This window comes from Dromiciops gliroides, chromosome 3, assembly GCF_019393635.1.
Source record: "Dromiciops gliroides isolate mDroGli1 chromosome 3, mDroGli1.pri, whole genome shotgun sequence".
Classification (NCBI taxonomy): domain Eukaryota; kingdom Metazoa; phylum Chordata; class Mammalia; order Microbiotheria; family Microbiotheriidae; genus Dromiciops; species Dromiciops gliroides.
In genome coordinates this window covers 178286154-178574511 of record NC_057863.1, presented here as the reverse complement: position 1 = coordinate 178574511, position 288358 = coordinate 178286154, and the positions used below count along the sequence as shown (strand labels likewise).

At 39.0% G+C, this 288358-nt stretch overlaps 5 protein-coding genes and 1 pseudogene across 6 annotated transcripts; 3 read left to right on the top strand and 3 right to left on the bottom strand.

Moving 5' to 3' along the window:
• Window positions 1–21871: 21871 nt before the first annotated feature.
• LOC122749238 (60S ribosomal protein L19-like) lies at window positions 21872–22568 on the bottom strand. Its single transcript, XM_043995504.1, has one exon. It carries the CDS (start codon window positions 22540–22542, stop codon window positions 21952–21954), a length of 591 nt encoding a protein of 196 aa, XP_043851439.1. The 5' UTR covers window positions 22543–22568; the 3' UTR covers window positions 21872–21951.
• A 37435-nt stretch (window positions 22569–60003) lies between these two features.
• GRK1 (G protein-coupled receptor kinase 1) lies at window positions 60004–76896 on the bottom strand. Its single transcript, XM_043998246.1, has 7 exons — window positions 76195–76896; window positions 72762–72889; window positions 70646–70803; window positions 68875–68958; window positions 63932–64056; window positions 61360–61561; window positions 60004–60302 (listed from the first exon to the last, which is right to left on the bottom strand). The coding sequence occupies exons 1-7, from the start codon at window positions 76894–76896 to the stop codon at window positions 60004–60006; spliced, it is 1698 nt and encodes a 565-aa protein (XP_043854181.1).
• A 7520-nt stretch (window positions 76897–84416) lies between these two features.
• LOC122747294 (caspase recruitment domain-containing protein 8-like) lies at window positions 84417–85387 on the top strand (the record flags this gene model as incomplete). Its single annotated transcript, XM_043993403.1, is given in 4 exon segments — window positions 84417–84502; window positions 84688–84809; window positions 84812–85007; window positions 85009–85387. Coding segments are annotated over 4 exon segments (783 nt in total), but the record flags the coding sequence as incomplete, so codon positions are not given.
• Window positions 85388–93762: 8375 nt separating this feature from the next.
• On the top strand, window positions 93763–117061 carry ATP4B (ATPase H+/K+ transporting subunit beta). The gene is made up of 7 exons (XM_043998220.1): window positions 93763–93874; window positions 99650–99778; window positions 105758–105871; window positions 107136–107335; window positions 110359–110418; window positions 112690–112791; window positions 116733–117061. Exons 1-7 carry the CDS (start codon window positions 93763–93765, stop codon window positions 116892–116894), a joined length of 879 nt encoding a protein of 292 aa, XP_043854155.1. The 3' UTR covers window positions 116895–117061.
• A 3525-nt stretch (window positions 117062–120586) lies between these two features.
• On the bottom strand, window positions 120587–264012 carry TFDP1 (transcription factor Dp-1). Of its 2 annotated transcripts, none has more exons than XM_043997069.1 (12): window positions 263885–264012; window positions 261353–261427; window positions 199706–199772; window positions 153453–153559; window positions 145859–145980; window positions 144462–144627; window positions 143984–144130; window positions 142218–142286; window positions 137031–137182; window positions 135832–135998; window positions 127406–127487; window positions 120587–121957 (listed from the first exon to the last, which is right to left on the bottom strand). In XM_043997069.1, exons 2-12 carry the CDS (start codon window positions 261362–261364, stop codon window positions 121810–121812), a joined length of 1239 nt encoding a protein of 412 aa, XP_043853004.1. In that variant the 5' UTR covers window positions 261365–261427; window positions 263885–264012; the 3' UTR covers window positions 120587–121809. The 2 variants fall into 2 exon arrangements, with proteins under 2 accessions (XP_043853004.1, XP_043853005.1); XM_043997070.1 differs by having other exon boundaries at window positions 143984–144127.
• Window positions 189238–189576, top strand: LOC122750350 (annotated as a pseudogene).
• Window positions 264013–288358: the final 24346 nt, after the last annotated feature.

Below are 288358 nucleotides of genomic sequence, written 5' to 3'. Positions count from 1 at the left end.
TACTAGAATATAAGCATCTGCAGGGCAAAGACTACTTCATTTTTATCTATGAGTCCCCAGTCCAGAGCACAGCAACTGGCACAGGTGCTTAATGTTTGCTTGTTTGCTTATGGGATAGTACTTAGTAAAACGTAAACTCCTTGGGGAAGGAATAATCTAAATTTTGTCTTTGTATCTCCAATGTCTTGTATATACTTTGTTGTTGTTGTTGTTGTTCAGTTGTTTCAGTCAAGTCTCACTCTTCATGACCCTGTCTGGGGTTTCTTGGCAAAGATACTAGAGTGGTTTGCCATTTCTTTCTCCAGTTCATTTTGCAGATGAGGAAATTGAGGCAAACAGGGTTAAGTGACTTGCCCAAGGTCACATAGCTAGTGTGGTTTTCTTGGCAAAGACAGTAGAATGGTTTGCCATTCCCTTCTCCAGCTCATTTTATAGATGAGGAAACTGAGGCATACAGGGTTAAGTGACTTTTACAGGGTCCCACAGAGAGCAAGTACCTGAGGTCAGATTTGAACTCAGGAAGATGTTTTCCTGACTCCAGGCCTGGTACTCTATCCACTGTGTCACCCAGGCACCCCTTCTTGTATATACTAGGCACTTGATAAATGCTTGTTAAATTAAATTAAATAGTATTATTAGTATTAGTATGCTACTGAAAAGCAACATGGCTTAGAGTCAAGAAAACTTGGGTTCACACCCTGCCTTTGATTTGGCTATGTTACCTTGGACAAGTCATTAAACATTTAATGCCCCAGTCAACTCTCCAAGACTATAAATTACAAAGCACATATCATCTGAAATGTAAAAAGAAGATTCCTTATGAAGTGTTTCATACACAAAATCACAGGTCTAGACAGAAAAGGATGCTACTAACTGATAGTACTATTTGGTAGATAGTTTAGGTTTTTGTTGACTGGCCTGGGAACTTAATCATCATTTATAATAGCTCTTCTGTGAGACAAGGCATTCCAGTTTCAATAAATTTTTGTCATATGATCCAGTAATAAGTTGGGAGCCTGTTCCCTCTCACCAAAAAACATTAGTTAAAGAATTAGTAGGAGATAAAGTGGGTGAAAACATGCAGCTAGGTGACATGGTGGATAGAATCAAGAAGACTCATTTTCTTGAGTTCAAATCTGGCCTCAGACACTTACTAGCTAGCTATGTGACCCTAGACAAGTCACTTAACTGTTAGCCTCAGTTCCTCATCTATAAAATGAGCTGAAGAAGGAAATGGCAAACCACTCTAGTATCTTTGCTAAAAAAAGCCAAAATGGGGTCACAGAGAGTCAGACATGACTGAAAAACAACTGAACAACAGCAACAAATATAATCAGTGCTTTTTTGGTCACTTACTTGCCATGGCAATAAGAATTTTTTTTCTAGAATCCAAAATTTGATGCCATTTTAGATGCCTTAAAAATGCACTTTCAGGGGGCAGCAAAGTGGTGCCATGGATAGAGCACTGGCCCTGGAGTCAGGAGTACCTGAGTTCAAATCTGTCCTTCAGACACTTACTGGCTAGCTGGTGACCCTGGGCCAGTCACTTAACCTTGATTGCCTCAAAAAAAAACCCACTTTCATATAGTATATAGATATAGATATTAAGTCGGAGTTTGAATATAGTATTTCTCTTTTCCAAACCAACTAAACCCCATAGAATCTCAGGGTAGAAATCATCCTTAAAACTGGTACATTATAAAGAGTGCTGGATTTGGACTCAACAGTTCTGGATTTAAAACCTGGGTCTACCACTTACTAACTGTAAGTCTTTGGGGAAGTGACTTCTCCTTCTAGATCTCGGCTTCTTCATTTGGAAAATAGGAGGGTTGAACAAGATGATCTTGAAGACCTCTAGTCTAACGTTCCATCCCATTGCAGAATCCAGCTCTGCACTTCCTTAGCATTTGGTCAGAAAGGGCCACAGGGCTCATTTAGCATAGCCTGCTACCCACAGATTAGCTTATGACAGAGATGAAAAGCAGCTCTGGCACAGGGCTGACTGAGTGAGAGAGAAGGCAGGTGGATGATTCCAGTTCATTCTACATAGGTGCTTTACAAAAGTGGATGCAATTTGATTCCTGTACTTCTTGAGGATCAAATTCACTCTGTCAGCAACATCATCATTGACATCCTAGGAAGTCAATTGCTGTCCAGACGTGCCAGTCAGCTTTTCTATTTGGGAATATCGGCCTCCCTCAAAAGACCAGTTCTTAGATCTACATGAAGAGAGTTAGCCAATACCTGGTATTGCCAGTCTAGTTATGATCAATAATGCATCCTGATAACCCTAAAGGGAGTATGCCAGAGAGATGAAGAGGGGAGAGGACCATTCACTTCCCAAACAAACCACCTTCCTAGGACCCTTAAAATAGAGTTGCACTTGGGATTAAATAATGTTATTCCCCTGTGCCCATACTACCTAGGGTTCCATCACCATAAGCGCTGATGTTTACCAGTAAATCAGGTCTCAAAACAGTTCTGCACATTGAAAAACACTGAACTCTGATCACATGGATAAAACTCCGTGAAAGTCAAAGGCATAAAAAGAAGTATTTTGGGGCAGCTAGGTGGCGCAGTTGATAGAGCACCGGCCCTGGAGTCAGGAGTACCTGAGTTCAAATCCGGCCTCAGACACTTAACACTTACTAGCTGTGTGACCCTGGGCAAGTCACTTAACCCCAATTGCCTCACTAAAAAAAAAAGAAAAAAGAAAAAAAAAGAAATATTTCTAGAGGACTGATGAATATAGACTATATTGAATCAGCATTTGAATACAAAGGATTCCAAATAATCCAGCTTTATAGAGAAGACATTAGCCACATGGAATATTAGAATGAGCAGGATCTTATAGATCAACTAACTTGATGCCCTCATTTTACAGATGAGAAAACTAATGCTCAGAAAGAGAAGGAAATTCTTTGGTGGTACAAAGTCTGGTATTAATAGGAGTATGCTGGTAAATGTTCAACAACATTTAAGGAGGGCTCCCTCCAAAAGTATGCACGTGGTTTTTTTTTAATTCTCCCTCTCATGTGTTTTTTGCAAAAACACTGCTTCATGATGCAGATTTTAAAAAGCAGAATTTGAATTAGAACATACATACTGTAACTTTTTTTTTTAAGTAACAGGAGACTGACCAAGGAGAATACAATCTTTTTTTTGTTTTGTTTGGTTTGGTTTTTGTTTGGGTTTTTTTTTTGTGTTGTTGTTGTTTTTTTTTTTGGTAATGCAATTGGGGTTAAGTGACTTGCCCAGGGTCACACAGCTAGTAAGTGTGTAAAGTGTCTGAGGCCAGATTTGAACTCAGGTCCTCCTGAATCCAGGGCCGGTGCTCTATCCACTGCGTCACCTAACTGCCCCAAGAATACAATCTTTATGAGTGATTGTGGCCTGTTTTGTCTCTTATAAAATCCCATATAGATTATATAGTCTACAAAGGTATTCTATGATTGCTGTCTACTTACTTTGTGGCCATGATGAGCCTTTTTTGCTGGCCATTGATGCACAGCTGAGTCTGTGTGGAAAAAGACAATAACTAGTCAAATCAGTGTTTTGTTTTTGTTTTATTTTTTCCCAGCTGCAATACAGTGAGGAGTCAGGAGGACCTGAGTTCAAATCCAGCTTCAGACACTTGACACTTACTAGTTGTGTGTTCCCGGGCAAGTCACTTAACCCCAATTGCCACACACACACACACACACACACACATCTATTACATTTAGCTAATAATGGTTAACAAAAGCTATCCCAGACTAAGATTAGTCTATTCTTTTGATTTCCTGTGTTTAATGCTGATTTTTAGTCCATAGTTCCAGATAATTGCCTGACTTGTGGTCAGAAAATTCTTTACAAGTCCCACATTAATCTCTGATGAGAATCCCATGCCCCTAAAATCTATTGTGGAGGCTTTTCCCAAACAACAACAGTGACAATAACAATAACAACAACAACTACCATGACAACCACCACTACAGCCACCACCACCGCCACTACCACTACCACTAAGCCATAGGACCTATGTGGAAGCTGTGTGAAAAAGAATCTTTATTGATTGACATGCAAATGAAGTTGAACAAGAACAAAACTAATCGATGACAAGGTTATTGACCTCCATCTTCTTAGTCCATATTTCTGCAATTAATTTGTATATCTGCCATAATAAAAACTTCTGACTTTGAAAGACCTCACTTTCCATACAAAGTGAGATTTTCAGAACCAAGACCAGAATCTCTGCTTTTTTTTTTTCTCTGAAAAAGGAAAACAAGATATCTGAATGGTTCTTAGTGGAGACTCAGAATGTGAATTAGTGGTAAGGGTTGAGGGGGGAGAGTAGTTACATGACTTGTCTAAGGTCATGCTATAAACAACATTGGTTAAAAGGAATGGGCCTCCTGGTGATATATGGCAAATAAGTCCTTCCTCTACTCCCAAAGTTATAAAGCCCATAAGGCCCAATTCCAGAGAAAAGTTATATTTGGGAAAAGGATAGAATCAGATACTGGCTTAGGAAACTCGCAATATGTCATTTCCTTCTGATGGAGGGAAGAGGACCATAAACCTCTCATAACAGCTGATCAATTGAGAAGGCAGTAGGATTGAGATTCAAGCATGTTCCAAGCACTTATTAGGTAGTAGGCAGCATGCTAAATACTTAGAATATAAATACTAAATTATATAGAGAGAATGTAAATATAGAATAAGCAAACAAAAAGAAACTCTCTGCCTTTAAGGAACTTATTTTATTGGGGAATAATAACTTAAAAGAGAGCTGAAACAGAATAGCAAAGCTGAAGAATGCTTCTCTCAACCAGCTATTTTCTTTTCGGTTGTTAAGAGCTTGGTGCTTTCTATACGCCCCTGTTCTAAGCAGGTAAATCTGCTAGCCTTTAATCTGAATCATTAAAAAATGGAATTGAGAGAGAAAGATGATCTCAACACTTAAAAGGGAAGGAAAGAGGCATTTATAAAGTACCTACTATGTGCCAGGCACTATTCTAAGTACTTTGCAAATGTCTATACAAATCTTTACTTCATATTGAATGAAATAATATATGTAAAGTGCTTTGCAAACTTTAGGCCCCATATAAACATTAGTGATGGGGTGGCTAGGGGGCGCAGTGGATAAAGCACCGGCCCTGGAGTCAGGAGTACCTGAGTTCAAATTCGGACTCAGACACTTAACACTTACTAGCTGTGTGACCCTGGGCAAGTCACTTAACCCCAATTGCCTCACTAAAAAACAAACAAACAAGCAAACAAACAAACAAACAAAAAACCATTAGTGACAATTATTATTACTGCTACTACTATTTACTGGGTAAATTTCCTTTTTTTTAGAAAAATTCTTTATAGAGCCTTGATGTCATCATCTGTAAAATGAGGGAGTTGGGCTGGGCAATCTTTAAGGTCTCTTTCAGTTCTAATAGTCTTTGACTTGCAAATACCCATCTTTTGAACGACCTAAACAGGTAAATTACTGCTGCCATCCTTACCCTATAGCTCCTTAATTGAAGTTCTTATGGAAACCCATGCTACCAAAAACTCCCCTGTTGGATTTCATCCCTCTCTGTCCCACTCAAAGAGATGCTGAAAGAGTCATCTTGAGAGCCATGCTAGCTGAAATAGTCCCCATTTCTCTGGTCAGGTTTGGGTAAGTGAAAGAGGAATGTGTGTGCCTAGTGTTTTGAGGCAGAACACAAAATATATTTCCCCAGAGACAGGTTTGCTTCTATGATATGTCAATTTGGGGGGTTTATGCCTGCCTCCTACAGAAAAAAACATATCAGAGAAATTATTTTCATAATGTCTCCTACAGGAAAATCCAGATCAAAGACAGACAGGAAAAACATAATACCAGTTTATTTGAACCAAGAACAAGCAGGCATGAATCATGCAGAGACCCTTTCCAAAGAAGGAGCTCAAAGACTCTCTCTTTCTGAGGGTATATAAGGTTTCTTTGTTCACTGGTTGCAGGGTGTTATTAGTTTCATTAGCATGATACAAATCAACCCAAAAGCAAGAATGTAACAAGAATGGATGCAATGCAAAGCAGTTTAACAATTTCAGTTATAACAATTATGTAGGAATTACAGAAACACTATGATAAGATTACATGATTCCAAAAAAAGGAGTTTGACAAGGATGAGTATGTCCAAATGTCCCCACGAGATAGGGACTTACTTCCCAGGGGAAAGAAGTCGGCATATAGGGATTTACCTGCTAGCTACCTGGGTTCAGTTTGAAGTTTAGTGAAAGGGCATTTTGCTCCTATTAATCCAGGGTTTCATAAAACTCTCTTTGGATAATAAGGCAGCTCCATCAAATCCAGGTGGTCCATACATTCTTATTAACAGATACCATCAACTAATGAAATTAGGAGTCAGATTACAGCAGGGTTAGGGCTCAGTCCAGGTCTAATAAGGAAGACAAGTTAAAATATGAACAAGGTTGGAAGTTGGTAGTTGGAGAATAAGTCAGAGATGGTCAGACTGGAGAAAGAAAGTTGACAAACTAAGGAAGGTGTGATAGTAACTTGGGTTAGGTTCAAAGTTTAGGCTAAATCCAAAAGTACAGAGCTACCAAATCCAAAAGTTAAACTGAAAATCAGGGTCAGTGTTAACCAGTCCGGTTCAAAAACCAGGGAATCAAAAGCAGAGTAAGATGGTGGGGGGAAACAGGGATAAGGGTTCATGGCCAATGAAAATAATAATTTGCTTTGTTCAAGGCTCAGCTCTAAGTCACAAGTAATGGGCATATTAGTGATTCTTCTTCGCTGAAGCCCAGGCACCTGCAGTATCAGACAAATACGTATAACAAATTGCAAACAACTGGTTTTCAAACAAATTTTTGGAAAACAATTTGTTTATTAATTGGGAGACACCTGTATTACATGTTATTTTGCTGCTTGGAGTTCATACCATTGTGTCAATAAACATTCAATTCTCTCTGAAACTGCTGATTTTAATTAGTTTTTATTTCTAAATGGAAAGGAACGATGCTTTTTTTCTTAACTAGATGGAAATTTTTAGTCATTAGATGGAAAAATTGTATTATAATCTCAAATCTGCCATTGGCACCTTTTCACAAGTCTTTTAATATCTGCATTTCTTTGGACAACCAAATAGTTAATACCTTAAGGGAAGGTACTGTCTTGTATCTCTTTATATTCCTCCATAATGCCTTGCACATCATGGGTGCTTAATAATATTTTTGCTTGACAAAGTGCTATGTAAATATCATTGTTATTGTTATCATTATAGTTGTTAAAATAAATCTCTGATTTTCCCTGTATCACTTGGATAAAGAGTAGGAGAAAAACAAAAGGATTCAAAAATATGAAGACTAGTAGTCTCAAGAGTAAAATTTATTTTCCTTTTGTTCTCTAGATTTGGGTAAATGAGATAGCTCTAATTCTCCTTATTTGTAGATATTGATTGTTGTTCCTCCTATGAAAGTTGAGAAGAAAATGCAGTAAATTGATGTTTTTGCAAAGATACCACCAATCATAGAATCTTCTTAATAGCTACCATGAAGTTTTTAAAACTAATGCTAAATTAACTTATTTCTGTCTCTCTGTTTCTCTCCCCCTCTTCTCCTTCTTTGACCCTAAACCCTCACTCCCTCTTCTTTCCTCATCCATAGCTGCTGTGGCCATTACTGCAGATGCCAGTAAATGCTCTCCACCTATCTGCCCAGCTCTGCCAGGATGGATGAGTGCTGGTTCCAAAAATCTGAAAACCCAAAATTTCTGAAACAGGAGGATTTTCTATATGGAAATCTAGCTTTAGAGTTCATTTCTATAAACATTAAGGACCTGCTATGTGCAGAAAGATAGAGATAGATAGATAGATAAATAGACAGATAGATAGATAGATAGATAGATAGATAGATAGATAGATAGATAGATAGATAGATAGATAAAGAAACAAAAAAGGCCAAATAATTTCTGCTCTCAAGTAAGTTATATTTGATTGTGTACAAAACTCGTAAATTAAGAGATGAGTATTCTCTTTATACACACACAATCTTCAATTGGCCAGAGGGAAAAAGGGAAGAGGAGGAGCTTTACAAAAAGTTTCTAAAATTCAAAATAATTTTCACTAAAGGATTCTTCTTAGTGCTAAGCTACCTTTAACACAAAATTCATCTCAGAAAAATTCAATTTATTCACAGCCTTCTTAGAAACACACCTGTGGCCTAATTTGGGAAATCTCTATAGCCTGGGGAACACCTACTCTTCACAGGAAATAAAAACTATGAATCCACTCCCATGAGGGTCTTTGGTCTAAGAGAGAGATGGCCAAATGACTATCCTTTTATTAAAATTCTGGCATTAACAAAATGATTAAATTACCCAGAAATTATGTCTCTTGAAAAAATGCCACAAGAACCAGGAAAAAACTAACCCTGTCTCTGTCTCTTTTTCTCTGTCTGTCTGTCTCTCTCTCTCTCTCTGTTTCTCTCTGTCTCTCTGTCTGTCTCTCTGTCTCTATCTCTCTTTCTCTGTCCTTGAACCAATGCCCTGAAATTACAATAACCAAGTTTGGCCCCAAAGAAGAGATAAGAGAATGCAACTTTTCCCCTTCTTTGCAAGGGGGTGGGGAGCAGGGAACTCTTTTTTCCCCCTGGGGGCAATGAGGGTTAAGTGACTTGGCCAGGGTCACACAACTAGTAAGTGCCACATTTGAACTCAGGTCTTCCTGAATCCAGGGCCAGTGCTTTACCTACTGCACCACCTAGATGTCCCAGGGAACTCTTAACAACATAATTCATTATTAATTTATTAATTATAAATCCAAATGTATACATTAATGGTATATAAACATATTTTATATTTGATTAATTATTGTTACTCAATAACTAATTATTTCTTTTTTTAATTGTGTGTTGTTTTTAGTATTGTTTTAGAGTGAGATGAGGTCCTTCCTATATAGGGTGGGGGGAGATGCATCAATGATTAAAATCATGAATGTAAAGCAACCAATTTTGTTCAAAAGCCTCAAATAAAGTATGAAGCAGATAATGCCACTCATTCATCAAGTATTTGTTGATAATCTATATGGAGAAGGGAATAAGAATTTATTAAGTGCCTACTATGAGTTAGGCACCCTGCTAAGTGCTATAAATATTATCTCATTTGATCCTTACAAAAACACTGGGACACAGGTACTATTATTATCCCCATTTTACAGTTGAGGAAACTAAGTCAGACAGGGGTTAAGTGACTTGCCCAACTAGACACAGCTAGCAAGTGTCCAAAGTCACATTTGAACTCCAGTCTTCCTGACTCTATGCACTGTGCCACCTGGCTACCTCAGGGAAAGCCAGTTGCCATACACAGCTCCAAGCATTAGCTGACAGTTTATATAGATTTGGGAATTTTTCATATTTTCAGATGGCTCTTGGCCTGCCATTATTACAGTAACCAACAGCTTTAGTGTCCAGAGATTACACAACACTAAGCTCTTCCTTGTAGCCACCACATGGGCAAATACAAACTCCCTGAAGGCAAGGGTTGTCTTGCTCTTTGTATTTGTATCCTAGCACCTAACACAGCACCTGGCACATAGTAGGCACTTAATAAACCCTTATTGATCTATTCACATCATATATAAGATTTGCCATGTAAATATAATAATTCTCAAGGTTTTGTTGTTCAGTTGCTTTGTTCATGTCTGGCTCTGACTCCATTTGGGGTTTTCTTTCTTTTTGTCATTTTTTGGGGGGTGGCAATGAGGGTTAAGTTACTTGCCCAGGGTCACACAGCTAGAAAGTGTCAAGTATCTATGGCCAGATTTGAACTCAGGTCCTCCTGAATCCAGGGCTGGTGCTTTATCCACTGTGCCACCTAGCTGCCTTCCAATTTGGGGGTTTCTTGGCAAAAATACTGGAGTCACATCATTTTCTTCTCTGGCTCATTTTACAGATGAGGAAACTGAGGTAAACAGGGATTAAAGTGACTTGCCTAGAGTTACCCAGATAATAAGTACCTGAGGTGGGATTTGAAATCAGGTCTTCCTGACTCCAGGCCCCATTGCACCTACTAGGTGTGTCCTAGGGATAACCTTGTATAAAGGTGCAGTAAGTGGTTACCTAATGATGTAGTTTGAACAACAACAAGAAAGGTCACCTTCCCAAAACTATCTCTTCTTTGAATCTGCCACAATGCCTAAAATGTTCCCAGAAGTAATTCTTTTGATCATTAATAAGTGATATCAATAAATGTCCATTGAATTGCAAATATAGAGCATTTTATGGTTACTGAATATATATATTTCTTGTCCATTATCACCACAGTAACATTCTAACACTGGGTCAGCCAGAACAAGGAAACATCAGACACTTAACTGGAATAGACTTTTCATTCTGGGAAGACAGTGGAGTAGGTCGGAAATGTCCCAGGCTTTCCAGACTTCCTCCACAAACAGACAGAAAATTGCCATGAAATGAATATAGAGCAGCAAAAATAAAGGGGTAGAGCAGTTGTCTTCCTAAGATAACTTGAGAGGACCTCAGGAGAAAAAAAAAAAAACAGGATCCCCCCCCCCCCCAGGGACTGAGGTTTGGCCCCAATGAAGTGTAAACACCTATAGACCAACTCCACTGAATCAACACACAGCTAGGTGGCACAGTGCCCCTCCAGCACTGTCCCTGAAGCTGGGAGGAGCTGAGTTCAAATCTCACCTCAGACACTTACCAGCTGGGTGACCCTGTATAAATCACTTAACCCCAATTTGCCTTAAATGTCCAGCCAGGGCCATCTCCAATTATCCTGATGTATGTCTCACCACTGGACCCAGGTGGTTGTGGAGGAGAGAGTGAGGTTGGTAACCATGCACAGCTCTCCCTCACTTAAATCCAATTCAGTGCAAGTCATGACATCACCCAGATGTCACAGTCCTCTTCAGGAATGAAGGAAAAACAACAAGGCCCTAGGGCAGCTCTGTCATGAAGCACAATGGGCCTCCAGAAATTTTACCTCCTGAGCTTTTACCTCACAAACTTTCATCTAAGGAACAGAAGATAGAGTGGGGGAAGATTGAAGGACCCCCTGCTTTTTCAAAAAGTCAGGCCTAGTGGTGCTGACCAGAATGATTCCCAGCTGTGGCTGTGGGCCAGGGAACAAGAACATTTTCTGGATAGCATAAGTAGGGAACTTGGTTGTGGCTTAGGGCCTAGCTTCTTAAACTGTGGGTTGCAACCCCATATGAGGTTGCATAACTGGATATGGGAATTGCAAAAAATTTAGTACTAAATGCTTGATTTGTATACATATTTTATGTACCTATATACCCAGAGTCATGTAAAAATTTCTCTGGTGGAAAAAGACCTATTTGTACAAAAATATTTCTAGCAGCTCTTTTTGTGGTGGCTAAGAATTGGAAATCAAAGAAATGCCCATCATTTGGGGAATGGCTAAATAAACTGTGGTATATGATGGTGATGGAATATTATTGTGTTATAAGAAATGACAAGCAGGATGACTTCAGAAAGGCCTGAAAAGACTTGAATGAACTGATGTATAGTGAAGTGAGCAGAACCAAGAAAATATTGTGCACAGAGATAGCAATATTGTTTGATGAAGAACTGTGAATGACTTGATTATTCTCAACAATACAATGATCCAAGATAATCCCAAAGGACTAAGGATGAAACATACTATCCACCTGCAAAGAAAGAAATTATATTGATGGAACAGACTGAAGCATGCTGTTTTTCACTTTCTTTCATTTTTTTTCTTTTAATCAAGTTCTCATGTACAAAATGACAGATATGATAATGTTTTACATAATCATACATGTATAACCCATATCTGATTGTTTGTCACCTCTGAGAGGGGGAAGGAGAGGGAGGGAAAGAGAGATAAAAAACTGGAACTCAAAACTATAAATAAAAATGTTTATTATTTTAAAAAATTCTCTGGTGAAAAGGACTCATGAGTGGAAAGAACTTAAGCCCTGGCTTAGGACTAAAGAGGAGTCCCTGAGGTTGAGCCCCAGGACAGAATTCAGAATAACAGTAAAGAGGCCTTATGTACACATGTGAGGGTGCAGGAGTCTTCTGGACATGTAGAAGTGAGAAAACTGGGGGACAGGTTTGGAGAAGGACTTTTAGAGGAATGTGTGGATAGGAATTTAAGGGGGCAAACGGGGGGACTTTTGGAATGGGGGAGAAGATAAGGTAACAGGGATAAAATAAAAATAGAGACTGAGAAAGAAAATAGTGAGTAAAAATAAGATGGAGGGGGCAGCTAGGTGGCACAGTGGATAAAGCACTGGCCCTGGATTCCAGAGGACCTGAGTTCAAATGTGGCCTCAAATACTTGACACTTACTTATTAGCAGTGTGACCCTGAGCAAGTCACTTAATCCTCATTGCCCTGCAAAAATAATAATAATAGTAATAAGATGAAGGGAAAATCACACATAGTAATTGGAACCTTGAATGTGAATGGGATGTTTATTTTGTGGTGGCAAAGAACTCAAAATTGTAGGGATCTCCATCAATTGGAGAATGACTGAACAACTTTTGGTGTATGGTTGTGATGGAATACTGCTGTGCTATAAGAAATGGTGAGCTCAATGATCTTAGAAAAACATGAAAAGACTTGCACAAAATGGTGAAGAGGCAAGTGAGCACAACCGAGAGAGAGCTTTGTATACAGTAACAGCAACATTGTTTTAAGAACAATTTTGAGTGACTGTCATTTTGACAAATTAAAAATAAAGGGCATATGGGGGTAGCTAGGTGGCACAGTGGATAAAGCACCAGCCCTGGATTCAGGAGTACCTGAGTTCAAATGCGGCCTCAGACACTTGACACTTACTAGCTGTGTGACCCTGGGCAAGTCACTTAACCCCCATTGCCCTTCAAAAATAAATAAATAAATAAAGGGCATATGAAGAAAGATACTATCTTCATCCAGAGAAAGAACTGATAAATAGAAATATATATAGATTAATTTTAGCCATATATGCTACCTATTTGTACCTAATGGTAGTCATCTCTAGGATGGAGAAGGGGGGGAGGAAAGAAAAAAAGGAAAAAGAAAAAAGAAATTTACATAATAACTTTATTATATATTTGAAAGGAACAGCAAGTTGTAGATAATAGATTTTTCAGTTTGATGTGTAATTATCTTTTTATTATACTGTCCTGTGAAAATACCTGTTTTATTCCATAAATTAAAATTAAAATATTTTTTTAAAAAAAGAATAGAGTTAAAAGTACTTGGAGGGACAATCATGTATAACTCCTTGTCAATATCAACATTAGGTATAAGATGGTCAGGTTAACATATGTGTTAATTTCTGGGTTACTTAAGCTATAACCTCTTTCAATGAGAGGGAAAGAACAAAGCATGGCACAGTTCCTTGGACCCTGGAGTCAACATGCTGCCCATTTAGTCTTTTTTTTTTCTGGTGAGGCAATTTGGGTTAAGTGACTTGCCCAGGGTCACACAGCTAGTAAGTGTTAAGTGTCTGAGGCCGGATTTGAACTCAGGTCCTCCTGACTCCAGGGCCAGTGCTCTACCCACTGTGCCACCTAGCTGCCCTGCCCATTTAGTCTTAACCATGAGGATCGGTGCAAGCTTCTGTAGTGTTCTCTAATGTTAGTGTAAATAAGTATAGAAATATATCTATAAATATATACATGCATATATGTGTGTTTGTACATATATGTGTGCATATGTGTGTGCACATATTTCCATTGCCCTTTGGGTCACCTACAACTTTGATGCTACTGAGATTTTAAGGTACTGAGATTTATAACTCTATGATGTATATCCAACCCCCTCATTTTGTAGATTAGAAAAGAACCAAATGGGTTATAGGTTAAAGAACTTGGTCAAGGTCACGGAGGTAGTGGCTGCCATAATGACTAGGTTTGGATGGTGGAGGTATTCTTATGGAGATTAATAATCCCATGAAGTACTGAAGGAGAGGCAGGCCTTTCTAAGAAAGGGGAGACTACCAGTGGAAATCCATTCATGTAAATAATTCTATAAACAAGAATGGTCAACTTCGCAAGCCACATGCCTAATTTACTCTTTTTGTCCATTGCTAAGTATCCTGTCGCATGTCATCTTCTGTAGGGGAGGGAGAGAATTCCCTTAAACACAAATCCTCTACAAAGACTGATTCTCAGACTCGGAACACTTGGTGTGGTTCTGATGGTAAAATATGACCCCAGCTTGTAACCAAATAACCAGTGAAATGAAGTCTGGGAAATAAATAATGTAGATCCTGCAATTAAGGAAATGGAGAGAATGGGAGGGGAAGTTAGAGGGGGAGTGAAGAGTTCCTGAGCTACATGAATTAAAAAAAAAAATCCACATAGTATTGGCACTCTGAGAGCATTGTTAAAAGACATTTGTAATCATGATCTCCCAGACTTCTCTGATGAACATTATCAGCAAGGTAAGCTCATGGCCTCCCTATCTCAAATTTGAAAGGCAAAGCATCTTGGCTCCTGACTAATGTAAAGTGTAAAAAATTCATTTCCTGGATCCTAATCCCTAGAGACAATAGGAACTTTATGTTCTGCATTTGACTTTGGCAATTGGTTGGTAAAGAACAATGGTTTGACCAAATGGATGATTCTAAAATGTATGGAAATCATAGCCCACTCAAGTGCACTGGAGGCAGTGAAAGGTTTTGTTCAACAGCCTCTTTTCATTACCTCATTGAAAGAGGAGAATTGTGACCTTTTGCAGTTTAGGAAACTGGATCTGGCTTTGTTGTTGTTTTGAACTGGCGTCTGAGGCTCAGATGAAACACTGAAGTACAAAAGAAAAGAGAGATAGAATAGCCTTTTACTCTTCCCAGAAGCAGTGGTAGAAACAAAGAAATAAACAAAGACAACGCAGCTGTTTGCCCAGGTCTGAACTTTGGTGGTGGTTTTTTGTTTGTTTATTTGTTTTTGCCAGGCAGGATTACATACTTGCTTTCATTAAGCCTCAAATTTAACTCCTTTGCTTTTGCTTATAAAAACTGATACCTGAACCCATACTTTCCACTCGCTTATCTTGAAAATGAACAGCATGGACTTTTACAAGTTCTCCACCCCACCCCACCCCACCCACTCTTAAATTGAGAGATTGACGTTTGGTTTATTTTAAAACCAAATTAATCTTTGTTCTGTTCATTTGGGATGTGCTTTAAAAAAGGAAAAAAAAAGCAGGCCAACTGGCCATTTCCTTTTCCTTATTGAAATTTCATGCTTTCAACTTTCCTGGGGGGAAATTGTTCTCCCTCCTGTTAGAGGAAATTATGTCTGTAATCCCTTTCTTTTCGGTGTTCAATTCTGGCCCATTTATGCATTTAAACACTCCCAGAAGTGGATGGATTTTTACCCCTAGGGTACAACACTGTGCAAGATAAAAAGCTATTGAGTAACCAGGCATCATATAATGAACAACCTTTCAGAGATGCTATAGATGGAGTCATTTATATAGATGGAGTTAGCAACAATTTTAGTAATCCAAAAGAACATTTGTGGGGAAAGCCTTTTGTTGGCATGGGAGGGGGGAGAAGATTGAAACAGAAACTGGCTGAAGATAACATTTTAAATAACTATCTTGACAAAAATGACCAGATAAAAAGTTTTAATGATCTTTAAAATGATTTTTTTTTTGCCCTCTACCTTCCAAATAATTCTTTATTCAGAGTTCCTCTGACATAAAGTAATTTATGCTGAAGGGACAAGCAGAAGGGAGGTAGAGAAAGCTGAAGATGCACCTTCTGACCATTCTTAATATACAATTCAATCAATGTTTATGAGTATTAAGCCTATAATGTAAAAGACACTTTAGGAAAGGAATACAAAGACAAAAATGAAATACCCCTTGACATGCAGGGGCTGATATTCTACTGGGAATACAACATGTATAGAAGCATATACAAAGTCATAAGTTGTGATTTCAAAAGGGAAAAAATATTACTAACTGGATGTATCAGGTATAATATCAGGCATCCACCAAGTCTGAGAGGCAGCATGAGGTTGAGACCTCCTTTTCCCTATACCAGAAATCTTCATGAGGGAAGCTGAGATCAATCACATAGGTCAATGTGTCAGAGTAAACTGTTGTTTATTGCCATACCCAGGGGCAGCAAGGTGGTGCAGTGGATAGAGCTCTGAACATGAAATCAGGAAGACCTGAGTTCCAAATCTGACCTCAGATACTTATTAGCTGTGTGACCCTGGGCAAGTCACTTAATCCTGTTGGCCTCAATTTCCTCGTCTGTAAAATGAGCTAGAGAAGGAAATGGCAAACCATGCAGTATCTTTGCCAAGAAAACCCCAAATGGGGTCATGAAGAGTTAGATACAACTGAACCAATTGAACAATAACAACAATAGTCACATACCTCCATCCACTTGATGAGATTATAGAATAGAGACATTGGTCCATATAATGGAAAGTATCTTTCATGGAGGAGTATATGCATATTAGCTTTTGCTGAAAAATATATGCCCTGCCACTTTACTGGAATAGCCTGGAGGAATTTTAATTGGTCCCCATTGACTAGGAACTGTATCAAGTACTCCATTGTAGAAATAACCAGAGCAATGCAAATTAAAGTTACTCCAAGGTTTCTTCATTCATTCATAACAATGGCTAAGGTGAAGATATTTTGGAAATTGGGAATTTTCCCAGTATTCCTCAGACCCTATATTGTAGGCAACTGTTTGCCTCATCTATAAATAATACTGGCTCACAGATTGAATAGCATTAGTATCATAGATTTGCCATCTTAACTAATAACATTAGTATCATTGAAGGGACTTTAGAGGGTATCTAACCCAATTGTCTCATTTTACAGATGAGGAAACTGAGGCCCAGGAAGGTTAAGAAACTGTTCCAGGGGGCAGCTAGGTGGCACAGTAGATAGAGCACCGGCCCTGGATTCAGGAGTACCTGAGTTCAAATCCAGCCTCAGACACTTAACACTTACTAGCTGTGTGACCCTGGGCAAGTCACTTAAACCCAATTGCCTCACTAAAAATTTAAAATAATTTAAAATAATTAAAAAAAAAGACACTGTTCCAGGGCCATACATGTAACAAGTGTTAGAGGTAGGATTTGAACCTGGATCTTCTGGCTGGAGGGTCATCATTCTTTCCACTTTTCATGTTGCTTTCATCATTTCCTATAGAACTATAACAGAAATGGAGGTGCTATAAGCATACACAGTTCACCACAACCCTCAGTGACATTCTATTTCATACCACCCTTGTAGGCACTGCAAAAAGTTATGACTGTGGTTACAGCAACACACATCCACTCATGACTCCTCCAGGAGCCAGGGAGCCATAGAGAGTGAAGGATTGAGGAGAACAGCTTTGGATACATGGAACAGTTTTACCCTGATCTAGGAGAACTCTGGTCCCATTTCTGTAACTCATCAACCCTTCTAAGAAGGTTAAAACAACTGCCATCAACACCACCACCACCACCACCATCACCACATCATCATTTCCATCATCATTGCTAGCATTTATATAGAACTTTAAGGTTTTCAGTGTGCTTTACATACTTTATTCTCACAACAACCCTGTTCTCACAGATGAGGAAATGGAATCAGAATTTAAATGACTTACCTGGGTCACACAGCTAGTGTCTGAGTCCATATTTGAATGGAAGTCAGTCCAGCACTCTATCCATAGCACCATCTAGCTGCCTCCATCACTGCGGAATCTCAGCTAATTGAGAGGCTAAATTAGGGCTCAGGTTTCTAATAGAATTCTCAAAGTCTCAGGATTCTCCCAGGCACATAAATTAATTCCATAATAATACCAAATTGGGTGTTTATTTCAAAGTTCTAAAAGTTTGAAAGTAACTCAAATAATATTCCTCAAAACAAGTTACTTTACAAGAGCAAATCAAACAATAAATGAGGAAAGAAATAAATAGATAAATATCTAAAAAGCTTAAGAATCATGAAGGATTATGAGATGACTATGAAACATATTGAAAATATAACAGTGCATCCTACATTACATTTTGTCATCAAAAATTCAACAGCATCCCTGAAAAATTACTTTAAAATAGTCACACTTAGGATCCTTTATATAGTGGGTTTTTTTTTTTTTTTTTACTATTTAATGCTGTATTTAAAACTCCTGTAGTTCTCTATAAAAGTGTTGTGCTAGAAATACATTTTGCTTTTGATGGCTCTAGTCCTTTGCTCTCGAAGAGGACCAAAATGGGTACAGTGTATCCAATGTGTCTGCTTTTGATATGCCCCCCTGCCCTGTTTACCTAGCTCTGCTGTTTTTCTGCAGCTTCTGGACACCCCTTTCACATTGCATGCTCTTTTATTTATTGTTTTGACCACATGGGGGTCTCAATGTTTTTATCTTTTTTTGTTTTTAATTTTTTATTCCCCCCAATTACTTATTTTTTCCTTGTCTTCTCTTCTTTCTTTCTTTTTAAAAAAAATCTGTTTATTTGTTTATTTATTTGGAATTTTCACCCACCTTACATATGTAAAAACAAATTGTAGGGGGCAGCTAGGTGGCGCAGTGGATAAAGCACCGGCCCTTGACTCAGGAGTACCTGAGTTCAAATCCGGCCTCAGACACTTGACACTTACTAGCTGTGTGACCCTGGGCAAGTCACTTAACCCCCATTGCCCCACAAAACAAACAAACAAAAAATAAAAATATTAAAAAAACAAATTGTAACATTGATTTTTAAAACTGTGTGTTCCTGGGACAGCTAGGTGGCACAGTGGATAGAGCACCAGACCTGGAGTCAGGAGGACCTAAGTTCAAATCCGGCCTCAGACACTTGACACTTACTAGCTGTGTGACCCTGGGCAAGTCACTTAACCCAAATTGCCTCACTAAAAAAAAAACAAAAACAAAAACAACAACCTGTATGTTCCAAGATCTCGTCCTCCCTCCCTATTCCCTCCTTAAGAGCTCAAGCAATTTAATATAAGTTGTACATGTGCAGTCATTCAAAACATAGCAGACAAAAAAAAAAACTTTAGAAAAAGGAACTAACAACAACAACAAAATATACTTCTGTCTGTATTCAGGTACCATCAGTTCTTTCTTTGTAGATAGATTATATTTTTTATAAGTCCTTCAGAGTTGTCTTGGAACATTTCATTCCTGAAAATAACTAAGTCATTGGTAGCAGATCATCTTACAATATTGCTATTATTTTGTATACAGTACATTTCACTTTGCATCAGCTCATGTAAGTCTTTCTAGGTTTTTCTGATAGTATCCTGCTCATCTTTTTTTTTTATAGTAAATTACATTTATATTGTACTTTAGAGGGACATTTCCTTACAAAATACCCATGAGGTTGATTATTGCAACAACAATAATAGCTAACATTTATATAGTACCTTATATCTGACAAAGAATTTTCTTCACAATAGTCCAGCAAAGTAAGTATCGTCATCACCACCACCATCATCATCACCCTCATCTCACATTGTTCTTGCCTCTGCTTCAGATTTTTTCCCAGTTACTATTGCTAACTTTGTTTCCCTCCATCTTATTTTCTCCCCATGATATTTACTCTATTTTCTATCTTCTTTTACCCTATCCCTCCTCAAAAGCTTTTTTGCTTCTAACTGCCCCTCCCCCAATCTGCCCTCCCTTCCTTTAACCCTTCCCCCTTTATCCCCTTCCTCTCCCACTTCACCGCAGGGCAAGATATATTACTATACCCATTTGAGTGTGTATGTTATTCCCTCTTTGAGTCAATTCTGATGAGAGTGAGGCTCATTCACTCCCCTGCTCCTCCCCCTTCTTCTCCTTCACTCCATAAGCTTTTTCTTGCTTCTTTTATGTGAAATACTTTGCCCTATTCCACCTCTCCCTTTCCCTTTCACTCCTCTCACCCCTTAATTTTATTTTAAAGATGTCATCATGGGGCAGCTAGGTGATACAGTGGTCAAAGTACCTGCCCTGGATCCAGGAGGACCCAAGCCCAAATCTGGCCTCAGACACAAGACACTTCCCAACTGCTTGACACTAGGCATGCCCCCCAACCCCAACTGCCCCACAAAAAGGATAAATAAACAATAAATGCTATTATAGATATCATCCCTTCATACTCAATTCCTACCTGTGCCCTCTGTCCAAGTTTATTCCTGTCAGCTGCCCTAATACTGAGAAAGGTCTTATGAGTTAGAAGTATCATCCTCCCATGTAGGAATGCAAACAGTTTAACCTTCCTCTTGATTTCTTTTTCCTGTTTACCTTTTTATGCTTCTCTAGGATCTTGTATTTGAAAGTCAAATTTTCTATTCAGTTCAGGTCTTTTTATCACAAATGCCTGAAAGTCATCTTTTTCATTAAAATCCCATTTTCCCCCTGAAAGATTATACTCAGTTTTTCTGGGTAGGTGATTCTTGGTTGTAATCCCAGTTCCTTTGCCCTCTGGAATATCATATTCCATGGACACCCTCCAATCCTTTAATGTATAAGCAGCTAGATATTGTGCTACCCTGACTGGGGCTCCACAGTACTTGAATTGTCTCTTTCTGGCTGCTTTCAATATTTTCTCCTTTACCTGGGAGCTCTAGGATTTAGCTATGATATTCCTGGGAGTTTTCATTTTGGGAGGTGATTGGTGGATTCTTTCGATTTCTATTTTACCTTCTGTTTCTATAATATCAGGGCAATTTTCCCTGATAATTTCTTGGAAGATGATGTCTAAGCTCTTTTTTTGATCATGGCTTTCAGGTAGTCCAATAATTTTCAAATTATCTCCCCTGGACCTATTTTCTAGGTCAGCTGTTTTTCCAATAGATATTTCACATTGCCCTCTACTTTTTCATTCATTTGGATTTGCTTTACTGTCTTGATTTCTCATAAAGTCATTAGCTTCTATTTGTTCAATCCTAATTCTTAAGCAATTCTTTTCTTCAGAGAGCTTTTCCATTTGGCTTTTCAAGATGTTGACTTTTTTTCATGACTTTCCTGCATCACCCTCATTTCTCTTTCCATTTTTTCCTCTACCTCTCTTACTTTATCTTCAAAGTCCTTTTTGAGTGCTTCCATGACCTGAGACCAATTCATATTTTTCTTGGAAGCTTTGGATGTAGGAACTTCAACTTTGTTATCTTCTTGTGAGGGTGTATTTTGATCTTCCTTGTCACCAAAGAAATTTTCAATGGTCTGCATCTTTTTCTGTCTGATCATTTTGCTAGCCTATATCTTGACTTTTAACTCCTTCTTAAAGCAGGGCCCTACCTCCAGGCCACACTATTGCAAGCTTCAGGGGGTCCCAGGTAGATTGATTTAAGGAGAAGCAGATTTTTCATTTCCTTGGCCTGTGCTCTGGTCTGTAAATAGCCCCGGGCTTGCTTGCTCTTTAACCTGGAAACAGAATTCTGTCTCACTATGGTTTCTTGCTTTGGACTTGCCTGCACCCCTCCCCCACCTGGACCTGACACTCAAGACTGCTTCCTGGTTCCCAGCATGGGCAAGACAACCAAGTTCTACCTTAGCACCATCAGCAACCCCTGTAATCTCCCCCTGGCCAGCCACTCCACCCTCTCACCAGACCATGATGTAGCCACAGCTGCAGCCAATTCAGAAGCTCCAGAGGTTTCTTTCTCTGGTGTGTCCTGCCTGGAGCTGGATCTGTGTTGGTGCAGCCCAAGTCTGGGCTTCACTCCTACCCTGGTACGACAGGCCTTTCCTGCCAATCTTCTAAGCTGTCTTTGGCTGGAAAGTTATCTCACCCCATCCTTTTGTGGGTTCTGCTACTTCAGGAATTGTCTTATGGCATTATTTGGAGGTTTTATGGAGTGACCGTTTGGGGAGCTCCAAGAGGTTACTATCTTTCCTCCGCCATCTTGGCTCTGCCCCCCCCCCCCATTACTTATAAAAACATTTTTTTTTTTGACAGTCTGTCAAGTTTTATTTTATGAGCCAAATAGAAGGGTACTATGTACAGAGGAGATAGGGGAGAATCATTTCTTGGTCTCCTCCTCCTTAGACAAAGTCTTGATGATCTCCTCCTTCTTAGCCTGTAGACACTCTTCCCGACGCTTTCGTGCTTCCTTAGTCTTGGACTGGCGAGCTTCAGCCTGGTCAGCCAGGAGCTTCTTCCAGGCCTTGTCTGCCTTCAGTTTATGAATGTGCTCCATGAGGATCCGCTTATTCTTGAACACATTACCCTTCACCTTCAAGTACAGGCTGTGGTACATATGGCGGTCAATCTTTTTGGATTCACGGTATCTTCGGAGTAGCCGCCGTAGAATCTTCATTCGCCTCATCCAAGTCACCTTCTCAGGCATACGAGCATTGGCAGTACCCTTTCTCTTACCAATGCCCATGTGCCTGCCCTTCCGTCGAGCCAGAGTATTTTTCCGGCATCTGGCACGGGAGTGCACAGTAACAGGCTTCCGGATGATCAGCCCATCTTTAATCAGCTTCCGTATCTGCTGACGGGAATTGGCGTTGGCAATTTCATTGGTCTCATTGGGGTCAAGCCATACCTTCTTTTTTCCACATCGAAGGACACTAGAGGCAAGCCTCTTCTGAAGCCTGAGCATACTCATAGCTGCAGCCGCAGCGCGGAAAAGGAAGGGAGAGAGCTAAAAACAATTTTTAACATTCATTTCTTTAAATTTTTGAGTTCCAAATTTTCTCCCTCCCAAATTGAGAAGGTAATTTGATATATGTTATACATGTCTCAATGCTTTTTAGCTCACTTCATCCAAGGTTACCAATGACTTCTGTATTACTAAATCTAGGAGCCTTTTCTTGGTCCTTGTCCTTCTTGTACTTTTTTGTCCTTAGCCACCCCTTCTTCCTAGATAATCTCTCCTTCTTGAGTTTTCATGTCACTGTTTATCATGGTTCTCTTCCTACCTGACTGACCATTCTCTGCCTATTTTGCAGGTTCATAATTTCATAGTTAAATAGATTTAAAACTGGAAGAAACCTTAGAGGCCACTGAGCTAACCCCTCATTTTATAGATGAGTGAACTGAGGCACAAAGAGCCTAAATGACTTGTCCAGGATCACCTGGATAGTAGGTGTTTGAGGTAAAATTTGAACTGAAATATCCCTAGTTCATCGTTAATGTCCCTTCCCCCGTATATGTGTATAACCCCAGGCTCTATCTTCCTCCTACACTATCTCAGTGATCTCATCAATAATACTTAACACTTATATAATGTTATTATGTGCCAAGCATTGTACTAATTGCTTTACAAATATTATCTCATTTTATCTTCGTAATAACCTTGGGAGACAGGTACTATTATTATCCCTATTTTTTAGTTGAGGAAACTAAGGCAGGCAGAGGTTTAAGTGACTTTTGCAAAGTCACATAGCTAGGAGTGTTTCAAGATAGATTTTAATTCATGTCTTTCTGAATCCATTCCCAGCACTCTATCTACTTCACCACCTAACTACCTCAATCAGCTCCTTTAGAAGTAACTATTATCTCTTTGAAATGGCTCCCAAATACATAAAATTAGCCCTCTTCCTCTTCAGTCTACTCATATTGACTCATGAGAACCAAATGTGTAAATTTACATCTTGGAAATCAGTAAACTCTAAAATCAGGGCTTGATTTATTGCTTTGTTGATTGCCTAGACTAAAGAAATTGCTGGATAAAATGTTAATAATTGCAGATTAAATTTAAAAGTGTGTCTATATGGGTTTTTTTTGTTGTTGTTTGTTCACTTGTTTGTGGGTCTTTTGGAGAGCTGGTTGTTAAATATTTACAAGCATATATATGCCTTTCCATATGAATCTCAAAATCAACTTGTCCAAAACTTGTGCAGTCCTTTTTTTTTTTTTTTTTTTGTGCAGTCCTTCTAAACCCACCTGTTGTCTTTTGTTAAGGATATTTTTTTTGGTGGGGCAATGAGAGTTAAGTGACTTGCCCAGGGCCACACAGTTAGTAATTATCAAGTGTCTGAGGCTAGATTTGAACTTGGGTCCTCCTGAATCCAGGGCCAGTGCTTTATCCACTGTGCCATCTAGCTGCCCCTGTCAAGGCTAGATTCAGAATGTGGATGTCACCTTCAAGTTTTTATTCCCCTTCATTCCACGTATCCAATCAGTTGCAACGTCTTTTCTATTTCATCTCTTCAAAATTTCTCAGAGGAGTCTCCTTATTTTGATTTACCCAACAAGCATCCTGGTTCAGGTTCTTATGTTCTTATCATTTCTCACTGGTACTAGCTTCTTAATTGGTCTTCCTAAATCCAGTTTTGCCCCCTCTACAATCTATCCTCCACACCCCCGGCAAATGTAAAGACCCACCATGACCAAGGTTGTCTTTCCCTCTTTCCTTCTCCCAGTCTTACACGGCTTGGTTGAAATGGGAGTCAACAACTTTATTCCTTCCAATGAGATGGAGGATCACAAGGCCTTCCCCTACTTCCTAAGTTCCTCCAGGCCTTACCATCTGCCCTGTCTTTATTCCTACAGTCTCCATGCACTGTCACCTGACCTATTTATGTAATCTAAGGACCCCTTGCTAATCACTCTACCCAATACCACTAAGACTTCCAGGCTTTTCTATCTGTCCTGCAGCTGGACTGGATTTTATGTGTGTTCTCCCTAATTAGAATATGAACTACTTGAGGGCAGGGACTGACTTGCTTTCTTTTAATTTGTGTCCCTAGCAAATATAGTGTTTGGTACATCATAAATAATTAATTAATTTCTTTGTTCATTCCTAAAGTGCAAGTCTGCTCATGTCACTTCTCTGCTCAAGAAATTTAGTGATTCTCTATAGCTTTCAAGATAAAATATGTATTCTTCTGTTTGTCATTTAAAGACTTTCACTCTCTTGCTCTAGACAATCTTTTCTAGCTGATAGTATATTATTCCCACCACCACCACCTTGTGGACTCTATGGTCCAGCAAAACTAACTTACTTGTAGTTCCCCATACACATTCTATCTACCACCTCCATGTCTGCGATGCCTCTTTTCCGTCTGTCTTTTAGATCAACTAAACTACCTTCTAGGGCAGCTAGGAGGTACAGTGGATAAAGAGCTGAGCTGGAAGTCAGGAAGAACTGAGTTTAAGTCCAGCCACAGACCCTGGTCAAGTCAGTTAACCCTATTGAACTCATTTTCCTCAACTGTAAAATGAGCTGGAGAAGGAAATGGCAAACCACTCCAGTATCTTTGCCAAGAAAACCCCAAATGGGGTCATGAAGCATCAGACATGACTGAAAAAATGACAAGTCAGGGGTATTTCTTAAATTGGGGAAAATGCAATCTACCAGCCTCCTCCTCTTCCTTTCTTTTCCCCCCAAGACTCTATCAATCAACCTACAAGTAATTGTTAAGCACCTACTATGTGCTAGACACTGCACTAGGTTTTGTGGCTACAAAGACAATAGTGAGGTAGATCAAAATCTAGGAAGATAGAATGGACCACAGATAAATACAAGGCTTATACAAAATAAACAGTGATATTTTTTCAAGGGGGAAGAGGGCAGGGCATTATTAGCAACTGTAGGGATCAGGAATGGCATCCTGAAGGCACTGAAACAATCTGAGTCACCCAGCTAGTAAGTGTCTGAGGCCATATTTGAACTCAGGTCTTTGTGACTCCAGACCTAGTGTTCTACTCCCAGCACCACTGAGATGCCCATCTCTGACTTTACCACACCTCAGAAGAATTAGTGATTAGTGTAAGCTTAGGAAGACTTCTGCCTGGGCCTTTTAACTCAGTGGTGTCAAAACTCAAATAGAGATCAATCCCTGCTGACAAAATAACATTATCTATATTGTATTCTTATTCATTTGATTAAACACTTCCAATTACATTTTTTTTTTTGGTGAGGCAATTGGTGTTAAGTGACTTGCCCAGGGTCACACAGCTAGTAAGTGTTAAGTGTCTGAGCTTGGATTTGAACTCAGGTACTCCTGAATCCAGGGCCAGTGCTCTATCCACTGTGCCATCTAGCTGCCCCACCCAATTACATTTTAACCTGGTTCTAACCACATGGGAAGGAGTTTTGCAGGAGAGTTTGATACCTCTGCTTAACTCATGCCTGCACATTGGTACATGAATCCTATCTCATGATCCTTCATGATGACTGCCATATGCTAGTTTTGATCCTGATCAGAACAGAGGGCTGATTCTACTCTCCTCATGCCCTGGTCCAGGAAAGGACCTTGTAGGCCATCAGGGGAAATTCACAGTTCCCCACATAGCTGGTGACAGCCCAAGTAGACACTGACAAAAGGGGGGAAACAGCCCCATACAGATATTTTAAAGATAAGAGACAAGCCAAAATAATTTTTTTCCTGTTAACACATCCTGCCAGTGACACTCTAAACAACCTAAGAGAAGATGGCTCCCCCTCTTACCTAAATAGGAAAACCTTATTCAGCCCCCACTGGTACATTACTGGCTCTCATCTGGCTAAACTCTGAAAGGTGACTCTAGCTTTGAACTTCTCAGCCAATATCTGATACTAATTTGTGCTGTTTCCCCATACTAATGTTTCATGGCTCTACAAGAAATTATAAGGCCCATCAGTGAATTTTGTTTATCTTTGGTAATTATGGGAATAAAGACAAGGCCAATTTGAACATAGTATATATAGCAGAGTCCCACATAATGTCTCTATAATTGTTCATCAAATGCATTCATTTTCCTTGCACAGAGGACTGTCACCAACTCAAAATGTCTGACTTCTCTAATATAATGTACTATTTATCCAAATTTTTTACAGAACCTATCTTCAAAGTCCTACGCTTTTGGATAATGGTGTGAAAAAATACAGGGATAAAGAAACTCATTTATCATAGATATCATGTCATTAGAGGCCCAAGCTTTTTGGGGAAGTATATGATTTATCTATCCGTAAATATTGAGTAACTTCAATGTGCCTAGCACTCTGCAGGACCTGGAAATAGGGGTACAGTGGGGCAGTGAGGTAGTGCAGTGGATAGAGTGCTGACCCAGGGGTCAGGAAGATCTGAGTTCAAATCTAGCTTCAGGTACTTGGTAGTAGAATGACCCTGGGAAAGTCACTGAGCCCTGTTGACCTTAGTTTCCTTAACTGTAAAATGAATTGGAGAAGGAAATGGAAAACCACTCTAATATCTTTGCAAGAAAACCCCACATGGAGTCATGAAGAGTCATATTTGAGCCCTCTTGCTTTTTCCCTCTCTGAATATGATTCTAGAATGCTGCTATACTCCAACCACTGTATCCATCAGATATTTCATCTCCTACCATGGGGCCCCATTGATGAGAATTCACATATTTAAAGATATTGGGAATCCAGACCATCATATTGCTCTCCATCCAGCTCCTTGTCATTCTATCTATGTCTTCTCCTTTGCCCTGTTCCCCTCCCCTCTATTACTTTCCACTTCTTGTTTTATGAAGAATAATCAAATCAACACTATCAGTCCTATAAAAGATGTGTCAATCAACTGCCCCTATGTAGTCACTCACCATCCCTTTGACTTCCCATACCCAAAATTCTGGCTACCACTCTTATAATATTGTCCTCCCCTCATAGAATGTGAACTCCTTGAGAGCAAGGAACTATATTTTTGCCTTTAATTCCAGAGAGTAATAAGATGCCTAACAGAGGCTGATTTTTGTCTTTGTACTTTCAGCACTTAGCACAGTATGTGACACATAATAAATGATTTTTATTTATTCATCCCTTAACTTTCACCACTCTTCAGGCTTGACTAAGAAATAAATTAAGACAGGGGCCAGCTAGGTGGCCGCAGTGGATAAAGCACAGGCCCTGGATTCAGGAGGACCCCTGAGTTCAAATTTGGCCTCAGACACTTGACACTTACTAGCTGTGTGACCCTGGGCAAGTCACTTAACCCTCATTGCACAGCAAAAAAAGAAAAAAAGAAAAGAAAGAAAGAAAGACATTAATATTGAAGTCTTTTTTAATTGTGGGTTGTCATTACTCTGCCTGCTGCCCACCCCTCTCTATTAGGCGCAGCAGCCATCTCATATCCGGACCCTTTTCCCACCCATCAAACATGCACTGAGTTTGGAGGCTCTCCCCAGGGTTAGAGTGACTGAATTAGAGAATGAGTCAATCCCAACAGGCCCCCAGACCCACCAAACCATGATTCATCCCATCTAGACCCCTACTAAGATATCAGGACATTCATCTTGCCATTTGTCCTCTTTTTCACCCTTGAGGAAGAGCAACACTCAGCGCAGTAACTAAGATTAGGAATGTGCTTCCCCAACCCAGGAAAAATAATCCCTTCAGTTCCTAGTGGGGCTACCTAGATTAGAGGTAAATTTGTTAACCCTTACCTGAGTCATTTCTATGTAACTGACTCTGACACCCAGATTATATTTTATCACATCCAGACATATTATGTGAAAGAATTGATCCAGACAGGGCATTTTGCCATTTCCCCTGTCACCTCTTATGTCCTTCCCCCCACTCAACACCCTCACTACTAAGCTTTTCCCCTTTCAATCAGAAACATGATTAATTATATGGTTGCTACTAGAATGGCATGAGAATCTTTTGCCAGTGGCTTTATTCACAATCCTTTTGACTGCCCCTGGACTAAAGCTCCATTTTCTAGCCACCATCTGTATCCCTCCAGTAGACTGAAAGCTTTGGGAGGTCATCATTTAGCACAGTGCCTGGCACAGAACATGCACTCAATGAATACCTGCTGATTGACTGTCATGTTAGCATTAAAAGAATAAAATTTGCACAATTTAGATCATTTCTGTGCCAGAGAGTGGCACATGAATGTATAATTCAACTACTCCTGCTACACACCCACACACACTTTCACAGAAATTAAAGATTTCAAAGGTTATAGTCTCTGAAAGACTACGAATTACAGGGAAAGATATAGAACTTCCTGGGAAAAGAAAAGGGGGAACCAAACCTGAGAAGAAAGAAATAATGACTGTTAAGGCTAAAATTCTACCTAATCTGTCTGAAATATCTAACGAGTGGTCGCAATAAATTATAAGCTTTAGCAAGAGAGACTTTTAGCATTTATTAAGGAGAATAAGAATTTGGTAAGAAAGAAAGAAGGCCTACATTCATCTATCTATTAAAGGGAGAGTACATTTTAGCTCCCCTTCTCCACCGAGAAGTCCTTAGGAAAAGGCACAAAACAGAGCACCAGGCTCCCCCTTCTTTCTCCCACAAGCAGACGTCACTTCCTGATGCCAAAGAAAAGACACATGGTCTTGCCTTCAAAGACCCTTCACTTCATGGCGGAACTTTTCTATAGTAAGTCTCAGTAGGTGGCGTCATTCCAACCATTACATGCCCTTGTCCTTACTATGTTCTTCCATGTTAAGTGGAAGCAGTAATGTTTGTAAAAGCACATTTTTTTATCTGCTTACAGAGAGATTACATAAGATATGCCCATAATTGTATACTCCAAAGGAGCCATGAACATATAAACATAGATATTACTTCCATTTGGTGCAAATTATAGTCCATCCATGCCTTCCCATGTTGTACTATTCTTGTTGGCCTCTTCCATCCATAAATCTGCTAGAGAAGGGTCTACCAATGTGCTAGAGACTTTCCTTTCGGTCTTTTAGCAATTCATGGGTTGACCACTGCCAGCAAAAGTCAGGCTATCTTTCTGTATTGCCTTGCACTAGTTACAGGACAGACTCACCTCCTTTTCCAATCATACAGCCATTGGAAAAAAATATATATATATACATATATATATATATGATATATTTTATCCTCTTTCTTATAGGCAAACCATGATTACTGACATGCTGCAGTTTACTTATGCCCATTATAAGTCATTTCAATGCCCTTTGCACTACACATACTCTTGATTTTTCAAAGGCTGTGGTGTTCCAAGATTTGCAGCCACATAGTATTGCCAGAAGAACAGGGGTGTTTAAAAGATAGGTTTGTATGTCAAGGAGCAATCTGAGCCATTGAAAATGCAATATAATTCACTTCCTCCTATTCAGGTCTGGGTACAATTGACTGTCCATCTGTAATTGCTGTACTCAAGGACTGTCCATTCAATTATATGTCATAGTCTAGAATAGGCATTCTTCATCCATTTGATTTTTCCTTTTTGTGGATTGTTAATAGGATTTGTTTTGAGTGGTCATATATCTTAGTGAGGAAGCTCTGTAGTATTATGAGATTTGACATAAGAAACACAGTATTATTTACCAACACCACTTATAAAGAATCTCTTTTCCATCTGGACTCTGCATAGAAAATCCTCCAAGAAAGTGGAAAATATCTTTCAAGAATATATATCTAGGGCAGCTAGGTGCCACAGTGGATAAAGCATTGGCCCTGGGTTCAGGAGGGCCTGAGTTCAAATTTGGCCTCAGACACTTGACACTTACTAGCTGTGTGACCCTGGGTAAGTCACTTAATGCTCATTCCCCCCCCAAAGTATATGTCTACTTATTTTATAACTCACTTAATAGTGATAATAATCAGAGAACTGATGAACAAATTTATCTCCTGTTATATCTATAAGAATTCTTGTATTATTTTGACAAATGCATGAGGTGTCAGCATTGTATAGGACTGGGTTCAATCCTGTCTCTGACACTTGGGATGTATGATCCTAGGATGATGTATGAGAGCTGAAAGGACTTCTGAGACCTCCAAGTCTTATCCTCTCATTTAAAGATAAGGAAATTGAGACCTAGAGATATTAAAATACTTATAAAAAGTCACACAGAGATGCCATTCATTGACGGAGAGTCTTTCAAGCCACATTTTCCTCCATCGTTTTTTTTTCCCTTCAAATAATCAGCAACTAAAATATAAAAGAAGATATTGAAAACTTTGTACCTTTCAGTCAATTTTGCTTATTCTAAATATGTGATCTCCTAGAGAATATCATTTATGAAAGCCTGCCAATTTCTTTCTTATAGTTTCATAAGGGTACTCAACTCTGACCTTGATTGATCTGGCCTGCCTCACTTCTTCCCTGTTCCAATCCATCTTTCACATAGCCATCAAACTGCTCTTTCCTTAAACAAATATCTGACCCATGTCACTCCCCTACTCAATCAAATCCAGGGGTTCACTGCTGCCTCTAAATAAAATATAAACTCTTCTGATTTTTAAAGCTCATAGCAACCTGATCCAACTTATGTCCTAGCCTTATTAAATATAACCCTTCCATGCTCTACTATTGAATCAAAATGGCCTTCTCTCTCACTCATTAACACTCCATCTCCCACATTGTTGCCTTTGTACTGACAATGCTAATGCTGGGAATATATGGATTCCATCACAACAACCCCCATCTCAAAAAAATCCAATACTTCTTTCAAGGCACAACTATAAGGGTCTTCCTCCCTAACAATTTATGCATCACAACTGTTGGGCAACTTTATCTTTTACCACTTCTTTATTTGTGAACAAGAGAGGAAAAAGTAGAAGACTAGATGGAGAACATATACAATTAATAATCACAACTATGCATGGCATAAACTGACCAATGAAATGGAAGAGGACAGTAGACATGGAATTAGACAGCAGAATTCAACAATACTGTTTATAGAAACACAAATTGAAACATAAATAACATAAACATTTTAAATGAGGGCTAGAGCAGACTCTATTTTGTTTCAGGTGAACTCAAAAAAGCAGGGTAGCAGTCATGATCTTAGTCCAAGGCAATAACAAGAATACATGATTAAAAGAAATACATATGAAAATTGTATTAGTCAATAGAGATTTATTAAACTCCTACTAGGGGTACTATACTAAGCCAGGTACAACACTAAGTACTAAGGATACAGATACAAAGAGCGCCACTGCCTTCAAGGAGCTCACAATCTAATGGGGAGGGGGGGGGAGAATACATACCAAAAAAAGGGTGAAAAGGGGGTGGGAAAGTGACTTGAAGGAAAGAGTAGGTAATTGGCATGTAGGCATGGTGTAGAAGCCAAAGAAGTACTATGCTACATTGTGCTAACTTAATATCAACTACATATAGATACTGGATAGCATCTAAATATTAAAGGAAAGCAAATGAGTTATAGGAAGAAACAGACAAAAAAACTATAATAGGAGCCTCAATGTGCGTATTTAAGATCTAGACAAATATAACCAAAATATAAATAAGAAATAAATTAGGGACACAAATAGAACTCTCAGAAAAAATTAGAGATGTTAGAGCTCTGGTACTTGCTGGATGGGAACATAAAGACCTTCACATGCTGTGAATAGCAGCACCTTTACAAAATTTGACTATGTATTGAGGCATTAAAAATCTCACAAAAATGCAGATAATCAGAAATACCAAATCCATTATTTACTGGTTATAACACAATAACATTATATTCAAAAAAGAACTTTTCAAGAAGAATTAAAAATCATTTGGAGATTAAACAATCTGAAAGAATGAATGATGACTAAAAGAACCAAATCTATAGAAATTTAATCCGACAAATTACAACAATGAGACCACATACTAAAACTTATGAGATGTAGAAAGCAGGCCATAGGGAAAATTTAGATCTTTAAATTTACAAATTAATTTTCTCTTTATTTATTTGTATCTCTAATTTCTATTCTTCATCAACACAAGAGACAAATTGATCAAGAAATTGGTCTCTGCAACTAAAGAAAGAACTAGGAAACAAAAACAATAGATCCAAAACCTGAAGTAAACACCTACATATGAATTCTCGAAAATCAAGAGACAAAATTGCAACGAGAAAAGAATTGTTGAATGAAACTGGGGACATTTTTTCTGTGAACAAATCAATTAAAAGCTAATTTTATTTTTAAAATGAGACGTAAATGAAAGTGTTAATATCATAAACTTTTTAATTATAATTGAAGAGGAAATAATGGAAAGATTTCACAAAGTATTTTGCCAATAAGATGGCAAACCAGACAACTTAGATGAAATGAATACTTACCAAAAAATAAAAATACTAAGGTTAACAGTAGAATAGATTGTTTAAATAATCTAATATCAGAAGAAAGAAATAAATAATCCATAATTGAACTTCCAAAGAAAATTCTTCAGGACAGATATATTTACAAGTGAATTTTATCAAACATCTAAAGAACAATTAATTTAATATTACAGGGGCAGCTAAGTGGCACAGTGTATCCACTGGCCTGGATTCAGGAGGACCTGAGTTCAAATCGACCTCAGACACTTAACACTTACTAGTTGTGTGACTCTGGGCAAGTCCACTTAACCCCAGTTGCCTCACAAAAAAAAAAAAAATTAATATTACAAATACTGTTTGGAGGGGGGGGGACAATAGAAAAAGAAAGGACTCTTCCCCAACCTTTCTATGATGCAAATATGGTTTTGAAGACCAATCAGTATTACAGCCCCCCCTCTTCTTCTCAATATGGTCTTTCTTTGTCTCCCTTACCAGTGTGGTTCTTGTCTCAATGCCCATCTCCTCTCAAACTCAAAGCAAGACAGACAAGTGAGAGAACTGGATATGCAGGAACTCTGAGTGTGGGGTTTTCACTACAACAAGATATCAAGTGACCCAAATTTATCATGAAAGACTGATAATTTTCCTAAGAGTTTACTCTGGACTTCAATAGATTTTGCTCTCCCTCTGACACAAGAGTAAATGTCGAGGTTTTATACAGGGAGAAGAAAGAGAACATCTCCTTTACATAGTATTCAAAGTGGTTTCTTAGTAAGTCCCTCTAGTTTTCTAAGTCTATTTCTCTCTCACTTGCCAGAGCTAATGCATTCCTCCCTTGATAGGTCTAGTCAACATTCGTAGAGTGAAATGGTGTCTGGCACCTCTGATCACGAAGACCATAGACACCAATCCTTCTCCAAAGAAAGCAGCCATGCTACTTCATGGGAGATCCTTCTCAAAGCTGACCTCTCAGAGCCCTAGTGAGAGACATACCTTGAAAAAATGAGTCCATTATCCTAGGGGCACATGAACAAAGGCTATTGTTGGGCCTGGCAAATTTTCCTGAGTTAAGCTGGCGATGAGAGTGCTCTAGCATGATTCTCACACCCTCTGTCATTCTTCTGAGAATTCTTTGAACAAAAGTCATAACCTTTGCAAGCTTTTTTATCCCCCACGAAATGCACAGCCCACCCACAAACCTTAGGTCATGACCCCATGAAAACCATTCTCCATCGATGGAGCTCAGAGAGCTATATATAACACAATTCTCTTTTGTTTCTCAGGCTCTTCATCTTCCCTCTTCAGTTCTTCGCCCTCCCTTAAGAGATCAAGGCAAGAATTAATTCCTGGCTAAATAGCTCAGTGATACTAGAGAAGGTCAAGCAAATCTTACCTGTAGGAGGCATAGTAATGATTCCAGGGAAAGAGAGTCCCCTGACCTGCAATCTTCTGCCTGCTGTGAATGTCTGATGTTTCTATAAAGGGATGAAGTACCATTTCTCAATGACATCTAAGACTTAAAAGCAATATCCATTAGGGAGACTACCAGGTTGATTTAAAATAAAAATGGAACAATAATAGTTCACATTGTAAAAGCTTTCAGGTAGATCTGAAATCAGTAGACATTTTCATTTTTAATTCTATTTTCACCAGGTAGAATGCAAATTACTTTATTTCAAGGTATCTCCCTTCCTGCTATCAACAAGTTCCTAAATTTGAGACCAGCCAATTGTGTCTAGTTGGATGATTCCAAGCTTCCAGGTTCCCTAAAGACCTGTTTTTATCCTTTATAAAAGCAAAGATTTTATTATTATCAATGGGCCCATGAGCCAATTCATTGGAGGCATCCCTGAAGTAGGAGACATTTGAGAAATTACTCATAGTAACTGCATGTTGCATAAAGCCTGTGATACTAGGTGCAATGTTACTTTTTATATGATGAGAATTTTTACATTACTGCTAGTTAAACACAAGAGAGTATATGAAATAGTTCAATGCTGTAAGATTACTAAAAAGTTAAGTATAATTTTTTTAAGTGAGTAGTAATAATTGTTATTCAAGTAATAATTTGTTAAATGGTCTTTCTTTTTGCCTGGGATCCAACCCCCAAGCCCAAGTTTTGTTCACAGTCCATTAGAGAATTTATAAGGTCTGGAATGAGACAAGGGGAAAACAAAGGCCTTCTCCTAGAATTTGTGTTTAGAGCTGGGTATCTTAGGAATTATCTTGGCCTACCTATCTTCTCTGGTCTTTGATAAAAATATTTTAGTTGGAGCTCATCTCTCTGAGAGCTCCTCTTTAGCTAATGATCTTTGGGATTATTTGAGTCGTTTTGTGCATTGCTCCATTTTTTCAATTGTAGTTCAATTAGCTACACATTCACAGGATCTCAGAATCAGAAAGTCCCTCAGAAGTAATCTAGTTAAACATTCTCAGACTCACAAAATTTCCTAGGAACCTCAGCATCTGAAAAGGAATTCCCCTACAAACACGGCTGAAGAGATCTCCCAAGATAGCAAACCTATTGCTCCATGAAGCAGACAATCACACTTCCCTTAAATTGAACCTAAAACCAACCTCTACAATTTCCAGTCATATTACTCCTACTATTGTGCTCTGGGCCCAAACAAAACAAATCTAATCCCTTCTTCACCCAACAACCCTTTACCTACTTGAAGACAGCGACCCATGTTCCTTCCCGTTCCTTCAACCCAAAACTTCCCTTTCAAACATGAGAATTCCCAGACAGTGTTTTTACTATCTTTTCAATTTCAATACCTTTGTTGATTCATTATCTCATTGCCCTTGAAATAGGATACATTTTATTGATTTTCTTATTGAGGGATGCCCCAAAAAAGAGATTGTGATGACTGTTTAATGACAGACAGCAATAGGATGCAGACATTATTGTGTAAAATTCTATCATGTAAAAGAGCCTTTTAGCAGGGGAATCAGAAAGAATAACACACAGGTCAACAAAGTCTTTTAATAATGTAAACACGTTAGTAATAGGACCTGAGTTGAGATAGTGAGTCACTCCACTTGAATAGGGGGAACTCATGGCTCGGTAAGGATTAAGACCTCTGGAGATCCTAGATGATGGCAGTGAACTATAATATTTACATTTCATAGCATTTTTAAAGACTAATACAGCACTTTCCATGTTCTTCCACTCCAGCCTTCACCTCTCACCTGGCACCCCAGCTCCTAATCATGTTTCTAGCCCAATCTAGCTCCCCATTCATATCAGGCCACCACACCTACCCTCCTTCCATCTTTCCATCTCTAGTTTGGGAGAACAGCACTGCCATCCCTGGAAAAGATGTGTCAATCAATGGTCCTATGATTCCAATCACCAACCCTGTGACTCTCCTAAACAAAACACCCTTTCCTAGCCACTGCTCCTTCATTGTCCTTTTCAATTAAAATGTAAACCCCTTGAGGGCAGGGACTGTCTTGTTTTTTTGTATTTGCACCCCAGGTTAGCCCAGGGTCTGGAATGTACTAAATTTGTACTGCTATTTCATTCATGAAATAACCCCATGAGATAAGCAGATCAAGTGTCAAATCCCTATTATTTATTTGTTTGTTTTTGAAAAATGTCTTCTCTAATATAGTTTTGTTTTTTTGGTTTTTTGCGGGGCAGCGGGGGTTAAGTGACTTGCCCAGGGTCACACAGCTAGTAAGTGTCAAGTGTCTAAGGCCGGATTTGAACTCACGTACTCCTGAATCCAGGACCAGTTCTTTATCCACTGTGCCACCTAGCCGCCCCCCAATATAGTTTTAAAAGATCCAATATTTCACTTGTGGAATGATGAGGACATTAAGACAGAGTTTTGGTCTAAAATAATCAGACACTTTCCTTCCTACTCACAATTATTTATGTTAGAAAAACAAGGAAGTTGAATAATTCTTTGGAGTCCTCCAGTTTAAAACTTTCAAAAGGCATTCTTTTTCTTTTTCTTTTTTTTTCCTTTGGTGAGGCAATTGGGGGTTAAGTGACTTGCCTAGAGTCACACAGCTAGTAATTGTTAAGTGTTTGAGGTCAGATTTGAACTCAGGTCCTCCTGAATCCAGGGCCGGTGCTCTATCCACTGCGCCACCTAGCTGCCCCCAAAAGGCATTATTTTTCAACTGAAAAATCTTGAAGCATGTCTATCAATCAACAAATATTTATTAAGTATCTATTGTGTACCAGTTACTGGGGACACAAAAGAGAAACCAAACAGTCCCTGTTTTGCAGGAGATTGCATTTTAAAGGGAGATAACAAGTACATATTACAACATATACAAATAAAATATTGTTGTTGTTTTTTGTCCATTGCTGAAGAGGATTGTGACATCAGGAGGTGATGTCATGACTTGCAGTGAATTGGATTTAAGTGAGGGAGGGCTGGGCAAGGTCACCAACTTCACTCTCAACTCCAGAACCCTCTGGATTCGACAGCAAGACATACATCAGGATGACTGGAGATGGTTTCGATTGTTTAAGGCAATTGGGCTTAACTGACTGCTGAGGGTCACCCAGATAATAAGTGTCTGAGGTGAGATTTGAACTCAGGTCCTCCTAACTCCAGGGCCACGTGCTCTATCCCACTACGCCACCTAGCTGCTCCCACAAATAAAAGTATACAGTATTTGGGGAGGAAGGAGAAGTTCTAAGATGAAACTTTTATCGTTGTTTGCCCCCAAGTTACTGATGAGAATCTTTGAGTTAGAAATACAAATGGGGGCAGCTGGATGGCACAGTGGATATAAAACACCTGAGTTCAAATCTGACCTCAGACATTGACATTAACTAGCTGTGTGAACTGGGGCAAGTCACTTAACCCTCATTGCACACACACACACACACACACACAACACACACACAACACAACACGCACGCACGCACAACACAAACAACAGAAATACAAGTACATGCTTAAGATTTTTCACTTCCAAAATACAAAAATAAAATAAACTTCTCTCCCTCTATTAAAAATGATCAATGATTCATTTGTGGACATGTGGCTCCTGGGACGCATCATAATAATGTTGCACTCTAATTCAATAAAATGTCAAGAGCCTGAATACCATTCATTCCAAAGACTTCTCTTTAGGCTAACAATATATAGCTAGAGAAGAACTCCAACTCTCTGGTTCCTCAGTTACAGACAAGTGTGTGCTGAGATTATGCATCTAGACTGTGTTCTCATTCAGTACAATGCAGTCCTACCATGACCTATATGTTTGTTTTCAGCAACAATTGCTTAAAGATCCTTAAACTTGTCAGGTCTTAGGCTTAGTCAAGTGGCAATTTTTAGTTATTGCTTCATTAGAAGCTTCATGGCATAATGAATTTCGTGACCCTGGATTTAAGTCACACCTCAGACTTTTACTAGACAAGTCTTCTCACTCTTCTGGGCCTCAAGCTCCTTCTTAAGTTTATCTAAGTATAATGGGTTGTGATCTGTATTACAAGGGAGTTTCCTACCCTGACTCCACATATTTGTACATTACTTCACTATAAGAAATTAATAGAAATGCTTAGCTGGCACACACACACACACACACACACACACACACATTTTCTGAATTGGCACAAAGCCTATTCAATCAGTTGTTCATCCTTCATTTCTCGAAGAGAACCCAGACATCATGAGGTGATGTCTTGACTTGCACTTGAGCTAGATTTGTGTAAGGCAGAGCTGTGCAAGTTGTCAGCCTCACCCTCTCTTCCAGAGTCGGCCAAGTCCAGTTGGCAAAAACGATATTTTGTTTCATCACCTGAGGTGACATGCTACAATTCAACAGATTTTACTAAGTTGGTTCCTTGTCAAGGAAAACCATGTTGGTAAACAAAAGGCAAAAACAAAAATAAAAACAAGAACAACAACAACAAAGTTGCCTTCAAAGACCATACATTCTTACTATCATCAGTTTTAAAACCTCTTTTGTGCTATAGGCATGAAGAGCCTTTTAGAATAGGAATATAATCAAGTGTTTAAGTTTAGGATGCCATTTGTTACTCATCCCCCAAAGCTCTAGCTAGACTTTTATATTAATGCTTCTGTGAGAAAGATGTGTGTTGTTTAAAATTATATGGGGGTGCCTAGCTCTGTCCCAAGTTTTAGGGAACTTATCTGGGGTTTCTAATATATTGCTACTTATAAATTAGAGCCAACAGCATCAGTTTGGGGCATTAAGCATTTATTAAAGCCATATTAAATATTAGTAAAGAGGAGAGCGTGTGGCTTAGAAAGTTCAGAAAGGAGAGATATTGGGCTGCATGGCTGCTCCTTCTGAGTCCCAAGGCAAGAGAGAGAGTGTGAGCATAAGCTTCCTGTGGTCTGGAAGAGAAGCGGTCATCCACACTGCTCAAAGCTAATTGGCTCGCATCATTCCAATGTATTGGAATATTTACTGGACTTGATGGTGGTCTATGAGCAGAACACACTGAGGTCAGAGTTCAGAGGACAGAGCCTCTGAGGGGCCAAGCTTTCAGGTAGGTGTGATTTTAATCACTGTTGCCTCTGTTCACAGTCCAAGGTCCAACTTGACTGACCTCTGGGCTGGTCTTAAAAAAGTCAGTCAAAGCTCTGGAGTTAAGTCCCTCGAGTTGGGGAGGGGGGGGAGGTGCCTGGAGCCTATTCAGAGCCAAGAGACCCAAAGTCAGAGTCCAGGGTTACTGTGGCATGGAGGTGATGTTCTATGTAACATGTCATAAAATGACCCAAGAAGTGACATGGAGTCATCAACCATAGCAAGATATCCATAATATCTGCAAAACAAAAATTGTTTTATTTATTTGTTTGTGGGGGGCAATGAGGGTTAAGTGACTTGCCCAGGGTCACACCAGCTAGTAAGTGTCAAGTGTCTGAGGCAGGATTTTGAACTCAGGTCCTCCTGAATCTAGGGCCAGTGCTCTATCCACTGAGCCACCTAAGCTACCCCCAAAAAAATTCTTTTAGATGTCAGTTTGAACATTAGATTATTTTTCTTAGGCAAAAACACAAGCAATCTCCCTCTTCAAGTAACTTTTGGAGGGGCAGCTAAGTGGTACAGTGGATAGAAGTCAGAAGAACTTGAGTTCTAATTCAATCTCAGACACTTGACATTTATACTAGCTGTGTGACTGGTCAAGTCACTTACCCTGATTGCCTCAAACATCTAGGGCTATCTTCAGTCTTCTTGATGTATATCTTTTTGTTTTTTGTTTAGTGAGGCAATTGGGGGTAAGTGACTTGCCCAGGGTCACACAGCTAGTAAAGTGTTAAGTGTCTGAGGCCAGATTTGAAACTCAGGTACTCCTGACTCCAGGGCCGGTGCTCTATCCACTGCACCACCCTAGCTGCCCTTGATGTATATCTTGCCACTGGATTCAGATGGTTCTGGAGGCTCTGGAGGAGAGTGACTTTGCACAGCCCTACCTCGCTTAAATCTAATTCACTGTAAGTCATAACATCACCTCCCAATGTCCTGGTCCTCTTCAAGAATGAAGGCCAGGGGGCAGCTAAGTGGCACAGTAGAGAAAGCACCGGCCCTAAATTCAGGAGGACCTGAGTTCAAATCCAGTCTCAGACACTTGAAACTTACTAGCTGTGTGACCCTGGGTAAGTCACTCAACTCCCATTGCCCTGAAAAAAAAAAAAAAAGAATGAAGGCCAAACAATCATTTTCGGGAGATCATGCCAGATGATGTCTCACCTTAACAAGCTGACCCACACAAAAACAGTTAAACTTTTCCAAGATGGCTTGAAAATGGGAAATTTTTAAAAGATCAACTCTGAGATATAGCATTTCTGAGGCATCTGCATGCTGATAATACATAGGGGAACATACAGAATTCAGCAATGACCATGTAAGAAATCTCCAGTGAGTTCTGACCAATAAATATATCATCTTTGGCCTATTACAAGTTCATTTTTCAATTGAGGAATTTTTGTTTGTTTGTTTTTGGGGGTGGGGGTTGTTTTTTTTGGTGAGGCAATTGGGGTTAAGTGACTTGCCCAGGGTCACACAGCTAGTAAGTGTCAAGTATCTGAGGTCTGATTTGAACTCAAGTCCTCCTGAATCCAGGGCGGTGCTCTATCCACTGCGCCACCTAGCTGCCCCCAGTTGAGGAATTTTTAATAAAACAACATCAAGGAGAATCATGGCTTGGTTAAATAATTGTTAATTCCTTGAAGAGTCAATCTTGGGATAATTGGTTCCCCCAAACTGATGTAATTATCACTTTCAGAATGAATATTCTGAAAATGCCTAAAGTGTAAGAGTGTTATCTACAAACAACCATTTTAGGACATTATGTCATGGCCCAAAATGCTGAGCACCTCAAAGCTATTAATCAGAAAAAGTACCTTGCGGGAAGAGGGGAGATTCTAATAATAATATCAATCACTGTGCCTCTAATTTTTCAAATTTACTATTTGGAATTTTTCTATATGAATAATGTTCATATATTAGATACTTAAAATGTTTCACAGTAAGTCATTGTCTGTGGCTGCCTGACCTTTTAAAGGAGTGGAACAACTGAAAGAATTCCTGATCTTCTGAAAGGATCAAAGGAATGATGGAAATTCAGGCCCTTGTTCTATTGAGCTCTACTGGTATTTGAACACCTTTCCCATCATCAGGGAGGTAGGTAGCACAGTGGATAGAGCACTGGGCTTGGAATCAGGAAGACTCATCTTTATGAGATCAAATCTGGCCTCAGACACTTACTAGCTATGTGACCCTGGGCAAGTCGCTTAACCCTGTTTGCCTCAGTTTCCTTACCTGTAAAATGAGCTGGAGAAGGAAATGGCAAAGCAATCCAGTATCTTTGCCAAAAAAAAAAGTCCTGAAGGGGTCACAATGAGTTGGAAATGACTCAGCCACCACCACCACCACCACCACCACCACTACCACCACCATGGGACATCATAAAACCATGCCTGTGAACAAAATGGATGATGTCAAGTTGGGGATGGACCACAAGAACTTGGCCTATGCAACAAGCATCTCTTTGTCTGGGTCCCATGGCTTATGACACAGGCACATCTGTGAGATATGAAAGAGGATAGAAAATGTTATGAAGCACACAACTTTGGCTGACCAGATAAAAGAAATTCATATTTCTCCAATACCCTTGAGTTCCGAAGATAGATGTTTGTACGCCATACATTGCCAACCCTGTGAACTTCTTCCTTGATCATTGGCCCTTACTTTTGTGGGCTCTGGATCTCTTGCCTACTCAAACCTCCCACTCTTCTGGGCCCCTGAACTCACTCTGACTCCCAGGCAATCTTTTTATTCATTAATCATAGCCCTAGACCCTGACAGGAAATATTGAGAGGTGTACTTCTAACTAATCCTGAATCTTCTCAGTAACCCCCTCTCAAACAATGTCCTTAACATCTGTAAGGCATTTAATAAATGCTTATTTACTGACTGACAGTGCCTTCTCCCAGGCCAAAATAGCATTTAAAGGACAGAATTCTCTTCCTGTGACATATGGCTAAAGTTGAAATTGTAGCATAACCTACTTTCTGTGGGGTATCCTACAATTATCCGGAATTCTGGTTAGTGGGGCAGCTGTTTGCATCTGTTTCCTCACCTATAAAATGAACTGGAGAAGGAAACAGCAAACCACTCCAGTATCTTTGGACAAAACTGAAATGACTAAACAACAACAAAATCCTTTAGGTTTACAACCTCAGAGTCATTCTCTGACTTAATCTTCCTCAATCCGCATACGCAATTGAGAGCAAGCTTTGTTGGTTCTATCTCCATAGCATCTGTTGCATCTTTCCCCTTTCTCTTCAAGACCTCATCACCTCATCACCTCTTGCCTGGACCATTTGCAATGGCATCTTAATTGGCATCTTGCCTCAACTTTCTCCCCTCTCCAAATCCCACCCTCCACACAAGCTGCCAAAGACATTATCCTAAAGCCCAGATCTGTCTACATCAATTTCTTCTCATAAACCCTTAGTGGCCCCCTATGTTTCTAAAATAAAGTAAGAATTTCTGCATTTGCTATTTACATTGCCTCTTGCAACTGGACTCCAATTTTCCTTTTTAGCCATGTTATACATTGTCCCCTTAGCATACTCTATGGTCCAATCCAACTGATCTTCTTGCTGCTCTGCTGTCACACAATGGACCCCTCTCTGTGCCTTTGCACTAGCTGTGCCCCCATGCTTGGAGTGCATCTCTTCTCATTTCTGCCTCTTAGAATCCTTAGTGTTCTATGAGCCTCAGCTCAAATACCTCTTTCAATATGAAGTCTTCCTTTTTCATTTTTTAAACATCATTTATTGAGTCTCTACTGTGTGGGCATTGATTCACAAATATTATTTTGTTTTATCCTCAACAGAACCCTGGGAAGCAGATGCTATTATTATCTCCATTTTACAGATAACTGAGGCATCAGAGTATATGTGAACTTACTCAGGTCACACAGTTAAGTGTCTGAGGTTAGATTTGAACTCATGCCTTCTTTTTTTTGTGATGCAATTGGGGTTAAGTGACTTGCCCAAGATCACCCAGCCAGTAAGTGTCAAATGTCTGAGGCCAAATTTGAACTCAGGTCCTCCTGAATCCAGGGCCAGTGCTCTATCCATTGCGCCACTAGCTGCCCTGACCTCATGCCTTCTTAATGCCAAGACCAGGGATTTCCACTGTGCCACTTAGCCATCCATTTCCTTATTTCCCCTTCCCCAACCAAAATTACCTTGTCAATCTTATATATGTGTGTATGTATACACACATACTCATATAGTGTGTATACTCACACATATGTATACATGTATGTATATACACATGTGCATGTGTTTACAACCATGTATATACATGTTGTCCAACCCCCCCAATAAATATAAGTACCTTGAGACCAGAGACTGTTTAATTTTTTTTCTTTGAACTCTCAGGATCCAGCACAGTGCCTGACATATAACAGCCATAAAAATTCTTGTTATTAATTATTTAATAAAGATTTGTGGCATTGAACTAATCAGACAATTCTATAGAAACTGTGGAAGAGGGATCTTGAGAACAAATAGTGCTATTATTATCTAGCAAATATATCAAATATTTATCTATAATATATAACCCATTATATTATCTATAGCTATCATATCGATAATATAATATAGCTATTAGCTATAAAGTTACTATTAGTCCTATCAGGTCCTGTGATCCCCCAATTGCTTCTGATTCTGATACAAACACACCCAAGACAATCAGAGAGAGTCAAAAGGCATCACAGTTTGCTTTGTGCTCTATCGTCAAGACTCAAGCAGCCATCAGAACACACTCTTCTTCAGGAGCACACCAATACCACTGAACACAAAAGCAACCAGTCTCCTGGAACTATATTGCTCTGACATAAAGAAGACTCACTGAATTCTGTTGCTCACTTTCCTATCAAGACAATCAGCCAGTAACCTCAGAACTATGCAAGAAGCATCAGCCCAGAGGTTCCAGGTCTCCCTGGTCTTATCTATGGCCTATAGGCAACCTCAGAATGAGAGAGTTGGGGCTGTTAGAACTAATGGGAGCAGCTTCTGCTGCCCTCTGGCTCCACTGCATATCAGCCTCTTCTATTCCTGAGCATTAGAGAACTGTCTCCTTTCTCCCTCAGGGCACTAATTTACTTACAAGGAAAATAGTTTGACCTCTTAGCTTTTTAGTCTTTCTACATTCTAGTCATAAATTACTTTTCAGTCTCACCTCCCACAATTCTCTGATATGAGACTTTCTCTTAATCACCTTCTGTGGTTTCTGAGACTTTCTTACTTCTTCCAGTTCAGTTTTGGATTTCAGGGTAAAAAGACAAGTGCATCACACCCAGTTGTGTGCAACATCAGTTTCAAAATATTATTTTCCTTTCTCCTCAAATTTGCTGCTATATCAGATCCATTCTGAAAGCTCTGAGTGCCCTGAAGTACAAGCTTGGCTCATTTCTCTGCTGGTTTTAGCATTGTTGACATGCCTTGTGCCGGCCTCTTTCCACTACATTCAGAGCCTGATGCTGTTGGATTCTCAGGCATTATTTCTGGGCACACTCACCTAGGTAAGATCACATTTAGATCTTGAAGGAATCTCAGAGGCCAGCAAGGTGTGCTGTCCTGGGAATCAAAAAGACTCAGCATATGCTCTTTCCATGGTGGCAAGGAATTGGAAGTTGAGGGGGTGCCCATCAATTGGGGAATGGCTGGACAAGTTGTGGTATATGAATACAATGGAATACTATTGTGCTGTAAGAAATGATGAGCAGGAGGAGTTCAGAGAAACCTGGAGGGTCTTACATGAGCTGATGATGAGTGAGATGAGCAGAACCAGAAGAACATTGTACACAGTATCATCAACATTGAGTGTTGATCTACTGTGATGGACTATATTCTTCTCACCAATGGAATGGTACAGAAGAGTTCCAGGGAACTCATGATAGAAGAGGATCTCCAAATCCAAGAAAAAAAAAAAAAGAACTGTGGAGTATAGATGCTGAATGAACCATACTATTTCTTTTGTTTTTGGTGCTGTTGTGTTTTTTTTCTATTTGATGTTTTTCATCATTGCTCTGATTTTTTCTCTTATAACAGGACTAATGCAGAATAGGATTAATGTTATTATGTGTATATACATATGTATGTATAGATATCTATATCTATATGTATATAGATATATAGATATAACCTATATCAGATTACCTGCTGTCTAGGGGAGGGGGGAGGGGGGGAGGGAAGGGAGGGAGGGAGAAAAATCTGAAATTGTAAAGCTTGTATAAACAAAAGTTGAGAACTATCTTTACATGTAATGGAAAAAATAAAATACCTTATATGTAAAATTAAAAAAAAAAGACAGCATAGATTTCACCTCTCACACTCACAAGATATGTGGCTCTGGCCAAGTCATTTAACCTCTATGTACCTCAAACTCCTAAGGACTTACCTGTCAAAACATAGATGGATTTTGGTCTAGTTTGGTAGAGGGAGTACTCATACCAGGAGTTACAATGAAATCACAGGAGCCTTCCTATAGCTCTCTGGGTAAAATATTATGGTCCAGTGGAAAACTCATTAACTCGCAAGTCGGAGGATCTGAGTTTAAATTGTATTTCAGATCTGTATTATTTGTTTGACTTTAGGGAAATCTTTCAACCTCTCTGGGCCTTAGTTTCCTCATATGTAAAATGATGGAGGAAGGTGGGTGGGACTAGATGTCTTCTAAAGTGCTTCGTAGACTATAAGCCTACCATCCCCCCCAAAAAAGCACAACTCCTCTCAAAACCCAAGGAGATATGTGTTCCTCTCCCAAGCCACTGGTAGTCCTCTTTCCAAGCTTGTCAAACCTTGTCTACCACCCAGACATTCATCACCTTTATTCTTTCAGTTCACTTGACTTTTCTCATAATGCACTGCAGTCTCCCATGACACCATAGACTTTCAGAAGTTTCTTGGACCAGGATCACCATCTTAGGAATTCCAGCTCCCTCAGGACACCTGAAAAAAACCTTGAAAGGTTAGTCCCTAATTCACATTTATTGAGCTTTCCCAGGCCATTAATCCCATGTTCTTGCCTTTAAGCAGGGCTTTATTATATCCATTTCAATGATCCAGTCCATCCATCCATCCAAGCGACCTCCCTGCCTTTAGGTAAACATCCTCTGAAACAGAGACCTTACCTATCTGTAATAGGGGATACTTTGCTTCACAAGGTTAGGCAAGGAGAGAGACCCCTGAGAAAACAAAGAGAGAAGTTCATTTGACAGTAAAAGAAGAAATGGTTGTATACATGGAAATATTCCTTATTCCCTCTTTCTCTACTGTTGTTACTTGACTCAGGTCTCTTTCCCTCCTTGTGTAATGAGAAATTCTTTATTTTTTGTGTGTCATGGGCCTCCCAGCAGTCTAGTGAAGCACATGAACCCCTTCACAGAATATTTTTAAACAATTGAAGAAAATTTTACATTTTTGTTACGAGTTAGTGAGAAAAAAGATGTTATTTTTTCCCCATCCAAGTTTGCAGACATGCTGAAATCTAGCTGTAGCTCCTTGGGGGAGCCCTGGGTCCTCTAGACCCCATGGTAAGAACACCAGGCCTAATCATTTTGGAGCAGAGGAGGAACCTAAAAAGATTTTTTAAGAAGATACACAAAGGGGGGCAGCTAGGTGGCACAGTGGATAGAGCACCAGCCCTGGAGTCAGGAGTACCTGAGTTCAAATCCGGCCTCAGACACTTAACACTTACTAGCTGTGTGACCCTGGGCAAGTCACTTAACCCCAATTGCCTCACTAAAATAAAAAAAAATTTTAAAACAAGAAGATACACAAAGACTCTCATAACATGACAAATGCAGAAATATGTTTAATGTGATTATACATATATAACCTATATCAGATTACTTGCTGTCTTGGGGAGGGGGAAGGGAAAAAATTTGAAACTAGAAATCTTATAAAAACAAATGTTGAAAACTATCTCTAAGTGTAACTAGAAAATAATAAAATATTTATATGGAAAAATAATTTAAAATTTTTTAAAAAGAAGATACGCAAGGAGTGTATTCTTGATTGAATCCCACTTTTCTCTCTTTCTAGAATAATTTCAAAGATTTTAATTTTGATTATTAGTGTTAATAATAATAGCTAACATTCATACAGTGCTCAAGGATTGTAAAATGTTCTATAAGTATTATCTCATTTCATTCTCACAACAACCCTGGGAGCTAGGTGTTCTTATTATCCCTATTTTATAGATGAGGAAACTGAGGCAGACAGAAGTTAAGTGACTTGCCCAGGATTGGAGGCAGTATTTGAATTCAAGTTTATCTTAGTTTCAGGTCCAGAACTCTATCCATTGTACCACAAAGCTGCCTCTAACTGCCTGATTACTTTTAGCAAAGTGAGATTGAACATTTTTTGCTTCTTTCCTGTTGCATTTCCTAAAAGACATGAATGAAATAATTGGCCACTCTGGTAGGACAGGGTCTTTTTGAAGGATTCTCTTCTCACTGCAAACTTAGCTTATTACTCCCCAGTCAGCTGACACCAGATTGCCTTACAAATCCCACATTTACTTTCTTGCCCTTGAGTGTTCTTAGACTGCTCAATCATTAACATTCTCTGCCAGCATGACCTACAATATCCAATCTGAATTCCATTCAGGTATGAAAAAAATCATTCAACCTGTAAGCTTTCTAATAGCAGTTAGTAGACCATAAGAATTAACATCTTACTGAGGACATCCAAACCTCCCTCCCCTAAGATTCTTGTGAAAGTAAACCTAGAGAAAGTCAAAATCAGCAGCAAAGGAAGGTAGGTACGAAGGTTTTCATTCTATTCTGCTATTTTAACTCTCATACTCTTTCCCACAAACAGAGTAGGATCTTAAATCCAGAGCTAGAAAGAACTATGAATGAATGAATGAATGCATTTATTAAATGCTTACCATGTGTAAAATACTGTAATTAGCGCTGGGCATACACAGTCCCTGCCCTCAAGGATCTTTCACTCTAATTGGAAAAAGTATGTGTGTGTGTGTGGGTGTGTGTGTGTGTATGGTATATATGTATATAATGTATATATATGTAAGGAGTCAAAGAATATATTTATGTAACAATAATCATAATCATTAGTAACATCATTATTTGTTATCAGTAATACTAATAACAACTTTTACAAAGTACATGGTATCATTTGATCCTCACACAATCCTGTGAGGTAGATGGCTATTATCTTTCCCATTTTAGAGATGAGGAGACTAAGAAAGGTTAAATGACTTTCTCCGGTGCCAAATAGCTGATGTGTCTGATGTGAGATTTGAACTGAGTTGTGTGGTGCCATCTAAGTTGTCTAAATAAAGCTCATGGAAGACCTTGATACATATCTCTGGAATCTTGCCCACACCTTTCCAAGGGACACTAATCTTCCCTTGAGGGAAGAGAAGGGTCATTTAGGCTGGGTGCCCTGTCCTCCAGTTTATGAGGATATTGGACTAGAAATTTATTTATGTGTTCCCTAATTATTGACTGTCTAGGGGCATGGTTGTATTCAGAACACAAAGCTGGTTCCTTGTTGCTAATGCAGCATACATTTGCCAGTCTGGACTCCTTCTACCAAATGTTAGTTACCCAAAAGACAAAACAATGAATATTGAGTAAACTTGTTTATCTAAGCTAAATAGTAACTGGAGAGGTTATGCAGATTAGAATATGCCAGAAAAGAGAGTGAATGGCTCTCCTGATAATAAATACCAAGGAAAGGCTCTGATTTACATTTTTTACACAAGTAACAAGCATCAGAGGGGTGATGTGTGACTCCAGAGCTAAGACTCTTTCCAATAAACCATGTTATTAATGCAGTCTATGATTTCCTAGGAAAAGAGCTTGTGAGGGTAAATGATTTGGGCAACAACAATTCAGGCATATATATCATATCTTCACAACAACCCAGTGGTGGCAACAGTTATAAATATTATTGTCACCATTTTAGAGACTAAGAAGTGAGGCAAAGATAAGTAAGAAGCTTTTTTTTTTTTTTTTTGGTGAGACAATGAGGTTAAGTGACTTACCTAGGGTCACACAGCTAGTAAGTGTCAAGTGTCTGAGGTCAGATTTGAACTCGGGTCCTCCTGAATCCACCGCCAGTGGCTTTATCCACTGAGCCACCTAGCTGCCCCTAGGTAAGAATCTTTTTGTGGTGGCTAAGAATTGGAAATCAAAGGAATGCCCACTGTGAGAGAAATAATGGGTTCTGGAATGGCCAAAGACCCAGCTGGAGGGGATTGATTGGATTGATTGTAATGACTGACTTTGATGATTAACTCACTTAAAGTTACTTCATTTAAAACCACAACTCGCCTGGCCCGCAAAGGGTATGTTCTCATAGGTTGTGACGCTGACCTCATACAGAACCACCCTCAAGTCCAGTGAACCAATGGATTGGTTGATGCTAGCCAATTAGGTTAAAGCAGTGTGTATGGACTGCCTCTCCTCTGGACTTACTAGCTGTGACTCTCAGTTGGTCCTCTCAGACCGGCTTGTGGGTGGAGGACTTAGAAGAAGAAGGAGCAGGCTGGAACTCTAGACTAAATAGACCTTTTCTTAACTTTCTGACCCAGGTGTTCTTTTTTCACTAATATTTGGTATGCTTTAATAAATGCTTAATGCCCAAAACTGGGTGCTAAAGCTTCTAATTATAAGTAGCAAGTGTATTAGAAACCCAGCTAATTTCCCCCCAAACTTGGCACAGAAATAAGGTGACCACATATATAATTTTAAAACAGCCACACATTAATTGGGCAATGGCTAAAAGAGCTGTGGTATATGATAGTGATGGAATATTATTGTTCTATAAGAAATGACAAGCAGGATGATTTCAGAAAGGCCTGGAAAGACTTGTATGAACAGATGTATAGTGAAGTAAGAAGAACCAGGAGAACATTATGCACAGTGCAGCAAGATTGTTGGATAAAGACTTTGATGACTTCGTATTATCAGCCATACAATGATCCAAGACAATCCCAAAGGGACTAATGATGAAACATACTATCCACCTCCCAAGAAAGAACTGATATTGATGGAACATAGACTGAAGCATGCTATTTTTCACTTTCTTTCATTTTTTCTTTATCCAAGTTTTCTTATGCAAAATGTCTGATGTGGGTAATGTTTTACATTAATTGCAGCAAAAAAAAAAAATAAGCTAAGGAATTTGCCTAGAATTGTATGTCTGATGGCTGTCAAAACTGGAACTTGAATTAAAGTCCACTGACTCCCCAAATATCCACCCTTAACATTCATTGTACCATACTGCCTCTCATCAGATTTCTATTCATTCATTCATTCATATATTTATTTATTCAGCCAAGCCTTCATTAATTTCTTTCCATGTCTATGGCACTGTTCTAGGTACAGAAGATACAAAGACAAAAATAAAAGTCTCTATCTAAAAAGACCTTACATTCTACTGTATGCCAAAACATTAAGAACATTTAAAGGCTGCCTAAGGCAGCTAAGTGGTGAAGTGGATAAAGTACTGGGCTGGAAACCAGGAAGACTCATCTTCTTGACTTCAAATCTGGCCTCAAACATTCACAAGCTGTGTGACCCTGGGCAAGTCACTTAATTCTGTTGACCTTAGTTTCAATGTGTCAAATGAACTGGAGAAAGAAATGGCAAACCATTCCAGTATCTTTGCCAAGAAAACCCCAAATGGAGTCATGGAGAATTGGACAAGATTGAAAAATGACTAAGCAGCAACAGCAGTTTTTCACAGCCTACAGAAGTAAAAGATATCTATAAATTTTTTCATGAATCACAGATTTGGAGTTGGAAAGACTCTCAGAGGCTACCTACCTCAACTTTCTCATTTTACAGATGAGGAAACTGAGGCTTAGAGAATATAAATGACAACCCAAGGTCACACAGCTAGTAATCATCAGAGGTAGAGTTTGATTCCAGGTCCTCTGACTCTAGAGCCCGTTTTATATATGATAATGATGCTGTATTCCACATATATCTTGTATGTCCCTAGTACTTAGCACAGTGCCCCACACATTTTGTTGTTCAGTCATTTTTCAGTCATGTCTTGACTCATCATGATTCCATTTGAAATTTTCTTGGCAAAGATAAAGGAGTGGTTTACCATTTCCTTCTCCAGTTCATTTGACAGATGAGGAACTAAGGCAAACAGGGTTAAGTGACTTGCGCAGGGTCACACAGCTAGTGTCTGAGGCCAGATTTGAACTCATGAAAATGAGTCTTCCTAATTCCCAGAACAGTGCTCTATCCACATCATCACCTATCTGCCCCACACATAGGGAGCATTTAAATGCCTATTGATGGGTGGATTTCTTTAAATGTTGTTAGAGGTTAGACTGCCCTGGTCCCACACATTTGGAGCATTGTTTCTAGTTCTGGGTACCACATTTTAGGAAAGCAATAAATAAGCTAGAGGGTATTCAGGATGGCAAAAGACTTCAGAATCACACCATTTTGAGAATCAGTTCATAGAAAAGGGGATATTTATCCTGGAGAAGAGAAGAGAAGGACTTTGGCAGGGCATGATGCCTACCTTCAAATAATTAAAGGGCTATTATGTAGTAAGATCAGACTACTCTGAAGTCTATTGATGAAACCTCCTAACAGAAAGATGATGAACTCCGAATGCAGAAGATATTTTTTTAAGAACATGTCCAATGTGGAAATTTGTTTTGATTGATTAGAAATGTGTGTAATTTGGGGCAGCTAGGTGGCGCAGTGGATAGAGCACTGGCCCTGGAGTCAGGAGTACCTGAGTTCAAATCAGGCCTCAGACATTTAACACTTTACTAGCTGTGTGACCCTGGGCAAGTCACTTAACCCAATTGCCTCACTAAAAAAAAAGAAAAAAGAAAAAAAAGAAATGTGTGTAATTTAATGTAATCAAAAATCATCCATTTGCATTCATAATATTTCCTCTCTCTTCCTGTTTGGTCATAAACTGCTCTCCTTTCCAAAGATCTGAAAGGTAGACTTCTCCTAATTTACCTATGTTATCACCTCTTATGTCTAAATCATATACCCATTTTCCTTTTATTTTAGTATAAGGTGTCAGATGTTGGTCTATGCTTAATTTCTGCCATACTATCTTCCAGTTTTTCCCAGCAGTTTTTGTCAATTACTGAATTCCTATCCCAAAATCTGGGGTCTTTGGGTCTATCAAACAGTACATTACTAATGTCATTTACTACTGTGTCTCCTGTGCCTAGCCTATTGCATTGGTCCTCCACTCTATTTCTTAGCCAGTACCAGAGAGTTTTGATAACTGCTGCCTTTATAGTAGAGATCCAGATTTGGTACAGCTAACCCACCTTCCTGTGCATTTTTTTTCATTATTTTCCTTGATTATTCTTGACTTTTTGTTTTTTCCAGATGAATTTTCTTATTGTTTTTTTCTAGTTCTATAAAATAATTTTAGGTAGTCTGATTGGTATGGCACTGAATAAGTACATTAATTTAGGTAGAATTGTCATTTTTATTATATTAGGTCTGCCTATCCATGAGCAATTGATATCTTTCCAATTATTTAGATCTGATTTGATTTGTGTGAAAAGTGTTTTGTAATTGTGTTCATAGAGTTCCTGGGTTTGTCTTGGCAAGTAGACTCCCAAGTATTTAATATTATCTAACGTTACTTTAAATGGAATTTCTCTTTCTATCTCTTGCTGCTGGACTTTGTTGGTCATGTATAGAAATGCTGATGATTTATGTGGATTTATTTTATATCCTGCTACTTTGCTAAAGTTGTTAATTGTTTCAATTAATTTTTGAGTTGATTCTCTAGGATTCTCTAAATATAACATCATATCATCTGCAAAGAGTGATAGTTTTGTTTCCTCCTTGCCTATTCTAATTCCTTTAATTCCTTTTTCTTCTCTGATTGCTAAAGCTAACATTTCTAGTACAATATTAAATAATAGAGGTGATAATGGACATCCCTGTTTCACCCCTGATCTTATTGGGAAGACGTCTAACATCTCCATTACATATAATGCTTGCGGATGGTTTTAGGTAGATACTGCTTACTATTTTAAGGAAAGATCCATCTATTCCTAAGCTCTCTAGTGTTTTTATTAGGAATGGGTGCTGTATTTTGTCAAAAGCTTTCTCTGCATCTATTGAGATAATCATATGATTTTGGTTAGTTTTCTTTTTGATGTGGTTGATTATGCTAATAGTTTTCCTAATGTGAACCAGCCCTGCATTCCTGGTATAAATCCCATCTGGTCATAGTGTATTATCTTGGTGATCACTTGCTATAATCTCCTTGCTAATAACTTATTTAAGATTTTTGCATGAATATTCATTAGGGAAATTGGTATATAATTTTCTTTCTCTTTTTTGCTCTGCCTGGTTTTGGTATCACCACCATATTGTGTCATAAAACAAATTTGGTAGAAGCTCCCTTCTTCATCGTATTTTTCCAAATAATTTGTATAATATTGGAATTAATTGTTCTTTAAATGTTTCATAGAATTCACCTGTAAACCCATCTGGACCTGGGGATTTTTTTCTTAGGGAGTTCATTAATGGCTTGTTCAATTTCTTTTTCTAATATGGGCTTATTTAAGGATTTTATTTCCTCTTCAGTTAACCTGGGCAGTTTGTATCTTTGTAAATATTTGTCCATTTCATCTAGATTGTTAAATTTATTGGCATACAGTTGGGCAAAATAGTTCCTAATTATTGCTTTAATTTCCACTTCATTGGTGGATTCACCCCTTTCATTTTTGATACTGGTAATTTGGTTTTCTTTTCCTTTTTTTTAATCAAATTAACCAGTGGTTTATCTATTTTATTGGTTTTTTTTTTCATAAAACCAGCTCTTAGTTTTATTGATTAATTCTATAGTTTTTTGCTTTCAATTGTATTAACTTCTCCTTTAATTTTCAGGATTAAAATTTAAATTAGAATTTAGTATTTAATTGGGGATTTCTAATTTGTTCTTTTTCTAGCTTTTTAAGTTGCATGCCCAATTAATTGATATCCTCTTTCTCTTTTTTATTCATGTAAGTAGTTAGAGCTATAAAATTCCCTAAGCACTGCTTTGGCTGCATCCCATAGATTGGGGTATGGTTGTCTCATTATTGTCCTTCTCTTGTTTGACCCACTCATTCTTTAGAATTGAAATTATTTAGTATCCTATAGATTATCAGTCTACCCTTCCATGCTCTTTATTACATGTAATTTTTATGGCATCATGATCTGAGAAGGGATGTATTTACTATTCTGCCTTTCTACATTTGACTATGAAGTTTTTGTGCCCTAACATATGGTCAATTTTTGAAATGTGCCATGTAACTGCTAAGAAAAAGGTATATTCCTTTCTATCCCCATTCATTTTTCTCCAGACATCTATCATGTCTAACTTTTCTAGTATTCTATTCACCTCTTTCCACTTATTTCTTATTTATTTTGTGGCTAGATTTGTCTAATTCTGAGAGGGGAAGATTCCAGATCCCCCACTAGTATAGTATTAGTCTATTTCCTCTTGTAACTCATTTAACTTCTCCTCTAAGAATTTGGATGCTATACCACTTGCACATACATGTTTAATATTGATATTACTTCATTATCTATAGTACCTTTTAGCAACTCCGAATGCAGAAGATAATTTTTAAAGAATATTGTCCAATGTGGAAATTTGTTTTTGATTGATTAGAAATGTGTGTAATGAGTTTTGCTTTCCTTGTATTCTCATTGTGGGGTTGGGTGCCTTAGGTTGGAAAGGGAGAGAAGAAGACTTTGGCTGATTAAAAGGAGATAGAGAGAAAGAGACAGAGAGAGACAGGGAGACAGAGAGACAGAGATCTATGTGTATATAAATATTTGTGGTAATATGAACACCTATATATAATAGTATATATTATATAATTTTTTTAAAAGATCAGACTGCGGGGCAGCTACATGTGCAGTGGATAGAGCACTGGCCCTGATTCAGGAGGACCTGAGTTCAAATCCAGCCTCAGACCCTAGACACTTTCTAGCTGTATGACCCTGTGCAAGTCACTTTAACCCCAAATGCCTCACCAAAAAGAGAAAAAAAAAAGATCAGACTACTCTGTTTGGTTTTTAGAAGATAGAATTAGAAAAAAATCAATATAAGTTGTTGAAAGGCAGATTTAGGTTCCATATAAGAAAAAATATACTCAACAATTGGAGCCATCCAAACATGGTATGGCCCTCCATGGAAGGATCAATCAGGTTTTCCTAGATTCCTCAAAACTAGCTAACTTCAGGAAATGACTGGATGGCCACGTATCAGGATGTCAGAATGTAATTCTTGGTTAGGTACACATTGGATAACCTTGTCTTTGGAAAGTCTCTTCAATTCAAAAATTTGGAGATTTGGTGATGTGTAGGCTACATAGAGTTCATCTGAATAGGACTAACCAGGGAAGTCAACTTATCCCACTCCTAAAGAAAAAAAGAAGCAATGGGATATAGTGGGAAAAGAAGCAACCCTCAGCCCAGAAGATCTGGGTTCAAACCTAGAGTGTCTTACAAATACTGTGTACTAGAGATTAGACATTTGGACTTACCTCAGCTGCCTTCTCCATTGGTGAATTATTCCTAGAGACTACACATTGAGGGGGAAGGGACCTAGGACCAGCCAATCTTCATTATCCAGACTTCACCCAGCATGGTTACCTTCTATTGCCAACATCCTCCCTCCCCAATCTAACCCCCCAACCTCTACCCCTAACTTTTATATTCCATTTTAGAAAATGATGTTTTTGGAGGTAGCTTGGAGGATGCCATGGATAAAGCACCATCTCTGATTCAGGAAGAGCTGAGTTCAAATCTGCCTTCAGACACTTAACTTAGATCTGTGACCCTGGGCAAGTCACTTAACCCACACTGCCCCACCAAAAAAAAAAAATGTTTCCCTGGTTAGAATGTAAGCTCATTGAAGAACCAGGAGAACATTGTACACAGTAACAGCAACATTGTGGGATGATTAGCTTATGACAGACCAGCTCTCTCAGCAGTGCAATGAACCCAAGACAATTCCAAAGGACCCATGATGGAAAATGTTCTCTGCATCCAGAAAAAAAAAAAAAAGAATTGTAGATTCCAAATGCAGATTGAACCATATAGTTTCTACTTTTTGTTTTGTTTTGTTTTTCTTTTTTGAGGCTTTTCCCTCATGTTCTGATTCTTCTTTCACAACATGATTAATGCAGAAATATGTTCAATGTGATTGCACATATATAACCTATATCAGATTGCTTTCTGTATTGGGGAAGAGGAAGGGAAGGGAGGGAGGGAGAGAAATTTGGAACTAAAAATCTTATGAAACAAATGTTTGAAAACTATCTTTACGTGTAACTGGAAAAAAATAAAATACTTTTATCATTAAAAAAAAGAATTTAAGCTCATTGCAGGCAGGATCTATCCTTTTTGCTTTATCTTTAGATCCCTAGCACTTATCCTGGGCTATAGTAAGCTCTGAATTAATGTTTCTTACTTCTTAAACTCTAATTGTTAGCACTTATATTTGGTAAATCTATTTGTCCTCGTGTATTATCATTTTTATTATATTTTATTAATTTTTAATAAAAGATTCCAGATAACCAAAAAAAAATGCTTGCTGACTAACTAAACTGACTTTTCAGTACAGTCCAGGCCACCCTTTAAGACTACAAAATACAGAAAAATTATTGTTCTGATAAACCCTGAAATTTTTATAGCTGAGACAAACCCCCTCTCCCCCTTCTTTCTTCAACTTGTTAAACAAAAACCTATTAGACAAAGATAGAAAAACAAAAACAGGAGTAAAATTAAGGAAGGTGTTTTGGATATAGTTTATTATAGCGGTTCAAGATGCATTTCAATATAAAGCCATCCATCATGTATACAATTCTAGCTCTAGAGTGACATATATTCACCCCACACAAGGTCTCTGTAAAAATACATACACTAATTTTCAAAGGAAAATATTTGTTTCCTTCAAAAAAGCTGCTGTTCTAAATAATGGCTACTTAAGGGATTGGGTAATCTCTCTTTCAGTGGCTTTGACTAAAGCCCAACAATGTGCAAATTCCAATTATGTACAATCTGAACTGGAGGTAGCAGGATCCTCAGGAAATCAATCAGAGGGGTTGGCAGACTTGCAAACATGGCATACCATGGATCTGACCCCTTTGCCCTTGTTTTCTTGTGTGTAGATGGGGTGGGAGAGTGGTAACTTGTGTGTGTGTTGTGTGTGTGTGTGTGTGTATGTGTGTGTGTGTGACAGAAAGACAGAGGACAGAGGGAGGGAAGGAGGGAGCGAGAGAGACAGACAGAGAGAGGAGAGAGAGAGAGAGAGCAGGTATGTTAGGTGGGAATATGGCTGGTTGAGATGAGTGTGGTGCCAACAAGTGGCTGAATGAGATGTACATTTACAGCCACATGACATGTCTTTTTATTTCATTTTTTCAATTATCAGAGCATTTATTTTCTCTCCTTTATGCCACCCCTCCCCTTGGGAAAAAAAAAAGTAAAAAGAAAAACATGACCCTTGAAACAGATATGAAGAGTCAAGCAAAATAAATTGCCATATTGGCCAGGGTCCAAAAATATTTGTCTCATTGTTCAGTCTAAGTTCATCACCTCTGTCAGGAGGTGGATAGCACGTCTGCATCATTGGTTCGCTGGAATTATGGTTGGTAATCACATTGATCGTAGTTTTTAAGTCTTTCAAATTTGTTTGCCACTATCATGTTGTTATTGTCAAAACTATTCTTCTGGGACTGCTCGCTTCATTCTGCATTAGTTCATACAAATCTTCCAGGTTTTTCTGAAACAGTCCCTTTCAACATTTCTTATGGCACAATAGTATTCCATTACATTCATATACCATAATTTGTTCATCACTTCCCTAATTGATGGGCAAAGTCTTTGACATTACATGGAGAGATGCTATAAATTCCATTATATAGAAGGGTCCTTTTCCTCCTTATCTGATCTCTTTGGAGTATAGGCCTAGTAGCAGAATCACTGGATCAAGGGCACACTCAGTTTAGTAACTTTTAGGACATATTCTGAAATTGCTTTCCAGAAGCCATATAACATCTAAGACAATCTCTGAACAGTAACAGGCAAAAACAGATTTCAGCCCTTCCAGAAAAATAGTTACTTGCTCTTCTGATAATCATGAATGCAAGGCTCCCTCACAGGTCCATTGTCATCCAACAGTCAGTATTCAGAACATGCCACCTTCTCCCTGGCCCTACTGGGATTCCCAACAGGAAGGAAATGTAGCTAGTCTTCTTGACTTGACAGGCATTTCCACCATGGAGGGAATATAGCTGATAATATTCTTTCCCCTCCTCCCAATCCCAGTCAACTTTCTATCCCCCTCCATCATAAGACTTATGGGGAAGTCAAAATCACCCTCTTAAGTTAGAAGTAGACACATTTCAGGGGTTGATGATAGAGGAATTTAAGCCATAAAGTTAAAATGCTAACATATTTTCAAATCTACCAGAGACGAAAAGTGCAAATAGCCATGTCCAACACAAGTAAGGCATGGAGCATAGGGATTAGTGGAGAAATGGCCCCCAGCCAGTGCTCTCTGAAACTTCTGACTTGGGCTAAATTGTTAAGTCTTTATAATAAGAACTGCAGGTTTAGGGGATTTTGCTGAAATATTTTTCCTCTGGACAATCCCCATGAACAGCAACATCAGTCAGTCTACAAAAAGCACACCCAGTTTCTCACTGTGAAGGATGAGATCCATTGAACAAGAGGATAAAGACCACTCAGAGTTCCACCAGTAAATCTACAGATAGTGATGGCATGCCAGCAATAAAAAAAAAACATCAAGATACTCTTTCTAAACCTTTCTATGATTGTCAAAAATTGCCCCCCCACCATCAGGTTGCATTGCTATGCAAGATACAGTCTAAAAGGTTTATACCATTCCTCCTGGAAAACCAGAGCCATAACTTAGGTGGGACAAGAAAGGCTTTGCCTCAGGATGTCATAAATCTAGAATGGCATGTTTTCTCCTCCCTCTAACACAGGGATCTCCACATATCTTCTGGTTCTTTGCTAGCTCCACATCACAACTCCCACATCTGTAGCATGATCACTTCCACTTTTTCCCATACTCTCTGTGGCCACTCCAGCAGCAGCTCAGGGTCTCTGTTTTCTCCCCATGGAGGGATATTTTAGGCTCTTTCCCCCCACAAGACCTTGCTCCAAGAAGGCTCTCTCACCCCATGTACCAGAGTTGCTAGCAGTGGCTTTGCTGGTAGCCCTTTCTTGTCTATTCTGACTTGGTATGAGGTCAAAAGGAACTTTTTATAGATTAGAAAGTTATTCAGTTGAGCATGGCCACCTTTCAGCACACACTCCTTTCCTTTTTTTGTTCCAGGTAGAAAAGCTACTGAGTGATTAGCTATACTGCTAAGGAGGGACTCCATTAAACTAGGGACAGCCTATAGCAGGCAAAGCCTACTTGCTTAAAAGGGTAAAGAGATCTTAATCATCAATTAGATGAACTGATATCTGAGTACAGCTGAGATTTCCAGATTTTAAAATCATTATTGTTTGGTTTTACTAAGTAGACTGGTCTTTTCTCCCTTTCTTGGCCTGGTCTCCCAGTGTTATGCTTCCTATGAAAAAAAGATTCTCAGGCCTTCGATCAGCTTTTCTCTAGGAGATCAGACACATTCCTGACTTGGATGTTGAGGATGGCTCTTCCACAGCGATCCCCTTCATGTCATCGGGCATCTGGCCATCAGCACGCCACACATTCAAGTCCCCAAAAATACCCATTTCAATCATCTCTTCCTGCCAGGGTATGGGACAATTTCCAGTTGCAAATTCCTGAAAGAACTCAGTATCTGTTTTGTCAAAGACAATCCCTTTAACAGTGGAAAAGGCACCAACATCCTGGATGTTCTTTGCATAGACAGTTCTAGAGTCGGGGATGAAAGGAGGTATCAGCATACCTGTTGGAGGAAAAAAATTAGAAAGAATAGATGGGCCAAGAAAGAAATAGCTAGTAAAGTGAGGGAGGAATAAACTAAAAATTAGAGAGTTCCAAATAATCCCAATAATAATAATTATTGTTATTAGTGTTTTGACTAGAAACATTGCCTAGTGTCTAATAGAAAAAGTGAAGGGGGCAGCTAGGTGGCGCAGTGGATAGAGCACTAGCCCTGGAGTCAGGAGTACCTGAGTTCAAATCTGGCCTCAGACACTTAACGCTTACTAGCTGTGTGACCCTGGGCAAGTCACTTAACCCCAATTGCCTCACTAAAAAAAAAGTGAAGCTTGTCCACCTAGATCACAAACTCCCTGAGGACAGGGACTATATCTCATGCTTTTTTGTATGGCCCAGAGTTATAAGGGTATTGTAGGGCATATTATAGTCATTCAATGTTGTTGTTGTTGTATTGTTGTTGTTCAATCATTTCAAGAAAATTCCAAATGGGGTCAAAAAGAATTGGACAAGACTGAAAATGACTGAATAATATGTACATATATATGGTATAATATATGTGTATATACATATATATATAACAGTGTGTCCCCAAAATCTTAGTACATTTTAAGCTATTAAAATTTATATATGGGGGAAGCTAGGTGGCGCAGTGGATAAAGTGCCAGCCCTGGATTCAGGAAGACCTGAGTTCAAATCCAGGCTCAGAGACTTGACACTTACTAGCTGTGTGACCCTGGGCAAGTCACTTAACTGTCATTGCCCCGCCCCCCCCAATTGATATAAAATGCTCAGTATTTAATCATCTGTGCATGTGTTGTCTATTTATGACCTCTCCTCAAATCCCAGAGAATATAAGGTCCTTGAGGGCATATAATTTTTTTTGTATTTGTATCCCCAGTGCCTGGCTAATAACAGACACAAGCAACTGCTTGGTAAGTCCATGAACCATGATCAAATGAGATATCTGTAAAGCTCTTTGCACACCTTTGAGTACTACACACAAGTCAACTATTGTTACTATTTTTTTCAAGTATGGGTACATTAAGTCCTTGGTACCGTACCAGCTTCTAGCTGCCTCCAGCTAATGTCCTTGAAGAGAACATTGGCTCGGAGCTCATCACAGTTGCCATTTTTGAATCCAAGGCGCTTCTCTGGATCTTTTTCAAGGAGGGCTTCACAGAAGTCCTTGCTGGCCTTGCTGAATTTCTCCGTATACTTCACAGGCTCAGAAATAATTCTCTGTTTGAGTTCTTTATTTTCAACCTAATGGGAGAAAACACTGCAGCCAGTTAAACTCTGCAGACACACAAAAAGTCACTAGTGGCCAACCATAAGCTGTTGAATTTGGGGTACCTTAATCCAATCTATTTAGATCCCTAGTATTCTTGGACTATCTCCCCTATGTTCATCCTGCCAAAATCTGCTCTTAGGAAAGGATGGAGGGAAGGCAACATGGGGCAGCGGAAAGAATGCTTGCCGAATTTGGAGTCAGCTAACTCCAGCTTGAATTCCTGCTCTGCCACTTATCACCTGAGTGACCTTGGGTAAGTGACTTCCCCTCCTTGGGCCTCAGTTTCCTTATCTGTCAAATGAGGGGCTTAGAAATCAGAAGGTCAGGAGCAGCTAGGTGGTACAGTGGATAAAGCACCGGCCCTGGATTCAGGAAGACCTGAGTTCAAATCTGAATTCAGACATTACTAGCTGTGTGACCCTGGGCAAGTTACTTAACCCCTGTTGCCCCGCAAAAAAAAAAAAAAAAAAGAAAAAAGAAAAAGAAAAGAAAAGAAAGAAAGAAAGAGAAAGAAAGAAAGAAGAAAGAAAGAAAGAAAGAAAGAAAGAAAAGAAAGAAAGAAAGAAGAAAGAAAGAAAGAAAAAGTCAGGTCTCTGACATGTTGTTTTCCATTTCTAAATCTGTTAAAACCTGCTCTTAAGAAAGGACCTGAAATTCGTCCATATGGAGACGTTAAATAATTGACAAAACTAGCTATACCTCTAAATTGGAACCTGGAAGAAATTTACTTACTTCCTCAATATATAGACAGTTGCTATTTTACCTTTGTAAACTGTTTCTTTGACTCTACTACGGGAAAGAGTTGCTTTGACTTTTATTACTTCCGTGACCAGAGATTTGGGTCCTCATTGTAAAATTTGGGTAATTCCTTTCTGGTTGGCAATAGTTCCAGTTTAAGGGAATCCTCTTCTTCAGGTTATGGACTGTGTGCTATAAGACCAAGGAGGCTGAACCCCAAGATAAGGAGATAGGGCCCTAGAATCCCAACCCTCAAAGTAACAAGGATTCAGTTATTAATTCAAGTCATTTGATTCAGAGAATTAAATCAATTCTCTGATTCTTCACTTTATAAAGCTGAAGAAACCTCCTCTTATGATGAAAATTTGCCTCTACTCCCTAATCCTCTCCGCCTATTCAAATCCTACCTATCTTCCTAAATCTAGTCCCAAATGCTCACTAAATCTTGTCCAAGAGTAGAAGTTTGAGATCTCTTTGAAGAATGAGAGGAAGACAAAGGAAATGAATATAGTTTAAATCTTATTGCATGGTCTGAGATGGTAATTAGTAAAATTATGTAGCTGAAGGTGGTTTTAGGTTTAGGCAAATCAATGAAAATTTAGTGGGATTGAGGTGCTGAGAGAAGCATAAATGGAGTTCAGGGTTAAGTTTACTGAAACTTAGAGAAATACAAGGATGTATGAGTTACCTGAAGATATTTTATCTGGCATATGGAAGCTGTTTGTTGCTCCAAGAACTATTCTGAGACATGGATTTGAATCTTGCCTCAGACACTTATTAGCCTGTTTGGAGATATCAGTCAACTAAGAGTGAAAGCTAACATAAAGAAGCAAGTACTTCATATAGTTTCAGAGAAACCAGAGAAGACTTATATGAATTCATGCAGTATAAAGGGAGAAAAACCAGGAGAACAATTGATACAATAACAATTTTTGTTAAGTTGTTTTTCCATTACATCCAACTTTCTGTGACCTCATATGGGGCTCTCTTGACAGAAATACTGGAGTGGTTTGCCATTTCCTTCTCCAGCTCATTTTACAGACAAAGAACTGAGGCAAACAGGGCTAAATGACATGCCCAGGGTCACACAGCTAGTAAGTGTCTGGGGCTGGATTTGAACTCAGGTCTTCCTGACTCCAGGCCCAATGGTAATAATATCATAGAATACTTGACACAATAACAACACCATTGTAAAAACAAATAACTTGAAAGACTTAAGAACTCTGGTCAATACCATAGCCAACAGTGATTTCAGAGGACCAGTGATTAAATATGTTCCCCACCTCCTGACAGAAAATTGAGGTGTGGATTGAGACATATATTTCTTGGACATGGCCAATCCAGGAATTTGTTTTTCTTGTCTTTGCATATTTGTTACAAGGGGTTTATTTTGTTTTTCTTTTGTTGATGATAGGGCAAGGGGGAGGGAGAGAATAGAGTTTTAACTGAAAAAAAAATTAAATTAAAAAAAGAAATAAGTCCCTGAAAACTGAAGTTGCAATCCCAGAGTACTCGTCACCTGATCCTCCCTCATCCTCTGTTACCATCATTCTAAATAAGATTCAGCACCAAATGCACCTTGCCAAAAGAGCAGACCCTAATACCTTTTCTCCTCTGGCGCGAAAGGGTCCTCTGGCTGCAATCATCTCATATAATGTAACCCCCAAGGCAAAGTAGTCCACGGAGAAATCATATTCCTCACTCCGAAGTAATTCTGGTGCCATGAAACCTGCAAAGACATTAGCGCCAGCTGAATGCCAAGTCCAGGGTTTGCAGCTGTAGTAGCTATAAGCACTTATGCTGAGACTTGCAATGGGGAAATGATGCTTTACTAAAACCAAGCACAGTAGAGGAGATGATGGGAATTCTCATTTCCCCTGCCTCGGTATACACATAACCCTAATGGAGAAAAGACAGAAATATCACACCAGAATCCACTCGAAAAGAGGAAATGTCCTACTTTGTGTGTATCAGCTGGGATACACTGGGAATCTGTGACTGAGGAGGTTGTAGTAAATAGTCAGTCAATAAACATTCTTAAGGGTACTTGTGCCAGGCACTGCGCTAACCACTGGAGATTACAAAGAAAGGCAAAAGCAAGTTATTTTGTGCTATGTTTGGCTTAAGAAGTGACTTCCTCTTGTTTATTTTTCTTTTATTTCCATAAAAGGATAATCAATAACAGCAGCAATTCCAGGCCCTTGTCCAGGGCCTTGTGTTTTGGAAGAACCACAGAGCTGCTCCCTAAGGGGCCTAAATACAATGCTAGGCTACTCTAGAAGGAAAGGAAGCAGTTCAGATAACTGGTGCTTTAAGAAAGGGTAGGGGTGGGGGGCAGAGGATGGAAATAAGAGGAATTTAGTCAGAATGAAAAGGGAGGGGAGAGACTGGCCCCCTCTTAACAATTGATTTCCATATGGCACTTTATATGGTCCCTTCTTGAAATCTCCTTCCTTCGTGTTTTTTTCAAGGTTGTAAGCGATATTCATTTTAACCAAATTTCACCCATATAAAAAATGTTGAGAGCCCACAAAGATGATTTTCTTCAGCCCTACACCTCCATGACAAACAACCTTGGACTGAAAGCAACAAACTAATGAAGTTCCAAATTCATCTCATTAGCATGAGAAGTATATATGGCATGTTAATTTGGTATTTCACATGATGAATTGTTCCCAATCCATTCTAATGATAACAATAATAACAACAAATGTGCTTTTGCAAAGTCTTTTACCCATGTTATCTCATTTGATTTTCACAACAACCCTGTGAGGTAAATTCTCTTATTACAGATAAGGAAACTGAGCCTGGGAAGCGAAGTGACTTGCCAGGGACCACATATTTAGGTTCTCCATCTGTAAAACAAGGAAATTGGAGAAGATGATCTCTGAAGCTCCTTCCAACTCTGACACTGTAGCCTGCTGTGGAACAACAGTATTTATCCAAATGAAAACTTTAGTGCCTCTCTTCATGGCAATGACAGGGGGACCCTCTAGTGGTCATGCCTATTAATGCCATCGAATTCTCTTCACTGTGCCAGGACAGGGCTCAAATGCCATCTTGACATTTGGATTTTTTTCAGTTGTATTTAATTGTATTTAAATTAAAATTTTATTAAATTCTATAACATTTCAGTGTCAAGCAATTGTTTATATTTCCCCTCTGAAATAATATAGATTATCGTTTCATATTGGGGATCAGCAAACACTTATTTGGCACCTATTATGAACATTGGTGCTAGGCACTTGGGATATAAAGACCCAAACCAGACAGTCCCTACCATCTGGGACACTTTCTTCTGGTAACATTCTGAAGATGAGCATAGAAGATAAGGAGCCATTTTTGTTTTGTTTTGTTTTTTGTTTGTTTGTTTTGTTTTGTTTTGGTTTGGTTTGGTTTTTGTGGGGCAATGGAGGTTAAGTGACTTGCCCAGGGTCACACAGCTAGTAAGTGTCAAATGTCTGAGGCCGGATTTGAACTCAGGTACTCCTGAATCCAGGGCTGGTTCTTTATCCAGGAGCCATTTTTGAAGCCAAGGAGGAGCTGGGTTCAAGTCCCACCTCTAACACATATCAGCTGTGGGACCCTTAGTAAGTCATTTGACCTCTGAATATTTTAGGTGAGAAGTGTCGATCCCACCACCCACAAGTTGCATGACACTCCTTATGGCCCAAACCATATTAACATTTTAAAGTGCTGACAGAGTAACAACAATTTATAAACACGTGGTTTTCTAAGTCAGTATGCGGTGTGCAGGGATCCTTAGGGATACTTTGGTCATACTAGTTTTTATTCAAGTTTGACACCAATTCAGGCAATTCTCTGAGACTATTCATTGCAGAGAAGGTATGGACCTGCTTTAGCAGAAAGGCTCCTTAACTGAGAGTTCCCTATGACAAGGAAATCATAGGTGCAGTCTCTTTTCCTATTCCTACCCCTACCTTCAAATGCTTTCAATAGGAAAAAAATGGACTGGATTGATTTGCTTTTGGGGAATTGAAAGGTTCTCTTGGTAACCCCTAAGCTTCTCCCTAAAACAGGGTTCACTTTTTTGATACCAACATTCTAGGACTCAAATTTAAAAATGCTACAATCTAAAGAATTAAAACTCATGAACACTCAGAGGGCAATGGAGAGGCATATGGTAGCTGCAACATATTCCCAAATTGACTATGAAGAAGAGTGGTACAGTACAGAGTACACTGACTCAGAAGATCCAGGTTCAAATTCTACCTCTGACATTACATGTGACCTCAGTTGGCAAGTTCCTTCACCACCACCACCACCACCACCACCACCACCACCTCACCCCAGACTCAGTTTACTCTTCTGTAAAATGAGGAAGTTGGATTACATAGCCTCCAAGGTTCCTTCTCACTCTAAAGCAATGATCCTATAAATATTGGAATAAAAGTGGTCATCAGAGAGATGTATGATTTTTTTAAAAGTCAGAATGGTCATGTGGCCAGAGAGGTTTCATCAGGACATGTTCTCACATGTTTTTTGTTTGTTTTTTTGTTTTGAGGGGCAATGGGGGTTAAGTGACTTGCTATGGGTCACACAGCTAGTAAATATCAAGCATCTGAGGTCAGATTTGAACTCAGGTCCTCCTGAATCCAGGGCCAGTGCTTTATCCACTGTGCCACCTAGCTGCCTCCTCTCACGTGTTTTTATGAAAAAGCAAGGAAGACCCTTTCAGCATGTTGGGTGATCCCCTTTGGTGAACTTTTGAGAAGGCATGAACCAGAATCAATCGCATGTGAGAGGAAGAATTGGACGGGTTCCATTGTTGTAGGGAACTTCCAAATGGATGAGAGCATAGAATTGTTTGTGTTTTGAGTCTCATAAAATGCATGATTCAAGTCTTCATAGTAGGACCAAAGGATCATAAATCTAGAGTTGGGAGGGACCTCAAAGGTCATGCAATGGTCTATCTACTATGGCACCACCTAGTTGCATTTTCATATATCTTCATACAATCAAAATCATGCTATGACAAGGCTAACTCCAAAGGGCTTTACTGCATTTTGTAATTATTGAAGTGTTTTACACAACCATAAAACCGCAGCATAAGGTTAATGGTTTGGGGGAAGAAGACGAATCCATCTGGCAGCTAGGTGGCATAGTGGATAAAGCACCAGCCCTGGATTCAGGAGGACCTGAGTTCAAATACAGCCTCAGACACTTGACACTTACTAGCTGTGTGACCCTGGGCAAGTCACTTAACCCTCATTACCCCCCCCACACAAAAAAAGATGAACCCATTGCTTTAAATCACATCAACTTCCTTCCCACTTAGAGGAAGCCCTACTTAAAGCCATAGTCACAATATTCAAGCATCCTTCTTGATACTAAAGCTTTGGATGAGCAACTTGCCCAAACCACTATGTTTTCAAGAAAATACGGCCTGGAAATCAACTGCCAGATCCCAGGTGCTCATCTTCAAAATGTTACCAGAAGAAAGTCTTCCAGATGGTAGGAACTTCTTGGTTTGGGTCTTTGTATCCCAAGTGCCTAGCACCAGTGTTCATAACAGGTGCCAAATAAGTGTTAGCTGATTACCATATAAGGAACTTAGCTAACAAGGCATCAGCAAAGCAATTCTAGGTCATGATCATTTTGTGACAGCTGGATGGCATAGTGGATAGAGCACTGAACTAGAATCTAGAAGATCTGAGTACATATCCTGCCTCAGGTATTTACTAGCTGTGTGACCCAGGATAAGTCATTTAACCTCTCTCAGTTTCAGTTTCCTCATCTGTAAAATATGGATTATAATGGACTCTATCAGGGTTGTTATGAGGATCAAATGATATTACATGTATCAAATACTTTTTAAACCTTCAAGTACTATATAAATGTATATTATTAATAATAATTAGAGGATACAGTGGGATCAATGAAATGATAAGGGCTAGGAAGATTAGGATTGGAGCAATACAGATTGGCAGGGGGGCCACCAGCTATCTTTCTACAACCACAACCCCACCACTCTTCCAATGTTCCAAGGGAGAGCTCCATTTTTTCCCCTACCCCTCCTAAGTGTCTCACTGTCGCTGTGACCTTGAACAAGTCACCACCCCTCAGGACTTCAGTTCTTCATCTGTAATTGAAGGGGGAGGGTAGACTAGTTAGCTTCAAATGTCCCTTCCAAACCTAAGGGGCTGCAAGGCATGAAGACACACCTACCAGTGGAGATCTTGCAGCAGACTCTCTTACAAATGCTGGATCCACCAATTAGAGTAGGGACTGCTTTGCTCTTCCTTTTTGCATCCCCAGCACTTAGCACAGAGCTTGGCACATAGGAAGCACTTAATAAATGCATTTTCATTCATTTATTGCAGTCTGATTTGGGAAGGAGGAGGTCCAGTTATACTATGCTTTGCTTCTTTAGGAAAACTACGATTCCTATATTGACCAAACAAATTGACATCCTCCCTTCCTTAGGAATGGATTAATTCTTGGTTTCTCCTAAGACAGGACTTGGCTAAGCAGCTCCTCTGTCTTTTTCCACTGCCCTGTCCCCTACAGATTTACAGGCATTTACCTGGAGTGCCCGCATAACCCTTTGTCTTTGTCTGTCCTTCCTTCAATTCCACAGCAAGGCCAAGATCAGAAATCCGGACGTTGCCTGAAAAGCAAACATCAGGAGTGGTCAGATGAGGCTGAACATAATAAAGGAAGCTGGTGTACCCAGCACCTAGCTGGAGCCACAACACTGAGTTCTGTACACACCCCGCCCAGGAAGGCAATCAATAGGCTAAGGTCACAGACGATTCAGAAACAACCTCTTCTACTTCTCTCCGGTAGCCATGTCCATATGAAACTAAAGCTGAACTTCAGGCCCCTGCAATCAACTAAAATTTGCACTGACAATTTTTTTTTCCCAAAGCTAAATGTTTGCATCATTTCCGAATTTCCATATGGACTTAACTATCTGGCTTATTAGTAATTATCCTATTCAATAAATGTTTATTAAGTCTCTTGACCTTGAAACTGGTTGCTGATACCAAGACAATAAATGAAACAGGCTCCACCCCCACAGAACAAAATATGTCATAAAAGCAGAGGGAGATTTGTTTAAAGGGAGTCAAAAGTCCATGAGGGAACTCTGATGTGATTCTTTTTTTTTTTTTTGCAGGGCAATGAGGGTTAAGTGACTTGCCCAGGGTCACACAGCTAGTGTCTGAGGCCACATTTGAACTCAGGTCCTCCCGAATCCAGGGCTGGTGCTTTATCCACTGTGCCACCAGCTGCCCCCTGATGTGATTCTTAATCAATAAAAATCCACTTATTTACCACCAATAAGTGCTTTTTACATGTTAGGGATTATGCCAAATGCTGGGGAGTAAAACAAAAAAATAGGCAAAAAGTCCCTGTCTTCAAGGAGTTTACATTCAAATAGGACAGCAACATATACATAATTAGGCACATACAAGATAAATGTAGGGTAGATGGAAGGTAGCTGCCAAGAGGGAGGCACTGGCAGCTATGACTGCCCATCACAGGCAGAGAGTAAAAACATTTGTAAAGAATATGACCACTAAATAATAAATACTAACTAATGATTCTATATGGGTTAGCTAGGGGGTAGAGCAGACGGACCAGCCAATCTTGATTCATCCTCCTGAGTTCAAATTTAGCCTCAGATACTTTCTAGTTCTGTGACCCTGGGCAAGTCACTTAACCCAGTTTGCCTCAGTTTCCTCATCTGTAAAATGAGCTGGAGAAGGAAATGGCAAACCATTCCAGTAGCTCTGCCAAAAAAAACCCCAAATGGGATCACAAAGAGTTGGACACTACTGAAATGATCGAACAAGTGAGTATGAATTGTAGACTTCACACAGTTAAATCACTCAAGTTTGATACAAATGTTGGATGAGATACCCATTTGGAAAATTGTTAATGGTGACCATTTTGTTTCAAGATGAAAACCTGGATCACAAATCAAACTTAAGCTACACATCAATACCCTTTAATAGTGTACCAAAACATCAGCCCACTCTTCCTAAAGTTTCCATGGGTCAACTAGACAGGCAAATTCAAAAGGTTGATTAAGCAGATTAGAACAGAGGCCTCCCTTCCCTGGATCAATCATTTTGATGAGTGATCATCCCAAATCTGGGAAGAACACATTGAAGAACAAAAGGTCTTACCACAGGGCAGCTAGGTGGCACAGTGGATAAAGCACCAGCCCAGGATTCAGGAGGACCTGAGTTCATATATGGCCTCAGATACTTGACACTAGCTTTGTAACCCTGGGCAAATCACTTAACCCTCATTGCCCTGCCCAAAAGAAAGGTCATGGTTGCACTTACCATCATTATCCAACAGGACATTCTCTGGTTTGAGATCCCTATACACAATCCTCTTCTGGTGGAGGTGCTCCATCCCGCAGATGATCTGGGCAATGTAAAAGACGGCTCTTGCTTCTTCAAAACCAGGATTCTCCTCGTTGACGTTGTAGATGTGATACCTAACAGAGCATAATACCATGGAAGAAGTGGGTACTCCTGGGGGCCCATCTACAATCATACTAACAGCTGATATTTTGAGGTTCACAAAGTGCTTTGTGAGAGATGATCTCATTTGATCCTCATAACAACCAGTGAAGTGGGTGCTATTATTATCCCCATATTACAGATGAGGAAACTGAGGCCCGGACAGGCTAAGTGACTTGCCCAGGGTTACACGGCTGGTGATTATGCTGCATGTCCACAGTTTAAATAAAAAGCAGATTCATCACCAAGAGATGATCACCACATTTTGGGGAAAATACAATGTCTCACTATTGGATATCTCAAAAAACGTTTTGTTCCAATTTTACCCCAATTTTCAGTTGCCCAGGAAAATTAAGAACAGAGACAAATTGAATGAAACCTATAGATGATCCAAGACCCCATTTCAGTCAACAGCTTCAGCTTCTTCCCAACCCAGCCTTTAACCAGAATGACTAAGGAGCTTTGGCTGGTTTGAGCTTTTCAGAATCACAGAATGTAAGAACTATAGCAGGTTTTAGAAGCATCTTGTCCATCATTCCTCATTTTATACATAGGAAAAAACCCCTGGCCCAGAGAAATTCAGTGATTTGTTAAACTCACATAGGAATTAAATGGCACTAGGGCACTAGGTGATGCAGTAGACAAAGCATTTGGATTGGATTCAGAAAGATGTGAGTTCAAATCTCAACTCAAACACTTACTACCTGTGTGACCTTGGGCAAGTCACTTAACCTCCAACTGTCTCCAGTTTCCTCAACTGTAAAATGGGAATAGAATGAGATTGTGTTTGTAAATTGCTTAGCACAGTGCCTAGAACAGAGTAAGCTTAAAAATGCTTGTTCCTTTCCCCTCCCCAAAGCTAGAATAATAATTATTCAGCCTGCTTCATTTATCAGGGACTTCTCCTTCCATTGTCATTGATTAGCAACACTGTGTTACACATCAGCAAGTTTTTATTCTTATGCTACTCTCATCTCTCTCTCTCTCTCTCTCTCTCAGTCTCTCTTCCCCCCTCCCCACCTTCCCCCTCTCCCTCCCTCCTCCTCCCCCTTTTCCCTCAAAATTAGCTAAGTGGCACAGTAGAAAGAGTTCCAGTCCTGGAGTCAGGAAGACCTGAGTTCAAATCTGACTTCAGACACTTACTAGCTGTGCGACCCTGAGCAAGTCACTTAACCCTGTTTACCTCAGTTTCTTCATCTGTCAAATGAGCTGGAGAAGGCAATGGCAAACCACTCATGGGGTGTTTTTTTTGCCAAGAGTTGGACACAACTGAAATGACTAAACAATAACATATTGGTTATCTCCAGCCTAATAGTGATTCTAGTATATCTTTCAAGGCTCCAATCTGAAGAATAATTATGAAGTTAGCAAAGTTTTTCCTTAGTGCCTTTATTCCTCTATAACACCCATCCTCCTCCTTCTTTACTCCCACAAAATCCCAATGCCAACATATTCTCAAATCCTTTTCCTGGGGAAAAAATGCTAAAATATACATCAGGTGAAATATGCTCTCTTCCCCAGGGATATTGATGCTAGCTGAGAGTCTAAGGAAAGAATTTTCTTATAGCAAAATTCCAGAAAAACAATGTAAGAGATATATTTCAGATACTCTTTCTTGGCTAGAGGAAAGATGATGTAGTGGTTAAAGAACTGTAAATAACTAACCTACCTCTGATTCGTCCTGACTGTTTGACCTGTCTCTCACTAGTCAAGTTACAGAAAAGGTCCCAACCTTCCTTGGCAGTGGGCAATTCCCTCTATGACATTCCTATCTCTTCCTACCTATGTCAAATCACATTATGGAAACAGTTTTCTACCATATCCTCTGCCTGGTTTACATCTCACTAAGACTACTTTTCCCAGAAGGCTACTGGCAAGTCACTTGGGCCCATCCCAACCCTACCTCCCACTTTGGACCAAGGGTTCCATTTACCTTAAGTCTCCTCCATTCATGATTGTCATCACTAAACAGAGGTCAGTTTTGGTTTCAAATGCATAGGCCAAAGAGACTATAAACCTGCTATGGACTTTCGCTAGGATCCTCTTCTCTACCATAGCGCCCTGGAAAGGAAGACTTTGAATAAGTACACACATTCTAGGCGGGGAAAAAAAATAAAAAAGCATTCTCTACAAATTCCCAAACTCAATAACACAAAATAATATCTATAGATTCCATACCACCCCTCCCTCCAAGAGATTCACTTTATGAATATCAATAGTTATGTAATCTAAATAAGAGAAACCATAAGAATGAGCAAAAATACTTAGCCTTCAGTTAGCAACAAGCTTTCTCAAAGAACTTCACCAACACATACTAGCCCCAATTCACAGATGGAAAAACTGATGCCTCATAGAATCAAAAAGGTACAAGAGACATAAAAAGGTCTCTAGTCGCCTGCTTGCGGGCAGGTTAATGTCTAAAGTAGCCAGGTTAGATGGTGTCGCATCCTGTTTTTAAAAGATATACAGAGATGACAATTTTACAACCTCCCTTGATAGCCTGTTCCAGTGTTTAATTCCCTTACAGTCAAGCAGTTCTTCCTTATGTCTAACCGAACTCCCTCTTGCTGCAATGTCAGCCCATTTCCTCTTGTTCAGGCCTCTGCAGAGATGGAGAGCAACTGGTCAGTGTCCTCCCAAGTCGTTTAATATCGTTATTTTAAAACCTGTTTACTTTCTATTTAAATGTGCCTTTAAAATTTTTGTTCTGGTAACCTTGGATTTGCAACTAGAAAGAATATATAATCTCTCAGGGGGGAAAAAAAGCCAGGCACCAGAAAGGTTTGTAGATAGATCTAAGCCTACATTGAGGGGCAGGAGGTGGGGAATATAGATTTTATGTAATTTTTACCCATACTCAAATAGTTTATTGATCTGGAAGAAAAGGGGATTATGATCAGTATTGGGAGAGGGACTGACCCGTGGATTTCACTAGCATAAGGATCTCTTATGTGAAGAAACTCTTTACCAGTATAGGTCAGCACCTACTCTGTAACTCATAGTCTTAGAAGTTGCCTAGATTCAGCAGAGAGAGGCCAAGTGTCTTCCTCAGGATCACACAGATAATATATTGAAGAGGCAACACTTGAATTCAAGTCTTCCTGGTTTCAAAGTCAACTCTTTCTCCATTATGGCAAACTGCCTCTCTTGGAAAGGTAAAAGGAATGTTTATTACTTTTCTAAGACCCCATCATCAGAATTCTGCAGGCTTTTCCTTGGAACTCGTGTTCCCTTGGGTTGATTTAATATTTTTGTTTTTAACTTCCTCAACTCAGATCAGTTGACCAGAAGATGGATATACCAATCGTAATGAAAAGACAGCATCTAGTTGTGTGCTAATTCCTTCTCTTTCTGTCTTCCTTCCTTTTTCTTTCATTCTTTCTTCCCTCTTTCCTTTTTTCCTTCTTTCCTTCCTTCCTTCCTTTCTTTGTCTTTCATTATTTCTTTCTCTTTCTTCCTTTTTTCCTTCCTTCCTTTCTCCCTTCCTTTCTTCCTTCCCTTTATTTTTCTTTCTTTCTTTCCTTCCTTCCTTCCTCCCTTCCTTCCTTTCTTTCCTCCAGTCATAGACTGTCCCCACTTAACCAAATAGTATTGCTTGCGTTCTTTAAAACAGTGATGGGGGGCAGCTAGGTGGCGCAGTGGATAGAGCACCGGCCCTGGAGTCAGGAGGACCTGAGCTCAAATCTGGCCTCGGACACTTAACACTTACTAGCTGTGTGACCCTGGGCAAGTCACATAACCCCAATTGCCTCACTAAAAAAACAAACAAACAAACAAAAAACAGTGATAGACTGTCCCCATCACACTCTCTAGTTGTGTGCCATTCATTTGTTTCTTTCTTTAAACAAGTCACAGACTGACTCCACTTACAAATTTCCTTCATTCAAAATGTGCCTCAATGATAGTGCTAGCAGCCTTTGGAGAGAAACAGAGCACCTCACTTGGTCAGGTCTGCGTCAAGTCAATGGGAAGGTCAATAAGACATGTTTACAAGTCATTTTAAAGCAACTCACACAGATTCTGTCTGAAGTGGACCACTGAAATAAGTGAAGGTGGTATGGATGCCATTGTGGCATGGAACAACTACATTTTTCAAAAGCTAGGATGCAATGTGCATTTCCTATAGGGTGAAAGTTTACATTGGCCTCCACTACCAATGTTATGAGGGGAGTCTCACTGCATGTTTGACCAAACTAACGTATGTTTGGCACTGAGATCCCTGAGAGGCAGATGTGGTTTAGTGGATATAAGGCTGGCCTCCTAGCCAAGAAGGCCTGGGTTCAAGTCCTACCTCTGATATATATTGGTTTTGTGACTCTGGGCAAATCACCTAATCCTTCAAGGCTCTAGGCAACTTAGATTTCAGGTTGCAGAAAAAGTGCCAACCTGTATAGTTAGAGGGAGTTTCCTCAACCAGGATTTCCCTGTTCCGATGAAATCACAGATCCAGGTCCTATTCCTAGCCACTGCAGAAAGTAAGTTACTATCGTGCTGGACATACTTCCAGAAACCAGGCCGAGGCAGTTGGAAGAACAAGGCATTCTTACAGCTATGTTTCAGTAGTAGTGGTTTAAAAAAAAAAAAAAGGCCAAATATAAGATAACATCTATCTCAACAATATATCCTATGGGTTGGCTACAAACCAGAGTCCAAGAATGCCCAGTTTACTTTTAAAATAACTGATATTAATGACGACGACAGAGCTGGAGGAGGTTAACCATATAATCACTGGACTGGAAGGGATAATATGAAGCCATTTGATCCATTCTCCTTCCTCAATGATCTATCTAGCTTTCAGTGTCATAAAACATCAAAACTCAGCTCCTGTACCCCCAGACTTGTGGCCCATTTTAATGATACAACATATATTTTTTTGATGTGGGCCTGTGATTTCATCTGTGTAGGGAGCTCCCTCTTCTAGTGTAGATCAGCAACTGTTCTGCGCCTTATAATCTTCAATGTTGTTTTGGGGCATTAAATGGCTTGCCTACAGTCACACAGCCAGTATGTGTCAGGGGTGGGACTTGAATCCGGGTTGTCCTGACTCAAAGGCCAGCTCTCTATGCACTATATCACAGTGGTTTCTTGTTACAGATTGGCCACAACACTAGCCAACAAGGGAACCATGGACGAGAGTTTGGCTACTACTCCAAGTCAGGATTTTCTATCCCCCAAATGCAAGCCAGCCACCTTCACTCAGTCTTAGAGCTATAGAAAGAGAGTGACCAAATTTCTCCATTCTAATAAATATAGTGCCATGCCCCATTCCCCACCACCTCCCACCTCCCACCTCCCACCTCTGCCCCACCTTGGGAATCTCAAAGGCATTTACTTTGGACTTGCTGGGACCTATTGGCGCTGCTTACTTGGTACCCTTTTCTTTTCTTCAGCCTCTTCTTATTCAGTTTTTTACAGGCGTACATCTTGCCTGTGGCTTTCATCTGGCAACCCGACACCTCCCCAAAACCCCCTTTTCCCAGGACCCTGAAGTCCAAAAACCAGTCTTCCCCGATGGGCTGGGCTTCCAGCCACTTCCACTGCAGGAATCTCAAGAAATACAAGCTCTCCAAGTACTCCTGGAAGGGAGCCTGACTCAGGTAGCCCAGGGTTGCCTGAAGAAGAGGCTGGAAGAGTCCATTGGGGATGCCTGAGTGCTTCTCCTTGACCTTCTCCACCATCCTCTCCTCCAAGAAGCTGCAGAAGAGCTTGGCCTTGGGGTCCAGGTAGTCAGCAAGGATGGCCAGGGCCTTCTGAAGGCGGAAGTCATCGTCGGCAGTGTCATAGTCCTCGATGTCCCGCCACAACTCGACTGCGGGGACGTGCCGCTCATCATTCTTGAGGAACTGCTGAAAGAGGCGTTTGCCGATAGGCTGCTCTGAGCAAATGTTTTCAAAGTCTAAGTTAAGAGTGTCCCGTAGGGATTCGCATTTGGAGAGAGGGGGCAGTTTGAGCTTCGAAAGGTACTTCTTGTCCCGGGATAAATGGGAGCCACCACTTGCATCGAAACTGCCCCGGGCAGCTATGAAGGCAGAATTGGCCACAACAGTCTCCAATGATCCAAAATCCATCCCTTGAGCTGTTCAGTCGCTGGGTTCACGCTTGAGAAGTCATGAGTTAAAGCTGAATTTTAAGAGTTCACCAGGATCCTGAGAATTGGTTTTCTGGGATTGACCTGTTGCCCTTGGCCTGTGGCACCTTTATGACACAGGGACAAGGGAGACGTCCCATCCAGTGCAATGATCAAGGGAGAAGCAATGCAAAAAGCAAACAGATCCCCAGGGTGCTGGGTAATGTGCAAGATCAGCACCAGTACTACTAATCCCTGGGATCCTCAGATATAGGTGGAGGTTGAATTAGAAGTGATGAACAAGGGACAGAAAAAGATAATCCTCCTGAGTCATCACCTCTTGTAAACTTCTTATCTGATTAGACAGATAATTATTCTCCCTCTCTCTTTGAGATCATATTTCTTTTGTTGCTTAGAAAATTCTGAATACTTTGCAAAGCTACTTAAGAGACACCAAATACTTAAAAACTACCAGTTTGTCCCTCCAATTCGACATTCTGCTTGGACAAATGCAGTTGGACTTCCTACCTAGCTGTTCCAGTATTGAAAGAATGTTAACATGTTTTAAACTTCTTTAGCCAGAGCCTTGAGTTCTTTTGGAGGAGGGGTGTTAAATAAACACAGAAGATTAAATACCTCGATGCAAGAAAATCCAATTAATGAGGTATTAACATAACTAATCAGAACGCATGTCTAACTGGATTTTTCTTTCTGCACTTTACTTTTATGAGAAAGAAGCAAGTGAAAAGAAAAACCAGTGATAAGAAGGTTTGAGGGGGAAAAAACATTTTCTTAAACAGACAAAACTACTTTCTGGAAATGTCCTGAATTTAAAGACAAGGCATGATGCTCTGGTGCTTAGCACAGTGCCTTGCACAGAGTAGGCATTTTATTGATATGGATTGATTGATCGTTAGTGGCAACAGCAATACCTGAGTTGTTGCCTCCTGAGAATCAGGAGACCCATCACTGAATCCTGGCTCCATTGCTTTCTTGTTTGTTTTTTGTTTTGTTTTTTTGTTTAATGAGGTTTAAGTGACTTGCCCAGGGTCACACAGCTAGTCAAGTGTCTGAGGCCAGATTTGAACTCAGGTACTCCTGAATCCACAGCCTGTGCTTTATCCACTGCTCCACCTAGCTGCCCCCACTCCATTGCTTTCTAACTATGTGACCTTGGACAAGTCACTTAACTATTCTGAGCCTCAGTTTCCTTATTTATAAGATGAGGGAGTTGGATTAGAAGCCCAAGGTCCTTTGAAGCTCTAAATCTCCAATCTTATGATCTATAAAGTGTGGGGGGGGCAATAAATAATATTTTCATGGATTCTGAGGAAAGATTTTTGTAGATGATTTTTAAAAATTGGAAATAGTGTTAGAGAAGCTATGGAAGAATAGGCACACAAATACAGGTTTAGAGTAGCTGTGAATTAGTACAACCAGACAGCAAAACTATTGGGAATCTAGGGGCAGCTAGGTGGCGCAGTGGATAGAGCACCGGCCCTGGAGTCAGGAGTACCTGAGTTCAAATCCGGCCTCAGACACTTAACACTTACTAGCTGTGTGACCCTGGGCAAGTCACTTAACCCCAATTGCCTCACTAAAAAAAAAAAAAACTATTGGGAATCATCTGACAAAAGTCACTAAGCTGTCTATACTGTTAGCCCCAAATCACTACCTGGTATGTGGTGGCAACTAGGTGATGTTGTGGGTAGAGCACTGGCCCTACAGTTGGAAAGAACTGAGTTCAAATCTCACCTCAGACACTTACTAGCTGTGTGACCCTGGGCAAGTCACTTAACCTCACTTGCCTTAAACATCCAGGACCATCTAGTCACCTGATGTATTATATCTTGCCACTGCACCCAAATGGCTCTGGAGGAGAGAGTGAAGCTGGTGACTTTGCATAGCCCTCTCTCACTTAAATCCAAGTCATTGCAAGTCATGACATCACCTCCCAATGTCATGGTCCTCTTCAAGCACAGAGGACAAACAACAATCTGGTATGTACCCCAGGGAGGTCAAAGTGAAAAAGAAAGGCCTTATTGATACAAAATTATTCATAACAACACTAATGTTGAATGAACACACGTGATGATAACATAAACGACACTGTCACTAAAAGCAGTTAAGTGAATGCTCTGTCTTCTGGAGAACTGGGAAAGAAACGCACGTTTATTTCTTTTCTCTCCCCTTGTGTGTAAACGTCACCAGTGAGGCAGTTTGTCCAGATTCTGTTTGGCAGGCAGAGAGAAAGCTCTTTCCAGAAGGTATCAGTTTGGAGATGAGCTCAGGGCTTTACAGATTCTTTCAGAAGTCGAGTCTGTAGAACAAAGGAATGTGCTGAAGACTTAGAAAGAATAGAGAGGACCCAGGGTAGGGTTGAGACAAGGTATGACAATATACCCAAGAAGGTACCCAAGGTGCTTTGCAAACTGTAAGGTTATTGTTATTATTATATGACAGATGTCTGGGGAGACAGCATGGGCATAGATCATCTCCAGGATTTTTTGTGCCTCAAGCAACTTCCTAGGACATAGCTACTAAATACAAGATGAATTGCAATTTTTTTTGTGTGTGTGTGTAGCAGAAAGAGTTCCTAACTGGTGACTTCCTTATATTGATGAAATCACAGATGCTTTGTGCATTTGTTCATGATAAATGCATAGAAGAGATCCAAATAGCATAATGAGAGAAAAAATGGAAAAAGCAGAGATTACTTATAGCTGGGGAAATCAAGGAAGGCTTCATGAAAGAGATGATGACACCTGACCTAGGACTTTAAAGAAAAGGATTTGAATAGCAGGGAGACCATTTCATAATAGCTCCTTTCCAAATTGAATTTGGCAAGCTAGGTGTTGCAGTAGATCTAATGCCAGGCCTAGAGTCAGGAAGACTCATCTTCCTGAGTTCAAATGTGGCCACAGACACTCACTAGGTGTGTGACCCTGGGCAAGTGTCTTAACCCTGTTTGACTCAGTTTCTTCATCTGTAAAATGAGCTGGAAAAGGAATTGGCAAACTACTCCAGTATCTTTACAAAGAAAACCCCAGATAGGCTCACAGAGGACACAACTGGAAATGTCTGAACAACTTAAATTTATTTTTTTTCTTTTTCTTTCTTTCTTTTTTTGCAGGGCAATGAGGGTTAAGTGACTTGCCTAAGGTCACACAGCTAGTAAGTGTCAAGTGTCTGAGGCCAGATTTGAACTCAGGTCCTCCTGACTCCAGGGCTGGTGCTCTATCCACTGTACCACCTAGCTGCCCCCTATATTTTTTTCTAACCTTTTCAAAAGTGAAAGTGAAAATAAGCCCTGGTTATATAATCTCTCCCCTGAAACCAAGTCTCCTGCAAAGTCCTTGTGGCTTAGGTCATAGGACCAGAGTTTGGGACCCGAAAGGGACCTTAAGGATCAAGTTCAACCCCCTTTTTTACAAATGGGGAAACTGAAGCACAGGAGTGCCTCACAATGACTTGCCTAGGATCACATAGCTGGTAGGTATTTGTGGTATAATTTGAACTCAGGTATTCTTGATTCCAAGTCCAGTGCTCTGTCCATTAGGCCACCAGCTGACTTAGAATAGGAATACAAAGTAAGAGAAGATACAATTCATCATCAAATGATGTCAAAGCTATAATTATGCATGAGTTGGCAGGCATAGTAGCATGAATAATATAAATGCATTTAAGACACCTCCCCCAGCTCAGTTTAGTCACTCATTTTAATCAGTACTAAACCTTTAATCAGAACCCTTCACCATAATTAGAGATGAAAGTTCTTTTGATTTCTCACATTTCTCCATGAGAGGCTGATGCAGCAGTATGGTTTAGCAGAAAGGGTCACAGGACTTGGAGACAGGGGAGTCCTAGGTTCAAACGAAGCCTGTCACACTAGTTGTGACGAAGGACAAACCTTTCTGAGCCTCAATCTTCCCTTCTGCAAAACGGGGATAGTAATACCTGTAGCACCAACCTCACAAAGCCACTGTCTGGATCAAATGAGAGAATGGATATAAAGTATTTTGCAAACTTTTAAGTGTCACACAGACATCAGCTATTATTAGTTTTATGAGGAGCATAGGAGGTGAGGTATAAAAAGAGAAAGACTGCTAGAGTCAAGAAGTCTAGTTTCTAATCCTGGTTCTGCCATTTATGAACTGACTTCTGAGCCCCCATTTTCTCACCTGTAAAATGGGAATAGTAAAGTATGCCCTTGGGCAGCTAGGTGGCACAGTGGATAAAGCACAGGGCCTGGAGACAGGAGGACCTGAGTTCAAAACTGATCTCAGACACTTGATACTTACTAGCTGTGTGACCCTGGGCAAGTCACTTAACCCTCACTGCCCCACAAAACAAACAAAAAACAAATTAATTGTTCAATGGCTGGTAAGTATTGCATTTCATCCCAACATTGAAGCTGAATTAAGATGTGAGAGCTACCTCCAACAAAATGAAATGATCTGTGAATTGGCCTAGAAATACTGCTAGACTTGGAGTCAGGAAGATCTGAGTTCAAATTCTGCCTCAAATTTCTAAAAGTTGTGTGGCAGTAGAGAAGTCACCAAACCTCTCTATAACTCAGTTTCCTCACCTGTAAAATGAGGGGGTTTGATTTGTTGCACAGGGAGTTTGCAGGCACTGACTGTTGAAAAGGGCAGATAAAACAAAGAAATGAAAATTATCTATAATCATATGAAAAAATACTCTATATCATTACTGATCAGAGAAATGTAAATTAAAACTACTCTGAGGTATCACCTCACACCTATCAGAGTGGCAAATATAACAAAAAAGAAAAATATTGGATGTTGGAGGGGATGTGGGAAAGCTGGAACACTAATCTACTGTTGGTGGAGTTGTGAAAAGATCCAACCACTCTGGAGAGCAATTTGGAACTATGCCCAAAGGGCTATAGAACTGTGCATACCCTGCTAGGTTTATAAACCAAAGACAACCTCAAAAAGAGAAAAAGATCTCTTTGTACAAAAATATTTCTAGTAGTTCTTTTTGTGGTGGCTAAGAACTGGAAATCAAAGGAATGCCAATCAATTGGGAAATGACTAAACAAGCTGTGGTATATGATGGTGATGGAATATTATTGTGCTGTAAGAAATTACAAGCAGGATGATTTCAGAAAGGCCTGGAAAGATTTGTATGAACTGATGTACAGTGAAGTGAACAGAACCAAGAGACCAAGAGAACATTGTGGACAGAGAGAGCAATATTGTTTGATTGAAGAACTGTGAATGACTTAACTAGTCAATGCAATACAATGATCCAAGACAATCCCAAAGGACTATTGATGAAACATACTATCCACCTCCAAATAAAGAACTGATACTGATGGAACACAGACTGAAGCATGCTATTTTTCACTTTCATTTTTTTCTTTTATTCAAGTTTTCTTGTACAAAATGTCTAATATGGTAACATTTTACATAATTGTACATATATAACCCATATCTGATTGCTTACTGAGTCAGGGAGGAGAGAGGTAAGGGAGAGAACTAAGGATAAAAATTAAACCCAAAACTATAAATAAAAATGTTACTTAAATTTTTAAAAAATAATTAATTTTTTAAATTAAAAAAAAAGGTTATACCCCGGGGGGGAAGGAAAGAGAAGTCTCAAATGCTGCATAACCATGAAACCATATTATTATGGAGTTCAATGAACACAAAAAGACCCTCTATCTGGGTAGGCTAGCTCTTGCTCTGTGTAGCATAGAGAAACAGGGAGGAGGCAGCGCATTTCAAAGTCAGTATTCCTGTTCTGCCTCTCCTTTCATAGATGGTTCCTGAAGGAAACAAGGTCATTTTGATAACAATGAATAGCAATCAGCATGCACAGTATGTACATCTAGGATTCTAAAGGCTAAGTTAATAAGTAGACCCTGCAGGGCCAAGAAGAATGGGGTGACATTGATGCTGGAGGTCAACACCTCTTTCCTCAGAGTGTTTACTTAGTTTACTTGTGGGTCTCTCCAATGAAGAAAACAGCTCATTATAACCAAGGAGTCAAGATCAAGCAATAGGTCTGGCAAAACTGAGGTTGGAAGAGTGGTTGTCCTGCTGAATTCTACCTTGGTTAGACATCATTTGGAATATTGTAACCAGTCCTGGGCACCTGTTTAAGGCAACATGGCCTAGATAGCCACTAAATAAGATAGTAAGAGGGGGCATCTAGGTGGCACAATGGATAAAGCACCAGCCCTGGATTCAGGAGGACACTTACTAGCTGTGTGACCCTGGGCAAGTCACTTAATCCTCATTGCCCCACCAAAAAACAACACAAACAAAAAAATAAGATGGTATGGGGATTTGGAAGGATCTTTCTGCTAGGAGAAACAGAAGGATGCTGACATTGGTTTTTCAGGATAACCTCTTGGGGAGCAGGCTCCCATCGATGATGGAAACTAACCTAGCCATGGGGTCACAAGATGGGAAGGGCCCTTTTGCTTCACACATCAGTATACTGGCCTTTTGGGGCCTGATTCTGCCCATAGCATCTCTTCTCTGGCATCAGATGCTGGCAACATTCGTTTTCACAGGCACCCTTGCAATGTCTTTGCACATGAGAAAATAATGGCTGTATACCCCGGTCACTAAACAATTTATGTCATCAACATTAAAATGCTGAACTCCTTGACCCTGGGATTGGCACTGTCAGAGTTCAAGGCTTTCCCCTTCTCCTCTATGTATACAGTAATCTCAAACAAAGTGATCTCAAACAAAGAGCTTAAAAATAAATAATACCTGGGGGAAATGGATGACTATTTTGACACACTGGGAAATTAAAAGACCCCTCCTGTGCAATGGATCTGGATCCATTGGACCTGGGTTCAAATACTGCTTAGAGACTCAGTACTTTGACAAGTCACTTAACTTGCCTGGGCATCAATTTCTACATCTGCAAAAGTGAGGGAGTTAAATGAGATTCCCTCTGAGGTCCCTTCCTCATCTATTTTTTTTTTTTTTTAGTGAGGCAATTGGGGTTAAGTGACTTGCCCAGGGTCACACAGCTAGTAAGTGTTAAGTGTCTGAGGCCGGATTTGAACTCAGGTACTCCTGACTCCAGGGCCGGTGCTCTATCCACTGCGCCACCTAGCCGCCCCCCTTCCTCATCTATTCATCTATAATTCTATCAGATTAATTCCACTTAAGCTTTAAAGCATTCGTTTAAATGTACTGTTAACAAATATTAAATCTCCCAAAAGAAAATAAATGAAAGTAACCCCCAGATTTTTGTGGTCTCTCTTCCCAGATTAATCACTCAATAGATAAATCAAAGGAAGATGAGGAGATGATGAGAATAAATGACATTAAAAGTTCTTTGTGCCCCACAAACAAAGGCAGAAGTGACTTCCTCACTTTTGACCCTTTAAAAAATGAACAGTTAGATCTGGAGAGGTGCCACAATAAGTTCCTGAGACCAAATGGATCAGTAAAGACTGAAGTGATAGATAAGAACAGAAACATATACAGAGTTCATTTACCTATGGCAGGCTTCTACTATTGACCTGATACTGGACTTGGTTTTTCCATGAAAAGTGAAATAACTATTGACATTGAATTTGGTACCTGGAATCGGCACCTGGATTGGACTCAGAAGCAAAGCTGGAGGAGCAGCTAGGTGGCACAGTGGATAGAGCACCGGCCCTGGAGTCAGGAATACCTGAGTTCAAACCCGGCCTCAGACACTTAACACTTACTAGCTGTGTGACCCTGGGCAAGTCACTTATCCCCAATTGCCTCACCAAAAAACAAGCAAACAAACAAACAAAAAAGAAGCAAAGCTGGATGATTGCTGGTCCTCTATTTCATATCAGAGTAGATCCTGGGGTTGTGACTTCTGTACATCTCCCTCATTTTGTGGACCTCCAAGGAGGAAAATTTGATGTCTCCTTGTTTAAAATTGCCCTAAAGAGGGTATGGTCCTGGAGAATACAACAAGAGTGGAGTCATCCCATGCTATCCTGAAAAACCCTAGCTTCTCCTCCATGGGTGTTCTGCTGAGAATTATGCATTCTACCTTTAAATTCATTCCCATTTATTCTACTACTCCGATATACTGCCATCTCAGGGCTGAGGACATCACATTCCACTTGTATCTGATCCAGTGACTGTACAATAAGGAAGGCTATAGATGAAGAAGAAGCAAAGTTCCACTTTTCATGCTTGCATAAACCATTTCCAGTAACCCCACTCTACACTGGCTCTCGTTTCTTAGTATCTGGATCAAAACACTTGGAAATAATGCATGGAGAACAAGAACTCTATTACCGGAGTGCTGGGGAGTGTCAGGTTTTCTCTGAGATTTACTCCAGCAATGTGAAGGAGAAAAACAGTTTGGATTTGAGAAACCCAAATGTAACACTGGTCTGGGGGCAATTGCAAGATCAGGAGATCTCGAACGTGTTTGTGCCCCAGTCTCTCCAGCTCCCACAAGACTTCACTTTGTTGACCAACACAGGGATCAGATCATTTCTCGGGTAACATCAGGAGACATGATCCTCCACAAACTTTACAGCCAGTTCCTCAGTAATGAGGAGTATGAGCACATACAGGCTAAGAAAACTAACCCTGATAAAATGAGACAACTATTTAGTTTTAGCACAACTTGGGACAGGAACTACAGAGACTACTTGTATAAGGTCCTAAAAGAGATACATCCTCACCTAATGAATGAAATAGAGAATACTGAAAGGACATCAATGAGAAAGTCACTGGGAGATAATGACATTGCCATGTCTCCTTATAAGATAAATTAGTCTAGTCACTGAGGAGCATCTGATGAAAATTTTTACAAAGTTCAAAAAATGACTAGAACAATGTAGAGGACAAGACTAGTTGTGTTAAAATTTAATTTAAAATATCAATATTTTCACATTTGAAAAAAAAAGTTCTTTGTACTTTCAAGTCCTCAATTATTTCAAAAACAGTTTGACTTACCTACCTTTATATGACATTAGTGCATTTAACTCAAGAGAAATAACTCAGCCAACCAAACTTTTATTCTTAAGTTACTTTCTATCCAACTCCTCTCAGCAGCTGTTCCAAACTTTTTCTTCTCCAAAGTGCCTAATGCTTCCTCCATCCCCCTCTCTCAGCAGATGTCTTTGCCTCCTATTTTGCTGAAAAGAAAGAGGCCATCTGCCAGTACTCCCTCCTATTGTGTACCTCAGAACCCTTCTCTATCTTCACCCATACTTTCTTCTTTCCCTCTTGTTTCTGAGAGATAGGTCTTCTCCTTACTATGGCCAATCTCACTACCTTTGAGCTGAACCTCCCCTCCCCCACCACTCTCTCTGTCTCTGTCTCTCTCTCCCTGTGTCTCTCTTTCTCTCTTTCTGTCTGTCTCTCTCTTCCCTTTCCACCCCCTTCAGCAGTGTTCAGGTCTACCCTAACCTTAAAAACCAAACAAACAAACAAAAAAACCTCATGACCTTGCCACCCCACCCCTCAAGCTAACATCTTATTTCTCTTTTCCCTCTTCCAAACCCGTAGAAAAAAAAATCATTTCCACTTCAAGCTTCCCCTTTCTCATCACCTACTCATTTTCAGTCCTTTACAATCTGGCTTCTGACTCCACCACCCAACTGGCCTCCACAAAGTTACCTGTGATCTCTTACTACTAAGTCTACTGAGCTTTTCTCAATCCTTATCCTCCTTGACTTTTTTTTTTCAGGGCAATGAGGGTTAAGTGACTTGCCCAAGGTCACACAGCTAGTAAATGTCAAGTGTCTTGAGGCCGAATTTGAACTCAGGACCTCCTGAATCCAGGGCCGGTGCTTTAGCCACTGTGCCACCTAGCTGCACCCCCCCCTTTTTTGTTCCTCCTTGACTTTTGATACTCTTGTCTATACCCTTCTTCCTAGACACTCTTTACTCCCTTGGTTTCCATGACACATTCTCTCCTGATTCTTTCCCTTACTTTTTGAATGCTCTTTCTCAATCTCCTTGGCTAGATCATCAACCATTTCCTTCCCCCTTAGTGGGCATGTTCCCCAAGGCCATATCTTGGTCCCTCTCCTCTTCTCTCTCTCTACATTCTCTTTCTTAGAGATCCCAACAGCTCCCATAAATTGAGGCATGGCCTCTGTGTATATGACTCCCAAATCTACATTTCTAGTCTTAATCTCTCTACTGAACTCTAGTCATAGATTGTCAATTGCCTGCGGGATCTCCCAAAGGCAACTTGAACAAAGTAGGTCTGAAATGGAACTGATTGTTTTTCTTGTAAATCTGTCCTGAGGTTCCCAATATGAATGCAGGATCCCGGAAAGATCATAACCTCAGAGTCCCCCAGAGTTAAGTGTGACTCTCCATTAAGGATCCCTTACTCTCATATCTGACTGGTGGTTAAATGTTATCAATTTTCTCTCCATAATTCTTGATCTGTCTCCTTCTCTCCACTCATACGACTATTATCCTAGTCACCCACATCACCTGTCACTTGGGCTACTTTATTAGCTTTTTTTATTGCTTGCTCTGCTTTTAATCTGTCCCCTCTCCAACCCACTGTACACTGTTAAGGGCTAAAATTCTAGCTAGTCTGTCTAAAATATCTAATGAGTGGTCGCCAATAAATTATAAGCTTTAGCAAGAGTTAGACTTTTAAGCATTTATTAAGGAGAATAAGAATTTGGTAAAGAGAGAGAGAAAGGTCTAGATTCCTATCTATTAAAGGGAGAGCGCATTTCTAGCTCCCTTCTCCGCCAGAGTCCAGAGGAAAAAGAGCGCGAGACTGAGCGCCAGTCTCTTCCTTCCTCCTCCCACTAGCCCGCATCACTTCCTGACTCCTGGTCTTGCCCTCAAAGACCTTCCCTTCATGGGCAGAACTCTTCTACAGTAAGTATCCAGCAGGTGGCGTCATTCCAATCGTTACAGTCCCCCCTGTTGTTCCTCAAGAAACAAAATGTTTCCTTGACGGAACAGTAAAAAGAATATAATAACTATTGCTAACTAATAATATGTGAACAACAATATAGAAAAGGAAGAGAGGAAAGTTTTGTCCAGAGGGGTGATTTTTTTTTTGTCCTCATGAACCGACGCTTTGACATTAGTCTTGCAAAGGGAGGGCCTCTGCAGAGAATACATGTTACAGATGGTGTATATTATAACAGAAAGAGAAAAAAACAACAAAAACAACAAATCAAAACTGTTCATTTAAAGTCTCTGAAAGTCTTTTCTCAGATGTCCTCTAGGTGTAGTCGTGGAATGGAAGTCTTTTCAGGGGTTGATGTGTGGATGCTGGTAATCAGCCAGGAAAATTTCCTACAAAATTGAGCTTAACACAACTTTAAAATAGCTTTGTCAATAATCAAATCAAACAATGAAAGTTCTCAAAAACATGTCTAAGGGAATTCAGAATCTTAGTTGTTACACATGAAACATATAATAAAACAAAAATTGAAACATTCTTTAAAATTATAATATTACTATAGTCCCCCCCTTATGGAGGGTAATTGAGAAGACAATTGCTGCAATATTAATTATTAAAAATAATTTGTATCTGTTTCATCACTTTTTGCATCATCTGCCTAATTATCCTCATGCCATTATGAGAAATTAGAAAATCTAATATAATTGGTAACAGGTGTCAAGGCCAAATTCAACACTGTATTTATCATGACACCTGAGATAATTATGGGGGTTACCATAAAAGAACAGAGAAATGATGGGATATGAGCATTCCCACACTTGAGCAATATGTACTGCCCATGCAGTATGCCAGGCTTAAAATAGGTGGATGGAATATATGTCCATGCCACCGAACATATTGGAGGAAACTGAGTCAGACTTAATCAGATGCATGGGATTGAGATGGTCCATGGCATCAGGCATATAGGAGGGAGCATAGAAGCCAGGTGTAGAAGTGAGATGGGTGGGATCAATACTTCCAGCCATCTGTACAATATTGTGGGGAAAAATAAAATAAAATATTAAACCAAGAGAATCCAACCTCAACATTTGTCAAAAGCCGTTCCCTTGGCCATACCTTGACTTCATGCATGTCTCTCCCCTCATGTGACAGTTCAGTGTCTGCTCTTGCATGTATTCCTCTTGTGATTGGATGGCATCTTGGCCAACTGGCATCTGATAACTCAGAATAAAGGCAATTAATATCTTAAATGATAAGTTCCCATAATCCAAGTCTCATATGGATTTAAAAATTGAGGATAATAAATGATTGCAAAAAATGTGAATACATCTTGACTCAGAACACAATATATAATTATGCAACAATTTCAAATAATACCCCTTTTTTTTAAACTTAGAATACAATTACTTTTTGAAAAATCTGAACATATTTAAATACAAGTTAAAGCACAACACAATCCCAAAGAAAACTTTTACAAATGTTCCCCTCTTTTTTTTTTTTTTTTGGAATATGCTTATCAAAAATAATACTTCTAGAATCAATTTACACTTGCCATGGCAACCAATTTGCCAGGGAAATGCTTTAAAGAGTTTGATCAAATAATCAGTTGAGAAAAAAATAACAAAAACAAACAACTCGGAATATGGGAGCACAATACTCCTAGAATTAACATTGTATAATAAAATCAAAACCATCTTGCCATGTTTCAAAATTAGATAGACAAATGAATAGAAGAAAATACAAATGGAACAATAAAAGACAGTGAAATTCAAACTAAGGAAATCTAAATGAATATGAACTTAATATCAATAAGAGTATTATAAAATATAAACTTGATCACATGACTATAAAAAGCTTTTACAAATATTCTCCTTGTTTTAGAAACTAGGTATAAGACACAATCTCAAAAGCATGAAAATCTCTATGAAAATAAACCCATACCATTAATTTCAAAATGTATATATAATAGCATAGAAATCCTATGTAACCTCTGAACTGATACTAATACTCTGAGTGAATTCAGAACACTTTTGATTCCGATATCTAAAATCCCCAATACTCATATCAATACCTTGCTGCTTACTTCTACATTTCTGTAAAATATGTACCCTTCCATGGCAAAAGAAGCGGAGTCTTGAACTATGGTGATGATTGTCATTCTTATTCAGCTTAAGTTTTTCTTCTTTAACCCCTCTATATTGTCTGTCGGGCTTTTCACCATACAAATGCTTTATAAGATTACTAATTAAAGACAAAAGCAGGTTAGCAAAATTATGAACAAATCGAGCATATCTGGAATTTAAAGGGTTTTCTAAAGTTGTCTCAGAAGCACAGCCAGGCTGGGGAAGGGCTGAGCCTGAAGCTGCAAATGTAGTTAGAGAAAGTTGAGCATGCGCATCAGTTCTCTGGACTTCCCAGGCAGGGGAAGCAATGGGCTTGGCCATGGGAGGAGTAGAGGGTGGGGTCTGGAGAGGAGGGGAGGGACCAGCACAATTTGAATCACACTTGATTTTGAACTCAGGCCTGGATTCCTCTTCCCCCACTTTGCCTCCAGGTGCTAGGGGATTAAAAGCTTCTAGAGGGTGGGTCTTTGCCTCCAGGCATGCAAAATTAGAGCAACAATTAGTGTTAGAACTGGGAAAAGCTGCAGGAATCTCTTCAGGTTTCTCTGAAAAAGCATGGTTGGGAGAGGGAGAGATATTTCCTTGTATGAGTAAGTTGCTGGCTCTTTTAACAAAAATAAAACGAAAAATAGAAAATCCACAAAAACAAAGCATTAACATGATCTTATCTCCCATTTAAAAGGTCCATTTGAAAAAATTTAAAGGGAAAACACAGCCAGTACTCCAGTACTTAGCAGTTAAAGGGAGAGGGAGGGGAAATTTCTTACCCAACCAGAAGATCAGAAGACTGAGGGTTAGCTTTCCTCTTCGTGGTCAGCCATCTGTTAAGGGCTAAAATTCTAGCTAGTCTGTCTAAAATATCTAATGAGTGGTCGCCAATAAATTATAAGCTTTAGCAAGAGTTAGACTTTTAAGCATTTATTAAGGAGAATAAGAATTTGGTAAAGAGAGAGAGAAAGGTCTAGATTCCTATCTATTAAAGGGAGAGCGCATTTCTAGCTCCCTTCTCCGCCAGAGTCCAGAGGAAAAAGAGCGCGAGACTGAGCGCCAGTCTCTTCCTTCCTCCTCCCACTAGCCCGCGTCACTTCCTGACTCCTGGTCTTGCCCTCAAAGACCTTCCCTTCATGGGCAGAACTCTTCTACAGTAAGTATCCAGCAGGTGGCGTCATTCCAATCGTTACAACACCGAGATGCCAAAATAATCATCCTAAAGCAAAGGTCGGACTGTGTCACTCCACAATGCCTGTAGCATAAAACATGAACTTCTTATGTTTGCATTTAAGGCTCTCGATAATCTGGTCCCTTGTATTGCTTTCTTCCATGAACTCTATATTCTAGTTAAAATGGATTATTAGCTGTTCTCTGAACTCCTTAGTTCATCTCACGTCAAGATGCATTCACGAAAACTCCTCCCCGCAGGTGCCTAGAATGCATTCATGTCTATCTTCATCTCCTAATCCATGGCTTCCTTCAGGATTTACTTCAGGGGCCACTTCTTTTTGAAGCCTTCCCTGAGCATCACAGTTTTTGATACTTCCACCTCAATTCCCCTCATACTGTCCTTGGGTTGTTTCTGAATCACCCCAGTAGAGCGTAATGCCCTCCTGAGGGCAGGGACTCCTTACTTTGTGTCTATATCCCAGCACCTAACACAACGCCTTGCTCATAATAGGTGATTAATAAATATTGGGGGCAGCTAGGTGGTACGGTGGATAGAGCTCTGGGTCGGAAATCATTAAGACCTGAGTTTCAATCCGCCCTCAGACACTTACTAGCAAGACATTTAACCCTGTTTGCCTTGGTTTCCTCATCTGTAAAATGAGCTGGAGAAGAAAACAGCCAATCACTTTGCTGAGAAAACCCCAAATGAGGTCACAAAGAGTTGAGCATGAATAGAAGACCGAACAGCAAAACAAATGAATTGAATCAGATCTCTTTCTGTGACCAGGCAGAAGACCTATATAATGCTGACCCTTGTCATCTGTTTACAGACTACAGCAGACCAAGATCATGAGGTCCATAGAAGAGGCATGAAGCATTTCCTGAGCTCACCCTAGTTGTACAAGTCATCATCATTACAATACTGGAGCGGGGAAGCTATCAATCCACTGATCAGCAAGAATTTATTGACCATCTATCCCGTGTCAGGTGCTGTGCCATCCCCAGGGGAGGCAAAGACAAAAGTGAGATAATCCCTGCCCTCAGGGAGCTTATAGTCTATCAGGAGGGACAATATGTTCACATACAAGGATACAAAAATCTGGCAAAATGAAAAACGAACATTAGGTATTCTACCGCAGGGCTACATGTTCCCAGATAAGTAAATACAGCCTATATACCCCCAAAATAAAGTGACAGGGTGTAGACATTAATAACTAGGTAATTTTTTTAAGTAATAAACATTTTTATCCTTCCTTCCCTCCCTTCCCTCCCTGGGGCAGTAAGTAATCAGAGGTGGGTTATACTTGTATGATTATGTAAAACATGACCATTAGTTATTTTGTACAAAAAAAACTTGATTTAAAAAAATGAAGGAAAGTGAAAAAGTGCATGCTTCATTCTGTGTTCCATCAATATCGGTCCTTTCTTTGGAAGTGGATAGTATGTTTCATCAATAGTCCTTTGGGATTGTCTTGGATCATCGTATTGCATTGAATAGTTAAGTTGTTCACAGTTCTTCATCAAATAATATTGCTGTCACTGTGCACAAGGTTCTGCTCACTTCACTATACATCAGTTCATACAAGTCTGTTTAGCCTTTCCCCAATTCTTAGCCACCACAAAAAGAGCTGCTTAGAAATACTCTTGTACAAATAAATCTTTTTCTCTTTTGGGGATGTCTTTGGAATATAAACCTAGCAGAGGTATTGATGGATCAAAGGGTATGCACAGTTCTATAGCCCTTTGGGCATAGCTCCAAATTGCTCTCCAGAATGGTTGGATCTTTTCACAACTCCACCAACAGTAGATTAGCATCCCAGCTTTCCCACATCCCCTCTAACATCCAATATTTCCCTTTTTTGTCATGTTTGCCACTCTGATAGGTGTGAGGTGATACCTCAGAGTTGTAATAACTAGGTAAATAGGAAAAGTTTCTTGCTGTGACACAAAACCCTGGAAGATTTCCATATTTCACAGGGTCACAAATATAGTACTATAGGATTATGCTCAATTCAACAAACATTTATGAATTGCTTACCACGTAGCGGCAGGATCCTGTGCTAGACATGGGGGAATACAAAGGGGGATAAGACACAGCCCTGCCCTCCCGAAGCTTTTGGTCTAGGAGGACTGAACGTGATGCAAACACAATACAATACAAATGGATATTAGTCCTACAGCCAAAATGCTACATGAGGGTGTAACCAAAATGACGTCTGTCTTTTTGGACTTGATTTTGTGGCAGCTGCAGGAAAGAAAAAAGAACTACTTCTCGTCTAAATCTAGCAAATGAATAGAAGTGAGTAAAGACCGGACCACAGATGGTCCCATCAGTCAGGGGGAAAAAAAAGCATTTTTCCTTAGTCATTTTGGAAACCATTGAAGGGATCAGGCTGGCCAAGGGCATAACGAACAGTAGGTGGGCAGCACTGACTATACAACCACAAACACTGAAGGAGGAATTGAGGAGAATGGCAAAGGGCAGCCTACAGGAATGCAGTACAGTATCGCCAATGTTTGTTCATGACGCTAGCTGAGGCAGGGATGATAACCCCCTTCAGGTGCTTTCTTTGGAATAAAATCACCCACAGTTCCTTTGACCTCTAGGAAAGGAGACTATAAAAATCAAAGAAAGGGCTTTTCTTTCCTGACTCCCGGGGCACTGATTATCACAGCGTGGGGAACTCCTCGGGTTGAGGAAAATGGCAGCTTTACAGGAAAAAAAGACCTGTAGTCAACGGATGGAAGAATTCCGCCACTACTGCTGGAATCCAGACACAGGGCAGCTGTTGGGAAGGACCTTGTCTAAGTGGGGTACGTGTGACCGGCAGCAGGTTTTCTCCATAAAGATTAGGGGGTTAGTGGAGGCATTCTTTGTGTGGGTGAGGAAGGGGGAGGCACATTCTAACGAAAGTTGTGCAAGTCGTAGAGCCGCCCCTTCATTTTACCGGTGAGTAAACTGAGACCCAGAGGGGTTGTTCATAGTCACACGGATAGAAAGTGGTAGAAACCCAGATCCCCTTACTCTCAGTCTAGTGCTCTGACCACTGCACCATGACATATTAACAACACGGAAGGAGATCAGGTAGAAAGTAAGTAGGCGGGGCAGCTAGGTGGCACAGTGGATAAAGCACCAGCCCTGGATTCAGGAGGACCTGAGTTCAAATCCGACCTCAGACACTTGACACTTTCTAGCTGTGTGACCCTGGGCAAGTCACTTAACCCCAATTGCCTCACCAAAAAAAAAAAAGTAATTAGGCGCTCTCTCTTGCCGAATGATGCATCTGGTCTTCTCACTGGCTCCTTTCTCCTTGCCTATCGACACACTCAGGCCCCCCCTTCTCCTTTCACTGTTGGTCTCCTTGTAATGTGGTTTCTTCTGTCCCCTACTATTATACGGAAGCTGTGTTCTCAAATGACCTCCAAAGAACCAAATCCATCAGCTAATTCTGAGCTCCTATCCTCCTTGATCTTTCAGCAGCTTATTGGGATTACTATTGTCCTGTGAATCCAATGGTATCAGGAACTGCTGGACGAGGAAACCCTACCAGGAATATTATTGACACCCCCCTCTTCGAATACACTCATCTTCACTGACTTCTATGACATTTTACTGATTCTCCTGATTGTTCTCCCCCATGACTGATCTTCTGTCTCTCACAAGGTTCCCTTCTTCCTCCACGTCCTCCAATGGGGTCCTTAGTCCTCTTTTTGTCTCTTTCTACATTGTCTCCCTCAGGGATGTCATCTACCTTCATAATTTCCACTATCATGCCTCTGTAGAAGACTCTCAAACCTGTGTCTGTAGTCCTGACCTCTCCCTCTCTCTCTCTCAAGGTCTAGAATCACATTTCTAATTGCCTATTGCATAATGCCACCAGCTGTCTCAACAACTCAAACACATCAAAAACGGAACTCATCATCTCCCCAACCTACTTTAATCCAAAGCTCAGGATCATTCTTTACTCTTCCCTCTCCCTCATTCCCTGGAAACTTTTTATAAATCCTTGCAATTGCCCTCGGATGGGGCAGAATATGGAACAGGGCAGAGAGTGGAAGGACAATATCTGTTCGGTTACATATTTATGCTACTTCTCCATGTGCCTTCATACTACAAGTTTAACCCTAAGGCCTTCTGGCAGGATTTGGAGAGGGATACAGATTGAACCATGATTCCACTGATATCAGAAATTCCTGGATGAGGAAACTCAACCAATGGAAGCCAGCAGCTTCTCTGCAATTTAGGAGTTTTGCAGGGATGCCAGGCCACCGAGAGATTAAGTGATTTGTCCAGGGTCACATAGCCAGAATGCACTGATTCTAGCTTCCTATCCATTATTCCCTGCTGCCTTGAAGCAACAGTTTGGGGAACCACATAATAATTATGATTTAGGAATTTAGACATTCCAATTCAACAATTTGGCAGCCATTTACTGCCTACTATACAAATGGCACTGACCTAAACAAAATCCCTCAGAATCTCTTCACATCTCAGTTAGAATGCAGAATTAGGGAGAGAGCCACTTCTGCCACAAACATCTGGGAACTGTTTCGCCCTTCATTTAAACATGATTTCATTTTCTCTTAGCTTACTGACATGAGGTGACCTTTGCACAGTGAGCCACTGGCCTCCTTCACCCCACATCCTCTCATCAGGATGGAGGGGGGAGGGCAAGGGAGGGGAGAAAAGGGAATTATCTCTCCACCCGAGTTGTTATTTAAAGAAGGGTTGAGCTCATCTAAACGAGCTGGCAGCCATTTGCAGATTAGTTCCCGGGGTGATGTGATCTGAGGTCAGCCCCTGGAGACAGCTGTTCAAGCTACACAGGAAGACTAAGTGGTTATCTCCACCCTCAGAGGCAGAGCCACCACCAGACGGCTCCTGGAAATGTGGGGTTAAAAGGATCAGTCACCCTCCATCTACCCACAGTGGCCTGGAGGTGTCGGGCACTCCCATTGAAATGTCATGGGAACCTAAATTTACCTAACCCCAGCTGCTGGTCTGGCACTGTCTGACTGCTCTATAGGGAGGCCCGGCCTGAATGGGTCTGCTGGAAAATTCTCATTGGGAATCAGACTGCGGATAGACCCAAAGCTGGGGCCAAGGAAAACTCAATTTAAATTTTATCTGAGTGTCCCCACTGCCTAACTCAGGGCCCGGCACAGAGCTGGGAGGGGATCGGAGAAGGACACAGTCCAACTTCTTCATTTTACAGATAAGGCAAGTGAGGCCTAGAAAAGTTGTGACCTGTTTAAGGTTACGCAGATTGTACTTAGTAGAGCTGAAAATTGAACCTTGTCCTCTTACTCCAAACGTAGCATTCTCTCCATTGACTGAGAAAAAAGAAAGCATTATAACAAGAAAGTTTGGAGGTGTGGGGAGGAAAGAAGACTTTTCTATCCCCAAACAGGTAACCCTTTATTTAAAGCATTTCCTTATGTTTCTTTGGGTGGCTACGTGGTGCAGCAGATAGAGCAGTTGCAGTCAGGAAGACCTTGAGTTCAAATCTGACCTCAGACACTTTCTGTGATCCTGGGCAAGTCATTTAACCTGGTTTGCCTCAGTTTCCTCACTTGTAAAATGAGCTGGAGAAGGAAATGGCAAACCACTCCAGTATCTCTGCCAAGAAAACCTCAATTGGGGTCACAGAGAATTGGACATTACTGAAAAACAATTGAAAATAACTATGTTTCTTTGGATACAGGACACAGATCCCCTGGTTTGAAGCAAATAGGGTCTCATCTGCTGGTGTAATTTAGAGACAGTAAGGCCTGGGTTCAAATGCTATCCCAAATACAAACCAGTAGTGTGCCTCTGAGAAAGTTACTTTATTTCTAGGATATTAAGACTATAATTTGCACCATCTACATTGGTGAAGGAAGTTTTCTTGTTCAGGTGTTCTTTATGCCAATGATATCATAGGTCTAGTTCCTATGCCATTTGGGAGACCTACCTGTTGATTACATTTCTTCCTTTAGAAATTATCTTTATAGAATCTCAATTTTTTTCTTTTTTTTAAAAGTAATAAACATTTTTATTTATAGTTTTGGGTTCCATTTTTTTATCCCTCCTTCCTTCCCTGCCCTCTCCCCTCCCTGAAGCAGTGAGAAATTGGATATGGGTTACAAATGTAAGATTATGTAAAACATTACCATTCGATTTTTTTCATGTATAGCAAAAGAGGAGTATCCATGAAACTATGAATCTCTTACACAGAGTTTGCTTTTCTTTTTAAATATATAATAAATTCAGTATGGTAACTTTCAAAGCTGTCCTGATCGTCTGTGACTCTGGCTTTCCTTCTTGTCTCTTCTATGCAGTTTTTTAAATGCTCGGTCTTTTTTTTTTCTTCTCTTCCTTCTTTTCTGTTTTTTGTTGTTCAGTCATTTCAGTCGTGTCCAACTCTTCATGACCCCATTTGGGGTTTTCTTGGCAATGATACTGCAGTGGTTTGCCATTTCCTTCAGATCATTTGACAGATGAGGAAACTGAGGCAAACAAGGTTAAGTCAAGCTATGTGACGCAGCTAGTGTCTGATGCCACATTTGAACTCAGCTCCTCCTGAATGCAGGCCCAGTGCTCTATCCAATGTACCACCTAGCTGCCCCTCCTTTCTGCCACCTTTTTCATAATTCCTTTTCCTTCACCCCTCCCAACCCCCTAGCTGGGAAGGGGGGACAGGAAAAAGAAAACCCTTGTAACAAATGTAGTTTTGACTGAAAATGTATACCTTATTATTATGCCCTATCACCTGTCAGGAGGTGGCTAGTAGCATGATCAGAGGAATCATTTAACCTTTATCCATCACAATTATGAACTGGTATCAACTCTCAAGTAATCAACATATTCTTTCCTTTTTCCTAGTCCCTTTTTGTAACTGTTCTGAGAGAGATGTCCTTGGAGAGAGGCCAACGTGTTTTATAAACAGTCTGGCAGATAAATAAAAAGTAGCTTTCCTGGGCACAAAAAGCCAACACAGGCCACAAGGCCAAAGGTCAGAGTGGCATCAATCAACAAGCATTTATTAGAGAGGGTGCCTACTATGTACAAGGCACTGAAATAGGACAAAAATGACTCACTGTCCTCAAGAAGATCCCATTCTGATATGAGGAAGATATGAAGTTGCCCTTTGCACATTAATCTGAAGGATGTTTTTAGATATAAGGAAGGACGCTATTTTAGATATAAATTCCTAGAGTACAGGGACAGTTTTGTTTTTGTCTCTGTGTGGCCAGCCAGCAGACGGCCTAGCCAGCGGGGAGGCTTTTAATAAGGGTTTGCTGAACCAAACTGAATGGGGGTGCTATTATGTCAACATTTCTGTGACAGATGGTTTAAAGTTCCTTTTTCACAATGTGCTATTCTTTAGACAGGTCAGTATTTTGATTCCCCACATCACAGATGAGAAGACTGAGGTCCAGACATAACTGGAGTTGACCAGCCAGTTAGGGGAGTAGAACCAGAATACAAACACAAGCAGTAAATATATGGTGTTTCAAGTTGCTGCTCATTTGTCCTGCTCCTTTTGCCTCCTCCCACACTTTGATTCATTTGGCTCCTGGCCTTTAATGCTGCTCTGGGCCATTGGAGAGACTGAGTCACTGGCTGGTGCCCACACCCAGTCACATGGCAATTTATGAAAGAAAGAAAAGCTTAGAGCCCTTTTATTATCTTATCTGGAAAATTATAACAAAGTCATGTTCTATCACATGAAATTCTTTGGAGAAAAAAAATCTGCTTTAACAAAATAATTTTTTATTTGAATATGTTGAGATATGGAGACAACCATCCCAAGTAAATAAATGATCAGGATTTAGTTACTAAACTAATAGAAACAAACAAACAAAAAAAACCACTCCCAAACCTACTCATCTGGGTATTTTAAAAAACAGGAAAATCAAATCCTCACATAGTATTTCCTCTTTTGAAATGTCAGAGTAGTCATCAGACCTGGGAAAATCCCTTTTTCTAATAAGAGGGAATTAATTTATCTCCTGAAGTTCCTGGTCCCCCATCTCTTCTTGCTCACACTTTAAGCAGGGTTGGATGAAAGCCATAAAGCAAATTGGGCAAATTTTCAGATCGCCAAAGTTTCCAGAGCAGTATGTACCTACCATTCTCTCTCCTAGAAAAGTACAAAAATTTCCTATTACCCCCAAATGCTGCTGGGTAGATACCTAGTCTGCCTAGGACCAAAATCTCCTTGTCATATTTGTAGATGTCACCTTGACCTCCCTCTAAGTTATGCTCCCCTTGAGTTGTCATTGAGTTAACACACAAGAAATGCAAGGACACTCCTTAAGGGTAGGCAGTAATGTGATGTTGTGGGAGGAGGGTTGGATTCATATTTCATCTCTACTAGTTAACGACTACCAGCTTAACCTTCATTCATCTCCTCACCTGTAAAATGGAGCTATTGAATTAACTACTCCTAGGGAAGAAAGATCTTTATAAAGCCCAAAACATTATTTAACTGTTCTGATTTTAGCACATTTACCTAGCTAATTCCATGACTTGCCTAACAAAGCAACAGGGACCAGATTAATAGGGCTGGCTACTTCTAACCTTATTTTTTTTTCTCTTCACAGTGTGGATTAGTCTCTACTATGTGGCTTTCTATGTAGTGATGACCGGGCTGTTTGCCCTTGCCATCTACACTTTAATGTGGACAATAGATCCGTATACACCAGACTACCAAGATCAATTAAAGTCACCAGGTAAATACAAATATTTGACTTGCTTCAACCCAATATAAAAATACCAATTCACATTGATATCTGAATTCCTCAGATATTCACTCCCTGGCAAAGCTAATGGTAGAAGTGGGACGTAGCCTCCAGAGTTTTCCTCATTGGGAAAAAAAAAAAATGATCAGACCCAGTTAGGTCCAGAACATCAATTAATTTGTCAAATATTTATAATATGCCACCCAGGTGCCCAGCACCATTAATTCATCTCCTACAGTTCCTGGTCCCCCATCTCTTCTTGCTCACACTCTAAGCAGGGCTGGATGAAATTCATAAAGTACACTGGACATATAGCAGGGGAAACAGAAAGTCCATATGCCTCATATCGTCTAAGAGTTCAAAATCTAGCTAGGGAGAAAACAGTAATGCTAGGAAAACAACTAGAGCATAAGACAGAGAATATAAATACAAATGGAGTTTAGAAAGGGGGTGATCAACTGGCAAGGACAGCTACTGTACTTGTTTATTGCTGAGAACTTCTGGAAATTAAATCTCATCTCTCTATGACTTACATTAAAAAGTGCCCCAAACGAGGATGTGAACATGGAATCTTAATGTATATATTTAAATACATATTTTGTGGCAGCAGCTTGGCATAGTGAAGAGCTGGCCTTGGACCTGGATTCAAGTCCTGCCTCTTGACATATGCTAGCTGGGTGACCTTGGGCCCTTCACTTAATCTCAGAGTGCAACAGGCATCTGCCTTAAGTATAATGTACAAAACAGATGCTGAACCACAGAGGCAAAAAAAAAGTCCAAAAAAAGAAATAAGAAAAAAGGTAAATTTACTTATTTCTATCTGGAGATCAGCTAGAGCCAGCCTCAGAGTCAGAAATAATAATAGCTAGCATTTATAGATAGCTCTTTATGAACATTATTTCATTTTAACCTCATAAACCTGGGAGGGAGGTGGTATTATCTCCACTTTTCAGATGAAGAAACTGAGGCAGACAGAGATGAAGTGACTTGCTGATGGTGATACAGCTATAGCCTTAGGCTGGATTTGAACTCAGGTCTTCCTGCCTCCAAGTGCAGCGCTCTGTGACACCTAGATACCTAGATTAAGTCCTATCTTTGATATAGGGACTGTGTAGTCCCAGGCAGATCATATAACTCTGGGACTTTCCTGTGACTATCGGCTGCAAAGCAGTTGCTGATCGGCATTGGAAGAAGCTTCTTCACTGGGAGTTCCGTAGACCAAGAAAATCACAAATAGGATAGGATCAAAAATATATTTAATAAGCAGGATAACCTCACATCACAATTTAGTTACAGAGCTACTCGTATTCCATTTTTTCCCCCCAACCAATCCATTAATGAGATTAGATATAACTCATTTCTCATCAAAAAAAATTTCCTGATTTTTTCGTTCATTGTGTTTCATTTTTTCGTTCATTGTGTAAACTATCAGCACTGTGGCATCTGCACCATTTATGCTTTTATGAAATCATCAATAAAAAGGCTGGGCACAGCGCTAAAGGAAGCCCCCTGGGACACTCCAATCTCCCTGAATCACCCCATTCTGGGGCTTGTCTTTAATTCTACTTTGATGCTTTTAAAACATGTTCTTTCAAAGTACCATGTATTTTAACCTGTACAAGTATAAAAGTAACCCCCAAAGCAGTTTCAAATATGACCTTTTTAAAAATAAATTTTATTGATGTATGTTTTTACATCATCTACATTTCCAAATATGTCTTTCTACTTTCCCCTTCTAGAAAGCAAACCCTTAAACAAAAAATAAAATGAGAATACAACAGTTCACTAAAGCTGGCCAACATATGAGACATCGTAAGCAGTATTTCATACTCATAGGCTCTCACTACTTCTCTGGGGATGAGTTTGGTCATTATAATTTTCTAGAAAATATAGTGTTTTTTAAAAAAGGAATTCTGTATGGAAGCTCTCATTTTAGCCACAAGAATCACATCTTATTTTAACAGCACAAACTACAGAAAAAAAATAATCAATGTATGAATATTTTTGTCACTTCTCTCCCCTGCAAAACACAAACACAAACACACACACACACGATTCCAAATTATTTTTCAAAACGGTCAGACCAATCCATGGCTCTATCAACAAGATGCCAACACAATTTCTTCAATATTGACAAATCTCATCTTCTGCCATCTTGGCTAATTGTGCTGAGTATGAGGTGAAACCTCAGTTATTTTTCATTTGCATTTCTCTGATGTTATGTCATCAAATGGTCTATTTTATTTCAACACAAAACACCTTAAAAACCTATCATTTTCACACACACACACACAAAATTTAGGGACAGCTAGGTGGCACAGTGGATAGAACACCGGCCTTGGATTCAGGAGGACCAGAGTTCAAATCTGGCCTCAGATACTTGACACTTACTAGCTGTGTGACCCTGGGCAAGTCACTTAACCCCAATTGCCTCACCAAAAAATAAAATGGTTAAAAACTCCTAAGAGGTTATTCTGAATTCTCTCTTTTAGCCCAGGATTAATTGGGCATTGATTGTACCCTACCCTGAATAGAGCACTGGGCCTGGAGTCAGGAAGACCTGAGTTCAAATCTATCCTCGGACACTTACTAGCTGTGTGACCCATGGCAAGTCACTTTAATTGCGTCACCCCAAAAAAACAAAAAAAACCCTATCATTTATTTTATTCTCACAACACTTTTCATGGTGGGGGAGGGCCACATACCATCACCCTTCTTTTACAAAAGAAACTAAAGGAAACTTTATAAAAGAAACTAAGAAACTTTTTTTATAAAAGAAACTTCTTTTATAAAGGAAACTAAAAATAGGAATTTATTTAGGCTTCTAAGTAAGTAGTGCAGTGGACCTAGGCAGATCTGAGTTCAAATTCTGTCTTAGACAGTTCCTAGGTATGACCCTGGGTAAGTTACTTCAGTTGTTGTTTAGTTTCTTCTTCTGGAAAATCAGGAGAACAATAGCACTTACCTCTCAGAGTGGTGAGGAACAAATGAGATAAGGTTATGTATGTAAGACACTTTGCAAATCTTAAAGCACTGTGTTAATACTAGTTATTCGTGTTATTGTTATTATCCAATGTAAAAAAAAAACCAAAACAAACAAACAAACAAAAAACCCTGAGAGAACCCATGTCTCAATGCCCCAGGTCAATATTCCTCCTACTACCTGGGTTGTTGCCAAAGGGGAGGGAGGAATTGATACAGGACAAGAAAAACATGGTCCTAATTGTGAGCAATAAAATGTTCAAAGAACTGAAAATCCTTTGGGTGTTTCTTGTTAAAATTTCTAGCACAGTGAGGCTTCCATCAGCATCTCAAGCTTTAAAGGGTAACAGACAATAGCGGGATTCTAGGAGGCACAAAGGAATTGAGAGGGATCTTGGGGCAGGGGCTAGGGAGCCAGATGATGGCTAGAAAACAGCCAGTGGAAACATTGGAAGTGTGACCTCCCAGAAGAAGCCATTTCTGATTTTCCTAGTAGTTTGTGCTTCTGCTCACCATTTTAACTTGCTTTGTCCCTGTTTTGTATTTTGTTGTTGAATCATTTCAGACACATTTGACTCTTTGTGACTCCATTTGGGGTTTTCTTGGCAAAGATGGTGGAGTGATTTGCTCTTTTCTTTTCCAGCTCATTTTACAGACGAGGGAACTGAGGCAAACAGGATTAAGTGACTTGCCCCGGGTCACACAGCTAAGAAGTATCAGAGGGTGGATTTGAACTACAGTCTTCCCAACTCCAGGCCTGATGTTCTATTCACTGGGCCAACTAGCTGCCTTGTTTTGTATGTATCTGCATCCACTCTGGTTTGCTTCAACATAATGTAAGCTAGCAGAGGATGCAAGTAAGCAGCATGGTAAGGTAGATAGTGTTGGCAGACAGGAAGACCTGGTTCAATTGTTGCCTCAGGAACTTACTCTGTGACTGTGGGTGGGCAAGTGACAAGATCATAGATTCAGAATTGGAATTTAGAATTGGAAGGGACCTTAGAATCCATTTAGTTCGGCCTTCCTCCATCTTGCAGATGAGGAAACTGAGGCACAAAGACATTATCTGTAAAACTGGGATTATGACACTATACACAAAATACTCTGCAGGCATTAAAGCTCCACATAAATATGTTATTTTTATTATTGAGAGCCAAGATTGTTTTGTTTTTGTCACTGTATCCGCCTGGACCTATCACGATACTTGGCACACAGCAGATACTTAATAAATGCTTCTTGTATTTATCAGGAATAATAATGATTAAGTGACTTTCTCAGGGTCATACAGATAGGAATTGTCAGAAGTAGGCTTTGAAGTCAGATTGGCCTGTCTACTGTGTCACTTGGGGGCAGCTAGGTGGTGCAGTTGATAGGGTGCCTGGCCTAAAGTCAGGAAAATGAGTTAACTGGCCTCAGACACTTAGTAGCTGTGTGACTCTGGGCAAGTCACTTCACCCTGTTTGCCTCAGTTTCCTCATCTGTAAAATGAGCTGGAGAAGGAAATGGCAAACCACCAGTATCTGCCAAGAATACTCCAAATGGAGTCACAAAGAGTCGGACACAACTGAACAACAAGAGTGTGTGTCACTTAGGAGTGCATTATTAGTGAATTAGGAGGAATTCCCTGCTCCCTCAGGGCCACTTCTCCCACTCTGGTAAATCCTATTTCTACTCCATAGTAGATTAAGATAAGAAGTAGGATGGGGCAGGTAGGTGGTGCAGAGGATAGAGCACCAGTCCTGGATTCAGGAGGACCTGAGTTCAAATCTGACCTCAGACACTTAACACTAGCTGTGTGACTTTGGGCAAGTCACTTAACCCCATATGCCTCACCAAAAAAAAAAAAAGAGTTGTATAAGATGAGAAGTAGGGACCAGTTAGGAGAAGAGAGATCCTGCAGAGCAGCAGGGAAGCAAAAGGAGAGGCAGCCAACTCAACTGAATAAACAGCTGTGAAAATATCACTATATGTAAGGGCCTCACTCACAGCTGCTATCTACGGGATGAACATGTCTCAGGCCCAGAACAAGCTGTACGCATACTGAAAGTTGTATTTATCTATCATAATATGTTCTATTCGGTCCATCTCCAGAGTCTCTAACTACCTACTGGTCACTATGACATTAAATAATGATTGGGGGCAGCTATGTGGTACAGTGGATAAAGCACTGGTCCTGGATTCAGGAGAACCTGAGTTCAAATCCAGCTGCAGACACTTGACACTTACTAGCTGTGTGACCCTGGGCAAGTAACTTAACCCTCATTGCCCTACAAAAAAACAAAAACAAAAACAAAGCCAAAAAAAAAAAAGCATGGATATTAAATAATGATTTTGATGTTAATAACTGCTAGCTGCTTTAAGATAAGTTAGGACAAAAAAAAAAAAAGATGTGTTAGGACAACACTTTACATGTTATCACATCTGATCCTCACAATAACCCTGACAAGTGGGTGCTATTATAATCCCCATTTTACAGATAAGGAAACTGAGGCACAGAAAGGTTATGTGACTTGCCCAGAGTCACACAGCTAGTGGGTATCTGAATCCAAATTTGAACTTGAACTCAGGTCTTTTTGACCTCTAATGCAACACTCTGTCTACTGTGCCCCTGATCCCCTAGAGATAGATAACCACTCACATTTACATTGTACTTTAAGAATTAAACATTGCCTTTCAATCAGGTGGTAGTCACATTCCAACAAACTGTCTTTAAGTCTAATTAAATCTCTTGAAACATTTAAAGAGCAGCCTGGTTTACAGGCAACCAGGTATCTGCTCCGGGGGTACTAAAGTTTTTATGTCCCCTCCCCAGATGAGTACTGTATAACTTTGGGACAAAGCAACCCATGTATCTTATGTATCCTCAGCAGGATAAGTACACCACTGCTTCCTATCTTCCCCTGGTGTGTTGGTGCAAACTTAAGATTACTGCGTTCGTATTTTAAGAAAACAAATAAGAAATGCTGAGGCTTTTCTTTTCCCCCTCAGGGGTGACATTAAGGCCAGATGTTTATGGTGAAAGAGGTCTACAAATCATCTACAACGTTTCTCAAAATAGCTCCTGGAAAGACCTTACCCAGACGCTTCACACGTTTTTATCTGGTAACGTAAAAAACCTTTTTTTAAGCTTTGACTTATCATGCAGGAAAATGATAAAGAGGCCAAATTTCTATCACATGTATTATTATCCCCAGTTTAAAACTGAGGTTGAGAGGACAAATGACTTGCTCACTAGCACAAAGCCCATATAATTACCTGAGGAGGAATTCAAACCCAAGTCTCTAGGGTGCAAGTCTGGTGCTCTATCTACTCCACCACCTCATCTCTCTAGTGCCTGACTTCACATGTTCATATAAAACATTGAGGTCTCAAAAACAACAACAACAACAACAACAACAAATAAACAAACAAAAAGGGCAGCTAGGTGGCGCAATGGATAGAGCACCGGCCCTGGAGTCAGGAGTACCTGAGTTCAAATCCAACCTCAGACACATAACACTTACTAGCTGTGTGACCCTGGGCAAGTCACTTAACCCCAATTGCCTCAAAAACAAAAAACAAAAACAAAACAAACAAACAAAAACATTGAGGCATTTAATTTTTCTCTCCTTAAATCATCCTAATAATCAGGATATTTCTGGCAACAGCTGGGGGGATTTTTTGGCCTGGATTATACAGAGAAAGCACACAGGCATCTATGTCTATGTCTATGCCTACACATAGACCCGTATCAACGTCCCAGATCTTTCAACAACTTGCCCTGTGACTTTACTCATAAAAGGGGGCCTCAGCCAACCTCTCAGGATCTCATGAGGCTAAATGGGACGGCCGATTTGGAAGCTCTTTGGGAAGTTTAGAAGAATAGACTTAATGGAAGCCATTATGGCTTGATTTGCCTTTAAATGGATTTGATCTCTGCCCGCCCCCACCCCCAACCCTTTGGGCCTGAACCTATGACCTCACAGCTATGTGTAACTGTCAAACAAAAATTTTTTTTTTAATTAAAGGAAATCTCATTTGTGAGGTTCCTGCAGCCAATTTAACATTGTGTGAAATTTAATCTTGCTGGGCAGTTAGGTGGTGCAGTGGATAAAGCACTGGCCCTGGATTCAGGAGGACCTGAGTTCAAATTCGGCCTCAGACATATGACACTAGCTGTGTGACCCTGGGCAAGTCACTTACCCCTCATTGCCCTGCCCCCCCCCTCAAATTAATCTTGCTCTGATTGAAAATCCTTCTTCAGTGAGTGAGCTAAGTGAGAGTAGTAAATTGAGAGATGGTGATCCACTAATAAGCAAGATGGTTCATTCCACCAGTGCAGAACCTGGTGAAATTCACTGTTTACCATACCGTTACCCTACTACAGCTTACTCTCCGGCTGCACAAGAGGAAAATAAAAATTGCTCATCTGGGCAGTACTTCATTCAGAAAGAATTTCTTGCTGCAAACCACACCAAATATTCCTGCAAGTTCACAGCAGATATGCTTCAAAATTGCTCAGGCCTGACAGATCCTAATTTTGGATTTGAGGAAGGAAAACCATGTTTCATCATTAAAATGAATAGGGTAAGTATGGAATTTCCAAAAGGCCAGTGCTGATCATGAGTATTAAGACTCACCTCCAAGGATAATTTCTTCCTTTAGACAGAGGTAGTTCATGGAATGATGGGAATCCTTGTACTTAACCTACTCCCAGGTTAAAGTATATTCAGGTCAGGAAGATCCTGCCTCCCACATTCCTCTTTCATCCCCTTGCAATGAGCCAACAAAATCAACAAATGGTTATCCGGTGCTCGTTTTGTGCATGGTGCTGTGGTTGACATTGTTGGATACTACAAATAGAAAACTTCTCAGAACCATGATTTCATAAAGAAAAAATAAATTCCGTCCCTTACAAAACCTTTCCACAAAATACTAGCACAGAAAATTTATAAGCTACATATGTCCCTACCTCACTTGTGCTTATGTAGACATAAACACATAAAAATATGTGATATACCATTATACACTCAACAAATTTACTGAAGAGTGTAGGGAATACAATTAAGTTTTATAAGACATAATAATAGGCAGCTAGGTGGCACCATGCATAAAGTGCTGGGCCTGGAGTCAGGAAGACGCATCTTTACGAGTTAAAATCTGGCCTCAGACACTTGCTAGCTGTGTGACCCTGGGTAAGTCACTTCACACTGTCTGCCTCCATAAATTTCTCCTGGATCTTTGCTAAGAAAACTCCAAATAGGGTCCCAAGTTGGACATTGGAAAGGACTTTAGAGATCTTTAGTTCAGGCCCTCTCTGTTTATAAAGAAACTGAGGCTAGGGAGGGGAAATGATTTGACCCAGGTTACAGCAGGGATATGTAACCACATTTAAATTGTGCTTTAATGTTTATAAATCACTTTCCTCCTAATAATCCTGAAGGGGAGGGAGTAGTGCATTTTACAGGTAGGAAAACTGAGGCTACATGAAATCAAGTATTTTATACAAGGTACAGAGTTAATGTGTCAGAGCTCAGTTTTGAACCCAGTTTCCTGATTCCAAGTTCAACAATTTTCTTTCCTTTCAGGAATTTCAGATCTAATCTGGTGATCTAATGATGCAAAGCAGTAGGGTCTACAGAATCAAAAAAGCAGAAATTTTTAGAGCTGGAAAAGACCTTGGAAAATTACCAAATCAACTCATTTTTACAAAGAAAAAAAAATATCAAAAGAAAATTGTTCGGCAGCTAGGTGGCACAGTAGATAAGGCACCAGTCCTGGATTCAGGAGGATCTGAGTTCAAATCTGGCCTCAGACGCTTGACACTTACTAGCTGTGTGACCCTGGGCAAGTCACTTAACCCTCATTGCCCCACAAAAACAAAAAAAGAAAATTGCTCTCCGTGACCCCTAAGGTCCCTTCCAGCTCTAACATTTGATGTTCTTCGAGTATGTCAGAACATGATAAAACCTATAACCTAAGAGACTTGTCCAAGTTCATGATGTCCAGCCTGGAGCTCTCCCTGCCACACCATACACAAGGCCTCCTGATGGGATCTGATTAAATATGGACAAGTGGGATGGGCCATACGTGCCAAAGAAAGAATGAATCATTTCCTTTGGGGATGATCAAGAGAGGCTTCATGAAAGCTTAGGATCTGAGCTGGGCCCTGAGGGATACTTTTGATAGGTGGGATTCTGGATTGAGGGATGGGATGGGGGGCATTGGGGAATGAGGAAAAGCAAAGGTATAGAAAACCTGTGTCATCACAAGTTAGCTGCCTTGGCCAAAGTGGTGGGAAGTATGTGTGGGGAAGGGACAGCTGGGATTTGTATTCAAAGTTTTTAAGGATGTGGCATGCCTGGCTAAGTATACTGTCCAATGGATAGTGGTCAACCACTGAACGTTGGTTTGGGAGTTATTCATTAATACATTATCTGGAAATAAATCATTCGACAAAAGTGGAATTAATTAGCTTAATCATTGCTATGGTCTTTGTGAAATTCAAAATCTAAAAACAAAACAAAATTACTCATCACAAACCACATCTAAATAACTTGGTAAAACTCAACAACTCGAACACAAAACACCCATATATGTAAATATTATGTATTTAAGGCCTCTTCAGGAAGTCAATTTAGAGGGTCCCCTCTCCCCCCATAATTAAAAGTAAATGACTTTTAAAACAGACATTTATTTTTTCAATTTCAGAAATGGCCACATTCATTTTCAGGATGAACAGTAGGAAAAAAACTTACTTTCTTACTAAACCATGCATACCCTCTGATCCAGCTATACCACTGCCAGGCCTCTACCTCAAAGAAATCAAAGAAAGGATCTATATGTACAAAAATACTTGTAGCATATCCTCATGGAAGTCAAAAATTAGAAATTAACATGGAGAAGGCAGCTTTCCTCCTACTGGTGGATGGCTAAACAAATTGAGGTATATGAATATAATGTAATATTATTATACCATAAGATATGATGAAACAGACAATTTCAGAAGAAACTAGGAAGACCTTTAAGGACTGTTGTTGCTATTCAGTAGTTTCAATCATGTCCAACCCCATTTGAGGTTTTCTTGGCAAAGAGTGGTATGCCATTTCCCTCTCCAGCTCATCTGGCAGATGAGGAAATTGAGGCAAACAGGGTGAAGTGATTTGCTCAGGCTCACACAGCTAGTAAGTGTCTGAGGCCAGATTTGAACTCTTTCTGACTCCTGCCCAGCAAATAGAATAGAAGTAGGAGAACAATATACACACTGATAACACTACAAAGAAAAACAAGTGTGGAAGACTTTAGAACCCTGAACAATGCAAAGATAAAGCACATGTCTGTGAGGATGAAAATGAGGCACACTACTCACCTTTAAACAGAAAGGAGATGAACTTGAAATGCAAGAGGCAAACCTTTCTGGACAAGGCTTGGGAGAATTTGTTTTGCTGTGTTCTTCGGCTATCTGTTCAGGGATTTTAAAATGTTTTTTGGTCTATTTTTTAAAATTTTGCTGCTCAATGAGGAATGGAATAGTGAGAGGGACAGATTAGCTGCCCCTAAAAGCAGCTTATTTTCAATGTATTTAACAGAAATGTCTTTTTCTTTCCCAGATAGTCAATTTTTTCCCTAGCAACAACCATACGGCTCCCAGGGTGAACTGCACATTTCTAGTAAGTTTGACTCTTTTCCTTCTACAATAATCAGTACCTAGCACAATACCTGGCAAACAGCAGATAATTAATACATTCTTGTTGATTGACAATATACCAGATATAAAATTCTCTGAGTGAACAGTATAACTAGAGGAATAATAAGATAATGAGACCAAGGAGTACATCAATCAAAACACTTGAAAATAAGAGAGGGGATAGCTCTAGACAGACCATGTGAGGACAAGTGAATTCACAGGCGGACTCCATATTTTAGTAAGGATGGCAGCAAACAGGAGTACCTTAAGAGGATGGTAACCAGGTTAGTGAAAGGGTTGGGACCCTATGTCATGAGGATCAGCTAAAATAACTAAGGAGGCTTTACCTGGGAAGGGATGAGTCCCAAGCAAAACAAACTCTGAACATGCACCAAAATACTCACAGGGAAAATATACATAGCTATTGTCAACTCTTTTTTTTAGGATGCCTTGCACCAGAGGAACTAGCCTTGTTTTGATGGGTTCTAGACTAGAACCATGAGAGCAGTAAATGGGTGTTCTGGCGAGATATGTTTTAGCCTGACTTAAAGGAGATAACTTCCAAATAATTAAAGCTATTCAAAACTGAGAGGCAATACAGGGAACATCACTCAATTAAGCATCAGAAGTCCTTGATTCAAACTGTGAGGCTGTCACTTACTACCTTGTTTAACCTTGAGTAAGTAATTTACTCTTTTTGGGCCTGTTTCCTTATCCATAAAAGAGGGTGCCCCAAGAAGAAAGGCATTCTATATTTCAATTCAGTAAGTATTTATTAGATACCCGCTGTATACTACATCACTAGAGGTCTACAAGCAGAGGTTGTATGACCATTTGTTAGGAGAGGTATAGGTTAAGTTGGACAAGATGACTTCTGAGGCCTGAAATCCTACAATGAGTCATGTCTTTCAGACAAAAAGCAGTACCAAAAAAAAAGCTACGAGAAATGTGTTCTTGACAGTTTTAAATGCGTTATGCTATCAGAGAATCAATAATTTCACATTTTCTGTGACAATCTTTTTCCTTAATAAAGCAATTATTAAAAGTATAACAATATGAATTGTTTCAAAATAGGTCAGTTAAAGAGAAAAAACATAAGAATGATGAGGGCAGAAACTGCTCATTGTTACCTCACTTAGTATTGTATCCAGCGTACCATCACCTAGAGAGAAATATTCAAACTGCTTGGTGATAAATTCTGATGAAGAATCAAGGCAGTTTTACTTCTTCCTAAAATGATATTGTAATTCATTTCGTATACACATATATGTTCATGTTGTCTCTCTACTTTAGAATGAAAGCACCTTGAAATCAAGTACTATTTCACTTTCGTTGTATATACTCTTAATATTATTAATCTATAACATAATTATAACTAATATGTTAATATACTAAGCTTAGGATATTACTTGCCAGATAGTGCCTAATTTTTGTTGAATGATTATGGAAATGAAGTTTTTGGTTGAATTCACATTACCAATAATTACCACACATCATCAACTTAATATCAGCAAGTATATGGAAAATAATATTAATATTGTCAATAATATATTCATATTTAGTTCCAGAGACTTATCTGCCAACTTTTTTTTTTTTAATTTGGAACATTCGCTCTCAAACTAGAAATTGGCTTTTGTGTTAACAGTTTAAGCTTACCTATCCAATTTGTGCATTAATTGAAAACAAAGTATCCAAAAAATGCCCATAGCCACAGAACTTCTAGATTTCAGTAGATATTAAAAAAAAAACACCAAAAAACCTTACATTCCCCTTACCCCCCAAACTAAAGATGCAGTACTAGACAATTTGTTGGCCTTGTTAACAAAAGTAAAACCAAAACCAAAACCAAAATCAGAACCCAGAGGTCATTGATGTGAATTCTGAAAAAAGTGTGAAAAGAAAATTTTATCCTATCTTGGTCTCTCATGCAGTAACAGAACATCACTCTCATGATGTGACTGGTCCTCTTAGAGAATAAAGGACAACTAAGTTCTTACTCCTAAATGCAGAAAAGCAAGCAGTTTCTGTTTATGCATATATTTTAGTTTGTCTATACTTCAGAATGTCAAAATGATTTTTCAGTAAATTTATTCAGGAATGCATACTCAACAAGATTATACAGTTTATAAAAAATAGTTTGTAGGAATGGTTTAATATTTATATTATCATTTATCTGATATGCTACACTATATATTTGATAAATAAGCAACTTGCTACTAACCAGAGTAATTAAAGGTTTATTTCTTACTCCTAGGAAGAGCACCACAAAGACTTCAAGCCTCTAGAAGTAGACTACTACCCATCCAATGGTACTTTTAGTCTACACTACTTCCCTTATTATGGGAAAAAAGCACAGGTATATTTTTCTTTTTCTTTTTTCCTTTTTTTTTAGTGAGGCAATTGGGGTTAAGTGATTTGCCCGTGTTAAGTGTCTGAGGCCGGATTTGAACCCAGGTACTCCTGAATCCAGGGCCGGTGCTCTATCCACTGCGCCACCTAGCTGCCCCTATATATTTTTCAATTCATGCTTTTCTATTATCCTGACATCACAGGATTATTGGAGAAGCAGCTGACACAGCAGATAGAGCTCTGGCCTTGGAGTAAGGAAGGCTTCAATTAGAATTATAGCGATGACATTTACTAGCTGTGAGGCCATAGGCAAATCTCTGGCTTCAAGCAACTGGGGCTAACAACTATAGGCTTGTTGAGGATCTGTGTTCATGAAGAAAGTTCTTATACTGAAGATATACTTGATGTATTCGTGTGACCTAGTTTGTTGTTTTTTTTTTTTTTTTGAGGAGCAATGAGTGACTTACCCAGGGTCACACAGCTAGTGTCAAGTGTCTGGGGCTGGATTTGAACTCAGGTCCTCCTGAATCCAAGGCCAGTGCTCCAATGGATACTATAAAACTTCTCTCCTTGGGGGAGGGGGCAGTCAGAAGCAAATCCCTTTTGAGGAGGGATAGGGTAAAAGAAGATAGATAATAGAGTAAGTATCATGGGGAAGGGAATAGGATGGAGGGAAACAGTTGACAATAGTAATTGTAAAAAAGAGAAAAAGGGAAAAAAGTGTACAAAAATATTTATAGCAACTCTTTGTGGTGGCTAAGAATTGGAAATCAAAGGAATGTCCATCAATTGGGGATTGACTGAAAAAGCTGTGGTATATGATTGTAATGGAATATTACTGTGCTCTAAGAAATGATAGGCAGGATGATTTCAGAAAAACCTGGAAAAACTTGTATGAACTGATGTATAGTAAAGTGAGCAGAACCAGGAGGACACTGTGCACAGTTGGCAGCAGTACTGTTCTATGAGCAATTGTGAATGACTTGACTACTCTCAGCAATACAATGATCCAAGACAATCCCAAAGGGCTATTAATGAAACATACTATCCATCTCCAAAGAAAGAACTGATACTGATTAAACACAGCCTAAAAACAACAAAAAATAAACCATTAGTTCCCTTACCCCTGCCTGTGACATCTTTAACAGCTGTACCTCTAGTCTCTTAGAGCACAGGAAAATATCTCTCCTCTTTTTGCTTAAAAAACAAAACAAACAAAACAAAACAAAAAACAAAAACTTCCCTCTTGTAAAGTCAACTGCACCTCCATACTTACTTAGCAGATGACTTAGCCTCTTAGTTCGCTGAAGACTGAGGCTTCCTCAACAGCCCACTTCCACCCCTCAAAACTTCACAGCAGTATCATCGCTCTCTTCCTCTCCAGCCATAGAGGAAGAGGCATCACTTATACCTAAATTAATACTAACTCCTTTGGGGGCAGCTAGGTGGCGCAGTGGATAGAGCACTGGCCCTGGAGTCAGGAGTACCTGAGTTCAAATCCGGCCTCAGACACTTGACAAGTACTAGCTGTGTGACCTTGGGCAAGTCACTTAACCCCAATTGCCTCACCAAGAAACAAACAAACCAAAAAACCCCTAACTCCTTTGACTGGGCCCTTGAGCCCATCCTTCCCCACCTTCTTCTGTACTTTGCTTCAAGCATTAATTTCCTCCCTCTTGTGTATCTTCAATCTCTGGGTCCTCCCCAGTTGTCTACAAACATGTTTGAGTCAATGTTATCCTAAAAACACTGTTCCCCTGACTTCACTCAATAGGTCATCCCTAGCAAACAAAAAATGAAAAAAGTAATAGAGCAAAATTTCAAATATCAGCAGTCTGACAGGACATATACTATTCTAGTCTACAGCCAATCCTTCCACCTCTGCAAAGAAGGGAGCAAAGTGCATTTTCATCTCTCTTCTACCTTATCTTCTTTACTATCATCTTTAAAAAATGTCTACCCTGGATAGCTTCACATCATTACAAACCATCTCCTCAGTCCTCAATTTCCCCTTCAAATCTGGCTTTTTTTTTTTTAATTATTCAGCAACCATTCATCTACTACTCTTAATGAAATTGCTCTCTGGAACTCTTTCTTCTTTATACTCTCCTCTCATGGCTTCAGATCCACAACACACTCCTGGTTCTACTCTCTCTGATCCGTGTCTTGTCCATTCTCCTTGCCATCTTAAAGGTGGATTTCCTTGGGGTTTTATATTTGTCTCTACTATGTTTGCAGTACTTTTCCTTTTGAAATCTCAATTTTATGGCTTTAAAAATCTATGCATATGATCCCCAAATCTATATTTCCAGTCCTGATCTTGTCACCTGAGACCTAAGTCTCTAGTTGCTGATGGAATATTTCTTGTTGGGTTTTTTGTCTGTTTGTTTTTTGTGAGACAATTGGGGTTAAGTGACTTGCCCAGGGTCACACAGCTAGTAAGTGTCAAGTGTCTGAAGCTGGATTTGAACTCAGGTCCTCCTGACTTCAGGACTAGTGCTCTATGCACTGTGCCACCTAGCTGCCCTGGGATATTTCTTAGAAGTTCCATCTTTCCACTGTATGGCACCTACCATGTCCACAACTAATTTTAATCTCCCTAAATGTACTTCTTGTGACTTCTCTACCACTTACCAGTCTTGCAGGTTTGAAACTTTGGTGTTATTTGGTTACATCCTTGCCCTCACATTCAGTATGAAGATCCTATTGTTTCTATCTCTGAAATATCCCTAAGATCTGTCCTATCCTTTCTATTCCCACTACCAGTCTCCCAGGAAGACCCTCATCATAAATTTGGATTGTTACAACAGCCTCCCAAACAGGTTGTCGCCCTGCCTCCAACCTCATCTAATTCAGCTTTCAGAGCAATGGCAGATGGACTTTCCTTGGTCATAGAGCTCATCACGTCATTTCTCTGCTTAGACAAATTCCTTAATGAATCAAATTTAAATTCCTTTGTGTCTCTCATATAGTACTTCCCTACTATCCAGCCTTGCTTCCTGTTCCCCACTTTATGCTCTAGCCAAGCTGGACTACTCTGTAACAAAACTAAACCCCTGCAGGGCACAGATACCTCTGCACCACTTCTAATTGTTCTCCATGTTTGAAATGTCCTTCCCTTCTCTTTCTCTCTCAAATTCCCACTTACTTTCAAATGCCACATCCTCTACAAAAAAGCCAAGTCGCCAAAAGCTTTCCCATTTCCCACCTTTTTTCATGTTTCATTTCCTCCAGACTAAATTGCAAGTTGTGCAAGGGCAGGGTTCTTCTTACCTGGTATGTTTGTGTCATGTACTATCTTTTATTATACATATCATTCTCTCCAGATTAGATGAGCACAAACCCTCTTACCTCTCTCTCTATCCAGTATGTAGGTACAGTGTTTGGCAGATAACTGGAGACTGTTTGAGGAATTGAACTAATAACTACTGATGGGAGATTTTTTTTTTAATGTAGAAAAATGAAAAGCATCATTTAATGCTAACCTTTGCCTATCAGGGATCCCTATGCTTCCCTACCAATCCTCTTGTAACATTCTAAACCATTCCATTCCTTGGTTATGGAAAGATAGGATCTATTCTTTTTCTTTTAATAAATGAAAAGGGGATAATAAACTTTTGGAAACCAGTTGCGTACTTTCTTAATCTTGCTTTAAGTATACTTACCTCAATAGAGTACAATGTTTGTACCTGCATGTACATCTCTACAGTAAGTACACCGCAAACAGCGAATGCTGCTAAACGAATCCTGAGAAGGATTGGATGTCTGAAGCATAGTCCCTCAGTATGATACTCAGTCTTGTAGGGGAACATGATTTGATTTTCCTGAGTGAATGTTTCCAATAAAATCCAAGTTTCACATTCACTTTCCTTACATTTGTTGCTTAAATAAACAAAAACAACTTTAGGAAATCTACAAGTAATTATTCATCTTGTGTTTCCTTTCTAGCCCCACTATAGCAACCCCCTAGTAGCAGCCAAATTCCTCAATATTCCCAAGAATAAAGAAGTTATCATCGTATGTAAAATCATTGCAGAGAATGTGAGTTTCGACAATCCTCATGACCCATATGAAGGAAAAGTGGAGTTCAAACTTGAAATTCAGAAGTGAAACAAGCACTGTGCATACTCCAGGTGAAGACTCTTTCAAAAAGGCTGGTCAACATTCAGAAAATTATGAACTGTTGCTTGTAATGTACTGATATGCTTACTTCTAATCCCATATGAAACTGGCTTCAACTTTTTTCTCTCTCAATGTCAGTGCTGAGGTCAATTTGATAATTTCTGAGAGGCAACTGGGTGAAAACCATTAGGTATTTCCTATGACATCCATATTTCCACAGCTCCATTAGCTAGGCCTTGTGACTACAATAAAGATTTACTTGTCTATTACAGCAACCCTTACTCAGAAACTATTTGATGAAGGACATTATAACTGACATCTCTATCTTTATGGTCACTTTCCTTACTATAACTCCATGTATTTTTCTATTATTGATGATTATCAGATTGATGTAAAAGCTATTAACCGTGGGTCACAAAATAATGCCTTGTAATAACAGATATTCTGTATTCTTGCTTTTAGTAATGATATGAAATATTAAGAGATATATCCAAGTTATTCTTATGGTAACAAGAATAGTTTTCTTTAACTGGAAATCTATAAGTTTCGTTTGGATTATTTTCTGGGTTTATCATGATAAATGATTTTTGGAGAATTACAAATAGAAATATTAACCACTAAAAATTCAGTATTTCCCTTTGTACACAGGCACATTAACTTAAAGAATAAGTGGCATTTACTAGCTGTGTGACCCTGGGCAAGTCACTTAACCCCAATTGCTGCACCCCCCCCAAAAAAAAGTGGCTAAATAACTAAATGCTGCACGGTTTGGCTTCAGCTGCCCCTCCCCATAAACACACACACACACACACACACACACACACAGACCCAGCAAAGAATGGCTAAAGCAATAAATCCATAAGAATACATGTGCAAAACCAAACATTTCCAGGATCCATCATGACAGTGTTGGCACTCCTTCCTCTATTGCTGGCTGTTAACTCCCTCCACACCTTATAGGTTGTCTCCGTGAGCTGTTGGGGGTGAAAATATTTATCATACAAACCCTCTGGTGATGAGCCTCTCTGGCGTAGATGGGCTGGTCTTTGGATGATAGATATTTATGCCCAGAACCGTATCTGAAGCTCAGTAAGCAATGCCAGTGCTTAAGCTCTAATGACGACCTATTACATTGGATCAGAGGTTCAGAGTTGAAAGAAATCGTAGACATCACTGGGCCCACCTCCTCATTTTACAAGAGTTAGGATATAAATCCAAGTTCTTTGGAGTAGACGTATCAAACATGTGGCCAACAACACTCAAGGAAAGCCTAAACCAGACTAAAATGTAATTGGAAAATATTTTTTAAGATAAATAAAAATACAATAAAACACGGAAATATCACATTTCAAAACTAAGTCGACAGGCAGCCAACAAGGATCCTTAGGTACAGATCAGTGGCCCGTTTCAATTTGAGTTGGACACCACTGTTCCAGGTCTCCAAGTCCAAAGATCTTTCCATTATACTCAACTGCCTCTCACTTTTGGATGTTAGTAGGTATTTCCTTATAACAGGTGAAACATTTCACTGTAACTTGCACCCATTTAGTCCTGGAGTTCTTATCTTATCATATATCACACAAGACAAGTTTTATCACTACTTCTCCCAGAAGACAGCCTTTCCAACACCTGAAGACAGCTGTTATGTCCATAGCTCCCTACTCTTCCCACCACAAGCATTTTCTTCTCCTTCAGGTAAAGCACCTAGGAGTCTATGAAAGGTAGAGGTATAATTGCCAGTCTGGTGGATACAAAGAGAGGTTGTTACTAGGTGAAGGTCACAGATGAAGAAATAAACAGTTGAACTGTTAACTAAAATTCTGAGCTAAGATTCTTTTGACCAGATCACATAGTCTCTTTCAGGAAAGATCACCACTATCTTGACTTATTATCAGGTACTTGGGGAAGAGTTAGAGAAATCCGAACGATAATCCGAAACTAACAACTAAAGGGGAATTATAAATCTCATATGAAGTGACATATTAAAAACCATTAATTGGTATTCAGATTGACCTAAATATTCAATAATTTAACCCTACATTCTATTTTTGGTAACCCTTGCCAATTTTCCATGACAATGAAAATTAACCCCAAATATTTAGCGTTAATATTGTTGATCCATAAGCCACTTAACTAATATCTGAGCCTCCATTCACTCACAAATAAAAATATTATATCTAAGTCAAATCTTCAGTCCAACTTTACAAATCACTATAATGAAAATGTAATGGTTAGATCATCTCTAAAATTTAAGGGCTACATATATATAGTTGCAGATAGCCAATGACTAAAGGGTCTAACTTCAATGAAGGGAGTATTTTGGTTGTGAATAAACAATTCACAATGATGCAGAAGGGGAATTTCCATAGTGCCCTCTAGAATTCTCCATTATTGTCACTAAGATAATGCTAAAGAGATACAGAACTCCAAGTGACTGATATCTACAGGTTGTGAAAGAGAGATGGTCCAAGCAATGTGTAAGCGAGCCTTTAACTGTGTTTCCAAAGTCAAATGAAAATTCTTAGATTACCTGTTTTGAATTTTCTCCCTTCCAATTGCCCAAATAATGAAGAATCGGTTAATACATTAGCTGTAACAGTTATGTTTTCTAATCAGTCTCTGAAATGTAAAATACAAGGTGTCACTGATATTTCCTTGGTACATAAATTACATTCCTGAATGGTTGATTCCACTATGTTACTGGATATAAAGATGGCTGTTTAAAAAAAACACGAGGGGTCTTTTGATGATAGACAGAAAGCATGCTTCTAATGGTTAACTCTCAATTATGTGTAACAAGAGGGGAATGGAATAGTGTGGATAAACAAATGCAAAATTCATTCAGTTAATTATTCCAACTTCTTTATCCAAGTACTGTGCTAGATTAAATTAACTGATTTGAGTTCCATCTTTCCCTGTTCGTTCCTTTGAAATGAGTTTATAATTTGTCAAAAGACATAAAAAAGATGTAATTAACATGAGATATTTATCTTGAATGATCAAAAGTTGACTGTACATTTATTTACATGGGTAATTTTTGAGACTTTTTTCCCTTCTGAATTTCATTGACCAATATCATTTATTAAAGGGTATCAAGAATAAGTAAATGGAAAATATTCACTTTCTCCTCTATAAAGGATCACCTTTTCTAATGGCCAGAAAGCTTAAAAGAAAAAAATGTTACAATGTTACTTAACTCAAAATGAATACATTGCAAATTAGTGGCATAGAGATCGAAATGTATGGGGCTATTCATGTAAATAAATACAATTTGCAAGACACTTTCAATTATTATGTAGGTAAAATGAAAACCTGTCCCAATTATTAGGGCACTGTAAAAGTTACTGTCTACCAGAAAATAAAGCCATCTTTTATGAAATAGATATTATTATTTATCTCCTTCAGTCTTCCATAAATTAGCCAGGAGGACATTGGTTCTTCTGGGCTCCCCACCTCCATACAGGTGAGTACTGTAGCCAGGTAATAATCAGCATGGAAGGCCAAGAAATAAAACCCCACAAATGCAACATCAGGCAATGCTGGGAGTTAAGGGTATCACAAAGTTTATCACCAGGGTATATCTTTAGGTCCTGGCAAATAAATTTCACTCGATTTTTAAAGCAAAGCCAGACCAAAAAAAATTCTAGACAGAATAATCCTAAATTAGAAAAACACAGAGCTTGTTTAAAATGCCCATGCGCGTTTTATTAATAAAAACTAACAGTGCCAAGTTAAACAAGTCAAACAATTAAAGTCTCTTTAAATTCCATAAAATATTACAGAAAAGTTTATTTGTGTTTCAATAAAAAGACTACTGTCTTTGAACAGGCAGCTGACAGCATTTGTGCAGTTAATTTTGTTTTGTGAATAAATTTAAAAAGAGACTACACCACCTGCCTGAAATGTCTTTTTTTTAATAAAAAAATGAACTATTAAAAATGATTGACAAATTTTGAGTTAAAAAACTGTTAAAACATTTTCTATATTTAATTTCAACTTTATAATAGATTACAGGAAGATGCTTACGAAACAAATACAAACATTTGTTTCTGTACATGTCTTTAAATGATAGACTTATAAGTATGTAAACAACTATATAATAAAAAGTTTCCAAAGTCTTGCCTGTAAGAAATCAGGCAAATTTTACATAAGCAATAAATCATTCCAAACCTTCAAGATATTTTATATAGCTGCACCAGCATGGCAGTAAACTTTTGCCAAACAAAAACTTTTTTTTAAACCTTTTTAATCCATACATACCAACATACAGAGAAAAATTATATAAACTTGATGGAATTTTAACAGTAAATATAATTTAAGGGAAATAAATTCATAACATTTATGGAGCTTATTGTTTAAAAAAGTAAAACTTTTGTTGTTGTTGTTTGGTTCTTTGGACAATGCATGATTTAGCAAAATAAAAACCTATCATCTTGCTATCCATGAAGTAGTGGCACCACTCAAAACTCTCTTCAAATAAATGGCCATTCAGTGAACCATTTTCCACAAAAGGATAGCCTTTTATTTTCATTGATGTGGATGAAGTACAATTTCCTTCGACAAATGCAGCGAGAATTGTTATGGGGCAAAATGGACATTCCTTCAAGTAAAAAACATTAGAAAACAAAACACAAAATCCTACCGAGTAAATAAAGGATCTGCATTAGCACACTGGTATCAAAACACACATTCACACCACATTTTAAAAATCCTACGGAAAAACAATCCTTGCTTGCTTATCAGAGCCGCACTCTCTAAATTCAACAGCTTTACCAATATTTCCTTAGGGGTAGGATCAAAAATAAAAATAAAAATCCACATTTTTAAAAAAAGTTCTCTTCCCTAGAACAATTTATTCCTGAAGCTGAATTTGAAGGGAGGGAAAAGTCTACACGCCAAGAAATCAGTCTTCATCGTCATTTTCATTAAAGTCATCATCATCGTCATCGTCTTCCCCAACATAAGATACTGGAGTTTCGACTCTGGAGCCACTGTATTGAGAGCCATTGGAACTCGTTGCCAACATTCCATCCGTACCATTGGTAAAATCACTGGAGGGTGAAAAATAATAGGTGTCATTGCAGCCCCCATGAGGAACTTTTTTTTCCTAACCCACTAACTCATGGCTTAAGAAGGGCAGCAGGCCATGAGTTCATAACATAAGTGTTTAGGGTTTGGACACAGAAATGTATACACAAAGATTGGTTGCCATTGACACAGAACTGTTTCCCCTGAAGGCACTTTCACTTACAGTGGCATATTTGTTCTCACAGTATTTCTATGAAGAAAATGGTGACAGGTTAGGAAACAAGTTCTCCAAAATCCTCAAGACCACATGGTAACCACAGGAGCATAAATGATGGGCCAATCTGTACAACAATATTTGCTGCAAATTAAAATATCAGACAATTTGCTATTCACCAATAACCTCCACTAAGGGACTCGTTCGAGGTCACAAGTGGCTGAGACAGTCCTGACGACAATTCTAACACTCTACCTACCGAACCACCGCCTGCCACAGGACCTTTAAGGTCCCTGAACAAGTGCAGAACTTCTCATGATGGATGCAATGACTGGGAGAAAACAGAAGGTGCCATGCTACCTTTACTAGACAGTCACACCCTACTTTCTATCAGTAGGACCTCCCCAGAGGAGAGTGTTTCCGGAGCATTCCTGGGATTCCAATCTTTTTGGTTTAGGCTGAAACCAGGAAGATGTCTCAGAGCAAGATCCTTGGGCTCTTGTGAGTCATTATGCCCAAAGCAGTTAGACAGCAATAGTGGGAAAACTCCATCCATTCTGGCAAGTTACCCAAAGATATCTCTGGACTAAATATTTATACTGTTGATTAGTATTTAAAAAAAAAAACAGAAACTTTAGTAAGTGAAGACACTGAGCAGCAGGTCTCAAAATACAAGTATATGGCACTTTGCACAAACTGCAGAAGATGCTAAGTAAATTTTAGTTGGTAATGATGATAATCATTAGTAGCAAAGCATTCAAAGCAGGCTCTTTTGACTTCCAATGTGTTTCTTCTTCCATGAGACCACTAAAGAGAAAAGCTAAAGAGAGAGAGAGAGAGAGAGAGAGAGAGAGAAGCTATAGAGCTGTCAAAGTGACTTATTGTCACTAATTCTGCTTGATAGGTAACTTCTTCAATGGTACAAATTGTAGCCTATTCACATCTTATCATTCTGTCAGATCCTTTTCCACGTCCTTATATAAATCTCCTATAGAGGATTTACCCGATACAGTGGAGATCTTTTGGCTGTCCATCTCTCATCCCTTTGGTTCTGACCAATCTCCTCCAATAATTTGCTTGATGATAGCTTTGAAACCACATCTTATATACAAGTTATATAGTTGTCAACATGACAAATTATAGCGGGGTAAAAAAAAAAAACTATTATGTGCTTCTTTCTCCCATGCCCTTTCAGTCAACTAAGATTCTGAGTTACCAGTGATCATGGTGCTCCGTAATTCAGTCATATCCAGTGGTCTTAAGATGATTTTGTGGGTCATAGAGATGTATGGGAATGTTGAAAACTTTGCATAATTATCCCAAGTATAATACTGCTTGTCTGCTTTTATTCAACTCTTCACCTAAGTCACCTACAATCCCCATTTAAGACAGATGTACTCAAACAACTCAGCAGGATTTCATCCAATTGCATGTCATAAATTGGGCAATAGGTTTCCTTTGTCTTTTGGGGGGTGGGGGTGGGAGAGAGGGTGTTCCTCCCCTCTGGGGATCATTATGCTAAAATGTTTTGATTGATCTTTTCCAGGGGAAGGCCTCAGTAAGATTCTGGAAGCACCATATTCACAGTATCTGTGAACCAGAGCTGGAGTATCTAACCTCCTTTCATTCCAATTGAATGCAGGACATCCTCCATTATATACTTTCCTTGATCCTGATAGTTATAACAGATAACGTTTACTTGGCACTTTAAGGTTTGGCAAAGCACTTGACACACATCTCTCGGTCCTATTTGACTCTCACAACAATCCAGTAAGTTAGGCGCTATTATTTTCAATCTCTTTTTATGGATGAAGAAACTGAGGCTGAGAAGTTAAGTGACTTGCCCATGGTGAGAGAGGTAGCAAAGTGTATCATGCAGTATTTGAATCTAGTCCCATTACAATTTATACAAAATGGTTCAAGGAATTTTATTATATTACATGCCTAAAGAATAGCTTGTTTTAGTTTTGCAGGCTGCATTTTGATTAAACAACTTTAACTTGCTTAATCAATCAAAAAATACAGATGTGTTCTTTACAGTTTCCAAGTGATTGTATGACTCTGGTGATGTAGAAATTGTGTGACTAGTGATGCAGATGCTGAAGAAAATTGTCAAAGCCTGAAGACTTTCTTCATGAAAGATCCTTAAGGATACCTTCAGTTTATGTATAGCTCATGGAGATGAAAAAACAATAGGTATATGGGTCAGTAGTTGATGATATTTTATTAGCTGCCTTTCTTCTAATAATACTATCTGGGTGGTGTTTTTTCTCTTCTTTTTGTTTCTTCTCTCTCCTTGAGATAGCTTGAAAGATGATGTCTGAATCCCTTCAAAGAGTTTCACTGCCAAAACCAGTTTTGTTCCGTGTGGTCTGGTCAAACCGCTCTGACTTCATGTCTTGATAGTTCCAATGACCAAGATGAGAAAAAATCAGTATATCAACGATGGCAAATTCACTCAATTTTGTGTCATTATGCCTTACTGATCTCTAACTATTAGGCTGGATTTGCTTGGTTGGTTTTCATATAAAATTCTAGTTGCTTGTTTTATCATCTACCGTTTTGACATATGATACCTCCCACTATCTTCAGCAATCCTCCACCAACATGTTTCATAAATGATATTATACTCAAAATTAGTATTATCTATGGCTGTCATGTTGTCTGCTTAGTCAGGAAATAAAACACACTTTTAAATTGCGGTAGTTTTCAGAGCTGTTTTGGCCTTCCTGTTGTGGCACTGTTTTACAGAAGTTAAGCATCTCTAAGAAATGGCGTTGGGGGCAGCTAGTGGCACAGTGGATAAATCACCAGCCCTGGGTTCAGGAGGACCTGAATTCAAATCTGGCCTCAGACACTTGACACTCACTAGCTGTGTGACCCTGGGCAAGTCACTTCACCCTCATTGCCCCACCAAAAAGAAGGAAAGAAATGGTGTTAATTAGATGCCATTACTTTCCTCCGCCACTTCTCAGAGTCCACATATCTCAATATGTTGAGTTTTTGAAAACTCTTCTAACAAGGTACATCTCATGTAAATGTTCAGATCATACTAGACCACTTGACAAATGTAGAAAGGGATAGTTTTGTTCAATGATGCTCTAATTATCAAAGAAACCATAAAACCAGTCAAGATGTTTACCACTGTCATCAAGTATGTGCTACACAGATTTTTCCTACAGAGAAGTCCATCTGATGTTCTTGTAGTGGGTGTTTGTGTGCTGGATACACTAGAGCACTGAAATCTCAATGAGATCCACAACCACTCAAAAAAGCCTAATGATCCACATAGAAAAATCAAGGTGTTTGAAGAATGACCACTGCCTAAACTGGACATGCAGTTGAACAGGTAGTTCATTAAACTGATCCATCAATAAAACTCTTTATCACGGAGCTATCCATAGATGAATAATGAGCTGGGGCCCAGAATGAAATAGGGAAAAAGAACAGGTTAGATTGTATTTGTGAAATTGCAAAAGGCTTCAGGGATCCTAAACTCTTCTGGTGCAAAAATCGATCTTTTAAACACAATTAAAAAAAAAAAAAGCAATGACTGATGGCTGTGAATCATGGAACATCACCTCCAAAGAAATAGATACATATGAATGAAATGAATGAAAAAGCACTTAAGCATTTCCTCTGTGCAAATCCCTGGGAATACAAATGGAAAAGCAAGATAGTCCTTGCTCTCAAATAGCTCCCATTTTAATAGGAAGGGATGACATATATTATAGGTGGTTTTAGCTCTAAGTCAGGGGAACAGGTTCAGTGGTCCTTAGGGTACAGTGGCAAGGCAGGTGGTGGGACATCTTTAATGTCATTTTCATGGTCAAAATAACATTTTTAATAAGCCGACTGACAGTGTCATGGACAGTGGTGGTAAGGACTTCTTTGCTAGGTCTTCAGTAGCTACAGCCGCTGACAAGGCGAGGGCTAAAGCCCTGCCAAAGTAGCTATTAGTTCACATCTCCACAAAAGTTGATTCCCTGGATGATGGTCGAGGGGGCTGGGGTAGATGTAGGGCCTATGATGTAAAGGGGGGGTGGGGGGGTCATTGCCATTCCTGGGCTGCCCCTATGGAGAGGGAAGGGAGTGGGGTCTGAGGGTGGCTAGTGTCAAAAATTTGACATGTCTAGCACATGCTGCCTCTTGTCTCTTCTTAGTGACATTCTTTAGAACCTCTCATACTGTATGTATTACTGCTAATGGTACTGAAAAGATGAGCCATTACAAGAACTAGGCAATTACTTGCAAACAATCCAGTCCACTTTCCTCCCCTCATCCTGATTAGGGTTTAACTTCTCCATCTGTGAGTTCTGGCACAGATATACATACTGATAGACAACTCTATAGGGAGCTCTTCCAAATGCATGTTGTAATCTAGACAATGGACATTCCTCACCCACAGGTTTTTCCTTTGTGGATGGTCAACCCAAATTCTTCTGCATAATTACAAATTTTTTCCAGGAGGCAATGCTCTGTGTGTGTGTGTGTGTGTGTGTGTGTGTGTGTGTGTTGGGGTTAAGTGACTTGCCCAGGGTCACACAACTAGTAAGTGTTAAGTGTCTAAGGCTGGATTTGAACTCAGGTCCTCCTGATGCCAGGTCCAGTGCTCTATCCACTGCACCACCTAGCTGCCCCTCCAGGAGGCAATGTTGCCATCCACCAAAATGAACATGTAAGGAGTCTGTTTCCCAAAGACCGACCTAGCTAAGCAAAGATGGGCACATCACCAAAGAACAGCGAATCACCAGTAGGCTGACCACCTGGTGAATAATCATCACAAGCAAAGTTCTGAGCTCACTAAGAGTCCAACATAGGGGCAGCTAAATGGCGCAGTGGATAGAGCACTGGCCCTGGAGTCAGGAGTAACTGAGTTCAAATCCGGCCTCAGACACAACACTTACTAGCTGTGTGACCCTGGGCAAGTTACTTAACCCCAAGTGCCTCACTTAAAAAAAAAAAAAAAAGAGTCCAACGTAACAAGAGTACAACTTAAAGGAAATTTGTTAGGAGCATTTTTCGTGTAAGTAAAGAAAAAACTCATAGGCAAGTTAGAGACAATATGGTAACTATAGAAATAAAAAATCTAATCTGTTGATGCCACACAGCTGGACAAACTACTCACGTACAACCAGTGTGTCAGTTTTGCACTGAAAAATAATCAAACCGTGTAGAAAATAAAAAGTAAAGTACAGGTTTTGTTTTTTTTAAAGTTATGGGGTTTTTTGGTATTAATTTTATAAACTGGTTTCACCTGGCAGAAAACCTTGTGCCACTTGAAGTTGAACCTGATGATGATGTGACATATACACTGCTGATTGATCCCTGAGCCATTTCTGAAAAACAAAAAGAAAATAAGTCACTTAACAGTATTCTAAAAAAAAAAACCAAACAGTAAATGTGAAAAGGAAATTAAGGTTATTCACCAAAAAAAAAAAAAAAACAAACCCAGAAAAGGAAAAGGGGAAAGCTTAACAACAGCCTTCATACATGTAAGGACTTCTATGAATGACGGTGATCAGTCATTCCTAATATCCACCAAGAACAGAAAAGAAGAAAACAGGCTTACAAGAGCTGCAGCATGAGGGATATAAATAAGCCAGGAAGTCAGAGAGAAAAGAACACTGAAGTTATCTGATTTTTTGGAAAGAGATTTTGCTTTTTCTGGGATGCATACAGTCAACTAGCTCTTTAAGGTCAATCCCTCCTAGACTGTTCATGTTCTTTTTTTCTGCCAGTTGATGCCTTAAAGTAATGTTTTAGTAATGACTTGCCTTCATATCAGTCATTTCCCACTCTTTCCTCTAAACTAAAAGTGACAAAGAAAAACAATGAAGCAAAAACATTCCATATGGAGCCTGTCTGACACTGTGTACACTATTACATCCTGACAGGGCCTGACTTCTCTGCCATGAGAGAAAAAGTCTATTTCATTATCTTTTCTTCAGGACCTTTCACTGATTTGAATTCAGCTTCTTTCAAGTGATCTGTTCATTTACGTTGTCTTTGTCACGGTGTATACTCTTCTTAGTTCTGTTTTATTCTGTCCTGGCTTGTTTAAACCTCCCCACGTTTCTTTGAATTCTCATATTAATTCCTGCATGATATTTCATTCTATTCAGTTGCCATAGAATTTTCAGCCATTCCCCAAGTGAGCAATACTCACCATTTACAGGTGTTTACTACCACAAATGGGGTTGCTGGGGACATTCCACTAATATATACTCAATATTTCCTTTGACCACTAGTTTCTGTTTTTGATCTCTTTGGAGCACAGGCCCAGTAGTGGGATGACTTGGGGGGGGGGGGGGGCGGCGGCCACGGGCAGTTTAGATACTTTATTTCCATGATTACAAATTCAAATCTGGAATGGATAGCTCATTCTGCAAGCACACCACCAGTATGTTAAGTGTGTCTGACCTCCAAAATCCCCTCCATGAATGTTCTCATCTTTGCCAATCTGCCTGGTGGAAGACAAAGACTCAGAGTTGTTTCCTTTGTTATTATTACTAATCATCTGGAACCTATTTTCAAATGATCATTTAGGATCTGCAATTCTTTTTTGTTTTGTTTTTTGTTTTTTGGTTTTTTTTTTTGGGGGGGGGTGTCCAGGCAATGAGAGTTAAGTGACTTGCCCAGGGTCACACAGCTAGTAAGTGTCAAGTGTCTGAGGCCGGATGTGAACTCTGATCCTCCTGAATCCAAGGCCAGTGCTTTATCCACTGCCATCTAGCCGCCCCCATCTGCAATTCTTTTGAAAACTGTTCAAATCTTTTGATCATTAATTGGGGAATGTCACTTGGTGCAATTTCCTGTATATGTGGAATATCAGACTTGAATCAATGATACCTCGGAGGCAAATATTCTGCCCACTCTACTACTTCTCTTCTAATTGCACAGGAATGGTTCCTTTGTTTGTACAAAGGCTTTTGAACTGTATACTCATGATTATCAACTTCTTCTTTTGTCCCTCTGTTTAATTCCTTCCCTAGCCACGGTGCTGAGGGGCACCTCATTTCATTCTCTTCTTACTTCTTAATGATATGACTTTTTATATTTCAGGTCATGTAGACAATTTGATCTCATTGTGAAACACAGTACAAAATAATGGGACAAACCTGATTTCTGCCAAACTTAAATCTAGTTTTCACAACACTTCTTATCAAATTGAGTCCTCCATCCCCCAATAATTTATGTTCTTAGGTTTATAAAAACACTGGGACCTCCTGTTGTCATTTGCTCCTTTTTCTTGCTTATCTAGTCTGTTCCACTGATCTATTATTCTGTTTGTTTGTTTTTTAAAACCAGTATCAAACAAATTATTACTGATTTATAACATGATTGAAGGTGCAGCAACCCAATACCCATTTCACTTAAACCTTTTTAAGATTGTAGACAATTTTGATTTTTTCAAATTAATTTTATCATTTTTTTCTCTAGTACAAAAAAAAATCTTGGTAATCTGACAGGTACAGCAATAAATCTGCAAATTAATTAATTCAGGAAATAGTTCTTTTTATTATAATGAGATAACTCAAGCATAAGAAGTGAATAGGTCTCCATTAGGTAAGTCCCCCATTATTTCTGTAGCATGTTTTACAACTCATTAATTGTATAGAACAGGAGGGAATTTCAGAAGCTATTTAATCCAATCTCCTCATTTTATAGATGAAGAAATTGAGGCCTGGGGAGGGTGAAGTAATTTTTCCAAGGTCTCACAGGTAATAAGTATTAGAAGCAGAACTGATCTAACCATTCTGGAGAGCAATTTGGAACCATTCCCAAAGGGCTATGGGGCTGTACATACAGTTTGACCCAGCAATGCCACTACTAGGTCTGTCTCCCAAAGAGAGCATAAAAATGGGAAAAGGACCCACATGTACAAAAATATTTATAGCTGATCTTTTTGTGGTAGCAAAGAATTAGAAATTGAGGGGATGCCCATCAATTGGGGAATGGCTGAACAAATTGTGGTATATGAATGCAATGGAATACTACTGTGCTATAAGAAATGATGAACAGACAGATTTCTGAAAAACCTGGAAAGACCTAAGTGGACTTATGCTGAGTAAAGTGAGCAGAAACAGGAGAACACTGTACACAGTAACAGCAACGCGATGTGATGATCAACTGTGAAAGACTTAGCTCTTCTCAGCAATACAATGACCCCAGGCAATTCCAAAAGACTTATGATGGAAAATGCTCTCCACATCCAGAGAAAGAACTATGGAGTCTGAATGCAGATCAAAGTATACTATTTTCACTATTTTTATTATTGTTTTCTTGTGGTTTTTCCCTTTTGTTCTGATTCTTCTTTTATAACACGACTAATATGGAAATATGTATAACATCACTATATATATATATATATATATATATATATATATATATATATATATATATATATACACACACACACATACATACATATACACATACATACATATACATATATATATCTCCCATATCTGATTGTTTGCCATATGGGGGAAGGAGGAAGGAAGAGAGAGGAGAAAAATTTGGAACTCAAAATCTAACAAAAACGAATTCTGAAAATAATCTTTACATGTAATTGGAAAATAAAATATTACCATGAAAAAAAGAAGCATTTGAACTCAAGTCTCCTGACACTAGAACCTCTTTCCACTATAACTTTGATAGGTTAACCCCTAGACATTTGGTGTATTTTACATTTATTTTCTTTTTTTGTTTGTTTGTTTTATTTTGCTTTTGTGGGGCAATGAGAGTTAAGTGACTTGCCCAGGGTCACAGAGCTAGAATGTGTCAAGTGTCTAAGGCCAGACTTAAACTCAGGTCCTCCTGAATCCAGGGGCTGGTGCTTTACCCACTGCACCACCTAGCTGCCCCTTACATTTATTTTCAATGAAATTTCTCATGATCATTTCTCATTTCTTCCTTGTTCCTATTAGCATTGTGTAGAATGCTGATGATGACTGGATTTATTTTGAATTTGCTAGCCAGCTTCACCTATTAATCACTCATCTCTTTCTCTGCTCACTTTAGGATTTTCTGATCATCCCATCAGGGTTATCTGCAAACAGAAACAGTTTTGCCTCTCTTTTGCATATCTGATTTAGTTCATTAATGTCCCATGATACAGCCTGTGTTTTAGTCTTTTAAAAATAAATTCATGGGGCAGCTAGGTGGCGCAGTGGATAGAGCACCGGCCCTGGAGTCAGGAGTACCTGAGTTCAAATCCGGCCTCAGACACTTAACACTTACTAGCTGTGTGACCCTGGGCAAGTCACTTAACCCCAACTGCCTCACTAAAAAAAACCAAAACCAAAATAAAATAAAATAAATTCATGCAATATTTTGTCAAAGGGTTCCTCTGCATCTATGGAAATAATCATACGGTTTTTCTTACATATCCAAAACCATCCTTGCATCCCTGTTATGAACCCAGCTCAGTCATATTGAATTATTTTCTAAGGATTTTATTTAAAATTTTACATCAATGGTCTTTACTGAGACTCATTTATAGCAGTCCTACTTTTTCTGCTCTTTATGTATCAGTACATTTTCTGTCTCTAATTACAATGTAAATGAAAACAACAACAACAAATGGTTAAAACTGAATGCTTTAAAATTATAATGACTGGGGCAGCTAGGTGGCACAATGGATAAAGCACTGGCCCTGGATTCAGGAGGACCTGAGTTCAAATCCAGTCTCAGACACTTGACACTTACTAGCTGTGTGACCCTGGGCAAATCACTTAACCCTCATTGCCTCACCAAAAAAAAAAAAAAAAAAAGTTAAAAAGAAGAAAAGAAAAAGAAAGGGAAAAAAAGAAAAATAAAATTATAATGACCAAGTTTGGCCACTAAGAAGGTGAAGGTGAAGGTGAAGGTGAAGGTGAAGAAGGTGAAATATCCTCTTGCCACTTTGCAGAATTTGAGGGTAGGAGGAAGGCTTCAAGGGTGTGAAGTACTGATTATAACAGCCTTTTTCAATATGCTGGTTCACTTTTTGTCCAACTTTCTTATTATTATAAGAGAAGGCTCTCTGCTGGGACACAATGGACAATGTAGGCAGATCAGTAAATTTTTATCTTTTTAAAGTTTGGTAATGTACCCTGTTTCTATTCTGGAGAATGGTTTTGCTGGCACAGGTATTAATAGTTCTTTAAATGTCCAAAAATGTTCAATTATAAATATATTTGTTTCAGGGTTTCCCCCACTGGCAAATCATTTAAGAACTGGTGACTGAGGCAGGGTCATGCAAGATCTCTACTTTACTTCTCCATTATGTCCTAGAATATGATCAACTTTTATAAAGCTGACTTATACACAATGAGAAACATGTACGTTATTTAACATATCCATTCAGAAGTCATCACAGGTAAGGCAAATCTAGTTTAACAATTTATTCACTTCTCTATTTTCTTTATCTTCCTATTAAATTGATCTCCCTCTTAGAGGAATACTAAATGATCACTCTTCCTCTCATTGTCTTTATATAATTTGCTTAACTTCTCTTTTAAGAATTTCATTTCAGGGGGCAGCTAGGTGGCGCAGTGGATAAAGCACCGGCCCTGAATTCAGGAGTACCTGAGTTCAAATCCAGCCTCAGACACTTAACACTTACTAGCTGTGTGACCCTGGGCAAGTCACTTAACCCCCATTCCCTCGCAAAAAAACCCCAAACAAACAAACAAAAAAAGAATTTCATTTCAGGGGCAGCTGGGTGGCACACCAGCCTTGGAGTCAGAAGGACCTGAGTTCAAATCTGGCCTCAGACACTTGACACTTACTAGCTGTGTGACCTTGGGCAAGTCACTTAACCCCAATTGCCTCACCCCCCCCCCCAAAAAAGAATTTAATTTCTATGCCATTTGATGCATATACTTTTAGTATTGTTAATTTTCCAGTGTCTATGGTATCTTTAAGTATAACCATCTCTCGCTGTCTATCTGAACTTTTTATTGCTGTCTTATCTGAGAGCTGGAATGGGCTCCCTTTTCTTTAGGAGCTTCCTGAAGCACAACAGGTTTTGTTTCAACCCTGTATTTTTATTCTCCATTTAAGTGTTATTTTAAATATGTTTCTTGAAGGTAACAAATTGTTTGAGTTTGTTTCATTATCCATTTGTTTGCTATTGAAGAATTTAACTTTTTACATTTAGAGTTAAGTTCGTGTTGTCCTTAGGGCTATTAAGTTTATGTAATTTTATATTAACTACTTAAAGTGAACATACAAATGTACACACATACACTCTCAGAGAGGTGTTCTGTAACTGGAGGTCATAGGGTATGATGGAAGCAAGGTTCGTGCTGTCTTTGTCCTTTCATTATTTCTCTTTTAACCTATGAATCTCAGTTCTACCTTCTCTCAGTTCCGTCCTTCCAGAATAGTCAATGATCTTCTCTTCAACAGTGGGAATAAATACTGAAATGCACCATCTGGGAGATAGGATTTTTCTCAAAAAAAAAAAAAAAAAAAGATTCCTCTACTTCCTCTCCTATGCCTTTTACTCCTTAAATTGTTTCTCCATTAATACTTTTTGCTTTCTCCCTCTCAGCATGTCAAGGTGTTTTTCGTCTCTTGGAAATCAAACAGAACCTATTTTCACATTCAGTATTCTTATTTTGCAGAGCTCTCGAGTTTCCAATATGGTTGGCTTTTCTTTTTAAAATTCTACTCTAGTAGTAGTCACTTAACTTAAGTAGTCACTTAACCCTCATTGCCCCGCAAAAAAAAAAAAATTCTACTCTATCATTTTTTCCTTCTGGAGCTGAGTTTTTGTGTTCTAATAGTCACTTTGATTTCCTGGCCTTAATTCTTGGGGGGGGGGGGGGGGGGGGCCGCGGCAATTGGGGTCAAGTGACTTGCCCAGGGTCACACAGCCAATAAGTGTCAAGTGTCTGAGGCTGGATTTGACCTCAGGTCCTCCTGACTCCAGGGCCGGTGCTCTATCCACTGCGCCACCTAGCTGCCCCCTTAATTCTTTTTTACATACACTTAATTTTCAGATTGTTCTTCTGAACCATTCTAAACATCCTTGGAGTTGCTTCGCTGTTGGATAGATCTTTTAAACACTTACTCATCGCTCCCCCTCAATTAGCTCTTAAACAACAACTGCTGACTTTTTATGGTATTCTTGTGTTTGTTATTAATCATCTCCCCTCACAAGGTCTAATGTTCTTGTGCCCTCTCCCTCCACAGGCTGGATAAGGTCTGGTTCCTATCTGAGGGTGAGGGTGGCCAGATCGGACGCTAATGCAGGCAAACTGAGTGTCCACTAACCCCTTCTCTACTTTTAGCAGTCCCACTCTTCTGTGTTGCATCGTCCTTTCTGAAAATGAAATCCCCATCACCACAGGCTGGAGCTGGTTGTGAAGGTATCGAGAGAGCTCCGGAGTATAGAAAAGTTCTCACTGGAGGACTCTAGAAGGAGCACTTCTGGGAAGCCTTTGAAGCATGTGCTATCTTCTACCCCCTTGTTACTCTTTCAACTGGCTGGTGACTGTTTTTTTCCTCCTATGCTGTACTAATCAATTTTCTTCAGTACGGAGTTTCTAGTTTCTACTTTTTCCCCAAGTTCCACAATCCTCTATGACCATTTCCTACTTCTCCAGAATCAAAGGGGTTTCAAGCCCCCACCCCACCCCCTCTAGGACTGGGATTTTCACTGGATGGTGGCACAGAATTAGTTGGGGAGGGACAAGAAGGTGAAGAATAGGAAAAGGGTACAGGATATTTGGCTGGCTAATTGGTGTTCAGAAGCTATTTTTCTGTAAAAATTACCTGTGCTGGGTACTTTTTCTTTCTTTCTTTCTTTTTTCAGGGCAATAACGGTTAAGTGACTTGCCCAGGGTCACACAGCTAGTAAGTGTCAAGTGGCTAAGGTCAGATTTGAACTCAGGTCCTCCTGAATCCAGGGCCAGTGCTTTATCTACTGTGCCACCTAGCTGCCCCCACCAAGTTCTTTTTCTTGATGTCACTGATGAATTTTCTGAACTTGGGGGCTTTTAAATGGTATTATCTGATGTGTGGCATATCTCTGAAAGACATCCTTCACAATTCTACCAGGATTCTCCAATACATATTGTGAAAGAACATATTCATGCTAAATTTTGGAGGACATGACAAACTTCTCAGAAAGGGATTTTAATCATAAAGCCCTCTCTCTTCAAGGTACCCTATGCTAACATATTCAACTAAACACTCCTCAGAGAAACATGTTGCCTTTTACTGGGTACATGGGATTGAAAAGATGTTAAAATAAGAGAGCTGGATGTGTTCCACCTGCTCACTGCATTTGAGCACCCTATGACTTACAAATTTCAACATCCACTAGTTTCTGACTTTACGCCCAGTCTTTTCATTTCCCTGGAAGTTTTCTATTTAGAATCCTTCACAAAAAAATGGTGTAACATAATTTCCACAGAAGAGGGATAACCAACTTTAAAGTATATTACTTTTGTTTAAAGTCTGTCTGTGGGGGCAGCTAGGTGGCACAGGGGATAAAGCACCAGTCCTGGATTCAGGAGAACCTGGAGTTCAAATCTGGCCTCAGACACTTGACATTACTAGCTGTGTGACCCTGGGCAAGTCACTTAACCCTTATTGCCCTGCACCCCCACCCCAAAAAGTACATCTGCACACTGTCAAATAAATGTGAAAAGCATTACAACAACTAAATACTGTCTCACTGACCTGTCACATAAGGTTCCAGAGCTTTAGGTACCAAACTTCTTGCCATCTTTAGGTCTTCTGCAGAACAGCTTCCAGATTCTAGCCCACAAGCCATCCCCATCCGCTTTAATACTTCTATGTCATCGTGGATTTCAAATGTGTTGTCGAAATTAAATAGATACTCAAATCTGGAAGGAAAGATTTCATTATTAAAAGGGACCAAGGTTATGAAGATATCCAGTTGATGAACAACACATACCACACATGCCTGACAGAGAGGACTACTGTTCTTGAAAGTGAAGGAGAGCCAACAATGAGAGGAATGAACTAGTATCCATGAGGCAGAGAATCTGCTGCCTGGGAGCTAGAGGTATAAACATACAGCCCTAAAATTTACATAACCATCTTCTCCCATTCTTCAGTACAATCTTTCTGAAAACTGATAGGCTGATAATCATTCCCATTTCTTTAGCTTTGATGAAACACTGCACCCTCCCCACAAAACTAGAATTATGCCTTAAACATGTAAAAATGTTGAGGCAGGGGATCCAGACCTTCAGATGAAGAAAACTCTTTACACCAATGGAGATTAGCAAGTGTTCTACCCCTAGTAGTTTTACAGAGCTGCCTGGAGAACCAAGAGGTTGCGTGACTTGCCCAGGATGACAAAGTCAAAGTTGAAAACAGGTCCTCCAACTTGGAAGCCTGCCCACTGTTCACCACACTATGCTTCCTCTCATATTTTTAAACATGTGTAGAATTTTTAGGTTAGTTTTTCTTTGAACTACATTAACCTGCAGGCAAAAAAAGTCAAATTTATGCTTTAATAATAAAAACAGTGAGATGTTAGATTTTATTTGCTAACAAAAATTAGTAGAAGTAGAGCAATATAGATGATTTGGGAGCCAAGAAGACCCAAGATAAACCCCTGCTACTACAGACGCATCCAGGCTGTGTGCCACCTGGTCAAGTTACAGAGAAGATGCTGACAATCTACAATGGTAAAGGGAGTTCCCCTGCAACAAGCTCCTCCCTCATATCAGAGAAATCATAGGTTTAGTTTCTAATCCCATCACTAACTAAAATTAACTTAAGGAGGTGATGCATGGATATTTTGTCTTTAACAAAACCAACTACGGGATTTCTTCATTTTTGACTTGAAACTCACAGCTAAAGCAAAAGGGCGGATGGAAAACTTCTCTTTTCCATGAACAACCTACTTGTCGTTAGAAATACTGCAGTCGATCACTGTCTTCTTGCTGGTGTTCACAATGATAAAAGGTAGGTGTATGACAGAGTTGGAAGGTGGTGGTCGGCTGGCTTGCTGCTCTGCTTGACGATTTCTCTGCACCAAGTTCTTGAAGGCAATTTGCTGAAACAAGATATACCAACTTATAGACTCACCATGTTAGTCACTCACTTTTGATACTAAATATATCCTAACCTCACACAGAAACATAATACCTTCCTCCAGAAGAACTCTTCATACTCACATCACTGTGAGGTCAGAGCTGGAAGATACAGTTCAACCTTCTTATTTAAAAAATGCAGAAGGTGAAAGCCAGAAAAGTGGAGCAAGTCATGCATGCAAGGTCACACAACTAACTAGCCTCAGGGCTGAGACTAGAACCTAAATTGCTTGCACTCTAGTCAGGAAACAGGGTTTGGACTTACCCCCAATTAGAGATGACATCAGTTATCTCCTGATTACAATGATTAATTCGTATGACCTCTTTTAGCATTTAGAAACTTCATAGTCTTCAGAAGAAAATTCATTTTGAAAATCAAATACCCAAAGGAGTGATATAAATTTAGGGAGTGCCCTAATATGTAGATTGTATATATCATTTCTATTAAGAGTTCATACAAAAAGAAAAGTTTATTTTTAAAATGTCACATCCTTCTACATTGTTCCACTCCTCAACTGCCCCCCCCACACACACAATTACACCAACACATGACTGGGGGAAAATAACCCTTTCATTATAAACATTAGGTAATTGCAAGGTCCCAAAATTCTAAAGTGTGAAATTGTCTAGGCTTATTTATTTAATCCAAAACAAACAAAAAAACAAAAACAAAAAACAAACAACAAAAAAACCCCACTAAGCAAAGCTCACATCTAAAATATCTCAGATAAACAGAATATAAAGTCATCAAGGGGGCTATACTCTTGGTTTCTTTTTTTTCCCCCTTGGTTTTTAATTAATGACATATGTCGTAACCCATCCATGTCGGCCTATGTGATTCTTATTCCTTTCCCTTCAGAAGTTCACAAAGGGTGTCCACTCATTGTGCAGGAGTTGTTTCTAGCTTTTTCCTCACATGACAAGGATACCAGGGAAGCACAGGGGCTGTCCAATGTTTATCCCTCAATCTTGACACATGAAAAGCCCAACTTCTTTTTTGTTCATACATCTCTTTGATGATATTCTTCATTACAGTTCTTCTTGGTAATCTTGTATTTGTTAAGGTACTGTAGCTGGCTCACAACCACCATGAGCTTCTCCCTCACTCTTAGAGATACATAATTTTAATTCTTTAGAGATTATAGTGTTCGTGACTTGCAGATATACAATGCCAAGAGCAGAATACTGGTATTAAAAATTTGGGCCTTCATTTGAGAGAGAAGTCAGATCACTAAAGAAGTGCTACAACTTTCTATTTTCCTGCCCTACTCTCCTCTTCTTGGGCCTGACTCACAAACAGTCCATTCGCAGTGTCTGACCAGAGCATACATAATAATACATGAAATTTAATGGCTGACTGTTGAACTGCATGTCAGTCTGGAAAATAGGCATTCTTGTGATACTTGCAATTGTTTTCTTGTGCGAATGATTAAGCCATATTCTTTGGAGTGAGTATGAATTCCATCTTAGGCCCTAAAATTTGGAAGATCTGATAGAATCAGCATTTCATCTACAAACTGGAAAATCCAAAGGACTTCACAAGCTATCCTTCAACTAGGATGCCATACTGCCTATGAAAGACACTTTGAGTGAGTTTTAATACCTCACCTAATATAAATGAATTTAGCTCCATATACCTAAGTGATCATTAACTAAAAAGGTTTGGGTGGTATTGGTTAGATCATACATTAAGAAAAAATTCAGATCAGAAAATCAAACCCAAGAGTCTCTATGCAAAGATCAATCACTACTGCAGGAAAAACCCATCCCACAGACCACAACGCTGCACACAAATGTTTCAAGCAGAACATAATGTTTTGTTTCTATCAACTTTTCCCAGAAAATATAAAGGAAAACATTAAAATGCACAAGAGGTGCTCTCCAGACTTCATTTCTGTCTGCATCTTTCTCAAACCACCATTACCATTTACTCTTCTTGCTCCCCCTTCTTTGCTTTGTATTCCGTATTCCCAGGAATCTTGTTTCCTTCACACCTCATCCTTTCTTTGTCTTCTCTTCTTAAAATCAAGCAATCTTGGAGTTAGAAAGGACCCATCTGTGTCCGTCTACACCAGCTGATGTCTGAGCAGGAATCCCTCCTTTACACAGCCTCATAGGACAAGTGTTCAAGAAGCCTTGGTTGAAAGGTTTTGAAGACCAGGGAGCTCACTCCCTTCCACTGGACAGCTCTAATCCTACCAGCTGCCCATATCCATATCATGCTTTAAGTTTTGCAGAGCACTTTATAGACATGATCTTGTTTGAGCCTTGCAACAAGCCTGTGAGGTAAATGGTAGTATCAGCTCCATTTTATGGAAGAAAAAGTGTTATGAGGTGGGATTTAAACCCAGATATTCTTGCCTCCAAGCCTACCTCTCTATGCACCATGACACACCTCCTCCCTTTATTAAGAAACCAACCCTATCAACTGAGCCAAAATCTGCTTCTCTGCACATTTCGCCCTCTGTTCTTCCTCTGGCTGCCTGAGGCCAGAAAAACCAGCTGGCTCCCTGATTCAGGACTGGTAAATACCTGAACATAGCTAGCAATCACATCTCCCTACATCTTCTCTTTTCCTGGCTAAAAATAATAATAATAATAATAATAATAATAATAATCAACAAAGATTCCTTCCAATGCTCAGATACTATTTCCTCCCTTGACAAGCCTTCACAAACTTAAAGACATATTAATAACAATAACCCCATCAATCCACTCTTCTCACAAGCATTCCCAGATCTCTTAACTTACCTTTACATCAAAAATCCTTTCTAAAATGTGACCCTCAGAAGTGAACACAATCCGCCCAATAATAACTACCTATCAAGGGGAGAGTACCACTTGTCTTTGATAAAACTAAGTTTCTATTAGTGCAAACATGTCACACTGTTGACAATAATGGAGATCACAGCCCGTGTTACTTCCATGATGGCAGATACTCTCAAATCTCTCTTTCTAAACCAGTCTTTTTTCTTCAAGGTTCTGACTCCACTTTTCCAAAGGCCTAAAGGGACATCTCATCCTAGGTGTACTAGCATCACCCTAAAACCCAGCATGTCCACAACAGATCTTGCTCCTCCAAATCAACCCATTTTATGCCTTCCCTTTTCCTTATAAAGTCACTCTCCTTCTCCCTTCAATTCCTCCTTGGTTCTTACCTTCACCCACTTGACAGGACCTGTAGCTCCTACCTCTGCAAATGGCTAGTCACTCCAATCCCACTGTCACCACCCAAGTTTAGTGTCCTTCATTACTTTCCTTCTAAATAAGCCCAATAGCTTCTTTCTCGTTTCCTTGGCTCTAATCTATACCAACAAACTAATAACAGGTTAATTTTCCAGATCATGGTACAATACAAAGAACATACAACTCAGTAAGAAGACACCTGGGTTCCAAGCTCCACCCCACCCCCCACCTTTACTAGCCATGTTACCATGGGCAAGAAATTCAACCTTACTGAGTCTATTTCCACACCTGAAAAATACTGCAGTAGATGTCTTGAAGATCAAATGAGATAATGTTTGTCATTTCATTGCCAATATTGACACTGCATATGAAGATGAGGCATTATTACTATTAATAAGTAGCAGTTCTGGCCATAACAATCCTACAATTTCACAGTTTTAAAAACATAAAGCCACCAAGGGGCCTAAACATATTGTTCAAATGCCTTAAAGGACTACTTCCTTACAGTTCAAATGATTCAGTTCCCCAAACTAATCCAACACTTTCTCACCTGTACAACTGTGTTCAGAACATTCTTCCCCATGAATACCCTTATCCTCCTTGATATCTATCTTTTAAAGCTTGGATCAAAAGTAATCTCTCTTCCACAATGCTGTCCTTCATTCTCCATCCAACAGAACAGCCACCACCACAGTGTAGGTGTGCCTTTCTTTATGGCATTTGTCCTATTACAGTTCTTTACACACTTGTTTAATCTTCCCTATGACGTAATCAACTTTTAAATGTCGGGAAATGGTTTTTATTCATTTTTATTTCCTTACATTATACAGAGTAGGTCCCTTAATATTCACAATGTTCAATGCAGACAAACTGATGAGTCTCTTCTTACAAATGATACATTAAGCACTGAAAAATTGGTGTTTAATGTATCCATCTCAATCGACTTTATAAATAAAAGTGTCTTGCAGTTATACAGTGTTTTAAGGTTCATTCAGGCTTTTTTCCCACAACAAGCCAGTGAGATAAGTCAGGTCAAGTGAACAAGCATTCATTCATTCATTATGTACTTACAATGTGCCATATGGCATTTTGAGTGGTGGGGAAACAAAGAAAGGAAAAAAACTAAAAACAAAAAACAAAAACCACAGCTCCTCCTCTCAAACAGTTTACATTTTAATGGGAGAAATGACATGGAATCAACTAGGAAGATACAAGAAGTACTCAAGGGGGAAGGAATTAGCAGCCTAAAGGCTTCCTGGAGCAGGAAGGATTTGAGCTGAGTCTTTGAAAGAAGCCAGGGAAACAATGTAGTGGAGGTGAGGGAACAGAGTAATACAAGGGTGGGGGAAGAAGGGAGATGATTTTTTTTAACACCTTTCTCAGGGAGGTTAGCCAAGAAAGGGAGGAGAGCTTAGGAAGATAATTAGCAAGGATGGAAAGATCAAGTGAAGGTATTTTTTAAGAACAGAGGAGCAACAGGGAAGGAGCTTGAAGGTAAGAGAGTGGGGATGACAGTGGGAGCAATCTACTGGAGCAAGTAAGTGTGAGGAATTTTCCTCCTTTTTATAGAAGAGGAAATGGAAGCTCAGGAGTTAAGTGGTCTGTCCAGGGTCACATGGCAAGAAGCTGGACCTAAGTACAAACCAAATCTATCACTCTTTAGTAGTACATCACACCAGTTCTCTGGCTATACAAAATGTAATTATTTAGAAGTTATTACTTAAAGCTAGAGTGTATTTGGTTATTTTTGAAAGATATTAAACAAATTAAGGGAACAGAAATTGTTGCCCACACAGAAAAGCATTTTATTACCTGTAGAATAAGTTCTTGAAGTTGAGACTGCTTTTGTTTTATTCTCTCAAGTCTTCTCTGTCTCTCAACCTTTAGAAATAAGACACACACAAAAATCATCTCACAGAATAATCCCGAGTGGTTATAGATGGAAACAAGCTTGGGATTCCAAAGCAATTCAAGATAACAATTAACCCACAACAATTCTCCCATTAAAAAACTAAAATTCTTGATTTCAGGGACTTTTTGGCATATGTTTCTATGATCCTTCATTCAGCCTCCAACTACACCTGCCAAATATTTTTAAAGTGGAATTTCGTTTTCCCCTCAATACTGTCCACATTCACATGCTTTATGACTACAATTTGTTTTAATGACATTGAGATGTCATACGTCATAGGAGCATAGATTTAGGGCTAGAGGGACCTTAGACCCCCATCTAGTCCAACTCTTGCATTTTACAGATGAGCAATCTTAGGCCCAGAGGATTTATTTCCCAGGGTCACAAAGCTCCTAAGTATCAGACTTTAGTCTGTGGGTCTTGCCACATTCATTAAATGAAAAGATCTCTCGAATGAAGAGATGCTATTCCTGTAGATATGCACCGTGGAGAGGGAAAATAGGAAAGGATTCACTTTCCCATTATGTTGAGGCTGGCAATAAATTCCTGGTAAAGTTAACAATTATTTTCAAAATGGCAGACCTAACTATCCTCATTAAAATTTGGATAAACTCAATGCTAAGAGGTTCACCCTGCCCACAGCCATGGCATTACTACATTAGATTTGGGTCTATACAGTTAGGCTCAGTTCTCTGACTTGGAGCCTGACAGCTATGTAAAGAAGGAAGGGAAACCCTCTTTAAAAGTGTGAAAGATGAGAAAGCATGCCTCTCCGTCCTTCACCACCATAATGCCTTCATGTAGTGGCAGTAATTCTAATATTGTAGCTGATTCTATTACCCTTAGCAAATGTTGGCCTATTTAGGAAAACAGCCAACACTGCAAACTCTTCAGTAATTTCCCCAAGAACAAAGCTGAAGCCTTGGCATGCTCACTATAAAAGATAACCAATATCTACTGACAGCTCCAGAGGACACTAAGTGCAATAATTTCTCACAGAAACTGAAAAGGGCCTGGGGGTGGGGCAAGGAGGATGATTATCTCTCCTCCAGAATTCTAGAGAACACACTGAACAGAGGAGAGCGAAGAAGCCGGCAGCTTCAAAGGCTGAGTCATATAGACTCTAATTAGCTACACAAGGATTATATTAGAGCACAAGAACTATTATGCTCCTCAAAAAAAAGGTTTTTACTCCAAAGAATTCAGAAATGATTTGCAGTTTCAATTAAATCTGAAAATCAATGACACAATTACCGATAGCTCAATTACTGAGCTCTTTATTTGTACATTTACACATATGTATTATAATTAGGCATGGGAGGACAGACCACAGAGTTGATAAGTGGATGGGGAAGATAGGCAAAAAAGGAAGCAAGGATGTCTCTCCATCACCTGAGTCACAGAACAAAAAATTCTGCAAAACAACACTGGCGGGGGGGGGGGGGGGGGGGGGGGGGAGAGAAGACCTGCAGTGTAGGGATCCTGCCTGTGTAACTTGTTTCATCAGAGCAAACTGATAAAAAATGATTAATGAGTGTTTAGGTGACATCAATGAAAATATAAAAATATCTACCAGATTTCTAGCCTTTCAAATATCATGTATAAGTAGGTTTGAATCAGATTAAAATGAATAAGGAAGGGGAACTAGTTTTTTCATTATTCATACCTCTAAATTCTGACATTCTTGAGCTGAGTTGGTTGGTAGACCAATCCATTTTATTTCCTTCTTCTCCTTTGAGATAATATTCATGGCCATTAAGACATTTAAGGCATCGTAGACTCGTCGTCTTATATTCTTCTGGTCATAAGCCTGCTAAAGACATTATGCATTAGAGGAAGCTTCATGAAATTGGTTTGAAGATATATGGCAGGAGATAAGGAGGTGAGATAGACTTTATTTTACACAGTGGAGTACTAAAAATAGTTCATTACTCTCTTCCCCATGCCCATAGGTAAGGGAAAACCAAATTCCCCAAAGAGTAAGCCTCATAAAGTGTCAATACATTAAATTAATGGTATTGATCTCTCCCAAAGCCTTGATTATAATGAGCTTGACAGCCCTTGAAAGAAAATACTCTTCGAAAGTCCCAAAGGGAAACCTTCAGATCCTTTAGAAAACACGAATTCATCTACATCATACTTACTGATTCATTTGGTAAAATGTGGTTATCAGCAGCACTGAACTCTGCAACCAACTCATCTGCCACTTCATTATATGAAGTGGTTCCTTTCCTCTGCACCTTCTCACAAACCTTCATTGAAAAATGTCTTAATCCCTTGCCATTCTTCTCTCCTTTCCTATTGCGCTTCCTTAAAAATACAAAGTAAAATAATATTACCTAAAATCAACCTTCAACTAAAATCCACCCTTATCTAAAAATGAAATTACTCTATTTACAAGACAAAACTACAACCAGAGCAAGAGGATCATATCAGATGGCTCTAACTGGAATCATACTTCATTATTTCAAGGCAAAAAACTATTAGATATAACAAGGGAATTTGAAGATTGTTTTTTTTAAAGGGCAGAAAATGAACATGCCAAGAAGTCAAATCTTACACCTCACACTGTTAAAATACTGTGAGAAATCTTAACAGGTAAAAGCTGTATACTAGATGTTAAGTTTTTTGAAGGCACTATATAAAAATTCTACTTTTCTGAACAAAATTTTAAGGAAAAAACATAAATATGAGTGTAAGAACCATAAACGTCATCAACAGAGTGATGTCTATCTACAAGGTAAGATAAACAATTAGAATCTACCTTGTAAAAATAAATAAGATTCACAACTGTTAAAGAAAATTTCTAGTGTTCTGTGTCACATTAGGAAAAGAGGTTTTAGGTTTTTTGAAGTAGACATAGTAATGAAATATAATCATTTGGATTTCTACCTTCAAATAGGTCTAAAACGCAGGGACGCACACAAGTTTCTGTAGGGAAGCCACATAAGACTGTCATCATAAGGCAATTCTACTTAAAAGCCTATTTAAGTGACCTTTTGCTCAAAGTGAAAAAACTATTTCAGGATGAGGAGAGCGAAAGTTAAAAATAGAAGGGTGTTATATAACTGAGGACACCATCCCCTTCTAAAAGGTTTATAGTCATCGAATTGATACTGAACTTCCTACGGTGTCATTTTCTAGTACAGACAACAAGTTACCACAGCTGCATTGATGAACATATCTCAATCCCTCATCTTCAGCCAACAATGATAAACCTTGAAAGTGTAACTACAATATTAATGGAGATGGAGCTATTGGACCGCTTTCCCAACAATCTGATTTCTCAGATGCTAAAGTGAAAGTGTGTTCTTGATTATATATCTATTTTGGGAATGATTTGAAATTTTTCATATGCCTTAATTTTTTCAATTTCTTAAAGTAATAAGATCTCTGAAAAATAAATTAAAACTGAAAGCCCTAACATATTTGGTTTAGTTGCAAGACTATAATAGCTCCTTTAGCCAAGACAGAGAGATTTATGATTAAAATCTTAAGAAATTCTTTAAACTTCTAATAATTGGAGAGGAATATTGCTCACCCCGCCGACCAAGGTGAGGAGTCTGAAGCCTGGTTCTGTGATACAAAATGTGTGTTAGGCGTATGTGGACTTCCTACAAGGATAGTATTTGGCGCAGCAGATCTCTGAGGTGTACCAATTACCTACAGTTAAAAAAGACAATTCAAAATAGAATTAGAAATCTCCCATGTTATGAAGATGTCATTTTTTATAACTTACTAATCATCTAGAGCTACTTAATTTAATTAACTAAGACTACCAAGAATAATCAAGCACTCACAGCTGACTCTTAAGGAATAATACAAACCCATCTCTTCTAAAAACAAACTTATTTTTCCTTAACTCCTTCACCACTTTAAACAAAAAACATCAATAAGCCACAAGTCTAAACAAACCAAAACCAAAATAACACACAAGCCATAAGTGAATAAAATAATAAATTTAAAGCTTTTTTAAAAGGGGGGGGCAGTCAATTGCTGGGGAGAAAAATTAGTAAATTAGTTCCTGCAACAGTGACTTAATTATTATATAGATGGATTGGGGGGGGGAGGGGCGCAGCGGGGTGTGTGTGTGTGTGTGTGTGTGTGTGTGTGTGTGTGTGTGTGTGAGTGTGATTCTTCAATAGCTTTTAACAGTACTAAAAAAAAATAGGCAGTATGGGGCAGCTAGATGGCGCAGTAGATAGAGCACCAGCCCTGGATTCAGGAGTACCTGAGTTCAAATCCGGCCTCAGACACTTAATAATTACTAGCTGTGTGACCCTGGGCAAGTTGCTTAACCCCAACTGCCTCACTTAAAAAAAAAAAAAAAAAGGCAGTGAAAATTCTCTCAGAAATAATGTACAGAAAGACAACTCTATGCATAGATTTGTGTACATATGATCAACCTCCATCAATTAGATAATGCCTATTAACCATGAATAAACTGATAGTTTAGGGTTCCCAGTGACATTTATTTTCAACTTCAGAGTTTCTTTACCTTTCCTTGTATAAGGTAGGGATGGGAGAGGAGTAATGCAAACTAATTCAATATAATTTAATATACACTAATGCCCGTTATGTTCAAAGAATTAGGCACTGAGAATAGTGCACAGAATAAAGAAGATACATTCCTTGCCTCAAGTAGTTTATAATCTAGACTAGGAGTTAGCATACTCTTGCCAGATGGCCCAATAAAATTAAGAATGGGTTTTGTTTTTTTAAATAAAGTTTTCTTATATTTTAAAAATATAAAAACCAGCCCAGAAGACTAGATTTGGTCTACAAGGCAGACCCCTGAAATAAATTGTGTACACAAATATAATACAAAACAAGAGATACAAAAATGTTAAGTGTGCATGTACATATGTACACATGCACACGCACACACAATCAGGAACTATTAAAGATTTCAGAGAAGGGGAGTGATATGATCTGAGTAATACATTAAAAAGACGGAGCTGGAGGCAGGAAGGCTAATTACAGTTAACATTTATCTATTACTTTCAGGTTTGCAAAGCACTTTACAAATGTTATTTCATGTGATCCTCACATCCTCATTTCACAGATGAGGAAGCAGTTAAGTGACTTTGCTAGCATCCCACACCTAGTAAGTGTCTGAAGCAAGATCCAACCTCATGTCTTTGTGCTCCTAAGGGCCGCCTCTTAGCTGCCTTAAGAACTAGAAAGGGCCTTAGATCATCCAATTGAATTCCTCCATTTTACAAATGTGGAGGTCACCAGGGCACAAAGTGACAGCCCAGATTCAATGCCAGGCCCTCTAATCTGAAGGGTAGCATTCACTTTTCGGTTGCACAGCACTAGTTAGGCTGCTGTCACAGTCTATGCATACAAAGTAAACTAAACTGGAATTGTAGCAGTGAGAATAAAAAGAGATAAAATGGGAAGGACAGAGACTCAAATAAAACTTGTTAAATGATTGGGTAGAGAAAGGGCAAGAGACTGAACAAGCAGGGTGATAGAAAAGAGTAATGGTGCTGCTGTTGTTAGAAATAGGTATTTAGAATGAATCTGTTTTAGGAGGGAAATGATGTATTCAAGTTTAGACATGCAGAATTTGAGGTACTAGAGTGATTTAGATGGAAATATCTATCCTGCCGGCATTAAGAAATGCAAGCCTGGAACTCAGGGCATAGGGCAAGACATCATCCATCTGCACAGAGGTGAAAAGCTCAAGTCATAAGAAGCTAACAACGGAACTTTGGAGAATGCCTCAACTGAGAGACAGGAGAGGAAAGAGCAGGCAGTGAAGGTGACAAGGAAGCAAGAGAAGAACAATTAAGCAAGCTGCCAAAAGATTAAATTAGACTATAAGGTGAAATATAGAATCACATTGTCAGGCTCAGATATATACCTCATGCTCATAGAGTCATACCTGCAATGAAGTCAGCAAATAGAAACCAATAGCTTACAAGTATTGGCATAGTCAAAATTTCCTCAGTTACGCACAAACCATAATCTTCCTACTATGTCTTTAACATAATGCCAAATAAATTATTGTTCAACAAACAAGTCATTTTATGTCCTTTGAAAATAATTCTGAAGTCACACATCAATTAGTGCCTCAATATTAACATGTAACAAAAAGTACACCCCTTAACACATGGTTAAAATTTTACCCTTCTATAGACAACGTATTACATGTTCCTTCCAAATAAACTAATGACTTTCTATAGCATTATTCTCAAACATTTATGAATAAATGTTCAGATTCCATCTATAGCTAAATTTAATCATATAAACTATAGTCAATGTATGGGGGGGAGGGGGAGGGAGAAGAGAGAAACTTCAGCAAAATGTGTTAAAGTGAGATACTGAAGGTCAAAAATACCCAAGAAAGAATGTATCATTGAAAAGATTCACCATAGATAATATCTTGGGTTATTTTAAGCTTGCTATCCCCTTTTGTTCCCCTTCTTAACTGGATAAATGCATTACCTAATATGACACCATTAATAGCTGACAGAGGAGCTTTTTTTATTATCTTCCTTAAGTCCAGGTGACCTCATTCAATGTTAATGGTTCACACACATAAAGTTATGGTCCATGAAAGGAGAAAAAGTTGAAATGAATTGTCACTCTTTTCCTTTAAAGAGTATTTATATTTTCAATTATACATGTTTATGGAGTTAACCCTAAGCTGTTAAATTCTAATTTTATGTTTAAGTCCCATTATTTTTTACTTTCATTACTACAATGACCAAACACTCATTAAGGAAGTAATCTAAAGGCCCTCCCCTACTGATGACAACCTAATAGTGCTTGTTAGTTATTCTGGACACAGACACGCAACATTCATTTCACCTAAATACTAAACTTTAAATATAAATTTTGTGGCCTACATTAAAGTATGCTGCAATATAGAATGAAAATGTGAAAATTCATAAGTAATAATTAATATTTATTCCTAGGCAAACAGTTTTGGAATATGGTACGAATATTTTAAAAACTCATCTCTACTGCACTGTCCTTATTTTCTACTATTTGCTATAGCATTTCCGTGGTTTAAAAAAACCAAACACATGTATACAGTACTAAACCTAAATAAAAAATCAATTCATTGGAAAGACATTTATTAAGCACCCACTGTGACAGAAGATTGTACTATACACTAAGAAAAAAGAAAAGTTGGGGCAAAGTACCATCCCTGACCTTATACAATCTTGGTCTCCTCATAACTTTTCATTTGAGATAATAAAACATTAGAGCCCAGAAAAACAAACTAGCAAACTTTTAGTCTGATAGAATCATCAGGGAATTATAGAACAGACAGGGGTCCAGGGACAGATTTCAGGGGGTCAATGAATATATTTTTAATAATAATGATAATAATAATAGCAGCTAACAGGTATACAGTATTTACTATATGCCAGGCACTGTGCTAAGCATTTTACAGTTTAAAATATTTTGACAACTAAATTTCAACATAACTGGTTTCCTTTGTAATCCATTCTATTTATTTTATGCATTTTAAAACATTATTCTGGGGCAGCTAGGTAGCACAGTGGATAAAGCACTGGCCCTGGATTCAGGAGTACCTGAGTTCAAATCCGGTCTCAGACACTTATTAGCTATGTGACCTCGGGCAAGTCACTTAACCCCCATTGCCCCACCCAAAAAAAAAACAAAAAACAAAAAACATTATTCTAAGAAGGGGCCCACAGGCTTCACCAGAATGTCAAAGGGCTCCATGGCACCAAAAAAATGTTCAGGAGCCTTGCTTTTGGACTGACAAGTTCTCCAAATAGCTACGGCCTCATCCCTTTAAGCATCAGAACTTTTCAAACGAATTTGGCTATTCTACACGGAACTCTTAAGATACCGTGTGTACTTCCTGCCTTTAGCAAAATCAAATCTCGGTTACTCTTGATGATTTTTATGAAAGTCCATTATTCTGCTGAGTTATAATTATTGCCCTGGAAAATTTTATACTGATCGAGAGGGATTGTCCTTTGCACCAACTGGAGATCTTCACATATTTGTGGCTACAAGGATCAGACTGCCAGCAATCATTCCTCTCAACCTGACTAGAACAGTACTCTTCTCCCCTCTGAATTGGCTGCTGCTTCTACAATATAGTAGAAAGAGCTGGAGTCAGTGTACCTGGCATCTAGCTTTAGTGTAACATCTATTTGGGTCATACAGACATCTTGGTTGCTTAACTTCTTCTTCTTGGCTGGGTTACAGATAGGAGAGGTTGACTTGGGGTATTCTGTATATATGATTAAAGGATTCTAGTATAGATATATAGTGGTTTTAAATTGTACCTTTTGTCTTTAACCATTATATTTTCACTTTTCTTTAGTCACAATAATTATTGTAGTATTTTAGATAATAAGAGTGAAACAGCTTCAAGGAAAATGAAAAGGAGACGACAGAGAGAATGAAGGGAATAGCCGCAGAGAAAGAAATGTGAGAGAAAGAGAATAGTTAACAAGTATAGAATTTATGAGCTTGGAAAATAATACCATCATTTCCTTTCAGCATATGGCTAAGAGCAATGTATAAACAGATATCACAGCATCCTGAGATTATATGAATAATCCCTAGGAAATAATTTAGAGCCAGCTCACTAATGATGGAGTAGGGAGGAAGTAACATCTTGTGAAGTCAATAATGACTATGGGACTTGAGAAGAAAGCAAAAATTTAAGCAATTATTTTATGGATCCCCTAATACTTTCAGTCCCCAAGAGAGCCACTTAAATTCCCAGCCAGTCAATAAACATTTATTAAGCACTTACTATATGCCAGGCACTCTACTAAATATAGTTCAAGCTTGTCAATATTGAGCCAAAGAGAATAAGCTTCAAGAGTGATCTGTTTCACCGTCAAATACTACCTTCTTATCTTAGGGTAAATCAACACCAGGAATTATTATTTATAATGGAACCGAAGACACTAGCTCACTGGATAATAACAAATGTTTAAGAGACCACTCTAGATAGTTCAGTTTTATTAAAGATAAGGATTCACTAGCTCCCTTCTGATCTGAAACCAAGAGATCTCTTGCTTTTGAACATAAAAAGGCTTAGTAAAATTTATTGTTTTTCTTTGTTTTTAAACCCATAATCATATGATCTTTCTGGATATAAAACTACACATGATCAAAATAAAACAACTAGTTGTAAGAAACTTTAAAGTGCTACAGTAGGGGCAGCTAGGTGGCGCAGTGGATAGAGCACCGGCCCTGGAGTCAGGAGTACCTGAGTTCAAATCTGGCCTCAGACACTTAACACTTACTAGCTGTGTGACCCTGGGCAAGTCACTTAACCCCAATTGCCTCACTTAAAAAAAAAAAATGCTACAGTAAAAATTATTTGAAAAAAAAAAGATCCTCTAATCAATGAAAATGTTTCTACCTATTTATATTGGCAAACATAATAGAACTCCTGAGGGAATGAAAACCTTGTTAAAAATAACAAATTAAGCTTTGACAGATAAACCCAAATTACAGTTTAGGATTACCTGAGAAAACTAAGAAAAAATGTTCAACCTATCTATGAAAAAGTACAGAATCATAAAATCTCAGGATAAAATGGAATAAACAAAGTGCCTGTGTTTTGGAAGCTCTAAGCACTGTGTAGACATGGTAGGCATAAAACAGACAACTAGAGATAGAACGAAGAGTTTATTACATAAGCTGTAAAGTTTTCTAAACAAGGAAGTATGAAAGAAACCATAGTTCTATAACCAGGACCTTAGAAAGCTATTGAAATAAGAGTTGGAACAAAAAGCAACGTGGAAAGAGCTAAAGAGAAATATTTTTTCTAAAGGATATGAAAATGGAGTGAACGGATGTATCATGATTTTATTGAAAGCAAAAGAACATAAGGCTTATAGAGACAAGATGTTTACAAAACAGATTCGAGAAATAACTATTGTAGGCCTGCTTAATTATGGTATGGATTGCTTGTAATCTGATAAAAGTGGGAGAAAAGTCAAAAGGACAGAAGCCAAATGTGAAAGGAAACAAAAAGAAATCAGTGAAACAGAGATGGGTACTAATATCATTTGGCAAAAATAACTTATTATTAAGAAAAATAGTAATTATTAAAATGAGCGGATATTTTCTGAAAACTATTGCTTTTCCCTTGACAATAGTTATAATCTATTGTCTCCCATTTCCTTTATAATCACTTAACAAAAGACAAAAATAATCCCTCCTTCTGATACTTTTCTCAGAATCACTCGGGGGTTTTCCAGTGTCATCCACAACTTGAAATTACTCATATTCCATTTGCCTACTCAAGCCTTATCAATTCTTCACTGGACTCTAAAAGACCTGTTTCTTCCTCTACCTGTTCTGTAATTTTCTATAATCCATGGACTGAAAAAAAGTCTCCTGCTTCTCTTTTAAATTCTTGTTCAGTATTTATCATTTGTTCAAAGAATTCTAACCTGATTCAATATTGTGAAGACATCATAACAATACCAATTTATTGGTAGCTCTCCCACCTAATCTCAATAAAATTAATTGGTATGTCCTTTGAATGTGCAAAACAATCCATGACATATAAATGCACAACAAATATTCATAAACTCAAAAGCAGGAAGTTATCAGACCAAAAGGGGAACTTATAAAAGGTTTGGAAATAGTAAAGCAGATGCAGGAAATTTCCTTTAAGAGAGGAAAGTATAGAACAGTGTGAGGAATCCCAGAGAGGAAAAGAAGAAGCTCTGCCCCTAACCAGCTGTGTGATCTTAGGGAAGTCTCTCTCTTACCTATTTCTTGTCTCTGAATCTACATCCAGTATGTATACATAACAATATTTGGCCTAACTCCCTCATGGAGCCATTGTGAGTAATGAAAGAGAATGGGTGTCAAAGTACTTTGAGAAATATGAAGGAGCACATAAACAGAAACCATTATCACTGCTACTAAGATCTTTAGGAGGGAAAGCCAACACATAAAAATACCAACTCTTTTTCAAAGAAATGAAGTCTTAATTTTTAGAGGAAACATTCTACTGAATCCTATAAAAATAAAAAGGGGCATGTCTCCAAATACACATCAAATTCACTGATGTAAAGACTAATCCTCATGTTAATTTATCTGTAATGAATCCAACATATATGCCAAAGTAACAGTCCACCCTCCACCAAAGAGCTCCTTACCACTTGCTGGGTAATGTTGACATTAGACTGTCCAAAAGTTTTTGGCAAGAGTTGCTTCCCAACAGCGCTAACTGTAGAAGGATGAACAGCTACTAATGAAACAACTCCTAGGATACAAACAAACAAACAAAAAAAGTCACAAAGCAATGTTTTGAGAATTCAATCTAAAAATACAAACAAATCAACAAACCAAAACCCTTTAAAGTATCAAAGAGATGTGATTATAAAATCTTGCGCACTATTGCCTGACTGGCCTCTTTTTAAGAGTTTGCTCTGTCTGTTAAATACCATTCATTTATGTGGATGATACAACTAGAGGCTCTTTTTTCAAAAGTTACGTGACTTGGAGCTTAGCTTTTAATAAAAACTAAATAAAATTTCAAAGGCTCATTTCCTTCTGTCTTAGGGTTCCATGGTACCTTTCCTACATTCTCAAATCAGAACGTAGTATGATATAGTAGTCTCACTTTCCAAATGTTAACTGAAGGAGGTTAGACTAGTCTCTTCTCACATGAATTTCTATTAAAATGTGCTCTTAGCACAAGTAATACACAGTAAAACAAAATTAAACATCTTAACCCAAGCATTCCTAATTACCTCACTAAATATAGTTCATTTTCCTTTGGATATCATTTTTACAGGAAGAAACAGTTTTATTCTTATCTTACTCAATTCACAAAAAGCTTATTAATATAATTAACATTAACAAAAAATAAAAAGTGTTAGTTATTATTCAAAGTAAAGAATAGCATTTTCAGTTTGAAAAAATACAATATATTACTACTGGTATTTGCTTTAACAAACAATACCATATTTTCAGTAAAATATTTGTTGCTGGCTTTTAGATTTATAGTCTACATTAACCTTTAGAAACAGCTTAGCATCCTCACCCAAGTACAAACCAATCACCACAAATATATCAGAAAACGTGTCTCAACCCAATGCTGGGGAAAATAAAATCAGAACTTTTGTACAATTATTTCAATTTTTTAAAATCCAACTCAGTTCCTTATCCCTTCCATAACCTGAAGTTCCCACTCAGTCCATTTAATCAGTTAATCACATCATTTATAATATGAAAACAAAGGTGTAATTTTGATAACTATCCATCATAAAAATACCTAAGTATTTATATGGCAACTGTACATTCTGAAAGCATTTATTTTTGAAACAAACTCTTAAGCAAACCCCACCCTCTCCAAAAAGGTACAAAATTTGACATAATCTTTCATAAATAACAAGAGCTGACATTGTGCAGTGCTGTGAGGTTTGCAAACTACTTTGCATATATTTTCTCCCATTACATTTAAAAAGCAAATGCCACCTTTATGATATCTTACACTTCTTTGTGGGCTTTCTTTTTATGCACTCAATGCTGGCTGGATGCTCTTTCTCTACTCTCAACAGCATACACTTGTCTCTTCTACTGTTGCTACTTCTAGGGGTTGTGGAGTGCTACTGTTTCCCCTCTTATTTCCTCAACTTTTCTCCTGATGCAATCAACCTATCTCACTTCTGGAAAACTCCTATCTAAATCTGCCTCTTTTCAGCTTCCCAGCCATGTTGTGCCCCCTTTAAGGCCTAGTAGAGAAAATTTCATTTCTTCTTATATTGATATCTTATTTTACCTCCTAAAATCCAAAAATGAAAACTCCCAGTAATGTCTTAGTCAAAATCCAGAGTTTCTAAGTCAAAGAAAAACTGCAGTAAGAAGTCAGAAAGAAACAGTTCAACTATCAAAGAGCCACAGTTAGGATCACTTAAAACCTGCAGGCTACAACTACAAAGGAGAGAGAGTCTAAGAACATGATATTTTACAACAGGGGTCAGAGCAAACAACAGTCTACAGGCTAAATCTAGCCCACTGCTCATTTTTGCATGGCCCATGAGCTTAGAATAGCTATTAAATTTTCAAATACATTTTTTAAAATGTAGTTTGCGGACTCCTGTTCAAGAACACCAAAAAAAAAAAAAAAAAAAAGAGCGAGAGAGACAAGAGCGGGAGAAATATTCTCAAATGCAAACACAAGTTGAAAGAAACACAAAACAGTAAATGCACAGGAGCCATTGGGACTACATCATGATACAGGGTTGATATTATAATATCAAATTCTCATTTCTGAAGAAATAAGTATCCCCTCAAAACCCTAATGTCTTCAAGGAAGAGAGGGGCTGGAAGCAACCTTGTTATATTTTGATAATTTGAAGGGAAAAAAGGGGAGAAAAGAGGGGAAGGAAAGAGGTAAAACAGTATTGCACATAATCAGGGTTCATGAGAAGACTATTAAAGTAGGAAGGAGGTGAAGGAAGTAGGCTATACAAGAACCTCACCTTCATCTAAAATGGACAAAGGATTGAAAAGACAGAGACAGACAGACAGACAGACAGACTGACAGACACACACACATACACACCACTTTGGCATAGAAACAACAGGGAATCAGGCCAAACAAGGCCTGGGGAAAGGGGAAGAGGAAGGAATTAGTATTAAGCAAAACAAATTCCATCTTCAGGGGGTGGAACATGAAGTATTAAAAAGAAATGAAAACAAGGTTCAGAACTTGTAATGAGGAAGGAGTGGGGAGGTAAGAAGGGAAAAGAAAGGAGGCTATAGAAGCAAAGGTAGGATAGGGAGGAGAGGAGAGAGTGTGACAGAAAAACACTGCATCAAATATATAGCACTAGTGCTGAGCACAATTCTCTCTCAATAGCCTCTTCTTTGTAAAGATGGATATGGCAAAAAGAAATATATAAAAGGATGAAAGAAAATACAGAATTAGTAATCACAACTGTGAACATTGAAAGGATAAAATCATCCACAAAAACAAGAGTAGCAGAATGGATTACAAAGAAAAATCCAACAGTATGCTTTTTATGAGAAACACTTGAAAAAGGGCTCAGTAAAAATAAAGAGCAGAAATAAAATCCGTAATACTTCCAGTAACTCAAAAGCAGATGATCTCAGACTAGGCAATAATAAAAATATACTTGATAAACAGCAGACTTACAGGGGCCAAGCCAAGATGGCAGAATAGAGAAGAATTCAATTGAGATCTCCCAACATTCCCATCCAAACAACTTTAAAATAACACCTCAAATGGAATTCTGAAGTGGCAGTCAACAAAAGGTCAGAGTCATCTCCCCAGCCCAAGAGAACATAAGAGGTTAGAGAGATCCGTGACATGACTTTCAAATACAAGACTCAAGAGAAACATAAAAAGGTAAACACGAAGGAGAAATCTTAAGGGCCTTAATAAGGTTAAACTGTTTGCCTTTCTATATGAGAAGATGATACATGAAGAGAGGGTGCAGGAGTGAGTTAGATGTTGGGATGGTGAAAAAAATGGCTAGGCAACAAAGAAGGATCCCCTAGGAAAGGGAGTAAGGAAGAGGAAAAATGGAGGAAATTATCTCACATAAAAAAAAATGTGTGCAAGGAAGAGCCTTTACCATAAAGAGGGAAATGAGGGGGAACTAACACTTGAACCTCATTCACATCCAAATTAGCTCAGAGGGGAAAAAATACACACACACACACACACACAATAAATTAATAATAATAATGATAATAATAGTAATTAAAATCTATCTTAAGAGGAAAGTAGGAGGAGATGGGAATAAGGGGAAAGAGGAGTGTGATAAAAGGGAGGGCAGATAAAAGAAGGCAGTGGTCAGAAGGAAAACAGACTTTAGAGGATGATGGACAGGATAAACAGAAAAAAATAAGATGGAGGGAAATGTACAGTTAGTAATCATAACTGTGAATATGAATGGGATGAACTCACCCAAAAAACACAAGTGGATAGCAGAGTGGATGAGAAACCAGAATCCAACAATGCGTTGTTTACAAAAAACACACTTGAAACAGAGAAACAAACAGAAGAGTTAAAATACAGGGTTGGACCAGAATCTGTTATGCTTTAGCTGAAGATGAAAAGGGATAGCAATCATTATCTGAGACAAAGCAAAAGTAGACCCCATTAAAAGGGGTAAGCAAAGCTTACAACTTGCTAAAAGGGACCATAGACAATGAAGCAATATCAGAACTTATATGTGTGTGCATGTGCATGCAAGCACACGCGCGCGCACACACACGCACACACACACACACCAAATAGCATAGTGTCCAAATTCTTAAAGGGAAAGTTAAGTGAATCAACAAGCAAAAATAGAGTAAAAAAACTATACTAGGGGGCAGCTAGGTGGCGCAGTGGATAAAGCACCGGCCCTGAATTCAGGAGTTCCTGAGTTCAAATCCAGCCTCAGACACTTGACATTTACTAGCTGTGAGACCCTAGGCAAGTCGCTTAACCCCCATTGCCCGGCAAAAAACAAAACAAAACAAAACAAAACAAAAACTATACTAGGAGACCTCAACTTTTCCCTCTCAGAGCTTGATAAAGCTAACTATAAAATAAATAACTCAAAGAGATTAATAGATCTTAGAATAGTTATATACCATTGACCTCTAGAGAAAAATTAATGGAAACAGAAATATACCTTTTTACCGTTATACATGGCAACTTCACAAAAATTAATCATGTGTTAGGGCACAACCAGATCCAGAAAAGGAGAACTATTAAATACATCCTTTTCAGACTATAATGCAATAAAAATTACACTTAATAAAGAGTCGTGCATAGATTAAAGCATAGATTAAAAGTTAATTGGCAGGGGGCAGCTAGGTGGCGCAGTGGATAAAGCACTGGCCTTGGATTCAGGAGGACCTGACTTCAAATCCAGCCACAGACACTTGACACTTAACTAGCTGTGTGACCCTGGGCAAGTCACTTAACCTTCCCCCAAAGTTAACCAAAATTAACCAAAAGTTAATTGGTGGGGGCAACTAGGTGGTACAGTGGATAAAGCACCAGCCCTGGATTTAGTCAAGTCCCTTAACCCTAATTGCCTCGCAAAAACAAAACAAAACAAAACAAAACAAAACAAAACAAAAAAGTTAATTGGCAGTGGATAAAGCACTGGCCCTGTATTCAGGAGGACCTGAGTTCAAATCTGACCTCAGATGCTTGACACTTACTAGCTGTGTGACCCTGGGCAAGTCACTTAACCCTCACTGCCCCACCCCCCCACCCCACCCCCCAAAAGTTATAGAAACAACTTCACTCAGCACAACTTGGGGGAAATGTTATAAATGCTCACAACAATAAAGAAAGAACAGACCAATGAAGTGGGCATGAATTTAAAAAACTAGAAAAGGAACAAATTGAAAGTCCCCAAGTAAATACCAAACTGAAAATTCCAAAAAAAAAATCAGAGATTATAAAACAGAATGCAAGAAAAACTACTGAATAAATAAAACTAGGAGTTAGTTGCATGAAAAAAACACAATAAAATAGATAAACCACTGGTTAATTAGATTTTTTTAAAATTAATAAAGTATTTTATTTCTTTTTCCGTTACATGTAAAGATAGTTCTCAACTTTTGTTTATACAAGCTTTACAATTTCAGATTTTTCTCCCTCCCTCCCCTCCCTTAGACAGCAGGTAATCTGATATAGGTTTTATATATATATATATATATATATACATACACACACACACAATAACATTAAACATATTTCTGCATTAGTCATGTTATAAGAGAAAAAATCAGAGCAATGATGAAAAACCTCAAAATAGAAAAAAACAACAGCACCAAAACCAAAAGAAATAGTATGGTTCATTCAGCATCTATACTCCGCAGTTCTTTTTTTTTTCCTTAAATTTGCAGATCCTCTTCCATCATGAGTTCCCTGGAACTCTTCTGTGCCATTGCATTGGTGAGAAGAATATAGTCCATCACAGTAGATCAACACTCAATGTTGATGATACTGTGTACAATGTTCTTCTGGTTCTGCTCATCTCACTCATCATCAGCTCACGCTCTCACTCATCATCAGCTCACACTAATTTGATTTTTTAAAAAACCAAATTAATAGCATCAGAAATGAAATGGGTGAATTCCCCACTAACAAAAATGCCAGTTTTGACAATTAAGTAAAATGGATATTTACAAAAAATACAAATTGCCCAAAGGAAGAACAGAAGAAAATGGAATATGTAAATAACCCTTTCTTAGGAGGGGGAAATTGAACAAGCCATCAGTGAGCTCCCTGATAAAAAATAACAAGAACCAGTTGAATTTTTAATAGTTCTTTATTTTTTTCCAGTTACATGTAAAGATGGTTTTCAACATTTGTTTTTATAAGATTTTTGAGCTCCAAGTATTTCTTCCTCCCTCCCTTCCCTCCTCCCCCCAAAGAGAGCAAGCAATCTGATATAGGTTATACATTACAATCATGTTAAACATGTTTCCACATTAGTCATGTTGTAAAAGAATCAGAACAAAAGGGAAAAACGTCAAAAAAGAAAACAACAACAAAAGTAAAAATAGCATGGTTCAATCTGCATTCAGATTCCAGAGTTCTTTTTTCTGGATGTGTTGAGCATTTTCCATCATGAGCCCTTTGGAATTGTCTTAGATTATTGTATTACTGAGAAGAGCTAAGTTTATGACAGTTGATCATTACACAATGTTACTATTACTGTGTACAATGTTCTCCTGGTTCTGCTCACTTCACTCAGTATCAGTCCACTTAAGTCTTTCCAGGTTTTTCTGAAATCTGCCTGCTCATTTCTTACAGCACAATAGTATTCCATTACATTCATTTACCACAACTTGTTCAGCCATTCCCCAGTTGATGGGCAACCCCTCAATTTCCAATTCTTTGCCACCACAAAGAGAGCTGCTATACGTGTGGGTCTTTTTCCCTTTTTAATGATCTCTTAACCAGTTGGATTTTTAAGTGAATGCTACCAAACATTTACAGAACAATTAATCCCAATACTATATAAACATTTGAAAAAATAGGTAAAGAAATACCATGAAATTACTCTCATAACATAAATATGGTGCTAATGCCTAAACCAGGAAGATTAAACCAGAGAAAGAAAACTATAGGGGGCAGCTAGGTGGCGCAGTGGATAAAGCATCGGCCCTGGATTCAAGAGGACCTGAGTTGAAATCTGGTCTCAGACACTTGACACTTACTAGCTGTGTGACCCTGGGCAAGTCACTTAACCCTCATTGCCACACAAAAAAACAAAACAAACAGATAAAAAAAGTTAATTGGCAGTGGATAAAGCACTGGTCTTGTATTCAGGAGGACCTGAGTTCAAATCCGGCCTCAGACACTTGACACTTACTAGCTGTGTGACTCTGGGCAAGTCACTTAACCCTCATTGCCCTGCAAAAAAAAAAAAAAAAAAAAAAAAAAAAAGAAGAAAAAAAAGGAAAGAAAACTATAAACCAATTTCCCTAATGAATATAGATACAAAAAATAAAAAGTAAATAAACCACCAGAAAGGAGATGACAGCAATCTATTACAAAGATCATACACTACATGACCAGGTTGGATTTATACCCAGAATGTACAACTGGTCCAATATTATTAAAACTATGAACATAATAATAAAAACAACTATATGATTATTTCAATATATGCAGAAAAAGCCTTTGATAAAATACAATCACCATTCCTCTCAAAAACACTAAAAAGCATAGGAATCAATGGAGCCATCCATTGATCAGTAAAATGATCAGTAGTTTCTCTAAAACCAAGAGCGAGCATTATCTGTAACAAGAATAAACTTGAAGCCTTCCCAATAAGATGGGAAGGTGGGGTGGACTGAGCTAATAAAAATGACAATTCTACCTTAAATTAATTTTCTCATTCAGCGCCATACCAATCAAACTGCCAAAAATTATTTAATAAAGCTAGAAAAATAACAAAATTCATCTGGAAGAACAAAAGGTCAAGGATATCACAGAAATTAATGGGAAAAAAATACAAAGAAGGTAACCTAGCCATACCAGATCTAAAACTATATTATAGGGGCAGCTAGGTGGCGCAGTGGATAGAGCACCGGCCCTGGGGTCAGGAGGACCTGAATTCAAATCCAACCTCAGACACTTAACACTTACTAGCTGTGTGACCCTGGGCAAGTCACTTAACCCCAATTGCCTCACTTAAAAAAAAAACCTATATTATAAAGCAACAATCAGCAAAACCATTTGGTACCAAGAAATAAAGAGGTGGATCAGTGGATTAGATTAGCTACATAAAACACAGTAGGGTTAGGATTTAGACATAAAGGAGGATTTCATAAGCAAATTAGGAGAGCAAGGAATAGTTTATATTGCCTATGGAGAAGGAAAGAATTTATGAACAAACAAGAGATAGAGAACATTATGAAATGCAAAATAGATCATTTTTATTACATTAAAAAGGTTTTGCAAAAACAAAACCAATGCAACCAAGGAAAAGCAAAGAGTAAACAATTTTTATAATGTTTCTGATAAAGGCTTCCCTTTTGTTTTCATTGTAATATCTCCACTTTTATTTTACCAAGGAAATGAAAGACAACCCCTATCCTGACTTCCCTCTTCTTTTTATTTTCTTTCTCAGAATCATTCTACATTATTCCCATGCTGTTCTTTGTTCTCAGTCTCTATGGAAAAGGTGGCCTTTCTTGTTAAGGTCATTTTCTCTACTTGTATCCCTAATTCCATCCCTTCCTCTCTCCTCTAGAAGTATACAAACATATATTACATACATACACACATACATACATATATACATACATACACACACACACACACACACACACACACACACACACGGAGGGAGAAACAGAGGGAAACAGAAAGACAACAGGAAAAATCTTTTTTTTTCATTCTTTCTTTTGCTTCCAAATACGTCCAGATTTCTCCAATCCTTGAAAACCTCCACTGTTTTTCCTTCTAATTATTATCCACTTCTTTTCTTTCTTTCATAGAAAACCCTTCATTTTCTGTACTTTCTCACCTTTCATTTACTTCTCAATCCCTTGGCAATTTGGCTTCCAAACCCACCCACTCATAAGAAACTGGTTTTTTCCAAGATTATAAGTAATCTCTTAATTGCTAAATCCAACAGAATTTTTAATAGTTCTTACTGTTCTTGACTTCACACTTTTGCCACAAGTAGACAGGCCCTGCCCCAAGATACTCTCTTTGTCTACTATAATCATACTTGTCTAAAAACTCTTATTAGTCTCCTTTACCAGTTATCAGAAACTATTTCAGTGTCTGTGGTGAAGAGAAATATCCCTGTGACCCTTGGATTTCAAGGTGCTTATGTTATATTGGAGAAGACATGAACTTTAATGTACCTGCAGAATTGAATATACCCATATGTGTGTGTATACTAAAATATAAAGATATGTATATGTTCAAAATATATAAAACAAAAAAAGAAGGTAGTTAAACAGAGTCTTTAGGGAGGGAACTTCCAATTTCAGAGGTTGTAAAATTTACGGATTGGAGTTGGAAAAGAACCTCAGAGATTATTCAAGTCCAGTCCAGTCCAGAGTCCAATCAATATCCAAAGAGAAATTCCTCCCATGACATATCAAAGAAGTAGATATCCAGCTTTTACTTCCAGTGAGGGGGAGCTCAGTCTCCTGAAGCAGTTGCCCATTCCCTTTTGAATAGCTCTCATTGTTATTTGCATATTTGTAATGACCACTCATTGCTTCTCATTCTTCCTTCTGAAGTCATTAAGTGCCTACTATGTGCCGGGCAAGCTGAACAAATTTAATCCCTCTTCAGATTGGATGTTCTTTCAAATATTTGAAGACAATTACCATGTTTTCCCTAGCTTTTCTTCTCTTGACCAAAGCATCCATAGTTCTTCCTCAAATGGCATGGACTTGGAAATTCTTGAACATATGTCAATGCTCTTTCCTATAATTTTCCATATGTGGGCTACCCACAGCAGAACAACAGGAAGAGAAACTTCAATGTTCTTTCCTTAAACAAGCCTTCCCCTTCCCTTCTATGGCTAAAGTGTTCCTTTGCCAGGGAATTGTACAACTATGTTAGATAGCTACATTTGCAAGTGATGTCTGTGCAAGATATTAAAGCAGTATCAAACAGGCTCATCTCAGACTAGCTCCCTAAATGCGAAGCATTCCTAGAGGCTCCTTTCTGAACCTTCTTACCCAATTAGGTAACTGGCTAGATCACTAGACATAAAGAATAGTCATCAATGGTTCAATGTTCATTTGGAAGGAAATCTTTCCTGAAGTGACCCTAAGATACAGTACCATTAAAGCAGGATGAAAATTTTTAAACCAAAAAAAAAGTAATAATAATAATATTCTCTTAAAGTATGTCGGCACTGAATGGAAATTTTCATTTTATTCAAAGGAAAGAATGAAATTCTATTCCAAGCCTTTCCTATCACTTTTTTTTTGGGGGGGGGGGAAGAAGGGCAGTGAGGATTAAGTGACTTGGTCACACAGCTAGTAAGTGTCAAGTGTCTGAGGCTGGATTTGAACTCAGGTCCTCCTGAATCCAAGGCTGGTGCTTTATCCACTGCACCACCTAGCTGCCCCTATTCCAAGCCTTTCAACTCCAAACATAAGGACTTTCTCCCCTTGCTGTCATGAAAGGAAACTATAATTCCCAAATACAAATTAGCTCCAGAATGAAATACGTGCATGAGGCATCATGACAGGGACCACAAAAAAAAAAAAAGAAATTATTCACAAAACACCTTTAATCCCAAATCTGCATTAATTAATTTTTGTCACAAAGTAAATGGATTATAAATGGAAAGGATGCGCAAATGCCTGATCTACATAGTTTTCTCATTCAGAGGTTACTGTAACTGTGCCACCTACTGGTAACAGACCTTCCTGAAAGCTTCAAACCTTTGCTCAAAGACTAACCTAAAATCTAAGGGCTAAAGTAATGGTAATATCTTAAAATATTATATACCTCCTCCTCTGAGCTACACTACAAGAAAACAGTAGCACGTTCCTCCCTCACCTCTACTACACAGTCTATCCCCAGTAAAAGAACGTAGTTGAAAAGCAGTCTTATGGCTGATTTGACTAACCTTTGTTTGAACAGCCACCACAACCTCATTATTAGACATTTAGAGGTACAATAATTTTATCACTATGATAAAAAACACACAATGAAATTAATCTAGAGGTAGATAGGCCACATACATGGTGGTTGCCCAAGTTGTATTCACTGCTGCCTGTGTGAGGCAAATTAGCTCCAGAGTGAAATAAGTGCATGATGCATTGCTAGATATAGACCACAAAGAAGAAAATTCTTCACAAAACACCTTTAATCCCAAGTCTGCACTAAGTACAGTTAATGTAATTAAATTTTTGTCCCAGTAGAATGTAAATTCCTTGAGGGCAGGCCTCCTTAGTTTTGGTCTCAGTGTGTCTAGCACCTGCCAGAGTAGGAAATTAATAAATGCTTGGTGAATTTAAAGTGAATCAACTTTTAGAGCAGTGAATCAAGCACCAGCCCTGGATTCAGGAGGACCCAAGTTCAAATCTGACCTCAGACACTTGACACTTACTAGCTGTGTGACCCTGGGCAAGTCTCATTGCCCCACCCAAAAAATAAAAAAAAATTTTTTAAGTGAATCAACTTTTCTTCAAGTTAGCTAGTATATCTAAAAAAAAGTTTCCTATTCATGTTTTCAGAATTTTCTTATGAATTGCAGTGTGGATTACACAGAAGGAAAACTGTGGCTAGATTTCAGGCCCTACAAGATTTAAAGTAAACAGGACTCTAATAAGCAATTGGTGAATCTCTCTGAGTCAGTCCAACTATACTACCAAATAATGTGGAACTATGCAAAAAAGTGACTTAAATATCTATACCTTTTACCTAGACATCTGTAACGATTGGAATGACTTATCATTTAAGACATTAATTGCCTTTATTCTGTTATCAGATGCCAGTTGGTGAAGATGCCATCCAATCACAAGAGGAATACATGCAAGAGCAGACATTGAACTGTCACATGAGGGCAGACATGCATGAAGTCAAGGTATGGCCGAGGGAACAGCTTTTGACAAATGTTGAAGTTGGATTCTCTTGGTTTAATTTTTTATTTTCTTTTTCCCCATCATACTGTAAAGATGGCTGGAAGTTTTGATCCCACCCATCTCATTCTTCACCTGGCTTCTATGCTCTCTCCTATATGCCTGATGCCATGGGCATCTCAGTCCCATGCATGTGATCAAGTCTGACTCGGTTTCCTCCAGTATGTTCGGTGGCATGGACATATATTCCATCCACCTTTTTTTTAAGCCTGGCATACTGCATGGCTTGAGCAATAACTCAAATGTGTGAATGCTCATATCTCATCATTTCTCTGTTCTTTTATGGTAACCCCCATAATTATCTCAGGCATCATGATAAATAATACAGTGTTGGATTTGGCCTTGACATCTGTTACCAATTATTTTAGATTTTTAAATTTCTCATAATGGCATGAGGATAATTAGGCAGATGATGCAAAAAGTGATAAAACAAACAAAAATTATTTTTAGAAATTAATATTGCAGCAATTATCTTCTCAATTTACCCTCCCATAAGGGGGGGACTATAGTAATATTAAGTTTTAAAGAATGTTTCAATTTTTGTTTTATTATATGTTTCATGTGTAACAACCAAGATTCTGAATTCCCTTAGACATGTTTTTGAGAACTTTCATTGTTTGATTTGATTATTGACAAAGCTATTTTCAAGTTGTGTTAAGCTCAATTTTGTAGGAAGTTTTCCTGGCTGATTACCAGCATCCACACATCAACCCCTGAAAAGACTTCCATTCCACGACTACACCCAGAGGACATCTGAGAAAAGACTTTCAGAGACTTTAAATGAACAGTTTTGTTTTGTTGTTGTTGTTGTTGTTTTTCTCTTTCTGTTTATACACCATCTGTTACATGCACTCTCTGCAGAGGCCCTTCCCTTTGCAAAACCAATGTCAAAGCGCCGGTTCATGAGGGACTGCCCCTCTGGACAAAACTTTCCTCTCTCCCTTTTCTATATTGTTATTAACATATTATTAGTTAGCATAGGATATTATATTCTGTTATTTTTGACTGTTTCATCAAGGAAACGCCCTGTTTCTTGAAGAAACAAAGGGGGGACTGTAACAATTGGAATGACGCCACCTGCTGGAGACTTACTGTAGCAAAGCTCTGCCATGAGGAGAAGGTCTATGAGGGCAAGCCATGTGGTCAAGGTCCTTAGTGTCAGGAAGTGACGTTTGCTCATGGGTACTGTCTATCAAGACTACCAGCCAATCAACTTGAGGAGCCTCCCATTTCTGGAAGGGGGACATGAAGTAGGAAGTGGACACTGGCAGAGTGGTTCTGGCTCTTTTTGGTTCCTGACCTCGCCATGGTAGGTCGGATGATAGGGTCTCTTAGAAATAGTTAGATTTTTTACCTTTCTCTCTGATCCTAATGCTCTTTAATAAATACTTAAACATTTAAATACTCTTGCTAAAGCTTATAATTTACTGGTGACCACTCATTAGATTTTAGATAGTTTAGCTAGAATTTTAGCCTTAACACATCCCATTGCTAAGTATGTATCCCATTACTAGGCATATACATTAAAAGGATATACACCCTGGGCAAGTCGCTTAACCCTCACTGCCCCACCAAAAAAAAAAAAAAAAAGGATATATAACATATAAACTATGGATGAAAAAGAAAGGTCCTATATCTACTAAAATATTTTCTGGTAGCAAATAAATTAAAATAAAATGGGTGTTCACTTACTCTGGAATGACTAAATAATGTGTGGTATGCAAATGTAATAAATTGTCCTCTATGGAAAAATGAATGACAAATTCAGAATAGCTCTAGAAGAATTATATGAACTGATGCAGACTGAAGAAAGCAGAAGTAGGAAAACAGTATACAACAATATAAATGAAATGAACAATAAAACAAAACTGAATGATGTATAAATATAATGACTGCGTTTGGCTCCCTTTCCATTGGAACGGTGGGAGACTCAGGGTGTGGAATATTGCATATAGTGGTAAAATGTGGTTGATGTGCCGGAGGGAGGAGAGAGGTCCGGAATGAATTTTTAAAAAGACACACAAGATTCACTAGAAAGAGGGCCAGTTGGAAATAAATAACATAAAATCTAAAGGCATCATCAACAAAACTATTTTTTAAGTTAAGCAAAAGCAGGGTTTATGTATTGTCCCCGCTCGGGTCAGGAAGATGGGCAGACAAAAGCACCCATAATGTGAGCGTCTAAGTCGCCTCAATCCCCTCACTACTATATAAAACTGTCCACAACTCTACACTAGAGAATATCACATCCAAAATGAAAAACAGCCCTAGGGCCAGAAGGCAAAGGAACAAGGCCTCGGGTTTCTTTTCCCAGTGACGGGGCCAACTCTGAACATCTAGGGCAACAGCAAGAGCTTCTTCCAAAAGGAACTTCCCCAAGTGGGAGCAACTATGGCAGTGAAAGGCCAGGATCTGGCCATCCATAGCAATATCGAAGGACATCCAGGCATCCTGGCTGTGTTGGGAATAGGAGCCATCCGTGACTCACCCTTGTGCCTACTCAGCTCCAGCCAGAATGGCACGTCAAAATGTATCATGGTGACTGCCCCGAAGAAGCAGTTTTCTATTTAGAATAGAACCTCCTCAATTCAAAACTGGCTTGTCCCTTAGACAAGAAAGAATACTGACCTTCAGGGCAGTTTACGATAAACAGAGACAAGAACCTAAAGGGAAGAGCTGCAGGGCCAACACCAAAGCAGGCAGAGTCTAAGACCACATGACCAGGCAGCGGGCGGGCAGGCGGGGCTTGGGGCCACCTTCTTCCTCCTCCCTCCCTCTCACATTCTCTCTTCTTCTAGGACAGGTATCATCTCACAGAAGCAATCTTGATGAGTTTTTATTTGAAATAGGCTAAAAATTTCCCTGAAAATTTGAGCGTATCCCCAAAGACTCTATAGAGCAAAACCACCTATTTATTTAGTGAAGTTGAGCCTGTTAAGAGACCTGGTGTCCACCGATCCATCAACAAGAATTTATTCAGTGCCTTACTGTGTGCCAGGCACTGGGCACTGGAGAAGAGGAAGATGGCCAGTTTGGTGAAGGATGGGAGCTGGGTTACAGAGGGCTTCAGAAGCCACAGAGGAGTTGGCATTCTATCCTACAGCAGGGCTGTTTCACCTTGTTGGCGTGGCACCCTTTGGTGGTCTGCTAAAGCCTGTGGACCCCTTCTCAAAAAAACATTCTCAACATTCATAACTGAAGTAAGTACTATCTTGTCAAAGATCTAATTGTTTTCAGATCCCCTGAAATCCATCCACAGACCCCCCACAAAGGACCCAAAGACTCTAGGTTAAGGACCCCTGCCTGAAAGGAGATAGCAAGTACTAGAGTTTACAGATCTGTGCATAAGGAAAATTACTTTGGCGGCTGAGTGGAGAGAACTGACCAGGGAGGCCAATTAATGGACTACTAACATAGTCCTGTGACACAGTCTTCAAGTTCTCATTAATAATGATCCTAGGGGCAGCTAGGTGGTACAGTGGATAGAGCACCGGCCCTGGATTCAGGAGGACCCGAGTTCAAATTCAGCCTCAGACACTTGGCACTTACTAGCTATGTGATCCTGGGCAAGTCACTTAACCCCAATTGCCACACCAAAAAATAAATAAATAAATAATGGTCCTAATGTGCTTTTTAAAGATTTCCAGATTAAAATCTGGGAGCAATTAATTAGAAAGAAGCAAGAATTAGAAAGAAGGGGCAACTAGGTGGCGCAGTGGATAAAGCACTGGCCCTGGATTCAGGAGGACCTGAGTTCAAATCCGGCCTCAGACACTTGACACTTACTAGCTGTGTGATCCTGGGCAAGTCACTTAACCCTCACTACCCCGGAAAAAAAAAATTGAAGAAGAAGAATAATGAATTGAAAGAGGTAAGAAAATAAAGGAAATTTCAAATGGGTGGGATACAAGACCGTAGAAGCAGAGTGCAGACAGGCACAATAATACCTAATCAAACAGAAAGCAATGGCTCTCCAAGAATTATGACACAGTTTATGTCCTATAGAAATTTTCACACTGTAGAAAGGGATAACGCATGTAAATATAAACAATGAGAATACTAAATGCTAAATGATGTATTAAATGGTACAGGTGGCAACAAGAGAAAGATTATTAGTTTCTAATTGATTATTATTATAAACTTAATACTTAGCATTAATACAACCAAATAAACTTGATTAGTAACTATTTAGATTTTAATTCTTTTTACCATGAAATGATAATTTTTCTGTCTCTGAGTCCCCAACAGTATTATTTGTCCATCCATTCTTCATTTTTCAGGAGATTATTTCTTTCTGGGCTATCGATAGTGAAGGAAAGCTTCCCCCAAAATGGGATCTGAGCCAGGTTTTGGTTTTGGTTAGAATTTAAATGGAAAGAAAAGGATGAAGAAAAAATTACAGGAAAGGATATGGCATGTGAAAACACTCAGATGGGACAGCACAAAGCACATTTGGAGGCCAGGAAGCAATCAATTTTCTCTTGGAATGCAAAGTTCACAAAGAAGAATAGTGAGAGATAAAGCTGGTAAGATAGGTTAGTGCTAGATTGTAGAAAGGGCCCTAAATGTCAGGGCCAATTATTATAGGATCATAGATTATGAGCAGGAAAACTTGTCAAAAGCAATTCAATCCAATCCCCTTCATTTTAAATGAAGTCAAAGTAATCTAAGCTGGGATTTGAACCCAGGTCCTCTTTCTCCAAATGCAATATTATTTCCTCCGTGCCTAAATATATTCCTGTAAGCAGTGGGGAGCTACTAAAGGTTTTTGAGAGGAGAGTAGCAGGATGAAAGCAGTGTTTAAATGAAGACTGATCTGATAGTAATATATAATGCCTATGGGGCATTGACACTTACTAGCTGTGTGACCCTGGGCAAGTCACTTAACCCCCATTGCCCTGCAAAAAAAGAAAAAGAAAAAGAAAGGGGGCAGAAATGATGCTCATGACTTGGGAGGCTTATGCTCAATATAGGCAAGTGTTAAGGGCTAAAATTCTAGCTAAACTGTCTAAAATATTTAATGAATGGTCGCCAATAAATTATAAGCTTTAGCAAGAGTTTTAAGCATTTATTAAGGAGAATAAGAATTTGATAAAGAGAGAAAGAAAGGCCTAGATTCCTATCTATTAAAGGGAGAGCGCATTTCTAGCTGCCTTCTCCACCAGCATCCCCAGGAAAGAGACCGAGACCGAGTGCCAGTCTCTTCCTTCCTCCTCCCACTAGCCCGCATCAGTTCCTGACGCCAAAGAAAAGACTCCTGGTCTTGCCCTCAAAGACCTTCACTTCATGGGTGGATCTCTTCTACAGTAAGTCTCCAGCAGGTGGTGTCATTCCAATCATTACACAAGTATGGATCATTTTAAAATGAACAAGACAACTCAACACAAGGATGCAAATAAATGTGACCTCACAAGTAGCAAGAATAGGATCCAACCTCATGAAAGAAATCTGAGAATGGAAGGCTATACCTCATTCAGAAATAACCTAACAGATAGCAGGAATAGCAGAGCCATGCCATGTATCAACAAGACATAATAACTATTCTATAAAAATCCACAATCTGAGGAAAAATGGTAGAGTTTATGGATGTTAATAAATAATGGAAAAACAAAAGTGACATCATCATCAGAATATAACAGAGACCAAAGCTTCTTAAGCTGTGGGTCACCATGAAGTGGCATAACTGAACGTGAGGGTTGTGAAAAATGTGACAACAGTAAAAGGTTATGTATACCTATTTTATATACCTATATACTTGGGGTCACAAGTAGGAAAAGTGTAAGAAGCCCTGCACTAGACCACCTAGCATGATGGAGGAAATGGATGCTAAGTTAATTGTGCAAATCTAAGCCTTGTATCAAAGATTCAACTGCAACTTAAAACAGACTATCTTGTTTTATGGGGTTTTTTTGGTTATGTTTTGTTTTCTGGTTATGTTTGCTCTAGAGCTCGTTTTAAGACAAATTAGCATTAAATGTTTTCAAAAGGAGCAGCAATCACACAAAAAAACAGTACCATGTTTTCATATTTGTCAAATTTTACATTCTTGCTTTCAGATAAAAACAGATAATTAGCCAACTAAATGGAACAAATATATACATTCATATGTATTGAAAAGATAAAAAGCTGAGATATTAACAATGGTGAAATGAGGGGTTTTTTCCCCCAGTGTTCAACAAAAGCTTTAATTTTCTTATTCTAAATATTGATTTGGGGGCAGCTAGGTGGCGCAGTGGATAAAGTGGCCATGGATTCAGGAGTACCTGAGTTCAAATACGGCCTCAGACACTTGATACTAGCTGTGTGACCCTGGGCAAGTCACTTAACCCCCATTGCCCTGCAAAAACAAAAACAAAAAACAAAAAACAAAAAACAAACCCTAAATATTGGTTTGGTGTACTGGTGATGACTGCCATTTAATTGGGAGAAAAGGAGGTTAAATTCTAAACTATAAATGCAAACTCCAGAAATAAGTGGTTAGTGAATATATAGCAGTTATAGCAAATGCCAACATTGATGTTTTGTATCTTTCAGAGTAAAACTGCCAAGCTTTACCTTGTCTAATAACTAATACTAATACTTGAATTTTGCTAATGGCAACTACCTTAGGCAGCTAGATGGCACAATGGATAAAGTGCTAGGCCACAAGTCAGAAAGACTCATCTTTCTGAGTTCAAATCCAGCCTCAGACATTTACTAGCTGTTATGAACCTGGGCAAATCACTTGACCTTGTTTGCTTCAGTTTCCTCATGTGTAAAATGAGCTGGAGAAGGAAATGGCAAATCACACCAATGTCTTTGCCAAGAAAACCCCAAACAGGGTCATAAAGAGTTGAACATAACTGAAAGATGGCTGAACAACAAAAAAACTACCTTAAGGCTTATTTATGAATTAAAGTATTTTTTTTAATTCCTAACTCTTAAGGAAAAGATTATTACATTTCTGAACGATTTTTACAACTAGATAAGCAGAATTCCAGGTTTAAAATATTATAAGTTTTATCCTTATACTAAAATCACATATTTTATAATACTTTACTTATGTTACCTGATTTTAGTGTTACAATAACTCTTGTTATACAGGTTACTATAATTGTTGTTGTTTTCAGTTGTGTCCAACTCTTTATGACCCCATTTGGGATTTTCTTGCCAAAGATACTGGAATGTTTTGCCATTTCCTTCTCCAGGTAATTTTACAGATGAGGAACTGAGGCAAACAGGGTTAAATGACTTTCCCAGGGTCACACAGCTAATAAGTGTCTGAGACCAACTTTGTACCAGGATGATGAGTCTTCTGGTCACTAGGCCCTGACCTGCCCTGCCCTCTATCCACTACACCAAGCAGCAGTCCTCAGATCTCCGTTACAGATAGGCTAAGCAGTTTGTTCAAGGTCACACAGAAAAGTGTCAAAAGGTTCTATCTGAACCTAGGTCTTCCTGTTTCAAAGTCCAGTACTCCCCACCCTGGGCCTCCTTTATGGATCTTGATTGTTACTCAGTATGCTAGTTATCTCTCCCAGCTTTGGGTCCTTTGTATATTTATTTGATAAGCTAGGCATCTATTTCTTTAATCAAGTGACTAATAAAAGTGCTGAACAGCACAGGAAGTGGAGACACTCAACTACAGACCTTCAAAGCTGACTTTGAATCCAAAACTCCTTAGGTACAGCCACTGAAGTAATTCCTAATTTACCAGCTTTATTATCATCTATTTCTAATACCTTTCTTTCCCACAAGAATATCACAAAAATAAACCTGTAAATTCTCTGCCTAGTGTGAAAACTGGCCTTTCAAGTACTTTCCTAGGTAAACTATCTACAAAAGTCCCCTTATCTACCCAGGATTTAACACTATGGAAAAAAGAAAAATCCTGGCCAAACAGATCCAATCCAATAAAAACTTTGTTAAAACCCAATGTGCGGGGGCAGCTAGGTGGCGCAGTGGATGGAGCACTGACCCTGGGGTCAGGAGTACCTGAGTTCAAGTCCAGCCTCAGACACTTAACACTTACTAGCTGTGTGACCCTGGGCAAGTCACTTAACCCCAATTGCCTCACTAAAACAAAACAAAACAAAAAACCCCAATGTGCATAGTAGCACTGTGCTAGGGATAAGACAAAATAAAAAGGGAAGGTCAGAAGGAAGGAGCTGCTGTGCTGATACAGGAGTTGGGCCCAACCCCACAGTCACCCTGACACAGATCCAGTCTCAGGAAGTCCTCACCAGAGAAGGAGACCCCCAGAGCCTCTGAATCAGCTGAAGCACCAGGGTCATCTGGAACTAAGCTCACAGTCTGGTGAGTGGGCTGAGCCCTGGACAGGGGAGAGACTACACGGGTCTATGCTGGTGCTAAGGCAGAACTTGGATTTTACACCCCTACTGAGAACCAGGTGGTAGACTTGAGTAGAAGTGGCCCAGGTGGGGGAGGGGCACAGGCTCATCAGAGCTGACAACCACAACACACAAAGCTGGTTGATTGGCAAGTTGGTCTGGGGTCACCTAGGACCAGGAAACAGGCCAGGAGAGGGAAGAACCTGATTCTCCTTAAATCATACCACCTGGAACTTCTTAAGCTTGGGATACTGCAGCCTGGAAACAGTGCCCCACTTTAAGGAGCTAAAAGTCAAGTAAAAGAAAGGCAAGATGAGCAGACAGAGAAAGGTGAAGACCATAGAAAATTTCTTCAGTAACAAGGAAGACCATGGGGCACCCTCAGAGGAAAATGTCAACATCAGGGCCCCTATATCTAAAGCTTCCAAGAAAAATATGAATTGGTCTCAGGCCATAGAGGTGCTCAAAAAGGACTTTGAAGATAAAGTTAGAGAGGTAGAGGAAAAAATGGAAAGAGAAATGAGGGAGATGCAGGAAGGACATGAGGAAAAAAGTCAATAGCTTGAAAAGTCAAATGGAAAAGGAGGTACAAAAGCTCTCTGATGAAAACAATTGCCTAAGAATGAGGATTGAACAAATGGAAGCCAGTGACTTGATGAGAAACCAAGACACAATAAAGCAAATCCAAATGAATAAAAAAATAGAGGGCTATGTGAAATATCTTCTGGGAAAAACTGCTGACCTGGAAAATAGGTCTAGGAGAGAGAATTTGAAAATTATTGGTCTACCTGAAAACCATGGTCAAGGAAAGAGCTTAGACACCATCTTCCAAGATATTCTCAGGGAAAATTGCCCTGAAATTCTAGAAGAAGAAGCTAAAATAGAAATTGAAAGAATCCACCGATCACCTTCAGAAAGAGATCCCAAAAAGAAAACTCCTAGGAATATTACAGCCAAATTCCAGAGCTCTCAGGTCAAGGAGAAAATATTGCAAGCTGCCCAAAAGAAAGAATTCAAGTACTGTGGAGCCCAAGTCAGGATAGCACAAGATCTAGCAGCTTCTACATTAAAGGACCGGAGGGCATGGAATATGATATTCCAAAGGGCAAAGGAAATGGGATTATAATCAAGAATCACCTACCCAGCAAAACTCAGCATTATCTTTCAGGGGAAAAAATGGGACTTTAATGAAAAAGACTTTCAGATATTCGTGATGAAAAGACCTTGTAACAATTGGAATGATGCCACCTGCTGGATACTTACTGTAGAAGAGTTCTGCCCATGAAGCGAAGGTCTTTGAGGGCAAGACCAGGAGCCTTTTCTTTGGCGGGAGGAAGTGACGCGGACTAGTGGGAGGAGGAAGGAAGAGACTGGCGCTGACTCTGGGGCTCTTTCCTGAGGACACTGGCGGAGAAGGGAGCTAAAAATGTGCTCTCCCTTTAATAGATAGAAATCTAGGCCTTTCTCTCTCTCTTTACCAAATTCTTATTCTCCTTAATAAATGCTTAAAAGTCTAACTCTTGCTGAAGCTTATAATTTATTGGCGACCACTCATTAGATATTTTAGACAGACTAGCTAGAATTTTAACCCTTAACAGATGGCTGACCATGAAGAGGAAAGCTAAACCTCAGTCTTCTTCTGATCTTCTGGTTGGGTAAGAAATTTCCCCTCCCTCTCCCTTTAACTGCTAAGTACTGGTGTACTGGCTGTGTTTTCCTTTAAATTTTTTCGAATGGACCTTTTAAACTCCCTAATTATCCTATTTTTTATTTTAGTCTGTTTAACCAGACAAATGGGAGATAAGATCATGTTAATGCTTTGTTTTTGTGGATTTTCTATTTTTCTTTTTATTTTTGTTAGAAGAGCCAGCAACTTACTCACACCAGGAAATATCTCTCCCTCTCCCAACCATGCTTTTTCAGAGAAACCTGAAGAGATTCCCACAGCTTTTCCCAGTTCTAACACTAATTGTTGCTCTAATTTTGCATGCCTGGAGGCAATGACCCACCCTCTAGAAGCTTTTAATCCCCTAGCACCTGGAGGCAAAGTGGGGGAAGAGGAATCCAGGCCTGAGTTCAAAATCAAGTCTGATTCAAATTGCGCTGGTCCCTCCCCTCCTCTCCAGACTCCACCCTCTACTCCTCCCATGGCCAAGCCCATTGCTTCCCCTGCCCGGGAAGTCCAGAGATCTAATGCTCATGCGCAACTTTCTCTAACTACATTTGCAGCTTCAGGCTCAGCCCTTCCCCGGCCTGGCTGTGCTTCTGAGACAACTTTAGAAAACCCTTTAAATTCCAGATATTCTTGTTTTGTTCATAATTTTGCTAACCTGCTTTTGTCTTTAATTAGTAATCTTATAAAGCATTTGTATGGTGAAAAGACTGACAGACAATATAGAGGGGTTAAAGAAGAAAAACTTAAGCTGAATAAGAATGACAATCATCAACATAGTTCAAGACTCTGCTTCTTTTGCCATGGAAGGGTATATATTTTACAGAAATGTAGAAGTAAGCAGCAAGGTATTGATATGAGTATTGGGGATTTTAGATATCAGAATCAAAAGTGTTCTGAATTCACTCAGAGTATTAATGTCAGTTCAGAGGTTACATAGGATTTCTATGCTATTACATATACATTTTGAAATTAATGGTATGGGTCTATTTTCATAGAGATTTTCAATGCTTTTGAGATTGTGTCTTATACTTAGTTTTTAAAACAAGGAGAATATTTGTAAAAGCTTTTAATAGTCATGTGATCAAGTTTATATTTTATAATACTCTTATTAATATTAAGTTCATATTCATTTAGATTTCCTTAGTTTGAATTTCACTGTCTTTTATTGTTCCATGTGTATTTTCTTCTATTCATTTGTCTATCTAATTTTGAAACATTGCAAGATGGTTTTGATTTTATTATACAATGTTAATTCTAGGAGTATTGTGCTCCCATATTCTGAGTTGTTTGTTTTTGTTATTTTTTCTCAACTGATTATTTGATCAAACTCTTTAAAGCATTTCCCTGGCAAATTGGTTGCCATGGCAAGTGTAAATTGATTCTAGAAGTATTATTTTTGATAAGCATATTCCAAAAAAAAAAAAAAAAAAAAAGAAGGGAACATTTGTAAAAGTTTTCTTTTTTCAAAAAAGAAGTTTTCTTTGAGATTGTGTTGTGATTTAACTTATATTTAAATGTTATGATTTTTCAAAAAAGTGATTGTATACTAAGTAAAAAAAAGGGGGTATTATTTAAAATTGTTGCATAAATATATATTGTGTCAAGTCAAGATGTGTCAAGTCAAGATGTATTCACATTTTTTGCAATCATTTATTATCCTCAATTTTTAAATCCATATGAGACTTGGATTATGGGAACTTATCATTTAAGACACTAATTGCCTTTATTCTGAGTTATCAGATGCCAGTCGGCCAAGATGCCATCCAATCACAAGAGGAATACATGCAAGAGCAGACACTGAACTGTCACATGAGGGGAGACATGCATGAAGTCAAGGTATGGCCGAGGGAACGGCTTTTGACTAATGTTGAGGTTGGATTCTCTTGGTTTAATATTTTATTTTATTTTTCCCCACAATATTGTACAGATGGCTGGAAATATTGATCCCACCCATCTCACTTCTACACCTGGCTTCTATGCTCCCTCCTATATGCCTGATGCCATGGACATCTCAATCCCATGCATCTGATTAAGTCTGACTCAGTTTCCTCCAATATGTTCGGTGGCATGGACATATATTCCATCCACCTATTTTAAGCCTGGCATACTGCATGGACAGTACATATTGCTCAAGTGTGGGAATGCTCATATCCCATCATTTCTCTGTTCTTTTATGGTAACCCCCATAATTATCTCAGGTGTCATGATAAATAACAGTGTTGATTTTGGCCTTGACACCTGTTACCAATTATATTAGATTTTCTAATTTCTCATAATGGCATGAGGATAATTAGGCAGATGATGCAAAAAGTGATGAAACAAAGATAAAAATTATTTTTAAAAATTAATATCGCAGCAATTGTCTTCTCAATTACTCTCCATAAGGGGGGACTATAATAATAATATAATTTTAAAGAATGGTTCAATTTTTGTTTTATTGTATGTTTCACATGTTAACAACTAAGATTCTGTATTCCCTTAGACATGTTTTTGAGAACTTTCATTGTTTGATTTGATTATTGACAAAGCTATTTTAAAGTTGTGTTAAGCTCAATTTTGTAGGAAATTTCCTGGCTGATTACCAGTATCCACACATCAACCCCTGAAAAGACTTCCATTCCACGACTACACCTAGAGGACATCTGAGAAAAGACTTTCAGAGACTTTAAATGAACAGTTTTTTGTTTTTTTTTTTCTCTTTTCTTTTTCTGTTATAATATACACCATCTGTAATATGTATTTTCTGCAGAGGCCCTACCTTTGCAAGACCAATGTCAAAGCGTCGGTTCATGAGGACAAAAAATCGCCCCTCTGGACAAAACTTTCCTCTCTTCCTTTTCTATATTGTTGTTCACATATTATTAGTTAGCAATAGTTATTATATTGTTTTTACTGTTCCGTCAAGGAAACATTTTGTTTCTTGAGGAACAACAGGGGGGACTGTAACGATTGGAATGATGCCACCTGCTGGATACTTATTGTAGAAGAGTTCTGCCCATGAAGCGAAGGTCTTTGAGGGCAAGACCAGGAGCCTTTTCTTTGGCGGGAGGAAGTGACGCGGACTAGTGGGAGGAGGAAGGAAGAGACTGGCGCTGACTCTGGGGCTCTTTCCTGAGGACGCTGGCGGAGAAGGGAGCTAAAAATGTGCTCTCCCTTTAATAGATAGAAATCTAGGCCTTTCTCTCTCTCTTTACCAAATTCTTATTCTCCTTAATAAATGCTTAAAAGTCTAACTCTTGCTGAAGCTTATAATTTATTGGCGACCACTCATTAGATATTTTAGACAGTTTAGCTAGAATTTTAACCCTTAACAACCTGAACTGAATGGCAAATTTGACTTTCAAATACAAGACCCCAGAGAACCATAAAAAAAATTTGGAGCTGGGGAACAAACCTGGGGTCATACAGTGGGCGACTGTCTTGTGTCTGAGGCCAGGTTTTGGCTGGGATCTCCCTGGGTCCAGGGGTGATGATTTGTCCACTGTGTCGCTTAGCTAGATGATAACATCCTTAGGGTTAAATTGAGGGGTGAAGGGAATGCACTGGGGGAGGGGGAAGGGCAGAAGTGAAATCCTACATGAAAGTAACAGGAAAAGGCTTATGGAGTGGGGGAAGAGATGGGAGAGGAGTAGGGCAGTAAATGAATTTTACACTCATCAGAAAAAAGGCTCAAAGATCTGAAACTCATCAGAGCTGCTTCAAGGAGGGACTAATAGACACACTCAATTGGGTGGAGTAATGTCTATAACCCTGCAGGAAAATAGGAGGTGATGGGGATAGAGAGGGGCAAAAGAAGAAAGGGCAGAGTGGGGGAGGGGACAGATAGAAGCAAATCCCTTTTGAAGAGTGATAGGATGAAAGAAGATGGATAATACAATAAATATCATGGGGAAGGGAATAGGATGGAAGGGAAATAGTTAACAATAGTAATCATGAAAAAGAGAAAAGGGGAGAAAATTATACAAAAAAATATAGCAACTCTTGGTGGAGGCTAAGAATTGAGAATCAAGGGAATGTCCATCAATTGAGGAATGATGGAAAAAGCGGTGGTACATGATTGTAGTGGAATGGTCTTGTGCTACAGGAAATGACAAACAGGATGATCCCCAAAAAACCTTGAAAGACTAATGAATGTATGGTGAAGTGGGCAGAGCTGAGAGGACATTGTGTAGTGACAGCAGTACTGTTCAATGAGTAATTGTGAATGACTTAGCTACTCCCAGCAGTACAATGATCCAGGACAATCCCAAGGAACTAATGAGGAAGCATACTATGCACTGCTATAGAAAGAACTGATAAAAAGAACAATTGTGGATTGTACAGATATAACCTGATTGTGATCTTGTGGAGGGGGGAGGAAAGGAAGGGAGAAAAATTTGGAACTCTAAATCTTATGAAAATGAATGTTGAAAACTACCCTTACATGTAAATGGAAAATAAATGTTTGTTGAGAAAACCAAAAAAAAAAAAAAAAAGACAAAATAAAAAGCAGGCTCTGTCTTCAGAAAGCTTACCATCAACCTCCCGCCTCAGTTCTCCTATAGCAATTTGGTCAGTAACTCTCATGTAGTTACCATGTGATATTCTTTAACCTCATCTGAGGGGGCAGCTAAGTGGCACAGTGGATAAAGCACTGGCCCTGGATTCAGAAGGACCTGAGTTCAAATCTGCCCTCAGATACTTGACACTTACTAGCTGTATGACTCTGGGCAAGTCACTTAACCCTCACTGCCCCGCCCCCCCAATCAACCTTATCTGAATTAGTGTTACCCTGCCCCCCACTCTTATCCCCATCAGAAAATAAGCTCCATGAAAGAAGGGACTATCTAAAATCTATCTCAGATCATCCTCTCCTGCACATACCAGACACTGAGATATTAAATGAGAGAAATAGACAGCGACTGATGTCTTTTAAGAAGGAATTGGGGGAGTGGGGGTGGGGGGGCAACAGGTAGGTGGCACAGTGGATAAAGCACTGGCCCTGGAGTCAGGAGTACCTGAGTTCAAATCCGGCCTCAGACACTTAACACTTACTAGCTGTGTGACCCTGGGCAAGTCGCTTAACCCCAATTGCCTCACCCAAAAAAAAAAGGGGGGGCGGGGGAAGAAGAAGAAGAAGAAGAAGGAATGGAGATGGCACCTAGATCAGACTCTCAACCTGCAGCTCTGCCTGGAACTAGATGCCCTCCCAGGTTAAGTTCATCAACTCTAATCTCAACACCACTGGATGGCTGGAGGGTGGAGTACCAAGCTCCTCCAAAAGCCTTCCTTTAGAGGGGGTAGAAATTGAACTCCAGCTCACTCTACTCTGCATCCACTGCTCTGTCTGATTTCACAGAACTCCACAAAACAGGGTATCCCAGCACCATGTACCTCATTGGTGTATCCTCTCCTCCCTCTAATTTCCAGCTTCCTTTTGTGTGCTATCTTCCCCCATTAAATTGTAAGATCCTTGAGGGCAAGGTCTGTCTTTCTTTTTCTTGTTTATATCTGCAGCATTTAGCATAGTACCTGAACATAGAGTAGGCAGGGGTTAAGTTAGAATCAGACCTGCTCTGTTTGGCCACAGAGGGTAGAACTAAGAGTAATGGATAGAAGTTGGCAAGGAGGCAGATTTAGAGTTCATACTTAGAATTATATCCAAAGTGTAAAGGGTGGAAATTGAGAGGCTGCTCATCAATTGGGGAACGGCCAAGCAAGTTGTGGTATATGATTGTGATGGAGTACTATTGTGCTCTAAGAAATGAGTAGGATGCTTTCTGAAAAACCAGGGAAGACTTACATGAACTGATACAAAGTGAAATCAGCAGAACACTATACACAGTGATAGAAGCAACATAATGATGACCAACTATGAATGGCTTACCTATTGTCAACAACACGGTGATCTAAAACAGGGCTTCTTAAAATTTTCCCACTCACAACCTCTTTATGCCCAAGAAATTTTTACTTGACCCCAGGTATAAAGGCATATAAAATAGGTATACATAGCCTTTCACTATTGCCAAATTTTTCGTGACCCCCACACTCAGTTACACGACCCCATATGGAGTCATGACCCAGTTTTAGAAACTTGGATCTAAAACAAAGGACTCATGATGAAAAACACAATACACCTCCAGAGTTCAAAAAACTGATGGAGTCTGAATGCAGATCAAAGCACTTTCTAAACTTTATTTTTCTTGGGGGATTTTTTGCCCTGTGTTTTCTAATATGACATATGGAAATATGCTTTGCCTAACTACTTATGTATAACCTATATCAAATTACTTGCCTTCTCAAAGAGTGGAGAGAGGAATGAGGTAACTTGGAACTAAAAATTTTTAAAAACAAATGTTAAAAACTTTTTACATGTAATTGGAAAAATGAAATATTTGTAAGAAAAAAGATACACCTATAGATGATAGATTACTCTATTTGGGGAGATGACCATTTAGGTGTGCTCTAAAGTCAGTTTGGGGAGAGACAGACTGGACATGATGACTAAGGTCCCTACTGATTCTAATTACACGGTCACAGCTTTAGCAAGTATGGAAGAACATTCTAATAACCTAGAGACTAACCAATCAATAAGCATTTCAGTACCTAGTATGAGCTGTCTAGGCACTAAGGCAGAGCTATTTCTAATTCTAACAATGCAAATAAATTCAAAAACAGATATACATGGTTAAAAAAGAAAAGTTTCGGGCTGCTAGGTGGTACAGTGGATAGAGCACCGGCCCTGGAGTCAGGAGGACCTGAGTTCAAATCCAGCCTCAGACACTTAACACTTACTAGCTGTGTGACCCTAGGCAAGTCACTTAACCCCCTTTTGTCTCACCAAGGGAAAAAAAAAAGTAGTTTATCAGTAGAAGACAGTAGGAAAAGATGGATCAGAAACAACTGAACCCAACAACCCAGTGCATGAGAAGCCCCCAAGAATATAAATTACTTGAGGAAGAACTGTCTACTTGATAGGAACTTCTGGGAAAACTGTAAAGGCAGCTTAACAGAAAGTAAGTTTAGATGGATATGTTATATCACATACCACAGTAAGGTCAAAATAATGTAACCTGAATATTAAATGTCACACCATTAAAAAATTTTAAATTTTGAGAACAATCATATCATAACCATTTCTGTTAGGGACAGGAGGATGAGTTATTAACTAACAAGATAAATGCAATCATTTAAGAAAAAAATCATATCAATTAGAGGTAATCTAAAAGCTTTTGTATCAACAAAAATCAATATAACTAAGATAGCAGGAAAGTAGTTAATGGGGAGAGGGGAGTGATGAAAAGAATTGATCATAAAACATTGTTCCAAAGAACTACCTTATACCCAGCAAATTATCAAAAACTTCCAAAAATAGAAATAATCAATACTGGAGGAGCTACAGAAAAGTATGGAATGCTAGTTGATTAGCAGTGAAGCTGAGAATTGGTCCAATGAATATTAATAAGAAACTGGAATTACGAATGAATGAAAATATATTTTATGAAGCACTTTCAATTCATCAAGGACTGTGCTAAGTAATGTGGATAAAAGATGAGGGATTTTTAGAAAAAAGTATTAATAGTTCCTACCCTCAAAATCCTTTCATTTGCATAGAGGGTGACTATCTAAATGGGAGCTGGTAGCAAGGAAGTATATTTGATTTAAAAGAATATAGTGATAGAGAGTGCAACCACAGGGATGTAGACTGATATATTCTTTCCAGTAGTAATGGCAACAGTGATCTGATTACGGCTCTAGAATTGGAAAGAGGGTATGGAAAAGCACACTGGTCAGGGAAGGAATGAATTGATCAGAGTGGTTGATCACCAAGCTTAACATAAGTAATTCCCAGGTTAGGAAACTCTAAAAATGCATATTGGCACTTGATCTGCAACCTAGTTGTCTACCTCACCGAGTAAGTATAATAAGTAACTTGGCAAAAAAAAAGTAACTTGGCCAGGGTCAAACACCTACTATGGGTCAGTCAAAGGCAGGGCCTGAACTCACATCTTTCTGGCTTCGGCTCTCCGTATCTACTGGGCTATGATAGGCTAAGAAGGGACTAAAATGTCCAAGACCCTTTATCTTAGACATGCTACTGATAGGCATGGGGTTAAAGATAGAAAGGACCCAGATATACCAAAAATATTTCTAGCAGTACTTTTTGTACTACAAAAAGCAGGAATAAAGTAAATGATCATCAATTAAGCTAAATAAATCGTGGTCCACGAATGTAACAGAATATTACTACACAGTTGGAAAATGGTAACTGTAAAGAATTACAGGGAGGCATGAGATTATATATCTAGTTTTATAGATATATCTATACACGCACAACTATATATGTACACATACACACACACACACACACACACACACATTTTGTGTGTGGAGAGATAGTGAGAGGGCAAAAGGCAGGGAGAGGAAGCCAGTGAGAAGGAGGAAGGTAGGGCAGAGTAGGAAGGAAGGAGGAAAGAAGGGGGAGACGGGCACACACACAAACACTTCCAAATACACAGTGTCAAAGTGAGCAGAACCAGGAAAACAATAGGCAAAATTACTACAACAAAAATGGAAACTGAGCATTGTGTCATCGTCATCATCATCAAGCCTGGCGCAGGAGAATGAGAAAGCAACGCCCCCCCCCCTTCCTTCTGCAGAGGTGGGGGACTATGAAGGCAGAACTGCATATACTGTCAGACCTGATGGATGCGTGGGCTGGCTTCTTTTTTTACTCTTTTTTATAAGCGCTTGCTCTCATGGTGGGGAGGAGTGACAGACTGGAAAATGAAGGCAATATAACACCAATATCAATAAAAAGTTTTTAAGAGGTGTACAAAATGAAAGTTGGCCTTCCTACTGAAAGAGAAAGCAAAAAGGCTGGCAGAAAACCTTTGGATTCTCCAGCTTCTCGAGGACAATGAGATTAAAGAACAGATCCACAGCCAAGAGTGGTCACTGCTCGCCACATACCCCTAAGAGGTCCAGGACAAAAAAATCAAGTTCCCATTTAGGCCAGGATCTTTACCGCAGCCTCTTGGTTTGGAAAGATTCTGGTCTCCCTATTAGGGAATGACTAAACAAGCTGCTGCACAAGAATACAAAAGAACATTATTTCATTGTTAAGAAATGATAAATAATTTTTTTGTAAAAAGAAACAATGAATAAGAAATTAAAGAAGCAAAGAATTACTTGCTACTATTTTGCCCTTGGTCAAACAGAAGCTCCTTATGGGCAGGGAATGGTTTTGTTTTGTCCTTTATCACAGGGACTTAGGGCGGTGCCTGGAAATTAGTAGGTGTCCACTAACAGCTGGCTGAATTGATAAATTTAGAAAGCTCAGTCAGAAGACTTTTTTTTTTTGGTGGGGGAGGTGAGGCAATTGTGTTTAAGTGACTTGCCTAGGGTCACACAGCTAGTAATTGTTAAGTGTCTGAGGCTGGATTTGAACTCAAGTCCTCCTGAATCCAGGACTGGTGCTCTATCCACTGAGACACCTAGCTGCCCCTCAGTCAGAAGACTTTTAAGGCAAAAGCACATTCATGGTCAAAGCCCTTGGTAAGAGGTGGTACCCTTAGAGGATGATTGAGTGGGAATAGTAATAATTATCGTTATTACTATTATAACACTTATATAGTGCTTTAATATTTCTAAACCCCTTCCTTGACATACTGGGTCTTATTTGTTCTTCGCAATAACACTGTAAGGTCGGTGCCTGATTACTTTCATTTTCATGAGGGAAACTGAGGCACATAAGTGTTAAGTGACTTGCCCAGGGTTACATAGTTACTACCCAGATGTAGGTGTGTCTAAAATAGTAGAAGTCAAACTAGATGTACTGAATATACTGCATGGATGCCCTCTACATTTAAAGATGAGAGGCTGCCCAATTTTTCTTGTGGGGGCAAATATGAGCTTATAATAGGTGTTTAATAAGTAAATACGGTTTAGATTTTTAAAAGCCTGGAAAAGACCCACATATGCAAAAATATTTATAGCTGCTCTTTTTGTGGTGGCAAAGAATTGGAAATTATGGGGAGAGCCAAAGCCAGAAAGATGTGAGTTCAAGCCCTGCCTTTGACTGACCCATAGTAGGTGTTTGACCCTGGCCAGACTAAAATACTAAAGAAAATGATATCCAATAAAGTACTGCAACTCATTTCAAAATAATTTTCATGCTGACCAAGTAGGGTTTCTATAAGGAATTCAAGAGAAACAATATCAACAAGAAAAAATAGCATGACCGTCTCACCAGATGCGACCTAGTCTTCAATAAAATACAACTTCCATTCATGATTAAAAAACCAAGGGGGCAGCTAGCACTGGCCCTGGATTCAGGAGTACCTGGGTTCAAATCCGGCCTTAGACACTTGACACTTATTAGCTGTGTGACCTTGGGCAAGTCACAACCCCCACTGTCCCACCAAAAAAAAAACAAAAAACAAAAACAAAAACAACAACAACAACAACAAACAAAACACTAATGTAACCCTTTGTCAGAGCCTTTCCTCTAAAACAATAGGTCAGGTTCGTACCGTGGGGATTTTCTTAATACTTAATAACCTCTGTAGCTTATTTTATCTCCATCCAGATAACTCTGGGAACTTCTGAACATGGTTTATGTTTAGGCTACTCAATTACACATCTGGTAGCAGACCAAAGCTACCAAAAAGCCTGGAAGCACAGGGCAGGGCAGAATAAAATTGTAAAGAACAAAAAATCACCAGAGTCCCCATTCCCAGTTAGGACCATCTAGTGAGATTACAGGATCATAGTTGGAGATCTCAGAGACCATCAAGTCTGTCCAATCCTCTCATTTTTCGGATAAGGAAAATGAAACCCACAGAATTTAAGCAATATGCCCTATGGCTAGGCTGGTTCTAAGAGTTAGGATGGGCAGTTAGGTGGCATAATGGAGAGTGTGCCCAGGGGAGAGACAAGACTCCCGAGTTCAAATCCAGCCTCAGACATTAACCGTGTGACTCCAAGGAAGTCACTTAACCCTATTTCCCTCAGTTTCTTCATCTGTAAAATGACCTGGAGAAGGAAATGGCAAAACTATTCCAGTGTTTTTGCCAAGAAAACCCCAAATGGGGTCACAAAAGAGTCAGACACAACTGAAAACAACTCAACAACAACAGTGAGGGGCAAAAGTTGAACCAGGTCGGTTGACTCCAGAGTCAAAAGTACTTCTTCCATTGTATGATGTTGCTTCTTGAAACCTTAAGTAAAAATTAAAAGCCTATTTAAAAGGCAAAAAAAAAATTCCCCTTTCATGACTGAAAATTGTCAGTTGTAATGACTAGGGGAAAATATGAAAGAAGTTTCTAATGTCCTTCCCCAATAGGCAGAGAGAAACTCACCACGGGTCTCATTTCAACTGAGGAACCCAGAGAACAACTTATGCTGGCAACAGAAGAGTTGGTGAAAATGTGCCCACACTATCAGGATCAATATTTCAATGATCCATTCAAGCTCTAATCAACTCTACACTGTGATATGACAAACAAGAAACAATGTGATCTTAAACAACAGAGAGAGAGGCAGAGTCCATAAACAAATAAGAGATGGGCCTATTTCACACCTACCTCTTCAATTGTGGAAACCACAGTTGAGGAAAGACAAAGATAAGATGGAGACTGTCTAGAAGAAGGCAACCAGCAAGGAGAGTAAGGGCTTCAAGATCATATCAAGTGAAAAATCAATTAAATGAACTGGAAATGTTTCACCTTAATAAGGAAAGACTATCTGCCAAGTAAACCCAATGAACACAATTACAAAACACTTTTCACACAACTAAAATCAGATCTTAAACAAATGGAAAAGTATCAATTGATCATGGGTAGACAGAGCTAATATAATAAATGACAATTCTACCTAAATTAATTTACTTGTTCAGTGCCATACCGATCAGACCCCCAAAAATTTATTTCATAAAGCTAGAAAAAAATAATAATAAACTTCATCTGGAAGAACAAAAAGTCAAGAATATCAAGGGAATTTATGAAAAAAAATGTAAAGGCAGGTGGCCTAGTTGTACAAGATCTAAAACTCTTATTATAAATTGGCAACCATCAAAACTATTTGGTATTGGGGTAGCTAGGTGGTGCGGTGGATAGAGCACCGGCCCTGGAGTCAGGAGGACCTGAGTTCAAATCTGACCTCAGACACTTAATACTTACTAACTGTGTGACCCTGGGCAAGTCACTTAACCCCAACTGCCTCACTTAAAAAAAACCTATTTGGTATTGGTTAAGAAATGGTAGATCAGTGGACTAGGTTAGGCACACAGAACACAGAAGTAAATGAATATAGCAATCTCCTGTTTGATAAACCCAAAGACTCCAGCTTCTGGGATAAGAACTCACTATATGACAAAAACTGTTGGGAAAACTGGAAAACTGGCAAAAAGTAGGCATAGACCAACATTTTACACCATATACCAAAGTAAAATCCAAATGGGTACCTGATCTAGACATAAAGGGTGATACAAGAGGCAGACTAGAAAAGGAAGAAATAGTTTACTTGTCAGATCTATGGAGAAAGGAAGAATTTATGACCAAAAATGAGATAGAGAACATTATGAAATACAAAATGGATCATTTTGATTACATTAAATTTTAAAAGTTTTGCACAAACAAAACCAATGCAACCAAGATTAGAAGGAAAGCAGAAAGCTGGGAAACAAATTTTACAGCCAGCATTTCTGAAGTTGTGGAAAATTGGAACACTAATGCATTGTTAGTGGAGTTGTGAACTGATCCAACAATTCTGGAGAGCGATTTGGAACCATGCCCAAAGGGCTTTAAAACTGTGACTCAGAAATACCACTACTAGGTCTGTATCCCAAAGAGATCATAAAAAAAGGGGAAAAGACCCACATATGCAAAAATATTTATAGCTGCTCTTTTTGTGGTGGCAAAGAATTGGAAATTATGGGGATGCCCATCAATTGGGGAATAGCTAAACAATCTGTGGTATATGAATGTAATGGAATACTATTGTGTTGTAAGAAACGAACAGGCAGATTTCAGAAAAACCTGGAAAGACTTACATTAACTGATGCTGAGTGAAATGAGCAGAAGCAAGAGAACACTGTACAAAATAACAGCAACAGGGGGCAGATAGGTGGAGCAGTGGATAAAGCACCGGCCCTGGATTCAGGAGTACCTGAGTTCAAATCCGGCCTCAGACACTTGACACTAACCTGTGTGACCCTGAGAAAATCACTTAACCCCCACTGCCCCGAAAAAAAACAAACAAACAAACAAAAACAAAAACAAAAAACACAGCAACATTGTATGATGACCAACTTAGCTCTTCTCAGCAATACGATGATTCAAGACAAGGCCAAAAGCCTCATGATGGAAAATGCTCTCCACATCCAGAGGAAGAACTATGGAGTTTGAATGAAGACTGAAGAATACTATTTTCACTTTTGTTTTTTGTTGTTGTTTCTTCTTTCTTGTGGTTTTTTTTTCTTTTGTTCTGATTCTTTTCTTACAACATGACTAATATAGAAATATGTATAACATGACTGTGTGTATGTGTATGTATACACACACACACACACACACACACACACACACACATAACCTATACCTGATTGCTTGCCATCTTGGGGAGAGGGGAGGGAAGAGAGGGAGAAAAACTTGAAATTCAAAATCTTACAAAAATGAATGTTGAAAACAATCTTTACGTGTAATTGGAAAATAAGATAAAATACTACCATAAAAAAAAAAAAAAAGAATTTGAATGCAAGTCTCCTGACACTAGAACCTCTTTCCACTATAAAACACTGTTGCATTTGTGTAAATCTGATGTGGTCTCCAGATCAAGATGGCTATGCGGGTACCTATTGTAGCATCAAGATAATGGCTCCAAAGTCTTCGAAAATGGTATTACAATTCCTCGGGATTCAACAAACTTGGTTTAATGCATAATGACACACTTTATGAAGATGAAGATGTTAAAGAGGTCATAAGGAGGCTTCCAGAGAATCTATATAATGAGCGAATGTTTTGTATCAAGAGAGCTCTGGACCTGTCCATGAGACAGCAGATCTTGCCTAAAAACCAGTGGACGAAATATGAAGAAGAGGGTAAATTATACCTTCAACCACATCTGAAGGAGGTTATACGAGAAAGAAAAGAGAAAGAAGAATGGAATAAGAAGTAATAATGTCAAAGGAATCTATCAATACTCATCAGTCCTCAAAATATTTTTTAATAAGTATGGTTGTGCAAGGCATGAGGTTAGCTAACCATTTGTAACTGTGTGCTACAAATTTATTTAATTCAAATAAATGACTATCATAGGAACATGTGAACTACAAAACTTTGCATCACAATATCCTGAAACGCACTGCATTTACATTAAATCAATGTTATATTAAAAAAAAAATCTGATGTGAGTTTTGATAGGTTAACTCCTAGATATTTGCTGCATTTTAACATTTACTTTCAATGAAATTTCTCATGATCATTTCTTCCTTGTTCCTGTTAGCATCGTAAAGAAATGCTGATAACAATTTTGGATTTTTTTGCATTTGCTACCCTGTTTTACTTTTACATGCTTTATCTTTACACGTCATTGGGGAAAAAAAAACTCTTTAAAAAAGAAGGAAAGACTTGCGGGGGGTGGGGGACGGACGGGACGACATGATAGAGGTCTTCAAGTATCTGAAAGGCTGTCATCTGGAAGAGAGATTAGATTTACTCTATTTGGCCCTGCAGATCCAAACTAAGAACAATAGGTGGAAGTCCCAAAGAAACAGATTTAGGCTTGATATAAGGAAAGACTTCCTATAACAATAAAAGCTATCCCAAAGTGGGATGGGTAAAAGGTATGCAAGCAAACATGAGAACAAATTCTTGTCTAAGTTTCTGCAGCCAGAGTATTTATACAAGTGACAACAACAAAAATATTAATGATCTGCTTTGAGCAAAGCACCTTAGTCTCATTTCCTTATTGGTAAAATGAAAAACCTGGTCTTGATGGGCTCTAACGTCCCCTATTACACTAAGAGTAATAAAGAAAGGATTAAATAATCAGAAAAAAAACTCAATAGTGACAGAGGGAAATTCAAGGCTATGTATCAAACCAGTAAAAACTGCAATTAGTTTACAAATTTCAATAAAAAGGTTTCTTTATGGAATGGATAAAATAAAGGGTTTTGTTTTGGTTGTTTTTGTTTGTTTTTTTTGCAGGGGAGGGGGCAAATGAGGGTTAAGTGACTTGGCCAGGGTCACACAGCTAGTAAGTGTCAAGTGTCTGAGGCTGGATTTGAACTCAAGTCCTCCTGAATCCAGGGCCGGTGCTTTATCCACTGCACCACCTAGCAGCCCCCTTGGTTTATTTTTTGCTAAGAAAAATAAGAAGGAAAAAATATCAAGAGTTTCTTTTCTTTTCTTTTTTAAGCAGAAGGTGAGAGCCTGAAGACCTGGGTTCAAATACCAGATGTGTTGCTCCTCAACCTCAAAGAAGTCATTTCATCTCTATAGGACCAGATTCCCTCTTTTGTAAAAACGAAGGGGCTGCACTAGATAATCTCTTAGACTGCTTCCATCTGTAAATCCTGTGATCCTCATTACATGTACAAGGATTAGCTGTTCACATGAGGTATGACTTGCCCTCCCAGACTTTGGAACAATAATGACAAAGAAGTTATCACAATTATATAGAACAAAATTACACAGAACTGAGAAAAACCAGAAAAACCAACTACAATGATCAGAAGCATATGTGTATTGCATATATATAAATGATAATTCTTTGATTAACGTGGCAAGTAAAAACTAGGAAAATAATTTTTAAACGTCACCAGGAAAGCTAGAAAGCAATGTAAGAAAAAATAGATCATTTCCAAACACTTACCACAATAAGTTCCAGCCAGAAATTTCAGAAAAACCCGAAGGGGCAACTAGGTGGCGCAGTGGATAGAGCACCAGCCCTGGATTCAGGAGGACCTGAGTTCAAATCCAGCCTCAGACACTTGACACTTACTAGCTGTGTGACCCTGGGCAAGTCACTTAACCCCAATTGCCTCACTTAAAAAAAAGAAAGAAAGAAAAAGAAAAAACCCAGAAACACTTAAGTGGACTGATAATGAGTGAAGTGAGCAGAACCAGGGGAACATTGTACACAGAAGCAGCAACACTGTGTGATGATCAATTGTCATGGACTGTGCTTTTCTCAGCTATACAATGATGCAAGATAACTCCAAAGGACTCTTGATGGGAAATGCTCTCCACATCCATTAAAAGAACTGTGGAATCTGAAAGCAGTTTGAACCATACTAGTTTTACTTTTTGTTTTGGGTTTTTTTCCTTTCTTGAGGTTTTTTCCTTTTTTTTCTGACTCTTCTTTCACAACATGACTAATGTGGAAATAAGTTTAAAGTGATTGTACATATATAACCTATATCAGATTGCTTGCTGTCTTAGGGGGGGTGGGGGAGGCAAGGGAGGGAGGGAGAAATTTTGGAACTAAAAATCTTATAAAAACGAATGTTGGGAGCAGCTAGGTGGCACAGTGGATAGAGCACTGGCCCTGGAGTCAGGAGTCCCTGAGTTCAAACCCAGCCTTCAGACATTTGACACTTACTAGCTGTGTGACCCTGGGCAAGTCACTTAACCCCAACTGCTTCACTAAAACAAACAAACAAACAAACAACAAAAAAAAAAAACCAACCCAAACAAACAAAAAAAACGAATGTTGAAAATTATTTTTTTACATGTAAAAAGTTCAAATCTGACCTCAGACACTTAACACTTACCAGCTGTGTGACCCTGGGCAAGTCACTTAATCCCCATTGCCCCCACCCAAACAACAACAACAAAAAACACAGGGCAGCTAGGTGGCACAGTAGATAAAGCACCAGCCCTGGATTCAGGAGGACCTGAGTTCAAATCCAGCCTCAGACACTTGACACTTACTAGCCCTGTGACCCTGGGCAAGTCACTTAATCCCCATCCCCCCGCCCAAACAACAACAATAACAACAACAAAAAAAAAACACAGGGCAGCTAGGTGGCAGAGTAGATAAAGTACCAGCCCTGGATTCAGGAGGACCTGAGTTCAAATCTGGCCTCAGACACTTGAGACTTACTAGCTGTGTGACCTTGGGCAAGTCACTTAACCCTCATTACCTCACCAAAAACAAAACAAAACAAAACACAAAAAAGACATTTGGGGCAGCTACGTGGCACAGTGGATAAAGTACCAGTCCTGGATTCAGGAAAACCTGAGTTCAAATCCAGCCTCAGACACTTGACACTTACTAGCCGCGTGACCCTGGGCAAGTCACTTAATCCCCATTGCCCGCCCCCCCCCCCAAAACAACAACAACAACAACAAAAAAACCCTACAGGGCAGCTAGGTGGCACAGTAGATAATGCACCAGCCCTGGATTCAGGAGGACCTGAGTTCAAATCTGGCCTCAGACACTTGAGACTTACTAGCTGTGTGACCTTGGGCAAGTCACTTAACCCTCATTACCTCACCAAAAACAAAACAAAACAAAACACAAAAAAGACATTTGGGGCAGCTACGTGGCACAGTGGATAAAGTACCAGTCCTGGATTCAGGAAAACCTGAGTTCAAATCCAGCCTCAGACACTTGACACTTACTAGCCGCGTGACCCTGGGCAAGTCACTTAATCCCCATTGCCCCCCCCCAAACAACAACAACAACAAAAAAAAAACCCCACAGGGCAGCTAGGTGGCACAGTAGATAATGCACCAGCCCTGGATTCAGGAGGACCTGAGTTCAAATCTGGCCTCAGACACTTGAGACTTACTAGCTGTGTGACCTTGGGCAAGTCACTTAACCCTCATTGCCTTGCAAAACAAACAAACAAACAAACAAAACAAAACAAAAAACCAGTGAATTGGTGGGGGCAGCTAGGTGGCGCAGTGGCCCTGGATTCAGGAGGACCTGAGTTCAAATCTGACCTCAGACACTTGACACTTACTAGCTGTGTGACCCCCTGGGTAAGTCACTTAAGCCTCACTGCTCTACCAAAAAAGAAAAAGTAAATTGGTGGAAGACATTTCAGGAATTAGGAATGGGGTGATACAAAGGCATGGAGTTTTGAGGACTCAGCATATTCAAAAGGCAGACTGAGGGGAATTTATATTGTTCTTGTTTGTCCTTCATTCTCAAAGAGAACCATGACATCGGAGTAATGTCATGACTTGTAGTGCATTAGATTTAAGTGAAGGAGGGCTATGCAAGGTCATCAACCTCACTCGCTCCTCCAGAGCCATCTGGGTTCAGTGGGCAAGTAGGGATGGCCTCAGATGTTTAAGGCAATTGGGGTTAAGTGACTTGCCCAGGGTCATCCAGCTAGTAAGTGTCTTAGGTGAGATTTGAATTCAGGTCCTCTTGACTCCAGGGCCAGTGCTCTATGTGAGATTTAAAATTGGATATTAGATCATAAATCTCCCCTCTTTAACCTTTCCCTTAATTTATCTCCCAGACTAGTAAATGGAAGAAACTTCTGGTTTTCTAGTTAGAGCTTTTATTGTATGGTAGTCACGAGGTGATGTTGATTAGAAGGATAGGAAAGTAGAAATACAATACAAATCGTCTTAAGTCTAAGCTTAGTCTATATTCCGTATAAAACTCACCAAAAGCCGAAGGCCACCTTTGGGGAGAGAGAGAGACCGTGTCAAGCGCGTGCTGCTGCTAACCGTGAGCCAGGCCCAGTCGAACTCTCGTCAGCATCAGCCTGTGCAGCGCAGTCAGGAGACCAGCAGAGCAGGAAAAAAAGTCCCCACTTCCGTTCTCTCCTTGCCTTTTAAGCTCGCACCCCAGAAGTCGAGTGCGTAGCAGGCAGTCTGACGTGCGCAGCAGGCGGACTGGCGTGCATAGCTCATGCCATTGGTCTCCTCCCCGAAAGGGTGGTCCTTAAAAACTGGCGTCTTTCAGTTATCCTAACCAACTGTTAAAAAACTTTCATTTTTTCTTACCACATCTATCTACCACTGTGCCACCTAAAGAAGGCTCAGAGATGACTGCACTCAACCCTGACAGAGAGAAGGAGGAATCTTCATATATGACTGTAGAAAGTACAAAAAGCGTGGAATATTTTTAGCTTCTGGCAGGGCCTAGAGCCACAAAAATAATAGCTTTAATACCACAAAGAAACTTACTTTAAAGTAAATATCTATCTTTAATATAGGATACAGAAGATGGATATATGTTAAACTGTTCTCTTTTTGCTTCTTTTCTCGCAACAGATGGCTCACTGGCAAGGAAAGAGAGAGGGAATATACTCAGAAATGAAGGTGATATAAAAATAAAACTAAAATTTTAAAAACACTATCCATTTCTGAATTATACTAGACTCCCCCAGACTTCCAGAAGATACAGTAGACAGGTAGCTAATTTTCCTTCATAAGAGACTGTACCATGGGCTCCAGAATCAGTTGAGAGCCCTTGTTGTCCACAGCAAAATAAAAACCAGTGTTCATTTCAAGAATCTCACATGAGATATACAATAAACACTAAAGATAAACTGTGCCCTGAAAACCTCCCAGCCCACCCCTAACTCAACTTCTCTTCTTCTCTTTATTCTTCAACAAAATATCTTTTGAAAATTACCAGTTCATCTCTGAATGGAAGCATACTTTTTTATTACTTTCTTTATGTTTCTCTCCTTTTTTCTGGTCTGTTTTCTTGTGCAACATAGTTAATATAGAAATATATTCTGCATGACTTCACATAAATGTTATTAAATTGTTTTCCTTCTCAAGGGTGAGTGGGAAGGAGGGAGAGTATTTGGAACTCAAAAAAAAATTTTTAAATAAATGTTTTAAAAATTTACACACAGGGGGGCAGCTAGGTGGCGCAGTGGATAGAGCAATGGCCCTGGATTCATGAGTACCTGAGTTCAAATCCGGCTTCAGACATTTGACACTTACTAGCTGTGTGACCCTGGGCAAGTCACTTAACCCCAATTGCCTCGCCAAAAAAAAAATTAATAATAATAATTTACACACAGTTGGGAAATATAAATATAAAACAAATACAAGATACAATAAAATACAAAATAAATTAAAATGTACTGCAAGAAAATTACCCATTGATTATCATTATTGTTAATTTAAGGCAGGGCCATAAGAGGATGGAATCCTGGACCCTGGGTCAGAAAAACCTGGGTTCAAATCAACCCTCAGACACTACCTTCTCTTGGGCTGAGGCAGCCTACAAATTCTAAGGATGAGGCAATTCTCTAAAGCTTAGTTACTAAATTAATTTATTTCCTGTAATAGCAAAAGGGAGTTCCCATATCATGACATGACACCTATATAGCACTATCAATCTGATAAGTACTTTCACATACTTAGCCCATTTGATCTTTACAGCCATCCTGTGATGTGGTAGCTAGGACAAGAATTTCCCAGATTATCTGAGGCTCACAGATGTTAAGAGATTAGCCCAAGGTAAAAGTGAAAGTGAATAACAAACTGGAGTATCTAATGTATGTTTTCTGACTTCAGAAACTGTTATATAGCTACGACGTCAGGCTATGTCTTAAGTTCATTAAAAACTTTTAAGAATTTTTGGCAGAAATTTTTGGCTCATGAAAATATTTTTGATATTTTTATATTATGTTCAAAACAGACACGCCACATTATTGGCATTTTAGCAACTAATGAAACTTGTGGTATGAAGTTCTACCATATCCAGGAAGTAATCACAAAATTAACATTCCATACATATGCTGAGACAGAAAATAGTCAGGTAAAAACAGCTATCTCCATATAAATGCAAAAAAAAAAATCTATTTTTTCCTTCATTATTTTTTGGAGATAATATGATGGTCTTCCTAGAAAACAGTTAACTAACAATTAACTGAAACAATAACTTTAGCAAAGTTGCGGAATATAAAATAAGTTCACATAAATCATAAGCATTTTTTCGTATTATCAATGAAATGCAGGAGGAAAAATGGAGAATTCCAATAAAAACAGAATTTATAAACCATTTTGGAGACCATTTACCAAATATAACAGAACTACAGGAATATAATTACAAATCACTCTTTACAGAAGTAAAGTATACCTAAATAACTAGAAAAGGATAAGTGGATTATAAGCAGTTAGTAAGAGCCTAGTAAAGGCCAGGTACTGGGCTAAGTGCTTTACAAATATTTCATTCTATCCTCACAACAATGAGGTAGGTGTTAATAATATCACTCCCATTTTATAGTTGGGGAAACCAAGGCAAATAGAGGTTAAGTGACTTTCCCAGGGTCATACAGCTAGTAAGGAAGTATCTAAGGCTGAATTTACATTCAGGTCTTCCTAGCTCTAGGCCCATTTCTTTATCCAAAACATCACCTTGTTGCCTCTGGGAAAATATTAATTGTTCATGGATGAAAAGGGCCAATATCATTTTTTAAAATGACAATAGTGCCTAAATTATTTTACCTGTTTAGTGCATTATCAAACTACCAAAAGTTTATCTTAAAGAGCTAGAAAAAATAATGAAATTATCTATAGAAACAAAAGGCTTATTACTTCTACATATTTGCTACTAACAGGACTGGATCTCAAAAGTACAAAACAGGATCATGAAAACCACTTTGCAGTGGTGGTTAAGAAACAGAGATCAATCAGTGGAAGAGATTAGGTATACAAAATATAGAAGTAAAGGAACAAAGTAGCATGGTATCTGATAAATCCACAAAAACTTTAACTACTAGGAAAGAGACATCACAAAAAATGCTGGGAAAACTGGAAAAGAAATCTGGCAGAAATTAGGTTTAGACTAACACCTCATACCACACACTGTAGTATGTTTCAAATAGATAAAGAAAAGGTCTTAGATATGAGTCACATCAAAAACAAAGAGAAGGAAAGAAATATTTTTCACACTGATAGAGGAAAAGTTAATGACCAAATAAGTGATAGAAAAGATCAAAAAAAGCTAAAATGAGCAATTGTGATTACATAAAATTCAAGTTTTTTAAACAAGCAAAACTAATGTAGTTAAAATTACAAGAGGAAGCAAGTAACAAGGAAAAGATCTTGATTCATCAAGTGTTTTGATTTTTCTTTTTCTTTTAATTTGGGAGGGTTGCCATTTTTTAATTTTAGCTTTTATTTTTTGGCTAGGCAATGGGGGTTAAGTGACTTGGCCAGGGTCACACAGCTAGTAAGTGTCAAGTGTCTGAGGCCGGATTTGAACTCAGGTACTCCTGAATCCAGGGCTGGTGCTTTATCTACTGTGCCACCTAGCCACCCCGAGTTGCCATTTTTTTAAAAAGGTTACTGAAGCATTTTTTTTAAATGTACCTAAGAGAATAGAAGGAAGGCCAGAAGGAAACACAGACAAGCATGACCACTTTGAAAGTTACATGCTAAATTTATATATTTAAAAGGGAAAGCAAAGTCATACATAATAAGAAATTCAGTTTCATCTACAATTCTTCTTTTCCTTTCTACTTCATATATGCAAATGCTCATTTTGCTTAATGAAAAAAAATCACTGTTATCCCCAATTCAACTCTCTGGATTTAACAAATATCTTTCAAAAATTAATGAAAGCAAAAGTTTTTAAAATTTGAGGGAAAATATTTACAAATGTGATAAAAATGTGATACAGACAGTAATCAAAAAACCATTCCCCAAAAAATAAGGAGTCAAAGGATAGGAAAGTTTTCAAAAGAAATATACTGTATCAACAACTACATAAAAAATATTCCATATCACTAAAATGAAAAATACAAATTAAAACACACCTAAGGAGCCATAAAATTAAACAAAGATAATAAAAAAACAGAAATCATCAGTGTTAGAAAGATTGTAGGAAAAAATAATTTATAGCTCCCACTATGTGCCAGGAAACGTCAAGTGGTAAAGACACAAAGGCAAACAACATTCCCTACCTTCAAGGAACTCAGTCTAATGGGACATTATTTAGACAGGCCAGTCACAAAGGAAAGAAGTCCATTGAAGTCCTCTCTGATGTCTCAACAAATTATGGAGGCAACTGAGTTTTTGAAGGGTATGCCAGCTTAAGCGCTCCTAATGTCCTAACATGATTTAAAGTCATCCATGTAGGTCACCCAGCAACAAACTAGATCATTCACCTGCAAACCACCTCAAGCTGTAAGCTTGAGAGAGGTCAACAGTACCAGAAACTCAAAAGGATTAAAGTCTAAAAGGGTTCAAATTTACAACAGTAGAGATATAAAAATGGATGAAACATCAGGGTCTTTAAGCACTGAAGAGGTATGTGAATACCTCAATTTCTTCAACTGTAATAACAGCATATGGTTGTGGTGAGATTAAAATGAGATAATATTCAAAAAGCACATCATGCTGTTGATTTCGGGTAGGTGCTTACAGAACTGTATTGAGAAAAGGCCTTGGTGAGTTCTTTTTGCAAGTAAATTGGAAATCAGTAAGAAAGATAGTATCAGGCAATTTCAAACTAATTTTCTTAAATAAGATAAAAACTATACTTATACGGAATTATGAAGTTCGCATAACATTTCCTCACAACAACCATGTAAATAAATAAGATAATACAAATATCATTGCTCCCACTTTACAAATGAGCAAAGAGATTTCCTTAAGGTTTTGCAATTGTTAAGTATCTGTTAAGTATTTGAGCCAAAATCTGAACCCCAGTCTCTCCTGACTCCAAATTCAGCATTGCTACACATGGAACTTCACTAAAAAAAGTTATTATTAAATTTTTTAATAGTTTTAATATCAAAATTCTAGAATCAATATGGACCTACAAACAAAATGATTGAGCCACATTGGTCTATGACATCATTGCATCACTAAGCTCTTAAATTGGCCATTTCAACAGTGAATGTAGTGATGCCCTATCCAATTTTGATTGGGCCAGTGACAATTCCAATGTGGCACAGCTTTGGTCTTGGTCTTAGTGAAAACAGATATTGGGGTAGAGCTAGTATTTCCATCTGCATATTAGGTAAGTCCAAGGAAAGTGGCTCATTGCTCTCCAGCACAGGATTACCAAAGGGTACCAACCGAAATGATTTAATGCATACTACTGATCATTAAATAAACCCAAGAAATAAAGACAAACTACTTGGTAAACATAAAATGGTCAGTTCTGAATTTCAATGATTCTGTATTCCTCTTATGTAAAATGATGACAGAAGGGACGGTTATTTAATGAGAATTATATAAAATATATATTATTTCATAAAAATTCAAGTAATTTTCATTACTATAGGTATAAAACTAAATAAAGTTTAATGGTTATTTAATAAATGAATTTTTAATGAAAATTATTTTCAAAATGGGCTTCTTACCTTTTCCAGGACTGAGGTTTTGGTCTATAAAAACCTTTAGCTCTCCATTTGCTTCAATTAGGCCGGCCTGTAAAAGAAGATAAAGTGTATGTTCACAATGTACAAAAACTACAAAGTTAAAGGACATGAAATCTTAATAAACCAACACAAATATAAAATTATTAAAATTCAAAATAGTCATTTGATTTTCAAAGTACTTCACTGAATCACTATTTTGCAAAAAAAAATGCAAAAATGGGACAGCTAGGTGGCGCAGTAGATAAAGCACTGGCCCTGGATTCAGGAGGACCACAGTTCAAATCTGGCCTCAGCCACTTGACACTTACTAGCTGTGTGACCCTGGACAAGTCACTTAATCCCAACTGCCTCACCCCCCCCCAAACACACACACACCTCCCAAACAAGAAATAAGACCTGATACTTGCTCTTATTGAGTTTATATATTAGTAAGGCGGTTTGGGTTGTTCAGTCGTTCAGTTATACCTGACTCTGTGACCCCACGGACCATAGCATGTATGGTCCCTTTTGTCCTCCACTACGTTTCAAAGTCTGTCCAAGCCTACGTTCGTTGTTCCCATGACACTCTCTATCCATCTCATCCTCTGCCATCCCCTGCTCATTTTGTCTTCAATCTTTCACAACATCAGGGTCTTTTCCAATGAGTCCTGTTTTCATTATGTGGCCTAAGTATTTAACCTTCCAGTGAATAATCTGAATTAACTTCTGTGATTTCATATCCTTGTTGTCCAAAAGATTCTCAAGTCTTCTCTAACATCACAATTTGGAAGCATCAGTTCTGTGGCGCTCCGTTTTCCTTCTAGTCCAACCCTCACAGCTATAAACTGTTTCTGGAAAAACCATAGTCTTTACTACACAAACCTTTGTCAGCAAGATGATGTCTTTGTTTTTCAGTATGCTGTCCAGATTCGCCATAGTTTTCCTTCCAAGGAGCAAGTGTCTTTTAATTTCATGGCTGCAGTTGCCATCTAAAGGGATCTTTAAGCTCAAGAATATTAAATCTAACACTGCTTCTATTTCTTCTCCCTCTATTTGTCAGGAAGTGATGGGCCTGAATACCATGACCTTAGTTTTGTTTTTATATTAAAGCTGCAAGCCAGCTTCTACATTTTGCAATACTGTACAGGAGGAATCTTAATTCTTCTCCACTTTCTGCCATCAGATTGGCATTGGCACGTCTGAGACTGTTGGTATTTCTGTTGGCAACCTTAATTCTAGCTTTTAATTTGTCCAGCCTAGCATTTCACATAATGTACCATGCTTATGAGTTAAATAAGGTGACAATATATAACCTTGTTATATTCCTTATCCAATCTTAGGAATTCCATCATCTCCACTAGTCTTATTGTAAGTAATGCTTCCTAGGGCTCATTTGACGTCATTCTCTAGGATGTCTGTTTCTAGATCGGTAATCACACCATCCCCTTTATCAGTGATGCCAAAATCTTTCTCATATAATTCTGTGTGTTCTACCACCTCTTCTCACTCTTTTACTTTGGTTAAGTCCCTACCATTTTCATCTTTTACCATGCCCATATTTTTACATGAAACATTTGTTCCCTCACTATCTCTTCATTTTTTGTCTTTGCCATTTTATTGTTTTCTTCTATTTCTCTGCATTGCTCATGTAAGAAAACCTTCTGGGCAGCTAGGTGGTGCAGTGGATAGAGCACTGGCCCTGGAGTGAGAAGTACCTGAGTTCAAATCCGACCTCAGACACTTGAATTGAAAAAGCATTGGATTGGGGTAGCTAGGTGGTGCAGTGGATAAAGCACTAGCCCTGGATTCAGGAGGACCTGAATTCAAATGCAGCATCAGACACTTGACACTTACTAGCTGTGTGACCCTGGGCAAGTCACTTAACCCCAATTGCCTCAATTAAAAAGAAAAAAAAAGAAAAAAAAAACCTTCTTATCTCTCCTGGCTGTTCTCTAGAATTCTGCATTCCCTTTCTCATTTCCCTTCTTCCTCAGCTATTTGTAAAGGCCTCACCAGATAGACATTTTGCTTTCTTGCTCTTTTCTTTGAAATGTTTTTTGTTGCTGCCACTTGTACAATATTGCAAGACATGGTTCTTCAGGTACTCTAGCTACCCTTAAATCTATTCATCACTTCTGCTTCATATTCATAAGAAATGTAGTTTAGGTAATACCAAATTTGAGTCTAAGTTTTGTACTAAGAAGCCACCATCAGCTCCAGATTTTGATTGAACCGATTGCATAGAGCTTCCCCACCTTTGACTGCAAAGAGATAACTTGCTGGTCATAGCCAACACTCTTTTTCAACAACTCAAGACTCTATAGAAGGTCATCACCAGATGTCAATATTGCAACCAGTAGGGGATAAGACTTATGAAAACAAAGAGTATGAATTATAACAGAGATAAAAAGAAGCTGAAATAGAGAAATAATACAAATATAAGTTAAATTAGAGGGATATAAAACAAAGGCTTTGGTGAAAGGAAAGAAAAATTAAGGAAGGTCTCATTAAGGAAGCAGCATTTTTGGGGCTTTAAAGGCTGGGTAGGAATTCAAAATGCAAAAGAGACAGAGAGGTCAGAGTGAGGGCAGATAAAGGGAGACTATCAGAAACAAAATAGACTCTTAAAACAGGGAAAGGGTATCAAAAGAGAAGGAAAAGTGTAATGAAAATAGGATGAAGGGAAATGCATAGTCATAACTGTGAAGAGAACTGAGACAAGTTCATCCCAAAAGATGGAAGAGGATAGAAAACAAAATCCAACAATATGTTATTAGAAAGAAGCACACTTGAAACAGACAGTTAAATAAGGGGCTGGAGCAAATCTATTAAGCTTCAGCTGAAATTTTAAAAGGATAGGGTTGACAATTAAGATCAAAAGAAAAAGCGAAAATAGACCTAATTAAGAAAGATAAACAAAAAACTATATTTTACCAAAAATGAATTAACATCAATACTGAACATGTATGCACCAAATAGCATTATATTCAAATAAAGGAAAAATTAAATAAGTTACAGGAGGAAATAAACAGTAAAATTAACAGTGAGGGATCACAATTTGTTCCTCTTAGACATAGGTAAGTCTAACCATGAAATAAGCAAGAAAGAAGTTAAGGAGATAAATAGAATTTTATTAAAAATAGACTTCTGGAGAATATGAGTGGACACAAAGACTATCCCTATCGCGAAGCCATGCATGGTACCTTCACAAAAACTGATCAAGAATTAGGTAATAAAAATCTCACAAACAAATGCAGAAAAGCAGAAAGATTAAATGCATCCTTTTCTGACCATAATGCAAGAAAAAGCACATTCAACAAAGGACCTTTGAAGCATAAATTAATAGGCAACTAAATAACCTGAAATATGACTGACTCAAAGAACATATTGTAGAAACAATAATTTTGTGAGAAGTAAAACAATGAGACAACATATCAACATTTGTAAGGTGCAGCGAAAGAAGTAGGAGAAAATTTGTATCTCTAAAAGCCTACATTAATAAAAAAGAAAAATATAGATAAATGAATTGAACAAGCAACTAAAAATTTAGAAAATCAGCAAATTCAAAACACTAAATTAGACACCAAAATATAAATTCTAAAAATCAAAGAAGAGATTAGCAAAATGGAAAGTTTTTTAAAAATAAAACTAATAAATAAAACTAGGAGCTAGATTTGGGGGGGGATAAAATAAATGACTGATTTTTAAAAAATAATCAGTATCAAAAATAAAAAAGATGAACTAACAACCACTGAAGATGAAATAAAAGCAATTATTAGTAGCTATTTTGCCCAATTCAATGCAAGTAAAACTGATAAACTTAATGAAATGGATGAATGTTTACAAATGTAAATTGCTCAGAACAAGAAATAGAATATTTAAATAGCCTTATCTTAGAAAAAGAAAATGAAAAAACCATAAATTACTTCCCTGGAGGGTGGGGGGGAAACCTAGGACCAGATAAATGGATACAAAGATGGTCTTGATACCTAAACCAGAAAGAGTAAAAACAGAAAAAGAAAACCATAGGCTAATTTCCCTAATAAATATTGATGGAAAAAATTTTAAATAAATTACTAGGAAGATTTTAGTATAAAGATTATATACTATGGCCAAACTAGATTTATACCAGGAATGCAGGGCTGGTTCAATATTAGGAAACCTATAAGTATAATGAACCAAACAAATAATTATAATAATAATATTTATTTTGAGACAGAAACAAACAAATAATTATAATAATAATATTTATTTTGATACAGAAAAGGCTTTTGACAAAAAACATATTCCTATCAGAAACACAGGAATAAATGGAGTTTTCTTTAAAATGGTAAGTAGTATCTATCTAAAACCAAGGGCAAGCATTGTCTTTAATGGGGATAAACTTGAGCCTTTTCCATAAGATCAGGAATAAAGCAAAGATGTCTGTTAATTACATTATTTTTCAATATTGTATAAGAAATGCTAGTTACAAGGGGCAGCTTGGTGGCGCAGTGGATAGAGCACCGGCCCTGGAGTCAGGAGGACCCGAGTTCAAATCCAGCCTCAGACACTTAACACTTATTAGCTGTGTGACCCTGGGCAAGTCACTTAACCCCAATTGCCTCACCAGAAAAAAAAGAAAAAGAAATGCTAGCTACAACAATAAAATAAGAAAAAGAAACGGAAAGCATAGAAATGAGGTGAGGAAACAAAACTATCTCTTTGCCAATAATCTAATCGTATTCTTACAGAACTCTAGATAATCAACTAAAAAACTAGTTAAACAATTAACAACCTCAGCGATGTTGCACCATATAAAACAAACCCACATAAATCATCAGTATTACTATATATGACCAACAAAACCCAGCAGGGAAGAGAGAAAAAGAAAAACACCATTTAAAATAACTGCAGATAATATAAAAGACTTGGGAGTCTCACTTCCAAGACAAACCCAGGGACTATAAGAACATAATTACAAAACACTTTTTACACAAATAAATAAATAAAAATAAATAGCTTAACAATTGGAGAAATATTCATTGCTCAAGGCCAGACCAAGTCAATATAACAAAACTGACAATTCTATGTAAGTTAATGAATTATTCAGTATTATACCAATCAAACTACCAAAGAATTATTTTATGGAACTTGAAAAAAATAACCCAAAAAAATCATCTGGAAAAACAAACTGTCAAGAATATCAAAGGATGCAATGAAAAAAAAATGTGAAGGAAGGTGGCCCAGTTATATCAGATTTTAAACTATATTACAAACTGGTAATCATCAAAACAAACTGATACTAGCTAAGAAACAGAATAGTGAGTCAATGGAATAGATCAAGTACAAAACACACAGTAGTAAATGACCATAGTAATCAGTATTTGATAAACCCAAAGATTCAAGTTTTGAGAACAAGAACTCACCATGTGACAAAAATTGTTGGGCAAACACAAAAGGAGTTTGGCAGAAACTAGGCACAGACCAACATTTTACACCATATACACCAAGATACATGATTTAGACATGAGTGATATAATAAGGTAATTAGGGGAGCCTAGAAAAATGTATCAGATTTATGAATAAGGGATAAGTTTGTGGACCAAACAAGAGATAGAGGATCATAGGAAGTAAAATGGATAATTTTGATTACATGAAATTCAAAAGCTTTTGCACAAACAAAGCTAATACTGCCAAGATTAAAAGGAAAATAGGAAACTGGGGAAAATTTTTAAAGAAAGTTTCTCTGATAAAGACTTTATTTCCCAAATACATAGGGAAATGGGCTAAATTTATAAAAAAATAAGAGCCATTCCCCAATTGATAAATGGTCAAAGGATATGAACAGGCAGTTTTTGGAAGAAGAAATTAAAGCTATCAAGTCATATAAAAATGCTCTAAATCACTATTGATTAGAGTAATGCAAATTAAAACTGAAGTACCACCTCACACTTATCAGATTGCCTAAAATTATATATAGCATATATGTATGTATATGCACAATATATACAAATAATGTGTAAACTATATATATTCACTATATACACATGTATGCTATATATACATGACATATAAACACAATATATACTACATACACACACAATTACTACAATCATGTAAACCAAAAAAGTGAAAACTAATTATGATGGCGAACTTGGCCTTGAAAAGATGAGAAAATGGAACTCTCTCCTTTCATTGGAGACACAGGAGATTATGTATAGTTCCAGTTGCATATGTGGTCAGACTTCCTTTGGGCAGAGCACCATCATCATAATCACCACCAACCATAAGCATTTATATACTTCCTCTGTGATATGTACTGAGAATACAAAGAAAGGAGAAAACAGATCATCATCCTGAAGGAGCTCACATTCTAATGAGGATACAATGTCCGACTATGTACACTTAAGACAGATACAGTATAAATGAGAAGTAATTTTCAAAGGGCTGAACTAGAAGTCTGCTGCAGGGGCTAAAGAATGGAGGGAAGTACGGCAGAAGGTGGGATTTTACCTGATGAGCCTTGAAGAAAGCCAGGAATTAAGTGAGGAAAATATTCCAGGCAGTGAAAAGGCATCAAGTGCAAAGATGGAGTGTCCTGTGTGAGAAGCCTGGGCAATAAAGCCAGTGACACTGGATCATAGAGTACAGAGAGAGGAATTTAGTGTAGGAAGACTGGAAAAGACTGAAAGGGCCAGATTGTGAAGGGCTTTAAAAGCCAAAGTATTTGATATATGATCCTGGAGGAGGGTACGGTAGGGGTGACATGGTCAGGCCCTGTTAGGAATATTATTTAAGTGAAGGATGGTAAAAACAGCAAGATCAGGCAAAGTGCAGGAGATGGAGGGTGAGGAAGAGTGAAAAGAGTCAAGACAATGTTATGAACTCTCAGAAGATCAGAAAGGTAACAGTACCTTCAAGTAAATAAGTTAGGGTCCCACCCTCTAGTGGCCTAATTCGTTCAGTCTTGGGTGTTCTGATTGCTAGAAAGCTTTTTTTAAAAGAAGCCTAAAAAAAAAAGCTTAAGCTAGCTCTCTACTTGGACTCACTGTTTCTCCCTCTGCCCTTTATAACACTTCTAATCTGTCTTCCCTGCAACAATCCTTGAAATACTTAAAGATAGGAATTCTATCTCCACCCATGCCTCTCCACATTAACCATTCCAACCAGTTCTTGAAAGGTCTTAAGCTCCCTTCTACAACATTCACAATCCTATCCATTGCTTCTCTTTTCATGCTCCATTTTTAAAATGCTTTTTCTAAAATATAGCACCCAAATTGTATTAAAGAAGTGGGCTGACAAGGCCAGGGTACAGTGAGACTGTCACCTCCTTCACTATATGTATGTAATATGCCTCTCTCTTATTTCAGTCTAAGACTGAGTTGGCTTTTTTTTTCCTGCCAGATCCCATTAGTCATACTGAGCTTTCAGCTCATCAAAGTGATCTTTTTCATAAAAATTGCTGTCTAGTTACTTTATCTTATACTTGTGAAACTGATTTTTGCAACATCCAAATGTAGGACATTACATTCATCTCTATTAAATTTCATCTTATTTCTTCTGACTTGTCAAGGTCTCCTTGGAACTTCATTCTATTGTCCAATGCAATTTTTAAAACACAATTTGAAACCAGGTTCTCTGAATCCTAATTCAGAGCTCAGTCTAACATTACCTGCTGATTTTCAGCTGCTCTGCTTTTAAGAGAAACCTTCAGCAAATATCAAAGGAGCCAAAGTCACTCATTACAACTATGTCCTGTCACAGAGCCAGTTTTGCCAATTACATTACATTTCTCGACAAGCTGTCTGAACTATGGTCCAAAGCATTATACAAATATTTCAAGCTGGATGGTACCTTATAAATCCTCTGGTCCAATCTTCCTTGTCCAGTTTTCCAGGAGTAAATTAGAGTCCAAAAAGCTAAGGGACTTTCCCAAGACCAAACTGGTAATTAGAAGCAGAGCCAAGATAAGAAAGCAAATCCTCAGTTTCCCAGTCTAGTGTTTTTGTTTTTTTACAAAACTATATCCCTCTTAGGATTTTTTTACCCCCTTACACTAAGATCTTTTTAACCACAGTCTCTCTTTTTCTCCTTCTTTTAATCACATATTAAATCTCCATCATATTTCCTCTCTCAGATTATTCACTATTTCACTCAATACTGTTCCTTTTGAACGTTAGAATCTTCCACTGTCAGTCAGTTTACTCAGAAGTTACACTGGCAATACCCATTTGTTTTCTTTCTAACTCACTTTATTTATTACCCATTACTCTTTCACTTGATGGCCTAATCAGCTCCTATGAATTCAATTATCATCTCTATGCAGGTCTATATATCCAGCCCTGGTCTCTTTCCTCAGCTACTCAAACATTACCAATTGCCTTTTGGACGTATCAAATTGGATGTCCCATAGCCATCTGAAATTCAATATATCCAAAATATAACTCATACCTTCCTCCCCCAAACCCTCCCCTTTTCCCAACTTACCTTTAACTATAGAAAGCCTCACCACCCTCCCAGTCATCTAAGCTCAAAACATTGTTGTCATCCTCAACAACTGTGATACTCTATATATCCAATCTACTTCTAAATTTTACCATGTCTATTTTCACAATATCTTCTCACTTCCATCCCCTTCTCTCCACTAACATAACCTCAACCCAACTTCAGATACTCATCACCTCTCACCTGGACTGGTTTCCCAACCTCAAATCTCTCCACACTCTCTTTTCCAATCAGCTTCCAACAAGACTTTTCTAAGTATATATCTGACCTTAACCACCCCTTGCTCAATGTGCTCCAGTGGCTCCCAATATACCTCTAAATTCTTCTGTTTGGCATTTAAAATTCTTCATTCACCAGCCCCTTCCTACCTTCTGAGTCTTCTTATACTTTACTCTTCTCCACAAGCTGGCTACCTAGGCCCTCTCCACCTGTAGTCGCCATTCCTTTCCACTGGTTGTCTCAAAGATCAGGAATGCTCCACACCTTACCTCTGCCTCTTAGTTTCCCTGGCTTCCTTCAAACACTCAGCTTTCCCCTCCCAAATTACCATTGAAAAAACACTGTGTGTATCTTATATGCACAGTTATTTTTACACTATCTCCCTCATTAGACTATACACTCCTTGAGGACAAAGCTGTCTTTTGACTTTCTTCGTATCTCCAGTGCTTAACATGGTACCTAGTTCATAGGAAGTGTAATAAATGAGTTTTGACAGCCAACTGACACTGCTCATTAATTAACATCTGGGATCCACTTGACTGTTATTTTTCTACTGTGTGGTTATTTTCTCCTTCAAATTACTATTGTTCTTTTTCATTATTTACTTTGGAAACTCTCTCAACCTCCCTTTTCAATTTAAAGTCTCCAAGAACAGATTAACAAATATCTAGCCAAGTAAATTCTCCACATCCTCATTAGAAGTACTATATCAAGATGGCGGAGAGGAAACAGCAAGCTGCCTGAACTCTCCTTCTGTTCCCTCAAAAAGAACATTAAATCAAGCCTCTGCACAGATTCTGAAACTACAGAACCTGAAAAGAGACAGAGAGACACAGTCTTCCAACCAGAGATAATTAAGAAGACTTCAGGAAAAGGTCGGTCTAACTTGGGCAAAAGGGAGGCCAAGCGCAGGGCAGCAGCCCAGCGCCAAGGGGGTTGGGGCAAGTCAGCAGGAGTTGTGGGCCACAACCAAACAACTGAGGCCCCTGGAAACTGGCTCAAAAATCTGGTGGCCAAGAAGGACAGTGGAAAAACCTACCTGCACCAGCCGAGAGGGCAAGTTGCCAGCTGTAGGGCCACAAACAGGATAGGCGCTTAGACAGGAAGTGCAGAGGGGCAAACTTCACACACTATAAAGGCCTCAGAGTAAAAAGCTGGTCACATAGCACCTATACCCCTGCACAAGAAGCCCAAAACAGGGACCCTGGTGCCCCCCAGAACAGACCTCAACTTAAAAAATAAATAAATAAGCTGCAATAATGAGTAAGAAGCAAAAAACAGCACTCTCCATTGAGAGATTCTGTATCAATAGGGAAGAAGCCAACGCAAACTCAGATGAGGACAATACCCTCAAATTGCCTACATGTGAAGCCTCACGAGGGAAGGTGAATTGGTCTCAAGAACAAAAAGCCTTCCTGGAAGAGCTCAAAAAGGATTTCAAAAATCAATTGAGAGAGGTAGAAGAAAAAATGGGGAGAGAAATGAAAGCAAAACAAGAAAACTATGAAAAAAGAATCAGCAGCTTGGAAAAGGAAGCACAAAGACTGACTGCAGAAAACAATTCCTTAAAAAATTCATCTGGCCAAATGGAAAAAAAAGTGCATAATTTCACTGAAGAAAACAATGCCTTAAAAATTAAAATGGGACAGTTGGAAGATAAGGAATCCATGAGACACCAGGAATCAGTCAAGCAGAATCAAAAGAATGAAAAAATAGAAGAAAATGTGAAATACCTCATTGGAAAGACAACTGATCTGGAAAACAGATCCAGGACAGATAATCTGAGAATCATTGGACCGCCTGAAAGCCATGACCAGAAAAATAATCTAGACACCATATTCCAGGAAATTATTAAGGAGAACTGCCCTGATATCATAGAATCAGAGGATAAAATCATCATTTAAAGAATCTACCAATCGCCTCCAAAGACCCCAAAAAGAAAACTCCAAGGAATATTGTAGACAAATTCCAGAATTATCAGGTGAAGAAGAAAATACTCTAAGCAGCCAGAAAGAAGCAATTTAAATATCATGGAGCCACAGTCAGGATTGCTCAGGACCTGGCAGCTTCAACAATAAAGGACTACAAAGTGTGGAATAGGATATTCCGGAAGGCAAAGGAGCTTGGATTGCAGCCAAGAATCTATTACCCAGCAAAAATGTTCATTCTCTTTCAGGGGAAAAGATGGACATTTAATGACATTGGGGACTTTCAATCATTCCTGATGAAAAGACCAGAACTGAATAGAAAATTCGATATTAACATACAAGACTCAAGAGAAATTTAAAAAGGTAAAGGGGGGGGGAGGTTACTCAATTAGGTTAAACTCTTAATATCCCTACACGGGAATATAATACTCATAACTCTTAAGAACTGTAAATGTATTTGGGAAGAGAGAAGGACTTTACACAGAGGGTATAAGTATAAATTGTCTTTGATGTGATGATACAAAGAAAATTAAGGGGTTAAAAAGGGAGTCTATGGGGAGGAGAGGAAAAGGGAGGTGGAATGGGGTAAATTATATCATATGAAGAGGTGAAAAAAAAAAACCTATTACACTAGAGGGAAAGGAAGGAGGGGTGAACATTGTTTCAACCCTACTCTCAATAGATTTGATTCAAAGAGGGAATAACATATACGTTCATTGGGATAAAGAAGCTAAGCTCATTCTTTAGGAAAGCAAAAGGGGAAGGGAAAGAGGGGGACTGATAAAAGGGAGGACAAAAACAAGGGAGAAAAGGGTAAAGAAAAGAGAGAAGGGGTGATAAAAAGGGAGGGCAGATTAGGGGAGGCAGGGGTAAGAAGTAAAACATCAGTGAGGAGGAATAGGGTGAAAGAAGGGGGGGAAAGTACAATGGAGGGGAATAGACAGTCAGTAATAGTAACTGTGAATGTGAATGGAATGAAGTCTGCTATAAAATGGAAGCGAATTGCAGAGTGGATTAAAAACCAAAATCCTACAATATGCTGTTTACAAGAAACACATTTGAAGCAGAGAGATACACACAGAGTAAAGGTAAAAGGCTGGAGCAGAATATATTATGCTTCAGCTAAAGTAACAAAAGCAGGGGTAACAATCCTTATCTCAGACAAAGCAAAGACAAAAATAGATCTCATTAAAAGAGATAAGGGGGCAGCTAGATGGTGCAGTGGATAGAGCACCAGCCCTGGATTCAGGAGTACCTGAGTTCAAATCTGGCCTCAGGCACTTAACACTTACTAGCTGTGTGACCCTGGGCAAGTCACTTAACCCCAATTGCCTTACTAAAAAAAAAAAAAAAAGAGAGAGATAAGGAAGGAAATTACATCTTGCTAAAAGGTACTATAGATAATGAAGTAATATCAATATTAAATATGCATGCACCAAGTGGTATAGCATCCAAATTCTTAGAGGAGAAGTTAAATGAGTTATAAGAGGAATTAGACAGGAATACTATACTAGTGGGGGACCTGAATCTCCCCCTCTCAGAATTAGATAAATCTAGCCAAAAAATAAATAAGAAAGAAGTGAAAGAGGTGAAGAGATTACTAGAAAAGTTAGGCATGATAGATGTCTGGAGAAAATTGAATGGGGATAGAAAGGAATATACCTTTTTCTCAGCAGTACATGGCACATTTTCAAAAACTGACCATGTATTAGGGCACAAAAACATCATAGTCAAATGTAGAAAGGCAGAAATAGTAAATGCATCCTTCTCAGATCATGATGCAATAAAAATGACATGTAAGAAAGAGCCAGGGAAAAGTAGAATGAAAATCAATTGGGAACTAAATAATTTCATTCTAAAGAATGAATGGGCCACACAACAAATCATAGAAACAATCAAGAGAATGACAATAATGAGACAACATACCAAAATCTATGGGATGCAGCCAAAGCAGTACTTAGGGGAAAATTTATAGCTCTAAATGCTTACATGAATAAAAAAGAGAAAGAGGAGATCAATGAACTGGGCATGAAACTTAAAAAGCTAGAAAAAAAACAAATTAGAAATCCCCAATTAGATACTAGAGATCCTGAAAATTAAAGGAGAAATTAATAAGATTGAAAGCAAAAAAAACTATAGAATTAATCAATAAAACTAAGAGCTGGTTTTATGAAAAAAAAATAGATAAAATATTGGTTAATTTGATTAAAAAGAAGAAGAAAACCAAATTACCAGTATCAAAAACAAAAAGGGTGATGTTACCACCAATGAAGTGGAAATTAAACCAATAATTAGGGATTATTTTGCCCAACTGTATGCCAATAAATTTGACAATCTAAATGAAATGGATGAATGTTTACAAAAATACAAACTGCCCAGGTTAACTGAAGAGGAAATAAAATCCTTAAATAAACCCATATTAGAAAAAGAAATTGAACAAGCCATTAATGAACTCCCTAAGAAAAAATCCCCAGGGACAGATGGGTTTACAGGTGAATTTTACCAAACATTTAAAGAACAATTAATTCCAATATTATACAAATTATTTGGAAAAATAGATGAAGGAGTTCTACCAAATTCGTTTTATGACACAAATATGGTGGTGATACCAAAACCAGGCAAAGCAAAAACAGAGAAAGAAAATTATAGACCAATTTCCCTAATGAATATTGATGCTAAAATCTTAAATAAGATATTAACAAGGAGATTACAGCAAGTGATCACCAAGATAATACACTATGACCAGGTGGGATTTATACCAGGAATGCAGGGCTGGTTCAACATTAGGAAAACTATTAACATAATTAACCACATCAATAAGAAAACCAACCAAAATCATATGATTATCTCAATAGATGCAGAGAAAGCTTTTGACAAAATACAGCACCCATTCCTAATAAAAACACTAGAGAGTTTAGGAATAGGTGGAGCATTCCTTAAAATAATAAGCAGTATCTACCTAAAACCATCAGCAAGTATTATATGCAATGGAGATAAATTAGAGGCCTTCCCAATAAGATCAGGGGTGAAACAGGGATGTCCATTATCACCCCTATTATTTAATATGTACTAGAAATGTTAGCTTTAGCAATCAGAGAAGAGAAAGGAATTAAAGGAATTAGAATAGGCAAGGAGGAAACAAAACTATTACTCTTTGCAGATGATATGATGGTATATTAAAGAATCCTAGAGAATCAACTCAAAAATTACTTGAAACAATTAAACTTTAGCAAAGTAGCAGGATATAAAATAAATCCACATAAATCATCAGCATTTCTATACATGACCAACAAAGTCCAGCAGCAACAGATAGAAAGAGAAATTCCATTTAAAGTAACGGTAGATAATATAAAATATTTGGGATTCTACTTGCCAAGACAAAGCCAGGAACTCTATGAACACAACTACCAAACACTCTTCACACAAATTAAATCAGATCTAAATAATTGGAAAGATATCAATTGCTCATGGATAGGCAGAGCTAATATATTAAAAATGACAATACTGCTTAAATTAATTTACTTATTCAGTGCCATACCAATCAGACTACCTAAAAATTATTTTACAGAGCTAGAAAAAATAATACAAAATTTATCTGGAAAAACAAAAAGAATATCCAGGGAAATAATGAAAAAAAATTCACAGGAAGGTGGGTTAGCAGTACCAAACCTGAAGTTTTACTATAAAGCAGCAATCATCAAAACTATCTGGTACTGGCTAAGAAATAGAGTGGTAGATCAATGGAATGGGCTAGGCACAGGAAATGCAGTAGTAAATGACACTAGTAATGTAGTGTTTGATAAACCCAAAGACTCCAGCTTCTGGGACAGGAACTCAGTATTTGACAAAAACTGCTGGGAAAACTAGAAGATAGTATGGCAGAAATTAGGCAAAGACCAACATCTTACACCTTATACTAAAATAAGGTCAAAATGGATACACAATTTAGACATAAGAAGTGATACCATAGGTAAACCTACCTATCAGATCTTTGGAAAGGAAAACAGTTTATGACCAAACAAGAGATAAAGTATATTATAAAATGCAAAATGGATGATTTTGTTTACATTAAATTAAAAAATTTTTGTACAAACAGAAGCAATGCATCCAAAATTAGAAGGGAGGCAGAAAGCTGGGAAACAATTTTTGAGGCCAGTACTTCTGATAAAGGCCTCATCTCTAAAATATATAGGCAGGGACAGCTAGATGGCGCAGTGGATGGAGCACCAGCCCTGGAATCAGGACTACCTGAGTTCGAATCTGGCCTCAGACACTTAACACTTACTAGCTGTGTGACCCTGGGCAAGTCACTTAACCCCAACTGCCTCACTAAAAAAAAAAAAATTAAAATATATAGGGAACTAAATCAAATTTATAAGAATCCAAGTCATTCCCCAATTGAGAAATGGTCAAAGGATATGAACAGGTAGTTTTCTTATGAAGAAACCAAAGCTATCTATTCCCATATGAAAAAATGCTCTAAATCTCTAAATCTTCTAAATTATGCCCAAAGGGCGATAAAGCTGTGCATACCATTTGACCCAACAATACCACTTTTGGGTCTTTTGCCCAAAGAAATCATGGAAAGGGGAAAGGGACCCACATGTACAAAAATATTTATAGCTGCTCTTTATGTGGTGGCAAGGAATTGGAAGTTGAGGGGGTGCCCATCAACTGGGGAATGGCCGGACAAGTTGTGGTATATGAATGTAACGGAATACTATTGTGCTGTAAGAAACGATGAGCAGGAGGAGTTCAGAGAAACCTGGAGGGTCTTACATGAGCTGATGATGAGTGAGATGAGCAGAACCCGAAGAACACTGTACACAGTATCATCAACATTGAGTGTTGATCTACTGTGTTGGACTATATTCTTCTCACTAATGCAATGGTACAGAAGAGTTCCAGGGAACTCATGATAGAAGAGGATCTCTAAATCCAGGGGAAAAAAAAAAAAAGAACTGTGGAGTATAGCTGGTGAATGAACCATACTATTTCTTTTGGGGAAAAAAAAAAGTATTATATCCAGGGGCAGCTAGGTGGCGCAGTGGATAAAGCACTGGCCCCGGATTCAGGAGGACCTGAGTTCAAATCCAGTCTCAGACACTTGCTAGCTGTGTGACCCTGAGCAAGTCACTTAACCCTAACTACCCCCAAGGACAGGAAAGGAAAGGGGAAGGGGAAGAGGATGGGGAAGGGGAGAAGGGGAAGGGGAAGGGGAAGGGGAAGGGGAAGAGGATGGGGAAGGGGGGAAGGGGAAGAAAAGAAAAGAAAAGAAAAAAGAAAAGAAAAGAAAAGAAAAGAAAAGAAAAGAAAAGAAAAGAAAAGAAAAGAAAAGAAAAGAAAAGAAAAGAAAAGAAAAGAAAAGAAAAGAACTGTATCCCTAGCATTTATTCCTGTATTTCAATTAGGCTAGGGTCCACAAAAACCAAATCTCATCCCTTAACTTCTTGGTTTTTATCCCATGTCGTCCTCCTTAGTTTTTTAATATCTCTACCTTTAATTAGCAGCAAATAAAAATAACCACTCATGCCTACCCAATTCTTCAGTTTACTACCTAAGATTTAATAAGACTCCTGTATTCCTCTTAGAGCTGTCATTTGTTCCCACATGTATCACCAGGAATACATATTGATTATCAGGTCTGCTTTTAGAATCTTCCCATCTTACTCTAGGGCTGTCTTCTCAGGTAAAATGGTCATCAATTAATAACCTCCTGCTAATGCTTAATACACAAGCAAAAGCAAAATCAAGGTGTGAGATACACTGGCTCCAAGCATTCCAAAAACTCCAAACTCTTAGCCTTGTATCCTAGACATGAGTCCCAGAAAGATAACATACTTCCTGATTGGTCATGGCAACAATGAACACCCACGCTACCTTTGTACCCTGCAGTAGGAAGTCAGTGGTTACCATCAGACATTTCTTTTTCCTGTGACCAGTAACAGATGTTCTTCATCCAGCTAGCACCATTCGATCCTCATTATGATCCTGGAGCACAGGAAGCTTCTTTTTCCTCTTAAAATCTAAGTTCTTACTCCCAAGATTCAAACCTCATCCCTATCATCCCTACCACCATATTTCAACAACTCAGGTCTGTCTTCTTCTCTTTGACTTAAGCGACATTTTCGCAACGTCCATTCTCTTACCACCAGTTTGGATTCCTCTCTGCCTCTCCTCATGATGCCCTTCACACTGAAGAGATTGAATCAATGTTGGTTTTGTTGTATTGCATTATTTACTGATAAACCAGGGAAATTAACTTAGCCCTTGCTTCTAATCAGAAGACCAATTTATTTATATTTAGTACATACACATTTGATGATAGCGCTGTAAGAAAAGCAAACATAGCAAAATCCTTGCAGGCCCCAGAAGCTACTCCTCTCAATACCTACTGAGAATGAAGTATTTCAATCTTTGTAACTCTTCTCTCTACTCCCATTGCTAACTTTCCAGGAAAGCAGTGGATCTGCTCTATCACCACCTGGTCCACTCCTAAGGAGTTCCTGAAAAACTGCTTCTAGGTGCTTCCCATCTAGCAGTAAATGAGGTGCCTTCTTTGGAGGAAACGGCCATCAAAAAAAGCAATCGGCTAATGCTTTGACTCAAACACTGGCAAAAAGGATTGATTGTAAAATGGTCTGGCTGTAGACATTCAGAATTTCAAACTTAGGCTTTTTCAACTTTTTCTCTCCTCTTGTCTGGTGGGATCAGAAACTGTATTCCAGGGCAGCTAGGTGGCACAGTGGATAAAGCACTGGCCCAGGACGACCTGAGCTCAAATCCAACCTCAGACACTTGATACTTACTAGCTATGTGGCCCTGGGTAAGCCACTTAAGCAGGTGGAAGGACGGAAGGAGGGAGGGAGACAGGGAGACAGGGAGACAGGGAGACAGGGAGACAGGGAGACAGGGAGACAGGGAGACAGGGAGACAGGGAGACAGGGAGGGAGGGAGGGAGGGAGGGAGGGAGGGAGGGAGGGAGGGAGGAAGGAAGGAAGGAAGGAAGGAAGGAAGGAAGGAAGGAAGGAAGGAAGGAAGGAAGGAAGGAAGGAAGGAAGGAAGGAAGGAAGGAAGGAAGGAAGGAAGGAAGGAAGGAAGGAAGGAAGGAAAGAAACTGTATTCCACATCCTGTATCTTCACTGTCATGCAGACATCCAAACAATCCAAAATAGGTACAAATATACAAGTAAAATCTAGACCTGGCATCTATTAAAAGAAAAATGTTAGCAGATAATTGACCTAGCTAACTAATAATATCTTGTAGTCTTCTCTAAGTATGTAAAGATAACTTATGTCAGTAATGATTTTAAAGTGTAAAGATGCTTTTATAGTATATAATGGGAATGTGCAGTCCTCAAGGTAGCAATAAGAAATTATCCTGAAATTAAAATATTACCTTCATAAGTAATATAGGGGGCTGCTAGGTGGCTGCTAGGTGCCCTAGATTCAGGAGGACCTGAGTTCAAATCCAGCCTTAGACCCTTTACACTTACTAGCTGTGTGACCCTAGGCAAGTCACTTAACCCCAATTACCTCACCCAAAAAAAAAAAAAAAAAAGAGAGAGAAAAAATAAGTAATATAAAGTTTGTGAATACAAGCAATATCAACTTTTCACTGGTTCCCTGGCATATGTTATTGCTCACTGCTTTGACAGTTTCTTAAGATTCTGCCAATGACAAAGAGAAATGCCTTGCAGCCTTCTAAAGACCTACTATGAGATAGAGAATGTCTAGGAAGGCATCACATCTAAAGGCCAGGAACAACTATAATAAAACTGTGAATAACTTTTTTTTTAAAGAATTGAAAGAATTTAAAGAATTAAGAAATTTTAAAGAATTTTTTTTTTTAAAGAATTTTTAAAGAATGCCATGTGGGCAGCTAGGTGGCTCAGTGGATTGAGCACCAGCCCTGGAGTCAGGAGTACCTGAGTTCAAATCTGGCCTTAGACACTTAACACTTACTAGCTGTGTGACCCTGGGCAAGTCATTTAACCCCAATTGCCTCACTTAAAAAAAAAAAAAAAAGAATTGGGCCATGCATTAAATATAAAGAAAATGCAAAAGTATGCTCAATTGTCCTCATTCTCAATTAAATTACAAGGTTATATACTTATAAACTATTTGACCTAAAAGGTAAACAATTCTGTGTTTTTTTTTCACTATCTTATATTCTTCTTAAAACTATCATATCTTAAAATATTTTATCTTAAAATACAGAGTATTACAGGCATAGAAATGATGACATAACATAATGAGTGTCATAACCACAAAGGAAATAAATGCAAACTCTCCTTTCCACAGAGGGAATTTAAAAATAATTCTAAAATAGGATGTTCGGGATTGCTGTTAGATTTTTTTTGTCCAATAGCCAGGGTAGATAATCCTGAAAAAACAGAAACATTTCTCTGAAATGAGACTTTTTCCCTAAAACATCATAAAGAGTCAAACAATGTCATTTGAACTAGTATTGCCTAACCAGAAATATGCTCAGTGAATATGAGGTTTTTGAAAATGCTTCATCTGAGTTTAATTCTTTCAGATCAGCACAGGAGAGATCTGTCAAAAAGTCTTGAACAGCAAGCTGTCAGCTGGATCTCTCCTGTAGTGAACTAGAAGAATTAGATTCAGATGAAACTGAAAAGATTTTCAACAATTAAAAAGACATTTTCAAAAACCTCACTGAGGTTTCTTTGATTCACTGAGCCTATTTTTGGTCAGGCAATACTAGTTCAAATGTCTAAGATGTGACTGTGAATTGGTAAGTCACTCAGTTTCTTCATCTATAAAGCAAGGGAGTTGAAGTAAATGTTTGTTAAAGGTCACTTCCAGTATTAAATCCAATATTCCTATGATGTCCCAATGATTTTCAAGTTACACAATCTGCTACATTTATATTGTAAATGGCATCATTTAAAGAGTAAGGCTAACCATATAAACCAAAAGTTACTAAACTGATCATACTCTTTGACCCAGAGATAGCACTGGTCAAAGACAGAAAAAAAAAAATCCACATATACAGAAATATTTATAGTAGTCTTTTTTTATAGTAGCAAATTACTGGAAACAAAAGCCACTGCCCAACAACTAGAGAATGGCTGAAAAGACTGTGCTATAGGAATAACATGGAATATTACTGCACTATGAGAAATAACAAATATGAGAACCCTGGGAAGACTTGTATGAAGTAAACACAAGATGAAATGAGCATGACTTCAGTAACTAATTAGTAACCAATCAAGGCTTCAGAAGAATGAAGCACGCTTCCCACCTCTTGGTAGAAAAATAATGGGCTAGAGACACACAAGGTACACATACATTAATGGATAGTCAATGTTTTGCTTCACTACATTTATTAGTTACAAGGGAGAGCTTCTGAGGGGTGGAGAAGATGGCAGGTACTACTTATAGTGTTTTAAAAAAAGGTCAGTCAACAAGCATTTCTTAACTATTTACTATGTTCTAATTGCTGGGGATACAAAAAATAGTCCCAGCTCTCATAGTTGGGGGGGAGGGGGGGGAGAGACAACATGCTTTAAAAAAAAACTATGTACAAACAAGCTATAGACAGGATAAATTGGGGATAGTGTCAGAGAGGAGGTCCTTAAAATTAAGAAGACTTGGGAAAGGCTTTTTGCAGAGGAGGGACTTTAAGGAACATCCATAGTTAGTGGGCATGAGCTGGATTAGGATATGCAAAAGAGATAGGAGAGGGGCAGCCAGGTGGCACAGTGGACAGAGCACCTGCCCTGGAGTCAGGAGGACCTGAGTTTGAATCCGGCCTCAGACACTTAACACTTACTAGCTGTGTGGCCTTGGGCAAGTCACTTAACCCCAACTGCCCAGCAAAAACAAACAAACAAAAAAAAGCGATAGGAGATCAGTAAGAGAACACAATGCTGAAAAGCAAGAGAAGATAAGGAAGAGCATGATCTGACAGTGTCAAAGGCTTCAAAGAGGTCAAGAAGAGGACTAAGAAAAGGGCACTCAATTTGGCAATTAAGAGATCACCAGAAAAGTTTCGTTGGATGACACTGGAAACCAGGCTGCAGAGGACCATGAAGACAGTGAGAAGAAGAGAAGTGAAGGCACCTACATAGATTTTCTTTTTCACTTTTCAAGGAGCAAGAAAGGAAAAGGAAAGAGATAAGTGGACAATTTCACATACAGTCCACTCCAGTTTCCATCTGCAAGCTCTGTTTGATTTCAATTCCACAGAACACCCCAGGTGTCCCCGCACCTTTCCAGCCTCATGTCTTATCTTCTCCCATTAGATCATAAGCTCCTTAATGACAGGGGCTGTCCCTTTTTCTGATTTGTATCCCCAGAAATTAGCACAGTGCCTGGCACATAGTGGGCATTTAATAAATGTTTACAGAATTGAACTGATAATCCTTTTTCTGTTCATTATTGATATCTGTTAAATTCATAGTAAAAAAAAAAAGTAGCATAAAGTGACTCTACCAGTTAAGCCTGTAAGATCATTTTTCTTTTTTTAATAGATTTTATTAATATCTTGTTTTCACATGACCTAAATCTCTTCCTGTATCTCTCCCCTTCCCCAGAAAGAACTGTTATGTTATTTTTCAAAATAGAAAATAATTGCCAACAGTGATCAATCAATAAGCCAGAAATGGTCCAATAAATAGAAAAATATTTATAACAGCTCTTTTTGTAGTAGCCAAAAATTGGAAGCTTAAAGAAATGTCCTCCTACTGGAGAATAGCTAAACAAACTATGGCATACAAATATAATGGAATATCATGAGGTCAATTTCGGAGAAAACTGAAAAGACTTGTATGAACAAATGCAAAGTGAACAGAACTAAGACAATGACAATTTCATGGAGAAAAATTACTGTGAAAAATTTTATAACAGATCAATATATTAGGAAACACCACAACTTCCTCCTGTCAGAGCATAGATGGATTCAAAATGTAGAATTTGAAATTGGTGAATTGGTACATTGACAATGGCCTTACAGACATAATCAACATAACATAATCAATTTGGGAGTAGTTACCAAGGTTTCCCGCCCCCCTCATGGGGGGGGGGGGGGAGAAGAAGGCCAGCAGGAGGGAAAGAAAATAAATGCTCTAATTTTTTTTTTTAATGTAGTGGGCAAAAAAATCTGTTAAAAAGTAAGTGATTTTCCTCCAGAAATGAAAAGACTAATACATTTTTTTTTAATCTGACATTATGAGGCAGCTAGGTGGCGCAGTGGTTAAAGCACCGGCCCTGGATTCAGGAGGACCTGAGTTCAAATCCGACCTCAGACACTTGACACTAGCTGTGTGACCCTGGGCAATTCACTTAACCCTCATTGCACAGCAAAATAAATAAATAAAAATCTGGCATTATAAAAGATGTCCCTTATTCATGGACCCACACACACACAAACACACAAACACACAAACACACAAACACAACACTTGCCCCAAGTAAGCAAAAGGAGGTAAGTGGAAAGGAGGTGACTTCACAATTTCCAGAAATTTTATCTTCCCTTTGTAGTTGCTGTTCCTTCCATCTGCACTGAAGTAGTCATTGTGTATGTTTCCTGGCTTCACTTACTTCACTTTGCACCAGTTCAACTATCTCCCTCCAAGCTTCTCTATATTCATCATGTGTGTAATGAAAGGGCATCTTTCTTTATAATTCTTTACCACCACAAAAAGTATGGCTATAAATATTTTGGCATATACAGACATTCCTTTTGTCAGTGACCTCCTTAGGTATATAGGTTCTGGGTCAAAGGGTATGGACATGAGTCACTTTATTTACTTCCAAATTGATTTCCAGAATGGCTGTGCTAAGTCACTGCTCTGCCAACAATGCATTAGTTGGTCACTGAAAGCAGATCATTGTTATTGAACTACTTAGGCCTCCATTAGAATGATAAAAATCAAAAACAGAAATTACTTTTCAGAGATCAACAAATCTAAACCCTTCATGCCTCCAAGCATGACTATATGCTTTAATAGTTGTTAAATATCCAAAATAATTGGTGCAACTTGCCTCAATAGTACCCGTTGCTGTTTTACCAACTCCTGCCAAGTCAAATTAAATCTCTCATAATTTAAGTATGGTTCTTATTCTATCCTTGGAGGAAATAAGAATGGATGTATGCTCTCTTATATTAAATCTTCATAAGCTTAATCACTTTCAACCTTCTCTTTTCCAGCTAAATACAATGGAACCATACATATCTTTCTTGGACCCTTAAACCAACTCATTTTCTCAAACTACTCACTTCCCATGACCTACAACTACATTCCATCTCAGACACACATAAAGATGGCCATACTAATGATCTTGACTTCACCCACAAATGTACCACCTCCATGTTGAAGAATTCTGAAATCCCCCCCATCCAACCACAATCTTCTGGCTTTCAACCTCTTCCTTTGCTTTTCCTCGCCAAACCCTACTTTTCCTTACACTGTCATCTCCAATTCCTTGACCCCTCAATTCTCTCCCAGGCCATTTCCCCTACATTGGCTGTTCTCTCTTTTCCCTCTTGACCTCTTGGTGAACCAATTCAACTCTACAATGTCCTCTTCTCTTGAATGCCTACCAAGCTTTAGTCTTGAATCACTCCCACCATCAGATGCCTTCATTCCTAGAGACATGCTGCTGAACGAAAGGGGAGAAAATCATGCAACCATTTGATTAAATCTGCTACAAACTTTTGTTACACAATCTCACAATTGGGCCCTCACTGCTGCTAGACAATGCTATTATACTTCCTCATCAACCCACTATCCTATTCTCCACAGACTCTTCCTAAGCTTCTGATTCTGCCTCAAATCTCCCATGGCTCCCCACCCCCACTCCCAGCTAAGAACTTTGCCCCATATCCCATATTTTACAGAAAACATAGAAGCCATTCACTAAGAGACCCCTCTTCTCCCCTTTTCCTCGTCTCCCATCACTCAAGTGCCTTCTGCCGCCACTCTCTCTCCTCATTCACTGGTCTCAAGATGAAGTGGCCTTACTTCTAACAAAGACCATCCCATTCCATCCCATCTCCCCCAACAGACTGTCCCCTCTGTCATCCCCACTCTTTCATTTATCTTCTCTTTCCCTATCTATTAGCTCCTTCCCTACTGCAAAATCCCTACTCGACCCTTTCATTCTCACTATCATCCTCTTTTGTCCTCTGTGGCTAAACTCCTAGAGAAAGCTGTCTACAGTAGATGCCTCCACTTTCTCTCCTCTCACTCTTTTTAACCTCTTAAAATCTGATTTCTGACCTTACCACTGCATTAAAACTGTTCTCCCAGAGTTGCCAATGATCTCTTAGATGCCAGATTCAGTGGCCTTCTCAAATCCTTGTTCTCAACCTCTCTCTGCAGCCTTTAAACTATTGATCACCTTCTCCTCCATGACACCATTTTTTCTCTAGGTTTTTGAAACAGCTGATTCTGTCACCTTTGCTGGATTCTCATCCAGATCACACTGTGTTAACTGTAGGTGTCCCAAAGGGTTCTACCTTGGACACTTTCTCCTCTTCTCCCTAAATACCACTTCATTTGGTGACCTCAACAGCTCCCAAGAATTTAATTAACATCTCTATACCTTGGTTCTCAAATCTGTTGTTGTTGTTTGTCCTTATGACATCAGCATCATCATGACTTGCAGTGAAATGGATTTAAGTGAGAGCCAGTGGCAAGATATAGATCAGGATGACTGGAGATGGCCCCAATGTGGTTTGTGGTTTTTTTAAGGCAGTTGGGGTTAAGTGACTTGCCCAGGGTCACACAGCTAGTGTCTGGGGTGAGATTTGCTCCTGACTTCAGGGCCAGTGCTCTATCCAATGCACTTTTTAGCTGCCCTTTCTCAAATCTACCTGGCCTGTCCACAATTCTGCTGCCCTCCAAACTTGCATTTCTAGCTGCCTGTTGCCTCCAGGAACAAATACAAATCCTCTGCTTGGTGTTCAAAGCCCTTCACAAGCAAGGCTTCTCCTGCCTTTCAGCCTCCTTACACTTTACTCCCACATATTCTTCAATCCAGCTGACATGAGCCCCCCCCCCCTTTGTCAAGCAAAAAACTCCCTCTCTGCTCCAGGCATTTTCTCTGGAATGCATTCTTTCATCTCAGCCCACAGGCTTCCTAAAGTCCCACCTAAAATCCCATCTCCTACAGGAAGCCTTTCCCCCTCCCTTAATTCTAGTGCCTTCCCTCTTAATTATTTTCTGTTTATCCTGTTTGTACATATCTGAATGCTTATTCTTTCCATTAGATTGGAATTCCCTGAGGGCAGGTACTGTGGGGGTATTTTGCCTCTTTTTGTATCTTTAGACTTAGGAGAGACCATGGCACATCAGAGGCCCTCAATAAATAACAGTTTTATGATACAAAATGGGGCTGAAGAGAAGTTATGTCCTTTCCAGAGCCTGTACAGTATATTTTAGTGAACTCTCCAAAGAACTTCAACATAAAGATAGTATCATTAATAAGGTAATCCTATAGCATAAGGTCTAAGGATCATGTTTTAAAAGGTTCCAATATAAATCCCAAACCTCAAGTTTATTCTCCTTGTCCATGTTTTCCATACCAGGAAAAAAAACTGGTTGTTCTATTATTTTCCCAAATTTTACTTAAACCATTTAAGCCTAGACCCACTGCGTAATATTTCCAATAAAGACCTGACCAAGTCTAAGTATAGAAGGAGATTAACTCCAGACTAATGTCAGCTTCCGGTTTAAAATATCCTCATATCAACTTGGCCTTTTTCTTTTTTAAAGAGTACAGTATAGCTGACTCACATCCAGCCTGTGGCCAACTATGCTACACACTCTTTGGAGTCTTTCATTATTCCATTCAGAGTTAGCCGGTCGTACCTCATCTTTCTCTTTTTTTAAAACAGGATAAAAGGAGTGGGCCTGTAATATCACTGATCAAGGGGATTCACAGATGAGTAAACTCTTACTACAAAAGCAAATCAGCAGCTTCTCTGTAATTTAGTCTTAAGATCTGCCTCTAACACTAAGAGGCTAAGTGACAAGTCAGAAAGTATGACCCGGGGGCAGCTACGTGGTGCAGTAGATCAAGCACTGGCCTTAGATTCAGGAGGACCTGAGTTCAAATCCAGCCTCAGACACTTGACACTAGCTCTGTGACCCTGGGCAAGTCACTTAACCCCAATTGCCTCACCAAAAAAAAAAAAAAAGAAAGTATGACCCGGACAGGGCTTGAACCTAGGCTTTCCGGGCTCTGACATCAGTGCTCTACCCACTTTGTCACTTATATAACTTGTATACAAGCACCATCTTTTTTATTCTTATGTAACACTTTGCATCCATCCCTACTGAAGTTTACTCTGCTTTTCAAAAGATAACTACCTTTCACTAAATCATTTCTTCTGGTTCTTTCTTATTAAGTACTTGAAACTTCATCCAAATTAACATCTTCTTCAAGTAAATTTCCATCATCAGAGGCACTGATAAAAAAAATTTAAATAATGCTAGCCTGAAAAAGGAGTTAGAGATGACACAACTAGAGAGATGATACATGGAGAAAACATTAAGCCTTCAGGACATGTGTATCTTATAATAATATAGTTAATACTATTGCTTATAGCTTGATGAAATCAAGTAAGATGGTAGTAGGTGCTTTCTCAAACAGAATGACTGGATAAAAAATTCCCAGGGAGTCAAGATTCAGAATAAGAAACATTTTCTGATCCAGTTATTGTGACAATTTGTTTTGCTTGACTATTTATATTTGTTATAAGGATTTTGTTTTTCTTTTTTTCAATAAAGGGGTGAAGGGGAGGAAGGTTGCCCCTTTCCCCAAAAAACAGTAAAAGAAAAAGGAAAAAATTTTCAGGGTTGTCCTTTATACCTCACCCCTTTTCAAAAACAATCTTCTCATTCTCAAAAACAATAGCTAGCAATTCTGCAGTAACATTCAACAATTCTCCAAGTGTACTAGGTTATGTTCTATTAAGTTTGCTGCTTTGAACACATCCAGCTTTTTAAAAAGTAGTCTTCCCCCATTTCCTTCCCTATTTTAGTTCAAGTTTCAACACCACTGATATTAAATGTTAAGAGATTCCAAATGCATGTAACAAATTCTTATTTAATGTCACATCACTATAATTTTTTAATGTGTTTAAATATCCAAATACAACTTTAAATGAAGAATGTTTTAAATGTGAAGTTACTATTACAAGTTTTACAAAACCTCCAGTAATATCAGTACTAAGTATTACACTACATCATTCTGCTCCCAGCTCCAGTCTTAACTTTCTGAACTTCAGAACCATGCCTGGGCTGCTGTCTCATTCTGTAACTTCCCTCCATGCGATGGCTGGGGCCTCTTTCCCCTGGAACATCCAACCACTCCTTAGACCTTCTCACCCCAGAATATCCCTCCACTAGGCCAGACAACTTCTCTCATTGAGGATGCCCGGCAAGAGGCCTCCCATTTTTCGGGAAAGCCCCAAGCCAGCCAGCCTTCATTCTCTCTACCCCACCCCACCCCCAAATACACCTCAACTTCCAAACTTTGCCTAAACTGCTGTTTCCGCTCAAGAAGTTCCCTCAGGGCCTGGAGAAACCTTCATTTCATCTCCCCACATACCAAAGGTTTATATAAGGCCTGGCCCATAATAAATACTTCATAAAAGAGAACAACCCCATGGATATTCAGCCAGTTATAATTCCTCTCTCTTTTGCTACAATAAGATTAATAAACAAAATATTAAAGCTATTCTATGTATTCTATATAACATTAATATTAAAAATTCAGAATACTACTTTTTTGTGATAGAACTAGAAACAGGTAGATAGATGCCCATCACCTACCTGTAGAGTGGCTAAACCAATTGTGGCGCATGAATATAATGGAATATTACCATGTTCTAATAAACTACAAACATGATGAATAAGCATAGAAAAAACAAACTGATAAAAAATTAATTTAAACAATGTACAAAATGACTACAATAATATAAATGAAAAGAACAACCATAACAAAATAATTCGAAATGAATGTTGCAAAATTATAATGACCAAGCTTGGCTCTAAAAAAGATATGAGGAAACACCTCTTTCCTCCCCTCCCCCACAGAGGGAGGGGTCTGGAGATGCTGAACATTGCACAAAATGTCAGACTTCTTCTATGTGTTCATTGGCTTTGCTGGGGTTTTTTTCTATTCTTTGTTTAAGGGACAGTTGAGGGAAGGCTGAGGAAGGACACAGAGGAAAACATACATGATGTAAAGAAAAAAAGATATGAATAAAAATTTATTTTTTTAAAATTCAGCGCACTTAATTTGGGGCCTAAGTCCAAGTTGTTCCATGAACTCGAAAAATTTTTTCCAAGTCAACAAATTCAACAAACACACTAGACAAGGAAGAGGCAAAGATAAAGGTAGCATAGTTCTTGACCTCAAGGAGTCTATTTTCTATTGAAGAAGAGATGTGTATACAGATAATGAAAGGTAAGGAGTGATACAGCACAAAGAAACATCCAGGCAAAATTCTGGTGCCCTGGGGGGAGGGGCAGTGGAGCTAAGCCAGTCAGCATGGAGCTTCACCCTGGGACCAGACTTTTTTTTTTTTTAAACAGGGCAATGGGGTTAGAACCAGTGCTTTATCCACTGCGCCACCTAGGCACCCCGGGACCATACTTTTTTTTTTTTTTGGTAAGGCAATTGGAGTTAAGTGACTTGCCCAGGGTCACATAGCTAGTAAGTGTTAAGTGTCTGAGGCTGGATTTGAACTCAGGTACTCCTGACTCCAGGACCGGTGCTCTATTCACTGCACCACCTAGCTGCCCCTGGGACCATACTTTTTTAAAGTTCTGAACTATGGGGCAGTTAGGTGGCACAGTGGATAGAGCACCAGCCCTGGAGTCAGGAGGACCTGAGTTCAAATCCAACCACAGACACTTGACACTTACTAGCTGTGTGACCCAGGGCAAGTCACTTAACCCCAATTGCCTCACCAAAATAAATAAATAAAACAAAAGTCCTGGGCTTAGCCTACCCCACAAAAAACTAAATATTCATACTGCTTTATACTACCCTGGAGCCTCACAAACAACCTCTCCAGTGGTTTCTTCCAGATGCAAGAATATTCCATTACATTTCTATAGTACAATCTGCTCAGCACATTCCCCAGTGGATGAGAACCCTTTTAAAAACCAGTCCTTTTAAATTTTCTCCTTTTAATCCCCACTTCAGTATCAGGAATTATTCTGTCCCTTATTCATCTCCTCCTTGTTCTCACAGGTTTCCCTCCTGAGCTGGATGTATTCCTGTATGCCACTCTGTGGGTGTGTATTTAACCCTCCTGGTCAGGTTCCAGTGAGAGTGAGGTTTGTCTGATGCCCATTCCTCCCATGCCCTCCTTGGTGTTTGTGTTATTTCTCTCACACACCTCATCTGTGAGAAATACCAAGTTCCACCCCCTGCCTTCTCCACTGGTGCATTCCTTTCTCCTAAAACCTACAGAACAGAACCTCTCCACCCACCAGGTCCTCTGTTCTTGCCTTTTGAAGAGATCAAGGTTCTGAGGGAAATGTGTTGGCACTACACACAGCCCTTCTAATTGCTCAAAGAAATTTGCCTTTCTAGGTTTCACTGGGATGCAGCTAGGTGCCAGGCTTACTCAGGCAGACCTGAGTTCAGATACTTACTAGATGTGTGACCCTGGGCAAGTCATTTAACTCCAATTGTCTCCCAAAACAAAACAAAACAAAACAAACAAGAGTATCTGAGGGATTTATCTTACAGGAATCTCTCCTTCATGTGGACCCTGTAAAGAAAATCATCCATTGGAAAGTCACCTTTGCCAAACATATTCCTTGTGTGAGAATACCAATGAGAGAATTGCTGAAGAGTTTTCTCAGCATTAAGGAATTTTGTGTGAGCTTAACATACATTGAGTGATTTCTAGCTGTAAGACAAGCTATGTTTTATTCAGTCTTTTTTTTTTGGGGGGGGGAGGAGTATTAATCAACAAACACAGTGGAATTATGTATTCTCTGCACAGTCAATGGTATGACTTTTAAGAAGTGCTCTGCAGAACCAAGAGAACATTGTGCACAGAGACAGCAACACTGTTTGATGAAGAACTGTGAATGACAACTATTCTCAACAATACAATGATCCAAGACAATCCCAAAGGACTATTGATGAAGCATGCTATCCACTTCCAAAGAAAGAACTGATATTGACTGAACAGACTGAAGCATGCTCCTTTTCTCTTTCATTTTTTCTTTTATCCAAGTTTTCTTGTACAAAATGACTAATAGGGTAATGTTTTACATAATTGCACATGTATAACCCATATCTGATTACTTACTGACCTCAAGGAGGGGAGAGGGGAGGGAAGGAAGAAGGATAGAATGTGGAACTCAAAACTATAAATAAAAATGTTTATTTCTTTAAAAATAATGGGGGGCAACTAGGTGGTGCAGTGGATAGAGCACCGGCCCTGGAGTCAGGAGTACCTGAGTTCAAATCCGGCCTCAGACACTTAACACTTACTAGCTGTGTGACCCTGGGCAAGTCACTTAACCCCAATTGCCTCACTTAAAAAAAAAATTAAAAAATAATGTATCACTATGGGGGAAAAAAAAGAAGTGCTCTACTATTTACTTCTGATCGTTACAAAGGATCCCTAATTCGTAGATCACTCTAAAAAAGAAGGGCCTTTTTGTTCTTAGTCAATATTGCCTTTGAAATATTTACTTCTTATATGATTTTTCCCCCATTCTTTTGGAATCCTCAGAGATATCTTGTAAAGCAATCCATCAATGTTTTCAACATTATGAACCTCCAGCACTTATTTCCTCAATGCACACACTATCTTTGGCATAGTCTTACTCACTTTAAGATTATAGGATTATAAATTTAACACTGGAAAGGAACTTAGACCTAACCCGAATCCTTCACTTCAACAGACAAGGAAACTGATACCCAGAGAAATAAAGTGAATTGCCCACAACCTCAGGGGCAGTCATGTTTCTCAGACTGCACTTTTTCTGAAAGCACATGGTAATGCCTATGGTATCAAGGTTCAAATGCGGTGGCTCCTTTATCACCCATTAATAATGTAAAATTTTTTTAAAAATAAACAATTAGATGATGAATAGATGGATAAACAGATAGATGATAAAACAGATTGATGAGGTTAATTTTTAAATTAGAAGATAAAAATTATAAAGCATTTTACTATATTATCTTGAAATAAACCATATTCAAGATAAATTACTAATAGAAGCTTTTTAAATTACTTCCTCCAAGAAGCTACTGCCTTTAATTTTTACTCTACAAATGAAAGAGGAAATATTTTGGAAGGATATTTTGAGTTTCAACTGCCACAGAAGTCTGGCTAAAAAAAAAATATTTAATCTTATTCAATTATTTGCCAAATTTTTAAAATTATGTATAGATCTAGCTGTTTTAGCTTTATCTAAGTAATTAGGTAAGGAAAAAAAGAGAAATTTAGAACTAACCATACCATCAAAACATACAGCATTATTTTGAAGCAAAATAATTTAGGGTTACAAAATTAACATTATTATGTTAAAAATTATAGGCACAGACAGGAAAATGCAATAACCTGCAAAAGAATCAGTCTCAATTGCAAGGCATATGCAAGCTACTGATAAAAGTTTTAAAAAAAAAGATTCATAAGAAAGGCTTCTACCTGTTAATGTTCAGGACGGGAAAATATTTCTGAAAAGCCAATTCTCTTTAAAGAATTGAGAAAATTTCTATTTCCAGGTTTCCTTTCACAAATGTTAGTGTCCTATTATGAATCTGTAAAAGCTAGAACCAGAGAACAAACTTCTAACTGGGCACTTTAGGTTAGGCAACTGATAGAATGGAAAAAACCCACTGGGTCTGCAGTCAGAGGGTGTGAGGTTCCAATCCCAACTGACTGTGAGACATGGGCAAATCATTCTCTTTTCTGAGTATCACTTTCCTCCTTTGTGGAATGAGGCAGTTGGATCAGCCCTGTATTCAGGAGGACCTGAGTTCAAATCCAACCTCAGATATTTGACACTTACCAGCTGTGTGACCCTGGGCAAGTCACTTAACCCTCATTGCCCCATCCCCACCCCAAAATTATTAAGTGTCTGCTGTGTCTCCGACAGTGGGGCTACCCTATATTATGTATCATGCGTGGGATTTGTAAACAATGCCATACCTACTGGTATTAATACTAACTCTAAGAGCACCTTGTTTTAATTGAAATCAATCGAACTTCATTTGTGAGGTAGAATCTCTTGGGACAGCAAATCGAATTTACTTATCATTTATGATCTGAGAAGGAAAATTTCTGAAGCCCTTCCCTCGAGCCAGGCACTGTGTTGAATGGCAAAGTTCTATTGTAGCATATGGAAAAGAATACATATGGGGGGGTTGCCAGGGGGTGTCTGAGAAGTGACATGAAAACCACAGATCAAATAACAGACACATGAAGCAACATCACTGTGTCCCTAAATCCGGTGACATACACACAAGAACAAAATAGATTTCTGTATGAGCTCGTCAAGGAAGTATAGATTATGTCCCTCCTGCTTCCTCTGGTCCCTTCCCTGACGACCACCTCTTCATACTGAATCCTCACTCCGGTCTTGGAATTGACACAATAAATAAACCCTCCTTCCATCCCTGTAGTGTCTCCCTCCCAGAACCTCCACATAAGGGTACCCAGGCCAGCCATATGTCCCTGCTCTCCAGGATGAACTTCAGGTACCTCTGTCCCCAGACCTCAGCCCCAACCCTTCAGCCTCCTGTGATATGTCTTCCCCTATTGTAATGTTAACCCCCTTGAAAACACCGACTGTTTTGCTACTTGTACTTGCCTACACAGAGCTCAGCCCAGTACCTAGCACTTAGTAAGTGCTTCATCAATGATTGCTGGAGGACTGACTATTCTCATCTCGCTTTCTTGCCTCTAAGCATGGAATATGTGAAAATAGCAGGGGAAAGGGAAGGGGGGGCTGCAACACAAAAACAAAACAAAACACTGCTTTCCACATTTAGTCCAATAGTACTGGGGAAAACTGTATACTACTGTAAAAGCTGTACTATTTGCTGAGTTCATAATACAGAAAAGCATGTCAAAGCAATCTCACTGTGGGCAATCTTTTTAACTGTACAAACTTATTTTATTCCAATGCCTAACACTCGTTCTAAGGAGTTGTTTTACTTCCATTCAGAAGTTGTGGGAGCCCAACTCTGGTACAAAGGCAAATTCTGCTAGATTTGCTAGAACTCTTAAAATAATTCATTTCTAGGTCTGGCATCCTTCTACCCATCAACGGCAACAGAGAGACTCACTTTGAAAGAACAATGCAAAGAAAATCTGCAATGTAGGCCCAACATCTGTACTGCCAACATCTATACTATCATCTTAATAAAAAGACAGCCCAATTTTGTGCTAAAATGAAACTTAAATTTAAGCGACCAAATATGTTTTCTTAAAAGGTCTACTAGTAACAGGAAAATAAGTTTGCTCCCACTTAATGGGAAGCCAATGTTCTGACCTTTAACTGGCTCCTGATTTTCAGAATGATGACCCTTGTGCTCTATAATCACAGAAGAGAGGCCATTAAGAGGCTCTGGAGCTCCGTGTTGGAAGGCTGAATGTGGAGTTAGAGGACTTGGGTTTGAATCCTCTTCCTGCATCTGACTGCCTTGTGAGCAAGTCACAACCTCTCTGGGCCTGGGCTTTCTCAACCGCAAAGTAAGGTCAAATGAGATGTCCTCTGAGGCCCCTTACACGGGACCTGTGAGCTTGATACTCCATCCCAGCAAATCCTGCTGTCTAGCAGCAAGTATTTATTAAGCACCTACTATGTGCGAAGGCAGCTCAAAAGGTGCCTGCTCAATTTGCTGTAATTGGTGCTCTGTTAATGGTTCTGGAACAGCCCAAAAAACTCTTTGGGCTCCCTACCCTTATGGAACCTTCCATTATTTAGACTTATTAACTTTTTTGCCTCATTCCAGCTCATTCTGAACCACTCTTGCTAGATTTAATTTTTCCAAAATTATAAAAATGTTCTGCCTTATTCAGCCACGCAGAAGAATTTTTCATGACACTAATCACATACATTTGTTTGAATGTTCTTTCCCCTGCCAGAGCAAGAAATAAAGAAGGGCATTATGGCTAAGGCAAGGACACAAAGCAGTGAGTCAGCTCTTCAACATGTGGCTCTTGAAAACTGCCCGTTCATATCCTCTGGTCACTGATCTTTTGGGGAATGGCTATTGTTATTTTATATTTGTATCAATTCCATATTTATATCTCAGATAGCAGTGCTTTAACAGAGACAGCCTGTGTGAAATTTAACAGTTGGTGAATCAATAAGTATTTAATAAGCACCTACTATGTGCCGAGCACTGTGTCACAAGCTGAGGATAAAACAAGAAGCAAAAGATAGACCCCTGCCCTTAAGAAGCTCACAATCTAAAGTTAACTGTTTTTCTTCCAATTCTACTTGCTTGTGCAAAAGCTTTCCAACATAAAATAATCAAAAATATCCACTGTTTTTCAGGATCACCTCTATTCCATATTCAGTTAAGAAGTATACCCTTAGCCATAGTTGTAAAAAATAACAGAAAAACACAGCCTGGACAGAAACTAGAATTCCTAAAAGAGAGGGGAAAAATTTTTTTTTCAAGTCAAAAAATGTTTTATATATGGAATGAGGGTTCTTGAGGGGGAAAAATGAAAAAGAAATGAGTTTTTTTTTTTGGGGGGGGGGGGAAGAACTGGAAAGAGAATTAATAGTTCGGCAGAAGAAGCAGAGAACTTTGTCCAAGCAACAAACTCCCTGAAAATGTGAATGGATCAAACAGAAAATGATAACTTCACGAGGCAACAAGAAATATTAAAGTCAAAAGCCTGAAAAAATGGGGGTTATCTCATAGCAAAAACAACTGACCTAGAAGACAAGTAAAAAAAAAAAAGTAAGAATCATTGGGCTATCTGAACACCTTGACCAAAGAAAGATAAGAGCCTAGACAATCATATTTCAAGAAATCTTAAAAAGAAAACTGCTCAGAGCTCTTAGAACCGGGGTGCAAAGTAGAAGTAGGAAGAATCAACTGATAACTTCCTGAAAGAATCCCAAGATGGAAACTTCCAGAAACAGAAGACAAAATCCAGAGCTTCCAGGTCAAAGAAAACACGATGCAAACAGTCAGAAAAAAAGAATTAAATACACATCACTGTGCCCTTTTGCAAGGGTGGGAAGTTCCATGGGTATGGAACACTGCACAGAAAGTCAGGTTGTTTCAATGTGTTAGCTGCTTTTGCTGATTTGTTTCTTCTCCTTCTCTTTTTGAAAATCTTTTGTTGTAAAGTCTAAGAATTCGAAAGGTGAAGATACAGGGGAAAATCTTGGTGATGTAAAAATAAACTGGGGTTGGGGGGACAGCTAGGTGGCACAGTAGATAGAGCACCGGCCCTGGAGTCAGGAGTACCTGAGTTCAAATCCAGCCTCAGACACTTAACACTTACTAGCTGTGTGACCCTGGGCAAGTCACTTAACCCCAACTGCCTCACTTAAAAATAAATAAATAAATAAATAAATAAATAAATAAATAAATAAATAAATAAATAAATAAATAAATAATCAATCAGGGGCAGCAAGGTAGAACAGTGGCTTATGGAGGGGAGGGGAAGAGGGGGAAGGAATAGGGCAGTGAGTGAACCTTACTATCATCAGAATTGGCTCAAGGAGGGAATAACATACATACTCGAGTGGGTATAGTAATATATATTGCCCTGTGGAAAACAGTGGGGAAGAAGATGGGGGGGGGGGGAGAAGGGAAGGGAAGTTTGGGGGAGGGAGCTGTAAAAAGCAAAACACTTGGGGCAGCTAGGTGGTGCAGTGGATAAAGCAGGGGCCCTAGATTCAGGAGGACCTGAGTTTAAATCCAGCCTCAGACACTTGACACTAGCTGTGTGACCCTGGGCAAGTTACTTAATCCCCATTGGCCAATCAAAAAAAAAAAAAAAAGGCAAAACACTTCTGAGGAAGGTAAAGATGTTCTGCATAACAGCACATGTAGTATATTGAATTCCTTGATTTCATAGGGAGAGCTGAGGAGGGAGGAAGAAAAATTTAAGAAAACAGAATTAGCTCAAAGACCTTAATCCATCAGAGTGGGCTCAAGGAGGGAATAACATACACACCCAATTGGGAGGAGTAATCTATTTAACCCTAAGAGGGGAAGAGGATAGGGAGAGAAGAGTGAATGAAGAGAGGATAGAGAGGGGGAGGGGGCATTTAGTAGCAAAACACTTTTGAGGAGGAATAGGGCAAAAATAAGATAGAAAATAGTCAGATATCATTGGAAGGGAATAGGATGGAGGGAAATAGTTATGATGATTGACTACAATGGCAAAATGTATGGTACCTAATCTGCTGGGCTATTGTGAAGAAAATTCTTTGTCAAGTTTAAGGTACTATATAAAAGTTATGATGAACAGAATGCTATCAGAAAAACCTGGAAAAGATCCACATGAACTGAGGCAGAGAGAAATGTACTGTATACAAAATAACAGCAATAGTGTAAGATGATCTGCTGGAAAGTATGTGGTTATTTTCAGCAAGACTATGATTCAATATAACTCTGAAGGATTTATGAAAATTGCAATACACCTACAGAGAAAGAACTGATGGTATCTGAAAACAGACTGAAACACTTTTTTTTTTGGCCAACTCCTTAATCTGAAGTCTTGTTTTTATCTGTTTTCTCTCACAACCTAGCTAATGTAGAGATGTTTTCCATGACTACTCATGTATAACTTCCATTGACTTGCTCGAGTTCTTGGGGTGGAGGGTGGGAAGAGAGGAAGAGAAGCTGGAACACAAAGTTTTAAAAAATTGATGCCAAAATTTGCTTTTACATGTAATTTGAAAAATAAAATTCTAAAGAGAAAAAAAAGATCAATTGCTTTAGCTTATAGAGGATTCATGGGTTCTTTTTAACACTATAGCCTTTTGCTTCTCTTCTGACAGATTTTTCCAAATCTGTTTATCTTCATTTCTTTCTTTAGAGATATTCTCCATCATGAATTCATTTGTTTTTCTAATCTAATCGAGTTTCTGAATTCTACACTAAAAGATTTAAGCACTAATCTATACTCATTCCTAATTTCTTCTTTTATGGATTCATCTTTTGAACTACCCCGAAATTTCTTGTTATTTTAGATTCTTTTAGAGTCCACATCATTCTGTATTTCAGACATTGGTTCACTTTCCTTTTTCTTTTATTTTTTAAGAAAACTGATTTTCCTCTCAAAATTTTTGGTGATTCAGCCTTTTTCTGTATTCTGGTCACTTAACAGAATTCTGGCCCTCTCTGCCGTTGCATGGACCCTTGAGGCTATACTACCAAAGGCTGCCCCAGCTTTGCGTTACAAGATAGAAGGTCTGGTGACCTGAGCAACCTTGGAGATTAAGAAAGGCCCCTCCTAGTCCTCTTATCTCTAGGCCTGAAGTAGCATCCTAAAATGATAACCCTCCCAATTCTTGTCATGGCTCTACCCACCCCACCCCTCTTTTCCTTCTCATGGTCTAGCTGAATAACTATCATTATCTGGTTGGAGAATGAGGGTTGGGAGGTGAAGGTAGGGGTACCCCCAGCACAGTCTCCTCACCCTTGAGAATCCCTAAACTAAGGTCTTTCAGTTGTCAGCCAGCATCGACTACAGTATAATCTCAATAAATCTAAGTAATGCTAGATTATAGGCTCTGTAAGAGCAGAAACCGTCTTTTAAAAAAAAAAATCTCCTCTTGTACTCAGCACCGTGTTACGAACGTAGCAGATGTTTATTAAATAAACATGGGATGCAAGGTATTATATTATTTTTGTTAACCTTCGGTTACATATAAGTGACTCAGCAATGACGTTTATCATTTCCTTAAGTATCTATCACATTCAGAAGATGTTCTCTAGATAACTCTTGGTATCTAGAACCAGTATTTGGTTCTTATCACACTCTGGACTCATTTGTTTACATTTGGATTTTTTCTGTAAAAACAAAAAAGAAGCTATTTCAACTTCCTAGTTTTCCCTCTCGCTATCTTGTAAATTTGAGTGTATAGTGAAATGTGCTGGGAAACCTAAAGAACATCTAAATGATGAAGGCCATGACAGACAACTCCGACATTAAAAATTAATAACAGCTTCCATTTATAAACAGTGTGGCAGATCAGAGAAGGTGTAATGGTTGTACAGTCAGAGGACCTAGCTTTGAATCCTGCTTCTGATGCTTATTAAATCTGTGGAACTTTGGGCTAGTCACTAGACCCCCATGGACATCAGTGTCCTCATCTACAAAATGAGAGGGGCTTGACTAGTTGGAGTCTATGGCTCTTTCTACCAACCTTCACTGCCTCTATAATATTTTGTATGGTGCTCTAAACACATTTCAACAAGCCAACATATGGACACTCAGGAGGTGTCCATGAATTGGGGAACCACTGAACAAATCATGGTGTATGAATGTGGTGGGATATTTCTGTGCCTTAACAAATAGCAATGATAATAATAATAAGCAATAAATGCTTTATCATCTTACCTTCACAATAACCCAGAGAGGTTTTCCAGATGAGAAAAGTGAGGCAGACAGGTTCAATGACTTGCCCAGGGTCACACAGCTAGGAAGTATCAGAGGCCAGATAAGAACTTCTTGGCTCCAGATTCAATGCTCTGTCTATCCACTGCACCCCCTTCACTGCCATGATCTTGTTATGCACAGTTTGTTTCAAGTGTTCCAAAAAGAACAAGTTAACAAGGTAGCGACAGAATTGGCTCTTGTGTCCCTTTCTGAAGTGTTTTTCTCTATTTTAAAAATGTTATGACCCTGGGCAAGTCACTTAACCCTCATTGCCCCACACACACAAAAAAAAGTTATGTAGGTGTTCTTTTTGTTTCTGTATCTAAAAGTTAAATGGTTCATCTCCTTCCTTCAAGCCAGCAATCCTTTTACTGGGTTTCTATCCCCCAAGAAGATTGATGAGAGCAAGAATAGTTTGAGATGTATCAAATATTCACAGCAGCATGGAGAATACAGGAAAAACTTGTGGAATATTAATGTAATAGAATATTATTAATTACATCATAAGGAATGAAGGATAGAAAAACTTTAAAGAATTCTACTAGTAGACTCATATGAAATGATGCAAAAGAAAGCAGATCCAACAGAATATATATACACACACACATACACACATACATACACACTGCCACAACAATGTAAATCAATCAATCAACAAGTGTTTGTTGTTGCTGTTCAGTCATGTCTGATTCTTCGTGAATCCTTTTGGGATTTTCTTGGTTAAGATACTGGAGTAGTTTGCCATTTCCTTTTCCAGCTCATTTTACACATGAGGAACTGAGGCAAACAGGGTTAAGTGATTTGTCCAGGGTCACAGAGCTAATAAATGTCTGAGACTAGATCTGAAATCAGGAAATGCCTGGCACTCTATCCACTGCCCCACTTGGCAATAAGAAGTAGTTAATATTAATCGGTCAATACTAATACTAATCAGTCAAGCACCCATTACTGTATGAGCCAGGTAGTGGACCATACCTTTGGGATTCAAATACAAAGAATGAAATGATTCCCTACTCCCAAGGACCTTTCATTCTATGGATAGAGGTAATCCATACATACATACATACATAAGAATGCATACACACACACACACACACATAAATACAAAGGAATGAATTTATGTGGAAAGTGGAATACGGGATTTGTTACAAGGGGGATTTTTTCCTTTTCTCCCCTCAATTTGAATGAGTAGGAGAAAGAAGAGAACCCCAAAAAGAGAAAAAAGGAACTATGGTTTCCATTAGAAATATACAAGCTTGTTGAAATTTACAAGTTGAATTTTGTATATAATTGTATATATTCAATATATTACATAATATATATAATGTATAATTTCAAGGAAAATCAATCAATACATAATAAAGATTAGTAGTTTCCCATACAATCTTTTTTCTATTATGTATATGGAAATTCCCATTTTATCGGTTTAAGGTGAGAAATTTTTTCAAATCTTTTTTTTTTCTTTTGAAGGGCAATGAGGGTTAAGTGACTTGCCCAGGGTCACACAGCTAGTAAGTGTCAAGTGTCTGAAGCTGGCTTTGAACTCAGGTCCTCCTGAATCCGGGGCCAGTGCTTTATCCACTTTGCCACCTAGCTGCCCCAAATCTTTTTTTAAGTGGTATATAAACTGCATCTTAAAGAAAGAGAGGACCCCTATGAGGTGAAAGTAAGTAGGAAATAGATTCCAGGGAAGGGGGACAGCCAGAGCAAAGAAAAGGTATGGCAGGAGATGGAGTGCTATGTGGGAGGAACAGAGAGAAGACCAGTTTGGCAAGATTATTGGGAGCAATGCATAATGAATCTGGGAGGATAGGTAAGGACTAGGGCTTTAAATGTCAAACAGAGCAATTTTTAGTTTATCCTGAGGCAACAGGGAGCCACTGGAGTTCACTGAATTGGGGAGTAACATGGTCAGATCTGTACCTAAGGAAAACCTGGCTTTTGTGTGGAAGGTGGAACATAGATTTGGAGTTGAAGGAGGCTTCAGAGGCCAGTCAATCCAGCTCCCTGGAACTGAGGGACCTGAGGGACTGAGACCTGCCCAGGATCAGACTGCTTGTTTCTGAGGTTAGACATGAATTCAGATCTTCCTGACTCCTAATTCAGCACCTTATCCACAAAGGGAAAAAACTTTAGGCAGAGAGAATAATTAAGAAAACAAAGGTGCTAGCTGTATGAATAGAAATGGGTCAGCTGTGAGTGAGACAGAAACAGCAAAATTTGACACTTGTTTATATATATGGAGCAAAGAAGAGTAAGGATAGAGGAAAATGTTGGGGTTATGAACCTAGGAGATTAGAAGAATGATGATATCTTCAACAGAAATAGGGGGGCAGCTAGGTGGCGCAGTGGATAGAGCACCGGCCCTGGATTCAGGAGGACCTGAGTTCAAATCCAGCCTCAGACACTTTACACACTTACTAGCTGTGTGACCCTGTGCAAGTCACTTAACCCCAATTGCCTCACCATAAAAAAAAAAAAAAACCAACAGAAATGGGGAAATTTGGAAGACAGTAGATCTGGAGGAGAAAGGTAATGAGTTCAGTTTTGAATATATTGAATTTGTGATGTCTCTAAGATACCCAAATTGAAATTTCTAAGACAATTGGTGATTGTGAGTCTAAGGCACAGGAGGAAGAGTAGGACTGCATATATAGGTGTGTGAGTCATCAACAGAGAAAAATTTAATTAAACCCAAAGGATCTGAGGAGGTCACACCAAGTAGAAGAGATAAGGGGCCCAGGACAAAGTCTTTGGGAATACCCAGTTAGGGAGCATGCTAAAGCTGATGCATTAGTAAATGAGATTGAGATGGTACATTCAGAGAGGCAGAAAGAGGAACAGGGTAAAATCATGCTACACAAACAGGAGAGAGCCCATATGCAGCAGAGAGGTCAAGAAGGATAAGGAGTGAAAAAAGAGCAATGGATATTAAAACCAATGGCAATTAAGAGAATGCTGATAACTAGGTACAGTCAGTTTGGGTTGAGTAATGTAAGTGAGAAGCCAAACTGCAAAAAGACAACATTAAAAAACAACAAAGCTCAGATTTGAGAAAAGGAGCAATGTTGATTCTATATTGTCAAATTTTACCAAATTACAACCATAAAAACTGAAAGTAACATAGTGCCAGGTCCAACTACGACAGTAGGTGATTGTGCATACATTTTTTTGGAGAAGTAATATGGAAGGAGTGGTTTATTGAGAAATCACTGATGGAGCCAAAGAAAAGTATATCAATAAAAAAATTAACCTAATATTCCCCATCTCATCGAGCCCTGAATATCACTGAGGTAGAACAGTATCATAGACATACACAACACATAAGAAAATGTAGAATGTTGTACTGAATAATCTCTTCCCTCACGTTATGAATTATATATGGATTTACTTGACTGAACCCTTACACACCATCATTTCTCATCTTTTGATCTTAGTTACTTTCTCTTAGATTCAGTCATTACTTTAAATTATTCTTACTAACATTAACAGTGGAAAAAATTAATTAAGTTTTTTGATTTTGAAGCTGTCAGGAAAAACTATAAAGCACCAAGGTCTAACATCAATCAAGCAATAGGCTTGGCAGATTTTTAGGTTTTGCTCTATATTCCCTTTTTTGCTGGGTTTCTTTACCCATAGGAAAAGCTACCAGAATATGTTTACACCTAACCTAATGAAGGATGAGGAGCTCATAGGAAACCCTGGTGTGGTAATGCAGAAAACAAATAATGTCGGGGAAGATTCTGATAGCAAGTTAACAAACTTGTAAGCTGCCTCAGAAATTCAGGAACAATAGAGCTTTCTTTACAAAGAAATGTTAAATCACTAATTCAGAACCCTTACCAACACTTCATGATTGAGAGATTATACTATCATAATACTTTTTTTTTTTTAGTGAGGCAATTGGGGTTAAGTGACTTGCCCAGGGTCACACAGCTAGTAAGTATTAAGTGTCTGAGGCTGCATTTGAACTCAGGTACTCCTGCCTCCAGGGCCGGTGCTCTATCCACTGCGCCACCTAGCCGCCCCCTATCATAATACTTCTAGAAAATACATCCTTCACTGATGACATTAAGCACCAATGATACCTGCAGACTGCTACACCGGGCTATGGGCCTTCACCCCTCTCCTGAGAAGGGCAGCCTATAGTCCATTAATCTGCCAGGTATAAGCAGTTCCTACCTGATAAAATACCCGGTCTAAAAAAAAAAATCTACACTAAATAATTTAAGGAACAACAGCTACATTGTGCTTTCCACCATCCTCTAAAAAAGTTCTTAATGTAAGATATATTCTCCTTATTCAGGGAACAGTTCTTAACACATGTAGTTTTCTCTAAACTAAAATTTAGTCAAAGTAATACTTCAGGGATCCATGACTGTTTCGGTATAAGTACTCTGCCACTAATGCAGACCACAACCATGCTACACCTTAGTAGGTATTTATGAGTCTTTTCTGGCCAAAACCTCTATCACTCTGTGACCAGGCTCACTGTACTCGGTCAAAGGCGCAGAGTGAGAAAACTTCAACACCTCAAGTCACTTTCTTCTCAAATCCAAGTCATTTGTGTGGTCAGAAAACAAATCATTAATACTACAAACTTACAATGCAATATGAAGGATTTCAGATTGGATCAATGCTACTATGACGTTCATTAACCTTACAGCAAATATGTTGGCTTGAATGTCACATAATCATTGGGTTAAATGTTAGACCTGAAGCAGGATATTGCTGGTAGAATAAGGAAAACTGCACTCCCTTCCACTAATCAGCAGAGCAGGATAGAGAGAATCACTCTGATAAACTTCACAGTGCTTTACCATAAAGGCCAAATGCATCAAACGACCTTGGCTTAGAGGAAAGCAAGATTTCCTAACAATAAGTAATCTTAAAACACTGGACCAGATTATAAGGAACTACTGATTATCTCCTGCTTCTGTCACTGATCAGCTGCATGACTTTTAGCAAGTCACTCATCATCTGGGCCTCACCTTCCTTCTCTATCAAACTAGGTGATATCTAAGATCCCTTCCTGTTCAGAAATTCTAAGGCTCCTTCTCTGGGGATCTCTTTTCCAAGGTGGAACTCTAACCTGTCTCAAAGAATTTATAGATGGCAAAAGGCAAGACTAACCAGGAGTCCACAAATGTGGCATCGGAGACATCCCACCAACCTATAAACCTATGGTTATAACCTGGAAGATACCAGCTAAATACTAAATACTAAATCATACCTACAACTTCTGAGTTGGTTCAAATCTCTGCCATCACCCAAAATCTCTATGCACACCACAGGCTGCCAACAGCTGGATTAGGAGATGCTATAAGCACTGTAAATTACTAAAATGTAGCTTTGTATCTCAGAAGCAAATATCTTCAGAGATGTTACTAAATGTTAATGGATGGGGAGATCAAAAACACACAGAGTAAGTTCATATGTCTTTCTCCTCTTCCTGTTAACAGACCGCTGCCAACAGACAAGTACACAGACAAGTAATGTCAGGCTCCTTTATAGTTACAGTAAGCACGGTTAGGTTTCATGACATCCCTAAGGTATTATTTAAAATTCATTTTTAAAATTAAGATTAATTTTGCTTTTAGATTTTTTTTCTAATGTCACAACAACACATCTTGAGAAAAGTGTTATAAAACCAAAGTTAAAAATGCCTGCTCTGACAGGTACACCAATACACTAATAGTACTGTTGTAAATTGGAAAGTAATTTGGAATTTCGGTGACTAAATGCCCATGCTCTTTTACAGACAGATATAAACCAAAGAACTTAAAGAGATAAAGACCCAATGTTTGAATCATCAAAATGATTATCAAGACATTAAAATGTTTGCAGGAGCACTTTTTGAGCTGGAAACAAAGGAGAAGTCCAGCATTTTCAGAATGGCTCAAAAAATTGTGTAGTCCATGAATATGGACAATTGCTGTACCCAAAACAACTATCAACATGGAGACAACTAAGGCAGGGGAAGCCTTAAGGCAGAATCAGGGAAAGAATAGAAGCAATGACACCAACACAGTAATGGAAAGAACAAGCATATGTTTTAATAGCTAAACTCAGTCCCCAAAGAGAAGTGTACCTTCCTCCCTTCTTTGCAAAAGTGGGCTTCTACTGGGCTATGGCCACTGCACCTCCTACAGTTTCTTGGAGCCACAGGTGAGAGTTGGGTGACTGCTGGACCATAACATAGGGAGAACAAGACTGATGACTTTGTGCAAAACTCTGCCTTACTTAAAAATCCAATTCATGAGCAAGTCAATGATGTCATTGGTCCTCTTCAAAGACAAATGACAGGCGACAACAGCAACAGCAACAAGGGCAAAAGTGGGATGTTCCATAGACTGAAAAAAAGGCTGATTTGTATGTTGATTTGACTGAACTGCTTCCCCAACCCCCTTTTTTTCTAAATTCTACCCTTGGTAGGGGAGCGAGGAAACCCATGTTGGGAATGAAGGTGATATAGAAACAAAAGACAGCAATAATGTTTTGTAAAAGCAATGGGGAAAAAAAAAGCAATGGGGACGCTACCTGTCTGAGGCGGGCCCCCAGGCTTTTATTTGCTCAATAACCCTGGTTAAGACCCTCCATTTCTCTGCATCTGTTTCCTGATGAATAAAATAAAGGGTTTAGACTTGATAATTTTTAAGATCGCTTCAGCAGCAGTATGATCCTATTATTTTAATGTGAGTAAATAAATTTGCTTTCTAAAAAATTAGATTTACAAGTTCACAAGTATCAAACTACTGAAAACTTATGATTGTTTACATTCATCTACTACTACCACCACCACGACTACTACTAGAGTGAAGAGTATAATCCAGTATAAGCTTGTCTGAGGAGGGGCCTATAGGAAGAAAGGATTCAGTAAATGGGAGACAGTTTTTTTCCAAATATGAGGGGGCTTTAATACCCTTCAGTATAGAGATTACTGTTTTCTACAATAATTAAAATATCTTTATCACATGAGTTGCTCCTTACATAGCAAACTGGAATCATCTCTCTTAGACTTACAGAATTGGAGCTGGAGCCAGAAAGGTACACAGAAATCTTCTAATCCAACCACCTCATTTTATAGAAAGAAACTGAGGCCCGAGTGACAGGTCAAATCCAGGTCCTCTGACTCCAAATTCAATACATTTTTAACCAATAAGGCAGATTTATCATTTCAAACCTTCTACATAAGAACTCAGGATAGTCATGCATAACAAAAATGGACATTGATTTCATTACTCATATGAGAATTGAATCTATAAGCAATTATAGGATCAGCTTTTTCCACAGTGGGTTAAAAAAGAGGTTGGTCTTTGTAACAGATAAAGTACACAACATACATAATCAAATAGTAGCACAGTGTTTGATAACTACAAAAGACTTCATTTACTGGGAGAAGGATTTATATCTGACAAAAACTGCTAGGAAAATCGGATAGCAGAGCAGACTGGCAGAAATTAAGCTTAGACAGACACCTCTAACCACATACCAAAATAATTTCCAAATGGATACATGACTTTGATATAAAAAAACACTACATCATAAGCAAATTAGAGGAGAAAAGAAGAAATTATCTTTTAGACTTATGGCTAGGAGAATTGATGACTAAATAAGTGATAGAGTAAAAGACAAAATGATCAATTCTGTTTACATAAAAGTAAAGAATTTCTGCATAAACAAATCTAAAGTAGTAAAAATTAGAAGGGAAATAGTTAAGTGGTTAAAATATTTTCAACAAATTTCTCTGATAAAGGTTTCATTTCCAACAAATATAAGAAACTAATTTAATATTTAAACAAGAGCCATTCCCCAATAGATAAATAATCAAAGGATAAAGAGACAGTTTTGAAAGGAAGAAATCCAAGTTTTCAACAACCACATTAAAGAAAAAACTTCTAAATCAATTACTAGCGAAATGTGAATCAAAACAAATTGGAGATTCTATCTTATACCTGGCAAAGTGACAAAAGAGGAAAATAAATACTGGAGGAACTAGAGGAAAAGAGGTATACTGGTACACAGTTGCCAGAACTGTGAATTGATCTAGTCACTCTCAAAAGCAATTTGAAATAATGCTCATAAAGTTACCAAAGCATGCATACCCTTTGAGCCATATCTACTACTACTTCTTATTACTACTATTTACTACTAAAACTATAACTACATTTATACCCCAAAAGAAATTAAAGAAAAAAAAATCTACTCTTCTATTGGATAATGGCTAAGCAAACTGTGGCATATGAACATAATGGAATGTTATTGTGCCAAAAGATATAATTAAATTGGCGTTTTCAGAGGAAGCTGGGAAGACCCTGATGAATTGATGCACAGCAAGATGAGTAGAACTAGAGGAAAAATTTATTTGATAACATTATAGCAAAAAACAATTTTGAAAGCCTTTTAATTCTGATAAACCATGAGTTCAAAAGAATAAAGAGTAAACATGACATGTACCTTCTGAAAGAAACTTAAAATGCAAAAAGAAACATACATTTTCAGGCAAAGCTAATACGGGAGTTTGTTTTGCTAGACTAAGAAAATACAAACAAGGATAGCACAGTGGACAGAGTACTGTGAGATTCAAAATTGGATATATGGAGCATTAAATTCCCCCTTAAGAAAAAGGAGCCACTGAGCTTTAATCTATGATGGATCAGTTTTTTTATTTTATTGCTTGGGAATTGGTAGACAACAAGAGTTGAAACCAATTAGGGAAATAAGGAAGGAGAAATACAAATGAATAATCTTAGATCTAAGCTTAGTCTATTTATAAAACTCACGGAATCCCAAACTGCCCACCAGATCACAAATCTCTGAAAAGACTGAACACCAAACCACGTGCACTCCTTTCAATCCCGCTCCGTTGCTGTTCACCGCCAGAGAGAGCGTGAAATTCCGTTCCTGCCCTCAGTTTTAAGTCCACGTACCAGAAGTTCGAGTTCTCCTCCCCAAAAAAAGAGGTCCTTCAAAAGCCCTTCAGTAGCATGCGCAATCTCTCAAATGATTCAGCTAAAACTTCCGATATATATCTTTACCACAAATTTTTACCATATCCCCCCCCTTTGTTTCATTTGAAAAACAAATGAGTTTGCTCAATAAAACAGCCAAAAATAATATCCAATGCTAACTAATAATATGTTAATATCAATATAGAAAAGGGAGAGAGAAAAGTTTTGTCCAGAGGGGCAGTCCCTCATGAACGCGACGCTTTGACATTGGTTTTACAGAGGGAGGGCTTCTGCAGAGAGTATGTGTTACAGATGGTATATGATAACAAAAACTAACAAAACAAACTGATCATATAAAGTCTCTGAGTTCTCTTGTCTTCTTGAAGTGGTAAGATGTCATCAGGAGGAAGCTGGATTCTGGTCTGGAAAACTGGGCTCTGGACTTTGGTCTGGAAAGCTGGATTCTCTTCTTTAACTGTTTGAATTGGAATGATTGGAATGACGCCACCTACTGGAGACTTGCTGTGGGAAAGCTCCACCATGAGGAAAATGCCTCAGAGGCATTGTGGCTTTTCCTTGGCGTCAGGAAATGACGTTTGCTCATGGGTGCTGTCTATCAAGGCTACCAGCCAATCAACTTGAGGAGCCTCCTATGGTCTGGGAGGAGACAGGAAGGAGGAAAGGGAGCCTGCGCAGAGAGCGCTGGGGTTTTTTGGCTTCCTGACTTGATGGTGGTGGCGGCAGAGGACTTCACAGGAAATTTGAGGAAAGATAGGAATGCCAGGCTGTTAGAATTCTCTTCTCAATCTTTTTCTTTCTATTTTCCAATAAACCCTTAAAAACCTAAACTCGTTTTATCAGTGATTTTTAGTCAGTTTCCCCCAAACTGGGGGAACAGATTAGAATCCACATTTAGAATCTTAAATTACACAGAATTGCTGGATTTTTACTAAACCTTAGCATAGCGTTGTCAATGATCAAATTAATACATTCAATTACAGTACTCAGTGACTTACTTAGCTGGGTGATCCTATGAAAGTGGCCTAACATCTGTTTGACTCAGTTTCCTCAACAGTAAAATAGATAATATCACCTACCTCCTAGGATTGTTGTGAAGATGAATCAAGTTTATATTTGTAAAGCACTTAGCACAATGCCTGGCACATAGTAGGTACTATATAAATACTAGCTATTATTAATTTTATGAGAGGTTACTGGGAAGAAGAGGTTAATTTTTAAAATACTTGTCTGAAAAATAAAAAAGCAAATTAAAAAATAAAATGAAGGAGTTTGAATTTTTTTAAAAAAATGGTCAACAGTGGGTTTGTATTTCATTTCTTTGTAACTCTTTTCCAGATTTTATCTTTTAATTATGCTTTGCTTAAATTCTTACTGAGTGCATATTCCCCCAGAATATACTAGCATATGGTAAGGAGAGTAGGCAAGCCAGTACAATGCTAAAGACAAAAAGAAGCCAACTTACATTTCAACAAACAGTCATTAAGTACCTGGTATATACAACATTCCATGCTAGGTAGGCATGGAAGATATAAAAATGAAAATATAATATATTCCCTGCCCCTCTCAAGAAAGTTACGCTCCAGTGGGGGAGTGGGAAAGGGGGAAAAACTATACAGAAATAAAAATACAAGTTACAATGAGATGAGCAGAAAGGACCACTGGATCACATGACCTAGAGCTGGAAGCGTGGAGGTCATTTAGTCTAAACTTTCATTAGACACATGAGAAAACTGAGGCTCAGGGAGATTGAGGGATTTGGCCATGGTTATAGAGGCAGTAATCACCAAAGATGGGACGTGACCAGTTCTGACTCCAAAGAAAGTATTATGGGGAAGTCAAATCTGAAACAGACTGAGGAGAAGGCAATCACCCAACAGGGAGCTCAGCAGGTTTAATGGAGAAAGTGACACCTGAGTTGGGCCTGGCAGGAAAGAAGGGATTTCAATAAACTGAGAAGTGAAAGAATCCCTTCTAGCCATGGGGAGTGGCATGCACAAATATACAGAGGTCAAGACAAGATCAGGAAACAGCTGGACTTCTGGTTTAGAGGAATATAAAATATGTGAAGGAGGTTAATATGAAATAAGACCATCAAGGTAGAACAGTGTCAGATTAAGGAGGGCTCTGAATGCCAAAGGAAGGAGTTTATACTTAGGCCTAAGTTTTTTTGAACAAAGGACTTACATGACAAGACTTGTCAGGAAAATTAATTCGGATTAAATTTAGGTTATGTCTAATAATCAAGAGTTGATTATACAGGAAAATCCCACTCTTGTAAAACAGGTCAAGGTAACCAGAGCATTCTGGAAAAAAGAAGTTGACCATTTACAACAAGAACATGGGGGGAAAGACGTAAGAAGCCTGAAGATGCTTAAATATCTCTGAAAGAAATCTGATCATCCAGAAGAAGGGAAAAACACCTGTCATACCAGGCAAGGAAAGGAAAGCATAGGAGCCACACCCAAAGGGGAAAAAAAAAGTAGGTAAATAGTTTGGCGTCTTTGGGGAAGGATCTGACAAAGTATGATGTGAAAATGTCATTACCTTTCCTACTTTTTTTTTTTTAACTAAACCTGTTTGGCTCATTATGTGTACGCATATAATTATGCTAAATTGCTCATGAGGAACTTCCTCACCACTGCATCTCCGAATCGGTGATAATCCCACTAATAATAAGAATCCCACTTTAGCATCTCCTTTACTTACTTTTGTGACACCAGCATGGATGCTGTGATTTCAACAACATCTCCTGGTACCACTAAAGCTTTGGCAATTTGAATATCTCTCTCACCATCTATTGTGCTGAGACCATGAGCTTTACCTTTCAAGCTTTACTTAATTCTTCCCTTCAATACATGCAAACCAGGAACTAATTCTGGAGTCTAAATAGCTATGAGAGAAAAAATTCAAATCCATTCCCCCCTTCCCCATTATAAAGATTTGCAGAGTAGTCTAAAGATGATCCAAAATAGAGCACACAGAGGGCAGCTAGATGGCGCAGTGGATAGAACACCAGCCCTGGAGTCAGGAGTACCCGAGTTCAAATCCGGCCTCAGACACTTAATACTTAACTAGCTGTGTGACCCTGGGCAAGTCACTTAACCCCAATTGCCTCACTTAAAAAAAAAAAAATAGAGCACACAGGGACAAATGTCCAGTCTACAAGGTGAAAAAACTTCCCACCCCCAGGAAAAGTCTCATGGTATTGGCCATCTTTGTTCAAAAGTGATTTGACACAACTCTTTTGCTGATCTAGCCTGGGTTGCTTTCTCCTCAGGATTCCACAGTTTCCAAGGAAAAGCCACCAACACCAACGGGTGAACAAGCCTACCAAAGATCTTCCTCAGAATGTCCACACTTTCCAACTGTTCACACTTCATGATCAGCATAAACATGTCCTACAACTTCTGGTTATGAGTGTAGTTTCCTGATGCCCTGGCCTCGCTGCTCAAAGCCCACTACTCCCAGCTATTTATGAAGAACCTCCTCGGGACAGCAAGGAAACAACTTCCGCACACAAACTCTAGACACATTCTTTTATTTCCAAGAACCTCCAAGTCCCCCAGCATTTAGGGAGTGATTAGTCCACTGCTGCCAACAAATGTATAGGAAAGCAGTGCCCCCTCTCCACAGGGACTGAGGAATGGGCCCACACCTAGCCCGGATCTCCTCTGGCAGCTTGCCGGCTTCCTGTGTCAGTCACTATGATTTCAACTCCATCTCCAGGTACCACTAAAATTCTTGAGGTTTGGCTCTCTCTATACACTCTCCCAACTGCTTTCATTGCCGCCATGATTTTTGTTCCCAGGCTCACCATCCTCCTCTGGCCATAGGAAACATCAGCCTCCTCCTTTCATGGCCTGCTCAGGATAAACTCATCCCCGGGAAACTTCATTGTAAAGCTTGCTTCAGCTTTTCCACTCACACCTCATCCATACATTCAGTTGCTTCTGCCTCTCTAATTGCTGGGCAGAAGGGCAGAGCAAAAAACACCCAGAGCCTCCATTTTACATAAGGCTCAAAATCCCAGCCATCTCTCTTCATTTGCCACCAGCCACTCCGTTTGGTTTCAATGTCATGATCATCATCACCTTCATCATGTCTGTGCCAGGTACTCTTCAGCATGACTACCCCCCTTTTCAGCTTCCTTTTTGTGTATTGCCTTCTCCTATTAGACTTGAGGGCAGGGACTGTCTGCCTGGTACTTTTACCAGGGGCTTAATAAATGTTTACCCATCCTCATCTCCTCTCTTCCTCTGGTGTCTTTAATAGCTCTCTCCTGGTTTTCCTCAGTGTCTGGCCGCTTCCACCCATTAAATGTAGATAACTCCCAAGGGTCTACTGGAGCCTTCTTCTGTTCTCATGCTCTGCCACCTCTCTTGGTGAATTCTTTAGCTCTCCAGAGTTTGGTTATCATCTCTATGTAGATGACTCCCAAAATATATAGTCAGCACTCCTGAACTGAAAGGCAGCTGTACCAACAGCCTAACAGACATCTTAACCTGGAAGTCCTATAGATATCTAACACTCAACCTATCCAAAATGCAACTCATTTTCTTTCATTCCCATTCCTTATCCAATATGCCCTATTTCTTTTTTTTTTTAATTTTTCTCAATTACATTTAAAGATATTTTTGAGTTCCAAATTTTTCTCCCATCTTCCCCTTCCCTACCCCCTCTTGAGGCCAGCAAGCAATTTGATATGTTATACATTACTATCATGTGAAACAGGTTTCCACATTAAATAGAACCAAAGTGGGGGGGGGGGGAACACAAGAAATAATAAACAAGGACAATAACAAAAAAGTAACAACAAAAGTGAAAATAGTATGCTTCAGTATGCATTCTGACTCCATAGTTCTTTTTCTGAATGTGGAGAGCATTTTCCACCATGAGTCTTTTAGTACTGTCCTGGATCATTGTATTGCTGAGAAGAGTTAAGTCTATCACAGTTGATCATCACAAAATGTTGTTGATACTGTGTACAATGTTCTCTTGGTTCTGCTCATTTCACTCAAATATGCCCTATTTCTATTGAGGACACTACCATCCCTCCAGTTACTCAGTCACCTCATCTGTTACCTCTCCCTCACTTCCTTGACAAGCCTTGCCTAGCCAATTGCTCCAGCTCTCGGTGCATGCAGCTACCACACAGATCAGAAACCCCCATTACCTCTTGTGCAATATTGTAATGGCCTCCAAATCAGTCTCCCTGTAACCAGCCTCTCCTCTTTCAAGTCCATCATTCACAAAGCTGGCAAATTAATATTTCTAGGACACAGGTCCATGTCATTCCTCTACTCAGAAAACCTGAGTGGCTCCTTGCACATAATATAAACTTCTCAGACTAGAATTTTATTTTTTTTGTTTTTTGGGGGGTTTTTGCGAGGCAATGGGGGTTAAGTGACTTGCCCAGGGTCACACAGCTAGTGTCAAGTGTCTGAGGCCAGATTTGAACTCAGGTCCTCCTGAATCCAGGGCCAGTGCTTTATCCACTGCACCACCTGCTGCCCCCCAGACTAGTATTTTAAAGCCTTCTGCAATCTGGCTTCCATCTATCAATCCAGATTTATTTCATGTTACTTTCCTTTACTCATTCTGTGTTCTAATTAAAATGGCCTAGCACCTATTCCTCGCATTCAACATGCCATCTCCGGTTTCCATGCTTCTTACCCTTCTTCATCTGTGTTCCTTAGAATCCTTGGCTTCCCCTTCAAGGATCAGCTCAGGTGCCACTTTGGACAGGATGCCTTTCCTTATTCCTCACTTGTCAGTGCTCCCTCCTCCATGAAATTACTGTCTGTATTTATATATCGCCCCCAACCTCCTTCCCAGTAGAATGCAAGCCCCTTGGGGCAGTGACGACATCCATTTTTCTTTGTCTTCAGTGCACAAATTAGAAGATTTAGTGCTCTCCAAATCCAGAAAGAAAAAAAAAAAAGAACTGTGGAATATGGATACAGATTGAACCATACTATTTCTCTTGTTTTTGGTGCTGTTGTTTTTCTTTTTTGAGGTGTTTCCTTTTTGCTCTAATTCTTCTTTTATAACTTGACTAATGCAGAAATATGTTTAATGCTATTATACATATATAACCTATATCAGATTACTTGCTGTCTTGGGGGGAGGGAGGAATAAAAATTTTAAACTAGAAATCTTATAAAAACAAATCTTGAAAACTATGTCTTCATGTAACTGGAAAATAATAAAATATTTTTATTGATTAATAAAAAAAAGATTTAGGTTCACCTCTTATCTGAATGATTTTCAGTGTTTTTTAGTCACCCAGTTATGTGGAATAAGGTGGGGGGAGAATAAAAAGGAGAGATGGGAGAAAGCTGTGAGAGTTTCCAACATTATTAACAAACTGCTCTACGCCTTTTGAAACCTTTCCCTAAGTTCTGTTGAATTTTGTCTATCACTTCTATCCTGAACAGTCTAAATAAAATCATAATCAAAGTATGTCTTTGTCATGCAGAAAAGTTCATTACTTGCCAGACCATGATAGCTGAATTTGAAGTGCTTAGGGGAAAAGCGACCCCATGATGGCTCTCCACACAGAGACCATGATGGTGACCCCACAAATGCTCTCCAAATAGCATGATTATGATCCCAGAATTGCTCTCCAAGTACCAGAATGGTGCAGGGTTCTTTAGAAACTCAAGAAAGTGCCTCAGAGAGGGAGTCCGGTATCCAACAGATTTGTGCTAACTCCTTACGATGTTTCTCCACCACCTTTTTCCTGTTGGCCTTTTTTTTTAATCTATGAGAAGGGAATTAAGTTTGCAAAACTGTTCAATGGAAAACTAGAACAACACACAATGAAAGTTTTGAACTTCAGAGGTCAAAATGCAACTGTCAAAAGTTTTGAATTACTGGAAAGTGCTCGGCATCAACAAATTCAAAGCTGTCAGAATCCAGAGTCCCAGAAGCAGTGTCAGAAGGGAAGTCAGTATCATCCAATCTAACCCATAACGATACAGGAAATTCCTCTACCACCTCATCTAACCTTCCCTTAAAAGCCTATGGGTCTCCCCCCCCCAAAAAAAAGACTATGGGTGAAGGGGCAGCTAGGTGGCACAGTGGATAAAGCACCGGCCCTGGATTCAGGAGGACCTGTCAAACACTTGACACTTACTAGCTGTGTGACCTTGGGCAAATCACTTAACCCTCATTGCCCACCAAAAAACAAACAAAAAAAGCCTATGGTGAGAAGTGACCTACTACCTACAGACAAAAGCAGGCCATCCTGCTTTCAGACAACTGTAACTGGTGGGAAGTCTTTCCTTGTATAAAGCCTCAATCTGCCTCTACTTGTACCTTTCATGCCATCTGGGCCAAGCAGGACAAGACTAACACCTCTCCAAATACCTGCAAGTGGTTATCTTGTCCCCTTCTAAGGTTTTTCTTCTCCAGTCTCTCCATCCCTCCTCATCCTGGTTGCTCTACAATATCTCAACTTCCTTACTAAAACAGAAGACCTGAAATACTAAACCTAGTATCCCAGAGGTGATCTGACCAGAGGACTTCCAGAGAACAAATTATTTTCAGTTAAGAAATCAAAAGCATAGTGGCATATAATTCTACAGTTTTTCCAAATAAAATAAAAAAGGTAATTAAAATGAAGGTCGGCAAAAATATAATTTTGAAGCCCTAAAAACTAAAACTACTAAAAACTCTATCATGCTTTTATTACTCCATGATGGTAATAAGATACAATCTTTTAAACAAAAGTATCAAAATTATCTTCACATTTAATTGATGATTGTATTCGAGTATGACGGGTATATTTCACATCAGCAGCATCTCACATTTAAAAGCCAACATACACCCACACACCCACACACCCACACACACACACACAAATTTCCCCAAGCAAATGTGGGATCACAAGGGAATTTCAAGAATTAGTAATATTTTAAGTCTATTACCAAAATTAGAACTTTATGAGTTGGAAGAGACCTTACAAGTCATTTAGTACAATCTCCCAACCAATGATGGAATGTATTCTAGGATATTCCTAACAAATAAGCATCCAGTCTCTGCTTGACCCCTCTCAGTAATAGAGCACTCACTACTGCTTTGTAAGGAAATCCATTCTGTTTGGGCAGCTCTAATATTTAGCAAATTCTTCCTCACATTAAATCAAAATCTGCTTCCCAGTTCTGCCCTCTGAAGATAAAATAATTCTCCTTCATTAAATATAAGTCATTAATTGCTTCATAAGTAGTGAAAAAATGTAATTTCAATCTAGTTTTAAAGCATCAAATGACAACAAAATATAAAAGAAAATAAGTACTGAAAGTGAATAGTTTATTGAAAGGATGCTGGAAGTACATAGCTCACGTTTTCAGTAACCACTAATTCTCAGCTTTTTAATGTTTTGAGAAACCTTCAGGTTTCAAATTTCATTGGTGGCTTCAAACACATTCAAAGTTCAGAATCAGTTTATGATGAAGTCAAATACTGCATGTAAAATGTTTTGCAAAAGCACTCTATAAATGTTAGCCACTACTCTTACCAAAACAAATAAGCTTTATGAACCAGCAAAGTTACTGAGTTGAAAGATTTCTTCAATATTTAAACCCAAAAGGTCTAGAATTGCTGCTACACTCTTAATCTTAATGCTTAAAGGCACTTAGTGAGAATATTTGAAAAGGAATTGTTGTACTAGCATTTATTCATGAATTCATTTCAGGAAAAGACTGAAAAGGAATAGCAAGGCTACTGCTTATCTCTTCAGCAGCAAATCTTATTAAATAGGCCAGTAAAATGATATTTAATACTCTAAACACATGTATATAGAGAGCAGCTAGATAGTGCAGTGGACAGGATGCTGGGCCTGGAGTCAGGAAGACTCATCTCCCAGAGTTCAAATCTGGCCTCAGACACTTATTAGCTGGGTGACCCTGTCACTTAACCCAGTTTGCCTTAGTTTCCTCATCTGTAAAATGAGCTGGAGAAGGACACAGCAAAGCATCCCCATATCTCTGCCAAGAAAACCCCGAAAGGGGTCACAAAGAGTCGGACATGACTGAAACGAATGAACAACAGTGAACATACAGAGACATTTTAAAAAATATATTCATTAGGGGGCAGCTAGGTGGCGCAGTGGATAGAGCACCGGCCCTGGAGTCAGGAGTACCTGAGTTCAAATCCGGCCTCAGACACTTAACACTTACTAGCTGTGTGACCCTGGGCAAGTCACTTAACCCCAATTGCCTCACTAAAAAAAAAAAAATATATATATATATATATTCATTAGTCTTCTGTTTGTATACATTTGGTCTTGTCACATGATAAGCCCCAAATTTCAGCTTGATGCTCCATTTTCTACGCTGCCATCCAATTCTTAAATACTGTCGTCACACAGGATACAAATCTGTCCTCACAGGAACAACTTTCACAACTATGGGGCACTAACCCAGAACACAGAAGAGCACCCTATACAGGCTACCATCCCAATTGCCTAACTTCCTTACCTCCTAGCCAGAAACGTCACCAACGGTCAGGAGGTGGCTGAGGAGAGGAAAGAGCTACTGCTTTCATTTCAAGTCACTACCTTCTCACCATTTCTTAGCAAAAACACGACTGCCATAAAGCACCACATTCACCATTTCAAAAGCTGGAGAACAAACACAATCTTCCTGACACTCGGGACTCCAAAGACCATCAGACTCTAACCAGTTTCCAATGGTAGGTACAACAGCATTTCTGTCTGCTGTGGGCAGGACGGGCCTTTTACTTTTGAAATCTCATAGATGCCATTGGCATCTCTCTTCATGGCAAACTACCATTGGAACTTGAACACATTAAATGGTTTAACTCTAGCCATGGCAGGCTCTTAGTATTGAAAAAAAAAACATTTTAAAAGCAATTTCAGTCCTCAGAGTCGTCAACTACCTCTGATAATGACACAGGGAATAGCAGAAATAAATGAAATTAAGACACATGTATAATTTAGGTGTATAGTTTACATACAGATGTATAATTTAACAAACTCATAGGATGACTGTGAGCAAAGACCAAGTCTTCTACTCCATGTCCATTCTTCGTCCCTGGCACTTAAAACATCTGTGGATCAGTTAATTCAAAATCTTCACCTCACCAAGTAGCTCGATACATAAACAGAGTGGGCTGAGCTTGGAGGCTATAACATGTGCCAGGTTCAGTTTCCTCATCTGAAAAGTGAGGGGAGGTTCGGACTAGATGATCTCAGCCCTAAACCTATGACCATCTGGGCTGCTCCTGACCTCTAAATGTAGGTTTTGCTCAAGGTTCAGTCCTTGGGCCACTTCTCTTATTTTCTCTATATTCTTCCCCTTGGAGATTTCAGGCTATCTAAGGCAACTTCAGTTATCACTTATGATATATCACATATGATGCCCAAAAATACCTTTAACATCATTTCCAGTTATTCTGAACTCTAGACCTACCCATTTCCAATAGCTTACAGCCTTCTCTACTTGGGTGTCACACTAGCATCCCTGTCATCACTTGTCATCTTCCTCCCAAATCTAGTTCTGCCCTCCTTCCTCATTTCTATTAATGGCTAAACTATGTATTCTCTTTTACTTACCTGGAGCTTGAAGACTTCATCTAATTGGTACACAAATCCTATCAAAGTCACACAGTGGCCTGCATCCTTCTTTTCTTTTGAATTCACACTGGCACTGCCTTTATTTCTTCTCACCTGGACTGTTCCAATAGCCTCTTACTTGATCTTCCTCCCTTCTCCAATCTCTCCCCTACACTTATCCATCCTGCCAACCGGAGCCAGATTAATCTTTCTAAAGCATTGCTTTGATGTCACACTCCCTGATGCCTACTGAAAAAAAATCTAAACTCTTTATGTTGGCATTCAAGTCACCTGATATTCTGGCATCAACTCATCCTTTCCAACTTTCTATCACGTTACTCGGCTATACTCCAGGCAACTGGACCATTAGCTGTTCCCCAAACATTTCTCATGCTACTCTGTCTTCCACACATTGGTCTGCATTTTTTTTTGTCGTGCATTTGTCTACACCTAGAATGTCCTCCCACACCCACATCCACATACTGAAAGCCTACCATTCTTTGGAGGCCCAGCTCAAAAGTCACTCGTTAAGTCTTCCTAAATCCTACAAATGGGATATTATCTCTCTCTCTCACTTTAAGCCTTTTTTAAAAGTTTTGATTTTTTTGGGGGGGGGTTTTAAGTCGTCTAAATTTCCCCTATAAACACTTCTCTCCACGCCCAACTCCCTCCCATCCCTTGTAACCGAGAAATTCCCCTTTCATCTTATAGTACTGAATACCTCTTACACAGGTTATAGCTGTATGAGGTAAACTGGGATAAGTGTGGTGCCTCAACCCACACTATTTTACAATAATGTCATGGACAGCTAGATGGCACAGTGGATAGAGCACCGGCCCTGGAGTCAGGAGTACCTGAGTTCAAATCCAGCCTCAGACACTTAACACTTACTAGCTGTGTGACCCTGGGCAAGTCACTTAACCCCAATTGCCTAACAAAAAAAAAAAAAAAACATAATAATGTCATGAATATATTTAAACCAACTTCATTGTAACCTCACAAAATGTCTCTACAATGTCATTTAACCAAATACTAAAAACTCAAATCAAATGGTCAGAAACAATCCAAGCTTCTGTTTAAGCCTCAGCAGTGTTAACTCCTCTAGGCCTTCTGTAACATCATTTGGCTTAATGTGATTTCATGGTACTAATCTTGACACTAGGCAATAGTTATTTGTTTACATTATTTTCCATACTAGAATGTGAACTCCTTCAGAACAGGGATCTTATCAAATACATCTTTCTATTCTTTGCAGTGCTTCATATCTAGTACCTTGCCCACAGCAAGTGCTGTGTTTCTTAAATCAATGTACCAGTAAAAACTTAAACTTCAAACTCCCTCTAGCACAACTATTTTTTTTTAAAGCATTTGATAGTGGTGAAATGGATCTAAGGAAGAAGTTGGAAAGGAATATGGCAATTCTAGAATACAGTCCTATGTAAATATGCTACTATTCACTATTCTGCTGCTGTACTAAATGAACTGTGTTAGGCTCTATCTAGAGCCTGAAAAAAGGATTGTTGTTTTTTTTTAGTGATATACCTCTGAAGATAGTTTTTTACACAGATCTGGAAAACACACTATACCAAAAAACTGTGTTCCTTCTACCAAGGCTGCTTCAAAAATGCAGAGATGGGTAAAGAAGGCTAATGCTATAAATTTAAACTAGGACATTCACATTCTCAACTGAATTACATAGGTTAGAATTCCTTGATGGGATTTTGTTCACTGGGATCAGAGGATTTAGAGCTGAAAGCAACCTAAGAAATCAATTAGTCTGACACGCTCATTTTCCAGGTGAGGGAAATTGAGGCCCAGAAACATAAAAATGACTCCTAGCCATATAAGTAAGCAGGGGATGGAGCCACATCGAATACTTTCCAATACACAACAATGTCTCAAATATAAAAGAGCTGGGCAATGCTGAAACTTACATGCCTCATCTGTACCTGAGATAGCAACTGGATAAAAAGAAGCTCTAACATTTTGAGTTTAAAAACAGAGATGAAGAATTATAGAAAACAGGACTCTCTTTTTTTCTTTAACAAAAGAGGCAAGGAACTTTTAAACAAAGATTGCTTTGACCAAGAGCCTTCTGCATCCCAAAATTCTCAATGACTTATAACATAAATTTGTTAGTTTAGTCTAGAGTTTGCAACTGGCATTCTTGAAGAATTATATCAAGGGTAAGAAAAAGAATAAATGCTTTAGTACATATCTAGATGATGTGGGATATTTCTTTTGTATCCTGCATATGTCTTATCCCAACTTGTGTATAAGTTTCTTGAGATCAGGGAAGTTTTTATCTTTCAATACGCCAAAATAAATATACATATAAATATGAATACCAATATAAATCAAGATGCTGGGATAATTAACAACTCTGCAACAGAGTGTAAGTATTTTGAATACTTTTACATTTGTTTTGTTGAAGAGAAGAAAACTTACCCAATAATACTTCTAAAAATGCAGGGCCACATAAGCCATATTATAGCCAGCTTTTGACAGTGTTCTAACTGTATAAAGTCTCTGCCAGACACCAAGTACAATACCATGGACCAGGTCACCATTTGATTAAAAAATATTTATGATGTCCTTAGGAAGTGAGGTGATCAATTAACTAGCCACTTTTTGGACTGAAAATATGCCTGTAAAAGTACCCACTATGGAATCAGAGGACATTCGTGATATGTCCTCCCTGTGTGACCTTGGACAAATCACTTGACCACCTCAGTTTCTTCATCTATAAGGACTGAACTAGATAACTATTTGTTTGCTTCTACCTCCAAATCCATGAACCTACGATTTATGATCCCAAGTAGTAGCAGGACAGAAAAACAATGTACAAAAACATGTTTCATGATAAACATGGATCTTGATAAACATCTAGCATCCTTCCTTCCATGAATGTAAGATTCAGTCAATATAATACCTTTCATTTGGAGGGGCAGGTTAGGTGTAAAGAACAGGATAGGAACAGAGCCCAGGGAACTCACAGAACTCCTGAATGGAGAAATTCCCTTTACCAATACAGGTTGTCATCTTCTTGGAAACTGACAATCATAAAGAGGTGTCTGAAACCCTGAGAGGTTGCATGACTTACCCAGGACCACAAAGCCTGTGCCTGTCAGTGGCCACACTTGAACCCAAGTCTTCCTGGAAAAGCCACCCCTCAAGAAGAGAAAATAAAGTAACATAAACAAGAATAGAACACTTTGTACTATAAAGAGAGGCATTGTGGTTAAAGGATGGTGATGAAATTGGGAGGTAGTAAGATTTGGCTTCTAATCCCAAATTCAATTCCTATTACCTATGTGACCATGTTAACCTCTCTGAGCCTGTACAGATATCCATAAATTGGGGATAATATCAGTAAGGATCAAACCTTAAAAACACCATCTTACTACCACAATTACTATTGATTAAAGTATTTCATTTACTCCATTTTGTACCAAATAAATGAAGCAGTCTTTCCAAAAATTTTCAATGATTTTCACACTTAATATAAATCCCCCAAATTGTCAGTCATCAAGGTTACTTGTCTCTTGCTGCACAGAAAAAAAATTCCAATTAAAAGATTTCACAGGACCCCAAAAATCTTAAGTCATAAAGTGAAAATAATGATATTTAACATCACTTAAAAGTTATCATTAAAGTATATTAAAGCAATAAGCACAAATGCAGAAACATGCTTCACAGTCCTATATGATAGTTGTCAAGATCCCTAAGACCATTTTAAAATTTACCTATTGTCAACCTAAAATAAATTAACAAGACCACATAAAACTCACCACTAATTTTTTACTTAAGCATTAACATTACACTTAATTATATTTAACATTAAGCAAATATACTTACATCTTTTGCCATGTTACCAGATCCTTGAAATCAGTTCTTTAGATGTTCACTCTCCAGAGAAGAAACAATAATCTTCTAGTAAATAAAAGGGCAGAAGATGACATAAAATCAGTGAAAGATAATGGTTGGTAAAATATTGTATCTTAAGGCTAAACTGATACATTTCTCCCTCCAAAGTCAATGCTCTCCCTCCAAAGCAAAATGCACTTTGGGATATCAGGAACCTCCCCCTTCCAAATGCATACATGTATTCGATCCTGAAAGGAATCTAGGAAAGCAACTAAGCTACTTCTTTTAAAAATAATTTAGGAGACAAATGACATGTAATAGACAAATGTTAGTGTCTCAAAGAAACAAGATATACAAACTCTTATTCCTCCAAACTACTAACAATACCTCAAGCTTACCCCACTCCAAACTACTGACACAGGGTAATAAACATAACCATCTCCATAGATATCCAGAACAAGACTACGATGCACATAAGACCCCCTCATGAGAGGACACAATGGATACAAGAAAGCCCTCTAAAACCCCCACCCATGCACATGCATGCCAACCTAGATCCCATACATATACATCCAGAATGGACTCAACTCATTCTTATATTGCCAGCACAAAAATGCACAAGATGGATGTGTAATTCCCCCTATTCCCCCCCCAAAAAAAAAACACTTCAAGGTGGAAGGGAAGATTGGGGGACCTTGCCCCAACTCTAGTCACAGCTGCCAGCTCTACTGGCCCAGCCCTGAGCATGCTGATAACTCTGACAGGTGTGTTTCCAAGGGAGCTCTAGGGTTAAAGGAACTGCTCTCAAGCCACAAAAGCAAGACCCAGTCCAGGATCCACTCCATAAGCCCCATGTCCATCTGGGATCTAGATCTTCCTGACCTGTCACTAGGCCTCGGGAACTGCAGCCCGAGGAGGGAGAGCTCCCCCGCCCCCCCCCCCCAGCACCGGAACTCGGCAGTGAGCTCTCCACCCTGTTGTGCTCTTTCAGCACCCAGGCTCGTGGAGGGGTTGCCCCCAGCCCCCTACCCTCCCAGGTTGTCCCGAAGGGAGCTGGCTAGAGCAGGCCTGAGCAGCTCCAGGCCGTTGGGGCTCAGGGAGCTGGTGGCGCGTCTCAGGCCCCATGGACAGACACAGGCAGCAGCTGCAGCTGCAGCTCAGCCGCCCGCCCTCCCGCCCGGCCTCGCCGGCCTGTGCCTCCCCCCCCCCCAACCCTCTCCTCCAGACCCGGGCACCACCCTGGCAACAGGCGCCATCCTGACCCTCCCCCGTCGTACCCCGCTCCCCAAAGGAGACACTGCGATGCTGATGGGGTGATGGGAGGGGGGGGCTGGAAAACGGCCTACCCACCACCCCTCCACCAGCTGGGGATTTCCCCCCAACCTCCCTACGTCCCATCCCAGGGACCCTTCCCCATCTGCCAAGGCAGAAAAGGGGTGAGCACCCCAAAGCCTCCGTCCACGCTGGCCCCTTCTCTTCTTCCCCCTCCTCCCTGTAATCCCACATCTCAAGCCGGGGGTCAGTTCACCTGAAGGCGTCTTCCTCCCCTCCGTGCCCTCCCCCCCAAGCCAGGCCAGGAGCGCAGCAGAGCCCCGGAGCCCACCACCAACTGCAGCGGCTACAATGAAGAGGAGCAGCAGCGTGGGGTGGGGGGGTGTAAGGATGGGAAGGGGGGGAAGGCAAGGTTTACCCACTGCACATGTGCAACACATACACACACACACACACACACACACACACACACACACACACACACACACACACACACACACACACACACACACACACACACACACACCAGGAAAAGAGACCCGAGGAGACACCAAGCCGTGTGCACGGCGCCCACACACAGGCGAGGCGAGGCGGGGGGCAGGGCAGAGGGGGGCCCGCCCAGGGGACCAGACCGGCCGCACGGGTTCCCCATCCCCCGCGGCTGGCCCTGCCGGCCAGCCTCCGTTCCCTGACCGCCCCCCCCCCCGCCAATCCCAGGCCAGGACCAACTCTGCAACTAACCCCACACACATTCAAGTCTCCAGCTGACCTCCACCATCCCCCAGCTCCATCCTTCCCGGGCTCCAGGAGGACCCCCCCATCCTCCCGCATGTGGCTCCAAAGGCAGCTGCATCCTTACACCCCAACCCCCATCCCAGGCTGCAAGCTCCCCCCCCCCCTTCTGGGGCCCCGCGTGGACGTCCACACGCGCCCCCAGCCCGCGAGGCCGGCCCCGTGCCCCACACCTGGCTCGCCCGGGTCCTGGCGCCCGCGCCGCGGGGGGGGGGGGGAAGGCGGGTTGGAAGTGGGGGGAAGGTGGAGTTGGGGAGCGGGGCAGCTCGCGGCCCCGCCGCTGCAGCCCCCGCACACCCAAGGAGGGGAGAGATTACGGGGGAGGGGAGTAGATCCCGGCAGCTCGGGGGCCGGACTCTCTTTCCCCCGACCCCCCTCCCCCCTTGACTTCGCTCCCACTTCTCCCCACAATATTGGGAGAGTTGGCTAAGGGGGGGGATAAAAAAAATTGAAACTTACACTTTGTACTGGGAGCGTCAAGCCGGCGTGACGTGCCGGCAACGCGGTGACGTGCGGCCACGAGCGGCCCCATAGAGACTGGCCCAAAGTGTCAGTTTCACCCCCGCGCGCTCCGCCTCGGGGAGCCGGGCGCGCCTGCGCGGCTTTTTCGCGCCTTTGGCTCGCTCCCTCCCTCGCTCCCGCCAGTTCTGCTCCGCCCCCGCGCTGGGCTCCCGCGGAGCGCTCGGTGTGCGTGCTTGCATGTGTTACTGTGTCTGGGTCTTCCTGGGAGAGAGCGGAGAGCGCGGGAAGCGCGCGGCGCGAAAACGTCAAAGTGGGAAAATTAAGCTCGCCTGTGTACCGTGTTGGGTGGTGTGCATTGGAGAAAAAGAAAAAAAAAAAACAGGGTGAGCTCAGGCTCAACGGGGTGCCCGACGGACGTCCCTGCCACCTGCGTGCGGATAGCCGCAGAACGTACCCCGCTTCCTGCTCCCATGTCTCTGCCCCCACGGCCCGCGCGCCACCTCCTTTCCAAACAATTCCACGCATCCCCAAGTGCCCGCCTTTACTGGCCGCAATGAGGTCATCCGCAAAGGAGGCGCGAGGAGAGCTGCAGGCCGTGCCACTGATGGCCACTTAGAGCTCGCTGGCTATCGGGGCGAACCCGCCCCGTTGGACCCTAATTCCGTAGTGCCACCGGATTGAGTTCGCCATGTGCTCACCTCTGAAAGGGACCAGTGGGAGGACCGGGTGGGGGAAGGGTGAGCTGAGAAATCGGGCTGGATTGCAGAATCCAGTTCCAGATGGGGCAGCAGTTGTCATAACAGCGTGATCTAATATTCCTCCCTTGCCTCAAAATGGGGATTTAAAAAAAAAAATCACCTGCCCCTCACAGGTATTGTGATGCGTAATTAACGTTTGCAAAATACTTTGAGGTTCCTAGACCAAAGGCACTGGATATATGCAACATATCATTACTACATTACACTCCCACTTAACCATCACAATTTCACAATTTGACCATTTTATGCTGATTACACCCACCTCCGTTTCCCTACTAGTAATGCACCGACCCCTCCCTCAAATTTCTGGACACTTATCTTGAGCCAATTAACCGACTTAATTAATGTACTCCTAGAAGGCAAGGGATAGCAAAAATGTTTTTATCTACTTATTCAGTATATTAGTAAGTTACCTAACAGAATAAATTAAAACAATTCCTTAGAATGTTAGTCTGTGCCGGTGATCCCTTCCCCTCCCATCTATCTCCTCTTGGATTTTATCAATTCCTTGTCAATTCCCTCACTTTCAACTTCAATTCTTCCGTTTGGGCTCCTTTCCTTACAACCATATTCAGGTCTACCATAGCCTCAAAAACAAAAGAACACCTACATTCCTTACCCAGTTGTCTCAAAATAATTTTCCCTCTTACAAAGAATACAATTTGAGCATTTTTTTATATGGCAATAGATAGCTTTGACTTCATCAGAAAACTGCCTATTCATATCCTTTGACCATTTCACAATTGGGGAATGATTTGGATTCTTATAAATTTGATTTAGTTCCCTGTATATTTTAGAAATGAGTGCTTTATCAGAAACGTTGGCTGTAAAAACTGTTTCCCAGTTTTCTGCCTCCCTTCTAATTTTGGCTGCATTGCTTCTGTTTGTACAAAAACTTTTTAATTTAATGTAATCAAAGTCTTCCATCTTGCATTTCATAATATTCTCTATCTCTTGTTTGGACATAAATTGTTTTCCTCTCCATAGATCTGAGAGGTAAACTATTCCTTCCTCTCCTAATTTATCTATGGTATCACCCTTTATGTCTAAATCTTGAACCCATTTTGACCTTATTTTTGTATAAGATATAAGATGTTGGTCTATGCCTAGTTTCTGCCATACTATCTTCCATTCTATTGATCAGAGAAATGCAAATTAAAACAACTCTGAGCTACCACCTGACACCTATCAGATTGGCTAATATGACAAAAAAGGAAAATACTAAATGTTGGAGAAGCTGTGGAAAAATTGGAAAACTAATGCATTGTTGGTGGTGCTGTGAACTGATCATTCTGGAGAGCAGTTTGGAACTATGCCCAAAGGGCTATGGGACTGTTCATCAGTGGTACCACTGCTAGGTCTGTATCCCAAAGAGATCATAGAAAAAGAAAAAGGACCCACATGTACAAAAATACTTATAGCAGCTCTCTTTGTGGTGGCAAAGAATTAGAAATCAAGGGAATGCCCATCAATAGGGGAATGGCTAAACAAGTTGTGGTATATGAATCGAAAGGAATACTATTGTGCTGTAAGAAATGATGAGCAGGAGGAGTTCAGAGAAACCTGGAAGAACTTACATGAACTGATGCTGACTGAGAGGAACAGAACCAGGAGAACATTGTACGGTGACAGCAACATTATGTGATGAACAATGGTGATAAACTTGGCTCTTCTCAGCAGTGCAATGATCCAAAACAATTTCAAAGAACTCATGATAGAAAATGTTCTCAATATCCAGGAAAAAGAACTGTGAATTATGAATACAAATTGAACCAGACTGTTTCTACTTTTGGACTGGTTTTTTTCCCTTCTTTTTTGAGGTTTTTCCCTTGCGCTCTGATTCTTTTTTTCACAAGATGACTAATGTAGAAATATGTTTAATGTGATTGTACATATATACAACCTATATCAGACTGCTTTCCATCTTGGGGAGGAGGGAGGGAAGGGAGGATGGGAGAAAAAATTTGAAACTAAAAATCCTGTGAAAATAAATGTTGAAAACTATCCTGGAAAATAATAAAATACTTTAAAAAAAAACACCAAAGAATACAATTTGGCTTCCCTTCCCACCACTCTAATGAAACCTCTCTAAGGTCACTAATGATTAACTGCCAAACCCAATGATCTTTTCTCATCCCTCATCTTCCTCAAAGCCTCTTCAATATGTGACACAGTTGACCTGTTGACCACTATTTCCTTGATACTCTCTCTTTTTTTTTGTTTGTTGTTGGTTTTTTGGTTTTTTTTTAAACCAGGCAATTGGGGTTAAGTGACTTGCCCAGGGTCACACAGCTAGTAAGTGTTAAGTGTCTGAGGCCAGATTTGAACTGAGGGACTCCTGACTCCAGGGCCAGTGCTCTATCCACTGCGCCACCTAGCTACCCCGATACTCTCTCTTTTCTGGATTGACATTAGTCTCTCCTGGTTCTTCTGCCTCATCTTATTGCTCTTTGTCTTTCACCTTTTCTGATTGTTATAACACATATTTACAATACTTACATGAATAAGTGTCTTCCTCACAACACACCTGTGAGATAGGTAGGCAAATATATCAAGGATAACCCAGGGATTCCACTGCTAGGCATACCCCAGGGAAGTAATTGACAAAAAGAGAAAAGCTATACACACACCAAAATATTTATAACAGCACTTTTTGTGTGTGTGTGGTAACAAAGAACTGGAAACAAAGTAGATGCCCTTTAGTTGGGGAATGACTCCTCAAATTGTAAAATGGAATGTTACTCTGCTGTAAGAAACAACATACACGATGAATACAGAGAAGCATGGAGAGACTTAGATGAACTATGAACTGATGCAAAGTGAAGAACTCAGAGCCAGGAAAAAATATAAACATAATGACTACAATAATATAAGTGAAAGAACAATCACAAATTAATTAAAACTGAACAAAACTGGCCCAAAAGAAGAGATCAAAAAACAAAAAAAAGATACCTCTCTCCGCACATATTCCTTTGCAGAAGCTGGGATCCATAGATACAGAACATTGATATAACAGCAGGTTTTTTTTTTCATTGTGTTGATTAGTTTTGCTGGAGTTTTTTTTTTCTTTTTCCTTTAGAAAAATTCTTTGTTATAAGGGATAACTTTCTAGAAGGGGATAGTGAGATATAGGGACATAAGGGGAAAGCCAGGCATTATGAAAGCAAGAGATAGTCATTTTTTTAAAATTTTTAAATAAATGGTTTTAAAGAATTACCAGAGGTTCAGAGAGCATTCATAGTGACATAGCTAATAAATGCCAAGAGCAGACCTTGAACTTAGATCCTCCTGACTGCAAATCTCCACCATGTCATACCATCACCACCACCACCACCACCACTACTATCTCACACATGTATAGACTAAGGCTCAAGACAGCTAACTGCCTCACCAATGCTCCTGTCCAGCTCTAAATCTGTGTTCCTATTCTTCTCAGGAAGCGTTGTCAGCCTTCAATTCTTTCTGTATTCTCTCCCTTGGCAAACATTCTCTCTCATGACTTTATTACCTCTATTCAGATGAGTCCCAATCTGCATTGCCAGACCTAACCAAGCTCTAGTCCCAAATTTCAGATCACCACAACTAAATATGCAACCAATATCATGCCCTAAACATTTCACGTCTTCTCCCCCAAAAAACCTGATCCTCATACTAATCCATCAATTTCTATTGATAGTGTCACCAGCTGGATGTCAGTCACCCTGGTTTCAATATCTTTGATTCTTCCCCCTCACCTCAGCCCCTACAATCTATTTGATACTTCAGCATTACTTCTCCCATCCCTGCTCTCCTTTCCATTCACATTGATGAGACCCTCATTCAGACTCTAATTACCTTCCACCTGAACTATTAAAATAGGCTTAAAAATTTTTTTCAATTAACCAGTATTTATTTTCTCTTCCTCCACCTCCTGAGGAGAAAAAAAAAATTCTACATGACAGTACTACCTAGATTAATTTACTTAATACCATATCAGCCAAATTACCAAAGGATTACTTTGTAAAGCAATAAAAAAAATAATAAAATTTATCTGGAGGAATGAAAGGTCAAGAATTTCACCTAGAAGATGAAATAGACTCAACAAGCTTTCTTCCTCTGCTCTTCCTCTACTCTGTCTACCAAAGTAATCTTCCTAATGATATCCCTCCCCTTCCCGAAACCATCAGGGGCTCCTCATTGTTTAATAAGAACTCCTTAGCCTAATAGTTAAGGTCTTCCACAATCTAGCTCTATACCTTCCCAGACTTGTTTTGTGGTATTCCCCTTTGCACAAACAATCTCCCAGCCAAAATGAACTACTGATCATGATTCCGTAGTTCACTATCTTGTTTCTCTAGATGGAATAGACACTTCACACATCTCTCTCTACCTGTTGAAATCCTTCTCTTCCTTTAATCTGTATTTCAAGTATCACCTTCTCCATGACCATTATCCTACAAGTTAGAAGTAATTCCTCCAAAGTAGATGCCATCAATTGGGAAATGACTATTGTGATACATGAATGTAACAAACGTAATAGTTTCAGAAAAGCATAATAAGACTTATATGAAGTGATGCATAGAGAAATAGACAGAACCATGAAAGTCATAAACATTAACAAGACTATAAATGAAAGAATAGGTTGCTGTCAGCCAGAAGTCAGGAAAATTTATCTCCCTGAGTTCAAATCTGGTCTTAGACACTTACTAGCTGTGTGACCCTGGACAAATCACTTAACCCTGTTTGCCTCAGTTTCCTCATCTGTCAAATGAGCTGGAGAAGGAAATAGGAAACCACTCCAGTATCTTTGCCAAGAAAACCCTAAATGGGGTCAGGAAGAGTCAGACATGACTGAACAAAAAGAAAGAACATCAGTCAAAAAGCATTTTTAAGCATTTTCCCGGTCCAGTGCTAAGCCTGGGGATACAGAGGAAGGCAAAAGACAGTCCTTGCTCTTAAGGATAGTCTGTCAATAAACCTTTATTAATAGTCTACAAGTGTCAAGGACTGTGTTAAGAGCTACTAATACAAATAACAAAGACAGTGCCTGCCCTCAAGGATCTTACAAGACATGTAAAAGAAAGCTGAAAAGCAGGATAGAAAGATAGGTGGGGAAGAAGGTTCAACTCTATCAACTGGTGGACCTAAGAGGACTGGGAGTGAAGCTGGTGAGAAATGAAAAGTAAAATGGAGGCTTTGGGAGGAGGAGTTCTTTGCTCCACCCTCCTGCTCTCCAATCAGAGGCAGACTGAAAAGGTATGAAAACGAAGTTGATGTAATTTCTCTAGATGATGAATTTACTGGTGAAGAGATTTCCTGGGATCAGGTGACAGGCAAACAAATACAATACAAACAAGCTATATACAGGAGAAATAGGAAATAATTAACAGAGGGGAGGCACTAGAATTAAGAGGGGTTGGGGAATCATTTCTGGGAGGGCAGAACTAAGATTTGAAGAAAGCCTGGGAAGTTTAGGAGGAGATGAAGAGGAAGAGCATTCCAGGCATGGGAGTCAGCCAGAGAAAATGCCTGGAAGCCAAGAAATGTAAATTTTTATTTGGGGAACAGCTAGGAAGCTGTGTCACTGAATCAAAAAGAATACTTAGTGGGGTGTAATGTGTAAGAAGACTAGAAAGATGGGGTGAGGGGGGTTAGATTATGTTAAATTTGAACTCCAGAAAATTCTGTATTTGATCTTGTAGGCAATAGGAAGCCGATAGAGTTTAACTGGACTTTGTCTTTGGAAAAATCACTTTAGTGACTGAAAGGAGAATGGATTGGAGTGGGGAGAAACTTGAGGCAGGCAAACCTACCAGCAGGTTATTGCAATAATCCAGGCATGAAACAATGAGAGCCTACACTAAAATGGTGACCCGTGTCAGAAGAAAGAAGATGTGGCAATGGTAAAATTAAAAAACCTTGGCAACAGATTGCATATTGGGGAGCAGGGGGTGGTAGTGAGATAATGGAGAGTCCAAGATGATACCCAGGGCTGGCAGAATAGTGGTGCCCTTTAAATTAAAAATAATCAAAAATATATATTGCCAAATTACAAAGAACAAACTAGCTTCCAAAAAAAAGAGATATTGGAAAAATCCTCCTCCACTCCTTTGCAAGGGTGTTGGGTTCCACAAGTGGATCTTTGCACATTGAGAAATTTCATTGGTTGTACCAATTTTTTTCTTTTTTTCTTTTCTTTTTTTTACTCTTTAAAAGGAATTCTTTGTTAAGGAGTATGACTTCCTAGAAGTGGAGGGATATAGGAAGGCTATGTAAAAACAAAAGATATCAATAGAAATTATTATCAAATTTCTAATGTCATTCTCTTCTCTTCTGGGTACTTATATCTAAAGATTATAGATATTTTTGCACATCACATCACTCCTACTAGATTGCACACACTTTTGGGGCATGGAATGAATTGTTTCTCTTCTTTTTGTTCCCAGAAAGATGTCTTACATATAGGGTGTGTGTTCAATGTGAGTAAAAAGGTTTATTTACTGAGTTGAATGATAAGAAGAAAATTCTTCAAGCTGCCAATTAAAATTCAGGACTTAAGTATTAGGATCATTTTCTCTTCCCAGAGTTTATAATCTTTTTTTTTTTTTTTTTGTGGCGAGGCAATGAGGGTTAAGTGACTTGCCCAGGGTCACACAGCTAGTATGTGTCAAGTATCGGAGGCCATATTTGAACTCGGGTCCTCCTGAATCCAGGGCCGGTGCTTTATCCACTGCGCCACCTAGCTGCCCTCCAGAGTTTATAATCTTAAGAGTATTTTTTTCCTTCTTCTTTGCATACCAACTTTATAAACTCTCTTGTTGTTCAGTTGTGTCCAACTCTGTGACCTCATTTGGAAATGTTTTGGCAAAGGTACTAGAGTGTTTTGCCATTTGTTTCTAAAGCTTATCTTACAGATGAGGAAACTGAAACAAACAGGGTTAAATGACTTGCACAGGTTCACACAGCTAGGAAGTGTCTTTTTTTTTTTTAGCAACAAACATTTATTTTATTTTTTCCAGTTACATGTAAGGGTAGTTTTCAACATTCATTTTCATAAGATTTAGAGTTCCAAATTTTTTTCCCTCCTTCCCTCCTTTTCCTCCGCCCTCCACAAGATCACAACCAGGTTATATATGTATGATCCACAAGTGTTCTTTTTATCAGTTCTTTCTATGGGGGTACATAGTAAGCTTCCTCATTAGTTCCTTGGGATTGTCTTGGATGATTGCATTGCTGAGAGTAGTTAAGTCATTCACAATTGCTCACTGAACAATACTGCTGCACTATGCACAATGTCCTCCCAGCTCTGCTCACCTCACTACACATCAATGTTCATTAGTCTTTCCAGGTTTTTCTGAGATCATCTTGTTTATCATTTCCTATAGCACAAGATCATTCCACCACAATCATATAGCACAGCTTCTTCCATCATTCCTCAATTGATGGACATTCCCTTGATTCTCAATTCTTAGCCTCCACAAAGAGTTGCTATAAATATTTTTTGTACAATTTTTCCACCTTTTCTCTTTTTCATGATTACTTTTTTTTTTTTTTAGTGAGGCAATTAGGGTTAAGTGACTTGCCCAGAGTCACACAGCTAGTAAGTGTTAAATGTCTGAGGCCGGATTTGAACTCAGGTCCTCCTGACTCCAGGGCCGGTGCTCTATCCACTGCGCCACCTAGCTGCCCCATTTTTCATGATTACTATTGTTAACTGTTTCCCTTCCATCCTATTCCCTTCCCCATCTTCTTTCATCCTATCACTCTTCAAAAGGGATTTGCTTCTGTCTGTACCCTCCCCCACTCTGCCCTTCCTTCTTTTGCCCCTCTCTCTTTATCCCCTCCTATTTTCCTGAAGGGTTAGAGAGATTACTCGACCCAATTGAGTGTATATGTTATTCCCTCCATGAGCTGATGCTGATGAAATTGAGTCTCAAAGACTCAAAGCCAATTCTGATGAGTGTTAGGCTCATTTACTGCCCAGATTAAACAGATTACTCCACCCACTTGGGTGTGTGTTAGTCCCTCCTTTATCCAACTCTGATGAGTTTATGGTCTTTGAGCCTTTTCTGATGAGTGTAAAATTCATTTACTGCCCTGCTCCTCTCCCATCTCTTCCCCCACTCCATAAGCCTTTTCCTGTTTCTTTCATGCAGTATTTCACCTCTGCCCTTCCCCCTCCCCCAGTGCATTCCCCTCACCCCTCAATTTAACCCTAAGGATGTCATCATGGGGCAGCTAGGTGACACAGTGGACAAAGTATCACCCCTGGACCCAGGGGGATCCTAGCCAAAACCCAGCCTCAGACACAAGACAGTCACCCACTGTACAACCCCAGGTATGTCCCCCAACTCCAATTTTTTATAGTACTCTAGGGTCTTGTATTTGAAAATCAAATTTGCCATTCAGTTCAGATCTTTTCATTACAAATATCTGAAAGTGTTCTTTTTCATTAAAGTCCCATTTTTTTCCCCTGAAAGATTATGCTGAGTTTTGCTGGGTAGGTGATTCTTTTTTTTTTTTTTTTTGCAGGGCAATGAGGGTTAAGTGACTTGCCCAGGGTCACACAGCTAGTAAGTGTCAAGTGTCTGAGGCTGGCTTTGAACTCAGGTCCTCCTGAATCCAGGGCCAGTGCTTTATCCACTGTGCCACCTAGCTGCCCCCTGGGTAGGTGATTCTTGATTGTAATCCCAATTCCTTTGCCCTCTGGAATATCATATTCCATGCTCTCCGGTCCTTTAATGTAGAAGCTGCTAGATCTTGTGCTATCCTGACTGGGGCTCCACAGTACTTGAATTCTTTCTTTTGGGCAGCCTGCAATATTTTCTCATTGACCTGAGAGCTCTGGAATTTGGCTATAATATTCCTAGGAGTTTTCCCTTTGGCATCTCTTTCTGGAGGTGATCAGTGAATTCTTTCAATTTCTATTTTAGTTTCTGCTTCAAGAATTTCAGGGCAATTTTCCCTGAGAATATCTTGGAAGATGGTGTCTAAGCTCTTTCCTTGATCATGGTTTTCAGGTAGACCAATAATTTTCAAATTATCTCTCCTGGACCTATTTTCCAGGTCAGCAGTTTTTCCCAGAAGATATTTCACATTGCCCTCTATTTTTTTATTCATTTGGATTTGCTTTCTTGTGTCTTGGTTTTTCATAAAGTCACTAGCTTCCATTTGTTCAATTCTAATTCTTAGGCAATTATTTTTGTAAGAGAGCTTTTCCATTTGGCTTTTCAAGCTGTTGACTTTTTTCTCATGTCTTTACTGTATCACCCTCATTTCTCTTTCCATTTTTTCCTCTACCTCTATAACTTTATCTTCAAAGTCCTTTTTGAGTGCTTCTATGGCCTGAGACCAATTCATATTTTTCTTGGAAGCTTTAGATATAGGGGCCCTGATGTTGACATCTTCCTCTGAGGGTGCACCTTGATCTTCCTTGTCACTAAAGAAACTTTCTTTGGTCCTCCCCTTTCTCTGTCTGCTCATCTTGCCTTTCTTTTACTTGACTTTTAGCTCCTTAAAGTGGGGCACTGTTTCCAGGCTGCAGTATCCCAAGCTTCAGAAGTCCCAAGTGGTATGATTTAAGGAAGATCAGGTTCTTCACTTGCCTGGCCTGTTTCCTGGTCCATAGATGACCCCAGACCAACTTGCCAATCAACCAGCTTTGTGTGTTGTGGTTGTCAGCTTTGATGAGCCTGTGCCCCTCCCCAACTTGGGCCACTGCTACTCAAGCCTACCTCCTGGTTCCCAGCAGGGGTGAAAAACCCAAGTTCTGCCTCAGCACCAGCATAGACCCCTGTAGTTGCCCCTCCTCCCCACCAAAGGATCGGCCCTCTCACCAGACTGTGAGCTTAGTTCCAGATGACACTGGTGCTTCAGATGATTCAGAGCCTCTGGGGGTCTCCTTCTCTGGTAAGGCCTTCCTGGGACTGGATCTGTGTCAGGGTGACTGTGGAGTTGGGCTCCACTCCTGTATCAGCACAGCAGCTCCCTCCTTCTGACCTTCCAAGCTGTTCTTGGTTAGAAGATGATTTCAGCATATTCTTCTGTGAGTTTTGCTGCTCCAGGCATTTTCCTATGTTGTTATTTGGATGTTTTTGGAGCGATTGTGTCATGAGTTCGAGAGCTCACTGTCTTTCCTTTGCCATCTTGGTTCTGCCCCTAGGAAGTGTCCCAGGCCAGATTTGAACTCAGGAAGATGAATCCTCCTGACCCCAAGCCCAGTGTTCTATCCACTGCACCATCTACCTGCCCCAGCTAGTGAAACTGCTCTTCACATATGAAATCCTCATATACTAGAACCATCTTGTCTTCATTATGTTGTTTATCTTTTGTTTTCAAAGAGGACCAATGGGGGGAAAAAAAAGAGGACCAATGATATCATGGGGTGATATCTTGACTTGTGCATAAAGTGAAGTAGAATTGTATAAAGTCATCAACCTTACTCTCTCCTCCAGAATCAATTGAAGTCCAGTGGCAAGAAAAAAGTCAAGATGACTGCACTCTACAACACTTGCTTCAGCCTCCTTCACAGCTGTTGTTCTCATAATAAACTGTCCTCATCTGCCCATTGCCCTGGAGGAAGTCTTTACATGCTTGGGGTAGACATTTCCCCTAATTCCCTGATGGGTTTGAGGTCTATCAGTTACCCTCAGCCTGGTTTAGCCCATCTGCTGAGAAGTTTTACCAGGCTTTGGGAACTGCAGATTCTATAGCTTCTTGGAGCCGCAGGTGAGAGATGGGTGAAGGTGGACACCAAAGATAGATGAGCAGCCCTGAAAAGTGCTTGGCACACCCTCACACCAGAAGTGTCAATCCTCCCTGAATACCCCCCACACCCAATTATACTGGTTTGAGTTACCTAAACTGATACTATATTTTTTCTCAGACATTTTTATCCGATGAATAATGTTTGGGGACATATGCTTTATGTCCCCATTTCTACTACTTTGAGACAGGTGTAGCTATCACCCAAGAAGCCCTTTCAAGTACTCACAGCTAAGATCTTGAAGAGAACCAAAGAACCAAGACAAAAGTTAGTGTATGAGGGCAGCTAGGTGGTACAGTGGATAAAGCACCAGCCTTGGAGTCAGGATGACCTGAGTTCAAATCTGATCTCAGACACTTAACACTTACTAGCTGTGTGACCCTAAGCAAGTCACTTAACCTCAATCGCTTCACCAAAAAAAAAAAAAGTTAGTGTATGAAGTTGGAAGTTACAGCCCCTTAAGTACTAATTTCTGATTCTATAATATCCACATTATGGACAGTTTTGTCAGTGACTATAGAGACTTTATTAAGCACTATGTTTACATACAATAATTGCTACAGTTAAATATTCCATTCGTAGCATACCTACATTTGCTAAAAAGCCAAATCAATTACTTGGCTTGTTGAGGTTTAATTACTAAAATACTGATGGTTTACTATGTGAAAGTGCAAAAGTTTCTCTCTCCGTACATAAATGCCAGAGACAGCACCAAATTGTAGAGGAGCTAGAAATATATTCGTTATGCAGATAGCAAAAGGAAAAGCAGACGTTGATTTTTTTTTTTTTGGCTTGGGCAACCACTTTTTAGACACTGTCTTGCCTTTAAGCATCAAGTGATAATATTATAATGTATTTTTTGAGGTTTCATCTCTCTAGCAGTTTGAGTTATTATTTTAATTATAATAAACAAATACGAACTACTTTAATACTTCAATGGAGCAGGGGTCTTGTTTTTCTCATTTTCTCATGGGGGGGGGTGAAAGGGAGAGAAAGTAGATCTTTATGAAAATGGAATGTAACCCCTGTCCCAAAGTCCATTGTTACAGGACTGTTTCTTTATTAGTGGAGATGAAGGTCCTGCCCTGCATGAGGGGCAGAGAGAAGTTGACAAGAAACAGAGAGTTTCAGTTCTCAGCAGTCTCCCCTTTGGGACAGGTCAAGCTTCAATTTTTCTAAGAGTCCAGTCAGCTTCCAGCTTGGAGAGAGAAAATGGAAGACTACAATCCCATTTCCTGTTGCTGAAGGCAAAGACTCTCTGAAGACATGAGAGGAGAAGGCAGTCTCTATCTATTTCCAGCTTTCTACCCTAGAAACTTCAGGGAGTTTTCCCCTCTGTGAGACCCAGGACACTCTGTTGAGCTGAGTTACCTTGCTACCAGTGGGAGAGTTCCTTCATTCTATATTGTCAGGTATATATTCTCCGATATATAACTTCTCTGATTTCTGTTTTGCTCCTGATTTAGATAAATGGGTTTCTTTGCTATTCTCTCTCTCTCTCTCTCTTTTTTGGTGAGGCAATTGGGGTTAAGTGACTTGCCCAGGGTCACACAGATACTAAGTGTCAAGTGTCTGAGGCCATATTTGAACTCAGGTCCTCCTGAATCCAGAGCCAGTGCTCTATCCACTGTACCACCTAGCTGCCCCTCTTTGCTGTTCTCTATGTATGTATGCCTGACTACACATATGGAGTCTTCTCTTTTCTTACAAAAATCAAATTTAATTTTTTTGGGGGGGGGCAATGGGGGTTAAGTGACTTGCCCAGGGTCACACAGCCAGTAAGTGTCAAGTGTCTGAGGCCGGATTTGAACTCAGGAACTCCTGAATCCAGGGCTGGTGCTTTATCCACTGAGCCACCTAGCCGCCCCAAATCAGATTTAATTTTTAAAAATTTCAATAGAGTATTCGCTCCTTCCATGCAATCACATCTTATCCATGCTTTTCTCATCCTGTGCAATTTTTTTCCATGTTCTCCCAAATATTCTCCCCTAAAGTTCTACTCCGGTACCAGCTGTCTTGATCTTTGTCTTGCCACTGGAGTAGGATGATTCTAGAGAAGAGAGTGAGGTTGATGACTTTGCACAGCTCTGCCTTTCTTAAATCCAATCCACAAGCAAGTCAAGATATCACCCCTCATGATGTCATTTGTCCTCTTCAAGAACTAAGAACAAACGGTAACACCAATCCAATGTGCTAGAAGACTTTCTGTGCTTGTTTTTACATTTCATGGCTATCGGTGCAACATTTGGACTATTAATCTATGGTTCCTTGCTCTCATTATCTTCTTTCATTCATACATTCTCTGAATGATATCCCTTACAATATTTCTTAACTCTGGGCAATGCCTAGAAAAATGCTGCACACTACATACAAAACAAAACAGGGAACAATACTATATACTATGAAATATTTGCAGTTCTGAAATGTTAGAAACATTAGCAAAATAATAACAATAACAACTTAATCCAAAATTTTTACAAACTGTGAGGTTGAGAAGTATAGGATTGGAGGGGGAGGTATTGAAGTTCAAGACTCAGGAAAGGTGAAAAGCAATGGTCAAAATTATTGCATATTTTCTAGTACAAGTTCTGCATAAACACATCCCTTTTTTTTTTCAATTAAAATAAAAGTTAAAAATAGCAAGACTAGTACAGCAAATTCATTTCAACTGACAGTGAATACAAACACCATGAATATTTAATGCAGTATTCCCAAATGTGGTCAACTTTGAGTCAGCAATGGAATCTTGACTTAGGAGAGATTTGCCACCATCATCAACAGCTGGGGGAGGCTAATAACAGATAAATTATGCTATCTCATCACTTCCTCAAAGGCGAAGTTTATGAGCTACAAGTTATAGTCTTTCTATGGAAATTAAATGTACTATATTATCTGTTAGATTTCCCAAACTCATTTATTTTGGTAAATAAAATACAAGCTAGTTTCCAAGAAAATCTGCAACTTGAAAAACAAGGTAAGTCAAGAACAGTGATACATAATCATTTGAAATTTTCAACAATTAAAAATTTTAACTGCTTTAAATCATTATTGTTATATTGTAAGTAAAATAATATCCCATTCTGAAGGATAAAATTTTAGCTGATTTATGGAGATAATCCTCTTGAACCACTGAAACTAGTACAAAGACAATGGAAGCCATTTATGTAAGAAATGTGGAAACACAAAGTAAAATACCGAAGTCCAGAAAATACAATGTTCTATATTTATCGCTGAATTTCATAAACAATAGGGGGAAATACTACTGTTTATAAAATTCTTTAGCTAGAGATAGCATGAAGCCTAACAAATTAACATAATTTCATGAAAGTGTATGAGCAGAATACTTTCATCAGACAAAAGAATCTTGCCAAGGAAAATTATATGCTTTTAATACCAAAACCCCAAACTTTTTAAAAACCAAGCCTGTAATATCAATAGGCTTGCTTACGTAATTACTAAGTATAAAAAGCCTCATTAGACAGAATAAATGTTGATGTTCCCTGAAGCTATTCATATAATAGATATAGGGCTAGAAGGGACCTCAGAGGCGTTCTAGTCCAATCCCTTCCCCTTTATTTTATGTATAAGCAAACTGAGAGGCAGGGAGGTTGTGATTTGCCGGGTAGTACACAATATGGTTGAGAAGAAGCTCAGTGAATCTAACACAAAGCAGATTTTAATGTTTATACTTATAGAAAATGATAAACAGAAATGCCAATAGGCCAGAAGACCTTTTGAAATCAATGACCTGAAAGAGTGAAATCTCCCTTTTATGTGTTTTGAGAAGACAAATCCACAGATATAGTTAAAATGCTCATGAGATTACTTATGTATGCTATGCATTTTCATATGCCAGTGGCAGCAAAGTGACACAATGGATGGGATGACTATCCTGGAGACAGGAGGACCTGACTTCAAATTTGGCCTCAGACACTTACTGGCTGTGTGACCCTGGGCAAGTCACTTAACCCCGTTTGCTTCAGTTCTTCATCTGCAAAATGAGTTAGAGAAGGAAATGGTAAAACACTCCTGTATTTTTGCCAAGAACATTCCAAATGGGGTTGGACATGACTGAAACAACTAAACAGTAAATTGTTGAGGCTTTAGCTTTAGCTCCCAGCCTAGAGTTTTATAAATCAAATCAAAAGAACTTTAAATTGAAAAGGAAGAGTGGGGTGGGGGATAGAGAAAAGTGCCTACTTATATGCACCAAGCTAAATGTTGTAGAAAGTAGTCACAAAGTAGAAAGGACAGTAGAAGAGATCTACAAAGACAAAAAGTCAAACAAAGAGTCAAATGTAAAAAGCAAACCCATGGCTTTAGATATTAGTTCATTTCATTTCTATATTTATTAAGCACCTACTATGTTCAGGACACTTTATTAAACACTGGGAATTCAAAGATTAAACAAAAAAAAAACAAGAAACAGTCCCTGCCCTCAGGGAACTTGTATTCTATTGAGCAGGTATAACAAATACTAATGTAAAACATGGCCCAGGCTCCCCCAAAGATGTAGAGGCTCATATAGCCTAGGTCATAATCCTGAAGATTTGACCCCAAAGGGTCAGTTTCCTTTTTTTTCCCCTCACTGTCTCTCCACTATGAGTTAATAAAGCTTAAGTAGTCTTGTGACTAGGTTTCCTAAAATATGTGTATCAAAGTCCCTGACTTCCACATAGACACTCAGTGCACAAGAAAGCTATTTGGGCATGAACAGTCACAAAAACTGTACAAGATGCATAGAACGTGCATAAGCCCACGAACAAATACAAAGGCATAAAGTATTCAAATACCTTGTTAGTCTTATCATCCTCCCTCAGAGGGTAAATACACTTTGGAGGACAGAGGTTTACTGAACAAATCAGTCTCCTTCACATGCAATTTCATCACTGAAGCAACTCTTGGCAATAGTAGGTTTGACAAGGTATAGCTCTCTTACCCCTCTGTGACAACGTTTTAGTCCTTAAGACACAGGGTAATTTCCTTTTGGCCCAGTCCTCTTTCTTCTCCAAGAAACATACTATTGAGACAAGTTGGTGGTGCAGTGGATAAAGGACTGGCCCTGGATTCAGGAGGACTTGAGTTGAAATCCAGCCTCAGACACTTGACACTTACTAGCTGTGTGACCTTGGGCAAGTCACTTAACTCTCATTGCCCTGCAAAAAAACCCTAAAACAAAAAAAAGAAACATGTTATTGATGAAATCTTCTCCTCAAGAGGCCGGTGACAAAAACACTCAAGTTTAAAATTGGGAATTCTTCAATTTGGAATTACCCATAAGGCAAAGACTTTTGAATCTCCAGTCTTCCATCTAGGCTCAGAAAAGAAGAATAAGCAGAACTTTTCCAGGAACTGGAAGTCCATCAGCATCTCATTCTGGCTCACTAAGTGCTTTTCTTTTCTTTTTTTTGCGGGGCAATAGGGGTTAAGTGACTTGCCCAGGGTCATACAGCTAGTAAGTGTCAAGTGTCAGAGGCTGGATTTGAACTCAGGTACTCCTGAATCCAGGGCCAGTGCTTTATCCACTGCGCCACCTAGTTGCCCCTCATTAAGTGCTTTTCTTGCAAATTTCCCTGAGCAGTCTTGGTACTGAGAGGAAGAACAGAAAAAGAGAAATCCCCTCAGCCACCTTGCTGCACTTTGGTCTGAAAGTCCAAAGAAAAGGAAATCAATAAAAAGGAGGACCCTGGTGTTTTAGAACTCCCCTTTATAGATTATGAAGAAGAAGGAGCTATTCAACAAGAGTCTATCTCTCCAGTCTCTTGATCACCACTCAACTTGTAGGTAGATTCATTTACTGGAAATCCAACAGAGAATCTCTCTGTGTTCTCTTGGAAAGGGATCAAAGTCCACACCCTTTAATCTCAACAAGTTGATTGAGAGAGTTGGTCAATAAACAGTTATTAAGCACCTACTAAGTGCCAGGCATTGTGCTAAACTCAGAGGATATAAAGAAAGGTGTGATAGTCCCTGCCTTCAAGGAGTTCACAATCTAATGGGGGATGACAACCATAAAAAGAAGCTGGGAGCAGCTAGGTGGAGCAGTGGATCTATTCTGATTTCCTCTCAGAGAGAGAGGTAGACTGTACTAGTTACATTTATCTGCTGATCTAAATATCGATAGTCTAGAGGAACATTTTTTTTAGGATCAAACCACTTTCTTGGTCATTATCCCTTAATAAATAAGGGGTAAGTGATTGCACATATATAACCTATATCAGATTGCTTGCTGTCTTGGGGAGGTAGGAGGGAGGGAAGGGTGGGAGAAAAATTTGAAACTAGAAATCTTATAAAAACAGATGTTGAAAACTATCTCTACATGTAACTAGAAGATAATAAAATGCTTTTATGGCATAAATAAATAAACAAATGAATAAATAAATAGATGGGTGGATGAATAAATGAATGAATACATAAATAGATGAATAAATGAATGAATGAATAAATAAACAAACAAATAAATAAGTAAAGAAAGAAAGAAAGAAATGAAGGGTAAACTCAACCTTTTACCTACAGGTTTCACTCTTTTCTTCCAAATACTAATTACACAAAGCCATCACAAATGATAAATAGCAAGTAAACATTTATCCAAACAGATAACAAAAAAGAAATCAGAGAATTTATAGAAATTAGAATATAGAAGAAAATACAGAGAGTGAATGACCTTTCTGACCTCTCCCCTTGGGAACAAACTATCTCAGCTCAACCAAGAGAAAAGTCCCAATCTTACCCAAGGGGAAATTCTCTGAAGTCTCCAGAAAGGTGGGATAGAACTCAAGGAAATGTTGAGATACTGTCTTCTTCCTTCCTTCCTTCCTTCCTTCCTTCCTTCCTTCCTTCCTTCCTTCCTTCCTTCCTTCCTTCCTTCCTTCCTTCCTTCCTTCCTTTCTTTCTTCCTTCCTTCCTTCTTTCCTTACTATTAGCTTCTCTTTTATTTTTTAATTTTTGTTTGTTTGTTTTTTTGCAGGGCAATGAGGGTTAAGTGACTTGCCCAGGGTCACACAGCTAGTGTCAAGTGTCTGAGGCTGGATTTGAACTCAGGTCCTCCTGTATCCAAGGCCAATGCTTTATCCATTGTGCCACCTAGCTGCCCTAGCTTCTCTTTAAAAACAAAAAAAAACCCCAAAAAACCTGTTTTCAAGTTGTTTTAAAAGTAATCAGCATTATTTTTTAAAAGTCCACTAAAGGGAAAGTTCTCTGAAAAAAAGTGTGTGACCATATAGGATAGAGCATAGTATACATTAGAGTTGATTTCATCTTTCAAAATGATGTTTCTGGAGATCATGAAATCCAGGTGAGCATCCAGTGGGACAAAATGAGGCAAATATCCTGGGCATACTTCTTAAGTGGTAGGCGATCTGTGAGGAGTTCCCAAGTGACCCACTCCCACCTCCCAACCAGAGGCCTTAGAGGCAAGGGGTGCTGAGGAAGTGTGAGCTTCAGGGTCAATTTCATCTTTTTTTTTGGAGACAATTGGGGTTAAGTGACTTGCCTACTGTCCTACGGCTAGTGTTTGAGGTCACATTTGAACTCAGGTCCTCCTGACTCCAAGGTGCCACCTAGTGCCCAAAGGGTTGATTTTATCTTGGAGAATGATGAGGATTTATTAACTCTATCAATGTGCAAACCTCAAGGTAGGTTCAGGGGATACAAAGAAAAAAAAGACCAAATTGTCCCTACCCTCAAGGAATTTACATTCTACTTAGTGATTCAACCTGTATGCAGGTAAGTAAATGTAAAGGGTTTTGTTTTTGGTTTTTTTGTGTTGTTGTTTTTTGGGTTTTTTTTGAGAGGAGAACAACTACAACTTAGGGGATAAGAAAAGACTTTCCGTTGGAGGTGGCGTCTGAGCTCTTGAATGATTCTGGGAATCTCAAAAGATAGCAATAATGGGGGAGAGCATTATAAGCATGAAAGAAAGCCTGTGCAATCATACAATCAACAAGCATTTTTAAAGCACCTACCTAAATGAAATGAGGCCTACTTTCTTTTTTTTTTCTTTGTGCTGATGAATGGGTTTTTTTTGGGTTTTTTGTGTTTTTTTATGTATAAGGTATTTTATTTTTTCCGTTACATGTAAAGATAGTTCTCAACTTTTGTTTATACAAGCTTTACAATTTCAGATTTTTCTCCCTCCCCCCCTCCCTCCCCCCCTCCCCTTAGATAGCAGGTAATCTGATATAAGTTATATCTATATATCTATATACATATAGATATAGATATATACACACACATATATATACACATAATAACATTAATCCTATTTCTGCATTAGTCCTGTTACAAGAGAAAAAATCAGAGCAGTGATGCAAAACCTCAAAATAGAAAAAAAAAACAACAGCACCCAAAACAAAAGAAATAATATGGTTCAATCAGCATCTATACTCCACAGTTCTTTCTTTCTTTTTTTTTCTTGGATTTGGAGATCCTCTTCTATCATGAGTTCCCTGGAACTCTTCTGTACCATTGCATTGGTGAGAAGAATATAGTCCATCACAGTAGGCCAACACTCAATGTTGATGATACTGTGTACAATGTTCTTCGGGTTCTGCTCATCTCACTCATCATCAGCTCATGTAAGACCCTCCAGGTTTCTCTGAACTCTTCCTGCTCATCATTTCTTACAGCACAATAGTATTCCATTGTATTCATATACCACAACTTGTCCAGCCATTCCCCAATTGATGGGCACCCCCTCAACTTCCAATTCCTTGCTACCACATAAAGAGCAGCTATAAATATTTTTGTACATGTGGGTCCCTTTCCCTCTTCCATGATTTCTTTGGGCAAAAGACCTAAAAGTGGAATTGCTGGGTCAAAGGGTATGCACAGCTTTATTGCCCTTTGGGCATAATTCCAAATTGCTCTCCAGAATGGTTGGATCAGCTCACAGCTCCACCAACAATGCATTAGTGTTCCAATTTTCCCACAGCCTCTCCAACATTTATTATCTTCCTTTTTTGTCATTTTAGCCAATCTGATAGGTGTCAGGTGGTACCTCAGAGTTGTTTTAATTTGCATCTCTCTAATCATTAGAGATTTAGAGCATTTTTTCATATGGGAATAGATAGCTTTGGTTTCTTCATCAGAAAACTGCCTGTTCATATCCTTTGACCATTTCTCAATTGGGGAATGACTTGGATTCTTATAAATTTGATTTAATTCCCTATATATTTTAGAGATGAGGCCTTTATCAGAAGCACTGGCCTCAAAAATTGTTTCCCAGTTTTCTGCCTCCCTTCCAATTTTGGATGCATTGCTTCTGTTTGTACAAAAATTTTTTAATTTAATATAATCAAAATCATCCATTTTGCATTTTATAATATACTCTATCTCTTGTTTGGTCAAAAACTGTTTTCCTTTCCAAAGATCTGATAAGTACACTATTCCTTTCTCTCCTAATTTACCTATGGTATCACCTCTTATGTCTAAATCATGTATCCATCTTGACCTTATTTTAGTATAAGGTGTAAGATGTTGGTCTATGCCTAATTTCTGCCATACTATCTTCCAGTTTTTCCAGCAGTTTTTGTCAAATACTGAGTTCCTATCCCAGAAGCTGGAGTCTTTGGGTTTATCAAACACTACATTACTACTGCATTTACTACTGCATTTCCTGAGCCTAGCCTATTCCATTGATCTACCACTATTTTTTAGCCAGTACCAGATAATTTTGATGACTGGAAATGAGGCCTACTTTCAAAAAACATACCCTTAGGGGCAGCTAGGTGGTGCAGTGGATAGAGCACTGGCCCTGGAGTCAGGAGGACCTGAGTTCAAATCTGACCTCAGACACTTAACACTTACTACCTGTGTGACCCTGGGCAAGTCACTTAACCCCAATTGCCTCACTAAAAAACAAAACAAAACAAAACAAAACAAAAAACATACCCTCTACTGGGGGAGGAAAACAAGTACATATAGAAACACATACAGAATATAATATTATATATCATGTAATATTATAGCATAATATATTTATAATATGTGATAAAAATAAAGAGAATAAATACAAGATACAGTAGTTAAGTATAAGGTAGTTTGGGAGGTAAGGCACTTGAATTTGGAGGGATCAGTAAGAGAGAATGGTGCTACCTGAACTTTGGTAGATGTATAGGGGATGGATTGGAATAGGGAAGAGTCTTGAGGCAGAAACATCAATTACATTATTTGTTGTCCAGGTAAAAGGTTTTTAGGGCCTGAACTAAGGTGGTGATCATGGGAGAGATATTGCAGAGGGAGAAATTTAGCAAGTGATTGTCTATGTGTGATGAGGGATAGTGTAGAGTCAAGGATAACCCCAAGGTTTTGAAGCTGCAAGACTGCAAGCATAGTGGTACCTTAGATGGAAATAGGGAAATTTGGAAGAGGGGTGGCTTTCTAAAACAGAAAGACAAGAAATACAATTATGTACAGAGCACAGTAAGTAGGGCTCTTTGGCTAAAATATAGAGTAAAAGGGAGCAATGTGAAATTAGTCTGGAAAGATAGGCCAGAGTCAGATTAAGAGGCATTGTAACTGCCAAACAGAATAGTTTGATTTTGATCCATAATCAATAGGGAGTCATTGAATTTCTTTGAGCAGAGGAATGAAAGAATTAGACCTATGCTTTAGAAATATTAATATAATGTCCCTTCCGAAAATACTTTCCCCAATCATACTTCTAATTTTAGCTTCATTGGCTTTGTTTGTGCAAAAAATTTTCAATTGTACAGAATCAAAATTGTTGATTTTGTCTTCTGAAATCCTCTCTATTTCTTGGTTTGGTCATGAACTCTTTCCAAGATATGACTGATATTTCTTCCTTGTTCTTCTGATTTGTTTATGATACCACCCTTTATGTCTAAGTCAGACATGATCTACTCTCCACTATTTCTATACCATTCTTCATTTTTGTTAGGACCAGGGTCCCCTACTGCCCACTCTGCTGGGGTCCATCAATACACCCAAAAGGATGAAGAAGTACAAGAAAGAAAACAAGAATAATGAGGCATGTTGACGTTGCAATGCAGCCCACACATTGTCAATGTAGTGTCAACCTACAGTAAAAAAGGACCCCGATACTCATTCATCCCCTTGAGATTCTGATCTTCCCCCTAATAAAGCTAGTTATGACTCTTAAGACAAAATAATAGGGGCAGCTAGGTGGCACAGTGGATTGAACACCAGCCTTGGATTCAGGAGGACCTGAGTTCAAATCTGGCCTCAGACACTTAATACTTACTAGCTGTGTGACCCTGGGCAAGTCACTTAACCCCAATTGCCTAATAATAATAATAATAATGGTAAGTTAATTGTAAGAAACAGAAATGAGTTTAGTGAGTCATAATTTGTTCTTAATGAGCCCATTATAGCTCACTGTGATCAATGCCTCCCTTTCTAATAATAATAGAATATAATTATAATAATATCATAACAAGCATTATAATAATAGAATTTATATAGTTCTTACTGCATGCAAGACACTATACTAAGTGCTCTATAGTTATCTTATTTAATCCTCACAACAGCCCTGGGAGGTAGGTGTTACTATTATCCCCATTTTATAGATGAGGAAACTGAAGCAAATAGAAGTTAAGTGACTAGCCCAGAATCATACAGTCTGTATGTGTCTGAGGCTGGATTTTAACTCAGGTCTTTCTGACACCAGATCTAGTGGTCTAGCTACTGTACCAATCTAGTTGCCCTATATTTTTACTAGTGCAATAATAGTTATGTTGATGCCACTTTAAAAAAATTTTATGAGTTTTCTCAAGTACAGAAGGATGATCCAATCAGGGATACCACATATTCTATGATCCAATTACTCTGGTCTCCTTGCTGTTCCTTATACAAGACACTCCATTCACTGTCCCTGGGCATTTTCTCTGGCTGTCCCTCATGCCTGGAATTCTCTCCCTCCTCACCTCTGTACCCCCCAGCTTCCCTGGCTTTTTTCAAGTCCCATCTAAAATCTCACCTTCCACAAGAAAACTTCTCCAGTTCTCCTTAATGCTTTCCTTCTGAGATTATCCTCAGCATATCCTTGTTTGAACATAGTTGCTTGTGTGCTGTATCTCCCTCAGCACCTGTTAGATTGTGAGCTCCTCAAAGGCAAGTATTTCGGGCATTCTTTCTATTTCTGGTGCTTAGCACTGAGGCTAGCACATAGTAGGTGCTTAATAAATGCTTGTCAACTTGAATACTGCAGAAGGAGTGGTGTGGCAAGAATCTTGACTGGAGAGCCAGAAGACTGGAGATGTAGATTCAACTCTGCCATTGACTAATTGTATGACTTCAGATATCTTACTTAACTCTGGGCCTTCATTTCATCATCTGTAAAATGAAGGGGCTGAGCTTAATACCCTCTATGTTTTCCTCCAGTTCTATGAGTCTATGATCTAGGGTTGTTGTTTTTTTGTAAGGCAATTGGGGTTAAGTGACTTGCCCAGGGTCACACAGCTAGTTAAGTGTCAAGTGTCTGAATCTGGATTTGAACTCAGGTCCTCCTGAATTCAGGGTTGGTGCTCTATCCACTGTACCACCTAGCTGCCCCTATGATCTAGTTTGATGGTTTTCATCGTGTAAAGCAGGAGTGGCGTTGGCGAGCCCATGTGTAGAGAGCCAACATGGGGCAAGGTTTGTCTTTGTGTGTGGCTTGAAGGGAGGAAGAATAGACATCTCTTACCTCCTACCCTTTTTAAAAAAAATTTTTTTTTTGCAGGTGCCCAGGGTCACACAGCTAGTAAGTGTCAAGTGTCTGAGGCCAGATTTGAACTCATGAACTCCTAAATCTAGGGCCGGTGCTTTATCCATTGTACCACCTAGCTGCCCCTCCTCCTACACCTTTTCCAAGGGAGACTTTCATTCTTGCAAGGAGGGGAAGAAGGGGTTGGGGCCAGAGGTCACCTTCCTCTCCTCAGAGAGAAGGTACCAGGCTAGAAGTATAGCTCTTTGCTTCCTTGAATGTTGTTTGTCTAGGGGATATGA

What these genes read in the sequence shown, in the direction of transcription:
- ATP4B (XM_043998220.1), top strand. Translation starts at nt 93,763, where the DNA reads ATGGCAGCTTTACAGGAAAAAAAGACCTGTAGTCAACGGATGGAAGAA. An exon ending in AGATCAATTAAAGTCACCAG is followed by an intron (nt 99,779 to 105,757) that starts GTAAATACAAAT and finishes TTTCCCCCTCAG; the next exon opens with GGGTGACATTAAGGCCAGAT. An exon ending in TCATCATTAAAATGAATAGG is followed by an intron (nt 107,336 to 110,358) that starts GTAAGTATGGAA and finishes TTTCTTTCCCAG; the next exon opens with ATAGTCAATTTTTTCCCTAG.
- TFDP1 (XM_043997069.1), bottom strand. An exon ending in AAGAATGTCAGAATTTAGAG is followed by an intron (nt 142,287 to 143,983) that starts GTATGAATAATG and finishes TTATTTCTAAAG; the next exon opens with GTTGAGAGACAGAGAAGACT. An exon ending in TCTGGAACCTTATGTGACAG is followed by an intron (nt 127,488 to 135,831) that starts GTCAGTGAGACA and finishes TTTGTTTTTCAG; the next exon opens with AAATGGCTCAGGGATCAATC.
- LOC122749238 (XM_043995504.1), bottom strand. Translation starts at nt 22,542, where the DNA reads ATGAGTATGCTCAGGCTTCAGAAGAGGCTTGCCTCTAGTGTCCTTCGA.
- GRK1 (XM_043998246.1), bottom strand. Translation starts at nt 76,896, where the DNA reads ATGGATTTTGGATCATTGGAGACTGTTGTGGCCAATTCTGCCTTCATA. An exon ending in AGAAAAGAAAAGGGTACCAA is followed by an intron (nt 72,890 to 76,194) that starts GTAAGCAGCGCC and finishes CTTCCTTTCCAG; the next exon opens with GGCGCTATGGTAGAGAAGAG. An exon ending in CTGGAGGCAGCTAGAAGCTG is followed by an intron (nt 60,303 to 61,359) that starts GTACGGTACCAA and finishes TTCCTCCAACAG; the next exon opens with GTATGCTGATACCTCCTTTC.